Raw genomic sequence first — 221269 nt, 5'->3', positions numbered from 1 at the left:
TGGGGAGGTTCCTGCTCCCGTGGTTCGGATCGAGCGAGGATTGCTACCCGAAGATAAACCTCATCACGTTGGCGACCTGCGGGTCGAAGGAGAAGTTGCGCCGGAAACTAAATCTCCCGCTTCTCGTCAAAGAACCCACCGAAAGCTGCCGCGCTTGAGCTGGGCCGCCACCTCCATCTCGGTCGGTCTCAGCACCTCGAATCAAAGCCCCCATCTCTCACCAATCACCCTAGAAGGGAAGAATCACGTCTTTCGAAGAGTATTCGGAAGAAATCGAGGGTTGCGATTGGATTGGCAGGGAGGCAGGCCCCGGCTTCAATCGATAACCGGGGATGAGATTGGGGATGGAGGAGAGGAAATTGGATGTAGGTGATGAAGGAGGAGATGAGGGAAGGAAATGGAGGGGGGACTTTGGGGGGTGGAAAGGAGGTTGCAGGCCCTAATTTTTCTGATAACAGGGGACAAAGCAAGCAGCTATTTATTCGAGCGCGGGTGGGGAAGGCGCGGGGAATAACGGTATAGTGTGGCGTTGGCGCCTAATTTTGAACACCCCCTTCACGTTTCAAAAAGGGAATATAAAACAATTTTAAAAAGGTAATATTGGCCATTTTATTTTTTCATTTCCCCTCTTTAAAATTATGTCATAGTCATGGTTGATAAAAAAAATTAATTATTCATCAATAATCAAACCATTTTGATAAAAAATTAATTATTCATACATACTACACATATACTATAGTAATAATATTTTGATCGATAGGAAGATAGAAGAAGAAAAAGAAAGAGAAATAAAAGTAAAAATAAATAAAAAAAGATAAACAATAAACAATAAGTGGATGATGGTAGAAGACGATAATCAAATAATGGAGTCACAAAGAAATTGGAAAAGCTTATGACGAGCCCTAAAGAATCGACGGTTTATCATATTTAAATTAAAATATTATTTTTGATTAAATTAGTTTAAATCATCCAAAATGGATTGAGTTTGCATATTAGTTTGGTTCATGCTCGGATCAGTAATATTGATTGATTTAGACGAAATAAAATTTATAATATAGATTCAAGTTACTTATGTTTACGTATACTTGATAGAGTGTAATCATATACCTAGTATCATTTGACATCTGTTAAAAGAACCTTAATCAATCAAGTTAAGAACCAACCTTATTACTGTATCAAGATCCACCCTCGTTTTAATTATGAACTATTAAGGACAAATAATTAAATCTGAACCATAATATGCATAATGGTTTCAGGAGTTTATTCACCTTTCCAGGAAGAAAGACTTGACTGATGATTAGCTTGATGTTTATAATTTACTTGTGTTGCCAAGGCCTCAACCAATTTGCTCAGCTATTAAAGGGTAAGCATTTATTTTCCAAGAGATGAATATGATAATAACAGAGTAAATAATTTTTATACTCTGTGCTTTTTTAATTCCTGTTTTTTTCATATATATTTAGTTGACTGTTTGCTTAGGCCCTAGTTTTTTGAGCTTCTCCAACACTTGTTGACCTACAAGTTGGTCAACTGCTACAGATGCATCACCTTGCTTTAGAGAACAGATGTCATAGAAGTCAACATAAGGTGTAAAACCAGGCATTCTAGTTTTATAATGTTTTAACTTTTAAGACCATGATTTTAGATGTAATTTCTCTGTCATATTTCATATATGTCAACTTTTAAGATCCATGAAAGAAGAAATATGTGATATTTGAAAGAACTTTCAATCTCAAAATAGTATGAGAATCCTTGTTAATTTCTTAATTAGTTGCAGCCACAACTTAGACCTTGTCATTAAAGGAGAGATACATCTTATGACACCACAGTTTATATTATTATTAAATTAGACCTATCAATTTAATGGATCAGTTACCATAACAAATATAACTATGATATCATTAAACTTGATATGATTTCTGCTACTTTATGCTGATGTTATTGTACTGCTGGTCTGCATTAGACACCTATGATTTGCAGGAAATTACACCCCATGATCTTTTGTTGTTAGTAGAGTTAGCATCATATATTTAAGATATATTACCAGCACTAATTCATGCATTTGTAATTTAGTTTGATGCAGAAGAACTGCTACATGATTGACTATGTGCATTAATGCTATAGGTCTTCAGGATGTTGTCACATTGAAAGGGGTGGAGTGCATGACTCAGTTGGATGTTAGATCATGAACATCATCCATGAGCTATAAAATCATGACACTGGGTAAGAGATTACAAGTTTGAGATGATTCAGTATCTGTTCTACTGCTTTACATCTTATCCAAAGTCCAGGACATGCTTCATTTTTGGAACTCAATCTCCATTCATTTTTCTGAAATGCAACTTTGTTGAAGTGGAGGATTCTTCTCTTTCATCTGAATAATTAATCCAAAACATTGACTGCAACCATCTTTGCTCCTCTACTGCACTATCACATCAGTCTTCTCATTGCTTCCCCGGACATATGTTAGTTATCTTGGAATCTATGAGAATAATGTTGGTTCTAAACCTGTTGACATGCAGATACCTTGGCCAGGTTGAGGAGACTTCAGATGACAAAAGGACTTGGAAACTTCATATCTATGGCCACATAGAAGCTGCATTTTAGGTTTATATAGTTGTTGGGTATGCTGATGCAAAAGTAGCAGAAGAGCTATATATAGTACTGAATCAACCTATCATCATCGGATCAAGGGGGAGCATGTTGACTTCTTGCCTTGGTGGCCATTTCTTTGCCTCAGAAGCCTCTTCATTTTCGTGCTTTACTTTGACTGCAAGTCATGCAAAAAAAAAGGAGTAACAGAGAAATGAGTGAAGGTCAAATATTTGATGGTGATTCCATGTATTATATAAAAATGGGAAAAGAATTCTTTTATTGTTTTGGAAACTCTCATGTTAAAAGTACATTTCCTACCGCATACTACACACATGCATTTTATCCATGATATTACATGTCATTGTAGTCTAACTAAAGTGAAACAAGTTTGAGATTCTAGACATGGTATTGGCTATTTTGTTCTTTTTTACTCCAAACGAGCCTCATGGGGATGTGTTGGATTAATCGATGCACGTAGGAGCTCGATGTCAATGAAACTGCAAACTCCAACACTAGATCTTGCCTGCTAGGCTTTCACTGTTCATCAGAGACGACCTCACTGACTTTTCAAGTCTGCTGGTCTTCTTTGAAACCTATGTATATGTTCTTTAAAGAAGACATAGGAGATCTGATCATACTCCATCTTGAAGTCCTCTCACAGGCTGAACAATCCATGTGTTCATGCAATCTAGCAACCACATCATTGTCATCTTCTCAGATGACTACCAGCCATTGGAAACTGCTATTGCTATCCTCCTTAATCCTTCTCTTTTTCTGGCTGAATACCATGTGCGAGTTAAGAGTCTCTCTCTCTCTCTCTCTGCTTTCAATGGCAGCAAGTGGCAGGGAGACAGAAAGCATGTATTTAAGGAGGACGATACGGGGTGTGAAGGTTTGTGTCTTCTCCTCTTAATGATCTGCTTCCTGTTCCCTCCGCTTTCAACTTTTCCTACCCCTCTCCTTTTTCTCTTACAGTGTAGGAAAGCGTGCAGCTTCGCCAAATTCCAAGAAGAAGGAATGGTCAAAATAAAGAGCCCATGGTCTTGGCGCTGTCCCATTAATGCTTCCATCCCCCCATCATTAATTGCTCGGCCCCCCGTCCTCCTCCTCCTCCTCCTCCTCTCCCTTTTAACTACTGCCTTGCCTTTTTACTCGTGGGAAAAGAGATGTAAACCTCTATTCTCCTCGAATGGATCCAAGTGACTCCCTTTTGTTTCTCATCCATGTGTCACATTATTCTCTTTGTAGGGATCAGTGCCCAAGTTCGTCTTCCCTCCTCGTCTCTGTGACAGCTACACACCCCTGAGAGCATGATGGAAGGATGCAGGAATATCTTTATCCCCCCCTAACTCTCTTTCTTCCACTGATGATAAGAAAACATGGCCATTGCTGCTTCCGAAAAGGCTGAGGGATTCACGTACAGTTGATCCTACCAGGGCGACCGTTCCCATGCACGTGGGCGTCGATCGTGGCCGTCGAATCAGGGACGTACGTCTGTGTTATTTGATTGGACGCGTCGTGGGTAGAAACCCTTTTCTTATTCGTTTGCACTGCCTATCCGTATCTCTCGTCCGCGTGAGGAGGGGTCAAAGGCTTTGATCAGTATTTTTGTCGTTTAATCACTGGCAGTCACGGAGATCGATCCTTCATCATATCTCCTACCAATATACGAGCTCAAAGATTCTCATAACCAGCCATGAGAGAGTTTGAACTCCGATACTTCAATGATGCTCTGTAAATACGCCTTAAATCCTACGCCACTGACTTCTGTTGCGTTCACTACCGTTTCCTGAAGAGTCGAACACCGTAGAAAGAGAGAGAGAGAGAGAGAGAGAGAGTCAGAGTACAGGGTGTTCATTTGAAGGAAACAAGGGGATAAACGGAAGAAGAAGAAGAAGAAGAAGAAGAAGAAGAAGAAGAAGAAGAGAGACGAAGCATAATGAGGATGGATGGGAGGGACGAGGCATGCACGGGTCACATCCGTGGGTTCACCGGAGTCAGAAGCCGGGGTGGCGCATGCAGCAGGGCAAGGGACGAGACGTGAGCAGAGGCGGATCACATTGAAGGACGCGGAGGGGTCATCATTGTTGAGGCACGTCACCATTGTCACCGCATGTAAGCGTGTTCTCTTTACTGCGTCTTTCGAAGGCTGCAGAGGTGAGGGCGAGAAAGAGAAAGCCGAGACATGTATCGTTCTTCCACGTACAAGCTCATGGATTTCTTCGTCCCTTCAAATCGCCTGCTGCTTCATCTGGTCTTGTTGGGTAGGTGGGGATTGGTGATGACGGTACGTGCAAACGGTGCCAATACATTTAACACCCCACCCTGTGCAGAATGGCATTTTGGGGAGGCCTTCATGGCTCCTTTCATTAATGCCTCCCACCCTTTCTGTTTCAGAGAGCCTCGCCTTTCTTGTCTCTCCTGCCATCCTCTGCAATATGCTTTCTGCCTTCTACACCTCCCTCCCTCGTAATCTGCATTTTTACCCACATAAACAGAGAGAGAGAGAGAGAGAGATTGTAGTAATGCATGGGATCAAAAAAGTCAGTCTTAATTTGATCTGAGGCATCTTTTGCATGCCTTCGCCTACATCTTACTCTAGCTTGGATCTTCTCAACAAGAGTGTCAGATCCACAATAAAATGATATGAGTGAATGAAGAAAAGATATATACACTTTCTGTTTATTAGGATCGATTCCTTACATAAATCCTTAAATAAAATCCAAGCTTTTTTTTCTCATGCAATCTAATGGATAGTTGTATTGCCAACTCGTAGATACATTGCATGCATGAACCGTTTGTAATCTACTCAGAACAAAAGGATAGAGAATATAAAAGCTGCTATGAGGATCATATAACAATATGGTTATCTAATTAAGAACAGTGCAATAAAAATTGATGTATCAGTATCCAAAAGTCAGGAAACTGCAACAGGAGATCATAGAAAGACTAGCATTGTTACATATCAGGATCAAGCGATAGAAATGGTCCGACTTTGCGTTGAAGGAAGGAAGCCACAACTTTTCTTTGTAGTTTTGACTGGTTGTCAAAAGCTAAGACTCCCAGGATATGCTTCTACCTCAGTTTCATTGTTCTCCAGTTCTTTGACCTGCAACTTGCGCAAGTTGATCCTGTGAGCAATATGTGCAGCAGGAAAACAAGTACGCAGTAGAAATCCTTCTTTGTCATATGATCAATCTAAACATAAATCTGGGACATGAATTAATGCAGTGAACCTGCTATGATCAAACATACCCATATGAGCAAGTACAAAAATTGGATCATCTTATGCAGTGAATCTGCTAATTTATTCTAAGGTGTTTTTGAACTTTATAATGGCAAAATAAGGCAAGAATCTGAAAAGATATGGCAGAAAAGATAAAACATAGAATCATTAATCTACAAAACAATGTCTCTCAGTAGCTGCAAAAGCATTCTGTGATCTGACAACAATTTAAAGTGCCAGGTGAAAATTTCAGGGTATCAACAATCTCCATTTAATCGTTCACCAGTTAATAAAAATCTGACAATGATAATTTAGAATGTAAACAATCATGAAATATAATCTACACTATGCTGCCTTTATGGAAATATATCTTCTTTTTTACGTAAAGAAGGTTGATCATCTCATAAATATTCATGCAAGTAGCAAATATGGTTTTAGATATCCAATCAGCATCTTTAAGGTTTATACTCATAGCACAATCAATAGTCCATTTATGGATTTGGGGTATATAAAAAATCTGTAGCTGATATCAAAATGTGCACTTCTCAGAAGCACTATGTTGAACTCAGAATCCTTTGAAGAACATCATCATGAATTGAATGCTTCCCTTGGCTAATACAGTAAGTTTTGGTGAGCAAATGACTCTGTCAATACCATAGTCATTGCAGTTTAATCAATTCACCGTTTGATGCTTAACATCTGAATGAAAGTAAGATTGCTCCCACAAAACTTTGTTTAAGAAGGAATTATTCATGGAAGGGAGAGAGAACATAAACATTAAAAAAAGGTAAATAAAATGAATGATCTTTGCTGTTCTTCATGAAGGGGAAAAAAAAAGCAATTAATTAGATGTAGTTTCAGAAATACTTCTGAAGTTACATCATCTCTTTTACATTCTTATATTTTATTTCATAGCAGAAAAAAGAACATAGGTTTTCAACCTTGATTTGTACTATAATTCTGAAAATTACAATCATATGTTTGTCTTTATCTTTGGCTTCTCTTTATGCTGTAGAAATTACTTCTATGGTTCAATAGATACTAATCGATGTTCCTTGTTATGTGTAGATAACAAATAACATGCTGTCTTCTCTATTACTTTGGACGCCACAGCAACCTCAGCACTAACCTCCAAAAATAAGCATACAAGAGAAGAAGAGTCCGTGCAAACCTGCTTGAGGTCTCTACAAAGGACCGATGCCTGATCGCTCATCCCCGCCGGCCGCGCTGGGTCTGGGGAACTGCCCACCGAACAGCCCAATCGTGGCCGCCGTCGTCGCGTTCATGGCCGCAGCCGCCAGCCCTGCATCGTATGCGCCGTTGGCACCCAGCCTCGCCGCCAGATCTGCGTCGTAGTTCCTCATCATCATCTGCTGGCTGTGGCTTGGATCCCTCGCAGCAGCCGGGAAGCACTGATCCCGCCCCAACCCGAACCCGGGTACGATGTACCCATGCCCCCTGGCGGCGGCGGCCGCTGGGGTCGTTGCACCGAGGCCGGTGGTGGAAGCCGCGGCGGCCGCGGCCACGGCTGCGGCGGACTGGTACTTGGAGAGCTCGGACTTGGCGAAGGAGAGGTCCATCTGGAGCTGCCGCAGCTGGTGCTGGAGGATGGAGATGACGCCGACGCACCCGTAGACGGGGTCTCGGAGCCGCATGTCGGCCTCGTACGCGAGCGAGTTGACGGCGTCCTCGCGCTGGTAAGGGTGCAGCTCGTTGAGGAGCTTGGTGACGTTGCTGGCGCCGAAGACACGGTGCACGTGCACGAACTTCTGCGGCTGGTCCGGCGGGAAGTAGGGCGCGAACACGCAGTCGGGCTGGCACTTGCGGCGGAGGAACTTGCAGGCGGCGCACGGCGAGCTCGTCGCCGACGGCGATGCGGACGCCGAGGAGGACGAGAGCGGGACCTGGGCCGACGAAGACGCCATCGTCCGCAAGCAGAACTCTTGATCTGAGGAGAACACAAGAGAGAGAGAGAGAGAGAGGAGGGGGAGGGGAGGGGGAGAGATCGTGATATTACATGACGAGAAGAGATAACATTCTAAGGAAAGAGTAATCGCACGAACATGGAAATATGAACTGGTAAGGAAATTATAATCGATACCATTTCCATCAAGGGGAGTAGGCAAGCAATAAATCCAAAACAAGATGGATTTGGATTCTGATTTGGCCTCAAACACCTCAAGAGAAAGGAAAGAAAAGAAGAAAAAAGGTAGAAAATATGTCCAGTCTGTGGACTCCATAATAGCAACAAAGAAACCTATAAGCCAACTGTGTGTAACCAAAGCTTTCTCCTACTTCAAAGAAAGTAGAGTTCAGTGTGGTATCTGATCTACAGTTCAAGTTTACATATACTTTGAGGCAAAATTCGGCAATAAATAGGAGGAGGAAGAGAGAAGCGAAGCGATGCAGTGGAAGGCATAGGATCATATACCTTTTGATCCCCGCAAATGCTCGGCCCCGCCCTCCGCTCGCGGCTGTTCCTCCTTTTTTGCCTCCCTGTCGAAGTCGTGGGATTAAGAGGCAACAGCAGATGGAGGGTGTGCAAAAGCGAGTTGGAAGAACAGATAAAACGGGGTGTTGAGAGAGAGAGAGAGAGAGAGAGAGAGAGAGAGGATGCACCAAAAGATGGTGGAGAGAGATAGAAAGAGAGCTGCAGAAAGGAAGCAGCTAAAGATGGTGGGGGAGATGGGGCGGTGGAAAATTTTGTGAGAGAGAGAGAGAGAGAGTGAGAGAGAGAGAAAGTTGATGTGATTGATGTGGGATGTATATGAGATCGAAAGGATGAAAAGTTGCTGATGTAGTTGTCTTCTCATGATTGTTATTAAGGAAAGAAGAAAATTGATGTGATTGATAGAAAGATGATAGTAAGAACAAAGAATTCGTTTTTGTTCTCGTCCTACTAAATTATCAAATTGATGCGATTAATAGAAAGGGGATGGTAAGAACAAAGGAGTCTTTTTTTTTCATTTTTATCCTTATCCCACTAAATTATCAAATCTGTTTTATTTTCTTATAATATTAAGTGATGAAAATAAGATTCCTAGAATTTTGTTATTAATAGTATAGTTTGATAGACTAGTTTGATGTATTTTCATCAATTTTTAATAGAGAATAAGAAAAAATCAAAATTGAAGAATGCATCACTTGTTCGGGAATCCAAGTTCGAACGGAATCAGGTTTGATCAAATTTAGTCAGAGAATCTTAAAAGATTCAAATATGGTGTAGCTAAATTAATTATAGTCGAAACAAAAAAACTATCAGTTGTTCTAAATCCAATTTCGAGTCGAGTTAGGATTTGATAAATTTCAATTAGGCGATGATGTTAAAGTCATTTATTTCAAACCCAAATTTGACTCGCTCCATCAAAGTCGATTATCACCCATGATAAAATTATAAAATTAATTTTTAATTATATTATATGTATCATTAAGTTGAGACAAAAAAACAAAAAGAAACTGCTTTTTATCACAATCAAGAATTTTATTATACTTCTTAATCCAAATTGGGGATAGTTCTTTCCAATCTCACCATCCTCCTCTCTTCTCTCTCACTCTTAGATTTAATTGAGATGTCCAAATGCATGTATACCAATAAATGCATGAGGAACAACATGTGATAACAAACCACTTTTCTGTCTCAATATATCCACCCCTATGAATGTACACATTGAAGAATGACATGTCATGATAACCACAACTCATCCCACCCTCCTACTCACTTCAACAATATGTAGGAATGGTCCACAACAACAATAAGAATAATAATTATGAGACACATGCAATGAAGAGGAACAAAAATTGTGGGGCTCCATGTGGAGAAAGCATCACTTTCAGCTCTAAAAATTAGGTGAGCATGGTACAATTCAGCTATAAATTCATGTTACATGAATCCAGAATGGTGGACACATATGTGCTACGTATCATAATGTTGCAAATTTGCGTAATTTAATTTCAAGCTGTCTAATAAATTGTACTCTGAAGTCGGTAGAGTAGGGCATATAGATAGTCATTTTGTACAGACTCGAAGTAGAATCCTATGTTTGGTCTCACATCGGAAGTAAAAGAAGATTTGATTTAAGGTATAAGGATTTGAAAGATGTACTGACATTTTTAACCGATCATTCCTTCGGGTCAGATCATACGACAAAACGCTAGTCCTATAATTTGAGAGCTTGAGGCCTACTTGTGAGACCACAATCTATGAGGATATTGTTTGACTTTGTTGAACTAGATTTGCTTATGTGTGTGATTGATCGTATTACCATAACATTCTTGCTAAGTGAAGTTCTTGATGCATAACACTGAATTAGGTGCCTAATTTTCTTGAGGGCATGCCTTACCTCTAGTGGAGTGCAAGTTACTTAGTGCAATTCATGTGGCAAAGAGAATTCTTCATATTAATATGACTAATAATTTCCGAATGCGTCAATTATAGTTGTCAATCTCTCTACAGGAATATAGAGAGATTGGTGTTCCGTAAGATGATAAATCCTTGAGTACATCTTATGGTCTCAGTCATCATCTAAATTGAATGCATGATGTATGTAGCACAATTCCAAAACAAGTTTAAAGTAGATTAAGCAGAATTAATGAGTATTCTAAATATATGTTTAGAGATAAAAATCAAAATAACTCTCATGAATATTCATTCAAACCCGAGAATCCGATTGAGATGGACTAAATAGTTAAAACAATAAATGTTATTAAGAATATTTTCCTATTTTTCTAAATACAACTGTTTCATGCAACATTATCATTCTATTGAAGTGTCAACTGTTCCATGGACTGGTAGGAACCAATTGGGGTAGTCCACCATTTTGCCATGATCTCTTCCTGCCATGAATGGATTCACATCATATAAAATCATCAATTTATTCTTTTTTTTCTTCTCCAACAATTTTTATTTAAAGACCAATAATTGCTATAAAATACCTACAAGTAACAATTATAAAAAAGTACCCAAAAAAAGAAAATAACACATGCTACGGTGGATAACGCATACGAAGAGAGATGTGATTTTTTTTCTAGCAAAGGTGATTAGTGGCGAAACCCTAAACCCTTAGTATTTTTGACCTTAACTTAAGTAGATCCGGTGCACTACCATCAAACCTGATATTTTAATACACAATTTAATTTGCAACACATACAAAATATAATTGCATGTACATATTTTTTAATCATTTTCTTTTTCAAAATTATATTCCATTAACAATGTATAACCAGAGTTCACTTACAATATTGAAAGATAATATTACATGTGTGTGTGCATATATATATATATATATATATATATATATAGAGAGAGAGAGAGAGAGAGAGAGTAAATGATATGCTTGCAAATAATCAAATCCAATTTTAACATGCAACCTCATATGAGTACCACATATGACATCTTAATCCAAAAGTTCACTTGCAATATATATGTAGAGATATAATGGTATATGATATAAATGATTAGTTTGCAGATAGTCAAGTCAAATTGTAACTTGAACTCAGCTTAGAAGTACGACATGACCTTTCAATATAAATGTTCAGCTGCGACATGCAAAGGTATATGGGTATATTATTATTATTATTACTTATAGAGAGAGAAGGAGGGGAGAGCTAAGTTGACGCACACGAAGAGTATACTACCGAGGTGACCGATCCTTACCCTGACCCTGCTGACTCAAGTGCTTTGACTTCATTGCAAGACATGTCAACGTCACACATAGCGACCTTTGGGAAGTGTGTGTGATCTCTTCAGACCCCCTCCTCCTTCCATGCTCCATCTTCCTCCTCCTCCTTGGGGATTGGTGCATGGCCATGTGCACATTTTGCTAACGTTCTACTCGTCGTTCTTTGATGGCAAGTTTTGGCCAAGCATGTGCATCGATCAATGTGAGTTTGACATGCTTCCTCCTGTCGACGGATCCCAAGAGACGCTTCCGAGTATCATCGTAGATGACTGTTCATACCTCGAACACAAGATCTTTCGACTTGATATTTCATGGTAATTCTCTGGAATTAATCTACCAGCAGCAGATATAAACGCGACTCGAGTACGAGAATGTGCGTCCAAAGACGAGGACGTCACGGCGGTATGCTGCAAGGTTGGCATTCCATCGAACACCCCATTTTCTTCACCTCGAAACCCTAATCCGGGAATTGTTCTCGACATTTCCTATGGGATTTGGGCTGTGGGTTTCTGCTACTGCAACACATCTAACCCATGTAACCTGAATTCTTGGTAGGGTGAAGCATAGCATTGGCATCATTTACGGGCACACTCGCGGGTGGGAAGAACATCAATATTAAATTAAATTTTATAATTAAATATGATTTTAATTTAAAAGTTTTAGTAAAGATAATTTTTCTATGGTTATTAGAGTCAAAATCTTCAGTTTACTCTTCTATAATTAGAGATTCATGTAAATTTTGTATACATAATTGGAAAGAGAGATGAGGTATCACTAAAGAGACTCTCTATAAGTTTTATCTCTTCAAGAGATTTTCTAATATGGTATCTGATAAGAGACCATTCGATCGATTGATCATTGGTACGACTCGTAGATTCGTAAGAAATTATTCGCTTTCAATGATGAGTGTACCCGTATAATTTTACCCTTTCAAAGCTCATAAACTTTAAAAAATATATTTGAGAGTAAAAGAGATCCGACAAATTTATGAGTCATTGGTTCTCATACTCTACAACCAATGTGAGAGTATCAAAACATATTTGATCTTAAATATCAAATTAGATCTTGAAGAAATAGATCAAGAGAGAGAACAATCATTGTGAAAAAAAAAAAAAATTTGTAAAAGGTGAAACTTATCCCATTAAGGAATTCCTTAAAGAGTCTTTTTAGAGAGAGAAAATCAAAGAAAGAAATAATAGAGAAAGAAAATCCAAGCATAAAGGAACTATAGAGAGAGTAAATCCAAAGAGCGGAAAACTATAGAGAGAGAAAACCAAAGAGAGCAAAACTACAGAAAAAAAATCCAAGAAGAGAGAAACTATAAAAAGAAGAAAAAAAATTAGAGAGAGAAAACTTGGGAGAAATAAACTATTAAGAAGAGGAACGAAAAGAAGATATCTTAAAATGATATTGTGAAGACTTATTCACAACATTGATGAAGAGCATATTTGATTGTGACAACTATCAAATAAGAGGAGCTACAATGATCAAGAAGGCAATCAATATATTAGATTGCAGTAGGAGAAAGATGATCGATGGAATAGATCACTAGGACACCAATTAATTGATAGACAAAGATAGGTAGATTGAAAGTTTGATCATTTAAAAATAAAAGATTAAAAAAGATTAAAAGTATAGAAATATACTATTATAAGTTATTTTGGATTCCGTTATTATCAAGATTTGATGAAAAAGATTAATGAAGATGGAAAACCATGATGAGAACTTTTCTCAGATCGGAAGGCTTAAAAAAAATTATCTTTGATGATTTTAAAGATATGATAGATGACAGAGATCTTATAGTACTCTCCAAAGAACCGAAAGAATAGTTCATTTTTAATATAGAATAAGATAAAAGAGCAATGAAGCTTATCACTCAATTATTGCTAGATAAAAGCATTATTTCATGGATCTCTAAAGCTAAGACTAGAAGAGAAGTATGATTGATCTTAGAAGATACTTATAAAAGATGTATATATCCTCTTATGTTGTTTGAAATAAAAAAGAATTGTAAACGTAGAACTAGAACAAAGTCAAGATCTCTTAGTAAAAGAAAAAATGATATCTCATCAAATATGAAATACTCCCCAAACAGTATTCATGTTGATATTAATGCTAAGATTATATATATATATATATATATATATATATATATATATATATATATATATATATATATATATATATATATATATATATATATATATATATATATATATATATATATATACTGTTAAAGTGTTTGCCAATTGAGCTTGCATGTTTAACTTAGTGCTAAGTTAGTGCTGGTATGATTACACCTCTTGTGAGAGTGATAAGAAAGTAACCCTTAGAGCAATTGAGTTAAAACTTCTCAAGTTCCTTGTTGGCTGGACTCTTTCAAGTAACCCTTAGAGCAATTAAGAGGCAGAAAGCCAAGTTAGGTGGCAGATTTCCAACAATGTTGATGCGAATTGTCTGCCATAATGTTGTTGTTGTATGTTGATGTTCTCATCAAGTCCCCATTATTAAGAGAAGATACAAATATGCTGTCATCATCTTAAAGAATACTATTGCATTTATAGTTAAATTGGCTTGTACTTGCCTACATATTCTGGTGTCATTTTGCTGCGCATAGCTGAATCCCACCATGACTTGTTTCAACCAAAACAGCAATTGGAGACACAAGCAGCAGAAATCAGAAGATGAAGTTGACTTCTCTTTTTGTCATATGGAGGAGGAGCTGCAATGAATGAAGAAATTTGAATAAGCAACCCATGTAAGGATGTGAGGTGTGTGGATGTATTGTGGCAAACTCACAGCAGCAATACATTGTTGATGAACATTCTCAACCAAATTAGTGTAACGATAAAGTTGCTCTTTTGCGACCAAAGTGATCAGATTCATCTTTTTTATAACAACCTCCATCATATCAACAGGATGGGAACTACAATGAAGTTGAAGCCACTCAATATACCAAATCAAAGTATATGAAGTTAATCTCGGACTACTACTATTATTGATCCCACTGAGCAAGCTCTCAAAAGATCAAAGACAAGAACGATGCACGGAAAGTGATCATTCAAGATACCAATGTGAAAAATGCATGACATTGTTAAGCATGAATGAAACTGATTCCCTCAGGGGTAGGTAAGTGAAGTATACATGGCACAAGTGGTTCGTTTCAAGCAAAATGACATCAAGAATTTGTCTAATAGGCGCAGTTTAATCTGATGCAGCAAGGCATTTAACCAGAGGCATGGAGACAATCTACAACTAATGCTCTCTGTGACACCAAGTTACTAAATATGGAAGGTTTGTAAATCTGGCTCATTCATCTGGCTTGATCATTGCCAAAAGACTGAGCCAAACCAATATCATTGGGTGCTCAACTCAACCTAGATGAAACCAGTCTTAATTAAATGGGACAAAGTGAAACTGCAATAAATCAAATGAAACCATTGCAGAGGTTATCTTTGAAAAAAAAATACTAATTTGGAGAAAGAAAAAAACCATTTTTGAATAGCATCTTGAAGAACTCACTCTTCAGACGTGTGTGGCACATCACTGGGTTTATTACAAGGTAGGAGCCAGGCAAAGAATCCAACATGAGTTTTGCGGTTCAACCTTTGGTCAGAGTATTCAACTAGCATGTTCCACAAGTCACCAACCGTCCATCCATGCAACAAGATCCATTGTCTCACCTGTTCCAGTGGTCGACACATAGTCACCCTCGAAGATTAGAATTCTGACAAAAAGAGGCAGTATGAAATATAGTGGCTCTCTTTTTGTCCATTCAGACATCAAGAGTTGCCTTTAGACTTAAATTACCTCTTCTAATCTTTGCAAAGCTGCTTCACCAAATGTGTAATAATGAATGAAGGGTCTTAATGCCTGCATCAGGGAAATGAATTAAAATTTAAAAGGTTAAAATAAAGTGATATGAAGAAAATATTATAGCATTCACAAAATGTACATCCGATACAATATGACCAGATAGATCTACAGATAAAACCATGACTATGGTAATCCCTGGATTTATCTAATAAACATTAGAATGTTTCTACAAAACATTTTAATACATTCTGAGATTTCTCTAGTCAAGACAGCACAAAAAAAGATGGCCAAGGATGTCAAGTTAAAGTCAGCATATCACAAATTTGCAGTTCTATGTGGCAAAATGCAGTGCAAGCAGCTCCATGTTTACACTAGGTCACATTTTATAAGCTGTTACAGAATTGAGATATACACATTTATCAAGTTTCCCAAGCTATGTAATTTCAAAGGGGAAAAACTCCAACCACTAGTGGAAAGTACCTGTGATGCAGCAAGCCACTGGATTATACTCTTTATTTCAGGATCACCGCCAAAAACTCCACATCCCCAGTTTCCAGTTGCAATCCCAACATTATCCTGTAAGTCCATCACTTGGGAGCTTTCACTGTCACTATTTCCTTCAACCTCACTTCTATTTTCATTTTCAGAAATCCCAGTGCTGTTCTCTTGGTTAGAACTATTTGCATACCACTGACAAATATGCAAAAGCAATAATGAAGAATAGCAAAGGGTTCCAGCATGTACAGAAGGAAAAAAAATGAAATTTCAATGTAAGAACATTAAAACACTTTAAGGAGTCAGAACTCAACTTCAGAGAAAAACTTCAACAAGGAAAAACATAGAAGGTACAGGAAAACAACAAACGTTTTTGGCCCCAAAGATACTGAGATTATGCAGATTTTGTGAAACCCAGTATGGTTGATTCAATGTCATTTCAGGCTTTCAGCAAAGATAAATTATGTTGAGAACATTAAACAGTATGTGCGTTTTCTCCGGATCTTTGTTTGCTAAAATTTCTGGCGGGATAAATATAGCAGGTTGCATTAGGAAATTCATCATTGCTGTAAATGATAGACGAATATCATTTTTGCATAAACTAATGTCTCGAAATAACCTTTAGGCGACGCTTGTACACTGACTGGTCCAAGAATCCACAGAATGCCTTGTTTGTCTCCCTAATCAACAGAAATAATTGCATAAGAAAAGGTATAATAAACCAATATAAGTGACGAACAAATATTATCATAAACTCATCTTTAATAAATTTATCAGGAAGGACTAAACAGGATGTACTATAAGAGACATACTTCTTTCACCTTCATTTGTTACTCTACAGAAAAACAAAAACACTGCAACTTAATGTTTCCTGATACTTAATGCAGATTTCTCAGAAATGAATCACAAATAACATTAATTAGTCTGAGATACAGACACTCTAAATTCAAGAAACTTGATTCTTGAGTAAGAGATTCTGTTTGAACCTTCGCATGCATTATAAAGAAGGAAAAGAAGAAATGAACAAAACAAGGGAAACCATGGTTAAGGATCTAATCTTATGTTTTTTCACACAATATTTTCCTATTTAAATTAGTTTGCTGGATAGAATTCATAATAATAATAACAAATGCAAGGACAACAATTTCAGGCTTTTCTCTGGACCCTGGTTATGATGTACTAGTTAATAAGATTTTTATTGGAATCTGCATCCGTCTTCACTTTCCTTCATACTTATGATGTACTAGTTAATAAGATCTCAGAGTGCATTATACAGTAGGTATTATCTACTATGACAACTTCACACAGACTCAAGTTGATGTCATTACTATGATATTTGAATAGTAAATAATTGTTTGTTGTTTCTTTTTGTTATTCTAGGCAGATATTATGATGATGCCGTCATGAAATCCAGCCTAAGCAGACATGGCTTGGTTACCTAGAGGTCTTAGTGGTGTTCTTGGTTACCTAGGTATAAATTTTCCAGGAACCTAGTGGTGTGTGTTTGGTGGCACATTTGATACACTTTGTAAAGATGCTGAGTATTTGTAGGACCAGGTGCCCAAAATAGTAACTCCCACAAGCAATTTAGGTGAGACCTTGGTCGTTACAGAAGTCATACGAGTGAATTGATCCCAATATGTCTGTAATTTAGTGACATCAGAGTACAAGATCTAGATGGAGTCAATCATGGGTTTCTTGTGATTACCAGACCATATTTGCTAGACCACCAGAATTTGTATAGCAGAGTATATCAGGATCTAACATATGTATGTTAAGTTGTTAACCATTCACTGTATGTTGACACGAAAGATCCTAGGCACTTACAGGACTAAGCGACACACAACTGCCACTTATGCCTAGCACTTTCCAGTGAGGAATTGTATTGCTATGAGATGCAACAAGTTGACTAACTCCTCGTCATTATTCTTCCGTTGGTATAGCAAAAATCTTCTTATGGAGATGAATAAATATGAGATGTAACCTCAAAGCAACAAATGTTGATTCTGAAAACTATATGTTTATGATGGTAGGAAAGTTCTAAAAGATAACAGCAATAGAATAAAGCATGGAGACTACTAAATTGATAATGAGATTTATCTCTGAAATAGAGAAAAAATAATTCATAAGAATATATTCCACGAAAAAGTTAGCATACCGTACAAGGCCTTCAACTTCATATTGCCACATTCTCGGACTGCATAAAGCATCTATGGCAGCAATCCGTGTTTTCCGTCTGCCTATTGAATCATATGGTTTGTTATCCGGGTAGTCACCAACAAATCGGAATGAGGAACCATATCTATCAAGCAAAGAGACGACAAGTGACAAAGAATTAGGGAGATCCCCAGGAGAGCTGTGATATGTTTCATGCAAGTAACAAAGAAAATGAGATAATAAATATATAGAATGCACGAACACCATGACACTAGCATAGATATATATTGTAAAGTTAGTCTGGCATTTATGGCTCTACAATTTGCAGGGTTAAGAGGTTACAATAAAACAATACGTTTTGGAATATCCAAATTATAAACAAATAGGTACATATGCAACCACAGGTTAAATTTCGTCCTCTTTGACAGTGATTGCAATGCATTAAAAACTATCAGATTTCCATCAAACATAGCTGGCAATGAACAATCACCAACATATGCATGTGGCAACCCAACTTTTGGGAAAAACTACAAGACACAAAGAAGCACAAATCAACAAATATGATAGGCTACAAACCGCCCATAAAGATATTATCAAATCTGAAGAATATGGGCCAATCAACAATGGATTAGAAAAAGAATGACAGAATTTACTGAACTATAACAAAATTATTACAATTATAAAATAGCCAATACGAAGATTTAAACCTTAGGGCTTAAAATGTGTCATATACATGTAAAAGAACTAAGATAAGTAATGGGAGAAGAGGTTTTTTTATGAAAATATCAGAAACCCAATAATCCTATTTCAAGATACATCTAGAACCATTTGACACAACTCCTAATGGCTTAAGGACACTCCTAATCCAGCCTACAACAAAAATAGGGCTAAAAAATATTAATACAACTCAAATTTTGATCATAAATTGAATAATATCTATGATATCAATCTTGTGAAAATTAAGTGGGTTTATCAATCATTAGCATACTGAAATTAACATGTAGCAAGTACTTCTTCAATGGTGAACATAGTATATTATTGTCCAAGATGACACATGTTGGTCAAATTCAGGTGCATTGGTAAAAGTAGCTGCAAAGTTATTGCTGAATCACGTTATTATTATTATTATTATTATTATTTGTGCAACACTCTCGCCAATCAAATTCGGGATAGATCATGGTGAGCATATTGCTTTCTTAAGTGCTTCCTACAGCTTCTAGTCACGTAGCTGCTGTTGCCCTGATTGATGACAGGTCTGTTCAAGCTACAGGATTTCTCACCAATAATGCCTCCACATCGATCAAATGGCCTTTCTCTTACTTCAGGTAGCCTTGATGGCATGGCCTTTCTTTCACTTCAGGTAACCATCTTGACTTAGCTTGACTCATCGATTTTAATCAGATCACATTTGTAAAAGCAAAAAAAAAAAAAGAACCAAGTAAGCTATTGCATGGTTTTCACTAGAAATGCAAAATAGCAACATTCCTACAAAATATTTCGGACTCAGCAAAGTAAATAAGTATGTATATAGTAAATTTTATTCTTGTTTAAGTGTACATAAGCAACTCACAAACATGATAATCTATACATTTCACAAATGTACCTACCCCATGTAACAGGAAAACCTCTCAATACCAATAATTTCAATAGCCTCATTATCTTCCATACATGCCATGAAAAGCATGCCAACAATTAGTTCTGGATTTATCATGAATCGGATCTCTTCCTGTTTGACAAAGCAGTGAGACAGCCGTTAGATTCTTAAAGATATTTTGCAGTTTACACAGATGGATGGCCCAGTGGCAAGATGAACATATATATCATTTATTTAAGCACCCACAGTAAGAAAAAATTTATTACCATAAAGCACTTATTTCAGACCAATAGCTACAAAAATAGAAAAGCTACAACACTCAAGAACCACCTTTCACCTTTGTTTTTTGGCTTTTCATACCAAGGTCCGTCATTTCAGGTACTGGTGCTGTACCAGTAATTGCGGGGACCAGTGTAGCACCAGTCCAGATTGGTGTACCGAGTGTTGATACACCAGTATGCACTGAATTTCGGTACATGATAAAATGATGTTAGAAAATTTTAGAAAAACTATTTAAACCTAATTTCTCCCCTTTTCTAGTTATATACAATCAAATTATACAGTTTCTTTTGAAAAATAAGTTATAGATTAATGAAAATCTATCATCTAGAGAGGCAATACAAATTGCAACATTTTCTTATACAAAACTGAGCCTTGCTCTTGCTCTGTTAGCATATTTAACTCTGATATTGCACAAACCTTCGTGTTAAGCACGCAAGAGACCTTCCCTGATAAATCAAAATAGACAATTGTAAACAATATAAAGGTCTATAAAATACTAAATGAGAGATGCACTTGGGATACATGCTTGTTGCCACATTCTGAGTATTTCTATGTGAGAAATGCACTTGGGGTGTGACACATATAAAGAGTGGTTGAGCATAGTCAAGCACATTGATCCTCATTTACTGCCTAGAGTATGGCCTAAGGCCCAAGAGAATGGCTAAAATTGTATTTCAATGATAATTTTCCAACACATTGCTATACTCACAAGAAGAACTCTAGATCTGGCATGACCCAAATCAAAACTACATAGACTTAACAAACATATGAAGACCAACACCAAAAATGTATTCCATGGATTCTGATAAAGCTGAATATGGAATATCTTGCATTTCATAAGTTTTTGATGGTTTTTATTGGACTATACGCAAGCTATAAATCATTAAATGCCCAAAAAATTAAACAAAGAAGAATGACTTAGTGCATTAGGCTACTGCCAATGTGGCATCTATAGAGGGTCACTATATGCATCCTTGCTTGGATATTGTTTCCATGACTAAAGTCCTAATCACCCAGGCCATAGAGGTGTAACATAAACAAACCTACCTTATGAGCTAAGGTCAACAATCTCACAATGAATTTGGGTTTGGCTCAAATTTGAACATTATCCTGGTGAAAACTATAGCCAGAAGCCTAAAACTTGAATAATTCAAGCCACTTAATGCAGATCACAAGTCTCACATAGTAGCACCTCTATGTACTTTAAAGTAAGGTCTGCCATACCGAAGCATACCGCCCGTACCGGGCGGTACGTACTGGTCCGACAGATTACCGGTACGCGGACCGTCCAGTACCGCTACAGTGCTATAGTATTATACTGTAGCATTGCTACAGTATGAAAATGTATAAAATTATTCGGTACACCAGGGTGTACCGCTCAGTACGCCCTGATGTACCGCCCAGTACACCGGTACCATACCGTACCAAGCCCGGGTCAAAATGTCGGTATGATATGGTACAGCGAACCTTGTTTTAAAGTATAAACACTAAATTTGTGAAAGGTTAAAGGTAGAGTTTCCTCTATAAGCACAGAAAGACACAATCAAAAGCGTCTTTACTAAAGAAGTAACATACTCAACCTTAAAAAATTTCCCCAACTACATCAGCCATATGTCTATTAATTACTTCGACATCAGCTACTTCACGTACCAACAAGCCCATGTTCCTATGCATTTTGCAGTTATCATCTTCACCATGCCATAAACAACTTTCCTCTGATGGAGGATTTGCTCGGACCTTGCCAATGGCATGCCTTCTATCCACAAAAATAAACTAGTTGTGGTCCTAGCTAAAAATGAGAACCTAAGCTAGCCTTGTTTGCATTTCCATCATTTAGGCTCATTTTAATGATATCCCTCAAGGACAGTCTTTTGCATTCTGAAGTATAAGATATATGCTGACAGTAAATTTCATCAATGGCTAAAATTCAAAGCATTGACAACAAAAGGATGCAGCTCACGAAATTGTGTCTAGTCTTGAATTGTATGATACAATGTGGCTCATCATATTGTCATTTAAAAGATATATAAAGGAAATGCTAATTGGTTTTGGATATATCTCTCTGAGCAACATCAGACTAATGATAATTGTAAGGCATCTATATAAGCTTTAAACCTGCTATCACCTATTTATAGCCATAAATCCATGCTTTAATTGCATTACTAGATTATCCAACAACCAGACTATAAAATTGCAAATAGTAACTGCCACCAAGCAGAATCAAAAGAAGCAACTAGACTGACTTTGGCAGATAATATGACTTATGCAAAAAGTTCAAGAAGGAAAACCTGCACACAGCCCCATTCAAGGGCACCTCCTCCAAGATACTCATTTGCAAAATCTACTTCAATAGCTTCATGTGGCTGATCTTCGATCAAGCCTGAGGAAAAGACCTATAAAGAAAAAGATATGATGAGAATTTCAGATGCACATTATAAATTAGCATGCTTTGTTGATGCAAGAATTCAGATGCACAGCACAATTTTACCTCAAAAGAGCACAGAGGAACAGTAGATGTACTCCAGTTAGCAGATGTAGGATATGTAACGCCGTGATCACTGCTTTCCCGAGGAAGAACTTTTCGCTCAAAGGAAACATATCCAGTGGGCATTCTTAAGCATATCCTCTCAAAGAAGTGAACAAGGCATCTTACTTTCTGTTCTTGACAGTGTTTTCCATTACGATTAAGTGAACTAAAAAAATTGACATATTCAGTCATTTCAATATCAACATGGCAGAAATATGCAATTAAATAACTAAAAAAGTGAAACAGTTCACATCACATCCAATATGATAAGGACACGTCAAATCATCAAATCAAAAAAGGAGATACAAACAATGGGGATTGCACAAGAGAGTAGGATGGGGAAAAGAGGACTTCGCATAATCAGGAGCACGAAGTTATTGGATAACTCACCAACAGAACAAATATAAACACTATAAGATGATGGTTACTGTCAATTGTAAGGTATTATAAAGGCAATCATCTATGAGATATGCTGCAAACACGCTTAAAATAAGCATCAAGGTCAGGCTTACTATAAGGTGAGCGAATGGAAGATCAGCAGTTTTGAGGATCATCTCCTTGTAATATACTTAGGAATATGGACAAATGATTGAAGCCAATTAAACTGCCTAGCTACTGGTAGAAAACTGCAAGTTTCAGAGGTCAACTGTGCCTTCATCCTATTTATCTATACCTCTGAATGATGCTAAATCGCATTTCAACATCAGTGAGGTTGACTCACGCTGTAAATTTCGACAGTGAGATGATTAAAAATTGTTAGCCATGTCAGGCCATGATTGTGGGTATGGAAATGCAGTACGATAATTTATTTGATACATAGTAAAAAGAGTAACCCTAGTTGGTATGCTACTTTAAGTTGTTTGGGATTGTTTATTATATATGGATATAATATATCATACGCCACTCCTTTACTCAGGATAATCAACTCATATGCCTTATGTAAGAAATAATTGACAAACAAAGAGCAAATGTAGCATATAATTTTTATATGAAACTACATATAAAAAGTAAAAGGAAAACAATTATTAAGGATTTATTTAAAATATTTTAATAACCCATTTATGGGTTACTTATTCATGTACCTGTTGTGCATCAGTGTGGCCTCCTTAAATGGGGCCAGGCCACATCTAATTAGGCAGGTGTTAGTCACAGCTCTAATTCAAAAAATTAAGCTGCTGGGTTTGAAAAGCCAAGCCATCGTTGAAATCCCAAAGATATGAGAGAGAGAGAGAGAGAGAGAGTCTCTCCTTCCCCACCATACCCTCACCTGTAGCAGAGGCTCATAACATTGATGGTGGATATGCAAACAACAACAAGAAAGAATGGTGGGTGGCACTTGGTTAGTTTTTCTTCCCTCTCCTCTTGCTCCCTCTTCTCCTCCTCCTCATGTTAAAACTGAGGAATTTTCTTGTATATTTAGCTTTTTATTGATTTTACTAGAGATATGAGTCACATACAATCATGACCTAGGACAAGAAAGTCACATGAACCGGGACATGATGGGTTCATGGTTCCATGGGTGCTATATGGCCATATGAGCAGAGATACAATAATTTCCATGCAATTGAGAATAGGCTTTCAACTGATGAATTTTGCGGTGATAAAGCTGGTTATATAGGTAGTGCAGGATTCTTAAAACTGTAGGCTGTTATCAGATGGGTCCAGCTTCATCATATGCTGCATCACAAAATCTAAGGCAAAACATAAGAGTTACAACTTTGGTCTTCAAAGTTTTTCATCTGTATTATAAATAGAAATTTAGTAGGTAGATAATTGTTGCTACTAATGATCATATAACAATGTAAATATACATTTGTGGCAAGATATTTTCAGATTAACAATTATAATTATTAATTAAAGCAAGTATTGAGAGTCAGCATATACATACATGACTAAAAACTAAAAGTTGCTTGCCTTATGCCAAGGAAATGAAACTTCATAGGCCACTAGCTAATGAGACCTTTTCTTTTCAGAGCAAACCTAAAGATACACATAAAGCATAATGCTTGAAAGAAAGTTTAACTGAAATTAAATCTGTCCTGCACCAGTTGTTATCTAAGAGATATTATGTCAAGTGCGACTTTACTTCATTTGCTTGAATAAAACTGAAATGACAAAGTCAGGACAATACGGTCCATGAATGTCTAAGTGCACTTACAAATATAGTGTAGGGACTAAGTCACTACAAAATTTCAAAATAACTGTCAGAATCTAAATGTACATAGTTTTCTGTGCGTGACTTTCAGAATCCATTCAGTGATCATTAAAGAAGAGATGCGTACATATGCAGAACTAAATTTTGCCATCCAATCAAGTAGAATATAGCATAATCATATAATACCATAAACCTCCAGGGATAAAGAATGAGTCTGAGAGCCAGCACAAAGTACTTACGCAAACAATACATCGAAATTGATGATTGGAGGACATCTCGCATCCCTATCACTAGTGGGAAACAAGCAAAACATTGCACAAGAGAGCAGAGCGGCTATCAATTCCTGATGAGGCATGAAACGCCAAATCAATCAGGATACCATATGTATCAAGATACAAAAATGAGAGTAAGATATACAACAAACAATCCCATTTAGCTCAACAGCACGGAAAAACACACAATGGAGAAGAAAGACTGAGTAAAAACCAAATGGAACACTCAATCGTTGGGTTGACCATTTAAAAAATTTCACCTGATTAAGAAACACTAAGCCTGGTTCTTGAGGTCCCATGAAGCGAAGCCCAGCCTTTCCTTCACCAAACATTTCGTCGGACTTCAGATAATGTGCTTCTAAGAGAGAAGGTAAACGTAGCAACAGTCTAGCCATCCCCGGAACGACCTCTTCGAACCACACCCTCGAATCCATCCCAGACATCATCTGCCAAAACGAAAGGAAAGAAAAGAAAGTCAATTCACATACTAAAATTCGGTTATTCTCGCAGGTAAACTGCATACTAACTGCCCCCTATGATCTTCTTTACTTAAAACTGGTCAAACCCGAGCCCCTCAAAGACAGAGGAGGAGAAGAAAAAGGGGGCTTTGGAAGAAGAAGACCTCATCAAAAAAGAGGGCGTATCCAGAAGCGGTACGTGGGGTCAATTCCCAGGAGGAGAGGCCGAGGGAGTCCCTGAGGTCGAGGATGGCGTCGAAGAGGACCCCGCCGGAGCGGACGCGGCTGACAGCGGGGCCCAGGGCGAGGGCTTTGAGGGCTTCGAGGGCCTTAGAGGGCCAGAAGAGGGTGGAAGATCGGAGGAACAAGGGGAGGAATGGGAGGATGGAGTTGAGATCCTCCCTCTTCTCCATGTCGACGCTCGAAATCGCGCAGTAGAGAGCAAGCAAAGACGAGCGAAGCCAACCCCCCACGACTCCGCCGTGACTCGTTTTAAAGCTGGTCAAGATTTTGGATCGGGACAAAACTCGGGGCGAGGAATTTTGCGGATGATACGGAACAAATCGGGCCCTCCATTATCCAATATAACATCTCAGCCGTTCATTCGTCGACCGGCTCTGCCCATTAATTGAAGAAAGTATCTCGTAAAACCTTAATGATATGTTATTATTGTTGATTTTACATTAATTTAAGAAAGTATCTCGTAAAACCAAAATTATCTTTAATACTTTCACTCTTTTGCATGGAACCGATCGGTCCACAAGTCTATGGGAGGGATTAATGAACTGTCAAATACAAAGGATCTGTCATGTCAATGATATTTTGGGATACAAGAAAACTAAGAAAATTAGTGGAAAAAAAATAAAAAAATAAATAAAAAAAGTCAAAAATAAAAAAGTTCTTTTTTAAACAATCCAAAATATATAAGCCTAATTTAACTTACATGTGAGAGGGAATAGCATAGTGTAGAACTGTCTTTGAGATTGTTTACACCCAATATTTCACCGAATTGTAATTTCGAATTTTATATTAGAACCTATCTATTGCAACATTTGGAGTTTAATTGGCATATAATGTCCTCTTTGATTAATGATTGGGTTCTTATTGGTATATAATGTCCAACTAGCTTTAGAATTACTGTTAATTGAATCAAAATTTTAGTTTTTCTTGCAGACTAACGAGCATCACTATTCGAGACATCTCATCCTAAGTGTTAGAGGGGCTATCGGTTGTTGGGAGTTGGAGCTATCATTAATTGGACTAGTTGAGTAATTTGGGAGATTGACTATATATCATCTTGATTAATATTTAAATTTGTTAAGTGAAATTCAAGAAAATCTCTATAAGAATCATCATACGAGTGGGGATCTGTCTGTACGATAAGAGAGTATGTCTCGAGCAAGTATGAATTGTTGTTCGTTGTGGTGAAGACGCAATCGGTGAAAAGTAAAACGTTCTCACCAGAACGCTCATTTAGCAAGTCAATAGGATGATATTTTTACGATATAAGTCATCATTTTATGATCAAAATAATGTAAAAAATATCAATGATCTAGCATCAACTTGACTTAGTTCGAGCTCAAATACACAAGAATTTTAGGTACAGTCAAAATGCTTCAAATGCTCAATAAAACACCAACTAACACAAAAAAAAATTGAGATTGGATGAATTTTTGTCTATATGACACTCTAATTAGTTACAAAACAAAAATTTAAATTTAAATAAAATAGTAACTAACCTAACCTCAATTATTGTGTCATAATGATTTTTTTATAATGAGTTCAATAGAAAAATAATATTTTATGATGTGAGTGAAATATTCTATCAATGATTTATATTGGGCTGATGTCTATGTTATCTCTTTTGTGTTGACTATGCTATCATGTGTATGTTAGAATGAATATTCTTACATCTTTAATGATAAAAATGTTTGTGTATTACTCACCCTACATCATTAAAAAAAAAAACCATGATTACTTATTTGCACTAGTTTCTTCAAAGATTTTCATTGATATTTATTTATGGTTTAATTAATGATAAAAATGATGGTGTATTACTCACCCTACATCATCAAAGAAACATGATTACTTATTTGCACTAGGTTTTTCATTTTCATTAAAATTTATATATGGGTTTATATAAGTTTTTTCCCTTCATAGTCTATTTTTTAGTGTTGTTTGTCCACAAAATATTTAGCTATTCTATTTTCTTAGACACAATGTTTATTTATCCAATATCATTAGAAGAAATTTCTCATGTTATTATGTGATTCCCTCACAATTCCAACATATGAGCCCCATTCTCTAAATTCCTTTTTCAAATATACAAAATTTATATATGAAATAATCTACCAACTAATAAATTTACTTTCACAATAAAAAAAAAGTCTACTAGCATTGCTATAAGTTTTTCGATAAAAAAAAATAAAAAAATAATTTTAAGAAAACATATAAATCACTCTAAGAATTTAGTTCATTATAACTTGAGTTGAATATATATAGTTCAATCAAAATATAAAGAAAACAACTAAACTTGATGTAGATATAACCCACCTTGTGATTCAATCACTTGATTTCTTATTTTTCATCAAATAAAAAGGAATAATATCCCTATATTTAAAGGAAAATATTACCTTTCATGTATATACAAAAACCAAATGTTGAGATGGATATATGAAATTCCTAAGAAGAATAAAAAAATTTATTAATAACTAGGTGTAACTCCACTACAAAATAAAATGAAGGAGAAATATATGTGTTCTCTTAAGAAGTGATAAGTTGGGACAACTAATATTAGTGATGCAGTGAGAAACAAAGAGAAACCTAAACATATTTTAGTGAATATTATAAATAAAAAATTTAAATACTCTTGATTTGAGAACTTAATAGTGATAAATATGCATGTGATATATTGTAAATAATTGAGATATTATGGCTTGCTGTGTTTTTCTTTGTTCTTTAGTACTCTTTGATTGGTGACATGAGTGGCTCAGAGGGCATTCTCAGACTGGTCCAAGAACTGGATTTAGCCATCTCAAAAGATTGTAGGAGCTTAGGTATCATTGTCCTATCAACAACAAGAAAAGATTCAGATTAATCAACTTTTACAAGTTGGCAAAAGCTTAAAACATATGGGTGCATGTGAGGACATGCTTATCTTGTTAACCACTCCATTCCATCTGTGCAGAACTGCTGTGGGGGGAGGAAGCTTTGTTGCAAACTGAAGTCACAAGCTTTGTTGATGAGGTTTTTTTTCTTCTCTTTCTTGAACTCTCCAATCCACCCTTCATCATGTCATCACAATCATCATAAAGTGTGAGAGGATTGCTTCTTGGGAGGGTGCTCTGTGTTGGGTTGATGCTGCCTTTTCAGGGTGCCCATCTCTTCCCTTCCCTTTCACCTCCTTAGAATGATTCAGGCAACTGCTGGTTTTTTTATCTTGATTTATTGATTCATATTATCGTAATTCATTCTTATATTTTAAGGTGTTATCTTATAATATTTTATCTTAGACGAATTAATGTAGAGCATAAATGATAAAGATAAACGACGAAGACGGGATTTAATCTTAACTAGCTAATTTAGTTCGGCGTTTTCATATTGATAGTAAGATAATCTAATATCTAATGTTGAAAAATATAAATTTTGTTAAATAAAAATATTAAAATTATGTATTTATCTTGATATTAATATATTTACTTCAACATATTGGGAAATTTTTTTATTATTAGCATTTTAGTATATTTTGATGAAACTGATTCACTCATCGCAGGCCGATTCAATCAGTCTGTGAGGTGAAAATAATAAATCACTTTTTTTTAGGTGTGAAAGAATACAAATATTAACAAAGAAAAGTATATTATGTTATATGTTTACTTTGGTATTTGAAAGATTTACTTCAGTAAAGATAATAATATGTAAAAAAGATCTTTTTTTTGTTATTGTTAGACCAATTTTTGAACTAAGTTATACTCATCAATCACATCTCTATTTTCAAAAATAAAAAAAAATCTATGGTAAATCTTTCTAAAAAAAACTTGCTCTTTTGCTCTTTTGTAGAGAAATCACTCATCATATGATGTAGCAAAAGTAACAGAGTCTCCACAGCTTTGAACTATTATTCCATCTGTTCATGGCAGCATCAGCTCTCACAGTAAGAAAAGATGGTTCTGGAAATAGATTGAAAGAACTAAAACAAAAAGAAGAAGTTGAGAACCACAGTAAAAGGTAGATCGAGCCACTCGAGTTTTCTCAATCTTTCTTGAAGCAGATAAAAGAAATATGCACACAAGAAGAACAAAAAGAAACGCACAGCACCTGCACGTAAATGTCCCCACAAAGGAAATAAAGCCGATAGAATCCACAGCAAGCAGTGTGCATGAAGAAGAAGGAAAGCTACTTATTCCCTGGCTTCTTTTTACTCCAACTGCTGAAGATATAATATGGCGAAATCGATCGCCATGGCAGAGAGGCAGGCAAACGGCAAGCTCTTCTGCCATGGTGATCCTGCGTTTGGCCCCTTCGTTCTCCCTGGTTCGCAGGCCTACCACCGTCTCCATGCAGCACTCCGATCTGAACACCCAGAGAAAACGATGGAGGCAGCCTCATGTGTTCTTGGATACGATGGACACCACCTTGTGCCAATCCCACAAGGACTCGCCCCTGTTCCCCCCTCTGAATCAGGCAAGTTCTTCTCTCTTCTTCGTCCTCGTGTTGCTGTTGATCTCACGATGAGGGAGGTTTGTGGCAGAGTGTGTTGGCAATCATATGTGATGATGAGCCAGGGACAAAGCTGTACCCATTGACCAAGAGAAGATCCAAGTCTGCCATCCCCGTGTCTGCACATTACAGGATCATTGACTTTGTGGTGAGCAACTGCATCAACAGTGACATCACGAAGATGTATGCTCTAACTCAGTTTAACTCTACCTCTCTAAATTCTCACATATCGAGAGCTTATTCTGATGTTAAGCTGGGGAAGGATGGTTTTGTGGAGGTGTTGACTACATACCAGAGCGCTGAGGACCTCAGTTGGTTTAAGGTCTGTTGTAACATGCACCATCCTCATCTTCTACTTCATCTTCTTGATGTTGTTGAGAGCAACGAGACTGATGCACAGAGTTTGCCTTTTGTGATCGTAGGGAAATGCTGATGCGGTCAGGAGATGGTTGTGGCTGCTGGAAGAGCATCAGGTGAAGGATTTCTTGGTTCTCCCTGGTCACCATCTCTACGAGATGGATTACAGGAAACTGATCGAGGCTCACAGAGATAACAGAGCAGATATAACTATTGCGATGGCTAACAACGATCGAAACTACGATGCAAGTCATGATTTCCTTCTGCACACCAGCAAAAACCAGTTTCATGGTCTGATGTTAGCACCAGCTTCAGTTCACAGTCCATCTGCAGCAGTAAGTTGTCATCCTTCATCAGAGCAAGAGACTGCTCATTGCTCTATGAATAAGAGAAACCAAGATATGTCAATGGCTTTCTATGTGCCGAACTAAGTGATCATTGTTTTTTCGGATTAAGGTCACAACCTCTACAAAATACCCGGTTTCGAATGCTGAGAACATGGGGATATATGTCATCAGAAGGGATATTTTGATCGAACTTCTGCAGGAGCAGCTACCAAAGGCAAATGATTTTGGAACAGAAGTATTACAGGGTGCAATTGCCTTGGGAATGAAGGTTGGTACCTTCTTGTTTCAGCTCACTGATTTGTTCCATTGCTGTAACATAATTCTCTTATTCATGGATCAGGTTCATGCTTATATGTTTGATGGACATTGGAATGATCTCAGAAATATCGAAGCATTTTACCAGGTCAATATAGAGAGCATAACTAGATCGATGAGCACCAAGTTAGTTCTTCTGCTCACAGAACAAGAGAACAGCTTTAGTTTCATCTCTCTCTTTTGTTCTGCTGACAAGCTTGTCTTGGTTGCAGCTTCCATGGCAGGCATCCTGCAATCTACACATTGCCAAATTATCTGCCACCAACTACAATATCCAATGCTGTCATAAAGGACAGCATTATTGGTGATGGTTGCCTCCTAAATGTAGGTGACTAGCTTCTATCATCATCAAGGACTTCAAAGCAAATTATAGCACTACAACTGTATGATTGATTCATGTGTTCGTTTCGTATAGTTGCAGCGATCCATTATGAAGACAAGATCATCATAATTATCTGTGCTTGTTTTATGATTGAGTTACATCTGTATGCACATGTTACAGACTTGTAAGATAGTTGTTTATGATCGAATAACCAGGCTATAACCTTCTATGTTTGATTATGTTAAGAGTAGAGGTGCAAGATCAGTAACTCTGTGATTGGCACGCGAACATATGTCGGTGATGATGCAGTGATCAAGAAATCTGTGGTTATGGGCAGTGACATCTACGAGGTGCGCCCTCTGTAAGATTCAAAAGATACAAATTAAACAGTATAGTTGTGCTTATTTGTATGGATACATCAGATCGAGAACTTATTTCATATAATTCCATGTTTTCTTGACCTTATGAAAAAGATTATTCTTCTCACACAAATTCACAAGTTCATATTTTGTTGCTACCAATCAACGCTTTTTCAATTGCTGAACAGGCAGATGTGAGTTGGAACACGACAAAGATGCAACGCTCAGAAATCCCAGTTGGAATTGGTGAAAAGGCTCATGTTCAGAATGCGATAATTGATAAGAACGCAAGGATAGGAAAGAATGTCAAGGTGAAAAAAAATTCAGACTTTTTATTCGGTTCGAGCTTATCAAGTTCGCAAATTCTTCTTGCGAATGAATTGCAAATATTTTGCTTTCATAAGATGTTTCATCTACATACTGAAACAGACTATAACAAGTAAATCCAGAAATCAGAAACTTATTCTCAAGCAATTGCAGTATTACATTCAGAGCATCATAAACAGATATATTTGTAATCTGAGTTTGATTGGCTCTATTTTGATGATTGCAGATTGTAAACAAAGATGGTGTCCAAGAGTGTGACAGAGAGGCATCTGGATACATCATATCTGGAGGCATTGTTGTTGTCCTCAAGAATGCAGTCATACCAGATGATAGCATCCTATAATTCCTCCACATAGTTTAGCTCAGATTTGTTGTCGAATTTAATTAAATTTTGGCCAAACAAGGAATAGAAATTTATAGAGAAATATTGGCATACAAAAAATTTAGGAGCCAAAGTCACTGTTTTGATCCATGTATTTTCCTCATATGAGGGAACACAAAAAAATTTTAGTTCAATAAAGAGTCATACAATTCACTTCTATTCTTAATAAGCAATTAGTGCAAATTTCTTGCAATATTTCAGGGATTTGTTTTTGCTTGATCAAAGGTATTATAAATGTATGCTACAAATTAATTACTAAATAAAGTGTTTATTTATTTATTTGCTTGGCAGTCTGTAAAATTTTTCGGCTTAGACATCACTCAAGTCTTCAGGTTTGAACATTAATCTTTAAAATCCATCATCATTGATCACAGATAACTTAAGATTGTCTTGATATAATACTCCTATTATTATTATTATTATTGTCCTACCATTACAAGCAATCCATTTTTACAAAACTTCAACAATGACTCGATGTTTTCGGCTTCAAAGAGAATGTGGATCTCAAAACCTTCAAACTTACAACACAAAAGCTAATAAACAATGAATAAAACAAGGCATTGATTCTTTATTGGAGGATTGATCTCAACTTGGCTTTGGCACATGAAATGATACAAACAAGATTTGATGTACTAAAGATTAATATTATGACATTGATTTGTTTAGTAAGAAAGAAAGTAACTACAACCAATGGTGGGGCTTCAAGCTTCAGCCTAATTTAAGATAAATCCTGATAACATGAAAAGACAAATCAAACTCTGCCTCTATAAATCATGTAATATTTTCTCTTTGTTACAAATCGAATGACAGAAGTTCTCCAACAACACGATAAAGTTCACTACAAAACATATCACATTAATAGTGGCTGCTAAGAGTAATTCACTCAGTTTGCATCTGAGAAAGCTCTCCACAGAGCAGGAAGAACCAAGGCATCTTATTTCCATGTTCTCCTTTTCTCTCTCATCTGAGATTTTGCTCTGTTCAAATCATGGAAATACTCAACAAAGATGCGTTTGCCATGGCAAATCCGAGTCCTTGTCTCAGCTGCAGTATTTTAATGGATTGCAGACAGATGGATATCTCTTGGGATTCCAAAAGGCGGCCTTTGTAGTCTTCTGGGTCTGCATCTCAAGGATTGGTGAACTGGCCTTGTCCATGTTCACTTCATGGAGAAAGGGGGAGCTCCCCTTGGGACTGAAGCCCTGTGGCTCAGTGCCGGTCATCGTGTTTCATTCTCAGTCATGGCATCTTTGACACTTCTCGAGGCCTAGAACTGATCTGTCCTCAACCTCAGCAGCAATTCATGACCGCACGCACTCATTTGGCAATCTTCACTTGTTTTACATGCATTAACTCGATATCTTTATGTAGGAAACTAATCCTGTTGTTTTGGCCAGGTTCGATGTCTCGAATATCGGATTTATAGACTGGATTGATACAGATCTGATCTTTACCGATGTACTAACACATGATAAACCAAGGATTTCGATGAGGAGAGTTCATTCGCGGCTTACGAATGCTTCCTTATTATATATAATAGAGATATTATTATATATGAAAGATCAGTACCACCTCAATGTAGCAGTTCATGATGCTGCAGGCTTTGATGACATAGAAACAACAGAATCTACAGAGATGATTAAGGTAATGTGGAAGTCCAATTAATCTTCTTGGAAACATATCATGAAAAGAAATGCAGATCATAATCTGCATTCCAGTTGAAGCAGGCCAGGGGGGAGGAACCTTGCTCCATTGGAGGCAAACTTGCTGATAAAAAATGTGTTACATGTCACAACACCTCATCTCCTTCCACTTGAAGCAGGAAGTCCAAACTTGCTTACTTCTGGTATGATGACATGCAGTGTATCCACCCCAAAAGTCTCCTAAACACAGCTGCCCTTGCCCATGAACAAGACAACCTCATCCATATCATGATCAGAACCCCTCTTGCCATTCTCACTGCCTCCCTCTCTCATCTCTCCGTTGCTTCCTTTAGAGAAAGAGAAGACACCCAGGGCTCACATATGTTCCTTGATCTTTGAGAGTTGAGATTTTGAGTTGCCAAAGGGCTCCAAATTACTGAAGCACATTTAGGAAGGTGCTGCAAAATCAGACAGGTAATGGTTTTTTGATCTTGTTTCTTTTAGTATTTTGGGAATGATTGGAGTGAAAAAATAATTGTGATGTAAATGTTCACAGTGTTCTTGCCTGTGATCAAAGCATTTGATGTTAAACTGTGAAGAATTATTGGAACTCCTGGGTAACTTCTTTACAATGTTCATGAAGATAATCTTTTTCTTAATAGATGATAAACTTGCTGCCTATTTTTGTCACATCATGTGTTCATGAAGAACTCTACTTCTTTGAGTCATGAATTCATTGTATAACATATTGACAGGTTAAAGTCAGAGTTCAGTGGCAAGGCTTTATTTCGAATCTTATTTGCTTGAATGCTTTGTGAGCTTCAAATTCTAAAGATATATTGTGATCTGCATTCCCAATCTTCAGGCAAACTTTTTGGTGATTGAGATTCTGTGACTTGTGAAGAACCTGAAAGCTGTATCAAAAGTCTGAAACTGAAGGAGCATTTCACTTGCACTCTGAGTCGAGGTTTTCTGCGGTCTGCAACCTTATTACAGTGGTAGAATGGAAAGAAGAGAAAGGAGAACTTTGACTGAAAGACCAAGAGTGGAGTTCATGAGGTCCCAATCACAAGCCAATGCCCCAAGAAGATTTCATTCAAGCTATTACACAGTGGAATCCTTCTTTATCCTTCTCTGCCTCACAGTCTCACTGCTAATTCTTCCTCTTATATTGCCACCATTGCCTCCACCCCCTTTCTTGTTGCTGTTCATCCCAATAGGTCTGCTTTTTGTGCTACTGTTCATGGCTTACATGCCCTCACAAGCCCAGGATGTCACCTCCCCCTACTTGGAATGTGCTGAAACTTTCTCATGCACATGAAATTGGCCAACTGCGCAGATTTTGTAATTTGTTTCAAATCTATTCTTAATAATGTTCAATTGCAGAGTAAAGTGGCACAATGTGGTCATTGTTTCAGAAGAAGTCTTGTCTGCATCATCAAATTTCTACTGTTCATCCAATCTAACCAATCTCCTTGGAGTTGGCCATGATATAAATCTAAGTAGTCTTGTTATTATCATTATTATTATTTTTGTGATGGATTGCTAAACACAAACATTTCACTTGCAATCAATTGGCAATAACATTTCCTTCAAAATTTACATTCAACAAAAGAGGGTAATAGCCTGTAAATAATAGGGCCAAAAGGTCATTATTCTTGATGAAGCAGGTTCTAAAACAAAGAAATAATTGTGATTGCAGTCCATTTATTCAACCACACTAATGTCTATCTCATGTTCTTTTGTCTCATCAAGCAAAATTATTTCATGATTGGGTCATCAAGCTCAAATTTGGATCAACATTCATAATTATAACATGTGTAGCACCACCAAATTTAAACAAAAATGAATGAAAATACATTATAATCCCCATAAGAATATGAAAAGAAATTTATAGTGAAAAATATGAAAATAATGATTTTATTAGGGATATGTGTATCTATTATATATAGAGAGAAAATTCCCAAAAACACCCTGAGTTCACCATCTAAAAGACAATATTACCCTGCGCAGCATCCAGGCCTTCGTCCCTGCCGTCAAGATCGTGGCGGTCAATAGTCGATAACGACGTCCGCACTGGTGCCAATGGCTCTGCCCTCACCCACTTCCTTGTCCCGGCCATGGACGACCTCCATGACACCCTCACGTCTCTTGGCCTCAACCGCGACATCGTCGTACTGTCCTCGCCACACCGTCCTACCAACCCTCCAACGAGTCTTCCGCCCGGACCTCCCCCTTTACATCTACCCCTCCTCGCATTCCATGCCGACACTGGCTCCCCTTTCTTCGTCAACGCCTACCCCTACTTCGTGTACGCGAAGGATCCATTCGACGTCACACTTGAAGACACTCTCCTCGACCTGGTGTCTGTCGCCTTCACCGACCCGGCCGCCGACCTCAGCTACGCCAACCGCGCCATTGCGGTCGTAGCGTCGCCTTCTTTGAAGGGCGACAGGACCGGGGTGCAGGAGTCAGAGACGGGGCCCGGAGAACGCAGCACGATACAATGGCAAGCTGATTCAACCGGTGGTAATGCAGAAGGGGACGTCGTTTTGGGCCTACATCTTCGCCCTCTTCAACGAGAACCAAAAGGCCGGGCCGTCCTCCGAGCACAACTGCGACCACTTCAAGTCTGACGGCACCCTTTATTCTCGTAGAAAGAATTTGCCCGATTAGGGGGACGACAGGGCCTCACGAGACAGGGTTGGGGCCTCGCAAGGGTGGAGGCAACCACGTCGGGGCAGAAGGTGGCCACAACGGGAGAAGGGGATGACAGGGCCTCGCGGGTGGTGGGCAGGGTCTCGTGGGACGACAGCGTCGCGGGGCGATGACAGGGGAGGGGGACGATAGGGCAGGGCCTCGAGGGACGGTGGCGCGACGGGGCAACGACAGAGGAGGGTAATTTCGTCTTTTAAAAAATAAATGATACTATGTGAGAATAAAAGAAACAGAAATATTTAAAAGAATAATTTATAATGCATGGCAGGCTAACTCGGATCAGGTTGCTTGGGTTATTCGACCCGCTAATCTTAGCCCAAGCCGGTCAATTTTATCGATGTTTACTTGATCGTCTGAGCCCAACACACAATTCTCTTTGAGCCCGGCCCGAGGCTCAACCGGCCTAATTCGCAACTCTACCGCACGCCCTAATTGTTGCTGCCCATCCCATTAGACCCGGCAACTCTCGGCCTAAGCGAGAGAACCAAAACAGAGTCGCCACCTCTCGGCCGCTGCCTTCTTTGTCAGAACCGTCACGACCGCCACCATCACCGCCGCCTGCTGCGATGAAGCTCGACGTGGACGCTCTGCGGTACCTTTCCAAGGACGATTTTAGGGTTCTAACGGCCGTCGAGATGGGCATGAGAAACGTATGTTAATCTCTTCCATTCCATTGAATCCATAAAGAGCGAAAAAGAACTTTATTTTTTACTTTCACGAATTGTTCCTGTGTTTTCAGCACGAAATCGTACCAGCCGAGCTCGTCGATCGTATAGCCGGCCTCAAGTGAGCCTCCAAAACATCGATTTTTATGGTATTGACGAATATTGAGATTTGATGCTTGCGATTCAGGCACGGGGGGACGTACAAGGTGTTGAAGAATCTGTTGAAGCATAAACTCGTGCACCACGATTCATCCAAGTGTGAGTACACCAGAAGTCAGGGATTTCAATTTCGAATTTGTTTCGAATACGTGGAATTTACTTGTTTTGTTGCCTTTCTCCGTGCAGATGATGGTTTCCGCCTCACATATCTTGGGTACGATTTCCTCGCTATCAAAGCACTTGTCAATCGTGGTGTGGTCGCTGCCGTAGGCCGTCAAATTGGCGTAGGGAAGGAGTCTGGTATTCTATTTCTTGTTAGATTAGCAATGCGTTCATTTGTTTTCACGTTCTTCTTTGCTTTTTCTCTTTGCGATAATTGTGATCAAAACGTTATGATCTATGTCAAAAGACATTTTTGAGGTAGCCGCAGAAGATGGGACAATTATGGTGATGAAACTGCATAGGCTGGGGAGAGTATCATTCAGGGCTGTGAAGTCTAAGCGTGACTATTTGAAGCATCGGAGCAGTTACAACTGGCTCTACTTGTCACGGCTTGCTGCTCTCAAGGAATATGCTTTCATGAAGGTCTAGTTCTTTCTACACTGTTTTCCTCTTAGAATTTTTGTTTTGTCTTTATGACATTGTTCACTTCTGTGGATGAAGGCACTAGGAGAGCATGGATTTCCTGTGCCAGATGCTGTTGACTGTAATCGGCATTGTGTAGTCATGTCCCTTGTCCAAGGCTATCCACTGTAAGGATCTTCCGGGGAGGCATGAGTGTTTGCTTTTCTCTACATGACACTGACTTCTATAATTATCATTGTAGTTTAGGGAGGCTTTTATTCGCTTGGAATTTTTGTCTGCAGTGTCCAAGTGAAACAGTTGCAGAACCCAGACGAAGTATTGGAAACAATTGTTGGTCTTGTTGTTCGTCTAGCAGAACATGGTCTTATACATTGCGATTTTAATGAATTTAATATCATGGTACGGATGTTTCTTGATAGTCTCTTGAATGATGTGGAGGAAAGCACTAGCTTCTCTGTACTTATTTTTTTCAAAATATCTGATCCAAATTATGTCAAATTTCTTTGTCAACACTTTTGACTTCAAAATGACTTGGACATCCATTTTCACAGTTGATATTTGTTTTTTAATATTTTGTCCCTACTTAAATTGTACAGGTATAGGTATTTTCTTTTTGAGGGGGTGGGGAACACAATTTACCCACCTACAGTGTGACACTAGTTACCAGTGCTTACCTGTGATTAGAGGAGGAATACTTAGCCCACATGAGATCTGATCCTTGTTCCTTGGGTTTTCTAGTATACACATGACATCAAATTCAAAACGTGAATGATACATCTGTTGTGTTATCAGCTCTTCCTCACCAATATTATCAGTAAAAGAGTTGACAGTGCTTCAAATTGATGAAACTGTATTTATATCTTTTAATTAAGTAGGGGCTGCTGACTAGTTTAAGGCTGAAATGGGGAAGCAAGACCTTAATGTCTGTAGATATGAAAAACAAAGACCACCTAAACAAAACTCGGTTGATTATCACTTTTTAAATCATAGTTAGGAAATGTGAAGTCAGACACTACCACAGGTTGGGTAGACTGTATTTTTTTCCTTAAAGTAAAGCTAGTTAGTTTGTGTTGGATTATTCCATTTCGTCAAGGATAAACATGCTAGTTAGTGCATTTCAAATCATATCTGGGCATGCAATATTTTCAAATATTTGTGTGTCACATCGACCTGTCTGGCCTTCCTTGTAATTTTAGCTCAATTAAATTTTTTTTGAGCTTTGATATGTGAGCATGGAAGGATTGTAGATCATGATGGTTCGGGCATAATTTTGGCACTTCCAAATTGTCCTTGCTTTTTAGATGCACGACTTGATTATAACTTTAAAATGCAAATGGTTACAGGGTGTCAAATATGTCAACTGTCTAATTGAAGTTCTGGCAACTGACCTGTGTTCATCTGGATATTTGTGGGTGATCTTCTGTACTAATGAGTGTTAGATGGAATTACATTGGTGAATTTCGATTTGCAAGTATGCAGTGTTTTCCGATAGTTTGGTGCCCTTTAACAAAGGAATCGTCATTCCCATGAATTACCAGACAAGGACCTACACTTTCTTTTGTCAAATATTTAAGAACCTTTTGTAAAGCCAGATAATTGTTCCCTTTTTTTTGGTCTATGACTTAACTGTAAAGTGAATATATTTTAGAGTGATGTTTATTTTTTTGAAACAAGACTGAAAAAGAGACTATGATGGTTTTTTGGCAAATTGGATATCAGATTGGAAAAAGAGACTATGATGTTTTTTGGCAATATATTTTTTTGCATATCTCTGGTCTTCTTATATGAAAAAATAAAACAACAATAATCCATAATGTAGCAATTATTTGGGATGGCTACATAGATCTTTTCTTGTCACTGAGCTTTATTTAAGATAATATCACTTGGTGAAGTAAGAGCAAGCCAGTTCACTTTCTATTAGGTTTCCCTTTGCTTCTTCTCACACCATTAATTCTAATCATGCTCACTTTATTTAATTGGGGGAATATGTAGGCCTTTTTCAAACATGAATGTAGTGTCCTAAATAGTTTTTGTTTTCAATTTATACTTTTTTAGTGCTATATTTGATTGTTCATGTGTATAAGAATTCTTTACTTTATCTTCTCCCACCCTTCCATCTCAACAATTTTACTTTTGCAAACACTACTTTTTGTATATGTCATCTTCTAACTTCTCAACAATCTAATCTATACAACGTGGTTGGCCTCACAGTTAGTTGGCTTTCCTATATCCATATGTTGTTCAATTTCTACTTGTCTCATCTTTCAAATCTTAGTATCTCTTGTAGTAGATTTTCTTTTTTTTTTCTAAGCAATAATAACTTTTGCCTTTACAAATTTGTGTTCTTTTTTCTTCACTTGCATTTTATGTCTGTTCTAATTTTGTTCTGTGGTTGCCTTTCTAGATAGATGATAATGAACAGGTCACCATGATTGATTTCCCTCAGATGGTGTCAGTATCTCATCGCAATGCAAAGATGTATGCGTCTCTTTTTTTTGTTCATTTCTCGATTATAAGTACTATTGTGGCATTAGTCAAGGTTTTACGCATCGGTCGGTCTGACCAAGTATTGGCTGTGAACCATATAGTTCGATATTGATACAATTTACAAATATTTTATTATTTAATGCAATGATACTGTATGGTACGGATTGGTATGCTATCCGGTATACCAGTAGTGTACTAGTCTGGTAGGTTACTGAAACCAGTATTGGACATGGTATTTAATACTCGACATAGATAATCAGCAATTTATCATTTTTAACCACTGGATACTATTCTTAATGGTTGATGCTTGTGACCGTTCCTAAATCAATTTTTTTTCTAGGTACTTCGATCGTGATGTTGAGTGCATCTTCAAGTTCTTTAGTAAGAGGTTTGTAGCCAAATATGCAAAATTGTACTTTTGATACTTTATTAATTACCTGGTGTTATCGATCTGGATAGCTGTTTTCTTTCGTTCATTAAGCCTTTTTTTGTATATTCTGTTGATGATCGCTTTTGAGCATTCATTTTTTTTCATTTGTAAGTATGACATTTGAATCTTTATAGCTGATACTGTGGCTTGATGCAGAAGCTAAATTTCTGGCAACATACAAAATAATCAGCCCAAACTTTTAAGTAGAAAATTACGAGTATGAAAGAAACAACAGAAAATAAATATTGAAATTCAAATTGACCTTTTGTTGTTTTCAAGAATAGTAGTCTATTTGTTAGTAACAAGTATTTCCTCTCTTGTAATCGGATTTTTATATATTATTTTCAAACAAGGACCGTCGCACCATGCCGTGCCAACCAGTGGAATTGGTTCCTTGGCAAATCAGTGTGTTCCGGTTGGTAATAGCATATCATGTAATGGTGTGTACACATTGGTTTTCAGAAAAAAAAAGGTCGGAAAATAAAAGTTTTTTATAGGTAAATTAGTATATAAATTATGTTTAGATAAGAACAAAGAGTATCAAGCTATAATGAATAGAAATTTTAGGTTATGAGGAGGAAAAATTGAATTTATCTTTTCAGATCTGTTGAGAAACATTGGGGTGAGAGAGTTATAGTGAGTGAAAGAGGGAAGGAGGGGATCTAAAGCCCCAAAAGAGGTCCCAATCATCAATTTGACCATTGGGGTCATACTAGACCCGTTTTGGATTTGTATCATTTAAATTCTGATCAGTACCTACAATACATACCTGTATATCGACCGAGAAAGGATACGTTTTGACCACATTGGCTAGATACGATACATGCTCTGTACATACATTTCATATTTCTGCATACCATCCGTAATGGGCTGGTCCGCGTACTGGTCAGCTTGTGGACTGGTACGCACTGCCTGTTTCATACCATTTTGGACAGTATGTCAAACCTTGCTTTCAAAGGGTGTGGCCCATCTCTATAGGAGGATGAAGTAGGCCAGTTCACAAATGGGGCACAGAACTTGCAGATGCCTGCTCAACTGAAAGGGGCACCTCTTGGTGCATTTGGGGCAGTGATGATTCCTGAAATTGACTCTATTGGCGTATCCTTGCTTGCACCAAGCAGGCAGTACCAATTAGCTTTTTCTTTAATCAAAGCATGAGATGTATACATCTTTAGTTGCTTCCTATATTGTTTAATGTAGTTGCCAGTTGACTCATGTATAATATTTCTAGCATTGCCAGCCATTATGTTATTTCTTTAATCTTTTAAACTTGGAAGCTGAGTGCTTCTCTCACTCCCTTTTGTTCTCCCCTTCCTTCCATTTCTTTGTTCCACTTCCTTTATTTTCCATACACAGTCATTGCTCAATTCCCCAGACTGGGGCCATACCTTTTCAATCGAAGCCAGGTAAACAGGCCATGTAAAGAGCCACCTACTGCTTAAGTTGTTTAAATGGCCTTTGTGGTGTCTAATCCCTTTATAAGCTGTTGAAAGGCTACATTGCCAGTTGAGTGTGTCGGTGGCAATGATAGTGGATTTATAACATACTGGCTAATGACAAAAACTTGGTCTGTTGTTATGAACATGCAATATAGTGCTCTATGTTGATATACATCACTGGAAATGCCAAGTTTTTCTTAAATTTCAGAAATACTATGTGTTCCTTGTGATTATGATTGCCTATAGCATTGAGGACATATATTCCTGAAATTTTAGATTTCAAAAGAGTCTAGATATAGTTTGTAATATATATTGCTTTCATGCTTTGTGCTATATGCATTTTGCTGAGTTGTTTCCTCAGCATTTTTTTTCTCCTTCCAGGTTCAATCTCTCATACCAAGAGGCTGAAGACGAATACGACGAGACAGAAGCTGATGTTGAGGAAATTGAAAGGCCATCCTTTTCTTCAATTGCTAAAACAACTGGTTTCTTGGACAAGGAACTTTCGGCCAGTGGTTTTACACGAAAAGATCAAGATGACATAGAGAAGGTAATGGGATATGCATTCACATAGTGAACAATTTACTGCCATTTTTTCAGTTGTTCAGTTCTGTTATAATATATCAATTATTAAACCATGCTATTGTAATTAAGTTATTGCTTAATAACAGCAATTTATGGTTGTTGCTTTCTTAATTTGCCAGTCTTATGGCTTGTGATAATAATCTTGTCATTGTTTTCCATACAAATTGCAAAATTTGGCGGCTTTTCACATAGTAAATCAATCCTATTTATTGCTAAAAGTAAAACCATATATTGTCGGAACTTTTATTGTCGGTTTTGGTGGTACTATTATTGTATCATATCTTTAACCTTTCTAGTCTACTATATTTTCTTGAATCTTTGATATAAATCTGGAGCTCATCTCTAGTGTTTAAACTTTAAACCATCAGTTAATTTGTTTCCATTTTCTCGAAGTAGTACTGATAAATTTTATACTATTTCATGCTCTTATTAAATTGTGATAAGTCTTTCCTATAAAAGCTGATCCAATGGGTGGGAACTGTGAAGTGGCATCCATCTTTCTCATGCTAAAAGCAGCATTTTTCACATGAAAGATTGATTACAGAGCACTGAACTTATCATATTTTGTCATTGTCCTATGGTGGTGCTTAGGATTACAAATCCTTGTTTGCGCCCACTTTACTCTTTCTAAGGATTATACTATTGTCTCAGCATATTTTATGCATGTATTTTGAACTTTCTTTCTGTGTACAGTTTATCGAAGGAGGAACAGAGCAAAAGGATACTACAAGTTCTGATGATGAAGAACTTGAAGACCAAGAGCATACACATATAGAAGCAACAGATGATTCTGTAGCTGAAAATATAGATTTCTTGGATTTAGAAGATCAGGTACCAGCAAATTTAACCAACTTTGAAGTTGCAAATTGCACCAGTTTTAATGACTTTAATTTTAACAATCACCATGAACTGCTATATCTTTATACCCAATGAGTGTCTTTGACAACTACATCTTGCATGATGACAAGAAACAGGAGGATGCTGCTGCTTCATGTAATGTTAGCATACAGAATGAGGACGAAATATTGCAATCAGGAGAAAAGGTGCACCATTTATTTGTGGAACTCTTCAATATACACACATTAGACTGTTCATATTTATTTAATATTTTATATTATAATTACTTTTCTCAATTTTTGAGTGGGTGCTTATTCTAGAAAACATGTAACTCACTGATTTGTCCCTCCACCACTCAACATGAAACTCTCTTGGAAAGTGAACTTGCAAAATTTACTTGTTACAATTTTTGGCGTAACTTCCATATTGTTTGGTTCTCTGTCCCAAGCTGTTAAGATGGTATGAAAGTAACTAGTGACAACTATACATATCTAGTTCAATTATAAAGTCAGCTTATGAACATGCAAATCATATCTGCAAGCTTGTACTTATGTCTGATGAACTCAGATATTTATTTTTTACATGTTATGCAAAATAACTTGATCAAGAATCTTTTTGGATATCTAATGTGTGTGGTGTGGCATTTTGTGTACATCCATGTTTGGCATAAATTAGTAGGCTGTCAAAGATAAAAGCAATCAGGATCAGATGAAAATCATCTGATCCTTGTACTGGTCAGCCATTGGACCATTAAAACTGATCCGGAAATTACTCCTTGATCTGTAATTAAATCCAACAAATAATTTTGATAATCTACAGACTTGGGATGGATACCAGGTTGAGTTGGGTTTATACGTATTATTGGGTATGGATCACCGATGTATATCCAACAAGATAACATGTCTGATGAACTCAGATATTTATTTTTTACATGTCATGCAAAATAACTTGATCAAGAATCTTTCTTGGATATCTAATGTGTGTGGTGTGGCATTTTGTGTACATCCATGTTTGGCATAAATTGATAGGCTGTCAAAGATAAAAGCAATCAGGATCAGATGATTTTCATCTGATCCTTGTACTGGTCAGCCATTGGACCATTAAAACCGATCCGGAAATTACTCCTTGATCTGTAATTAAATCCAACAAATAATTTTGATAATCTACAGACTTGGGATGGATACCAGGTTGAGTTGGGTTTATACGTATTATTGGGTATGGATCACCGATGTATATCCAACAAGATAACATGTCTGATGAACTCAGATATTTATTTTTTACATGTCATGCAAAATAACTTGATCAAGAATCTTTCTTGGATATCTAATGTGTGTGGTGTGGCATTTTGTGTACATCCATGTTTGGCATAAATTGATAGGCTGTCAAAGATAAAAGCAATCAGGATCAGATGATTTTCATCTGATCCTTGTACTGGTCAGCCATTGGACCATTAAAACCGATCCGGAAATTACTCCTTGATCTGAAATTAAATCCAACAAATAATTTTGATAATCTACAGACTTGGGATGGATACCAGGTTGAGTTGGGTTTATACGTATTATTGGGTATGGATCACCGATGTATATCCAACAAGATAACATGTCTGATGAACTCAGATATTTATTCTTTACATGTTATGCAAAATAACTTGATCAAGAATCTTTCTTGGATATCTAATGTGTGGTGTGGCATTTTGTGTACATCCATGTTTGGCATAAATTGGTAGGCTGTCAAAGATAAAAGCAATCAGGATCAGATGAAAATCATCTGATCCTTGTACTGGTCTGCCATTGGACCATTAAAACCGATCCGGAAATTACTCCTTGATCTGAAATTAAATCCAACAAATAATTTTGATAATCTACAGACTTGGGATGGATACCAGGTTTAGTTGGGTTTATACGTATTATTGGGTATGGATCAACGATGTATATCCAACAAGATAACTCACTGGAACCAACTTTGAGGACCCATACCTGCAATTTTGAGTTGTCGTATCATGTTATTAGCTTCAATGACAGCCTTAGTTTTTAGGTTGATAAAAGAACTAAGTGTTGGTATTAGATTTCTCTGTTTATTTGACTTATAAACTCTTAAAAGAACAACTAAATGATAAAGATACCCAAAGTTCAAAGTTAGCAAGAAATGAAGATGAGTTGGATGTCTAAGGCACAGAGAAACCCAAGCTTCAAGTGCACCTAGGAAGAATTTATCTTAGTTGAAAATTGCAATAGTAACTTATTTTATTATTGGCTTCTATTTTGTAATTTGTTTTTAAATTAATCATGAACTTTCCTGGAATATGTGTTGAATTTTGTGAATTAATTAATAATAAGTGACTAATTCTGTTTGATTCTGATCAAATAATTGGCCACGTAAAATCTTGTGAATCATACAGGCCTTTTGATTATTTGAAGCATTGTGTTACTGTAGCAAAATTATTTTCATATAAAACTCACAGGCACACGCAACCAACTATGCAAGCAAACCTAGAAGTTCAGACAAGTAGAGGAAACTTGTCTGCTTTATTTGTTTGGTACCGTAACTCTGCTTAGCTTGTTTGTATCATAACTTGCCTTTCCACTTGTTTGATTATCTTCTTTGTAAGACCAACACATTGCACTCGAGCAAGTTCATCTCCTCAATTAGCCATAATGTATGAAGGTAAAGCTTCTTACAGTTGGTTTATCATATCGGAACTTGTCGGTATCGCACATATTTCTTAACTTTTTTTGACTTTGGAGACATGTTGATTGTTTGTGTGTTGAGCATTTTAATTATGTTCACTCACCGTGTTGCTGTTACCTAAAATAGCTGGTTTATATGTTTCAGGAGAACAGCGATGAGGCAGATGATGGTGATGCTGAACTAACGAAGCGCCTCAATAAGCAGAGAAGGCGAGCCATAGCAGCTTCTCAAGGCACGCGCAAAGCCCTGTCAAGAAATTTTTACAAGGACAAGGGTGGCAAGTCTGCCCACAATTCAAAGATCCAAAGGCAATCATGCAATTGGTGACAGTAGTTGGTTCACTTGTTTCCAGATCTGAGTGTTGGCAAATGCAATAAGATCTGATTGATCTCACAGATCCCTCAAGACTAAGATTTATTACAGATCTCTACAACAGGAATTTTGTATGTTTAGCAAGGCTTTTATAGTTGTACAGTAAAAGATGCTGTATTCAATCTCTTTCTTTTTTTTTTTTTCCTGTTCTCAAGATGACTACTAAAAGATCAAAGAGTTTGATCAGCAATTTTTTGTTTGATCAAGACATCAGACTGGATGATGTCTACTAAAAGATCAAAGAGTTTGCTGTACTTGAGAAAGGTGGATTTTGAGATGGTTCTTTTCTGATGTAATTTACTAGTCCTATGCAATTTATTTTTCCCAAAATTTTGATGATGATACTGCTACTAAATAATGTCACATGTAAATGTTCTCTCTTAAATCTCAATAGTTTGCATTGCTCCTCATCCTTTTTTTTTTTGTAATCTGACCACCAAAAGAAAGACAACAAAAAAGTTTGAACATTCCCACAATTAAGCTACAGAACAATCGAGTCTTTGAAAGTCTGAAATGTTTAGAACTTGTTATCCTATTTTAAACTTCTTTTTACTATACTATATAAAAGTACTATTATCTTTATTACCTTCTTATCCTCCCAATATTTTTGTTGTCTAATCATCCTCTTCATAAGAATTATTTATGATGATCTAATTTTATTGATACGAGACTTATATCAGATCCAATAATATTACTGTAATATGTCAGCTACCATGCTGTGGTCGCCATCATGTGCACAAGATAGAGGCCATGCCTTATCCGACAGTAAGATTTGACTCGCCCACGAATGATTGTAGACTTGCAGAGCATGCGCAACGCCATTCGAAGACCCTACACCACCTACCTCCCATTCCACAGATCCTTATGAATCATGCTCACAATGCAGAAAACGAATCCCTAAATCTCACAGCAATTCAAGTTTGATGGTTTTACCATGCTCAATTATCCTCTAAATGCTTCTCTCTCTCTCTCTCTCTCTCTCTCTCTCTCTCTCTCTCTCTCTCTCTATATATATATATATATATATATATATATATATATATATATATATATATATATATATATATATATATATATATATATATATATCTTTTCCTACTGAAAATGTAAATGCCTAAATCTCATACCAACCCAAACTCAAGTTTGCTGGGTTAACCAAGTTCAGTAATCTAATAAATGCTTCTCTCTCTCTCTCTCTCTCTCTCTCTCTCTCTCTCTCTCTATGAATTACATTCTTCAACTGTAAAATGTGAATGCCAAAAGCACAAAGCAGCTTAAGTTTGATGGTTTTGCCAAGCTCATTTGTCCACTAAATCAATCAATCTCTCTCTCTCTCTCTCTCTCTCTCTCTCTCTCTCTCACACACACACACACACATACACAATTAGGAGAAAAATATGACAATTCTCGTCCAGAATCAGCAAGGTTAGATGTTTGAAATCTTCCTCATTCTCCTTGGATCAGGGAGGATCGAGGAACCTTCAAATCAAAGTTCCTCTAGTGATGATGGAATTGGGTGCATGTGTCTGCACCTTTTCAAGTCATTCTTTAGTGTTTACTAGCGGTGCACACTGGTTTCTCTCTTTTCGGATTTGAAGGCATCCATCCTCAAAGCACATCGAGTAGCTTCTCATTTCTTTGTAAACTGGAACATACCAATTTATGAGGTAAAATAGAATTGAATTGAAACAGTTCAGATCCATCTGATTTGTTTTTTATTTCAGTCTCATGTTTCAGTTCATTTACTACGACATCAATACTCAAAAGGCAAAGACAAACAAAGGACATGGAGATTTCTACTCTATAAATGGTGCATACAAGATTTACTTATGTCTCATATACAATCACCAAAGCATCATAAGGACAATTTTTTTCAACATATATTCAATATATTATAAAACCCATGAAGCTCATAGAGCAAAATCAGAATTCCACAAGGATAATTTTTAGGTGAAATTCTGATAGAAAATCCATTATTTCCTATGTAAAGTAATACACAAACACACATGGCATAGATATGTGGGGATCTAACACTTAACTCCCTTTCTAGAGATGAGTAATACTAATTAGCTAAGCTATGCATCTAAGCTATACTGAGATCAAGATAAAATAGTTCAAAACTATATTCAAAATGTTTTATGCCACAATATAATGCAAGCCCTTTTGTGTTATGGCATAACAAAAACATAAAAAGACCTAAACTTGCATGAATTTTAGTTTCTAACTCTTTGATATTGTAGATCTTGTTTGTTTCTCATGGATAGGATTAGGGTCTTCATTCAAACTACATATTATTTTCCTTTTGATAATTAATGCAACTCATATACTTGTTAAATACATCTCACATTGTAACTACATCCCCATTCTTTGTCATTTTTGCAACCTTAAACATGAAATCAAATAAGAAGTTCTTTATGTTCCAATTTTCCAAATAAAAAAAAAGGGGGAGAGTTTAGAGTAGAAAAGACAATGCTGCACTCACATGCCTGCACTGTTTCTCACATTCCCTGTCCATCCCCAAGAACTTTGTCTGCAAGTCTTCTACAAATCATGGACTCATTATTTCATGTGCAGAAGTCAAAGAAGAAGAATCCAAAACCTATTCCAGGTGGTGTTTTTTAACCCCTTTCTTATTGTTCTTATACCTTTCTCTCAAAGTTACAACATAGATTGGGAGGAGCACCCAAAGGTTCATCATAAGACAATTCCAGTGGAAACTTAGTAGAACTACAAGCTTAAATCTACTTCACACATACTATTATGTTCCTACCACTTTGCATGTGTCATGCAAAAGCAATCACTTGAAGCTGGTGTAGTCCTTACCAGCCTCACAGAGAGGATTCCACCACTCCCATAGCTTCTCTGAGATCATGGGCAAAGACATGGGCAGCTGGTTGAGCTGGGGCTGTGGAGGCATCGGGAGGAGTTGATTTGGCTGCTGCTCCATGAAGCTTTGGGTGTAACCTACGAACCTGTTGAGCTCCTCGATCCCAGGCGCGGAGATGGAGGAATTGGCGGAAGCGAGAAGGGAGCATGCGGGGATCAGAGCGATGCTAGTGTTCTTGGCATGGTGAAGCGAAGTGCTGTCTTCTTCCATCGATGTGGTCGAGCTCAGAGAAGGCATCGACGCCGTCGAGCCATACACAGTAGAGAGAATGGGGGACGCCAAGTTGTGGGTGGTGCTCGCACCCTGCACTTTTGGCACCTTCTCCATGGCTGATGTCAGTGAAGATCCAACTCCGGAGGCTTGGAAGCCTGGCGGTTGCCGGCGGGGGGTGTGTCTTTTGTCGATTCCGGTTCCGCGAGAGGACGATGGCTTGGAAGCAAGTGTTGCAGGGATTTGGCAGTGATCTTCTACTCCAACTCGTTTGTGCACTCGACAGAGTGAGATCTCAGTCTGCACAAGTGGATTGAAGTTTTCTTCTTCTCGTTAGGTATCAAGAAAAGAAGAAATCTGAAGAAGAGAGGCTCATTCTCTGAAGAGAAAGCTCCCAAAGTAATCACAGCAAATAGGATTCGAAAACCTAATAGCAAGAGAAGGGATTGCTGATTTTGATTTTTTTCATTCTCCTTCTGGAAATGAACTTTTAATTCAGAGAAAGTGAAGATCGACATTACAAAAATAAAGATAATATGAGAAATAATCAAGTATTACGTATAGCTCAATTCAGAGAGTATGAAGGAAGACAATTGAGGCATGATGAATTAGCTCAACAAGTGCATGAAAACAAAGAAACCCCATTTTACTTCTTGTTTTTCTCTCTCTTACCCTATTTTCAAGAGAGAAAAAATGAAATCTTTAAAAGAAGAAAGAAGAAAGAAAGAAGAAATCGAGAATTTAAGAGGAGGAAAAAAAAAGAATGATGATAATTAGCTTGAGGAATATTTACCTCAAAAAGGCCTTTGTTCTTTAGGGTTTTCTTCATTCTCTTTCTTGATTGTTGGATAGGGTGAGGGGGAGGGGAAGGAATACAAAGAAGCAAATCGAGAGAGAGGCAAAAAGTAAGAGTCATTTTAAGCAGATAAATGGTTGCTAAAATTCCATGCAAAAAAAAATTGTAATTCACTGACAATGTCAACATGAAACTCTCACGAGCAGTAGAGATCAGCACCAGTCCTTTTGGGAGATGAAAGCGTGCTCGAATTAGAATCACAGGAAAGTTCCGCAGATAACCTCTTTGTTAGGGTTTCTCACCCTAATCTGCAGACCCAGATCTAACCACACAGTTCTGATGATGACAAAGGAGAGGGAGTTCCTCGATATTACCTTTTGGTGTTGGTCGGTCTCGCTGTGTGGCAGGCGGTACTCGTTCATGATCCAGCTGGTTCTGATGCCTTTAGGAGCCTTCCCGGAGTAGAAGACGAGGGTCTTCTTCAACCCGATGGATCGGTGGTTCTCCGCTTTGATCATCCGGTCGGCGCCCGTCGCCTTCCAGTATCCCGACGTGGTCACGCGGTTGGGTCGATCCCCGTTCCGATACTTGCGATCTCTCGGAACGTAGAAGTACCACTCCTTCTCTCCGATCGTCGCGAATTCTGTAAGGAAGAGAATCAAACCACGACCAAACGGGGAGGGGAGGGGAGGGGAGGGGAGGAAAGAGAGATGGAGCGGCGGCGGCGGTAGCCAAACCGGGAAGCTCCCATGGGTCGTAGCGGTAGAGATCGAGGAAGGTTATGAGCTCCACGTTGAACCGCTTCCCCTCGACCTTGCGGCGGAGGTAGAACTCGATCAGCTCCTCCTCGGTGGGATGGAAGCGGAACCCGGGCATCACCAGGTCATGCTCGTGCCCGTCGCTGCCGTCGTCCCCGCTCATGGCTGCTGCAATTGCCATGAACAGATGCAGTCGCGGGTCATCAAACCCCTTCACCTCTCAGCTCAATCCTTTTGTAAGTACTCGATCGCCAACAAGTACGCCTCGTTCTGATCCGACCGGTAATCGGATGGATCTCACTGACTGCCAGATAAATTGTCATGGACACTGTTAACTCTTCAGATTCGTCAGTTCTATCTCTCTCTCTCTCTCTCTCTCTCTCTCTCTCTCTCTCTTCCGTAGCTTGGGGAGGACCCTACACGGAAAAGGAGGTGCATATGGGAGTAAATGAGAGGAAAGAGACCGCTGAAGAAGAGGACAGCAGCTCTCCACAGCCAGACCTTTTTCTTCCTTCCTCTTCAACTTCATCTCGGTTTCCTCAGCTCTCAAAGATTCTGTACACTCGGCACCCAAGTCTTTCTTTCTCTTTCACCTACATGCATGCATGCATGCCTGCAGAAGACCATGGGAGATCTCAAGGATCGCTTTTAGGATCCGCTTTGGCAAGTTGCTCGAGTTGCTGTCAGGGGAGGGCTGAGACGAGGGAGAGGAATTCTACTGTGGAGTTTAGGTGTGTGAGGTTATGAGATCAAGTGAAGACCGTGACAACCTTTTACCGCCACGCATCCGACCAACTTGTGGTGGTAGACACTGCACACCTTTTAACTGCGTAATCCTCCCACTGTTGTGAGGTTCTATCATCACAAATGATTTGTGGGATGTTAGTGTGGAGTTGGGAACGATTGTTGCAGGAAGTCTGAGAAAAATGAAGTCATTTGCCTTCAAATCACAACAAATTGAGATGAAAATTTGGATTGGAGTATTAGTCAACTATATATAGAAAAATTATATTAAAATATTGAAATAGATATATGGAGTTACCCAGAAAGATAGAAAGAACATTTTTATCCCTAAATCATTGGACGTAGTCTCGATAGATATAATAATTACTACTAGTAGTCAACGAGAGATAGAAGAAAACCCAAGAAATTATCGTAACAAAGCGTTGGGATCAAAGAGGCGCAACAATTTGTGAGTAAAGATGAAATAAGATACAGAGAATTAGGCACTCACAACTTAACAAATTTAGGTTTTTAGATTACATCTTATTTAATTTGTAGCTTAACTTGACAACTTTTTTTTTTTATATCAACATTGTTAATTCTTTTCCATTACGATTAGAAGAATTATTAGTTTAATAATTAGGGGAGAATTATTCTTCGATGACATGGAATAGAAAATGGATTAGAAATTGGCCTCGCATTTCGAGTGATAACTTAATATTTTTGAATTGCTTCGATATCGAATAATCATGTATAATAATGGTGATCAGTTTAATTCAAAGGTGATGTCAAACTATTTGACCATGTATGGTATAGTTGACTTAGACCCATGCAATTCAAATAGTTCAACTTATAGTTGACTTACACCCTTCTTTCTTCACCACTCGACCACCTATTATTCTTTGTTCCTTCTCAAATACTAAGATGACGTTTGTATGAGAAAAGATGAGAAACTCCAAAAGCATAATGTTGTGGTACACTGTCAAGTCCACCCTGTTAAACTTCGTTTCATGTGAACCTCCATGATCTTTGCCATCCTATCTCTCTTTTGATTGGCCATACTTCGAAACTTCATCGTATTGTGATCCTAAGATTTCAAGCAACAAAGGTTGTCCCAAGAACATATGCAACTATATCACCTAAGGCGGAAAAACCTATATATCTCTCTATTAATGCAAGATTTGGCTGCCTGTTCTGTATGGCGAAGCCGACTAAGGACCTTTTATACATTATATCTCGAGAAATAAAAAATATATTTTACATAAAATTAGCAAAAAACTTTGTTATATCTCGAGAGCTCCCATTTATAAGGAGAAGAGTCGATCGTGTGTAATTTAGATAGATGTCACTTAAATCGAATCCATTCCTAAAACTTTAAAAGATCGTGACATTATGAATTCGATAGTACGATCGATATTACAAATGTTAATCAAGTACTCGACATGTTGATCGTTTACGTGTTTTCATTTTAGGCAAATTGATCCCCCTATAAGCTCCACTATTTCATCATGGTCTACATGCTGGATGAGCAATCAATATAATGTCCATATTTGTTCTTTAAGTCTTAGATTAACATTTTATCATCGATTCGCCCATTTAAAATTTTTGTATATGAATGAAAACAATGTAACAATGTCCCAAAACATCTTAAATAATTTGTATTTGCGGTTGTTAACTTGATATTGCATGGAATAAATAAATGACAAGTATATGAAAAATGAATAAGCTACATATTAGTCCTATGTTACTAAAGTCACTAAAGACTCCAAAAGTAGGTAACATATATTTAAGTTTAGCATGTAATACTAAAATAATCAAGTATTTCTATAGTATTTAAGTTTAACATAGATTAACCATTTCTTGTAGAAATAATCTCAAGTACGAGCGTTATTTTTTATTGTAAATCATGATCTTAAAATTGTTAATGAAAGATAAATGACGAAGACTAGATTCAAACCTAATATCTTATCATAAAAAATGTCTTGATAGATGCAAGATAAACTTCTACAACACAGTGGCATGTTACTCTCAAGTTGATTCTTCCAAAACTCGTTCGTGAGGTATGGAAGACCATGAAAGCTTTGTGTAAGGCATGCATGTCGGCTGTGGTGGTCCTCAGACCTCATGCAAACAATCTCATCAATAATACTTGAAGAAACGGAAAGAAGCACCAACAACAACAGCACGAGACAAATGAGAGAGAAGGAGATCATACCAACAAGGAAGAATTGGATCATACCAACTAGCGAGTCTTAAGCGTCAACATGAAGACCTAATTCATCGTTCGCAATTAATATACCGAGAAGGATCATATCATGAATTCTCAGTAGAGGACGTAAGCAAAATCATGTTGATTTCCATTAGAGTTCATCTCGTGCATTGACTTGTGTCTGTGCATGAGTCCCTCGAGCTGCACCAAAAGCAAAGTGGGTCTCGATGCATTGTTGAGTAGAAGAAGCCAATTTAGTGACGTCGGTGACTTCGGCGCGTGCATGGTATCAGCATCAGAGATGTCAGTGGGGAGGGGGAGGAGATGTAGAAGCGTGCACGATTGCCATGGGAGATTAGCTAGGGTTTCACAGGTCGCCATTATTGACTGCTGTAGAGATACATGCTATGGTCCCCCCCGCCGAGGCTCATCTCTTTCTCTCTCTCTCTCTCTCTCTCTCTCTCTGACAACAATGTTATCAGAGAGAGAGAGAGAGAGAGAGTTTTTATGGCACGATTCAAAATCTTCTTTAGTCAGAAGTGGGTTTACTTAGAATCTTCGAAGCATGTAAACTCTGAAATGGAAGTACAAACGTTTGATTTATATCTCTATCGAACTTACTGTAATTATGGCTTCCAAAAGTTCCCAAAAATGTCCAAAATCTAACAGGAGCCGACTACTACATTATTCTTTTTACAGATAAATGTTCTTTTGGATGATGATGAACACTTTTTCACATGAATCTAAACAATCAGGCTTCAACAAGGTGGAAATAAGGTATACTCTTGACATAGGAACATGACATGTAGTCCGTCATATCCATCCGATCATACGAAAGATAGAATATTAATCTTAGGAGGCTAATAACATGGTGCCGACAAGGATATTGAAACGATGCTATGATCAGGATGAGCCGCTATCCTATAACCGTAGCTCGATGGTTCGATATTCGACCTCATGACTTGTTGATCATCGGAATTTACCTTAGCGTCAATCGAATAATTACCTTTTACCTTATAGTGCATTATATGGATATTCTCTTACGATCAAATCCTCTTAGTTTTCTGTCAGCATCGGAGAAATCTTTCTCACGTAGAGCCCTAATGAAGCTTATGTAGGATCTTTGCCTAAACTCCTAACTTTTTTCTTGAGACAAATTTGGAAAGCGAATCGTGTTTGACTCTTTATATATCGGACAACCAAAATCTAATTTAACAACTACGATGCTAAGTTTTTTATATTATATATGATGAGTCTAATCCAAATCTAGCCTAACCACATCTCTCAAACTCCTAAACATCACAATAGAAACAAGTCCAACATGTCAACATAAATCTGCTAAAATGATAAAACAATGATGCAGTGATAGGAGATAACTATTTGAGCTGTCATGTGAGAAGTTGTGACATAAAGGACGCTTCACTATCCTTTGTACTCCATGGTTTCGTCTTAGATTTGGCACATAGTGACCATGGTCACACCAATCAACTGTACTAATACTGTGATTATTTCTAGTAATTATTCAAAACTGTTAACACAATATCTCTCTCTAGAGAGAGAGAGAGAGAGAGAGAGAGAGAGATTTAGTTGTGAGTTGAATCTACTACCCAATGAAAGTTTACACTGTTCATCATCAAATGCAAATCCGGTTTTGTACCAACTAAAGCATATATTAAGAAGTCCACTAAAACATCATTAGCCGATCTAATTAATGCGTATACTCCAAATTGATAACCTAAATGTAGTGAGCAGTCCAAGTTATGCTAATTATTGATGTTTGGAGTTACTCTAAATATAAGGCAGCCCTCAAAACCACTACTATAAAGATGATCATTCATTAGTTATCATTCTCAGCAAGCATATGGAACAGTTGCCGATCCATAGCTAGATTGTACTATGTGGTTTAATTTCTCTAGACTATCGTTGGTTAGAAATGCTACCATCACCATCACTACCTACAAAACTTTGTCATAGATATGAGACTGAACTTAAGGAAACTGTGGCCGTCGCAGGAAGAAAGATATTTGATTTGTTCGGTGAGAGGTAGCATCAACATTGTTCTTGTGATCTCCACAATTTGGGCGGTTGTAGGCCCTCATTTCATCTCACCTACCTCTGATGCACATTGTGTTTCTTCTGCTCTCACTGTTGCTAAGGTGGTGCTTCATCTTGTTCTTTGCTTGTGATAGCAGATAAAGGCGTCTTCTTTTCCTCCTTTTTCGCCTCTAATAAAAATGAAACATATATTTAAGCATGATGAATGATCAACAGGAAAGACTATCTATCTTTGCTTTTTGTATTTTGATTCATAATGCAACTATGTGGATGCCAAAGTTATTTATGATCCTTCGATGACACCAAGCATTCTTTTTCTTCTTATGCTCTGTAGATATCATGTAGATGTTGTTTTCATGTTACAAGTGGATCAATCAATTCAATCACGACCTTGTCTATCTACATACATCTATCAATTGTGTGTGTGACTTGCAACTTTCTCCATCATCTTTGATCATTGGATCATGAATCGAAGATCTTGAGAAAAAAATGCCCCTTTTGTATCTCTTTTGCATTGATCTCAAGATCACCAACTCATGATTCAACCACCATGAGTCGAGAGGAGCAAGTTAAAAATAGATGGAGTTAGACTTATATCTGAAACACTGAAAGCTTGATCTTAATAACTCGATCGATCATGGAGGTTCACAACTAAATATTAGCTCCAGTAAACATGATCACAATTAGGAAAAAGCTATACATGTAAATTAAAAGCTCATGATAGCTGAATGGGAATCACTGCACAAAGTCGTATTTGGCTATAATTGCTAGACATGTAAATCAAATCAAATTCTTTTTTAAACTCTAATAAATAGAAAGAGATGAATCAAAGAGAAAAGTTGCCAAGTCTTAATATGGATCACATAAACATCAAGTTGCACTACAACATGAATTTTTTTGTCTTATGCTCCTACCCTTGATGTTAGTCATCAACTCCTCCCTTGACGACACAGTCAAGCTCTACAACAATTAATTGTCATGTCTTCTGGACTCATCAAAAATTCGATGGCCAACCAAGAAATGAAAGAGCAACCTACATTGATACCTATCATCAATAAATTCGAACCTATCTCCGCAAAAGTAGGTTCTCGACAGAAAATTTAATCCATATGTTAACCTATATGCATCAAGCTTCGTGATACGCACGGAACTAGGACTGTCATGTCCGTTCCGATGTCAATTACAAATTAATTGCTAAACGATACGATCATATCATATTGATGGAAAAAAAATAAGTTCTTGCACATTCTCGATCATTCTAAGAACCTGGCCGTGTTCAAGCCATCGAGAGAATGTGAAAAAAGCTTATGTTGACTGCTATAGTTAACAGTAATGAGTTTACAAACTAATCATTGAATACACAACTTTCATGCATCATCTAAACTACAAGTAGAATTACATGCAAAGAAATCAATGTAAGACGTAAAACCATCATTAAATCTCAGTTCATAGTTCAGCATCCTCTTAGCAGAGCATGAGAAATATTTGTTGCCCTAATTGCATGACCAGAAGAGAAGGGCTGTCTTTCAATGCATATGCATTGTGTACGTTAACACATAGCAATGCACTTCTATTATAGTGCACGGATGTGTGTGAAGCAACGCCATTACAGCTTCTGCAACTGCCGCAACCTCACACTTGGGAAGAAGACTGAGACGAGTAGGAGTCGCTGAAGCATTCATTTCATGCGGTGGTACTTCGTCTGCATTACTACGTACGGTGAGGTGGTGCCGCTGTTGACAGCCCGGTGGTCGACGGAGGCAACAACCAGCGGTGGAGTGGGTGGAGCCGCCGCCCACGGTGTAAATGGCGGAAGAGAGATGGGGGGAGCGATCACATGGGCCAGTGGATCCAATAAATCCCGACATGGGCGATCTTGACGTTGACCGAGGGTTTGACCGTTGAATGTTGACCGAGCTTGACGGGGCATCCGTTTTGTCGTGTGCTCGGTTCCGTGGCTACCAGGGCGTGTGCGGATCGGATCCAGGTGGATTCCATCTAAGATCCGAGTCCGAGAAGGTCACGTGGAATCTGTTTGATGCCATGCATGAATTTGAAGTAGCATTTAAACTAGCATGTCTAATTTCAATGTTGCACACATTTAAGTATAACTACTATTAAGTTGAATGTTCAATTCGATTATTTGGAAGTGGAATTATAAAAAAATATTGTAGAGATTATTTGTTTGTTCTTCTTTTTTTGTTTAACAGGGCTCGACCATCTGAAGTAAATATGCATGAAGTAGATTTTTCATGGGCTATTTGTGGCATCTTCAGATTAAAAACTATTTAAAAAATAATTAAATTATTATCATATAAAAAATTAAATTTATTGACGAACTTTAACTTAGTGGTCATGAAAGGATATTTGAGAGTTTTAATTGATAATCATAATCCAAATTCACCCCCAAATAAAAAAAAAGAAAAAGAAAAAAAAGAGGGAAAGGGTTAAGAGAGTGTTACCCGATCACAGTGGATGAAGAGGCGAAAGAAAATGAATCTGTATGTTGTAGAGCGTGAAGGAGGCCTCCAACAGGCCAAAATGTCAGATGTCCTCAGTGTAACTGCCAGAATAGAATGAATGTGAAGTATATATACACTGTTGAAGGAAGGAAAAGAAAAAAGAATTATTTGGTAAAACTATTTTCCAAAAAAAAAAACATACGTTTCACTCCAAAGAGTTAGAAAGTCTCTTTTTGGACACTAATAACACAGCAGTCTTTTTTGGAAGCTATTCCAAGAAATGGCAGTATTTTTTGGATCCATTGCAAAGTGTATAAAAGGAATCATGCATCTCCTTCTAAGTTTAATTGTATGTTGAACTCTTAAGATAGATCATAAGTGTTACAGAGAATAGATTTGCAAAACACAATATCCAGGAACACCCTCGCTGTGCTGAAGTATGATATTGAAAGTTCAGGAGGAAGTAATTTGAAAGAGATTTCTAGAACCTCCAGGATGCAGCACTGTCCTTAACATAACAATATGATCCATCAGAGAAATTGCAATGAGAGAAACAATGATTGAATACACATGGGCTGATTGAAAGCTACAAATGAGGCAGACTGCCATAGGTGGCTTATGAATCGAAGAGGAGATACGAGATTCGCTTCTCGTTATGTGGATTGCATGACCAATTCACATTTGTGAATGCAATTCTCAGGCTATAGCTTCAGTGGTGTCAATGAATTGTCATCCCAAAAAGCAAAAAGCAAAAAGCAAAAGTCAGTCATGTTGACTCGTTCTCGGACAGCTTTCTCTTAAGATCTTTTAGAGCATCGACTATTTCTGGGCCTAGGTTGTGTTGAAGCAATTTCCCTTGAACAGATGTTGACCTGCCAATATGAGATGTATAAGGACACAACACCCACCAATCTACAGTTACTAGAACTGGCTAGCAATAATGAAGCTAACAAGCAGCATTTAGTTGCATTCGCATGACAGAGAATGTCATAGAAGTTTGAGGTTTTAGTCTGCACATGAACAGTTTCTACATTTCTCCAGTACTATAGAAGGAATTAAAGTACACTATATCTGATGATAATTGATATAGTAGACTCATGGCACAAGCTGACTAGAATAGATGATTGTGTTGAAGCACTTAAGATACACATTGATGTAATCGATAAGTGTGTAAGTCATATTTACTAGTCTTTGTTGTAAGGTGGCTGACAGGATGATACTTAGTCAAAGATCAGGAAGATTTGGCAAACCTCACCAAGTAACAAAAGATTTTACCCAATGACCAAAGTTGTACCATAGTTACTCGTGCAGAAGGCACATACTTGCACCAACAATTGCAATGAAAGGGGTTAAGAACCCATTGGCAAGTGGATCGGAAAAGGAGAAACACAGGAAAGGATAATTCAATTATATCAGCAGTATGACTACTTCTGTTTCCATAAACCCAGTTGCATATGTTCTGGTAGAAAGATGAAGGTACAAACAAGCATGAACAAACAATAAAACAAAGGAGCAAAGAGTTTGCAAAAATCAGACCTATGTTCATTCAGTATTTGCTCGAACTCCCTTTGTGAAGCCTTTATCTGTAAAATGGTTAAAAATAGATATTTAGCAAGAAAAAAGACCAACAAGGAGATGTTATAGCATTTAAAGAAATGGAATCGGTTTATTTGCTTCAAATATGATCAATGAAGCAAACACTACTGCATGATAATTGTGGAATCATCCACATTTCTCATAACAAAAAGAAAAAAAAAAGTCATGTAGTGTGCAGCTTGTGGAATAATCCACATCAAGTGTGCTACTAAAGTCAAACCAGTTGATCAATGGTAACACCAGAACAATTACATTCAAAAAAGCATAAAAACGTCAGGCATCTCTCTGCCTCCTTACCATGCACCCTTTACAAACACATACTGGTTTGAGACAATTTAATGTTATTCCATCTCTAAAGAAGTATGACCAAATATATGAACTAGTTTATAATCTGCTGCAAAGCATACATCTGTAATTATTGATCATTTCCAATTATCACAACCTGATGGAATAACTGAACTGTTAACTTGTTGATCCTGAGGCCTGAACCACTTGCCCAAAATGTTATATGCTCATCAGACTAAGTCCTTACCCACTTCGGAGGTAGGACTAAGTTGGGGTGTTATACGTATTCTTGTTGATGGCAAGAGATAAGAAAGTGACGTATAACCAAGGAAGTTTAAGGGGATTGCACTGATGTATGTCCCACGATTTATATGCCATGTTTCAGAAGCACCTGACCTTTTTTAAGCATTACTCCCTAGATAAACCAAAAAACTTTCTTCCTTAAAAGACCACCATCACCAATCAAAAACTTGATTAACGATGTGCAAACTGCACTGGTATGAAAGTTAGAAGGAAAAGTAAATTTAACAATTCAAGGAATTATTCAGGATGGATATAAGTGAAAAGAAAGTCAACATCCCTCACCTCTGACACCAATGCTTTGCAGCTCCAAACAAAAGCACCCTAGACAATGTATTACAGAAGTAAACATACATAATATGTAAAGAAACAGGATGAGACAACAGTCAATAAACATAAGGTGGTGATGGAAAATTCAAGTTCTTCATAAAAAAATATTAATTCTAAACTACAGCTTTTACAGAATGAAATCTAAAACAAGTGATTCTCAAATTGATCTGAGAAAATGTGCATACAGACAAGTCCACCAAGAAATTGTAGGCATTTAATCTTTAGAGGGTAAATGAAGAAATAATATTGCGACCAGATTAAAGTGACCAAGGATCCCCTTGGTTCAGTATTATAAAAGACATGGAATTCTCAATATCACTTTATACAGAAACTTAGCCAGGAGTCCAAAATCAGTATGTTTTCAATATAACAGATAATGAAAAGATGCAATTAACTTTTAGAAGGAAAGATGCAATTAACCTACATATCTTACTGCAATAAGAAAATAACCAATCCCATAACTACCATTAGGATTCAACTGCTGGTTGGCCCTCTCCTTTCCTAAACTAGAAACCAATGCAGATAGAGACCCAATTACTCTATAACAATTGTCAAACTGAATATCAGAACTATGAGTGACCATGTAAATTAATCATATTAATGTGGAAAGGACAACATTAAGATTTAAGACCTAAAAAAACTTAAAGCCAATCAAGCTGGTAAGTCTACAAAATCATTAATTAATTAGTAAAGTGCATACTGCCCCATGAGCTGCTTGCTGTTGGCATACATCAGATGTCACAACCCAGACTTTTGGGCAGCCATCAACCTTCAAAGCAACAACCTGCATGGACTAGTGAATGGTTGGCTGCTGTGTCAAATTCAATTGAGCGCAAGTAGGTTAGATCACAAGGGCCAGAACTCACAAGAGTAAGAAGGAAGAGATAAAGAAAAGGCCTATCTTGGGAGGACAAATCTTAAAGAAAGTACAGACAACATATAGATGTTTAGACCATACAGCGTAACAATTGGGTGCTGAAGATAGACCAAGTATGTTTTTAGCTATCCTCCATTTAGCAATACATTATGATATTTACAGCCTACTGAAACCTAGCACAATGACCATCTAGAATTGTTTCTGTTCATACTAAACTGCTTGATAATACCCTAATTGCACGTACAGGATACAAGAAATTGGCATAATAATACAACTTAGGCATGGTACTATACAATAAAGTATATGGAATTGAGATTAGAGTGTCAGCTAACAATTGAATCAGGCAGGGCTTTGGTCAGGGGCAAGTTCCTTGTGAGAACCTGAAATCAAGCCTATGATCTTACAATGGGAAGCAAGTATGAATCTGAACTGTCCAATGTTTAAGCACAGCCATGGTGAGGCAAATCACGAGGGATCCGCACTTGGTGACAACCATTGCCTCTTCTATTTCAAGAGAACAAAAGAGGCAAGCAGCTGAAGTGAAGAGGGGGAAAGTTGCAGACAAGTTTAACCCTAAGATCCACTGGCCAGATAGATAAAAAAGAATGAACTAAATCATTTGAAAAGGGATGGGGCATGCCTGGTTCACACTCAGATAGGTAAATACCATCCAAAATATTTCGGTCTATATGAAATTAGGAGCCATGGTGCATACTGCTTACTAGATACTCTTCATTAATGTTCTGCTCATATATGGCATATCACATTTGTGCATATTTGTTTTTTTTATAAATTTATCCTAATAAATGATATTTATTTAATCAACATATTGATATTTGTGCTTCTTCTGAATTCTTGTATTTCCTATATTCATACTCATTATGATTTTTTTTCAAATCACCGATCAAAATCAACAATTGGAAAATGCATTGGTGATTGGACTAATTGTTTGGTTTGTGGCTGATTATTATACCTGTGCAATCACTGAAGAAACTATAAGAAAATAAAAATTCAACAAGCTCTATATAATGATTTATGGAAAGTCAATAACACAATGTGCTTTTCTTAGAAGTTGAGTCGAATCACATCAAGGCATGACAACTCTATAGTCGTTTGATATTAGGGGTGACGAGTCATAACTAGCCTCACGAAGCTTTCCAAGACATTGGTATAAGTAAAGGACTTTTGCAAAAGGTACGGTATGATTAACTTATTTATGGTTAATCTATATTTGATCTGATTGTATATATAATTAAATGGCCTATAATTCTTTTGTGATACCTGACCACAGAAAATGAGCTATCAGTAATAAATAAGCCTAATTAGTTGCTTATTTAGTTCTTTTTCAAAAGACAAGTTGCTTGTGAATTGCATATTAAAACTCTTATGTAAAGTATGTTGTAAAGAAACAATAATTTCTTAGCAACCTTTATGTGCCTTCCTTTTAGTATTCATCCTAACATGTGCAGGACATGCAGATACAAAATTAAACTTCACCACTGAACAAATTGCATACCTCCTTTTCAATCCAAGCATCAGCACATGTGTCACTTGAGAATATTACATCAATCCTGCTTACAAAAGCACAATAAGTCATATAAAGCTAAAAGTATAACCGTTATTTGAAGACAAAATTAAATATATCAAAATGCATGATTTTCAATTCTATCCACTGTAAGCAAGAAGATCAGTACATAGGCACCCAATAAACCTACAGACCTGCTTTTAACCATATTATACTAAAATAAGTAACTTTAGAAACTTCTAGGTGAGTTCAGTAGATCAATATTCAGGAAGTTAGTAGGAATAGAAGGAATCTTTCACATGTATACATCAATAAATCATTTAAGAGATTAAGCGCTACCTAGGCAAGGAAATTTGGAGAACTATATCATCACAATAAAATGTAGAATGTCATGGTAGACGGAAACACCAGTATTCATAGCATGCTATTCAAGCTCCCTCCCTCTATAGCTTGCTCAAGCAATGCAAGTTAACAAAGAAATGATGGCAAAAGGGCATAAAAAAAATAAAAACTAAATACTGACCGATATCAGTTCATCGAACCATTAAACACCTACAATAAAAAGTAGGTATCAACATGTATTAGTGCTTCATCGAACCATTAAACATTGGTTGGTATATGCCAATGTGACCAATATTTCAAACCTTTCTATATCCCAATTATTGTCATTAAGGTTACATCTACAATGTAATTAGAAGATGCAAGATTGTCACAAATTTCTTGAGCAAGATCTAAGTCGTGGCTAATCCACTAGGTAAGATAATATCAACAAAGTAAAGAAGTTTTTCATATAGTTAATCCTCCAAAGTGTTCAAAGGTATATATAGGATTTCTGTAATATGTCGATTAGAAACAAAAATTCTTACCAGAAAAGAATGCATAACATTGAATTATTCAACAACCTTACCCTGCAAAACTTTCCTTATGAGTTGGAAGTCCAGACGTCATTGCATCAAACACCACGACAACCTTTACTTCTGTATTGCTTGAAAGTGCAACACCGTAAGATGTAAAAATAATGTCACAAATTTTAGATTAAGTTTTAATGATACAATATAAGTAACAACATAAAATTTCAATTTGTAACAGCATTGGGTATAGCCAATCTTCAAACAGAATCATTGACTTTATTATCTAAGCTCAATAGAATTGGTTCTAACCAGAATCTCCAATACTCAATTATCATTTCCTAAGTTTATTCTTGAAGCAGAAGGCTCTTTTCTAACAAGTTCATTGTGCATACTATTTTTAGTCTAACATATCATCAACAAAAGCAAGCGTCCACAAGCATTGCGCAAGGAGTAATAGGAATGTAAAAGAATTGCATAGTGATTTCAAGGTATATACAGTTTGTAGAAAGAAATAATGCAACAATCTACAACTAGAAAAGAACAAACCTTTTATTACACTAAAAGCTATCAGCTCATCAATCAGCTTCTGGCGAGCAATATCTAGTCTTCCCTTCATGAAATGTTTCTTCAGCTTTGCCCAATAGCCACATACATTGTATCCATCCACAAGAAGAACCGGAACAGAAGTGTCCAAGCCCTGGTTTGTACTAGACAAGGAAAATATATATATGTGACTCAAAATGAGGACTTCTGACTAACACTTCAATGTCAGCCCAGAAGAAAGAAGTTGCATCAATGAACTTTGTTCAAATAAGTAAAATGAGTACTGACTAGTATAGGTTTGTAGTTGGGTCTTTATATAGCTCTGTGTCTTGTGGAAGCTCTTCTTTAACAACCTTCTTTTTCCGATAGCTAGTGGCCGGCCTAGGGGTACTTGATTTATGACTTTGAAGATCCTAGTCCAACATAAGAGATAAAAAAATTGCTTGACAATTGTCAACGGTCATCTTGGCAAACTCAAATATCATTGATTTATGGAATGGCAAATTTCAGTTTTCATGTGTCACATTAATTAACATACGGCACCCTGCAGTAGATTACACCCTGCCCATGGAATAATTCAATGTTCCAAATGCAGTCCATGTAGAACTGTGGATTAACATATATATGTATACGTATACGTATACATATACATATACACACACACACACACACACATATATATATATATATATATATATATATATATATATGAACACTCAACTAAGGCAGACTTAACAGGTCATTGCATTGGTGCAGATGCAGAAGCAACCACCCTTGATTATGGGCATTTTACATAAATGAAGAGAAAGATAATGCAATACCTTCCATAACCTTAAAATTTGTAAGTTTTGCTTTACATTGGATGTGATCCTTGGAGGAGCTTGATCAGGGTTCTAGAAGCAGAAATACTGGTGTCAATTTTTAGAAGAAAAAGTTCAAATCCATATACAAGATATGACTTTCAATGTCTTGGAAGTAACTGTTTCCAAAAATACCATAAATTATTCAAAATAGCAGCAGGTAAAAGTCAAAACATCACAATTTCACTAAATATGCTGAACGCAACTGCTGCCCTCATTTGTATTCAATATATGAATGAATCTTCAAACTAAATCCTAGGGAGGCATCATAAGTGTGGATTTATAAGTGTTAATTAATGGTAGTATGCAAATTTTATAGAATTAAGATTTTCAAAACAAATTCGGCAACACAAAGTGTAGAATAGTAAGGTAACATGTTCAGATGTACATTATAATATAAGGATAAAAAAATAAGCAATGAAAATGTAACTAAGAAAGCATTTTACATGGAAATCTTATTTTTTATAAGGGGATTTGGAAATATATAGGAGGCACTTGTCACCTCTCACAATTGCCTCATCACATGATCATGTCACTTCACCACTGATCCTGGCTCAAGTATTGATTTACTTCAAATTGGCATGCTTGGCCGTTTTGCATTCCTAACAGAACCTATCAGAAATGTTGCCTAAAAATAATGGCAGAAGTCAATTAAAGATGCTAAAAATTATCAGAAAACCAATGTGAATAACCATACAACAGGAGGTTGAACCCATAAATTTGATGCTAGTAGGATTGTCCTCCATAATCCACACCTTGGAGTTAAGACAACATATGAAAGACTAGAGACTTATTAGACCCACAACCTTGCATTTCTATCAATTTCTAGTGGTGGTATTCCATTATAGTCCAACTTTGAGCAGTAGCAAATAACAAAACTTTACATACATGATAGATAGATCACAAATCTATATCTTCCAATTGACATAGACATTTCCAGAACATCTAAAGATAGGAATGTATCGAATAAAAATGGTCGTTATTGCATATCTCTACACCACCTTTCTAAATTGATCTGGCAGATAAATATAATTCAACATAACATGAGTGTCACATACACGGCATCTCTTTTGTTTGTCAACGGTTCTAGTCAATTCAACAATCTAAATTTAAGGAGAAAAAGAACAGTATGATTATTTTCTTGACATCATTTCTAGAGAGAAAAAACATGACAGGAACTGAATTTTGTCGACACATTTTCTTCCCGTTCCAGTTTAGAAATGCATGCCTATATTTCCAATGCCAGAAACACAAACAATCGACATAAAACAACAAGGATTCAACCTTTGACCATATACAGCAACCATTCCGCGAAGCCACACATGAACAACTTTGGGCCAAGCCCTAGCTTATCTGGGCAAGGGCAGCACCAAATAGCAACGACGAAATTGACCCATTCCAGTTCCTATAACTGAATGGCCAACATAAAGTGTGGGAAGAGAGGAAGAGACATTGACCTTATGGTTGTTACTCTTGGGTTGGGATTTCTTGCAGCTAGCCATGATGACATGGGGAGAAGAGGGGGAGGAACAGCAGGGCGACAAGACGGCGGCCCTCAGTCTCATCTCACGGCCTGCTCCTCGCATCCTCACTCATCTCTTCCCTCCTCTCCCCCTTCCCCTTCCTTGCAGAGCTCCATTCCTAAGACTCGCGTTTTTCTGATCCCTTCTTTTGCGTGCTGTACATCCACGCAAAATTATACTCTTTGCTACCCTTTCTTCGATTACCGGCACATTTACTTGCGCGTCGTCACCCGTTGACGTGGGTCCCGCTGGGGCCCAAACTCTTCAGCCACAATCATCCATCACACCATGATGGACAGGCTTTTTGCTTTTATTATTTGGCCAAAAGATATTACCGATCCGAGTCATCGGTTCCGATATTTGGTTTATAATATTTTGTAAAACCCTATAACTATCTTTCAATTTGATTGTTCTTTGAAGTATAATTATTTGAAACCTACTGAGAATATATATATATATATATATATATATATATATATATATATATGTGTGTGTGTGTGTGTGTGTGTGTGTGTTCAACTATATGTGTTTTGACAAAGGTGACAAAAACACACCATAAATCTTATGCATGAGACATTAGACCAATCTATGGTATGATGATAATTCGATTTATAAGGTACAATGTACTAAGGATATTTTAATAATGATAACAAATATAAAATGTACAAAAACTCAAAAAGAGAGGGTTTTGATGGGAATTACCCAATATCTTAATACCAGACATATTATATCCAAATCTATAAGCACAAAATATGTTATTTTCAAATTTTGAAAGGTTAGATATGTAAAAAAAAATGTGACTATAATTTATAGAATCTTACAAATTACAATCCCTTACTATTGATAATCCCTTCAAAATAATAAAAATATTATTTTATTATTTATAATCATAATATTATCATTTTTAGTTCATCTCACTCTTTACCCATACCATCAACGACGCTCACTATCAAGGAGAAAGAAAAAGAGGAGAAGGAAGAAGAAAAATTATATATATATATATATATATATATAAAGGACAATTTAGAAATATTAAAAAAAGTTTAAAAAATAAAATTATAAATAATAAAAAGAACTATATATAGTAATCTTCTCATCTATATTAATTGATATTGCGCTCGCCCAAATAAATGGGAAGAAAGACGAGGGTAGACGATTTGAGGTGAGGAAGTAGTGGAGTGTTATGGATTGCAACGAACCACGTCGCTTTGGATGTCACTGCAAGATGAGGCAGATTGGAGTCCAAAAGAAGTACTGAGAACATTTGCGGCTGTCGATCACACCAATACCTGCACAAATCACAACCGCTACTTTTAGCATAAGAAAAATATCAGACTGGACTGGATAATGATCCAATTCAACACAATCAATTCATGAATAAGAAATTTCATTTGCATCATTTGATATTAAAAGCTTTAAATTAAATGGTTCTCCTAAAAGCCCCAAAAAATGCTCTGAATATTTACTTTATTATTAGAATAATGATGACCAAAAGAATAGCAAGAATATGGTAGGTACTTATTTAATTTTTTTAAAGCTCAAACTAGCTATGGCTAACTAAATATTTAGTTTTTTGAATGGATATTAAATGAGAAGTATGCCCATGGCATTTATATATATATAGCTGATATATTACTATATTATTTTTTTTATAAACAGATAAAAATCAACGTCAAACAAACTATAGACATAGGGCATAATACTCCACATGAGAGTGGTTTTAGCAAATACTCCACATGAAAAGAAATGAAACTATTATAATTTTATGATGTCACGTACGAGAGATTACTTTAGTGACTATATTTCTTTCCTTCAGATTGAGATTTCTGGTAACCCACTAAAATCTGTCTTTGATGAAAAAACACTACCTTAAGTAGCTAAAAAAAGATGGCATAAAAATAACGCAACATGCAACCAATTACAATAAATCAGAGCTTAAAAAGAAGCTACACCTTGTTAGAATTCAGGAAAAATAAAGGGTAATATAGCAGAGAAAAAGTATTCTTTTGAGAAGCCATTGGAGGAGTGTAGTGCATCTCAACTCAGAATAGTTCCTAAGCCTTCTACCATGCCCTCATTTCGAAGTTTCCAAGGATCCTTTAGAATGACCACTAAATGCACAGAAATTAGCAGCACAAGCCACCATCTATCTATAAGTCACAGAAAACTGCATTAATGACTTAAACATTGGAAGTAAAGAGAAGGCGAGTGAAACACGCCAGGGTAACAAATTTTTATATATTACATGCATCTGGGGAAGATAGTTGACCAAGAGGAAGTGGGTTATAGATCTTTTTAACATACGAGCTTCTAGTCTTGTGATGAATGTTTAGGTCGTAAGAGTCCACCCACCACTGGACATTTAGCCTCAGCCTCATTATCAAACTTCTTTTACACAAGTGATTTTGGTTGGATTTAAAAGTATCCATGTAAGCCAAAGAGCAAAACTAGATGGGACGGTATGCGCATGAAGGCAGACATGAGAATGCACCTTAGCTTCATATCAGGCTTGATTGACCTGCTTGCCAACATCTTCCTCACTAGACTTCAAGAAGTGTGAAAACCATAGGGCTGATGATTTTGGATACCTAGCAAGACCATTTTTATAGTCAACATAAACCAGCCCAAACCTTTTAGTATATCCTTGGGCCCACTCAAAATTGTCCAAGAATGACCATGCAAAGTATCCACGTACATCGGCTCCATCCCTGTTCCAAACACAGCAAATAAGACTATTATATTTGTTTATTCAATCGAAAGGTAACTTTATATATATTATGATGTCATGTCCTAGGAGTCCGCTACAGAAAGAAATTAGAGGCATGCATAACAATGACAAATTCTCACTTCACAAAACAAAAGAAAATTTCTGATAACTCGTACTAGAGCGAGTTCCTACATCGTCACAAATTCACATTTACAGAAGACAACACATGTATCTAGAAATGATGTTATGGAGCAGAAGCTATCCCTTCACAGAATCCTATGATGGTCTGATTGTCCAGTTTGCCCATCAATTTTTGGTCAAGGTGTAGTGGGGGATATTTTTCACAAAGAAGTGATAGGTGAATGCCAACAGTTATTCCACATGAACTTCAAAAAATTTTTAGATCAGTAGTGTAAGTTTGTTAAATCAGATAGAATATCTAAATTTGCAACACTATGGCCATTTTTCTATCCTTGACTAACTTTGAGAGATGTCTGGTTGACGAGTCAGAACTTTTGGCCCATGCGTTTGTTCTGCTTGCATTTTCAGCTCAATTTAACCGAGTCTTTCAGTCTGCCTTCTCTACAAAGCTCCAAATTTTCACTTTACTTTTTCCTAATGAATAACTGGCAAAAACACACTTTCTTAGCTCATGAGAGCTACCACCTTTTCAAGCTTGTGCACTTGCCCACATGTTGCTGGACAGAGCAGCCAACTCAACACCAGAGGGATGTGGTACAGACACATTTTCCAGTCATCAGCTAGACTGTTACCTTCTTTCCTTGTCCATAGCACATAATTGTCCTCCCATGACTGATTCAATTCAATCTATATCATTAATAACACAACAAGGCTATACCATTAGCATTATGCACACACCCAGCCAAACCTACTGGCTGACCAATTTAATTGAATTCTCTTCCCTTAAAGGAGTTGCATTCACCGGGTAAAGCCACAGTCAAGTGCTAGTCTTCCAAACAAAGGCACATAAGGGTTGGACAATGCCTCAAGGTCTGCGTGTGGCTCTTTGGAGGTGCAGAAGAGACAGAAAGCCAAGGATTGTTTTATTTTTTTCCCTTATTAACCTAAATGATCTGATCAGTATAATACTCCACATGTCACCTATTAGTCTATGTACAGGACTTGATTGTGGCTTCACCATATAATCCTTTCCCACTATCCTAGGCAACCATCTACTTCTGGAGGAACTTCTGCTACTAGTTCATGATGAGATCCTTCACGATTTGGGCTAAATAATAGGCACCCCAGCTATGAATTCAACAAAAGCTACAAGAAGGGGTAATAGCAGAAGAGCACAAAGAAAAGATATGTGCAAAGCATCTATAATTATTTTTGGTCAAAACACCTATAGGATTTAATTGAAGAAAATACAAATATTCACTTCAAATACATACACATATATTAACAGAAAGAAGGATGCAGATATACAGATTTACCAATAGGATGCCCCTATGCATTCAAAGTTTTATGATCTCATTATTTGTGGCTTTCTATCTTTTTATGAATTGTACAGAACTACAAATTACCAAGAATATGCTATTATAACTTACAAGGCATTGTTGCTTGAAGACGAGAAATAATCTGACTACACCTATGATGCCAACCTTCAAACATACTTTTGTCCCAGATTTACTTAATCTTAACAATTGCCTACCATAATAACCTGCTAGAATACCTAGAAAGAGAGCACTTAACCAGGATACTGGGATGACGTAAGTTTTGAATGAAAACATTTGTTTCAATTCGGAGGTGGTAAGCATCCAAATAAATTATTTACATCCACATGCTAAGGAATTTGACAGTGACCTTCTAGGTGTTTTGTATTTCAAAATCCTAATCATGGAAGTTCCAGAAAGAATTTCAGACTTAGAGATCGAGCATATAGCTCACGGATGGTCTCAGTTCATCTTGCATTTTTTTTTCAATTATTCTGCTTTTCTTCCATTTTGGTTTGTTACAAATTTCTCCTTCCATCAAGCCTGCATTCAAGAACCTTTTTAACTTTTTTGTAAAGATTTGTTAATTCACAAACAATTATTTAACTGAGGTAGTCTTTATCCCTCTGCCAAATAGACTTCTTTTTATTGTTCTGACATGTTACATAAGAAAATATTAACAAAAAAATGGCCTTTTTGTAACAATAAATAGACGTTAAAGACCACATTAATTTACTAAATATTGCACCACATGTAATGCATCTTAGCAGCATGTAAATCACCAATTAACTGGAACTCACACCTTAGCAGCATATAAAGTCGATGATTCATGTTAATGCATTTGTAGTTACAGGCACTTCATTGGAATTTGGTTTTACATTTTGCTTCATTTTGGTGGTTAAAAATAGAAAGTTTATTTTCTCAGGAAAAGCTTGAGTGAAAAAATATCATTAAGATGAAAATTGCATTATACAATGTGTGCTTGATGCATGCAAAGCAGATTGCGTATATGAGTTTTTCCAAATAAAAATGATTCAGATTAGTGTCTAAAGGCAGTTGTACACATAAGCAAGGGCAGAAACGCAACTCGGATATCATGTATCTACAGTACAAAACATGTGCAGTGAAATTCGATAAGACACACATGAACGAGATGTAACCACTATAATTTACCTGATTGCTTGTGCAACAGCTGCAAGGTAACTCTTAAAGTATTCCACTCTCAGTTTATCATCTAGGACCTCCTCAAGAATTGCTGTTTCGGATTCTTCTTGATCCATGCCTGTCAATTAGTGAAAGAAATTGATTAATTGTATACAACACTATGAGAAAAGCAGACTTATTTGGAACTTCTTAACAAGATGCAACAGCATGGCTGATTATAAATCCCAATTTTACATGATAGTTCAGAAGAAAATGTTAAAGAGAACAAAATAGCAGTCTTCACTTCAAAGTAATAATTTTCTAGAAGCTTTTGTAAGTTCAAATAATCATAACTGTAACAGTAACAAAACTTATTAAAGTCTATGAACTGATTGAAACTTGAAATTTGAAACTATATTTAATTTATCAGAATCTAACAGAGTGGAATACTTTCCTATTCTTTTGCTCCTTATAAGCTGCCAAGTAGGTTTTTTGTTGGCCTTCATTGATTAGACTAAAGGATTACACATATTTAATTTTTTTAGGGTCCATGAATATTTTCCGAAAAGAGCAACATACGATGCAATCTGCATGAAATTCTTAGAGCCATGCAGAATATGACTAGAATGTGTCTTATGAGTAGGCGGAACAGTAATAAGTCTTTATATTCACACATTTAAATTTCAAAAATGCACAAGGAATAAATGAAGAGTTACCATTCTCAGTAACATAAATTGGAGGATTGTGGTAATTGATTGCTATGTAGTTAAGAACCTTCCGGATGCCCCAAGGAACTACATAAAGCCAGTCTGATGCAGCCTGCAATATGCTATGTTAGCCCAAACAAAATTGGTCACATTTATAGCAAAGAGATTATCCTAAAGGAAAATATTTATCTCACTTGTAATATTTCACAAAACCAGTGAAACTAGAGTCTTTCAAGCGGAATACATATGAGTGTCTCTAACTTTCTATATGAGAGAGTTCTTACCCTTTCACCAATCGCCTCCCCGCATTGCCATTTCTCTGTTTCACAAAAAAAAGAAAAAAAGGAAAATAATGATGTTAATATTTTTCCTATGATAAAGGTTATAATATGTAGTTGTAAATGATGATGTTAAAATACTTGGAAACCATGATTGCTCCTAAAAGGAATCCTTTGATTGTTTATGATGCTAACAAATTCAACATAAATTAAGGATTGGCATGGCCTAAATCTCACAGAAGCAGGTCTGATGTTCTGGTAATCCCAGCTCTTAATGTCACTCACTTAGATCGTCTTAATGTTACATGGATGCCTTCTTCAATAATGAATAACATTAAGACACAACTCTTAGAGTATTAGGGATTTTTTCTCAGTAGAAAGGAACTAACTCTAGTGTTACACAACTTATAACTTGAGACAAGGTGATTAGACCAAAATCTGAAAGGGGCTTAAAAATTCATGATCTAAATATTACTAAATATGCTTTATTAGTACAAAGGACAACTCTCTACCTTAATCAAATAAAGTAATCTAAATTAACATTGTTTTAGCCATAGTTTACAATCTCGTACCAGAGTAACAACATTTTATCGGTTAAAAATTCAAATTAAATAAGAATCAATAGAAATTATAGTCTATAAGGATCAAAATTAAAAATTCTTATCTTTTCAAATCCATCAAAGAACTCATGGTCCTCCGTCAAAGATCGTTGCTTCCATCAATTAGAGAGATCACCATACTGTTGTTGCATATATTGGTGTTGTTCTGTATCATGCTGTTGCTCAGAGAAGGATGACCAACTATCACCATACTGTTGTTGCCCATATGATTCTTCATAATACGATGGCTGTGAATACGATGAGTCTCTTTCTGTGTCTATATCATGTATGCTCTGTCGCATTTGTTCATATTCATCCACTGCCTTCCCCTTCCCCTTCTCCTTTCCCTTCCGCGCATAAACTTAACCAGTACCTTGTCGAGTTCCATGATCTAAATCTTGAGTGGCATGTGTAAAATATTGCTCCTCAGTCCATTCACCACCCTCAAGTTGTGCAGACAAGACCAACGATTGCCCGGTATCACCGCCATCATCTGTTGAGGCTGTTAGGATCAAGAGCACTAAGAGGGGGGGGTGAATTAGTGCAGCGGAAATCTTATAATAATTTAAAAACAAAAAGCTGCGTTCGTTCAAAAACAATTATGATGCAAAAGCAAATTCTCAGTTTGTATCTAAGTGCAGTTTGCGTCTAAGCGCAGATTGCGTCTAAGCGCAGTTTTGCGTCTAAGCGCAATTTTGCGTCTAAGCTCAGATTTACGTCTAAATGCAGATTTACGTCTAAACGCAGATTTACGTCTAAACGCAGTTTTACGTCTAAACGCAGTTTTACGTTTAAACGCAGTTTTACGTCTAAACGCAGATTTACGTCTAAACGCAGTTTTACGTCTAAACGCAGTTTTACGTCTAAACGCAGATTTACGTCTAAACGCAGTTTTACGTCTAGACGCAGATTTACGTCTAAACTTTGAAACTCGTTTGTATATTCGCAGAAGGTAGTATGCAGTTGAAATCAAGACGTAAACGTAAACTGAAATCTGATGATTGAGCGAAGAAAGCCGATTTACGTCCGAATGCAGTTTTACGTCTAAATGTTGAAACTCGTTCGTAAAATCGTAGAGGACAGATTGCAGTTATTAATAGGATTAAAATGTAAGCGTAAACTGCAAGGAAGCTCGTTCGTAAAAGCGCGGAAAACAGTTCTGCAGAATCAAACGTAAACGTAAACTGTAATGTATGAAAATACGAGTTTACGTCTGAATCCAGATTTGGAAGAACAGCACTTAGAACTTGTTCGTGAAAGCGCAGAGAGCAGTAGTGATGAGGGAGGTTTGCAGTAATGATAAAGTGCTCGAAATTAAACGCAAACCAGAGATTTAGAGTGGTTCGGTCAGCCTTGACCTACTCCACTTTTGGCTTCCTCCACCGATGAGGTTGCCGACGTCAACTAGCTGCCTTCCTTCAATGGGCGAAGGCCAAACTTCCCTCTTACAGTTTCTCTCCTTTTGACAGGCTTAGGAGACAACCTTTACAGACCTTTCTCTCCTCACTTTACAGTTGAAAACTTGAAGAACAGAAGGAGGAGACTCAAGGCTTTACAACACTTTTGAGCTCTTTAGAATCACAGAAAAGATCACAATTTCGGTATAGGTCTGTATCTTTTCAGTGCTGAATGGGTGGGGTATTTATAGGCCCCAACCCAATTCAAAATTCGAGCTCAAAACGATCAAATCGATCAAATCCCAGAATTCTGGGATCAGGCGGTTGCACCTCTCGACTGGAGAGGTGGCACCGCCTGGCAGAGCTCGAAGACTGAGCTCTGCCGATTGCTTCTTCTCTGCCAGAGCTCGAAGACTGAGCTCGATGGTTGCATCACCTGGCAGAGCTCGAAGACTGAGCTTGGTGGTTGCATCACCTGGCAGAGCTCGAAATCTGAGCTCGGTGGTTGCATCACTTGGCAGAGCTCCAAACTGAGCTCAAGCTGATGCACCATTCTGCCATAGCTCGAAGACTGAGCTTGGTGAATTCATCACCTGGCAAAGCTCGAGACTGAGCTCAGGCTGATGCACCACTCTGCCAAAGCTCGAAGACTGAGCTTGGTGGTTGCATCGCCTGGCAGAGCTCGGAACTTGAGCTCTGGCGGTGCAACCTCTTGGCTGGAGCGGTTGCACCTCCCAGCCTTGCAACCCTGGCGGTTGCACCTCCTGGCTGGGGCGGTTGCACCTCCCAGCCCCACAGCCCAGGCGGTGGCACCTCCTGGCTGGGGCGGTTGCACCTCTCAACCCCACAGCCCAGGCGGTTGCACCTCCTGGCTGGGGCGGTTGCACCTCCTGGTGCAATCAGGGTCCGAATGGTTCACTCCATTCGACCCACTTTGAATCTTTTCAGGGGCCCAATTGCCCCAAGATTAAGCTAATGGGATCACCTCCCATTTTCATGCTTAATCATCGTGCTAACTACGATTATCTCTAAGACAACTTCTGCAGCTTGCTCCGATGCGTCAATCGCTTCTTCCGGCGAGTTTCCGGCCAACTTCCGTCGATCAACCGATAACCCTCGGTGATCCTTCTGCGGACATCCGGCATACTCCTGGACTTTGCGACGATCCACTTGGCGAGTTCCGACGAGCTTCGCTTGGCAAGCTTCTGGACTTCTCGGATCTGTTCTCTCTGAACCTCCGACGACCGTCCGAACTTCCGTCGAACTCTCGAACTCCCAACGTGATCATGATCTTGACTCCGGGGCAACTCCTGCTGCTTGTCTTACTGTCATCGTAGTTAATCCTGCACACTTATCTCAACACATAGATTAGATAACAAATGACAATTGACTTCATCATCAAAATCCGAGATTCAACAGAGGCACTGTTGTCCGTGTTGCTGTCATGTCTCTGGACCGAACGAGAAAGAGAATGTGATTGTGAAGGTGTCTCGTCGCCCGACTCGATTCTTTCCAACGATGCAACTGATGCTATTGCCTTCCCCTTTGCCTTTGCACGTTGGGCGGACGAGTGTGACCGTTGGGTATCGGTAGTTCCTCGAGTAGTTTGACTCATACCTCTTGATTAGAAAGTTCTTCCTCTTAATCTTCCCAAATTTACCTCGATTGAATTCACAAATCGTTGTTTTATAGAGTTTATGAGAGAAAAGAAATGTTTGAGAGAGAGTTTAAGAGTGTATAATGAAATAGGGGAGAGAAGATCAGTTTAAATAGGAGGAGAAATGGCTCCAACGGTCAATCTGACCGTTGGAGCACTGTAGCACTGCTACAGTGTGGTACCGGTCGATTTCGACCGTTACCGAGTGGTATCGGGCGGTAACGATCGAAATCGACCGTTACCGAATGGTACCGGGCGGTAACGGTCGAAATTTCGACCGTTACCGCCCGATACAGGCTTTTTTTGGTGTACCGCCCGGTAGAGGGCGGTCCGCGTACCGGTCGCCTCTCGGACCGGTACGTACCGCCCGTACCGGGCGGTACACATCGGTATGGCGAACCTTGCATGTGATAATGGTGGGACACGCTTGCATTCGGGTGAAGAGGGTTAGAGTGGATGTGTATTAATGGGTCAGAGCGGACTGCCGAAATGAGGGCGGCCTGCGTACCGATTCATGCCTAGTCAGGTACATATCGCTTGTTTCATACCAATTCGGATGAAACAGGCAGTCCTTGCATGCAATGCAGTGAGGATACAAAGAACTGAAATTTTATAAGATGCAAAGTACTAGTCAATTATCAAACAAGAAGATAACGCCACCTTGGGCTCTTAGCAAAGATATCGAGATATTTGGATGTTTTGTTGAAGATAAAAGCTCACATGTACATAGAGGAGAATAGGACAACTGGTTAGCTAACTTTGCAAAGAAATCCAAGGATTATGTGATTTGAAAAGATGAGCAGCCAGCTGAATTTATTCATAAGCAAGGGTTTCGTACCAAATAATTGAAGCAAGTAAATTATATTTTTCAGAAAAATAAGATATGAATATTATCTTCTTTTCTTTTCTGTTTCTCAAAAGCAACTCATCTTTCTACTGCCCTTCTATCATTTAGCATTAAAAGATCATATTCGTTTGATAAGACCAACCTGTCAATGACTTGTCAAACTTGACATTTATATATTGAACATAGCCCAACCTAACTGACCTCATGATCTCAAGTTGCATCTTTAAGTTGCCAAACAGGAAAACTAATTTGACAAACTTCAAACCAAAGATTGCTTGTGCTGACCATGTCAGCTTGTGCTGGTCAGCGTTCTAGTTAATACTGTCTTAAGGCTTGAGCAAGATGGATGAGATGAAGATGAAACATATCAAGAACAAGATACATATACCACAAATTGATATCCAAGTAAGCAATAAGTTTAACTTTTGTCTATTAGCTTGAATTATAGATATTACAAATTGAAAAATACTAGAGCATAAACATTGTAGTTTATTTTACACGAGTTGTAACCTGAACTGTGGAGCACACAGATTGGCTAACTGAGGAAGAGTCTAGGGTTTGGTTCAGCCCTGAGGTGGGAGTTTTGACTGGGGCTCTATGCCCAACACTTTTGCAGCTACTGGCTATTTTATAATATTTTATTTTCCTTAAAAATATATATAAATAACAAAATTATGTACATAAATGGATCATGTGGCATAACCAAGTTTCACAATTTTGTTTGATGATACTACATCAGTTAGGGCTCGGACCCATACCATATCGGTGGTGTATCGAGTGTTTGTACAGCAATGCATACATACCGCTTTCAAAAAAACATGAAAAATTGGAGAATAAAGAAACTGCCCGGTTTACCCTAGTCCGCGTACTGGTAAGCTATCAGAATAATGAATACTGCTTCTAGTGAGAGAGTTTAGAAATGGGCATAACAACATTTGTAATGCAAGAATCTAAACCACACAAAAAGGATAATCAGCAGTGATGGAAGTGTTTAGAAATACCAACATGGTTAATAAGAAATTTGAAACATTGAAGATGCATGTCATGTAGGGACCTGGATTTTCCACATCTTAGTGAGAGAGTTTCAAATGGGGAGAGGCTCAAAATCTATGCCTTTGTGTAATTTGAGCTCATGTACCTCCGATGACACTGATTAGCAACTTAGTATGCACCTTGTGGTCATAATGATAAACTCAAACCTAACAACTTAGCAAATACCCATGTCAATCAAATTTTTGCCCCATATATAGCAGTAGTTGGAGCAGAAACCAAAATTAAAGGGAGAAATAATCCCAGATCCATTACAAGGAACAAATGTTATTAGAAGCTGGAGTTTCCATAGCTCAATCTTTCATTCTTTCTTCCTTTCAATTCAATCTAATATTTTCCTAAATCTTAAACTTGACCACAACTTCATAGTGCTAAATTTATCATGAATTCATGATGTCAATTGTTTCTGATCAAAAGACCATAAAATTGTATGAGTCTATTGGTTCTGCTTTAGGAAAAATGACAATAGATATAAGATGCACTTACAGCAGATGTACTACTATTACAGTGCTCATGGAACTAAAATATTCTACCGAAACCGATTAGTTAATATATGATGAATGGACTAGTCCATCCTTAAGTGTCCATGTAATAAATGAAAAGAATGAGATCTATGTATCACAGTATAATTTTGTAATATTTTTAAAATGCTGCATTAATGAATAATTGCTTTTGTATAAAAAATATTATGTATCACAGTATCTCCTGGAACAAAAAACATCTTCCAATTTAAACAACATAATGAGAGAACTCATTAAAATCTTGATAAAGATACCTATCCTCTCCATTTGTTGTACTTGATAGAAATGGATATCTCCTGGGTTTTCTACATGAGCAATGAATCTGGTTGTATAATGGTTCAGACCAACGAAGTCAATTGCATTCTGCAGTAACTCCTTTTCTGCCTCTGAAAATTTGGGAAGCCGATCTCCTAGCCTCTCACGCATAACCAAGGGGTAGTCTCCATAATATATTGGATCCAAAAACCTTCAAGAAGATTTTGGATCAGAGGTTAAAAAAATATTAAAAAAATAATATGTAAATTTTGTTATTCTCTCTAAAAGTTAGCGATCAAGAAAATGACTATTTAAATCTATTTTTGGGAATGATAAAAGGTGTATCCTTTCTCTCTCAACGAAAAAGAATATCGACTAAAAAGAACAGCTTATGTGTAAACAAAGATCAAATTTTTTTAATTTTCCAAATTTTACATTCTTTGTAGAAACATATCTACTCTGAATAGAGTCATAAAATCAATAACAATAGTTCAACAAGCAATGCAAATGCATCTTCCTGTTAAATGCTCTCTAGAAGGTTTTAAATTAACCTACTTGATTAATTAAGAAAGAAAAAAAATTATCTTAAATCTAAAATGAAAGAATATGATGAAGGTGCAAGTCAATTTCTAGATAACAATAGGATTTTATTGATGCATATAACCCTAATAAAATAATTCCATAGCTCTTAGTACAATTAGTTGAGAACATTGGAACTTGAATGAATACAAGAATGCTCAAGTAACAACCAAGCTAAGAAGTACGGACACATCAATTTGGTGGGCGTATCCGTGTCAGACATGGATATGTTGCCTACAACTGCACAAGTGTCCGACACATGTCTATTATTTATTTATTTATTTTAATTTTTGGACACGTGTACCCATGTCAAAATAACTCTCTCTCCCGCATCCCCATGTCCTTCCTCACCACTTCCGCGTCCTTTCTCACGTGTCGCGCCCATGGGCCAATGGTATCGAGGCAGTAGCTTTATGCAGGGCCCATGTCCCTTTTAGAGCGATGGAGAAAACAAGTGCATCGACACTAGGTCTAGTGGAGTCACATTGCCTAGGTAAGTATTTTTATTTTATTCGTAAACAGTGAGGGGTCGAAGACATATTAGTTCAACGGACGAAGGCCCACGTGGGGCCCAACTGATGGCTCAAGGCGAGTGGTGGGTTCAAGCAATGATCAGCGTATTAACATTTCTCGCTTCTTCCCATGTCGCAATTCGAGGAAAGAGCAGGATGTCAAGCATGAGAGAGCAAGATGTGAAGCGTGAGAATTCATCGATTTGCTACATTGGTCTCTAGAAAAGATGGGAATAGCAGTATTTTATGTATACTAGATGTTATTTGCATACCAAGAACAACACAACAAGTGACTTAGTAGTACAAAACCTCAAGAGAAATTATAGTACGAATATGTATATATCTATAGCCTAATAGCCTAGAGCACCACCAAGAATGGTGGTCCAGAGCTCATGTGGGAGTAGAGGAATGAAATCTTGGGAGTTTGGAGATTTCTTATTGAACCTGGAGATCGTCAACGTTAAATCATGACCCTCTATCACTGATAGCAAAACGCGAATCATACAACAGGATTAGAATACCAACGACAATAAGGGATTCTAGGCTTCCAATGATAGAAATTGTGAACTTGTATGATGATATTTATTTGTTCACATTGTTGAGTCTATAAAATTAAAGTATAAATACTATAAAACTCATGTTAATCGAATATTATATATATGTTAAAAAATACACGTGTCCTCGCCATGTCCTTATCCTATTTTTTTTTAAATGACATGTCGCCATGTCCGTGTCATATTGTGTCCATGTCCGTGCTTCTTAGCAACTAAGTAATCAAGGTTTTAAAGTTTTGGTTGTACCAGTTGATATAAACTGATGTTTATTGGTTTGATGACCAACCAGTATGTGGACCAGATGACTGAAACCAATATATTTTGAAAGATTTTTTCATCCAGTAAACAATCATTACATGATCAAAAGATTTAAAGTTATTACAATCAGGAAGTTCACTCGATTAAGGGCATATGCAAAGAAATAAGAACAATGTTCTTTTCAAGTATTCTTTTTATGAATTTTTAGCCACAGTGCAATACATTGGCAAATATAGGGAAGAATGGAACCTTATACGAGAGTTTTGGGCTTTTCAAAAATGAGGGCAGAAAAAATAACGAACAAATTTAAGAAGAAAAAATTCCTGGGATCTCAATTGAGAAAGATTGCACTATGCATTGATCTATACCCTCAAAGCATTTGAGTTAAGGTTACCAATGAATTGTGGAATTCATGTTTCTATTAGTGGAATTATTCCCATCTAGCTCAGATGCCCCAAGTTTACCCTTAAATCAAATATTTTCCATATCTGCTGCAGTTGGGAAGGGCTTTGAAACGTTTCACAAAACATCTTTTGGATAAGAGAAAAAGAAGGAATCTTTTGGTTTTACATTATATGGACCAGGTTGCATTGATAGGCTTAAACTTTAAACTTAAGTTTTGCTTTATGTTTTAGCAAAGGAAACTTTGGGTCAGGGTGAACTTTAATAATAAAGAAATATATGCTTCATTCAAACCTGATTTGACTAGCTGGTAAGTCAATGTTGTTAACACAAACCTAATCAGTCAACCCCATGGATCATCTTAAAAAAGTTTCGATAAAGCACTGAGTTATCCTGAGAATAATCCTAATCAAATCTAGTGAAAGTCACTTTTCTGCTTATAAACAAAACTGAAATCCAATGCATCTTTCAACATTCCTTTTCTTCGGAGAAGAAATTTTCCAACTTTTAGGAATCTAAAGGTGCCAATGAACATATATATCTTCTAAATGTTAGAAAAATGCCTGATATTCATCTGACAGAAGAATACTGGTAAACCAAGTCAAAACTATTCTTTAAGTTTGTTTAGGTTGCGTATACCGGGAGTACAGCCCCGGCATATAACATTCCAACAAAGGACCGGGAAGCAGACTAGGGTATTTTGCTTGGTTCAATTCAAAAACAGGTGTCCTACTCAATGTTTGACCATTTCTGTTAATTATTGTCATTTGATATGGCATAGATCTGAGGGGACCTAGATTATATCCCTGTGGATTCATCCTATACCCTCAAGAATGTGCCTAAATATTGGTATATTTAAGATCGATCCATGCAGATCTGGCCTAGCTATATGCATATCTTGCCTAGATCTGCACTTACCCAGGTCCGATCTTATACAGATTCAGGCTCAATTTCCAATATTTATAAATTTCTATAAGCATATGTATGTATCTTAAAATTATTTTTTTAATACATCGTAGGATCTTATGATCTTATGATCCAGTCCTATGATCTGAATTTGTGACCCTTTTATGAACCTAGGTAGAAAAGCGAGTTTGACAACCTTAATTTCAACACTCCTATTTGTTTGACAACTCTGTCTTTGTTTTACATCTCATTTAGTATTCTATAGATATATATTGTTTATACTTGTCTATTCTGATTCATTCAGAAAGGTCTCTTGTGAGCTCAACATGAAAGTTTTTGCAATATCATTGTTAAATCTGCTAACAGAGCAATAGCAAGAGCAAGGCTCAATTTTTTACCAAAAAATGTCTCAATTTGCATTGCCTCATTAGATGAGAGACTTTCATTACTCTATATCTGATTTGTCAAAAAAAAGAAGCCGAATTTGATTGTCTATACCCAGAAAATTAGAGAAATTAGGTTAAAACTGGGTTTTTTTGGATTTCTAACAATAATTTAATGTTTTCTCAAAATCTGATACATACTGGTGTACCAACACTCATACACCAGTATGGCTGTACCAGTCCGCCTAGTGACCAGTACAACATTGGTGTTCAAAGTGGCAGACCTTGGTAGGAAGTGACATCAAAGCAATAAGGATCCTATATGGTATGATAATGCGGTTGTCATTTACAGCACTGTTGCATGGAGTGCCATCATAATGCCACTATAATTGACATTTCAAAGCAAAGTTGGATGCCTAGAAAGCCCTAAAACCATAACAGAAAGCGCAAACGGAGGATGACAGCCTAGCACTTAAGCTGCCCATCTATGATGAACACTTGGGTTACAAAGGGTGATCCTGATGAAGACCCAAGCTTGCAGCAAAGATCCATGTATCACAGAGCATCAATCCATGTATGAGGTGGTAATGAGATACTGAAATAGACTTGGTGGTTCCTCTCAGTATTAGCTTTCTGCCTAGTAGCACTAGACTTGAACATTAATAGACATCAACCTTGTAAACAGTTAAAGCATAAAACTACTAACACAAACTATGATCTTCAAATTTTCTCTATACGCAAATGCCAAGTTGAAAATATCATAAACTGACATATGTACAACTGCATTGAATTTGATAAAGCTATGTATGGGTGTTGGCGAAGAATCTATTGACCTTAAGAAGCAAACATTGAAACCAACATCTTGACATTCTATTTCAAGACTGTCCTAAAAAAGAGATACTCTTTCAAGACCAATATATAACATATTACCAATATATTGTAATTTTCAAGAAACAAAATGATATATTTCTTAAAAATGAACAAATTGATATGTGATTGTATACGAGAGAAGTGATCATATGCTGAAACAATTCTTTTTGTCCTGCTTAAATTCCCCTTTAATAGAACAGGAAGCACTTGCCTCTCAGTTCTCAGCAGTTGTAGAAGAAATAGACATTTGTTTATATATTCTACAAGGAAGATGTATATGTATGCTCTTCTATCATATTACAAAAGAAATGTCCTTAATTCAGACATTTAGAAATTTGGATAAAGTAAAAAAGTTGTCACTAGACAGGAAAAACTTGCTCTCAGATGCTTATTATAATCCAGAATAACAAGAGCAATAAGGTCCCACTCATTTAAAGATGATTACATGGGCTCTTTTTCTTCCAGTGAGCTCTGTTGATGGCAATATCAATAGTTAAAATAAAATCCAAACCTATTTTTATTGTTTATCTTTATTAAAAACAATAAAAATATTTTTGATGGCTATTAGTCTAAGTTAGACTTATTTATATTCAGCAACAAACACCAGCATGTAATGCATAAAAAGAAGCTTCAGCATGAAATATGGAAAGACCAATACCAAACAGAAACTAAAGAAAATTTACCATCCAAGTTGGAAATCCAACCGCCTATCAGCAGCAATTTTATCTTCCAACTTATCAGAATATGCTTCTGCCCATTCACAATCAACTGCAATGCCTATTTCACCACCTTGTTCAGCCTGGAGCAAGCAAATACTACTATACTCAACAGAGAATTCAACTAGTTTGACTTTTTTCTACCATCAAGGATTGATATTATATCCAGAATGTTTGGTTAGGAGGCATTCTTTGATGTAAAAATTCAACTCATTAGCAATATTCTATGTGGTGAAATTGTGCCTTGGATGGTAAGAAAAAGAATCTGAATGTGCTTCAATTGCTTTAGAATTAGTAGCTGAAAAAAAGTTACATCGGCAGATAAACCATTTTAAGTGTTTAAAAACCAAGAAAGGTAAAAAAGAGTTAACTGGGAAAAGCTGATAAACTAATCAGAGATGGCACCTTAAATTTCTTCCTATAAACAGAAACAGCAGCTGCATGAGCCAAAATTTGGTGGTGAGCAGCCAGATAAGGTTCCACAGATGAATTTTCACGTCTTCCAGGAGCAAAGATTCCACAACCATATCCATTTACAGCTGTTTGAAGAGGTTCATTGATTGTAATCCAGTGCTTCACTCTGTCTCCAAACTTTGTAAAACAAGCTTCGGCATATAATGAAAAATAGTGTCTGTCCAGTTTGATATAATATCAAGTTAGAAAGGTCATCTTAGTGTTTTCAGGATCCATAACTAAAGTTTCAATCATATTAATTGCTTAGATTAGTAAATACTAGATATCATACTATGAACACTGTTAGTTTTAACAGGAACTGGGTTAAGGAATTTGCTAATTCTGTGGTTGCAAATATTAACCAAAATTTTCATGTAGAATCTGTGACATCTATCAAGGTGTTATATAATAATGGTATTGGGTCTTTATCCATAAAATGCATGAACAAGATGATGGAAGATTGTTGAATTTTTAGTATATTTTAGCTCGTCTTTTGTTTTCTAGGAAGCAAGATTTTCAACCAGTAGTCTGATGGATGAACTAAAGCCAAAAAAGGAAAACAATAGATGATAGGTGTAAAAGTAGGTTATCAAAACAAGAATAGGTTATCAAAACAAGAACTTCTAGCTTCAGTTTCTTCGTAAAGAGAAAAAAGGATAGAGAAAGTGAGAAACTATATCAAGTGGTCGAAATTATAATGCAATAGGGTTGAACACAGAACAACCACCTAACCATTCCTATGTAAAGTTTGTTTATCCTTAAAGGATTAGCTAATTGAACACACTAATACAAATAAGCCAAAACAAAATTGCTAATTCTGTGAGCCAGAGGACAAAGCTGATTTTTCATCCATCAATAAGAATTAACAATTCAAAAAATGTTTTGAAGATAGGAAATATGTTTGAAGTAGTTGGTAAATGGAACATGGATGAAACAAGAAAGTCAAGAAAAGTAACAGCAGCTCACATCACCTTCCACTAAATTGTTTATGCAGACAATCTTATACTTTCCAAACTTAGAATGTAAAGTTATGTGTTTCAATGGCCCAAGGAATGCATTTGTGACCTTGGATGTTGCAAAAGGTTAAAGAAATGCTCACTAAGTTCCACAGAACATGCATAACTTTCAAAAGATCAAGCTTTGTCTCCAAATCAAAAGTTTCGCAACACCCCCAATTTAGCAAAGGTTAGTAGTATTTTTTTTAGCATATCCTTTCTTATTGGGTATATAATTGGAAGACCCAAACCAAACAAAAGGACAACAGATTTAATCAAAGCACCAAATATCACAATGCTTTACCAAGTTGCCTGTTTTGGTCAGAAACATTACTAAGCTTGTGATTGGCTGCTTAGTAGTTTGACAAAAATTATGAGCAAAGACATGGTTAAAAGGATCTTCTAGTTTAACTCAATAACTCCAATATTTTCTGCTTCAAGGTCACACATCATTACAATGTTGAAGGACAAAACATAATTTTTGCAGCAAATTATTTATATAAACATGAATAAACACTTACCAGGATTACATGAACATACTAAATATGCTCATACATTTTTCCATCTATAGAATGAGCTTGCTTGAAGCAAGAAAAATACAGTTTTAAGGAAATAAATTTGTATAGTAGGAAAACAAGGAACTTAATGATGCTAGGAAATATATCTCTACTGTAGTCACTTAACGGTTTGAAATTTTCTACTTACACAATCTTCTCTGATAGCCATCCTCCTATGGACTCATGAAGAAAATATGGAAGATCCCAATGATATAGTGTCACATAAGGCTGTATACCTGCAGTTAAGAATATGTAAGTGCAAGTTCTTATGGGTATTTGAAAGATCAAATGGGTGATTGGCAACCTTTTTCTAGTAGGAAATTGATCAAATTGTTATAATAAGCAACCCCATTCTCGCTGATCTTAGTTCCTAATCCATCTGCCAACATGACACAAACAAAGTCAATTGCAAGTTGTAACCTGAATCACCAGCAGATGATCGAAATGTAATATGCTGTAGCAAAATACTGTACAAAAATGTTTTCACTAAATTGAATGTTACAGAAGTTATTTTTCCTATCTGGTAAGCAAAGCAACAGGCTGAATCCTTGAGCAAAGTTTCATAATTTCACTTGGCATTTTCCTCTAGAATTCGGAGATCTCAGCCTCCTATTCTTCAAGTCACAAAACTTCTATCTCAATAAATTCTATACACGTTGGATGCTGCACATTATGATATTATCCAGATCATTTTTGCCTCACTTAAACCATTAATATGTGTATACCATGACACAAATAGTCAGTTTAAATCTTCTGTCAAGGTATTATATGCATTAATTTTCGCTGAATGAACATGTAAGCTCCCACTTCTAAAATTCTATGCCATGGTGGATCTTCATGACAGAAAAAGTATTCATGTAGCAACATTATCCACCATAAAATGTGTTCAGCCAATTTAATAAGAGGCTTGCCTACTTGATCTAACGAAAATGTTCATCTCTACTTCTTTCAACGAATTAGTAAGCTGTAGCATGAATTTGCATCATGCTATAACTAGATATCATATACAATCGCACATGAATGTTCATAGCAATATATTCACATATATGTTTCATACAATATTACACGAAAAAATAAAATCTTGCAATGCCTTCTGCAATCTAGTAACTAAAATATCTTTCTATGTCCAAGAGCCTAAGTATCCACAAACCAAAATCCAGCCTTTTTATAAAACTCCACTATGTAATTGACAATTCTAGGGTTCTCAATTTTGATGTGTACCATCTAGTATAGGCGGTACGCATCGATCTAAGGGGATACCAGTACGTAGACCATCCTCTACTGGGCGAACTAGTGTTTTGACAGGTATCGAGGCATACCAACCGATACCGTCCCGAATTTTGACTGTTACCGAGATATACCGGTCGGTATGCCCTAGCGTGGTAGGTGGAGATATTTTCAAGATTTTAGGGTATATCGTCAACACGCCCTAGCATACTGACGATACATACGGGTACGTACCATACCGAACAGAGCTCGGTACGCCGATATAGACCGGTATTCAAAACCCTAGACAAATCCACCAATCATTTTAAGAATTACCAGAATTCTAAGCAAACTATAATTTCAAGCTTAAAGTAACAGCAATGGAAAGAAACATACCAGGGAATATACGAGACCAAGATATGGAAAATCGATAAGCACCAAAACCTAACTTGGCCATAAGCTCCACATCTTCCTGAGCACCAACAAAATAGTGCAGATAATAACAGAAAGCATAGTGAACTTGAATAACTAAACACTAAACAGCATATCCACCATTGATCCCTGGCCTCAAGCCTTTCTTTACTGTAGAGTTATTTTGAGTTTTTCTTCAAGCAACTTTGAGGATTCCACACAATAGTACTAGAACTTCCTTATGAGGTGTTTCATGGATTTAGACATACTGTTGAATCATATAATGTCTTTAATACTTTCTAGTTTGTCTTCTTACTCCGTGACTTTCATCATATGATTCATCCCAAGCCAAGTTCACCACCGCTTACTCCAATAACAAAAAGATAAAGTCAAATTTATGGATCTGAAATGAGACAGCAAAGGTAATGGACAGGTACAGAATTTAAAAAGTAATAATAATTGGACTAAAATATAAAATAGCATCAGGAAAAAATACAAAAAAATGGAATTAAAGAAAGTAAAACTAATAAATAGGACATAGTGGTACAGGAAGAGGAGGGGGAAGAGCAAAATAGGAAGAGAAGGTGTATGGCAATGACCGACAACAAACGACCTAGGCTCTACATGCACAGTGAAGAGGGCTCGTGTTCACAAGCCCCAAAACAGCAGTTGTTTAATAGTATTTTTTTCTTCTTCTAATGGGTGGAACCAAACCGGACCGCCCGAAATGCAGGTGGTCCATGTACCGGTTCGTAGACCAATACATACCACTCATTTCATACCACTTCAAGTGAGGTTCAACATGAAGATTACACCATGAATAACTAACATATGCTGATCAGATACATACAAGTTGGTCCAACATGACAGTATACCATTGAATAAGATTTTATCAGCTTAGATGATTGTGCAATCCAGGAGTATCACAGAAAATCAACTAATAAGCTTATCAGGGAGTCAAAAAAAGAAAAAGTGACTGACCTTATAGCGATGGTACTGATTTACTGCAATTTCTCCATTGCTCCCATCCTTTATATTCCCTAGTGATATAAACAACAAATCAGGTGGATAAGACAAACTGGAAGAAGTGAAAAAGACATGAGAAAAGACCAAACCTTTTTCTTCTGAGAAAATATCCCAAATACTATCACCTTTTCCATCCTCTCTTCTTGCTCCTTCAACCTGCAAAAAATGAAAAGAATAGATAATTATGAAATTATGATGGCGTTATAACTTCAAAAAGGTACTATGATTGATATGCTAAATGTGTTATTTATCATAGGCCAAAGCACATAATACTAACTGCCCTAACCAAGGAATGTAATTTTGTCCAGACTGGTATGTACATTCAGTATTTACTGGTCTGGGGATTAACCGGCACATAGATGGCACAATTTTGGGTAGTCCATGTGTGACACAAGTCTTACTGCCTGATAATCCCATTGAATTAGGCTTTACCATTTTGCCTAGGCCTGGTAATGGGCTTGAACTGGGCAGCAAGACCAATTTTCATTTTCTTTCTCTATCCTCAACCCTAAAAGCTAAAACCCACACCACTCCCCCGTGTCTCTCGTGATCCCTCCCCCATGCCTCTCGCAAACTAAGAATGCATGATGTACACCACCTCCCACCGCATGCCACTCGCCACATGCTGGTAATCCTCTCCTCATCCTTGTTTTCACTGACTCCTCCATCTTTCCTCCGTGTACCGCAATATGTTGTGATGTATCAATATCTCAATGTGTCAGAAGGGACAAGGCCTGGTCATGTATCAATATAGATTCGATATCCAAAACTGAAAAACCTATGCCTTAACTATTGCCGATTAGATGGCTAAGTAAATAGAGATATGAGTGAATCCTACATGAACCAAAATCTCAATTTTTTTTTCTTTTTTTTCTCTTTTTTTAGAAACCTGGAGCCCAATTTTTTTTCTTTTTTTTCTCTTTGTTTTCTCTTTTTCTAGAAACCTGGACCCCAATTTTTTTAGAATCCTGCATTCCAGTTTCCTTAGATGATTACAAGGTCATATTCCAAATAAGTTAATCTCTAAGGAATTTTTCTTGTATCTCCTATTATTTGATCGAAAAAGAGTTTCATTCTTTTTTTATCGTTGTGAGATCCAAAACGGCCGGAGCCTGGAACGAAGGGGAGAAGATTGCAACGAAAAGGGGTTCGCAAAAATGGCTCCGAGAACTAGGGAGATTTAGTTGAAATTACCTGGTAAGCGGAGGTGGCGACGCCGAAAACGAAATCTTCAGGGAAATCGCTTCGAGATACCTCGTCAGGAATGCCGTCGCAACCGTCGATCTCGCTCCGCCTACGGGCCATCGGCAAGGGAGTGAGGTGGAGAAGCAGTAGGGTTTTCGGACACCGCAGTGGTCGGTTTTTGCTGCGGGCCTTCAACAAAAGTAGGCACAAGAGAAGACGAGGCGAGCGACGGCGGTTTGGTGAGAAACCCGTCAGGGCTTATATTAAGAATAAATTCTCAAAAAAACTCTGTAAGTTTTGAAAAATTCACAAAAACCCCTTATTTTGAAAAAAAAAATTTAGAGTACTCATATTTTTAAAATAATAATTTTATTCTTGTATCACCCTTGGCTACCTTTGCCTTCGTCGATAGACACCATTGCATACGAGCCGTTAGTTGAGCCCTAAATCACCTGTCTACCTATGTGCAAACCGTTAGTTGAGTCCTAAATTGCCTACCTACCTATGTTGTAGTCGAGAATGATAAACAAGACATTGGGGTGAGTTTGATCAAAAAAATTAAGACGATAAATCAAGGAGACGTGAGCATTGATGTAGGATGAAGGCACAATGAGTCCTAAATCGCCTACCTACCTATGTTGTAGTTGAGAATGATAAACAAGATATATTAGGATGTGTTTGATCTAAAAGACAAGAGAAAGAAAGGTAAGACGATAAATCAAGGAGACGAGAGCATTGATGTAGGATGAAGGCACAACAGGTCCAACAAAAGCAAAGATAAAATAATATTTGCACACAAGAAGAAACACTCTTATGATAATTTTTAAAAATAAGATGTACAAAAATTTTTTAGAACTTTTGATGGGCAAACACATAAAATACTTAATACTCATCAGCATTGATGGGCATGCATGCAAAGAATTCTCATATCTCATGGGGTATTCATGCAAAAGAACTCTTTTCTTTAATTTCTTTTTGCTTATTGAGCAACTCTTTGGGTGCATGTCTACACTTGCGATGTTAGACGTGTGCCTTCTTAACAGGCGCTTCTTTTTACCTAGCTAGTATGAACAAATGTCATCCAAGACTCTGGTAACTGATGCTCCATTTATATTGTGGTGGGTCACCGATCATCAACACCTCAAGCTAGTTGAGAGCTAAGGTTAACAAGCTGCATATAAAAAAACTAAATTCGTAAATTGTAATGGTACCACCAACGGACAGACACAAGGGAGAAGAGGCAATATGTACATCTAAATCAGCAAAGAAAATTTAATGTACCTGGATACACTTCAAAATGGAGAAGACACTCTTGCGGAATCAACCCACGATGGCCTCTTAGCATTGTAGTAAAAATGTGCAATCATTTGCACCAATTCATCTGATGTCCTAAACTCTACAAATCCGACATGGAAGCATCAATTAACTATCTGGCAAAAAAGGCAATTCATATTTTGATAAGCTTTTTATATTTGAACTTCTCTGACCTTTCTCTCTGTAGAGAATCTTGTTTCCTTTCAAGAATAATAGCTCGGGACATGCTTTGACATTCAGAGCATAAGCCAAGTCTTTCTCGATGTTGATGTCAATCTTGATGGTCTGCAGCACATAGTGTTGCATCACTTTTTGCCATGGTCAAAATGTGAACACAAAGGGAAAAAATGACAAGTTTTTAAAAGTAGAAATGCCTCATAAGATATCATTAGATATCAGAAAAGAGGTTTGAACTAATAAATTTAATAATGAAATAAATGGGGCGTACCCTTGGAGGTAGTCGATCCTTAGCATCCCAATATACCTTAGCTGCCTTCTCCAGCTCCTTTAACAACTTCCAGTTATGAGCTGCCCTGTGAAGCAGCAAACAGAACATTCTCAGAACACAGCAATCAGGTGCTGATCGCATAAGAAAATGCAAACTTGCCAACAAATAATGACATGTGCACAATTCCAAGATTTTTGAACCCATCATTTAACTGTTTTCAGTTATTTTGAATTGAAATATGCCCTTCCATGTAAGTCAGCCGATCTTGCCAATTCAGATCAAAAATTTTAAGACCTTGGATGGAAATGTCTTCATTCCTAAACTCATACGGGTTATCCCTTTACCCTCTCTTCGTTTGCTCATGCCAACTACTGTAGATTGTATATTTTAAATTTGACACTGACAGTATAGGTTCAGCCTCAAGGGTCCGATGAAACATTGATGTTGTAACCCTCCTTACAGCTCAAAATCATGCATAACCTAACTTTTTCTAAGATACCCATCAAAATGCATCAGATAATTAGCAGATAAGCAAGCGTCGAGTGACTGGTTTGCATTGTGTATTAAAATCCATGATATGGGTGCCAATCTGGATTATTCTTCCATGCTTATGAAACAATTTATAGTTTGCAATGAGTGGCCACTCTGTCACGACCTTAGCTGGAATTGCCTAAGGCGTGAGGCACCCTTGCGGCCAAAGACTCGAAGTTAGCGTGCGTTGCCAAAGTCGCGGGTCACCCGTGCGGCAAAGACGCGAACTTAGCTTGCGTTGCCTAAGTCGCGCTTCGCCCTTGCGATCTTGCTCCGCAAGGATCAGCCACTTTGTAACCTCTCGCAGGTCCCGAAGGACCTGTAAAAGAGAAAGAAAGTTAGATCGAAAGAACGAGCAACGGACAAGTCCCGAAGTCTCGCGAAAAGGGAAGCTTTACAAGCAAATCGTCGAACACCTTGTGTGCACAAGAGAAAAGAGGGAGAGGGAGGAAAACAAGGCTTTCAAGGATGAACGAACAGCTGCAAGCCCACAAACAGCCGCTCACCTGGTCCCAGGCGCAACACCAAGTTCCCGTAAAGGTCACGTGCGAACTTGCGAAAGAGTGTTCAACGCCCGGTATATAACCGAAGCTCCATCCAGCCCGGTGCCACCTGGGGGGTTCCTGGGGTCTGAGATGGCTGACATTTTGCTTTGACGAGACAGTTCGCCGCGCGAACTCGTGGCACGCGAAAACGGGGCTGATTTGGGCTGTTTTGGGGTTGTTTTGCTCGGTTCGGTGAGCGGTCGCATTGCAACGCTGCAGCTTGTTCGAACTTACATATTTACAAGCAAAATGACCCAAAACCATAAGAAAACCTGCTGTCAAGCAGCTGTACAAGCGGGTGTGAGCGACGAACGGATCGTTGAACGGAGTTGTTGCGGGTGCGCGACGACCGTTCGTGACATTCTCCCCCACTTAAACTGTCGACGCCCTCGTCGACGCTTGTTGGTAGTTGTTGATGACTTCTTCTTCATGTCGCAGGGCGTCTTCAGGCTCCCAACTGGCTTCAGTTCGGGGAAGCTTTCGCCACTTCACCAAGTACTCTGTCTGCTCCGTTCCGTTGGGTAGCTTTATCTTGCGGTCCGCCAGAATGGTTTCCACTCGCTTCTCGTAGGAGGCTGTGATGGGAGGTAGCCGAGTTGGAACACTTCGAGAAGCATCTTGCGGATCCGAATGGTAGGCCTTCAGGTTGCTGGCGTGAAGAACGTTGTGAATTTTGAACCACGCCGGCAGCTGTAACCTGTAAGAAACATTGCCTACCCTGCTGATAATTGGGAAGGGCCCTTCATACTTACGCACCAATCCTTTGTGAACTCTGTTCCTGAAGAATTGGAGGGATGCCGGTTGGAGCTTTACCAACACCAAATCGCCAACTTTGAACTCTTGCGGTCGCCTTCCCAAGTCAGCCCACTTCTTCATCTTCTTTGCCGCCTTCTCCAAGTAAGCCCGCGCAATATCTGCATTTCGATGCCACTCCTTTGCGAAATGATAGGCTGAAGGACTACTTCCAGTATACCCAATTGCCATGGTGTGCGGAGTCGACGGTTGTTGTCCTGTGATAATTTCGAAGGGGCTTTTGTTGGATGCAGAGCTCCGCTGCAAGTTGTAGGAGAATTGGGCAATGTCCAACAGCTTCACCCAATCTCGTTGATTGGCACCCACGTAGTGCCGGAGATACTGCTCCAAGAGCGAATTTATTCTTTCAGTCTGACCATCCGTTTGGGGGTGGAGGCTTGTAGAGAAGTATAACTTTGACCCCAACAATTTGAATAGCTCGGTCCAGAATCGTCCCAGAAACCGAGCGTCTCGATCACTGATGATATTGTGTGGGACTCCCCAATACTTCACTACGTCTCTCATCATCAGTCTGGCCGCCTCTTCTGCTGAACAGTGTAGGGGAGCAACAATGAAAGTTGCATACTTCGAAAACCGATCGACTACCACGAGTATCGATCCGAGTCCCCCTACAGGTGGCAAGCTTGATATGAAGTCTAAGGAAATGCTCTCCCATGGCCTTTCTGGTACGGGCAACGGCTCCAAAAGTCCCACCGGCTTCCGCTGCTCCACCTTGTCTTGTTGGCAAGTAAGGCACGTTCGAACATACTCCTCCACATCAGTCCCCATCTTTGGCCAGTAGAAGGCCCTCTCCACGAGAGCCAACGTTCTATGAATGCCGGGGTGTCCAGCCCAAAGGGAATCGTGACACTCTTTTAAGAGTTCACGCCTTAAATTGTCCACTCGGGGAACATAAACCCTATTCCCTTTTGTGTAAACAAGTCCCTCCTGGACCCAGAATCGTCGTGCCTTGCCTTCTTTGATGAGCTGCATCAGGATAACTACCTGGGGATCACTATACAGTCCATCTCTGATTCGGGAAAGGAAGTTGGAGTGTAACTGACTCGCTTGGCCTCTGCCCTCCAGTTGTGCAGCATTCACGTGTTCCACTTTCCGACTCAGCGCATCGGCCACGACATTCGCCTTCCCGGGCTTGTACTCCATTGCCATGTCAAATTCAGCCAGGAAGTCCTGCCACCGTGCCTGCTTTGGGGAGAGCTTCTTCTGAGTTTGGAAATAGCTCAGGGCGATGTTGTCTGTCCTCAGCACAAATCTCGACCCGAGGAGGTAGTGTCGCCAAACTCGTAGGCAGTGGATCACCGCTGTCATCTCCTTCTCATGCACCGGATATCGCCTCTCGGTCTCGTTGAGCTTGCGGCTCTCGTAGGCCACCGGATGACCTTCTTGCATGAGTACTCCACCAATAGCAAAGTCCGAAGCATCTGTATGGACTTCAAAGGGTTCTCCATAGTTTGGCAATTTGAGCACTGGTTCTTCTAGAACAGCAGCCTTCAGATCTTGGAATGCTATCTCACATTTGTCAGACCACTTCCAAGGCTGCTCCTTCTTCAGCAACTCCGTCAGTGGGGTTGCCCGCTTCGAATATCCCGCAATGAAGCGTCGGTAGTAGTTGACGAAACCAAGGAAGGATCTCAACTCTGGCACCTTCTTTGGAGTTCGCCATTCCGCCACTGCTTGCACCTTCGACTTATCCATCCGAATGGAGCCATCACCGATTTGATGCCCCAAGAATAGGATCTCAATTTGAGCAAAGTAGCATTTCTCCCTTTTTACGAACAACGTGTTCTCCCTGAGAACCTTGAAAATTGTCCGAAGGTGCTTGACGTGCTCCTCGAGCGTTTGGCTGTAAACGACGATATCGTCCAAGTAGACGACCACGAACTTATCCAAATACTCCTTGAATAGCTGGTTCATGAGAGTACAGAATGTGGCCGGAGCGTTGGTTAAGCCGAAAGGCATCACCAAGAACTCAAACGCTCCATATCTGGTCACGCAAGTTGTCTTTGCTTCGTCGCCTTCAGCAATGCGCACCTGCCAATATCCCGACCGAAGGTCGAGTTTCGAGAAATACTTCGCCTTGCCCAATTGATCGAACAAGTCCGCAATGAGCGGGATGGGATACTTGTTCTTCACTGTTACTTTGTTGAGGGCTCTGTAGTCGACGCATAATCGGAGACTCCCATCTTGTTTCTTCTGGAAGAGAACTGGAGCTCCGAAAGGTGCTTTTGAGCTGCGGATGAGACCACCGCTTAGCAGTTCACCTAACTGCTTTCTGAGTTCTGCCAACTCTGGCGGGGGCATGCGGTAGGGTGGTCTCGCTGGAGGCTTCACTCCTGGCTCCAGCTCGATGCTGTGATCCACGCCTCTGCGTGGTGGAAGAGTCTTCGGCAACTCGGGTGGCATAACGTCTTTGAACTCCTTCAGGACGTTCGCCACCACAGCAGGTTCTTGAATGGCCTCTTCGTTGAGTGGCTCTAGCTTCATAGCAGCCACGAATGTCAGTTCGCCCTTTCGCACCCCTTTCTTCAATTGTAACGCCGAAATATGTTGGGGCTCCTTGGTTCCTCTCCGAGAGACGGGAACCACGCAGGGGTCATCGCCTCCCATCATACATAAGGAGTTCAAGAACGGCATCGGCACCAACTTCGCCGCGTGCATAAATTCCATTCCAAGAATTACTTGGAAATCGTCCAGTGGCACGGCCATCATGTTGGTGTTTCCGCTCCAAATCCCGATTTTGATAGGAACACCCTTCGCCAACCCGGAGATTCGCCTGGCCTCCGAGTTCACCGCCTTCATTCGGCTTGGGCTCTTCTCCAATGTCAACCCAAGTCGTTGTGCTTCGCGATCGGCTATGAAGTTGTGGGTAGCGCCCGTGTCCACCATTGCACGGGTCATTTGGCCATTCAGCTTGATGTCCACATACATCAGTTCACTACTTCCTGCTTTTTGTGCCTTGGTCTTCATGTTCTCCCCCACTTGACCCCGCATAGCGTTCAACAAACGCATTGCTCCCATTCGGGGTCCTTGCGACTCCTCATCGTCGCTGCTGGATTCAGAACTGCTTGAGCTAAGCGCAACAGCTTTGCCCTTGTCTGATCGGGGAGGGTGGATGGAAGCCGTTAATGCATTGAGTGCCTGTTTTTGTGGGCACTCCCTTACCATGTGCGGTCCTCCGCACAAGAAGCATCCTCCAGGTTTTGAGACCTTGCCTTTCGGGTTCGGCCCTTTGTGGGAGCTCTTCTTCTTCTGTTCGCCCCCGAGTTCCTTCCCTCGAGAATGTTTTGGAGGGCGATTGTTTGAAGATTGTTTCCTTCTCGTTGGGTCTTCAGAGGAAACGAAGTCGGTGAGCCTTTCTGCAGCTGCAATTGCCCCGACCACGTCGGTAACATTCCTTCGATTCAGCTCCTGTTGAGCCCATGGTTTCAAACCATCAAGGAAGCTGAACAACTTGTCCTTCTCGGACATGTCCTGTATGTCCAGCATCAGTGCAGAAAACTGCTTCACATAGTCTCGGATGGTAGTACTTTGGCGGAGTTGTCTCAACTTCCTTCTCGCGACGAACTCTGTGTTCTCCGGTAGAAACTGAGTTCTCAACTCCCGCTTCAAGTCTTCCCATGTGTCGACTCGACACCGACCTTGTTGGATCTCCTCCCAACGAGTTCGCCACCAAAGTTTCGCATCTCCATTCAGATACATTGTTGCTATCGAAACTTTGGTATCTTCAGAATCGGGCCTCGTAGCTCGGAAGTATTGTTCCATATCGAACAGAAAGTTCTCGAGCTCCTTGGCATCTCTGGCCCCTCCATATCCATGGGGCTCAGGTGCCCTCAAGTTTTGTGGCGGTGCAACGCGGGTGTTGCCTCCTCCCGCATTTAGCGTTCTTGTGAGCATAGCCACCTTTGCCGTGAGTTCCGCCACAACATCCTGTGAGTGTAGCACGGAGTCCTTGGTGTCATCAGACAGTCGATCGACTAGGGCCTCGACCTTGTCGATCCTGGACTCTGCTTCCTCTTGCGAGCTCTCTACCCCAACAAGCCTTTGTTGGCCATGGTAGAGTTCCTCCATGCTCGCTTCCAGAACATCCAGGCGGGTTTCCGCCGTCGTGAGTCTCTCCTTATGACTCTTTTTCCCCGTTAGCGCACCAGATTGCGCTTCCTCCGCTCGCGGAGAGTTGCCAACTTCTCGCTCATCCTGTTCGCTGCCGCGATCCTCGTGAGCGGCTCCAACAGCATGAGAGCGAGTGTGCACATGCAGCCCACCTGCGGCTGCTTGGGGCAAGGTTCCGGCTTGCCCCGTCTTGCTTGATTCGCCACGATGCTTTGCCATGGCGAAGTTGCGAAGTTCGTTCGCTATTCGATCGAAAAGCTTGCCCGCTCTGATACCACAATGTCACGACCTTAGCTGGAATTGCCTAAGGCGTGAGGCACCCTTGCGGCCAAAGACTCGAAGTTAGCGTGCGTTGCCAAAGTCGCGGGTCACCCGTGCGGCAAAGACGCGAACTTAGCTTGCGTTGCCTAAGTCGCGCTTCGCCCTTGCGATCTTGCTCCGCAAGGATCAGCCACTTTGTAACCTCTCGCAGGTCCCGAAGGACCTGTAAAAGAGAAAGAAAGTTAGATCGAAAGAACGAGCAACGGACAAGTCCCGAAGTCTCGCGAAAAGGGAAGCTTTACAAGCAAATCGTCGAACACCTTGTGTGCACAAGAGAAAAGAGGGAGAGGGAGGAAAACAAGGCTTTCAAGGATGAACGAACAGCTGCAAGCCCACAAACAGCCGCTCACCTGGTCCCAGGCGCAACACCAAGTTCCCGTAAAGGTCACGTGCGAACTTGCGAAAGAGTGTTCAACGCCCGGTATATAACCGAAGCCCCATCCAGCCCGGTGCCACCTGGGGGGTTCCTGGGGTCTGAGATGGCTGACATTTTGCTTTGACGAGACAGTTCGCCGCGCGAACTCGTGGCACGCGAAAACAGGGCTGATTTGGGCTGTTTTGGGGCTGTTTTGCTCGGTTCGGTGAGCGGTCGCATTGCAGCGCTGCAGCTTGTTCGAACTTACATATTTACAAGCAAAATGACCCAAAACCATAAGAAAACCTGCTGTCAAGCAGCTGTACAAGCGGGTGTGAGCGACGAACGGATCGTTGAACGGAGTTGTTGCGGGTGCGCGACGACCGTTCGTGACAACTCGGTAAATTTAACATCATTATATACTACTCAAAGTACCCAACATATGTCACCATATGATTGTTTCTCTTTTCAGTCCATAGAGAAACAGATTATTTCCCGTTACTACATTCCTTTTTCACACTAGATTGCAGAATTTATGTTTAAAACATAACCTTCTTCCAAATCTATGTTGCCCACTCTAAATTCCATGCCTTTGTTACCCAACCCTAGTCTACTAGACAAATAGCCAAGGCTTCACATGGAGAACAATCAAAAGACGATGCCTACGCTAGTTTCGGAATCCACAATGAAGACTCTTATAACACAAATTAACCATACGATAACAATTGGGCACTCAACTGCTTCCAGTATCTCCCGATTCATTTGATGTCTTTATTTTACATTTACAATTTTTTGTCTAACATGGAAGGACTGGGCATCACTTGACTCACAACAGCAGGTTCCAGCTGAGTTAAGAAATTCATCTCCATTCACACATCTACAGACTTATACATTGAAATAATTTATTCATGCTGGTGTTCTCCAACTCAGATTTACAATAATACTTGGCATTGTAAGCACTGGAGCCTTTCTGCTGTAACTTGTACTTTCAAGTACGTTTCCTCCCAAAATTAGACCCATTCTTGGGTTATATCAAAAAAAATCATTATACAGCCTGCAAACTGCTAAGAAAAGTGCTACATTCTTGTCGAACTGTATGGGTTTATATGCAGTACCTAGAAATCTAACAAGATGTGGATGGGATCAGCAATTAGCATTTCATATTATGACTCTAAATGACAATGAAAAAAAAAACCAAAAGAAAGCAACTCCATCCAAAATAGCATCTTGCTTTGACCTCTCACAAGTTGTTAGAGCAACATTCACTACTCTGTCACAGCTTCATCCCCACACAATTATCGTTTGGCTCTTAAGCATCTATACGATATGATTGACATTCCAATACACCTATTATAATCCCACTCAAAAGACAAGAGTATATCAGTTTCATCATTCATGAGTACGAACATATACAAAAGAATCAAACTGCAGAGGAGAGAGAGAGAGAGAGAGAGAGAGTATCACCTGTTATAGCGTTCGAACACGAGAACAACGAGAGGGCTCGGGTGGAAGGCGAAGCTTTCCCACTCCAAGCAATTGATCTCTTTCACCCATCCCTCATCCATCTCCCCCTCCCAATCGATCTCTACCCCGTCTTCCACCACGTTCTTGATCGGGTGCTTATCGAAGTACTCCGACGCTCTGATTCCCCACCCGACATCCGCATCCAACGGCCAATCCGGATCGTCCTCCTCCACCACCACCTCCTCCTCCGCCTTCCCCTCTCCCTCCGAGCCCTCCTCGGCCCTCCTCTCCTTGAGCACCCCTTCCTTCCCCTCCAGCACCCCCGCGCTCTGCTCCCGTATCGAAGCGAACGTTCGCTCGAGCCGATCCCTCACGAAGTCCTCCACCGCCGCCGCCTCGCTCCTGCGACCGCGCCTCGGCTTGCCTGGTATCGTCGTGGGGAAGGCATCGCCGGCACCGGGGCCGCCCTCGACGGCCTCAGTTCCTTGCGGCGGTGGGTCGGGCTTCGGCGGCCGACGGCCTTTGACCTTAGGTTTAGGGTTTCGGTCGGCGGCAGCGGCCGATGCCGAGACGTGGGAGGAGGGGAGACGCCGAGGGGTTCGTGAAGAGAAGGTGAGAGATCGGGAATAAAGGTTCCGGTTTGGAGAGAGAAGGAAGAAGTGCGGGGACGAGGAGGAATGTTCCGAGCGGAGACTGTACAAGGTTTCGGGAGCGAGTGTCGGAAGCAGTGACATTTCTTCCCCTCCTGAGGCGGCGGGGACGAGCAGGATAAGACGCGGTAATATATAAACGTTTTGTTCTAAAATATTTCTTATTAAAAGAAAAAATTAAACTCTAACAGCCGTTGATTAATTTCGGACTAATTTCATATTATCTTTGCAGTTAATTATCTTTAACATCATGATCTTACAGTTTTAAAAATATTTAAATTCTTTTTTCTTAATTTTGATGATGAAAATACTGCATCCGAAAATTAATATTAAATTAAAATTAAAAAGTAATTGTATAATATTATTTTAATTAATATTAGTTTCTTCTAATGTAATTTCTATGAAAATACGTCAAGAAATCAATATTATTTTTCTTTTGAACAACGGAAATAATATTACAAAATTATATTTTTAATCGTATGTTAATATTATTTTAATATATAATAATAAATATACTATTTTTACTGATAGAATCGACGACGAAAAGAAACAAGATTTAATGTTTTATGTTCAAAACATTCGTAAGAATAAAGATCTCGATATAATTTTTAAAAATATAAAAATTAAGATATTAAAAATAATAAATTAAAATAATTGATAATTAATCTGTTAATAATTTTGGACGATTAAAAAGGTACAAATTATACAATTTTTTTATGTATATTTCCAAAAAAATTGAGTTTCTTTGAACATCAAATCAAAATACGTGGGATCAAAGAAGCCACGAAGATTTAGCTATAAGCCACAGGTTTTTTCTAACCCAAGCTCCAAGTGTTCTAATGAGAAAAGAAACAGAGATGGATGTCCAACTTAAGTAAAAAGCGAATATAATCCAACGCCATAAGAACATTAAATAAAACTGTGCAACAAGGAATCATCAAAAGCCTGCACATATCACCAATGGCAACATGCAACGAAAGTTTGTGTACTTTTTGGGGTTCAAAGGATCAATATTTTCATATTTAGCAATAAGAATGATGACCCATAAGAAATAATCGTTTTTGCCAACAATTGACAGCTAAGACAGTTCTACTTCAGCAAATCATGAGTGTCAAAAATATCTCTATGAAGATGAGAATCGGGACAGCATCAATGATCGAATTAATGTGAAATATTTTTCATGTTCCACAAGCTTGGAAGTCCCTCTTGAAAAGAGTACAGATCTCAAAATATAAGTCAAAATAACATTGTTGAAGAAAGAACCAACCTTGAACGATGAAGTGTATGTGCTCACCAATATTCCTTGTTATTGATAAATATTGTGGTATCAAAGTCTCCCCAACTATGACCATTCTGACTCCCAAATTGCATAGTGACTGGAACAAAGATGTCATGATACTCGACGAAAGTGGATTTCCTACCATGTAAAAGCTGGCAAAACATAAGATGGATAGGCATCATATTTGCGGGCCAGAGATTGGACCGCATCGAATCCAGCAGTTTCTCCAAAGGTACCAATTCCAAGTTCCGTGGCATGGATGCCACATGTGATAAATGCTGATGCAATCCCAGTTTTATTTGCGCCCTTTATGTCATGATGAAGGGAATCACCCACCGTGATACAATCGCATGCATCTACACCAACCATTGCCATGGCTGCTGAATATATCACCTGAAGCAGGAATCACATCACGTTAAATCTAACATGTTTACAGTAAACACTAGGTAGAAATCTAGCATGTGTATTTTGAAGTGCAGTAAAATATCATGCAATTGACTGCATTCATATTGATGTGATTAGTACCTCAAAAACAACAGAACCAATTAACTTCTTTAGCCAGCAGAATTAACTTCATATGCCACATATGCATCATTCTATGAAAAATCCGCCCCATAGAAAAAAGAAAACATTAACTTGTATACGTCATCTGGCTAAATGATGAAGTAGAAGCCTTAAATTATTCATTTAGCGCCTTAGCTTGTGTGGTTCCACTTTAAACCTATCTATTGTCTTTGCTTACTCATCATCTGCATATATGTCCTCTACATCACTATAGAGAATGGTAAAGAAGCAAGTTACATAATTGAGGCAAGGGTAAGTACACATAATAACTAGCAAAATGTCACCTTTTCTGGCTTTCCCATCCATTTTACTTCACCACCAAGCTTTTCATATTTATCTGCCAGTGTTCCTACAAGAGAGGAAGAGATAATATTACTCGTAAAAAGCTATCTGAGCTCAGAGTGAATTGATACAAAAATTGGTAAAGTGAATTAGTTAATAAACTAATCTAAGATTAAAGATATCAATAAAATCTACACGCAATAAGAGTATAGGGCCAACTTCACCAGGCATAACACGCAATGCTCTAGCTTCAACAGTAACATAATCTGGATTTGCTACTACCATGGGAATTTTTCTTTTGGCACACATCTCCAGGATTTGCCCAAGATCATCAAGACTCATGGGTAGTGATTCGCCGGAAGGAACACCAAGTGCTTCTGTGCCATGAGCAAGTACAAAATCTGCATCATCCACATTGCTCACAACTTGCAAGCCCAAGCCCTGTAAGGTCAAATCACAAGCATCTACTAAATGTGCCTTCAGTTTATCAGCAAAAAGAATGCAAGCTATATTCTGTCATTGTTAACTAATGTGGACTCTCTTAAAGGTGATGGTTGTTTAATCAGGTCATTCGATTTCTTTTCTCACTATTATGTTGCTTGATTGCTTTTATTTTTCGATCACAGTCTTAGAGTCACAGTTTAAAAAAGGAATCGGCATGTTTTGTCCAGGTTCTAGAAATTTTATGGCATTTCCCAATTAAGCAAATTGAGATAATGTGTGAGCTCTTCGGACTGGCACATCATGGTTACACCACAACTGGCACTATAAAAAATTAGTGTATACCTCTAACCCTACATCTGAGTTAACTCTTTTCTGTCAATTGAACAGAAATTGTGATGAAGCAACCAGTATAAGGCACCAACCAACCAAGATTAATGTACAGACCCCTAACCTTAGTTCTGAGTTAACTCTTTTCTGTCGATGTAAAAACAATTGCGATGAAGCAACCAATATAAAGCAACAACCAACCAATATGAATGTGAATAATTAAAGGAAGAAATTTCAAAGTTCCGAATCTTGTTTTTAGTCACCTTTTCTTCTTCATGGGCTTCAAGGGAGGTAAATTACAAGATCATCAGTCTTCAGAGGATATCTTTGAACCTTCAATACAACTAAATGTAGATGCATAACAGCCAAGAGTAATCCATACGCAGCTAATATCCAGATTGCCACATGCGAAAGTTTAATGATCACTAAGAACATAAAAGTTCTAGAATCAAATACCAGCACAACTTTAGTTGAGATGATAATTTAGTGTTCAACTTATGCACTTAAAATGATGCGAGTTTGACATGCAAAAGTTTAATGATCATGAAGAACATAAAAGTCATAGAATCTAGTACCCACACAACCTTAGTTGGGACTTGGGATGATAATTCAGTTGTTCATCTTAAAGAAGAAGATTAGCATACCTCAAGAGAAATTGCACCTCGATCACTCCACGTCATGTGAATGCAAGATTTTCCGAGTTTTGCAAACCATGGATCATCCCTCCTGATAACAAAAGGGAAATGACACTAACAGTGATAATAATATCCTCTCATTTGCTAAATCATTTTTATAATTTTTTAATCATTTAAAAAGGGTCTTATCGCTAAAGTTACAAAAACTATAATCTCTTCTCAGATGTTTAAAATTCTGGTCTGTTCATCCATGTAAATGTTGAGAAATAATGTAGCAGCTAGTTTAGATGCGCAAGCATGTTTGCAATTTCAAAAAATCCATGAAAATTAGCAATTAGTAATAAATCTAGACTATCTGATATTCATAGTAGATGCAATAAACTAACCCTTCATCCACAATAAGATTCTTATTCAGATAATACCTTTAACTGGAGGTTGTTGATCCTCATTCTGTGATATCTAATTTATATAAACAACTTTTCTTCCAGTCTCTCTTTCCCTATCATTTTGTTTTATTATTGTTCCCCTTCCACAATTTAATAAAATTTTATCTCTATCATTCTAGTCATCTATGGTAAAATCTTTACTCTTTTTCATTTCATGTTTTCCCTTTTTCACGTGACTAGATCCTCACAACTGTGTATTTCTTGTACCAAGCAATATATATCTGCTTTGGTTTTACTCTTGAACAACCGATAAAACATAGTTAGAAATCAAAGTCAACTAATAAATTCTTCGATCCAGCAAATGCTCCTATCTCATGTACAATCAATTTTTTATGTAGTTATCCACAATTCCACATTCCATCCTGACATGTGGCCATACACCTACTCCAAGGGCTTAAGGGTGCATTTGGAAACACATTTAAAATGTGCATTGAGGGCCCAATGCATATTTCAAATGTGAATTGGTGTTTGGTAAACATTTTTCAAATCGCATTTCGATTGGATGCTACATTGTAAATGCCCAAATGCGGATGCTACCCTAAGGTAGCATCTGCATTGGAGAATTTGTGGAATGCTAATATTTTTTTTTGATTTCCTAAAACACCCTACTATATTATCTAAAACCACAAGATTGTCATTATATAATAGAAACTCAAACCATAATTTTCTCATCTCTTCTCTTTGACGTTGCCCCTTCTCTCACAAGTCCACCTCTGTCAGGTCGCCTGCTCCATCTCACGCCTGTTACGCCGAAGGACGCCTAAGGTATCATTCTATTGCATCCTCCATCTTTCATTTCCTCTCCAAAATGTCTGGATCCTCTACTGTCCATCTTGTTTCACAAAAGAGACAGATGACATGGTTCTTTTTTTCTGTTCTATCATTCCATTGATTCCTTCTCACTGGTTTGCAGTTGCTAAACTGCAGATTATTACAGATCAAGTCAAGGAAGGGTTGGATGACTAAAAACACTAGTATTTAACTAATTTTTAATGAACAAAAGACTACAATCTGTGGACAACATGGGATTCGTGGCTGGTTATCATCAGATACGAAGCATAAATTCTATTGTAATGTTACAACCTGAGTGTTACAGTAGTGTACCATGATTTAAACATATTGATTTATTCTTGCATCTTCTAAGAGATAGATGATTTGACTTTATTGGTTAAAATTTTTACACTATAAGTTAATAGCTAGGATCGTGATCCAACAAACACCTTGGGAGAGTGCTCATGATAACAGATGATTGAATTGTGCTCCATAAATGATTTCTTGTCCATAAACTTTAAGCTCTGCATCAATTTCATATTCACTAATAATCACTAAATATTAACATTCACATGGATGGTGTTGAGAGGGACTTTCTCTAGATATTGTGCTTATATAATAGTAACTTTAAGTTCTGCAAAGCATATTCTCCTTTGGTTCCAAAAGCTAACAAGTTCTCCAAGTATAATTTTGAGGTATCTGTCACATAATACAAACATGGTCATATCTTGTTATCCATTTTAAATTTCTTGTACCTTTCTTACATTGACTACTTATTTATTGTTGTTGTAAATAGGGGTGAAAAATATCCCTCTTTGATACTGATTTTGTCACAACAGACAAGAGAGAGAAGAGAGGAGAATAAGAGAAGAACAACGATTGTAATTGAGGGAGGGGAGGAATGGGTAACGTACCTGTAAAACATTGGATTTAAAATCCATTATGTTCATGGGTTTTATTTTGGTTTATTACTGCAATGAGAATTTTTTTTTTATTTAATAGTACATATATTTCTGTATTATTTGTACATAAAATTATTTGGTTATTTCTTTGTTTCTTTTTCAAAATTTCAGTAAAAATTACTTCATTGTTCAATCTTTATCCTCAATCCAATCCAACCAATCCCAAATCCAATCCTACAAACATGGAAATACCTGCATAATTTATTTAGGTTCCCTTAAGAAACACAAAGGATGTATAAGTTAGCAAAGCACGAATACCAAAAAAAACACATGATGATCTATAACACACCCAGTTCCTAAATTAAAAGGTTGAGAATTACTGATACAGAAATGAAAAGCCAAATCTATTGACTATCACAAGATGATATGGGGAAGATCGATGAAAGAGAATGTCAGCTAATAATAACAATCACACTCTGATCTTATAAGCTTATACTCTGTTTCATAATTCGTATTTAGTATTCAGATGCATAAAAGAGAGAAATTAAAGATCTTAATCAATTGGAGAATATATGGATTTGTAAAAGTTCCATCACAATAATATACATTAGTTTTGTCAACTAATGTCCAAAGGCAGAAAAAAGAAACCCTTCAGCAAAAATGTAGAAAAACTATCAGATCTGCAAAGCTGGCACTGTAACCAAGAGGTCCAAAACATCTCGTTATTATTTAAATTGCTGCAGAAGTGGGAAAACAGTAATGTATCAACTTGCAACCATCAAGAATAACAGGAATCTGACCTTAGAAGATATTGATGAGTCAACTCTCCACTAGTGATGGCACCAGAAAAAAGAGAAGAATTAAAACCAAGGCTTTTTAACTTCTCTATCGTTGTACATGATCTCCGTGAAGAATTGCTTATGATCACAAGTTTTGCACCATGTTCAGCTAGCTTCTCTACTAAAATGGTACCATGTGGTCAGTAACAAAACATGAAACCACCATTTATTTAGAGCAAGCTAATACTAAAGCAAGAAAAATACAGCATACAAGTATAAATGGCTCCAGGATAAGGCTTTTTCCCATCATGAAGAACTCCAAATTGATCCAAGAACCATCCCTGTCACAAAGCAAGAAACAAGCATTAAGCTCTAGGCACTTTACTGCTAGGTTATTACTATCAGCTATCTAATATTTAATCTTTGATTTTTTTTGCATTCTTATCAGTTTTAATATGAATGCTCTTGATTTAACTAAATAACTGCATTATGCAAAACTTTAAGGACAGGAAAGATCCATGTTACCAACCTTAAATAATTGGGACATTATGGCTTATTGTAATTGCTGTTGATGTTGATGTTGTTGTTGTTGTTCTTGTTGTTGCTGTATTTTGTTATTATGTTGATTGTTATGGGATTTCTTAAATGATAAATACATGAGGTCATACCAACTATACACTGCAAAACAGAGGTCTGTCAGCCCAGCTATACTGGGGTAACGTTGACCTATATAAGGTCATATCATACCAGTGTCAGCTTATCTTGACTCAGAACAACCGGGCCCCCTTAAAAGCTTAAATTAATTATCCCGAACACTCCAATTTTTTTCTTGTGAACTTTCATTATTCATTTCTGCTTTCTTAAGTTGATGAACTGAATTTCTACATAACTCCAAACTTTTAGTTAGATTAGGCTTTCTGATATTAAATGATAAAGTATGTCATGTTTTGGGGTTTCAATATCCTGCTCTATAAACAAAATTGATGCCTTCAAATGCCAAGACTATTGTTATATCATCTGGATTCTAGATTGCTATCCTAGGTCCTTTGGTTGACATTCGTCAACACAAACATTTTAACAGAATGGAATATTGTAATGCTTTTGCTAAACTCTGTAACTTCCAGGTGACATGCAGTGATCAATATGACGTCCCTAAAGCCCATGAAACAGCACCACAGGAACCAATATCAGAAGCTAAATGGGACCAATATCAAAAGCTAAATTCTGCAACCTTCGATTTCTACTTAATGGAACCTGCAGATATCTGCACCTACACAAATTCAACTTACAAAATAGTTAAAACAGATAATTTCTCTTCCAGAGCTCATAATAGGATATGGATGCTAGTGTTATTAACTCTGATCTGCATCATGATCAGAGATTCACTACAACTTTCATCGTATGTGATTTTTACTGAATTTGCATATATAAGGCAGTTATAAGCATCCCAAAATAATGCAATGGAATTTAAATTCAGTGTGATAAACAAAAGTAGATGAATCTTTGTCCAGATAACAATGGGGTAACAACATACAGTGAGTGGGACAGGTGTGACAAGTGCGCCCTAAAGTTCACTAGATCTCTTTTTGCATATGGAGTTCCAAAATGAATCTATTAATTGTCTAAATATACCCTCTATAATTTATAAGCTTACATATTGGTTGCCTTATGTGTTTGTCTCCTTTTTTTTTTCGTAAAATTGATAGATTCTAAAGTAAAACCCAATTAAATTAGATCTAGGATGCCACCAAGCATTATAAACTGTTATTGCCCCTTGTGTTAACTAGCAAAATCTTACTGCCCGAATAACGAATAGAGAAACAAGTCAGCCTGCATTTGGTCGTTTTTCACTTGTCTCTAATTAACAGTAAGCTTATGATTCCCAAAAAAGAAGCAGCCGGGGAAAATCATACTACTCCAAGGAAGATAAGGGGGGAAGATCATACCTTGAACCGACCAGACTCAGCTAGGGTTCGGATCCCATCCAAAGACTGAGGAACCTCCACGCTGCTGGCCATCCTGCTACTGCCTTCACCGCCGCCGGGAGCGATCGAGCACCTCGCGGCCATCCGCCTCACCTCAACCCGGCGCCTGAGATGGACGCCAAAGAATGGGACTCCTGGGATTCTTAAATCGGCACGAGCGTACAACAACGGGTCGCAAGGGAGAGAGTTTGATACCGTCGGGTTCGAACGGATCGCTCGGCGAGAGGAGGAATCGAAGGGAAGTGGGAGGGCAGCGACGACGGCACCGATCTCATGTCCCCTCCACACCCACCTCCCACACCCGTCATTGCTTTTCATTGCTAGAAGCACAAGACACACTTCAAGATTCGCGCTACCAGATGTACTTTAAAAATTGTGCTACAAAGTGGGGGAAAAAAATTGAATTTTTAAAATATTTTATGTAATATTCTTGAGAATTGCAGAATTTGTGTATTTTTAATAGTTTGGATAATTAAGAAAATTTTATATCACCCAAAAATTTAATAATATGACATATTCCAAATTATATTGTTCTTAAAAATTAAAGGTGAAAGAAATTATGATCAATATATGAAAATTTTGAAAACATTTCATGGGAATTAAAATCCTTGATAATTACAAACTTTATGTATTTGATAGTGTTTGGGTTAAGCTAAAATAAAGACTATTATAATGATTTTAGTTCCGATTTGAATTGTTAAATTTTTATAATTTTTAAATATAAATAATTTTTTAAATATATTAAAAATATATAATTTAAGTATTTTTTTAAATCGTTATCAAGTCTGAATCGAAATCATTGGTTCCAATTAATTAAATTTTGGATTCAAATCAACAAATTATCAATTGATTTAGTTTCGATTCCAACTCAATTTCGATTCGAACTCAATGACACTCCCGAAAACTAATGTATACTATATTATCAAAACCTATGTAATCTATTTTGTTCTTAAAGGTTGACACACAAACTGTGCTGCAAGGCGAAAGAAGAAATTATTTACAATGATATGAACATTTTAAAGCAATTTATGTGAATATTAGAAGATTCAAGTATTTATAAAAAATCATAAAAATGTATATCTCACTCCCAAAACCTAACAACATGTCCTATTACCAAAATTTTTGCATTCTAATTTGATCTTAAGAGTTCATTATTACGTGATTATGATGAAAATAATAAATACCCGCTCTTCTTGGAAAATGTACTCATAAACTCAAATGGGAATTGATTTTATGAAACATTTAATTCCATAAAAAGGGCAATTAATTGGCAACTGGTGGTGGTATAAAACTATACAAGTCGAGAAGTTGATGGGATCTCATTGGGTCATTCTATTGCATTGAATTGTATCATATACAAGATAGATTAGTTCCCTCTATGTATGATTCACATATGACCCAATAAGTTTATTGGATCCATAAAGAGAGAGTCTCTTCCTATTTAGAATCAGAGTCCAACTCTTTAAGGAGCTTTAGATACAGACAATAAAACAAAGGATCTTACCAATTGTTAGAGTTGATTTGTGGTTTTCTGATTTCCGAATATAATCTGATATATATATATATATAATGCATTTAATATTTCCGAATAGAGTTGATATATATATAATGCATTTAAAAATATTATTTGGAGTTGATTATTTTTAGTATTTTAAAAAAATATATATAATGCATTTAAAAAAATCGTAATATAATGCATTTAAAAATATATATTATTTTTAGTATTTTAAAAATATATATATAATGCATTTAAAAAAATCACTAATATAAAGTAACTCTCACATAGAGATCTAAGGCATAAATATTATTTGGAGTTGATTATTTTTAGTATTTTAGTTTCTATACTTTCAAAAATCGTAAAATATTTAACTCCATTGTTCCAACAAAATCTTTTTCTCTTGATTTTTAATATTATAAAATTAATTTTTAACTCTATTTAGAGATCTTAATATTTTACTTTCGTAAGTATAAGAATTTTAATATAACTTTCAAAATTGCAAGAGTCGAAATACTAAAAATAACTAATTATATGGGATGATATATAATTAATCTTATTATTTTACACAGTTGTAGGTTCACTATTTACATAGTGATTATTGCAGAAGCAGCAAACATGAATCTTAAGCAACTCTCAGAGATCTGAGGGCACAAATATTACAGCAAAATATTACTACCGAATAATAGGTTTAGGTGTTAATTTCCATTGAGATTTGATGTCGAATGTAGAATGCTTTTCTTTGCAGAAGTCAGAAGCTTCCGATCTATACATTTGCGAGTCTATTGCAGAAGTAGCAAACACGAATGTAAATTATATTTCGGACAGAGATCTCAGGCACAAATATGACAGCAAAATGGAGTCGGTGAGCTGAGGAACTTCATGGAGATGGCTCGTTGATGGACTTGCCTTGCTCCCTCAGCTTGGCGACGGCTTCTTTCATGGCCTCCTTCCGCTTCTTGCTCGCCAGCACCTTAGCCAGCACGCCGCTCACGTTGGGGTCGGCCTTCTCCTCCGGCGGCGGCGGCGGCGGAGAAGGACGCCGCTTCACCGCGTGAGCGCCTTGTGGGGCCACCGAATAAGCGACTCCGACGGCGACCAGGCCGTAGATGAGCTGCCTGGAATCACATTGGACGGTAGCTAATTAACACCCGCCTTACCCACATCAATCGAAGCAAGGAAAGAGGAGAAAGTGCTACCGTCTGCGGTGGAAGCGGACGGCTCCGTCGCCGCATTGTGGTTCTGCGAGATGCTGACGCCGAGGGACTCGCTGCGTCGCGGGGGACGATGGAGGAGAAGTCGGTCGGGGAAGCAGCGGGAGGGAATGGGCCATCGTACGATCGTGCGGTCGGTGGTGCAGTAGTAGTAGAGATCGGATCCTTTTCGTGTCGACAGGAATCCAGAGAAAAGGGAGAGTGGATAGCGTGGCGGTCCAAATGCATGGTTGGGACGCCCGCCATTGGCTGGCCTCCGGATAAGGTTTCTCTCACTGAGATCAGGACGCGGAAATTGTTTTTGTTTTTTGTTTTTGTTTTTTGTTTCACATTTCAATTCCCATTGCAAGAGCAGTAGAGGCAGTGTGCAGTCAATTAAACAATATGATATCTAACATATGAATTTTTTTTTTTTCTGATTTAGAGAATTGTTTCAATATTTTCTGATTTATTCAGCAAACGAACAATTTATTGTTTTCCTATTTTTCTATTTATTTTTTACTTTCACCTATAATATTTTGCTGACATTTGAGTCTTTAAATAGGCCCATAACCTATAATATTATCCCAAGATACTATTTTTAGGATCAAATCAAAAATAGTGTATCATATAAACGGACTAGTCAACATGAATTGAATTTTTCATAAAAGATTCGAATTAGATATATATTTATCTTTGTTTTTCTAATTTAGATAATTTTATATTTATTTAATATCTGAAAAGTTTGTCAATTGTTTTTATTTTCTCCATGTTTTTCTATTTCTATCAAAATATGATGGATAAATGTAATATTTTTTAATATTTGAGCTTCAAAATAGGTCTGCAACCACTAGTAAAAATTTGGTCAAGAAAATTTAATTGCTAGTATGCAAGACACTATTTTTAGGGTTAAATAAAAAATAATATATATTTTTATGAAAATTTTGAATTACATCCAAATGGACATTATTATAATTTTTCTAATTTAAAATTCTCTGATATTTTTGTGATTTATTCCATGTTTGGACAATCTATGATTTTTTTTATTTTCTCCATATTTTTCATTTTTTTAAATATGATGGATCGATATAATATTTTTTTAATATTTGAGCTTCTGAATAATTCAGTTGGACAACTAATAGTAAATATTTGGTATAGGAAATTCAACTCTTGGCATACAATACATTATTTTTGGGGTTAAATAAAAAAAATATTATACTATATACATGGACATCTATTATAGTTTTGAATTGCACCCAAATGGACATCTATTATAGTTTTTCTAATTTAATTTTTTTATATTTTTTCAGTTCATTCAACATTCTAAACAATTTATGATTTTTCTATTTCTTCATTTTTTTCTATTTTCCACCAAAACATGATAAATCTATGCAATGTTCTTTACATTTGAGCTTCTAAATAGGTTCACAACATGTGGTAAAAATTTCAGAAAACTTTAAGTGCCGGAATGTGATAAGCTATTTTTGAGGTCAAATAAAAAAAATAGCGTATCATATGTATGGACTGATCAAAATACCCTGATATTTTCATCTTATTTATTCACTATCCGAATAGTTTATCATTTTTTTTATTTTTATTTTTTTATATAGGTGATAAAGTTAAACCACTGGTGATAAAGTTAATTATATAGGTCTAAAAGTCACTGTTTTGGATGAAAAAATAATAACTTAATTATCCAGGGGTAAAAAGATAAAGTTGTTTCAAATTAGTAGCGGATAAGTGCACATTAGATTGGCCCGTGGAACAGTTTGTCGCACCGTGGGCCGAATTAGTGGGCCGTGTGATGGGGATCAGCTTGGACCGTGGGCCGTATTAGCGGGCTGGCTCGTCACCGACCTTTAGCTTGCCGCACCGCCCCAGAACCCTAATCCCGCGTATATATTCCTTCCCATTTATCCATTCAGTCAATCGATCGAAGAGGAAGAGGAAGAGGAGGAGGGCGTCGGCATCGAGGATATGTCGGATCTGTCGGCGTCGGGCATGTTCGTGCCGTCACAGACGGTGGGCACGGTGCTGTGCTGCATCTGCGGGGTGGCGATGCCACCCAACCCGGCTAACATGTGCGTGGGCTGCCTGCGCTCCAGGGTGGACATCACCGAGGGTCTCACCCGCCACGCCGCCGTGGTCCACTGCCCGGAGTGCCGCTCCTACCTACAGCCGCCGCGCACCTGGCTCCGCGGCCTGGAACCGGAGTCCAAGGAGCTGCTCGCCTTCTGCCTCCGCCGCCTCCGCCTCCCCCTTCGACGCGTCCGCCTCGTCCACGCCGAGTTCATCTGGACCGAGCCCCACTCCAAGCGCCTCCGCCTCCGCCTCCGCGTCCAGGCCGAGGCCCTCCATGGCGCCATCCTCGAGCAGTCCCACCTCGTCGAACTCACCGTCCACGACCGTCTCTGCGACGCCTGCTCCAGGTCTCAGGCCAACCCTGACCAATGGTCCGCCGCCGTCCAACTCCGCCAGCACGTCTCTCACCGCCGCACCTTCTTCTACCTCGAGCAGCTCATCCTCCGCCATAGCGCCGCCACCCGCGCCCTACGCATCGGGGAGACCGACCACGGCCTCGACTTCTTCTTTGGCTCCCGAAGCCACGCCCTCAAGTTCGTGGACTTCATTACCGGCGTGGCCCCCGTTCGATCCCGCTCCGACAAGCAACTCGTCTCCCACGACCCCAAGAGCAACCTCTACAACTACAAGCATACCTTCTCCGTCGAGATCTGTCCCGTGTGCCGCGAGGACCTCATCTGCCTCCCGCCCAAGCTTGCGAACGCCCTCGGCAATCTTGGCCCTCTAGTCCTCTGCACCAAGGTCACCAATTCCATTGCCCTTCTCGACCCGTTCACCCTTCGGAGCGCCTTCCTCGACGCTAACCAGTACTGGAGGGCTCCCTTCAAGGCACTGCTCACCGGCCGACAGCTCGTGGAATACATCGTTCTCGATGTCGAGGTGGAGTCCGCTGAGGTTTCCGTCGGTGGGTTCAGGTACATGCTGGCCCATGCACAGGTTGCGCGTGTGGCGGATTTTGGGAAGAACGATACGATGTTTACCATAAAAACCCACCTCGGTCATCTCTTGAATCCGGGGGATTATGCCCTCGGCTACGATCTGTATGCAGCGAACAGTAACGACTTTGAGATCGAGCGGCATAAAGGTCTTATTCTGCCCGAGGCTCTTCTGGTGAGGAAGAGCTACCAGGAGAAACGGACAAAGAATCGTGAAAAGGCAAGGTCTTGGAAGCTGAAGAGCCTGAACATGGATGTGGATACTACCTCCAAGGGCAGAGCCGATGAGGAGAAGAGGAATACTGAGTACGAGGAATTCTTGAGGGACTTGGAGGAGAATCCTGAAATGAGGTTCAATATATCTTTGTATCGTAACAAAGAATATCAGCCATCAGAGATGGCATCTACGGCTGATGGGGAGGATGTTCCTTCGATCCCATTGGAAGAGTTGCTTGCTGATCTTGATCTCAGTGAAGACGAGGACAGTGAAGAAGCCGGCAACATGAAAGAATGAACTGCATGGTAATACATGTTAGTTGGATCCTTCCTACTCTTTTCTGAAAGCATTTTGCCTTTTCTTTATTATTTTCCTCTAGAATAACCTGAATCTCTCTGCTTTAGCTTATACAAAAGAATGGTTGGTTCAAAGTTTAGAGTTTGTCACCATTTTGTATTAATACCTTACGTCTGTTCCATGTAAATGTTTGACTGTGGTACTTAATTGGCTCTTTTTTGTCCTCAAGAGTCAATAATTATATTATGTTTGTAGGAGCTAGTCCATTTGGTTGCACAAGTCTGTTGCAGTAATTTACTTTGATTTGATAAAACTGAAGTTCTGTTTTAGGCTTGCATTATGTTGCTTTACCTGTTTATTTGTAGTCTTCCCTTTTATGGGTCTGAATATTCTTTTTGAACCAAAACTTATAAATGTATCATCTTCCTTGTATAATGATCAAAGTTATAACACAAAGTTACTTGATGATTACCAGCATAGAGCTTTTGCATATTGCAATTACCAGGCTAAATTATGTTTGTGGAGTTCATGCTAAAAATGATGTTGAGGTATAAGGTTGAATCTTGATTTTAGTGATTCTTATGTCAAGCCAAGATGGGGCATGTTACTGAGATTCTTGAAACATAAAAAAAAATTTAAGCAAACATAAAAAACTTGTAGATCATTATTTGTTTTTAAGTGAGTCAGCTTGGATGATTGCTTCTGCAGGTGTCGTGATTGACACTTTATCCATCAGATAAATCCAGAAGAGTTGGTTTTGGTTGGGCATACTAAACCTGCATAGTTGAGAAGGCTATAACCGATGACCATAAAGTATTTGATTCAGTGAATCTTGAGAGAGTTTTTTGTTTAGCTAGTGGATTCCTGTATACACACTGGATCAAACAGCTGGTTATTCCCTGTCTATTGAATTATCCAAATACTATTAGCAGGAATACCAGTTCTTCTTATTTAGCTGTATTTCTAACATGCAAACAGACTAGCAAGAATTTGAATATTTCAATATTCTTTATGACTTAAAATACTATTATGGCATACTTCCTTTGGAAATGTTGGATTTCTGATGGTTTATAACTGCAGTTTGGATTAGATCTGCATTTGAATTTGGCCTGTGGTAGAGGCATAGAGCTCAATAATGATGATTTGCATCTGGTATTTATTTCTTTCCGGTGTTATATCTTCAGTACCCAAATCAACCAGACTTAATATCCTGTTGTTGCTCTGAGAATCACTGACCTGTGGATTTAGATTCATAGGTGTTGTTGACTGGCTATTGAAATTAGATATCCATTCTTGAAGACCTTGTTATTTTCACTACCCAAATCAACCATGCTGAACATCTTGTTTTTGCTTTGTGAGTCATTTACCTGTAGATTCAAACCCTCTCAAGATGTTGGCTGACTATTTGAATTGGATATTAATGTCTGAGGCCATTAATTCCATCCTGCTACTGAGAACTCTCACAAAAAAAATTAAAGATAATATTATATAAATTTTGGACATAGATACCACACCTAATAATTGGATGTAAGATGACATATGAAAGGACATTTGACTGTGCTCACATACACTTTAAGAAATTTCTCATTTGCAATTAGTGCCCTATTATTGGCTTTTAGTTCTTATTATTCTACTAAGATACTGTTTGTCATTCAATATGCATGCAAGCAACATTCACTCACTCCCAGTTAGTCGTATGATTTTTGATTGGCATAAATCTTTAGGATATAGGGTTGGTCGCTACTTCCTACAATGGCCTTAATTTGAAACAAGTGAGACAGCCTATAGTGTTGTACAATAATATAGAAGCCTCAGTTGTTCTTTTTAAGCATGAAGCAGTGATTAGATTGAACTGAATGTAATGGTGCTAGTTCTTTTTAATATTTACCTTAATACAATCGATTTCAGTATGGATTCACCATTTTTTTTGTACTAAACTATGATTAAACCATTTAAAGGTAAAGAACAAGATAAACATATATACTAAGTCATACATTTGAAAATGTGCATTCACAGCCTTTGATATTGCATTTGGTCCTCTCAGTCATCTCATTCATTTCATGTTTGCGTTCATGTCGCTTCATGTTCTTCCTCAGTTGTTTTGTCCCACAGACCTCACAGTCAACATGTTGGTGGCAAGTCCTGATATGAGCTTTAAGGCATTCTGCACTTGTGAATGTTCTCAAACAACCAGATTCTCAAATAACTTAGTTAGCTAACAGAGTTAATAAAAGGGAATTAGTTTTACATATGATGATATTACAATGAGAAAAAAATCAAGTATATCTGAAAGGGAATGTGACCTGATAAAATAATATCTTAAATTTGCTTGGGCTAAATAAATCCTAACAAATTACAGCATATGCATCAAAGGAAATTGGAGAATTACGCAGATTTTATCCGCTTAATATAAACATTATGTACATTCAAAACCAAACATATACCCTAACATGACAAACGAGATACCTGAAGTGAGTAAAAAGACTTGCTGATTGTTTTTGTACAATTTGCATGAAAATGTCGTAATATCGAGAACCGTAACTGTACATGTAACATATCTTTGTAAGAGAGAAAAGGGAGCGAAGAGAAAAAGAACGGGTCACGGGGGAGCCTGCTTCTCTAGGCCTACAAAACTGTAAGGATCAAGAACCTAAAGCAAAGTGATTTACCATGTGTATCTTCATGCTTCTTTAACTTTGAGGGATACTTGAATGTCTTCCCACATCCAGGTTCATGGCAAACATGTTGCTTTTGACCTTCATGAGAAGAATCATCTTCATGAATTTCTCTCATGTGCCTTTTCATGTGAGCCTTTATTCCAAATTTGCAATTGCACTTGCTACCAGGGCAAGTGAAAAGTCCTCGGTGCGTCGATGAGTGGTGAGTCAAATGGTCCTTTCTTCTATAACTAGCATGGCAATCATCCACCGGGCAGGAAAAAGGTCTCTGTGCCAAAATGAGAAGAATAACAAACAATGAAATCAGCCAAGGCCAAGACAATCAGCACCAAGACCACATATCCAAACAGAAGTGAGAATGGAAGAGCATTAACTAACAATAAAATTGCATAGCTATAATAAGAAATTCTAACATGTAGGCAACTTTTTCTCATTCTGATCTTTAGATAGCAAGTCACTTGTTATAGCAAAAAAAATAATTATTAGAACAAAGAATATATATAAAAAGAGATAACAATTGCATGTTAGTAAGAATATCTTCATGTGGTTGTGTAGTTAGTTAATTTCAGGAAGCAAAAATAAATGGCTTAAACAGAAAAAAAGATATCCCAAATTTGGGTGCCTTTCTAAAAGACAAGAAAACATGCTGGCAGGTCATCTTCACAAGGTCTCAACCATCACATGACTCTCAAAAATTATGGCCAATTCAGTAGCTTGCCGGCAATTTGGAGATACTCTTAGTAGCATCACAAGGCCATTTAAGCATCAAGAAAAAGTCAGTGGCGTAACTTCTAACAAGTTTTGATATCAAAAATACCAAACTCAACAGATAAAGTAAAACAATTAAACAGACCTCATTAAAATGCCTGATTGAGGCTTTCTTGATGGAGCTTCACAGGAGGTCCCCCATCCTGATACTAGTCCATTCAAGATTCTATGGAGCCTCTTTGCATTTTGGAGTTTGTCGCATGGGATCCAGTGCTTCACGCAAAATCAAACATGTTTCAATAGCCCAACTCTTATACCTGCAAAATCATTTTCCTTTAGAGTTTAGACAACTTCAAATCATCTAACAAATAATTGCAGTTTCTCTGTTTAGTTAACCTACTATGCTGTTCTTCCTCTTAACTGAAACATGAATTTACAAGAATTTATCAACATCTCATTCTCATCATTTTTAAGTATTGTACTGACAAAAGTATATTATCATCAATAACTAAATTTATATTTTTGAATAGGCCCTAAATTGACCAATTTGTCAAATGAAAAAAACTCATGGCAATCTGGTCAAAATTTGTTATTTTCTTAATATGATCAAAGTTCCTTCTACAAGAACAAATGCAACATTCAGAAGATGGTTAATATCTCAACTCATGCATCTGTTTGTTTCTACCACAAAAATTAAAAAAGTAAACCAAAAGCAGGTGGCTAAAAGTGAAATGGACATAAGCAGACTCTCTATGAATAATGTTTTGAATGTATCTCAACAACAAGGTGCATCCTAGTTAGATGGAACACATTATTCATCAAAGGTAGAAGATTAAGGCAGTCTGTTGGCCCAATCAGAATTAAACTTTGTTTAAATAACTTAAGCAAAGTCCTAGAATATGGAGGGACAAAAAAAATAAAAAAATTGAAGTCATAGCGAATTTGCAAAAAACTCAAAGAATCAAGCAAGAATCAAGCAAGAATAGCGAATTTTCAATTGACCAGCAAGGTATACCAAGCAAATCCAATGAGTCCAAAACTACAATTTTAAGGAGATAAGAGAGGTTAATGATGATCTAAAATGAAAATGAATCTCTTCACATCATTTCAATTCAAGGGATTGTGGCAGAAACCTCGATGCAGTGGCTCAGCATATGCTGCTTCATATGTGCTGGTTTGCGGAAGGATGCACCACACTCCTGGCATGCATGTTGCATTACACAGTCCACCTTGTTTATGCCTTGAACTTCATCAGATTGTGTCTCTTCCAATTCAAACTAAATAAATTTGAAAAAACAAAAAGGAACATATTATAGATGATACACTTAAGAAAAGCTAAAGATGGTAGGATTACTTACATTATTCCATTTAGTCAATTCAAAGAGGTTAAAAAATATAGGCAAAACAATTCCCATAGATTGAAAAGAAGTGGCACAATATACCCGGAAAAAGATAAAAATGGTGTTATTGCATAAACACAACATATAAAGCATCTGAAGCCTAATTGAAACTCATGTTTCTTTCATGATAAGCTAGTTTCATTAAAATATCAAAATGAATAAAAAGTATCTAGAATAAAATGATGCAAAACCATTGAAAAGGTGAATGGATGAACCTTATGACTGGCAACGATGTGCGACCTAATAAGATTTTTCTTTGACCTACAAATACCACAATATTGACACTAGTATCGTCTGACGTCCCTAAAAGCTGGTTTTTCCTTCACACCTGCTCCCTCGTTGGTGTTATTGGGCATCTTATTGACCGAATAACATGATCCAGTAGAGACCGTCTACAAAATCAGATGGTAAACTCAGAGTACCAGATAAAACTAATAGCCATTAATTGGTAGAACATAATTTCAAAAGCAGAATTATACAGAAAACATGAAACAGAACATCAATAGATCAAATAAAGAGAGCATAAAAAAGAACATATTGCAACAAATCCACTGAAGGCTAGAAATTAAAATTTCAGTCCCGAATTGGATCGATCTCGTCTTGATCAACGAGAAAAACAGATATGGACTACAGATTGGAGATGTGCCACATGTAAATATATTTCTTTAGAAAAGAAAGGGATATTAACAAGCCTAAGAATTGCCCAAAACTAACGAGGAACATTATCTGCAAATACATTCAAGAATGATAAGCATCAACGAAAAATCAATCATATCAATTAGTAAGCAAACAGGAACCTCAAGAAAACGGACCAAAAACTTGGATACCAACATGCAAATCAACCAAAGCTCAGGTCTTCCACTAAATAGGGGTAACTCCCCATGGAAACGAGAAATCCAAAAGAACCAAAGCAGGTTAGCAAGTACAGTCACCTTCTAGCCTACCTTCTTCCGATAAGCCAGAAGAAGAGAAGGAGAGGCAGATTCAGCGTAGAAGCCGCCGGCCAGCGTGGATATAGCAGCAAGCTGGCAGGCGAGGGAAGAGGCGGAAGCGCGCCACCAGTATGCGGCGTTCTCGCGGAGAAGACCCTATGAGCCCCACTGTTCGCATAAGTGTGTGGATTTACACTAAAGCGGATCCAGACTTCATCGGATCCGAAAAGAAACTTCCGGATCCTAGTTACACGGATCGGATCAGGATCCGTAAAGCCCGTTCCCCTTCTCCAAGTCCGAGAATTAGAATGTTCTGTGGGAATCATTAAGCTAAACCATCTCCAATCGTACACGGATCGGGTCAGGATCCATAACACCCGTCTCCTACTCCAAGTCCGAGAATTAGAATGGTCCGCAAGAATCATTAATTTAAACCACTTCCAATTGCCGAAGTAGCCGACTTGGCAGTCTATATATAATGGGAGGCCGTTGCTCTGTCCATCTCTCCGCTCTACCCATGGCGTCGAAGCACCACCTTCCGTCGACGGAGCCCGACCAAGGACCGGCCGCGAAAAGGAGCCGGCCGGAGCCGCCTTCCGGGCCTCTCCAACCCGGCGCCAACCCAGTTCGCGTCGAACTCAACCCGGCCGACTGCGACCTAGGTATTCATTCTTCCGCTTGGTCGTTCCCAGACCAGTTATGTCTTGCATCTACGGCTTGGGTTGTCCTAGTTCATATTTCTTCTTAATTCTACGTCTAAGGGTCATGATGTGGTTGATTCTCTTTAATTTATGTTGGAAGCTCTTTTAGCTGGTTTTGATCGGAAAGGCCTGTCAATTTGGTGAAGTTTTGGGATTTTATTTGGATCCATAGCTGTTCGTTAGGTGCCATGTAAAAATTGGTCCTTTCGTTGAGAGGAAGTAATTTTGGTCGGGATACTAATTTTAGTGACTTCATGATTAGTGTTGATGGTAGAGTTTTATGGTGTGTATTCAAATTCTAAAAGGAATTAGCTCACCTTAGAGATATTTCGTTTTTTAGTATGCTCAACCTTCAAGATGAAGCTTTTAGCTTTGACAATTTTAGTTTAATTTAGTTTTTTTTTTTTATCGTTTAACCATTTATGGCAACATCCTTGAATAATCCAAGGCAGAAATGTCATTGTTTCTGTTGCAGGCCATCTTGGTTGTGCTAAGATATCCCCAAACTGCTTCCACAGAGGAAGCAGGGAGGGCTTTGTTCTTGGATTCCTTTCTTAAAGCAATGGCCAGCTTAGAATTGACAGCAATGCTGTGTGGGCCTTCATGTTGAATGTCAATACTGGTATTCTCCAAAAGTTTGTGGTAATGGAATTGGTATTTGAACGTGGGGAGAACTTTTTCTGTGTGATGCTAGTGTGCATGAAAAGTGAGATGGATAACCTTGGATCAAGTTTTGTTTAGACCTCATAGCTTAAGAAATGGACATTACGTAAAGAACATTTAGGAAGAAATGTTGAGAAGAGCAAGTAATTTAGAAATTATTGATTTTGGAAACTTAATATGGAATGATGGGCAAATGGGTGTGGCATATACAGGTTGGCAAGGGAACACCTTTCATATGAGATCTGTCTTTCTTATATATTTATGGATTTCTCTCTCAATGCAGCCATAATTTTTCCAGTTATGCAAATTTTTTACTTTATGGATTTCCTTTTAATGATAGAGAGGTAGAGAGAGAGAAAAGAAAAAAGATAATAACAGGAAGATAATATAAAGAAAAGGATAACTATCAGACTCGCTCGAGCTCAAGGACCAAACTCCCAGGATGAAGGCCTCGTACCTCTCGTCTCACATGTGGACAATGGAATCATACCACCGGAAGCATAATTGTAGATTCGCACCACTCACACACAAGATGGGAAAAGAACAAGATTCATTGATCTATTACAATGAATAAGCCCTTTTTTATAGGCTCAAATACAAAGCTAAAAAAATAAAAGAATAAGAAAAATTATGATCACATCAAACAAATATACAATTTGTTTCTTCCTTTGAAGAAGATAATATTCTTGACTTGATTTGAGTGACAACCTTCCTTTCTTGATGATATTATTAATTGATAGACTTCTATCTTTGTAGAGATGAATATTTAAGATCTCCAATCAAGATTTGCAATCTTCAATTAATAGTGAATTTGATTTCTTCCACTTTTCCTGTATTTGTTTTCTTTTTCTTCGCCTTGATTATATGTTGCGATGTAGGATGAGAGCAACATAATGTTTTTTTTTTTATAATAGAGAAATATAAAAGAGAGGAATAGAAGATAGCAACTGAAAGATAATAAGAAAACAGATGGATACCAGTATGATGAACTTTAACCAATCTGTCTAGGAAAACTTTGATACCAATCTGATGTAGGACGAGCAAAATTTTCTTTTGATAACAGAGTAATGGAAAGAGAAGAAAGAAAGATAATAAACGAAAAATAATAAAAAAATAGATAACTACCAAACTTGCTCTAGCTCAAGGAATGAACTCCTAGGATGAAGGTCTCGCATCGCCGCACGTCAAACATGTGGATGATGGAATCATATCATCGGAAACATAACTGTGGCCTCGCACTACTCACACACAAGGTAGGAAAAGAACATGATTCATTGAATCATCTTTGGTTCATGCATTGCAATGCTATCGCCCCTTTTTATAGGCTCAAGGACAACAATAAAAAGGAAATTATAGAAATAAGAAAAATTACAATTGCTTCAATTCAAATATACGATTTGTTCCTTCCTTGAAGAAGATAATACTATTGACTTGATATGAAGGATAGCCTTCATTTGTTTGACAATACTATTAATTGATAGACTTCCATATTTATAGAGATGAATCTTTAAAATCTTTCATCAAGATTTACAATCTTCAATCAATAACGAATTTGATTTCTTGCACTTTTTGCATTTGTTTCCTTTTTCTCCTCCTTGAGTATGTGTTGTCATCTGACAACTTATGACATATGCAAAATATATTACTAATAAAATTCATTCAAATAACTTATAAACTAAATTACTCTTTCATCATATGCTTCCGCTACGTAGGAACTCGTCCCGAGTTCAAACAATTGAAATTTTGATTCGCTATGATAGTGGAACATCTAGCTAAATCAAAAGCTCTAATACCAATATGATGATAACCACTCCTTAGATCAATTTTGGAGAAGTACTTTAATCCCGCCATCATGTCCAACATCTCATCAAGCCTAGGTATGAGAAACCTATACTTAATTATGATTTTATTGATGACTCGACTGTCTACGCATTCTCCAACTACCTTCCTTTTTAGGTGTAAGCAATGTAGGAATTGCACAAAGACTTGACTTTCTCTAATAAAACCTTTCTGTAGGAGTTCATCCACTTATTTTTTTAGTTCAATATGTTCTAAGGGGTTCATCCTATAATGTGGCAAGTTTAGAAGAGTTGACCTTGGGACTAAGTCAATAGGATGTTGAATGTCTCTAGGAGGGGGCAATTTATCAAGCAATTCCTCATGGGTGAGATGTTTAAATTCTTTAAGAACCTTATCAACTTCCTTGGGTTGGTCCTAGGATTCTTCAGGTGATGATCTTTGTACTTCCCTAGTCATAAGGGCATAAATTATTGCCTCTTATTGGCTTTCATGTTTAAAAGATTTTTGTTTAACAAATGAAGGGGTTTATCCTCTTGTGGCATCTGTGAAATTTTATTAGCCTTAGTTGGCTTACTTTGGTTTAATATAATCTTCTTTCCCTCATGTTTAAGCACATAAATGTTGGTGAATCAAAAACAGGTCACATCAACGTCAAAGAGCCATGGTCGTCCTAAAAGGATATGTGCAACTTCCATTAGAAGGATGTCACACCAAACTTGTCTATGATAAGTTGCAAACTTAATAGGAACTAGACAACATTGGTTAATAAGGATAGTGACTTTATTTACCCATGCTACTTATAGGGTTGAGGGTGTGTTTCAGGTTTCAGTTTTATTCTTTCGAGGGCTCCTATGGATACAACATTTACACTACTACCTCCATCAATGATTACGTTACAACTCTTGTCACCCACTTTAATATAGGTATAAAAAATATTGGTTCGTCTCCTCTGCCTTGGGTGTGGTTAAGATACTTCTCATGACAGTAAGGGTTGCATCGTCATTTTCATTAGCTAATCGGTCTTCATCACTAGCAACTTCTTTAGGGATGTGAGCTAATTCATTTTCAAGTATTTCATTATTTTTAAGGTCATTTCCTATGTGAAGGGCTCTCGATGGGCATTGATGTGCAAAGTGTTCTTGTCTTGTGGCAATTTAAGCAACAAGCTGAGTTGTTTCTTTGTTTTAAAGTTTCAGTAACAATCTTTCCTTTGTTGTCTTGGGAACATCTAATGGTTGGATCACTAAATCGATTTTGAGTGGAGGCAGTGTTGGAAATTTTAGAAGACTCATCATTTTTACTGACCTTGTGTGTGGCAAACTCCCTGACTTGAAAACTGAACCTCCTAGGGACAAACCTTAAGATAATGTTCATACTCCAATATCATATTATATGCATATTCCAAAGATTTTATAATATGTGGGATTAACTCTTTCCTAATTTTAAGCTTTAGTCTAGTGCGAAATCGTGAGATCGTTAGACGAGTAGTCTTTCGAATGTCACATCTAACTATCAATTCAGCAAATTTATTACTATATTCAACTATAGACATTGTTTAGCTGTAAGGTTTGGAGTTGATCCATCAAATGTTCTTGGTAGGATATAGGCATATAATTTTCTTTTAGTTTTTCTTTCATTTCATCCTGATATTCTATTGGAGTTTGACCTCAACGTTGAATTTTTTTTCAATATTGGTCCAATGGAGTTTGGCTTGACCTATGAGTTTCATTTTTTTGCAAAGCGTACTCGGTGACCTTCTGACATGTCTCATACAAATTGAAATAGCCATCCATATCGGACAACCAATCAATAAAATCCTTTGGGTCCAACCTGCCATCAAAGTAGGGTGCTTCTACTTTGACCAATTTTCTGATGTCATCATTAACCTCCCTAAGATTATGTCTACCATGACCCAAGCAATTTTGGTAATTCTCGTACATGTCCAAGTTGTACACGTGTTATGAAGGTACTAGTGGTGGAGCATGAGGCATTTCATATGCTTTTTTGGGCTTGTACTTGAAATGTTGTGAGTGATTTCTAGGACTGTTGTTTTTTTCTAATGTGATTTTTCTCTTGATCCAACTTAGTATGATTTGAGTTATCATCATCTTGAGTTGGATCTAGGACCCTGGAAGTTTCAGCCTTCTCAACATATTGTCTATTACCAAAGTAAACCATAGTAGTATACAAAATGTCTAAGCAAACTTTGATGTCAAGCAATTCATATGCAAAAGATTCATGAATAGAGGTGTGAGGCCTTTATCCTAGGAATTTGCTCCTTGAGCCAGAGCAAGTCTGGTAGTTATCTTTTTTTTTCTCTCTTATTTTCTGTTATTATCTCTTTTCTTTTTTTTTCTCTCTCTACCTCTCTATCCTCAAAAGGAAATCTGTTGCTACTAGTCCTACATCAGATTTGGTATTAGAGCAGGTTCCCCACCATGTCTACTAGAAGTGATCAACCTTATAACGGTCTTTTGACTGATAAGAGAAAGAGACGAACTTTTGTGTAGTCTCAGCAAAAGGTTCAAGTCTTTTGAACATGAACTACTTGACATCAAAGTTTGCCCAGATACTTTGTCTATTACCATTGTTTCCTTTGGAAAGAGACAATATGCTGAGAAGGCTGAAACTTCAAAGCTCCTAGATCCAACTCAGGATGATAATAACTCAAATCATACTGAGGCAGATCAACAGTTGGACCAAGAGCAAAATCACATTCTAAAAAAACAACAGTCCTAGAAATCACTCACAACTTCCCCCTGATCAAGTCGGAGGACTTGGAGCGAGTCCAAAATTACCCCCTATATTCCTCTTCTATCCCATCCTCAACCATCTTGCAACAAAGACCCACAAATTGATCTCTCAACATCCGAAGTCAATCAAAAGGGTGTCAAAGAGCTCTTCCTTGATGATTTTGGTATGTGATTGAACTTCTGCTTTGTTTTTTATTGTTTAAATTAATTATTCTGCAAATCGGGTTTGTCTTGCCTCCTCTCTCTCTGTTTCACCCCTTTCTTTTTTTATTTATTACCCACCTAACCATCTTTCTCTTCATATTAAGCATCCCTCTAGGGTTGTCCTACATCACTTTATTTTCAATATTTGTCCTATTTCAGATTTTGATATCAATGGAAATGGCCTTCGAGGGCAAGCATTGACTGAAGAAGGATTTGCATACTGCTGGTCTGGTGCCCGAGCAAATGTTGGAATAATTGGAGGGAAGTACTGTTTTGGCTGCAAAATTATTTCTGATCAGGCAGTTGATATGGCTGACACGCCGCCAGATAAACAACATGTGTGCCGTGTTGGTATTTCATGGGTGGCTGATCCTGTTGGGAACCTAGGAGAAACAACAAACAGTTTTGGATTTGGTGGAACTGGCAAGTTCTCAAGTTCTGGGAAGTTCTCTGATTACGGTACCAAGTTTGGTGTTTCTGATACTATAATTTGTGCTGTGGACCTTGACAACAAGCCATTGGCTTCAATTGGGTTTTCGAAAAATGGGAAATGGTTGGGTGTTGCTAGGCATTTTGATGCAAGCTCAAGAGGTCTTGGTGTGGTAGAGCTGTCACATCAGGGTCTACCATGGGAATCTGCACTTTTCCCACATGTACTTTTGAAGAATGTTGTGGTTCAGTTGCAGTTTAGCATCGAAGATGGATTGGTTCCTGAAGAAGGTTACAAGCCTTGGGCATCTGCTCTTCAGGATGCCAATGCAGTAATTGGTCCCACATTCACAAGCCCTAGTCAATGTGAGGTTATAATGATGGTTGGTTTACCTGCCTCTGGGAAGACAACGTGGGCAGAGAAATGGATAAAGGAGCATCCTGAGAAGCGATATGTTCTGCTTGGAACAAATCTTGCTCTGGATCAAATGAAGGTTTGTGGTTTAGAAGGTTTCATGTTTTCACTTGTTATTATATGTTATGTTTTCCTAAGCTTATTCTTATTCTGGATTCATAAAAAGGACTTGTTGATAATTAGTTTCTATTTCAGGTTCCAGGACTTTTGCGTAAGCATAATTATGGAGAACGTTTTGAATGCCTTATGGATCGAGCAACTAAAATATTTAATACTTTATTAACTAGGGCCGCCAAGACACCACGTAATTACATTCTTGATCAGACAAATGTTTACAGGAGTGCCCGTAATCGCAAATTGAAAACATTTGTGAATTACCGCAAGGTAGGGTCTTGGTGAATTCTATTCTATTAGCTTCTGTGCACGAGCAAAATTGGCTTTGCAAGGGGTGTTGAAATACACTAATCTCAAATTCATGACACCTTTGGTTTATCAGATAGCAGTTGTTGTTTTCCCTACACCGGATGAGCTTAGATTTCGAGCAGAAAAGCGTTTTAAAGAAATGGGAAAAGATGTACCTGCCAAAGCAGTAAATGAGATGATTGGTAACTATCATTGTATCTGAAAAAGAAAAAATCTTTATTATATTGGTTTGATGTTTTTGTGAATTTCTTTTAACATATTTTCAGTCAACTATGTTTTACCGCTGACCAAGAACATGCATGGTTCAAATGAGTTATTTGATGAGGTACCTCTTCAAGGTTCTATGCATCAGTTCATTAGTGTTTCTCATGGGATAGCATAGATTGATGACATATTGCTTTTTACCCTTGAAGGTTTTTTTCCCAGAAATAGGGAGGGAGGAGGCACAAAGACACTTGGATGAAATGAAACACACACTACTGTCTCCTAATTTAAGCGCAAAAAGAGATTTGTCACCTTTTGCTCATGAACATTCCATTCAATCATTCCCTGTTCCTAATGTAACAACTGTGGAAGCTTCTCCAGTTTCCCACTTCCCACGTAATGTTTTGTTATCATGAACTAGAGATTATATTCTCATGATCTGATCTAAATGTCTCATTTTGTTCAGATTTAGATTCATTGGCCATTCACTTTCTTGGTAACACTTTACTGCAGGTGCTAGTGTAAACTTGTCAGCTTCCCACCCCTCTCTCTCGGTTCCCTGCTGTGATAGCTCAAGTAGTTTCCAAGTAAGTACTTGCCATACTCATTTTTAGGTGATGTGAATTTTCAAGTGCAGTTGATGGTTAGGCAACTCAGCTGATGAAAAGGGTAGAGGATGATCCTTGCCTTGCTGTAATATGATGTGTATTTATCAAAAGGCTTTTCATCTCAATCTTATCAGAACTAAATTTGGTGTTGGATGCTCCAGGATAATACAATGTATTCAAGTCGTGGCTCCTCTGGGGATCATCAGACAATGTTAGGATACACTGGTTTGCCTATGCAAAGTGATAGTGCATATAGGGACTACTCAAAGTATGGGGTTGCTTCATGTCATGGTACCGATCCTGTTCCTTATGGGAGCTATACTGGTTCCAATTTTTCCACTGGAAATACCTATGACAGGAGCTCAATACCTTATGGTGACATGAGCCTCTATCAGACATACAACACTGCAGATGCATTTAGAAGACCTAGTTTCGACGGTTTTAGCTCGTCTGCAAAGGTTATTAACTATGAAAATCCATTGACACCAACCTTGTCCAGAAGTCCAGTTGGACAACTTCTTGATCCAGGATTTCCACACATTCATCATCCAGCTGCCAGGGAACCACCATACGAGTGGCGAAGCCCTGCCCAAAGCACTCATGGTAGGAGTTGGAATCTTGAATTCTTTTAAACCCATTTAGATTTTTTTATTACTGATGCATATGTCTTGTTATCTTTACTTCTATGCTCAGAAGGATATTTAAGAATACAGATTTTTCAAAAAATGCAGGTTCAAATTATGGAGCTCCACTACCTAGACCTCCTTATAGAGACCCCCCAAACCAAATAAACCCTCGACCTGGTCAATGGTATCACTAGCGACACTATGGTTGATATTGTCATTTTTTTCTTTTTATTTTTGCTCTTTTTTATGGGGAGTTAAACAATTTTTGTAATATGTATTCTTAGTTTATGTGTGTTTTTTTAAAGTTGATCCTTAAATTTGTGCAGTCCTGCACTGTGATAAGATCAATATCAGATACAGAACTACTTTTTGGAACTATGCCTTGAATATTGTCTCATCATGATGAGTCAGGATTTATTTTTCTATCCGAAGTAGGAAAGACTATTTTAAGGCGGTATCTCTAGTTTAATTGTCCAAAATATGCAGCTGAGATTGTTTCGTGATTTTGGTGAGCCATAAATTTTCACTTTGAGTATTTTGATTTTGATTTGGAATGATACTTGTAATCAAAATGGTGTTCTTGTTCCAAGCAGTAGTTCAGGTGAATTTCTGGCCTCAAACATCTCTGGCCTCAAACATCTCTGGCCAGACTATGTCAGTTGATATATTCATTTCATTGAAGGTTCGTGGTGTGATCCAATGATCCATATAATTTGCCGCATTAGATATTTGACTTATTTAACGCTTATATTTCGTGTACAGAATGTATCTCGAATTGAGACCTAGCAACCTACCTCACACTGTGACGTGAACACTATGGGTTGACACGGGAAGAAGGCTTAACTGAGGGTTTTTACAGGTAGCTTTTTCTTAAGATAAATAGTTTGAAGTATTTATTTTTCTTACAGGTAGTAGCAACTTACTTTTTCTTACAGGTAGCTTTTTCTTAATTATACTGATAAATAGTTTGAAGTATTTTTATCTGAAGATCTTATCATCAGGAAATATTGGAATATGAATTGGCCAAATGTCGATTTATTATTTTATTTACCAAAATAACAGATATCTTATCTGATAATTTTTTTATATCTAAAATATTATTTTAAATATGATATATGAGATTAAGGTTTGTTATTGTTTTAATAATTTTTTTTAATCTAAAACATTAGTATTAACGTGATGTATTAGATCCATTTACTAAGGGTCGGAGGTTTGAGATATGCATTATAAACCAACAACCATATTTCATTCGAAATTTCAAGTGATAGTTACTAATAACTCTGAACAATTAATTGGACTATAATACTGATAATTCTTAGGGTTTGGAATGAGGCATCTTAAGAATAAGGTTTATTAAATACTGTAAATAATATGTTTATGCTTGGATTAATTCGAATAGGCTTTTCGAATTTAATGTCCAAATCCAACTCGACATTAGGTTAGATTTGTCAGACTCGGGTTAGCCTGACCGATTTCAACCCGATCCGGTCCGCACCGGTCCGGCCCGGCTAATTCGTACCTGGCATAAATTAGGATACTAGGGTTTATTCCCGTCTTCTATAAATTAGGATGTCGCGGTCCCTCTTCCGCCACTTGGATATGGATTTTGTGTGGCTGTGGAACTACAGAGGGAGGAGGCGAAAGATCCGCGTATGTGGGTTCGCGATCCACCACGCAGCTCCGCCGATCGTAATGTCAGTTCGATCTTTCTTTCATTTCCTGTGGTTTTTGTTCTTTTAATCGCTTTTCTTTCGTTTCCTGTGTTTTTGCGCCGATGCACGGTGCACCCCGGGCTTCTCTGAGAGTCGTATGACGATCGAGGCCCCAATGCCGGTGCGAGATTGAGTTTCCGTTCGGTGTTTCAGTTCGGTTGATGGTATCCCACGACTGATCTGTGTCAGTGACGGCCAAGTTTAAGATCAATTTTTTTGAAATTATTTGAATCAAATTGATGGTTTGTACTGTGTATCTTAATCTGCTTTAGAAAATTAGTGTTTGAAAAGCTGCTAAGCCGGACTTCTCAAGCCTCTTGAGAAAATTCGGTGGGTTTTTCCGTTTCTTTCCTTGGATTTCTTCTGGTTGAAATTATTACAGATGATTGAATTAGAATCCGGGTGACCTGTGATGACATATCCACATTTTGGAGGTGTAGATGGGTCCAAGTCCCTGTTTTGCAGGGAGAACCTACTTGGAGCTGCTACATTCAGATGACATATCTGGATTTGTCTGAGGCACTGCAGTAAAACCCAGCGTTGGATTCTTTCAGTTCGTCTGTGTCAATATACTAGTAAATTTCAGAACTTTTTGAATCGATCTAATGTCTTTTTGTTGGTCTACCATTGATCCTTTTTCATTTGCTGGTTCTCGTTTAAGTCTGTGATGAGGCCTTTTTAGGAAACCTTTTCAGCTATCCCCTTTTTTTCGTTTTAAATTTCGTTTTAAATAAGACCTTTACGGCCAATAGTTACTTTTAGCTGTCATTGCCAACTAATTTTAATTTTTATGAAAAGCAATGAATGAATCTATATTAATAAGCAGCCCTGTGGTGGATATGGACTTTAGGTCTTATTTACACTAGCTACTATGCTAGATCAATGAAACCTGAAGGCACCCAAATGACCTTCTCAGGGTTAGATAAAGCTCAGCACTGATGGTTCCTCTTTCTTAATAGGATGGAGGATTTATTTTTATCTTACGGGATCACTTGGAGCTTGTTTAGAAGCTGAAAAAATATATGTCTACGACAAAATAGATATATAATGTGAAGCCTTGACTATTAAAGAATGCATACTATTTGCTTCAGATTAAGGAATCCAACACATCTAATTTAAAACTGATTTTTCAGCATTTTATGACATATTTACCAAAGAAACTAATCCATCTTGACATACTTGCTTCAGATCACCAGTCAACAAATCAAATAACTTCTTTAGTGATTAACTTTATTTATTTTTTATATTATTATAATGAATATAGTCAAGTAGTTAATTGAACTATCAATAATGTTAAACTTTGTTCAAATAAAGTTTATTTACTTTAATGTTATCAGTTTTACTAATGAAATTATAAAAATAAAAATTTTAAAAATAATTTTAATGTTCTAATGGGTGATGGTGGATGGTGTTGGTAGTCGTGGGTGTTTGTTATGGATGAGAAGAGCGACGAAGAGAGGTGAGGGTCACTTTACATCTGTATCGACATCGACGCAATTATCGAGTGGCGAAAGAGTTGCTCGATAACTGCGTTAACATCGATGTAGTTGTTAAGCGATGAAAGTGTCACTTGGTATTTGCATTAGCGCCGATGGAATTGTTGAGCGATAAAAGGGTCGTTCGGTATTTGCGTCATTATCGATGTAGTTGTCGAGTGATTAAAAGGCCATCAATATAGATGCAAAGTAGCTCTCATCTCTTATCGTTGGGCTCCTCATCCGCAACAGTCACTCGCGACCCCTAAGCGGTGTCGTCGTCGTCTATCACCACCACCATCGATGTCATTCGTCACTATTAATTCGAATGTTAAAATTATTTATTTATATTTTATTTTTATATTTTTTATGGGTAAAATCGATGATGTTAGGATAAATGAATCGGTTTTACTTTTGTAATTATATAAAAAAATAACTAAATAATATGTTATTAATTTTTTTAAAAATATTTAATTAAGTATTTCCACCTATCTGCTCATAACAAAATCAACCTAATTTTTATCTTGCAACGATAAGCTTCTAAAAATATCTTCAAAGCCATGGCCAATAAAAGAATTACAATAGCTAGATATTAGTGTCGAATTCCGATCAGTCGTAGACCAAACATTACTGACCGGCAAAACCTGAAACCTTGTTTGATGTAAGAGTGGGTCTCATATTTGATTGAGACAATAACTTACAACTTAGAGTTGAAGTTACAATCATCATTCGCATCTGCATTGTTATAGAATCAAGTGGTCACCACGAGGGAGACCCTCCACTTACCCTTTTGCAAGAAAGCCAGAGATCACACCAATACCCAACAACTAACTCTATATCTATGTATATGTGGAATATAAACTTACCATCAATCAAGTATTATGTTAACAAGATAAAGATTTGTGTACCTTGATCAACTGAGCTGTTATATTATCGTCAAATGAAAAAAATAAAAATATCTTTTTTAATGGTTCAATTATTGTGAGAAATTTTTTTATTAGAAAAAAAGACTCATATTCACTTTTTTTTAAATTATTTCTCCGGATTCATTTTCAAACTCATTTTCGATGCTAATAGACATGCTTTCCAAAGAAATACAAATAAAATCAATATGATTGTATTGTTATTATTGTTATTATTATTATTATTATTATTATTATTATTATTATAACATAAAATTTTCCTCTTCAGAAAAAAATGTCGGATTGGGTGATGCCAAACAAAGTTAGCTAACTAATTAATCGACTCTCTTTTTTTTTAACAAAGAAATAATTTTATAATCATCAAAATATGTTAGATAATTGTTAGCTAGGCAGCTAATTGCTCTACTTTCCTTTTTAATAAAAATAATTTTAAAATTATTAAAATATGCCAGATAATTAAGAATATAGTTATTAATATTACAACTATATTTAAAAATATTATATTAATAATTGCAATTAATAGTTAGAGAAAGTGATTTGAGTGATATTGTAGTTGTGAAATGATTTGAGTGTTGGTAAATAATAAATAAAAACTATATTTTAAATATACATTGACATAAATATTATTTAGTAATTTGATAAAATTCGAAGATATTTTTAAAATTTAAAAATTATAATAGAAATGCTAACAATATCCCAAATTAGCATTAGCAAAATGGAACATTCCGAATATGATTTAAAAATATATATATCAAATACTCATTTACATTTGAAATATGTATTGAAAGTGAAATTTGCATTGGCGTCTCAAGACATATTTCAAATGTGCTTGCAAATACATACGAAAGACTTAACATATATCAATCATTTGGGATTGATTATATGGATTCTTTATTATTATTGAGTTATATACAAAATATAATTAATTAAATTAAGAGTACCAAAAATTTATTTATAATTTTAAATAAATTAAAGATTTATTTTTATTAGATGGGATGCTGTTTAGTGTTAGACATTAATGACCTAATGTAATCTTGCATCTTTTTTATCAATAAATAAAATAACTATATAAATAGCTATAATCTCTATTTAATTATAATTATAATAATTACTTCTCACAAATTAAAGTGAATTTGTTTGGGACAAACTTATACTCAGATAAAATACAAATAATAATTTATCTGGTAAGATTCCAAATATTATATATATGTAATTTAAATTTATTTTGTTATCATATATAATTCATAGCTTCAAATTTTAGAGGTTAGCCACGTAATTGAATTAGGAATCAAGCAAAAGAAATCCACCAACTGCTGCTCTCTCGCAGCAACAAACACGGCGTGTTGGTCCGCAACGGAGGTGGTGGAACAGAACACCCTCCCGAATCCGTACATTCTCTCTCTCTCTCTGCTCGCTTCTTCATCCTCCCTCTTCATTCACTGGCCATCGCCCAAAGTTCTCGTCTTGGAGGAATATCGTCGTGGTTTTCTGGACGATTTCCCTCCGACCACCGGTTTTCGGCTTGGTGTGCTCTCTGATTTCGCTGCTTCCGTCCGTCCTTTTCTTTTATTTGGTGCATTTTAAGGCGCGATCTCATCGAAAAGATCGATCTCTCCGGTGCTTTTCCTCCATTTCTGGTGTAGAGTGGTCAGATCAGAATGGGAGGATTGCGTGGATGCAGAAATAGGTAGCAAAACTGTTTCTTTTTCCAAGAAATCGTTCTATGTTCGAGTTTTTGTTCTTCTTGTTAACTAATCAGTTCCTGGCGAGTTTCATGCGTTCTTTGAGCTGTTTTGAGGGACGGAGTTGAGAGAAATTTTAGATTTGGGAAGCATTTCCGCACCATCAGGTCTGTTCTTGTGAGAAAAGATCGATTTTTTCATGGATCTTTAAAGTAACTGGACTCTGGAATCACTGACAGATCAGAAACTCAATATTTCTCATGGACACCGATTGTTGGATAGATTGGATATAGAAAATTCCTTCTGAAGAAGTGGCTTTGGTTCTGCTGCCGCCGCTTCTTTCTTGTTCATTATTCTCTCCTGATATTTCCAATCGTTTCAGAGAATTGGAGGTGTTCCCGTTGTAGAGTCTAAAGGCTGCGGAGCATCTTGGAGATAGCAACACAACAGTTGATCTATCAAGTGGTGAGTAAAAGTATGAGAAAGAATGGGAGCCTTCATCTAGGGAGAGCATTTAGTGACAGAAGATGGCTTATTCCATTCTTTGCAAGCTTGCTGGTCTCTTTCACTCTCTTCATGGCAAATGTTCTTGGGCTATTTGCCACTCACAATCCTGGGGATTCATTGTCCTTCGATGTCAGTTTAGATGTTTCTGAGGGTTATAACATAGAGCCAGAAAGGAAAGAGCCAATGGACCAGACAGTGGCATCGGAAAATGAAGCTCCACGGATAGCTTATCTGTTAACTGGCACAAAAGGTGACAGCCAAAGAATGAGGAGAACTCTGCAAGCAATATATCATCCACGAAATCAATATATTCTGCACTTGGACCTTGAGGCTCCTCCCAGGGAAAGGATAGACTTGGCCATGTATGTCAAGGGCGATCCTTTGTTTAGTGAGGTTGAGAATGTACGTGTAATTGCCAAAGCCAACTTGGTGACATACAAGGGCCCAACAATGATTGCGTGCACCCTTCATGCGATTGCCATCCTGATGAAGGAGAGGTTAAGATGGGACTGGTTTATAAATCTGAGTGCATCGGATTATCCTCTTATGACACAAGATGGTCAGTTGTTGTTTGATATTTAGTTGTTTATATTCTCATTTCTTCTATTGATTGAACTTGCATTTGTCAATTTCAACAAGTTATAGCTGCTGATAAATCTTTTATATCATGTTTTGTTGTACAACTTCCATGGCATTCTTTCTTTTACTATGTCAATGCCAAAGAGGAAATGGAGGAATTCAAACTTGTAATATATTACAGTTTTGTTTATCTTCGCTGACCATTTCCTTCATGATTTTTATCTTTTTAGAAATTGAATTTTTTGATTAAAACCAGCGGCTAGAGATGGCACTCAACTTTATCATGATTCTCCCTTTTCCACTCAACTTTTGTCAATAGAAGCCCCTAGTTGAAGTGAAAGTTCGAGATGGCACTCACCCCCCCAAATTTTCTACACAAATAATTTGGTGAAAAGTTTTTGTAAAAGTACTTTATTTTTTTAAAACAATAAATGGTTGATTCACTTTATTGTAGCTACTTATACTGGATTAGTTTAGATGATTCTGTTGATACACATTCTCTTTAGTCTTTAAGTTTAAGCATCTAACTAATATTGATGCTAAAAAATATTGGGGGGAAAATTCCATCTACAAGTATTGGCTAAAATAAGGCTTGAAATGATCATAGATCAAGGAGCCCTTGACCCAACGGAAATTACCCCGAAATGGTGGAACCAACATTCTTGACTATTATTAATTAGGAATCCATAGTTTCAGTTAAACTGAGAGCTAATTATGACCATTGAGCAAAGTGAAAACTCAAATCAAGGGAACCAAATCTTCAATAGAGCCATTTATCAAGGACTTTGCCCTTTGAATGCGAAGAGTTTCTTGCAGAATCAAAGAATTGTATCATGTATGGCCATAATTTTATTTACCCCAATAATGACTTATTTGATGCTTTGTCATGGTTTTTAACATGGACTCATCGTCTTAAAAAATTTTCTTCAAGAAATAATCTAATAGATCCGATTTCCTTGCGCATCTTTGAGATCTGCCACGTGAATTGGGTTGTGCTGACAAATTGGATCTGTTTTAGTATGCATTAGTCATATTGTTCATAAACACATGTATTATTTTCATTAATACATAGATTCCATCAACTAATAATAAGCATGGAGATTAACTTTCTTTTCAAGAAGAAAAACAGAAGAGTGCATAGCTTATGATTTGAGTATCCATACATGTAACTACTATAAAATCTGTTCCCATTTTAATAATGCCATCATATCTTTGTGTAGCTTACTTGTGTTAAGGTATATGTGCAGATATACTACATGTTCTATCGTCTTTGCCTAGAAACCTCAACTTCATTGAGCACTCACCTATTGCTGGTTGGAAACTGTAAGTTTAAGGCTATTTATTCTCACTTTAATTTCTTACTCAAAATATAAAATTTTCATGTAAACAATTGAATGCAGGACTCAGAGGGCAAGACCAATAATTGTTGATCCAGGTCTTTATTTGTCCAAAAAATTCAACGTTTTTGAAACCAAAGAACGCCGTGAACTGCCAACCTCTTTCAAATTGTACACTGGTAAGCTGTTTTACATCCATCAACTTGAATTTGTTCCTCTGTTTGACTATTCTTTGTATCCGCATCATGAAATTCTGATGTCCTTCTATGTGGGTAATGATGTCTAGGCAAGATTCTTATTCCTGATTTTGTCTGAGAGATTGAACATCTTTAAGGATCTAATGCACCCTTTATGTTTCTATTTTCAGTGCATGCTAAGTGCAGACTGTAGCTTTTGATCTTATAACTTGAGTTCAACATTGATACACAGATCATAGTCTCATAAAACCCATTAGCAAGGTTTTCTTTCACCTTGGTTTGATTATAACCTATTTAGTGTATGTGCTATCTACAATAAAGCACCTCTTTCATTACATATATTGCAACAATTATCACATGTTACATCATCGGTTACTGCTGGTATATGTAATAGACACCACCACTAACCTTGTACCAAACACTCGTACAAATTCTCAATTTTATGTTTTCCTTTACTCAGAAAGTGTTTATATTATATATAGATTACTGACTCATCTTGTGTGCAGGTTCAGCATGGGTGATGCTGACTCGGAACTTTCTCGAGTACTGCATATGGGGATGGGAAAACCTTCCTCGAGTTCTCCTGATGTATTATGTAAATTTTATCTCCTCACCTGAAGGTTACTTCCACACTGTCATCTGCAATTCTGATCAGTTCAAGAACAGTTCGATAAGCCACGACCTACATTATATTGCCTGGGACAAACCTCCAAAGCAACATCCACGATACCTTTCCACCAAAGACTTCAACAAAATGGTAAAAAGTGGTATGCCCTTTGCTCGGAAGTTTGGAAAAGGAGATTCAGTTTTGGACAAAATAGACCGTGAACTCTTGGGGCGATCCGATGGGCAATTCACCCCAGGTGGGTGGTGCAGTCAGAGATCAGATGGGGCAGAACAATGCTCATCAAGGGGTGACGAGTCCAAGTTTCTGCCAGGTCTGGGTGCTGAAAGGTTAGAGCAATTGATGAAAAAGCTTATGTCCCAGGATTTCCGAAACGGGAGTTGTTCCTCATTGCAGTATGATCAAACTAAGAGAGATTGGATTCATAGAAATGCAGCTTAACAAGAGCAAACCCACAATTCTTGGTTCTTTGCACTATATACTTCATGATATCTCTGAGATGTCACCTATGGCATAGTATGAGAGAGTCATACCTGCATCATTGTTCTGGAAGGACTATTATCAAGCATTTGGATCAACATAGCTTTGACTTTCTAATCTATGGATGTTGCAGAAGTCAATTGAGTGTCTCAATGAGTTGGAGAGAGAAATGCATACCGATATCACATATATTGAAATCAAAGCTTGGGGTCAAGCTAAAGAGAAGTGAAAGCTAATGCATGATGGCTCCTAGTTTGTACTTTTAGATGAACAAATTGTATCTGACATTGAAAGACTAGAATTTTTTTCCTTGATTTTTGATATTCTAAAAGATCTTATTTCTTTCTCAAGCATAGTTAAGACATGTTACCATATCAGAGTTAGTTGAATATCAAAGAAAATTCACAATTTAAGTTTTATGTATTGAGTTTGAAACGGTTCCTTAGGGAAAATATTAAGAATATAAATTTAAGATTGCAGATGAGTAATTAATATAACTCTTACTATAAAGTCAAAATCATTTTCATCAATCAGCTTGAATAATGAGTTTTTATGTCAAATTTTTTTAGTCATTACAAAAGACAAACCCAAACAAGTTAATGTTTTATAAAAAAATAAAATAAAAATTATTATCCTCTGTATTGTCGGAGAAGTTACAGAAATAATTTAATTTAAAAATATTATTTCATGTAATCTAATCATATTATATTCCTAATCCTTGGATAAAAAAATTAATATTTTAATATTTAAAATTTAATATATACTTGTCAAATTATAGTACAAAAAATCCGAATATAACAATTTGGACGTCACTTCTTGTGCCGGGATAATGTTACTGGAGGGACAACCGATACGAAGCGCGAAACGATATATAACCCCGAAACGTCATATAACGCGCCCTCTCTTATCCGCCTCTTTCGTTCTCTCTCTGGTTTCTTCTTTTGTGGCCTCGCATGGAGACGCTGAAGCCGATGCTGCCGTCGCCGTTTAGTCTGCCTCGCGGTTCCTCATCCTACAGAAGCAGCATCTGCAAGACCCTTCCACTCTCCTCCGTCCCCGCCGCAAGTTCCGCAACAGCGCCGGCGCGGCCTCTCGCCTCCTCCTTTTTTGTCGCAAGAAAGCTGTCGATGCCATCCCCAATTCCCCTCTCTGGTCAGTCCTTCTTCCTCTCTCTTGCTCTCCCTCCCGCGCTCTCTCGAACGATTCATCGCAATTTTACGCTTTTATTAATCCTGTTTCTTTGACACCTATCATAAGATTATCTCAAATCGAGAGTGATATGGTTGTCTTATGGCATACTAATCTGACCTTTTTGTTTAGTCTAGTCCGATTTGCAGCTTCTGGTGGTCAATCAAGCGTGAGCGTCAGTCCTGAAACAGCTGAATGGGCGATGCAAGGTGTGTTCTCACTTTTGGATCATTCGCACCATATTATTAAGCTTGATTTTTGGTAAAGTCAATCTTCTTTTTCGAGGTTTTTGATGATTATTCTGAGAAATTTTTAGTTAACAACAGCAACAAGCCGTAATATTCCAACTATTTGGGGTCTTTTGCTGCCATTTAGCTATGTACAAGGGAATATCCTTATTTAAATTAAACTTTTTAATTACCAATACATGAAAATAGGTAGAGATTTATATTGAAATTCCACTGTTTCTAGTGTGAAGGATCTCCCCAGAGGTTTTTATTAAGATAACTCTAAATGAACCTTGAAGCATTGAGATCAGACATGAACAAAATGTTAATGATTCAAACAAAAAATATAGCAGAATACAGGGCCTTTGTTTACAACCCTTGTATCTGTGCCATTAACATAATGTCAAACTTTACTAATAATGACTAATATTATTATTTGTACATATTTCTTGTGCTATTAACTTCTCTCATTTCTATTTGTTAGATTGCAACTTTGCTGATTGTCTGCTTGCAATTTTTTGTGTTACTGAGTCTGTCCGTTAGGACTTTCTCTTGTTTACTCTTTTAAAGGGAACCCAAAAGTCCAATAATACTAAATTGGTTCTGGCAACTGCAGATTTTTATGCCTTGCGAAAGGATGTTGAAACTACTGCTCAGCGTGTAGAAGAAATAAGAATATCTGCTGGTCTGGAACGTTTAGAAGCTGATCTTGCTTCACTAGAGAAGAAGGCTGCAGATAGTTCTTTATGGGATGATCGTTCGAAGGCACAGGAAATACTTCTTTCCTTGACTGATGTCAAAGATAAAATCAAATTTCTCAATGATTTCAAATCTCAGGTTTTGAATTTGTCAACTTTTTGCTTGTTTCAAGCATTATATGACATATAACATTAATAAATGTGTAGTTGATGTTTGAGAAACTCATAGTCATAAAACAGTAAGAAAAGTACCTCTTTCCAATTGCACAAACAGTATACACACTCCAATTTTATCTCAACCAATGATTGCAATTTCAAGTATTGCACCCATGTTGATTACTGGCTGAACCAGTATGAGTCCAGTACAATTTAACATACTGATGTATTGGTAGACAGTTGGTACTGGTACTTGAAGGGGGAGGAGAACAAAAAGAGAGGAGGAGATGATGCCACCGGTGGCTGCAGTATCAGTATTTTACTGGATTGGTTAGTTCAAAATTTATCAAATATCCACGCACTGGTTGGGATCACTTGGTAATAGATGGAATCTGTTGCACTTATCTGGAATTGACAGGGATCACTTAATAAGATATTATTAATTGGTTGATGATTAGCTGCAACTGGTGTGAGATCAGCTGTGATTAGCTTAGGATCTATTGAGAATGATTGAAGTTGATCATGATGACGATGGAATAATTTCTATTAGCCAAATATCCACGCACTGGTTGGGATCACTTGGTAATAGATGGAATCTGTTGCACTTATCTGGAATTGACAGGAATCACTTTCGGCACATTGGCATCTAACAGTTACTAATTGATGATATGGCAGTTGTGATTTGTAACTGTTTAAATAATCGAGTTGTTTTTTATTTAAATGTCACGAGCTGAAAAAGAAAAAAAAAAGGTGAAATTATGATATTAATGGTAACTGTTGATACTTGCCCTTTGTTCTAATTTTATCCATTTTGAATTAGGTTGAAGAAGCTGAAACAATAGTTAATCTGACTGAGGAGTTGGAAACAATTGATACTGGTCTTCTTCAAGAGGCTTCCAAGATAATTCGAGAACTAAGCAAGGCTCTTGATCGGTTTGAGTTGACACAACTTCTTTCTGGGCCTTACGACAAGGAAGGGGCTGTAATTACTATAACAGCTGGTGCTGGGGGTACTGATGCACAGGTATGCAACCAATGCATTTTTCTTCTCCAACAATTTTTGTTTTTGTTAACTGGACAGTTATTGCTTCTAAACTGGTTTCCTTCTGACTCTTGTAATTAATGCTTTTTAGTAATTAGTCATATTCTAAGTGACAAAAGTTAGGCATGGATAGTTGTTGTTCATTAACTCCTGGTGATGTCTTTTAGTTCTGGATGGGTTTAACTGTGTCTTTGTTCTTGGACAATATTTAAGAAAAACTGTTCATGTTGATGGTGTTATAGGACAAATGTTTGATTTGCTTCAAGGTGCAGACATCTGTGCATTTTTGGAATTGATATTTTTTCAAATGGAGTAGCAAAGGTTGTGACTACTGCAATTGCAATTTGATCCCTCATAGATGAAACACTGAATGAGGAGTTTAGGTTTTGGGAAAATGTGAAACTTAATTTACTACTCTGTTAAAAAATATTTTTTGTCTATTACCATGTATGATATGATGCAGCTTCATTACTTAGCCAATGCTGAGTGTTAGAAGAAACTACTTGGAGAAAGGGAATTAATCTTCATAATGTATAATATTTAACATATTCATAGTACAAAATCCTTTTAAATGATTCACCTGAATTATTAGTATTATAAGTAATAATGGATGATATGACATTGATTATCTCTTCTCAGTTGCTGTTGCAAACCTTTCATGTGTTGCTCTCTTCTTGTAAGACTTTTGCTTTATCTTCAGTGCAGGATTGGGCAGATATGCTACTTAGGATGTATGTGAGGTGGGGAGAGAAGCAAGGATACAAGACCAAAGTGGTTGAGAAATCTATGGGTGAGGAAGCTGGAATTAAATCGGCTTCAGTTGAACTTGAAGGTCGTTTTGCCTATGGATATCTATCAGGGGAGAAAGGAACACATCGAATTGTTCGTCAGTCTCCATTTAATGCTAAAGGACTTCGCCAGGTAATCCCACACCCTTTTCTATTTGTTGATCTGTCATTGTTTTTGGAGAATGAAAGAGAAGGATAAGTTCCTTTTATATAAGGATCATTACTACTTCAAGAATTAATATATTATGCGTACAGAGTGGTAGACCAACCTGTATGACCTGATATTATTAAACATGATAATAAAAAATAAATCTTGACCATCACTGAGCTTTATGGTTTGCTACCCAGTCTTTGATTGAACCGATAAATACCAGTTGCTACATTTTTTTCTGACTAATATTTGAAACCTTGGTATAAACCATGTTAAAACACCAAAACTTCTGCTTATGCCGGCTGGCTACTGGAAAGGGAGTGGTGGTGCCAAAGGTTCTGGACCTGCATATAAATCTGTCTATGATAAATACAGACAACAGTGTCATTGCAATTTACCCAGTTCTACCTATTTCTTCTGAGCCATCCGTTCACCTCCAAACTTGTTTGGAATTACATCCACTCAGATCTGATGGTAATCTGACATTTTGCTATCTCTAAATCCAATCCAACTATTTAAAATGTCCCATGTGGTGTGTTCCTTGCAGTGTTGATACTTTGCTAGATAGGACACTTTGTATGTTGCATTCTAGAATTTGTTCTGATTTTGTGCTTGCTTCAATTGTAACATCACTTTTGGTCTTCAGCAACATGCATTGTTGTCATATATGTGGAAAATGAGCTTCACTTGCATGAATCTATCACAGATAATATATTATCTCTATTCTGATTGTTTTGATAAGGATACCTGCAGACGAGCTTTGCTGGTGTTGAAGTTATGCCCCTTCTTCCTGAAGAATCTCTAGATTTAGACATACCTGAAGAAGACTTGGAAATTAGCTATTCTAGAGCTGGAGGAAAAGGAGGACAGAATGTCAACAAAGTGGAAACAGCAGTTAGAATTGTTCACATTCCTACTGGTGTTGCAGTTCGTTGCACAGGTTTGTCTTATGAAAGAATTAGTTTTAAGACCAATTTAGCCTTTTCACTAAAGCAAATAAACATCCAAATAAATTATGTTAGAAAAAAGATATTTCAGAGTAAACCTGAAACAAAAATCTGCACCTAAGTAAATATCCAGTGTTGGGTGTGTACTTGGTATCAAATTATCAAAGTTCATTCACAATATTGACAGCACAAAATGCATGAGATCTGGCTAGTAGAACACCTTTTTCTTGGTAATTGCAGCATCTTTTTTTTTTTTTGTCTCAGAAGGCTTTGGTTCATTTTGAATCAGGAAATTGGTATAATATAAAAGAATGATTGCCTTCCTTTTCTGACATCTATGATATATTTGGTCAGATTGAATGTTATCATCGGGAATAATTACAATTGTTGACCCTCAGACTATATGATACAATATACATGAACTGGTGTCAAATATCAGGCCTCTCAGAAGAATCCAATAATTGAATCTCCAAAAATTAAGACAGGACATTTCCGTAGTGTATAGATGCTTGTACAAGTTTCATGTGGATGTCTACATTTACTTAATGTTTAGCTCGAGAGTTTATTTAGATTCAACTAGCATTTCAGAAAGAAAATAAAAATCTAGAACTGTTAGAGAAGGCAGAAAACTTAGTGTTGGATATAAAAGTTTTATGTCGAAGTGCTAAAACTTTTAGTGTGGTAGTGATACTATCCTGGATAAAGTTTCAAGGAGAGCGGACCCCCAATAAATGGAACACTACAATTAATTACTGTTGTTGTTGTTGTTGTTGGATAAGTGTCAATTAGTGTCTTGGAGCGCTGTCAAGTATCTGATAAATTTTGTCTGAGATGAACAATTCAGATGTGGACTGTACTTATTTATCAATGTGCTGCTGCTATCTCAAACTAGAACCATTCCTCACTGAGGATAGCAAATCTAAATAACAGTATGGAATTTTTTTCTTGAGATTTTTCTATGCTAATTTTTTATTAAAAATCCTTCATAGCCTAGATCTTGGAATCTTGTTTTAAATTTAATATTATATATAATTTTCAAATCATTGATCACAAATTTCTGTTTAAGGCTAATCTTCAGGATCAGTTAAGATATCACATACTGTATATCTGTATGAAACAACAGGATAAATATTCTTGTATGTCATAGATCTGTTTTTTACCCTTAAATTAAATATCTGATTTCTTTTAGTGAACTTAGCACATCTGAGCCTTTGGTATATACCATATAACTAGGGAAAATATTGCACAGATTTAGTGCCAATACATGTTGATAGTATTTTCAACTCAAGCATACGTTGGATTTTACTCCTGGGGCTCCCCAGTTTGCCACAGTTGTTCATGTATACTGGTTTATGTTATTTAAGAATAGTACAATTCTTAGTTGGAGGTACTTTACCTAATTAGGCACTAATTTCTATCTGATCGACCTTTTTGATTCCAGAGGAAAGGAGTCAGTTGGCTAACAAGATCAAGGCCCTGAGCCGTTTGAAAGCCAAGCTGCTCGTAATTGCAGAGGAGCAGCGTGCTTCCGAAATCAAACAAATAAGAGGAGATGCAGTGAAGGCAGAGTGGGGTCAGCAGATACGCAATTATGTCTTCCATCCATACAAGCTTGTGAAAGATGTGCGGACCGGGTATGAGACATCAGACATCTCATCGGTGATGGACGGGGATCTTGAGTCATTTATAAAAGCTTACCTCAAATACAAGTATACTACCAGTGTCAGTGAAGCGAGCTTAAAATAACATATTGCGTTAATTTATTTCGCCTTATTTCTTTATTTGTCGTTTATGTTGGCAATCACATTGTTACTTGACATTTAGAATATGTATCACTTTAAGCAGCTTTTAGTAGATAAAGAAAAAAAAGTTGCTCTTTTTATGTGAGGACTTGGGGAGGTTTCCTCATTTTTGTGGTAAGTTCTCTCTGTATGGATCTCATCTGATTCTTCTCTTCCATGTACTTATTTCAGAAATGCACCATTTCCAAATCTCCTCTTTGGCCACTGAGAATATAAGATCATAGTGTGTAAACTTATACTATACTATGAAGTCAGGAATCACACTCACATGTTGGGTTCACAAGCACTAGATTTTGAAGCACTCTGTCTTACACATCCACCTGATTGGTGGGACTGATCTGAGACCTTTTATCTCAAATCTGAGATAAGAGTAGTCCCAAATGTATAATGATTGAAGTTGAATCATACATTATATTGTGAAGATCCCTCATGATCAAATCATTGCAGCTTATTGTAGAGCTGTCAAAACTTCTGGCCCCCTTCAAACCAAATGTTTTAAGTCTTATGGGATACCTGTGGGTCAAGTGGGATTCTCAACAAATCATCTTCTGGCTTCCCAGATCATGTCGAACTCATCGGATAATCAAGAATATTTTGGATTCAAGAATATTTTGGATACTTACTTTTCGACGAAATTTCCCGGTGGGGAAATGATTTCCCTGCAGAGTTTTGTTCTAATATTTTCCTGTATTTTGATCAGGATGAATGAATGAATAGTTCTTTTCTTTCAAAGAAAAAACAAAAACAAAATCATTCTGCAACTCTTACACACAAATGTTACCATGTCTCTTTTTCAAAGTGGATTGAGAAGAAAGACTGTTTTTAAGAACATTGTGTATAAAAAGATGAATTAACTAAGAACTTGGATTTGAAGAAAAGTAGGATCAATAAGTCATCAAGCAACTGAAAGAAAGCCCTCATTTGAAGAAAAGTAGAATCAATGAGTCTTGGAGTCTTTACTTCCTGTAGAGCTGTGGTGGAGATCAGACTCAGGAGAGGCTCTTGATAGCTCAGGTGGGTTACATCAATCACATGGGAGGCACCGGTGCATGAGCATTTGGCAGACACAGGGGATGGCCATTGTTGGTACTGAGTTACCTAAAGGACATGATTGCAAGTTTACTTGGGACAGATTCACCTGCACCCAATTTCCAAGCAACTCAGGAAGTTTTGGAGAGAGAGAGAGAGAGAGAGAGATATCTTCTGAACCCAATGTTTTTACACCTCCAAATTTCTCTCTCTAGAATCTATCCTAGAAGAGAAAAACTCAAACAATGTGCTTTTTTTTGGGCTTCTGTTAGAATATATTACTTGGAATAACAATTGATTCCTGCATCATTAAAGAAATGCTATATTACTCAGAAGATGCTAAACGTTATTTCCAATATTAAACACTTTAATGCTAAACCTATGCCCTTAGATCTCTCACACTAAAAAGACTTACTTCATGAAACTAGAGGAATATATATAGCCTGATTAGCCTTTGCTTGCTTGATAATGTTCCTATTAACATTGTTTAACTAAACTTATCCATTCCATCTCTTCTTCATCATTTTCTTCTTTATTTTTTTCTCACTATTTCCTCCTCTTCTTTGTGAGTCCTCTCTTCTTCTCTCTCCTAAAGAGTGTTAGTGTGTGCTGATATAATGTATGTTATTATGCTGGTACCCATGATGTATACGGGTCCCACTAGAGACCATTATGAGGTTTGGTACAAGATTACAAATCTTGATGATTACAATATTTAATTTATTGAACTAAGTTGGTTTACATGATTAGATGGATCTACTTTCATTTTATCCAATAATAATCTTATAAAAGTTTTTATTTTAATAAAAAATATTAATTTCCAATATCCATCCATATTTTAACCATCTAATTTTTATTCAATAAATAATATCATCATCAATCCATCCTTTTACTTGGAGTTTTCTTTTATCATCCAACCAAAAATAACTAAAATAAAATTCTAATTTTATTTTGGGTGATTTTTTTGAAAACAACTTCTTTTTTTCTTTTTTTAAAAGATATCATCTCTTGTTTTTAATTTTTTCATATAGTATCATTATTTTTATAATCTAAAAAACACATTCTCTTCACCATCATCGCTTTTAACGTCACTCGTTCTTCCTCACTTATTGTCTTTGTCCCACTAATACTGCTCACCCATTATCTCTATTTTTACTAAAACAATAAGGTTCTTGCCTAAGTCAATGGTCTTACCGTAGGTCATTGTCCTTCCTTCCACTTCCACTGCTTCATGAACTGATGGGGGCATTGGTAATGAGCTATCTTATCGTTAGTAATTACACAAGGGCCAATGATTGCTTGGGCATCGTGAGAGAGTTGACACTGCTCACCCGCCATCTTTATTTTTACTAAAACAACAAGGTTCTTGCCTAAGTCAATGGTCTTACCGTAGGTCACCATCCTCTCTTTCACCGTTTCATGAAGTGATGGGGGCATTGGCAGTGGGCTATCTTATCGTTAGTAATTACACAAGGGACAATGATTGCTTAGGCATCGCGAGAGAGTTGTGGTGGAAAAAAGAGACATTACATGTGATAGAGAAGAAGTACAAAAGTGAAGGTGAAGAGCACAACGGAAAAAGACGTACCTCCTAACGAGGAATGAGAAACTAGGACGGAGACAACAAAGAAATGACACCCATAAAGTGAGCGAGATAACACGATCGACAAGATGGAGACATAACAAGGGATAGACAAACGATGGTGACCGAGTAGAATGATTATTTAAAAAATAATAATACGAGAGAATTTCTTAAAATTGAGTGTTATTGGAAAAATTCTTAAAAGTTACTGATTTATTTTTCTAGAATTCGGCGAAACAACATTTCTTTGGGCAGTTTGAGATAACATTGGAGATGTGTCGGTCTTCACTTACAGCTCTCTGCCCATCAATCATTACTCTCCGTATATATAGTTGGGATACTGTTGCGTTCACAGCGCGCTCTGCTCACCCGTCCTAAGGGATGTGATCGATCGTCGGCTTCTTTGCAGTACGAGAGAGTGGATTTCCACTCACAAAGGATTCCTCTTTGGGTCGGATCACGAGGAATCAATGCACCTTTCCGCATTTATGCCCTCTCTCTGTCTCTACCTATCTTCATCTTTCAACGACCCTTCGTGAACTGAGAACGGAGAGATTGATCGGGTGTCTCGTGGAGAAGATCGGGAAAGGAGGCGCCTTTTTGGATTCATCTCCGACTCCTGGGCTCCGAGCGCGCGAGCTTTCCGCCAGAGTTCGTACCAAAGGTTGGTTTTGTTGTGGGTGGGCCATTTCGATCTTTCTCGATCAGTGACATGACAGAAGGAAGGGTTTTCTCTAACTTTGTTGATTGATTTCGACCGGGATTTTTTGTCCTGGAGATCTGTACCTATCGGTTTCTTCTCAATTTTGTGGAAAGATCGGATCCTTTTCATCGGTTCTGCAAGGAAAACGTTTTTGTCGAACAAAGCCTGTAACTATTCTCGTTTCTGTGGGCAAGATCCGATGCATTGTACGAGGAGTGTCGTCGTTTCTCTTGGTGAATCCGATGGAGATAGTTGGATCTCGATGAATCTCAGAATCCAGCCTCTGTGACTTCATCTCTTTGATCGATTTCCCTGGGAAGAAAATTTTCCCTTTTTTTCTCGTCGTCTTACTGGATGTGTAGTTCAATGCACATTTTCAAAACCAAAGCTTACTTCTCCGGTCACGTTGTTCATTTGATAAAATAATCTCTCTCTCTCTCTATTGTATGATTGATTAGATCTCTGGAGACTCAATTTTGCTCAGTCTAAATGAGTTTGATTTCCAGGAAATTTTATTTTTGAAGCCTCTGGTGATCCATACCATGGCTCACTGCACAAAACTCGAATTTTCTGGTCTGGTTCTGCCTATTTCGGCATATTTGGTTCATCTCGTTGAGGTTTCTCGATCTACTTCCTCGTGAACAATTCTGATCTCTGAAATTTTATGTGCAAGTCAGTTCTAATAGATCACTGTCTTTAGTCTTTTCTGTTCAAATACCACTAGTTATTACTTGATTCACATAATGTGGTTGGAGGATATGATCTTTTAGCATAGGAAATGCTGAAATCAGCAAGCACTTTGCTCTGTTAGAAATCCACATCTGGTTTTGTGTCATGCTCCTCTGTTTCACTTCAATTCTCTACTGTGGGTTGCATTCATATAAGCTGTTCTCTTCTCGCCTCTTCTCTGAAATGAAATATACTCTGTGAAAATTATAAATTCCATCATGGCAATCTGTTCTTATTTTTCACATCCTAAGGATGACTCCGTTTGTCACTCGGAACTCGAGAACTTGTGAGGTCATCCAGTCTTTCTGTTTCCTAAAAGCCATTATCTCGGTAATACCTCCTTGCCTTCAATTTTATCCGGGATTGGAATCATCTCATAAAAAACCTGCTTGCTTGTACCAGATTCGCTGGACAATTTTGAAAGAACAAAATTTGCTTGATATTTGTGTGTTCTGGAGCCATCACACAACTGATATATCATACTAGTTGCTTTAGAACATCTACACCTTTGATGGTGGAACAATTAGAGAATAACTAAGGAGAACCTGCCCTGGTCCCGAAGCTCGATCAACTTTCTTGTTCATGCTAGCATTGATTGCTATTTATACTCAGATGCTAATTCATTGAGTATCCAAATGTTTTCTCCTTTCCCGCAGAGTAATGTGTTTTAGAATTGCAACAAATGGCTTCGTTGGTCCCGGGTGTCCTTATCAAGCTCCTTCAGCACATGAACACTGATGTTAAGATTGCTGGAGAGCATCGGTCGTCCCTCCTCCAGGTTGTGAGTATTGTTCCTGCCCTAGCTGGAAGTGATCTCTTCACCAACAGAGGCTTTTATCTGAAGGTCTCTGATTCTTCCCATGCAACATATGTTTCCCTGCCTGATGAGCACAATGACCTTATCTTGAGTGATCAGATCCAACTAGGCCAATTCATTCATGTTGACTGCCTTGAGGCAGGCTCCCCTGTGCCCATTCTTAAGGGTGCGAGGCCACTTCCTGGTCGTCATCCATGTGTCGGGAACCCTGAGGATCTCGTAGCCACCAGTTCTCTTGGGTTCCTCAATCCTGAGAAACCAAAGTCATCCAATTACTCAAAGCATAACAGCAACAAATCTTCAGAAAATGACAGGAGCAAGTTGGGCAACTCAAAGTTACCTATTAAAATGCAGGAGATAGAAAAGAAAAGGGCTTCACTTAGTAGGTCAAGCTCTTTACTTTCAAAACAATTGGTCACTGGCAAACTGGAAAAGAAGGTTTCTATCAGTGTGAGATCAAGATCAATGCACTTGAGGTCAATGCCTTCATCTCCAACAAGCGTCTATTCTTTGCCTGGATCATTTGAGATGTTCTCCAGTGAAATCAAGAAGCAAGCACAAGCCAAAAGACTGGAGAAACCCACATTATCAAGGGTGGGTTTGTTGGAGAAGGCAGCGTCTGTCTTGAAAGTGACCAGTGCTGGAAGGAAGTCCTCTGCCAGGAGCTTACAGGGAAATCTGGTGCCAAGCATTGGGTTAGTGCCAAAGGCATTGAGGAAGAGCTGGGAGGGGAATGTGGAGGTAAAGAGAAGGGGTAGTTCTATCACCAAAATAGCCAAGCTCGAGATGAGAACTGAATCCAGGAGTGCTTCTGTGAGTTAATTTTATGAGTTGATCTAACTGGTTTTTCAATATAATTTTTCAGTTGCTATCAGTTTGGGTAACACTACGGATTTTTCAAAGCTAGGTGCTATATCTGCTTTATTCCTTGTTTGTTTTTAGTAGAAATAATGAAGTTAATAGTTAGTTTATAGAAGACGATTCTAATATTTTCATTGTGAGCATTTCTCTGCTTATGTGAAAGTCATGCTATTGAAGCTATAGATATAAAGTAATTGGATACTCATCTAACTCTCTATAGAATACAGGTGGATTATTTATGTGGAGTTTTTGTTGAGTTAAAAAATAGAATACTGAAGAAACTAGATAAGAATGTATGCTAGTGCAGTGTCACAATATGTGCACCAACCTATGCACTTGTAATACCTGAACTATCAAGGTTAAAATGAGATCCCCTTAGCATGTATTGTTAACTTGCAGGCTCCTCGACAGAGGTCATCAATGAATGAGAAACTGCTACTTAAGGAGGATTGCAAGATTCAAAGTCCTGTTAACAAAGGCATCACAAGTGCTGCTGAAGATGATTCTGAGAAATCAGCTAAACATAAGACTTCTGTTGTAAAGAAGTTGCCAAAGTCTTGTAACAGTCTAAATCTTGCTAATTTAGTCAAAGTTGTTCCTACTAACAGAAAATGGACAGACGGCAGCATATCATGGGCATCACTTCCATCATCTCTAGTAAAACTAGGAAAGGTATGACTAATAATACTATGTAATATGACAAAATTTTGCCACTATTATAGGATGTTTGCAATTGTTCCCTACTTTATTTGTGTTTTCAAAACATACCATATTATTATCCTAATCATTATATAAAATTATTAGGTGCCACCTAGGCATAAATTGCACCAACTCTAGGCCAACACATGAACCACTCTTTGTGCACGACTTGGTCTCGATGAGGAATTTTTATTTTTTGATTAAAAATATCCTAGTCATGCTGTTTGGCTATAATTTATACTAACTGAATATTTATAAAATTTAGGAGCTTTTGAAGTATAAGGATGCAGCACAACTTGCTGCTGTTGAGGCTATACAAGAAGCTTCTGCTTCAGAGAGCTTAATTCGGTGCCTAAGGTAATTATCTTCACAAAACTAGCTGTTCTATTCTTTTTTGAACTGATGAAACCATCTATGGAATCATGATCTCGCATGTTAAAGGATCTTTCATGTTCCATATTCTTCTCTTCACAATGATCTAGTTTTATCTACTTGGATGTTCTGATCTATATTTTAGCGTAGCTTGAGATATCTTAGTATCTAACATGAACATCTTGTGATAGAAAGTGTTTGCATTGTACTTTTGACCCATTATTTATGAATTTATCACATGATGACCATTTTTTATTCGTTAGCTTTATCTATGAGAAATCATACTTTTTGAGTATTACCAATTTGAAAATTTTAACAGCCTCATCAGCTTTTTAGCTTAATTTCTCAAGCAAATATTAGCAAATGTTATTTAGCTGATTCTCAATGATGTAAATTTTCTCATTAAGCTTTTAGTTTTTTCTAGTCTAACATCTTTGAAAAAACAAATTTGCTTGCTGCACTCACAATTAATGAGGACCTTTGGACTTTACTTTTTTTCTTTCTTTTCTCCCCCCCTGTGATTGCTATGTCTAGTGCTAGTTCAGTTCTGGAAGTCATTATGATGACTGTGAACACTATTTGTATCCGGTGGCAAAGTGCAAACAATCAAATCAATCATTTACTGTTTTGTTCATGAAACACTGGTGCAAGAGTGTCAAATGTTGCTAGGCATAAAAGGACATCTGAATGCTTTACTAGGCCGAAGTTTTCCCTCTAATATCATCCTCCTTGTTGAGGCAATAGTTTTGGTACTATAAGTTTTACTTCTCTTCAAAATTTTGAAATTGCAAATGAATTTTAGATTCTCCTACTCCAGTCTCTAAGAATGAAGGCACCCAAAAGTATTGGTCTAAGCACAAAGTGTTCATCTAACAGCCAACTGATTTCTTGTTCTTGAAATGTGAATCCTTTGCATCATATATTTATTTCTCTTCGGTATGATATTAAGTTTCTAAGAATAAGGCTCCTTATGGTGACCAGGTTCGAATTATGAAAACAATCTCTACCTATATTTTAAATCAGAGACGAAATTTTCATCCCCTGGAAGTTGATGCAAGTTAGATTTTCTATTAACTGTTTCTTCTAACTATTGACAAACCTGAATCATAATGCAATAGATCACTTCATTGCTTCACTTGCAGTATGTATGCAGAGCTAAGTACCTGCGCCAAGGAGGAGAGGCCGCAGTCAGCCGTGGAGCAGTTCCTCGCCCTCCACGCCTCCCTCTGCAGCGCCACCGCCGTCGCTGACTCGCTCTCCAAGACCATACCAGCATCCCCGACGGTAAGCTCACCAGATGCACCCCTGGTCGGTGACCAGATCCCCGAAGAAGCCCTGAGAGTCTCAGCTAAGAACCGCCGCCGCGCCGCATCCTGGGTTGGCGCGGCCCTCGCCACCGACCTCTCCCCCTTCTCCCTCTACAACCGCAGGACCTCCGCTGACTCCATAGTCTCTCCGGCAGTGGTGGTCCTTGACGGTACAGCAAAGACCTCCGCGGCCGCTGCGGCCCCCTCGAAGGCCTGCCCTCAGTCGAAACCCCGGCCGTCCCCGGCGTCTTCATCGGCTGCCAAGGGGAGGGCCCGGGGGGCGGCGCCACCGTCGCCGCCGCCGGAGTGGGAGCGCGGGGTAGGGATGGAGGATGGGGCGGAGCTGGCGCGGCAGCTGAGGGAGGAGGCGCACTCGTGGTTCCTGGGGTTCGTGGAGAGGTTCCTCGACGCCGACGCGGCCGCGCCGGGGCCCTCCGACCGTGAGCAGGTGGCGGCGATGCTGTCGCAGCTGAAGAAGGTGAATGACTGGCTGGAGGCGATCGGCCATCGAAGGAGGGAGGGGGAGGCGGAGGCAGACGCGGAGGTAGACGAAGCTGAGCACGGGGAGGGCCCCGGCGGAGGCGTGCCGGCGGAGACAATCGATCGGCTGAGGAAGAAGATATACGAGTACCTCCTCACCCACGTCGAGTCCGCCGCCGTCGCGCTCGGCGGCGGGGTGCAGCCGTCGCCACTGGACGGAGGTCGGCCGGTTCAGTCCAAATGACGGATCTGGGCCTGCGTGAATCACAAAGCAGCCGTTCCATCGTCCGCCGGGGTCCGTACCTGCACGAATCACGAAGCATTTTACTTTCCTTTGGTTCGTAGAATACGTGTTTGAATTCTATTGCGTGGGCGGGGCAAACCGTGTGCAGGAGGAGAGGCTGGTCATCATTCCATCATTTGATTTCTTGTTCTATATGTTGGGACGCAGAACATATCTGTAATAAGTCCCTTTTTTTTCCTTTTTATTTATCCGTGGCATTTGTGACTATTGAAGGCTTTCACATCAGAAGCAAAACATGCACGAGAGCAGCTGTATGTTTGGTCATCTTACATCTTATGAGACCAATAAAGCAATCTATCAGCAGTATCCAAAAACATATGAAGAAGAACAATGGAATTTGGAGACATATAATGCTTCGATTTGTTCGGAACTTTTAGCAAATTAATTCATCTCATTTAAGCACGATAGAAGTTAGACTTGATTCTTTGAGGTAAATATCATGATGGAGTTCGATGTTGCTTACAAGACGCTTCAATTTATGCAAATTTGCAGTCTAATCTTCTCCAACTCTTGCGATGCAAACGCATCCGTTTTATGATCCCCAAAAACTACATATGATTCATACAGTAGAAAGCTGTGATCTCATCGTCGAATATTGTGAGCTAAGTTGAGATGGAACGCATCAGCAGAGGTTATCCATCAGCAGTGCAAACACCATGACCGCAGCCATGAGCGCAGGTACCACGCCAACAGGAAGCCGATGCCCGTCTCCTGCCCTCGGAATCGTGTCAGGGAGCGCGCACTCCTCCCCGTCGAAAAACACCCTCGTCGGGAACCCGTCCCCTCGCATGATGTTGATCCCCGGCGTTGCCTTCTTCTTGAATGAGATGACGGACTGCTGCTTCCCGGGCAGTTTGAAGTCGTCTGGGCTCTTCCCCTCGGTCTGCGGCAGCAGATAATTCATGTACTGCAGGCCTTGGAGGAAGATAGTGTTGTTGATCTCCGACAGCTTCGTCCCGTTGAAGGAGTACACGTTCTCGTAGCCTTTGTAAGCTTTCGGGATGCGGACCGCGGCGAACCAGTTCTTGAAGGTGTAATCTCTCCAGTTGAACAAGGTGATCCTGGCCGTCCATCCGCTGCGATAGTTGGACATGATGTGCCAGTTGATGCTGACGCCGCAGGTATCCCAGCACGGCAGTCGCTTGGGCAGCGAGGTGTGCTTGATCTGAGCCCAGGCCCTGGCCTTCGCGCTGCGGTTCTCCGCAGGAATCAGGAGCGCCTCCGGCGGCAGCAGCACCGCGGGAGCTTTAGGGTTACAGGACGCTTCCTCAGGGCAGCCGCACGCGCAGGTGCTGCATGGCACGACGGAGTCGTTGTAGTAAGCCGAGAAGGTGACGCAGCAACGCGACTTCCTGGCCTCCGGCCTCGTGATGTTGCAGGCTACCTGCCAACTGGCCATGGCGTAGGACGTCGACATGAGGCCGCTCGGGTCCGGGAACTCCATCGGGCTGACTCGGATCGGGGGGCCGCATTTGTACTGCGGGTTGAGGAAACCGACGATCTTGAAGTTCTGAGGAGGATAGAGCGCCGTCCTGTTGAGGTCCGGCTCTATCTTGTACACCTGCATCTGGAAGATGGCCTTCGACTTGCTTATATCCATGATCGGCGGCAGAAGCGTGCCATTCTTGCAGCAGTAAGGCAGCCTGCCGATCTGCGAGTCGTTGGCGCGTTCCGGCGGCAGGTCCACGATGATGGGCTTCTTCTCGCAGCTCATCACCGGGCTGAAGTCGAGGTCCTTGTAGTACTTGGCCGCCTCGCTGTAGATGCAGTCGGAGAAGTCGTGCCGCAGCGTGTAAGCGCCCTTCATGCTGTAGATGAACTCGCCGCGCTTCCACTCCCAGGTGAGGTTCCAGTTGTCGAGGCGGCCGAGCGGGCTGTTGTTGTCGATGGTCACCTGCGCCATGTAGTTCGAGTCGTACGCCTGAAGCACGTCGTAGGCGATGGTGAGGTCGGCGTGCTGCCGCGGTAGGAACCTGGTCTCCGTCGGCTTCGCCTTCTTGTACTTCTTGTTCTTCACACAACACACGAACATGTGGCTATCTGAGAAACACCGAGGCGTTAGACTTAGCGTGTCATCTTAGGTTGGCGAGAGAGATCGACGATTTGCTCATGCATGGCGATGTATATGCATACCTTTGCGAGTAGGTTTCGGGCAGTCGAATCCATCGTTCGTTAGCTTGATCGTCTTCGGCATGGGAACCGCCGGCGGCTTCACCCCGAACTGCGTCCCCGTCATCTGGATCGTCACCATGATCTGGTTCATGTCACCCGCGGTATCGATCGAGTTCAGCAGGTCCGCCTGCGGGTACCCCGACAACGACGTGCCGTTGCCGACATGCGCGGGGTAGTCCGTGCCGTCCATGATCACCGCTCCCGACGCCGACACCAGGATCTCGTTGTGCTGGAACCCGATAAAGATATTCCACGCCTTGAGGTCCTCCGTCATGGCGTTTAGGACGGTGGCGATGGACTTGAAGGCGTACGCCTGCGCCGACGCATTCTTGACGTGGGGGAACTCCTTGGTTCGCGATTCAAAGGTGTAGGTCAAGAAGACGCCATTGCAGGAGTCTTCCGACTTGGGATGGTAACCCTCATCTTCACCGTCGTAGTCCTGTGCGAGCACGTCGACATGGACGAGGATAGAAAAGAAGAACACCGCAAGGAGAAGCGATCTCGGGAGCGGCATTCTTCTTTTCCTCTCCTCTATGCTTGTCGTCTGGGGACGATGGTCTCAAGGAGGGAATGGACGATGAGACATGGGGATGAGAGCATTTGGAGGGTGTAGGTTGTGTGTGTCCGGGAGAAGATTGTGGTGGTGTTCGTTCTCTTTTATCGGTCGGTGCTATTTGGGAGGAGCTTGGCAGCACGACCAGGTCAGATGTATTCTCCTCCTCTGGAGTCATCCTACAAAATTGGAGGCATAAAATGCATCTGGTTTCTGAGACTACCTCTTTGCATCCAATATGTGTGATTGCTGAGATGGGACAGATTGTTTGTGAAGACGTGCCATTCCTTCATTCATCTCATGCCATTTCATGCACTAAATGAGTCACTGTTTGAGCCTCGAGGGAGGATGGATGCATTTGGTTGATGATATTGGAGCCTTTTGGAGCAGTAGGAGAGCCAACTAAAATAATTAATCAATGTAACATCATGAACTAATTCTTATTATGAGCCATATCTAATGTGAGGTCGGTGTTCTTATAATGAGGCTTCACTAGGATTGAAGATAAACTTGGTTAGGAATTTGGAGGGCCCTGATTGATATGGTCAATATTGATCGTCAATCTGACTTGAAATATTTCTCGTATTTAGAGAATATTTAGAAAGGTAAAAAAATTCTTTTTGAGGTGATGCAATCACAACCTACGAGTGTCATGTATCATCCGAAAGATCGTACCGAGTATATCTAACAAAATTCCTCTCCAATGGTCTATAATGACTCAAACATTTCTTTAACAATTTTGAAATAAAATGAATTAACTATTGTAACTATCAATTTAAATGAGGAAATATTTATTTTAATTGAATATTGATGTCCATAGGTGTTGATTAGACTAATATAAAAATCTTTTTCGCTAATAGCAACTTGACATATGATAATACATATAGTAATATAGTTAATGATAAGGGGGTAAAACCTGGTCAATAATCACCACGTAGGCATCGGTCTAAATGGACATTTTATCTAGGAACATTTCATAGAATATTTTTTTTTATTAACCTAATGTTGGTGTAAACAACTTTTTAGCCATGGCCTCGGGATCGACGCGGCTTGGTTTGGGTCCGGATGACGGGTCGTCGATTCCTTCGGGAGGGGGTTCCTTGCCAACGCGCCCGGAAAGAAGCGCCTCGCCTTCATCCCTGCACACAGGTCGGGACGGGAGAGCTCGACCCGACCCCTCCGACAATCAAGTCAGTGAATAATCGTAAGGGAGTTGTTATCTATGTTGGTGTCCTCCTCCCTCTTTCCCGTTTAGAATGCAAGGGTATTTATATGGGAGTTCGGTGTTACCTAATGTGCCTGCCCGCAGGGGGTAGGATCGTACCTTCTGATGACGTCTGACATCACTATTGCTGTAGCGTGCGGAGTCGAACCTGAGCGGTCGTTAATGGGCCTCGGTTGGCGTTACGACCCGTGTCAGTCACGCGGTGTCAGCCTAACAGGGGCGCGGGGCTTCAGCGGGTGTCACGCAAGTCTTATCGTAATTATTACCCTCATCACCTAATATAAAAAGCTATTTTAAGTATGATAATTTTTTACTAAATTTAATCTATCGTCGTCACGATTAACTTAAGCATCAGATAGAAGAAAACCCACTACTCCTGAAAAGCACTTGAGCCGCCCAGCGATCGATTCGCCTCTCTTACGCATGTGAGCTCGGTCTTTATCGGGTTGATTTCGACGTCATATATTTTTTTTTCCTTTGTTTAAATTAACGATGGATCTCTTAAAATCTAAAATGATTTGGGCAAACTAATTAGGGCCACCAAGATCAAGTACACGAAGATTATGTTCCATCAACTCGCTTACACTTACACGTGCCTACCATGATCAGATCCGATCCGGTTCGTGTTTTACTAGCTTTAATCGCCGAACAATTTTGGGTCTCAATCTTCAACACATCCCCATCCATCTCGTCCCATAAAAATCCACCCTCGATAATTTCCTATAAGTAAGTCAACGATATTAGTTTATTGACTAAAACACTCTTACCAATGTGAGTATTATCGTAAGACATACGCTAAAGCAGGCCAAGTCTACGGTCCACATAGTGTTGGTCAAAAACTGCAACAAGTAACGTAAACCACTTGATGTATGATACCACAAAGTCTCAGCCGTGCGTTCGACCAAAGCGTCAAGTGAAGAGACTTTGACTTGTGGTTGTTGATGTCAAGGCACCCAAAAAATCCACCATTTGCACCATTGCGACGGCTGGCTCAGTCGTCTCTTAGATGGCGTTGCGCATCAAACATTGATCAGCAAGAGACTGCGCATTCTTTCAAACACCTTGATGGAATTCATTTATATATACTACCTGCATGCAACAAGCTTTTGTTCATACACATAGAGTTCTCTTAACTCCTCTCTACGATGGCTCGTGCCGTGTTGCTCGTCATCGCCGCCGTCGTCGTCGCAGTCGTCGTCGTGTCGGGCATGCGGGGAGCTGATGCGGCGAGGCCAGCGCGTGAGAGCGCCGGCGGGAGCTACCCGGCATGCTGGAACACGTACGAGGAGGCGAGAGCCAACGTCGCTGCGTGGATGGCGAGGTTGGACCACGGCCCCAGTGACGGGGGTGCAGGCCACTAACCATGGAGCCAGCTCTCTAAGAGAAGGTGTAATGGGTTACGTAGTGCAGGGAAGCCTGTAGGATAAATACATGTCGATGTACACATGCATACCTACTTCGACAGTGCTCAATAAAGGAAGAAGTTATAAGCCCAATAAGATCAATTGATGTCAAATTATATCACTCTTTGATGACAGATTCACTGAAATGATTCGGAAAACAGTATCGCTTATCATTATTCTCATCCCACTCTTTCAATCATTAATAATAACTATTGTTTAGTTAATCTCTATTTTTCATCTCATACAAATGGTTGTATTCAACATTTTTTTTATGTATGAATGGTCATTGATCACTTTCTCCTTATTCTTAAAGATTCAAACTTACTTGCATCTTATGCCATAGATGTCTACTGAATTATTATCGAGTGATTTATTTTCATTTAGTTGAATCGTATATTGACATGTGTTAGTCGCTCTTGATTCATCTTTATTTATTCAATTTGAACTTATCTGAATTAATTTTTATCCAATTAACTTTAATACTGACAGAGTATACATCAACGAATCATTATATGGCACTGAACCACCACGTGGTGTCCGGGATGAAAAGAGAAGGCGAGCGACACCCTTTACCTGTTTGTCCACGTTGATAAGGGTCTAAGGCAATCAGTTATGGGCTGCCCCCTTTATCACCCACATGGACAAGAGATCAAGGGAAAATTATCGAAGGCAGTTAGAGGCTGCCTCCCAATAAAATATTTCATAGAATATTCTATCATTTTGTGACTAAGTATAAAAGCTCGTCTTCAACACGATGAAAGAGAATACTTACTTCTTTTGCCTACTTGTGTCTGCACTCGTACATCTTGGATTATTGACTTAGGCGTCAGAAGAATCGAATTGGGAAACCTCTCTCAATCTCAAATTTCATGCAGGTGGTGCATTAAGAGCTCGATGTTTTTTACTTCAAAGGCACATCGGACAATTCTGCGTATACATATCTAGATCACGTCAACTAAGACGTCAACGATATTTTTTCCTAATAAATATCATATAAGAGAAAATATCCAATCGTGTTTAACGTCATGTTAGAATTATTTACAATAATTCAAATCTTGTAAAACATACATGAAAACTAGATAATAATGGAATTTAAAATTTTAACATGAGTTAAACTTGCTATAGGTCACCCGAATCTTTAAATCAATATAAAATTGTTTTTACTATATTTTTATTTTTTTACTTTACACATAAATGTGAGGTATCAATGCTTTTTGGAGAGACAGATCTTTCTTATCAAAAACCGGATATCAAACAGCTGATCTATTAAACATCATTCCAAGGGTTTCCTTCTGCATCAAGAACAGAATATCTAACACTGGAGGGAAAAACATATGACAACATAACACTTGTACCTGAGTGACATATCTCTAAAGCCTTTATTTCGCCTGAGATATTTGGCAAATCAAGGTTTAAGCTTGACATGGTAAATTTTGATAGTCAATTCAACGTGATTAAATTGACGCAATCTGATACGTTTTTCAAGTATTATATTTCTCTTGAAGATAGAAAAAACAATTTGTATCTCATCTTAGTTTATTCTAAAAAATTATATTAGGTTTGATAAATTGGAGTAGCCAAACTCACTATTATTAGTTTGAAATGAAAATAAATCAGAAAAAAATAATTTATATAATATTAATGAGAGAATATTTTTTATACATCATATTGTCATATCGAGTGTTGATCAACTTCCAGACGTCAACCATTACTGATAGGGCACATTTTGGTATCATCCTCGGGGCAATAGTCAGCAAGTACATCAGCACCAACCTGGGATTGTGGAGTTGACGCGCCGTCAATATGATATCTTGGACTCGTACTAGATGACCACCTGTCCCGCACCATTGAAAAGCCGCACAGGAAGCGTTGCATAATACAAAGCCACCCCTGAAAGCTCAGGACAACACTACACAACACTGATCCATGCAGAGGCCGGCTACTCGAGGAGTCGACGATCATTAACAACCCATGTACGATCAACTTTCACCCACAAGTATAAAAGTTAATCACCTGATTGACGCTATGGGATGGATCTTTGGAATTCATTATTCTCTCTCCCTCGAGACACTAACTTAGGCATAAGAGAGGTTCGACCTCGATCTTCATACAAGAGCCCAAAGGTGATAGAGAGTGACCCATGATAGGAGAAAAGATTGTGCTCGGGAGACATATCTCAATGCAACTCGACGGGTGCTCGTTGTCATCGTCCAAGCAGTCACGTGGTCGACCTCACACATCCGGGACTGAACCAAGCTATGCTGACACATCGGCCATAGCATAAAGGTTAACAAATAATTATCATCTTCTCCTGTTCGACTGACAAAAATAATGAAAAATATAAAAAATATAAAATCTGAAAAAAAGAATCTAATTTTTAGGGGGAAAATATCTGAAACAGAAGGAGAGAGCCGACCATCTCTCCGGTCCACCATTATCACCTTCTCCTGCCCACCAATTAATGGTATTTATTGTTTCCACATGGATGCAACTCTTAGCCTTCCTTCTGCATCCACCCTCTTGCCGTGAACGCCATCATTCAAACCCCACGCCTACCTCGCATGATCCTGCAGAAAGCTGCTTGTCATAGACACAGTGGTGGTATGCCACACCATCATGGAGAGTCAACTCCTACGTTGGCTGATAGTTCTTTGTCAAAACCTTCAGTTTCTAACAATTCTTGTCCTACTACTATAGACAACATAATGGAGAGCACTAAATTTTTGGATGATTGTGCTTGTTTTAGATATCATTTAGTTCACGAAAATATACTTCCATGACACACTGCTTGTGGATGCATCGTGATCGTAAGCATGTCGTTTAAGTGATATGGCTAATGCTAATCTGACAACCTTATTTTGCTCGTAGTTTTGTATCCCACAAGCATATAAATAGTTCTCAGGTCTTTTCGATCGGTAGTCGTGTACAGTAAAAACTAGACAAAACAGTTTCCTTTACTTTTGATCGTGACCAATGATATTGATTTAGTATTGGTTATTATAAAAATCTCAAATAGAAAAGGATTTAATTTTGATTTGATGAATATATTACTGTTAATTTGAGTTTAGATATTTTAAATCAAATCAATGAATCACTTATTCTATTAGATAAAATCGTGACATATGTTATTAAAACCAACCTAGTATTGATTATAGTGAAAACATCGAATAGAAAAGGATTACTCATTGACAAAGCTAGAATCAATTTTGGAATCAATTTTGGAGCCAACCGAGGTTTCTCCCATGTTAGTCTCAGAGTGAATTATAGTTCTTGTCGACCTGAAGATGTTAAACCTACAAAAGTAAATGGAAGGCATTCCCATCAAATGCCCCATCGATGATAAAAGTCGATATTGAGTTTAGATAGTTCACACGTATCGGATGAGCTCTTAAGAAAAATTTCAATGTGTGTGGAGAATGCACCCGGGGAACCTTTTATAGAAGAAGGCTTTGAGAACCGTTACCTTCGAGATTATTGGTGGTTTTTGGAAGTGATGGTTCTTGGACTAAGTCTGTATCAAGGTACCGTGAATATAGGACATGTCTTGATTGGGCACGTGAAGAGAAATCCCTCTTAACAGATGCACAATACAAAATGTGCCCAAGGTACATGAATAAAAAGAAAATTCAAAAATGAAATCAACTATGACAGAGGTACAAGGCCAAATGTGTCCGAGGCACATAAATTGAGAAAATTCAACCCATGTGAGAAGAAATATATCACAATAGAGACACAAGGCAAAATACGCCCAAATCGTATAAGTTGAAAAAACCTGATATGCGTGAGGAAAAATCCATCACGATAGAGGCATAGAGAATAATACGCCCGAAACATGAGTCGAAAAAGTTTGACCCGTATGAGAATAAATCCACCATAATAAAAACATAGGGAAAAATGTGCTGAGGGATATGAGTCAGGAAAAATTGATCAACGAGAAGAGATCCCAAACATTTCATATAAGATGAACTAAACGTCGCACTACGAGCCTCTCTTACAAGAGTCTCGAAGCACATCTTTCGAGAGGAGGGCATATGATAGGGGATACATTATCATCTAACATGTCATCGTCACGTGATGTCTAGAGAGGGAGGAGAAGACGAAAGTTACCCCTCTATTCATCTGTCCACGTGGACGAAGATATAAAGCAGGTAATCACAAGCCTCCTTCTTGCCCTTTATGATAAAAAAGGCCATCGTAAACTTCCTTCTTACCCTTTATATCCATAAAGATAATAATAAGTGTTTTCTTGTCCTTTATGATAAGAAAGATAATTGTAAGCTTCCTTGTGACCTTTTAAAGCTCGTATTTAATACAGAAGGAAGAATACTTCTTTTGATTATTCACGTTCATACTTGTATATCTTAGTTTACTTTGGTATCAAAGAGATCGTGTTAGAAAAACTCTCCCGACCTCGATCTTCATACGGGTGATACTTAGGAAAATTGGCGTTTTTACATCGGAGACTCTTCGAATAACCATGTTCATATGGGTTTGGATCATGTTCATTAAGATTTCAACAATATTTTTTCGGTTCTCTTAACTCGTCTCTACGATGGCTGGTACAGTCTTGCTCGTCATCACCATCTTCGTCGACGCAATCATCATTGTGTTGGGCGTGCGGGGAGCTGATGCGCCGAGGCCAGTGCGTGAGAGCGCCGGCGGGAGCTACCCGGCATGCTGGAGAACGTACGAGGAGGCGAGAGCCAGCGTCGCTTCGTGGATGGCGAGGATGCACCACGGCCCCCAGTGATAGGGGTCCAGGCCACTAGCCATGGAGGAAACTCTATGAGAGAAGGTGTAAGAATAACTATTATTCTCATCCCACTCTTTCAACCATTAATAATAACTATTCTTTAGTTAATCTCTATTTTTCAGCTCATAAAAATAGTTGTATTCAACATTTTTTTTTTAATATATGAATGGTCATCGTTCACTTTCTCCTTATTCTTAAAGATTCAAACTTACTGGCATCTTATGGCACAGATATCTACTTAGTTATTATCGTGTGATTTATTTATTTCTTCATGGAGGGGATGATCGATGAAGCAAGTTTCAGAATACTATACCGAGGCTGAGTAGATCAGAACGAGAGCAGCGTCACCAACTGAATGACACTTTGTTCGAGATCACCACCATCCTACAAATGAGCGAAAGGTGATTGGTGGAAGCAGGGCTCAATCTCGGTACTTGAAATTAAACTCCATCCTATCAGCTTTGCTCACTGGTTCTATTCTGACTCTTTTGTTCTTGCAGAGATGGATCTTTGATCAAATGTCGACCAAGCCATCGAGGAGGTCAAGGCACCACGTCAGCGTGGGGCCTGCAAGCACACTATTTGCTGACCTCCACCTCTCTACCACCAGCTCCTGCCATGTCGTCTTTTTTAATTTATATTTTTTTAAATCCAAACTGGAATCAATTTCATAACCAATCGAGGTTTCTCCGTGTCGTAAATTATAATTAAAATGCACCAAACTTACAAAACTAAGTTGATGGTGTTCTCGATAAATATCCCTCCGACGATCAAATTAGTATTGAGTTTGGAAAAAATATTCATGTATGGGAAACACGCCCGGGGAGTTCTTTTATAGGAGACTCTGGGAACCATTATCTCCGAGATGATTGATGATTATGGGGAATGATCACACCTTATTCTAGATTGAATCAAGATAATGACTTCAAAGTTTGTTGGACTATGAGGTATGTCTTGACTATCTTGACTTAGTCTAGGGGCATACGGTGTTAGAGTGCATCGAATTTGAGATATGTCTTAGCTAGTCCGACCTAGTTTGGGGGCATGCGACATCGAAGTATATCAAATTCAAGACATAACCCAATCCGAGGACACATGACATCAGCTACATACCATTGATGTGACCATGGGCAATCGACACGTCGATCACATATTATTTACATGATGCCCTATTGTTAGCCGTCAGATGTTAGTCGTGCCTTTTGCATGCTAACCATATATCGCTCATGTAACATTGTGGTATCGGTTAGGTTATTAACCACTCATCAATCGATATATTATTATTATATTAATATTAATGGTTTATCTCATCGGATCGATCATTAATGAGCTAGTTATCGTATTATGACGGGTGGTGACATTAGAGATTTATTTTTCGATAATTTTACCTCAACCAAAATGTCTAAGTGGTCTTATCATTGTAAAAAAGAAAAGTTTTAGACCAGTTAAATTAGTAACGCTGCCTAAAACTCCAATTACTTGATAAGAATGGGATATCAAGTTGTGATTGACAAGCAAACATAGAGCTCCTAATTTGTAAACAACAATCTCAGCTTTTCAGCATGACCCATGGCATTTTCCTCTTACAAAGAGCAAACATTAAAATCTTAAAATGACAGACAAATAGGCAGCTCCTCATAACTCACCTACTACTCCATGTCTTCTTAGTCTTATAATTAGGTGACAAAGCCAGCAAACACAAAGGTCCCTCCCTACACATGGTAGACCTAACATTAGATATGATGGTGGGTGGAATTCACATCACAATGACATGAACTTATCACTGGATTGAATCTCAAACAAAAGTTTAGTTTCATATTTGGATCTAATCATCTATCTTTGTCTTTTTGGAGTGTGCATTATAACTTGCATGGAACTTCACATGGTTTCAAAGGACATACATAATCTTTCTTTCTCAAAGCTCTTCCTTTAGCATGTGTTCTTTTAGCACTCCTAATCACTATTTAGAATAAAACATGTGATCATGGAGAAACAAGGAGGTACAAGAACTTATTAAGCATGGCAGAAATGTATGTCCTCAATGCCAGTGATTTTTGGCTGACAGAACACATGCTTTCAGGTTCAGAACCTGTCTGTACACTCCACTGTCCCAAAGTGTCATGACACCAAGAATCTCTATTTATTGACCTACCCACCCAGAAGTTGGAACACACACACAACAAAAAAGGGTACAAATCTTCAATTGTGTCATGCAAAGTTGTAGGAAAGTTTTTGACCTTTTGTGGATTAAGGATATGCAACATTCTGAAATAAATTTTTTGAAATTAATGTTTATGGGATGAGATTTTTCATCTTTAACTAATATTTTATGTATATAATTTCTGATAAATAAAGATTTTTTGAAATTAATGTTTATGGGATGAGAATTTTCATCTTTAACTAATATTTTATGTATATAATTTCTGATAAATAAAGATTTAATGATTTAATTTCTTATAAATACAGATTTTTTTGAAATTAATGTTTATGGGATGAGGATTTTCATCTTTAACTAATATTTTGTGTATATAATTTCTGATAAATAAAAATTTAATGATTTAATTTCTGATAAATAAAGATTTTTTTGAAATTAATGTTTATGGGATGAGATTTTTCATCATTAACTAATGTTTTATGTATATAATTTCTGATAAATAAAGATTTAATTTCTGACTAATGTTTTAATTCTTTGTTTTAAGTAAGAATTAAATATAAGCCCTTAATCTTTAATAAATATATTTAATATACCCACAAGATCAATATTTTAAGTAAGAAATAATTTACCATATAAAGTTTCAAAATTTCAACTTTTAGTACATAATCTCATATTCTACCCATAAAATAATTTTTTATACATAAAAAATTTATCATATAAAATATCAAATTTAAAATCATTGATAAATGGTTGAAGGCCCCTTATGGAGTGGGAGAGATTTTTTTTTTCTATAAAAATTAATTAGAAAATATTTATTTGGTCAAATATTTTTATTATTTTACAAGAAAATAAAATAACAAATAAAGAAATAAGCCAAATTTTTTTGGCAGTTTTGGGATTGGACTAATCTTTGTCATCTCTGTCAAAAATATTTTCTTTGCCTTTATTAGTCATTTGACATCATTGCATTTGTCTGAAACTTCCAATTTAATTACTTTCCAACCGTTTTTCACCCATTTTTTATTGCAGACAGACAAACTCATGTAGATGTTGCAAATAATACCTCCACATTGACGAGGAAACATAAGAGAAGCGTTGTTTAGGAGGGATCTCCAGCCTCTGCCCCGTTCCTGGAGGCTGTGAATCGAGGTTATTTCTATTCAATCTCTCGTTCTGATCTCGATTCGATTGATTTCTCGATCGTAATTCGCGAAAAAATTGGATTTTTGGGAGAATCCATCGAAGAAGTTGCGTTTTTTTTGTTCTTTCTTTTAATTTCTTGGGGTTCTTCCGCTATATCTCGGATTGAGGAATCGATGTTTGTGTCGCAGGCTGATCCCGATTATTAGGGAAACTGGGTTTGATCTAATAAGGATCGGCTATTTTGTTGTGCGTCGACGATTTCTTCCTCATTTGTTTGTGGATCATCTCGTCTAGTTCTAGTTCCAGTGCTGTATAGCTTATCGGGGCTCTCAGATTCTTGGAGGTCTTGGGGAAATCCGAAAGTTGGATCGAGGAGCCCTTGTCTGACAGAAATTTCCATTTGCTTATTTGTTCCATTTCTTGATACAAGTCTGCGGTTTTTGTCCGGAGGGAGAAAATGGGGGTTATGTCGAGGCGCGTGCTGCCTGCATGCGGCAACCTCTGTTGCTTCTGCCCATCGTTGCGGGCACGGTCACGACAACCCGTAAAACGCTACAAGAAACTCCTCACCGACGTCTTTCCTCGCTCTCCGGTGAGTTTCCTCGGAATCTTGAAACTTGTATAGTTCTTTTCTTCGTGGCTTTTGATGTTGGATTGGAAACTGTGGTGGATGTGCCTCATTTTCTGTCAAATATTTATTCTGGATGCTTAGATTTAGTTATCCTACTTCTCAGCTATGAGGTCCTTCAAAATTGCTGGTGAAGTCATAAAAGAGAGAGTATGTGGGAAATTGAATCAGCAAATAAAACTTGCCAGAAGCAAATTCATTCTTGAACCAAATGGTCAAATTCCTCTAGAAGACTTGGTTTGAACATGCACACAATGTCTTTTGTGCTTACAAACTTTTTGCTGATTGCCAAACTGGCCTACCAAGCACAACTTCGTTCTGTATCACAATTAACTACAGTGAGGATTTATTATAACAAGTATGAAACTACTAACTTTTTCAGATCATGACACATGGCATCCTGCTCTGAACTGCTTTCTAGTGCATCAACCCTAATTTTTGCATTGTGGCATCTCCTTGCATCTACTAGCCATACACTGACAGGCAAAGCCATCCTTATTTTGAGAAGCTTTAGCATCTTCACTTGTATGATCAATGGTGCCAGTTGGATAAACTGTTAAGGAATTATCTGGCAGCCCATTACATGAGGCACCTGTCCTTGCAAGTCTGGAGAGATTCAATATACAACCTTATCAATAATGTAAATATGTTTTAGCCGGATGTTTGGTGATACAGTCTGATTTTCTTGGACATTTGATTTTATCTTCATCCAAAAAAGAGAAAATACAACTATTGTGTATCCTTGATTCTTGTTCAACAATAACCTCACATAGAACTTTTGTTATATTGTATCTTTTTTTGATAGATGATGCAATTAAAGCTTTTGGGATGTGTCCATTTATCTATCTCTTGGCACGAAATGGAAGCAGGTTTTGAAAGAGGATCTTAGAGTGTCTAGGGTTGGGTTGGGAGGCTCTAACTAGGATCGAAACTAGAAGAGTTAAGCCGATCCAAAATTTAAAGGAGGTTGTTTTTATAGATGAAGGTTGCAATCTTTATGTATCACCTAATCTGTTTCTACATCAACACCAGAAGAAAACAATTTCTTCTCTTTTGCTTAGAATAATACTTTTTATTTGCATAAATACCCATCCTTTTTTTAGGCAGGAGAGATGGCCACTGTTTTTGCTTGCCTATGAGGATTTTTGTTTGTTGATAGAATTTTGTATGTGAAATTGCAGGATGGACAACCAAATGACAGAATGATAGGCAAGCTTTGTGAATATGCTTCAAAAAATCCAATGCGCATCCCAAAGGTGCATCCCATCTTCATTGTAGTTCCTTTGCATGTTGCATTAAATTAACTTGTTGAATTATAAGATGTTTCATTCTTAATGCTGATAATGTTTGAAGTTGGGGGCACAGCAGTCGAACTATGTTGCTATTGACTGAACCTAAGTGTCTGCATCATGAAAAATCAAACTAGAAAATGGTCCCTTAAAACTTAAGTTCTAAAACCTTTATGTGCTGACTTTTTTTTGGTGCTTAGCATACATGGCATAAATGGATGCCCTAGAAAAAAATAGTTTGTTGTAATGTCACAAAAGTGTTACCATCTACCTGTTATCTGAATTTCAAACTTCAGGATACAATAATGTCGATGTAAGTATTTGCAAATAAAAAAGGAATAATTGCTAGCACAATGGTTTAACAGGAATCTCTTTCATATTATACCATCTGCTTATCTACTCTCATCTAGAAGCTTAGAACCTATTGGTTGGCATTTTGAGCAAATTTATTGTGGTGGCCAATGTCACTCCTTGTGCAAATTCATGTTTTCTTTTGAACTCTATTGTAGATGTGAGTTATGTGGATGACACACACCTTCACCATATCGCTACAGTTCAAAGATGGTAAAAATAGCAGTCAAGTAGGCATCAGCACATTCACAGGCCATAGACAAATGGTTGATGCATAGTATATTGAAGGAATGTTATACACTAAACTCTAACGTTCCTACTCTGTTCACATTCATGTACGTTTTGATCTCTACAGGATTATGATATGTGTAATGTTAGTGACATGCATATTTAGTATCAGTGAGTAGCTATCTTCCAAACAATGGCAATAATATCATTGAAATAAGCATCTGCACATTCATTGGTCATATTTGGGACAGATTTTGGCACTTGCTGAGACTACAGGTCATTTTTGTTGGGTGTGAATTTGTTAATCAGGAAATGAACCATTATATGTAACACAAATAGAATGGACCATGTTTTTGAACTAGACCATTGTATTTGTCTTTACAAATGGATCTGTTTTCTGTTAAGTTTCAACAGTTAAGATTTAGTTCTGTTCACTCCTGGGTGACCTGTCAAGAGTTATTTGTACTTTCTCAAGTTATAAATCGATCTTGAACACATGATGGTACATGAAGTTGCTTTTGATGTTGGTTAGATATTGATGACAAGTTTATCTAGGATTTGCCTTTACTTATTTATCCTTGATATAAAAGCCTTAAAATTATTCATGGTAACTCTAATTATTTTGTCTACAGATTACAAATTACTTGGAGCAACGGTGTTACAAAGAACTGCGCAATGGACAATTCAATTCAGCAAAAGTTGTGCCATGCATTTATAGGAAATTGTTAGCCTCATGTAAGGAGCAAATGTAAGTTTATTATGCTTCTCTTAGAATGTGGAAGTAAAATGCATAATTTGTTTTACAATAATCTTTGCTTAAAGCTTCGTAATTCTGCATTTGCAATTTACTGGAATTTTGTTCATTTTATTTCATTCTTTTCTAGTTGTCCATTACGTGACTTGCTTGTTGAATCTAAATGTGTTACTAGCTCTACTTGGTATGTGCTTTTTGAGTCAAAGGTGAAAAACTGCTGACTTATATCATTAAGTTAGTGAAAGAAGTACACAGAATAACAGAAGGAAAACAGAAAGGAGAAAATTTTCAAATCAGAAAATTTTTAAATCGTTCTCTCTCTAAGTTGAAGATTTGCAAATCATCAAAAAAGAAAGTAATTCATGACAGATTTCTTGACTCTTGATGGAGAGAAACATTTGATGACATTGGCATGGGTAAAAGTTCCTTAATTTCTCTTCTAAACCTCCTCTTAGGCTATTATTTCTTTCTCTTCACGTTTTTAAGAAACCAATATAAAAGTGCATTTGAGAGTCCTTAGATATTCTTAGCTGATATTACATAGTATAAGACTTTTGCATAAGGACAATGATGTAGTATATGAAACAAGTTCTATTTACATTTCCACACTATCTGAAAGGTATATTTAACACTTCACTAGAACTATTTTTTGTAGTATGTTGCAGAGGAAATAACACCTCAACTTCAAATAAGAACAAAAAATAAAATATCTCATTAGGAGTACCTTTAAGGTAGATTTCTTCATTAGAAAGGTATACCAAGTATGTGTAAGGATCATAAAGTTATACTTGGTGAAAGCTTGTTGATTATGATGATTCAACGTAGATTGATGGTATTAGAAATTTGTTGTAGAATATGAAAGAGGAAAAAGTTAATAGAAAATTTTACTAGGATTAGATGGTGGATTTTTAAGGGCAATAATGTAAGATTTTTCAAGTATAGAATGGAAAAGGAGAAGGGTTGGAACTTAGATGGACATAACATTAAGATTATGTGGATTGTAATGGCTAATAAGGTTAGGATCAGAACAAAGGGCATTCTTGGGGAATTTAAAGACAGAAATGACTTTAAGAGTGAGTTGACAGTAGTATGAGAAAGTTCAAAAAACAATTATTACTAAGAGATCTTGATAATTTTATGTAAGTTGATTATGTTTTTATCATCAACTTGATAATTTTATGTGAGTTGAATGTATGATATTTTTTCTATGCATTTAATTTTCAAGTTCTAAATTCGTCTATCATGCACAAACTCTCTGGTAGTTTGTAGAGTATTTTGCTTAATTTATTCATATGAATTCTAAGTGTTCCTAGATTTTAGGTTGAGGTGCGTATCTGATATTTGGCTTCAGTCAATCTTTTAAATCTCTCACTTTCACTCGATTGCACGTAGGCCATTGTATGCTACAAGCTTGTTGAGCATTGTGCGAACTCTACTTGATCAAACACAGCAAGATGATATGCGCATTCTCGGTTGTCTGACGCTTGTTGACTTCCTTAACAATCAGGTAACTTATTTGGTGTTCTGTATGGTCTTCCATTTCTCCACATTTTGACATTTACATCTAAGTGAAGGAACTGTCCTATGATATTTTAAGAAACCTTACTTCAGTGAGAACATCACAGTAAATGCATTCTTAACATTGTTATTATATGTTCTTTCATGGTTCAAGGGCATCTTGATATGTTTTTCTAGCATAATAAAATTCTGTTTTGTGCTGGTCAGCATGCCCCAGTGTTGGCATGTACAAGCCAAAAAATAGCCTATGTGTTGGCACCTCTGGTATGGATGACATGCTGGGTACCAATACATACTGTCATGATAAATATGCTGATGTGCTGATCGGCAGGTGTAATCCTTGATCAAAATTCAAAAGATCAGCAAAACAAATTGAATATAACATAAAATGGATGGAAGGCATTTTGCAAGGGACAAATGTTTATTCAATCAGCAGATCATTGGTTTCATGTGATTGTTATAAATGCAAGCAGGAAATGTTGTAATTGAAATATGATTCTCAAATTCAGATTACTTAATGTAAAGTGCAATGGGAGATAGCTTGCCAGATTACTCATTGGTTTCAGGAGGTCTTTTTTATCTCTTATTCTAAATTATTTGAAAAATATCGATAATATAAACATCTCACCACTTAATCTTTGAACTGGCTAGTGACCACAAAATATTGCTCTTGGGCTTCCACGGGACAATTTGAACTGACTAGTTACCATGAAATGATGCTCTTGGGTTTCCATCCTTCCTATGGATAGTAGTACTGCAAGAGCTTGCTCTTCTAAAAGACTGTCTTCCACCTGTTTCCTAAGGCTGAAATCCCTTATTAAGAAATTGTGACAATTCTCTATTTGGTTGACTTCCTTCCCTCTCAGATGACGATGAAAGCCACTTAAGATTACTATGTTTTTTCTCATTTTCTGCTTCTTCCTATCATACACTGTTCCTTTCTTTTCTTCATTTTCTCCTGCCAGCTTCCTTTGTTGGTAGGGTGGTATGCCAATTGCCCATGTCGACTACATGAACCACGTTCGTTCACTATCTGGACTGGTGTGTTATATGTCTTTGCTTGGTTTAAACAGCCTCAGTTACCTCGAAGAACATCTTGTTCATTCCGTTATCGTCTATTATGTCTGGTGAGACTTCTTGAAGCTCCTGGTTGGGTCTGTCCTTGAAACATGTTCAAATATCTCAGCATGTATGCTTTATTCATTAAAGGTTACTGGCACAAAAGTTTGGTTCTACTGCTTCCGGAAATAATTTAAGAAATAATAATTCTCCATTCCATAAGTTTCTTAGTTTTCTGTGCAATAAAATTTAATTCACGAGATGCACCTAATTGCCCCTTTGTGGTATGCTTTTATGATAGGTGGACAGCACATACATGTTCAATGTAGAGGGTTTCATACCAAAGCTTTGCCAACTTGGTCAAGAAATAGGGGAAGATGACAGGGGACTCCGTCTGCGTTCAGCAGGGCTGCAAGCTCTTGCATCAATGGTACAATGTTTGCATATCGGTTCTACAGAGTGCATATCAGTGGTTGATTTAATTGTTACACCTACAGTAGTATATTCCACTATCAATTTGGTACAAGATCACTATAAAATTTATTAAGTTGTTTGAATCTACTGTCTCCTCGTAAATCCATGATTCATTGTATTAAGATTTGTCTTAGAAAGATTGACAATGTGGAACAATGTGTGTTACCATTATATGATGCTGCTGGTAGTTTTTTATCATAGATGCTGTAGTTTACCTGGGCATATAGTTAATAAAGTTCAGATTAAGAAACATGAAGTTGGTCTTCAATAACTACAGTCCAGATTCCTCAATGAAAATCTAGGTTCCAAAACCATGTAGTGGGAAAAGTTGCACTGTTGTTACTCATTTTTACCGCAGTGCATTAAATTTTCAGTAACTAAAGAATCCTAATTACATCCAATAATCTCTCTTCCTCAAGATACTTGCATCAGTTTTGTCTTTTCACATGCAGGTGCTTTTCATGGGTGAATACTCGCATATCTCAATGAACTTTGATGATGTAAGTTCTCTTTTCTATATTTCTTGTGTTGTGGCCTCAATGTTGAAGTCCAGATTAATATTACTATGTCCAACTTTACAATACTACAATACTTGTATCTAAAAGGTAATTTCATTTTCAGCTTTTACCAATTTAGATATTCATATGTGCATTTGTTGCCTGGTGTATGTCTATGGTCCTACATTTCAGGAACATTCTCCATTGCAACATTGCATGAAATGCTTCTATTAGCTAAGTGTGTAGTAGATACAAAATGCTTGTTCATCTTTCAGGCAATTGATTATGGAATGAGCAGTTTGAGGAACTATTTTCTTGCACGTTACTTTTGTCAATCAAAATTTAAACTTCTGACCAACATTTGCAATACCACCCGGAATGGTTTGGTACAGGCGGTATTTACTTGTATGATAGGTTACCAGTACATGGATGAGTGTAAACCAGGCAGTATGCATGGTATCAGACTTGTACTAGGAAGTAGAAGCCATATACCATCCCGTACTGCCTTGTATAGGGTGTACATGCTCCGTACCGAGGGTTCTTTTGTTTTTAGCTTTTTTATATTCTTTTCAAAACCTAGTTTGTATCAACATAACATTCGGTCCATTGGTATGGACTGATATTGTACATATCCGAGCTTTGGCTGGTACAGTACCAGTAGATGAAATTGCAAACCTTGCCTCTCACTATTCTCAAGAAACAGAGTTGTTTTTTCTGGACTAATGATTCAAGTAATCCATGTGCTTGACAGTGGAGAGGTATTGAAAAGCTTTTGGGCCTCTCTTTTCCCTTTTTATACTAGTTTTTGGGCTGGCTGACAAGGAGCGCTATGCCAATTGACACATGTTGGCATGGTGGAAATGTATTACAGTGGACAGGTATCAATAGGCTTTATACCTATCTGTGCTGGAGAGGTTGGCATCTGAGCTAGGCTAATATTTTTGGCCTATCCAACTGGCATAGGGATGTGTCAGCTGGCATAAAGTAAAGCTGTGTTACACTAAAAAGGTGTTGGCAGACGTCTGTGCCAAAAAAAGTCAGTACATAGGAATCTTGGTATCTAAATGATTGGCTATCATAAACAATTGTAGTTGCCCAGATCTTCTGGCATTTATGGAATAATACTTGTCAAAGAATACCATTGTCTCTTCATACCTCAGTCATTGAAGATAAACAAAGTCAGAACGAGAAGGATTGTCATATAACCTGATGAACTTGCAGCACCATAGAAGAATCATTACCAATGGCATGATTTTAGATAGCCGATACATCTTCTCTTGCAACAAGGTAGAAACCAAGATCATTTGAACCATTAGCTAGGAGTATCGTTGGTCCACTCATAGGAGAAAACACCCTTCCCCATTTACACAAACCAGTATAATTTGGCATGAGTGGTATAATGTTTTGCACAGTTATCTAAAATGTGTAATGTTTTGGGTTGTGGTAAGATTGGGAGTGTGAGGACTGGATATGCCACTGAGCTCATGGTAAGTCAGAACTTGGAGTGTTTCCATGTGTTTTATAGACAAGGTACCTGACACTCTTCAAAATTGGTTTATAGTACATGAGGGGAAAATGTTTGGTTTCTTATTTTGAGCCATGGTACATATTAAATCAATTATTTGGGTTGCTTTTGATGTTGTATAGTCTTTTGGTATTTATTGACAGCTGGTAAGACCTGAAAGCTATTAATTTATTGACAATTTCTATTGTTCAGTGTTCTTTTGTATTTAGCTTAGAAGATTCTGCAGTAGGAATATCTATATGGATTTTGTTTGTCAAGAGTTTGCTTTTACTATAGTGGATCCCCAACTTTGACAATCTGAAATATGTATCATTTTGTTCTAATATATAACAGTGTTATGAATTGGTATGCAAAAGCCGTAACATGGCTCTGAAGGGGTAGGGCTATCCTGATATCTATGGTTTCACACCACCAATTCATATGGTTAACCTAACATGTCAACTGAATTTTTTTTCAATGTGTAACTTTTCAGTCTATGATAAAGATTTATGAACTATTTTCCTTACAAGTTTGAAGATCATATGTCTAAAATGAAAATTTGGAATCATCATTTTCATCAGTCATTTCATAATATTTAATACATGATGGTTGAAGAAACTGTAGTACCTTAGAGATGGAAAAGGACTTCATATGCAGTGCATATCTCAGCATTAAGAAATAGAGCCAATGCGACACATTTCTTTTAAAGCCATTAACTGCTAGCTGTTTTAAGTCACACATGAAACATTGGTTGCCCATGCTAATTATGACAACATGTTCCACAAGTGAAGCTATTGCTTGCCTCTCCAACTTTGACATGTATTTTGTAATATTCTTCTGTGCTAAGAAACTGCCTAGTTTTTTAGTGATATATATTGCTTGATTTCTTCCTAATGATAGTTTTTGGGTTTAAGCATTTTATGCCACATGTTACAAACATATTTTATACAAATTATTGTATTAGTAGAATGTTTTGTTTGTTTGTGTTTGGTGTCATAATAACTCTGTCAGTCTCTTCATCTGGACTGTGATACACCTAGATGGTTACCACATATGCATCAATATGGAAAGATTTTCAACCTTTTTTAAGGAGTGAACCCTATAGTTGGATTTTGGACTACCTTGACAGAATTAGGTAAGATTGTAACACCCTAGTAGCCATACATGGTGAGATGGGCAATGTTTAGATTAATATATATATGACTTGATGGGTTTGCTAATAACATTTTGGCCTTGGCATTTTATGCCTTGTGATTAAGATGTTCCAAACAAGTGATTGGATTATAGACATTTGGTTGTACATTTTTGCTTGCTATGTTTTTGCTAATTATCCTACCAGAAATGCTTAATTTTCTCTGTTTGTTGGTTTTTATTTTCTGTTTTTTATTATAAACAGATTGTGTCAGTGATATTGGATAATTATGAGGCTCATCAAATAGGCTTAGGAAACAGTAAGCAAGATTTTGAGTGCAATGAACATCAGAATCATTGGGTGGAAGAAGTTGTCAGGGCAGAAGATAATGTCTCGTCTTTCCAAGACTCCTGGAAGAAGGTTCTCTCAGTACATCAGATCACAACTATTGAATTTGATGCCACAGTGTGAGAACTTGTGTTGATTTGATTCTCTTTATGGAACATGCCCACTTTCTTCTTCTTAATTCTTACATCTTCATTTGTAAGCAGGGACTCCTCAAAAAGTCCTACATACTGGTCCAAAGTTTGCTTGCAGAACATGGCTAAACCTGCCAAAGAAGCGACTACTGTAAGGCGTGTTTTGGAGCCTCTTTTCCGTAAACTTGATAGTGGGAAATATTGGTCTCCTGAGAAAGGAATTGCTTGTTCTGTGTTATCTGAAATTCAGCTTCTAATGGAGAATACAGGTGAGCTGTGCTGTTGGTATTCTTCTTTGTTTGTGAGGCTTTTTCTAATTTAGCAATTACCTAAGTCTTCCAAGAATCTAATATGGCCCATCTTTTTTCAGGACAAAATAGTGATCTGCTGATATCTACCTTAATCAAGCACATAGATCATAAGAGTATAAGCAAGCAACTTATCACGCAGGTCAATATTATTAATGTGGCTAGGCATCTTACGCAGCAGGCTAAGTTCCAATGCTCACTGTCTATTATGACTTCTATAAGCGAATTGATGAGGCATTTGCGCAAATGCTTGCAATGTTCAATGGAAGTATCAAATCAGGGTGATCTTGATGTTGAAAAGTGGAACTCTGTCCTTCATTTTTCCTTGGAAGAGTGTCTCGTACAATTAGCAAATAAGGTTCTTTCATCTTCCAAATTCATAGATGAATTTTGAACTAGATTTCTCAACATAAGATATTTTGGTTGCTCTTTAAGATTTAATCATTGGCAGCCATTGGGCTTCGGGCTTTTCTCGCATTCTTGATGCACTGGTACTTGATTAACAGGTTGGGGATGTTGGACCTATTATTGGCATCATGGCTGTCCTGCTGGAAAATATTCCTACTGCTGCTACTGTAGCAAGGGCAACAATTTCTTCTGTTTATCGCACTGCTCAGCTAGTTTCTTCAATCCGTAACTTGTCATATCAAAAGAAGGTAACATCTTATTTTTGCTCTTTGTAATTTCCAATGTTATATAGAGAAAAAAATGTTGCTATTTCTGTTTCAAGTTTATCACTTTTGCATTTATAATACAGGCTTTTCCAGAAGCTCTATTTCACCAGCTGCTCTTAGCAATGACACACCCTGATCATGAAACAAGAGTCGGCTCCCATCGCATCTTTTCTGCTATTCTTGTGCCCACAATTGTTTGTCCTTGGTCAATTCCAATTATTCCACTTGCTTTTAATGGATATGATCCAGAAGGAACACTTCTGGTAGCTCTCTCAGGTTTTGCTCCTTCAGGAATCATAATGGAGAAGTTCACACACAAGAGTTCCTTTGGGAATGGATCCCTAGATAATACAAAGGAATTAGGTGATGCAATGAGAAACAGGATGGAGAACAGATCACAAAAGTCTAATGCAAGCTTTAAGCAAAATTTAGTTCCCCCACCTCAGAGTGAGAGTCAGAGCACTGTGTTTTCTCACCTATCTGCAGTGAATGATGGAAAAGCCATCAGCAGATCTGGAGAAGAAGTAGGGCACTTATAGGGACTAATAATGACATTTTACTATCTCATTTGTTATTTGATGGTTATTCTTACTTCAATATGATTTCTGTGATATATTGCTCTCTTACATAGGAGTTGATCTTTATGCGATTGAGTAGCCACCAAGTGGGTCTTCTGCTCTCATCAATATGGGTCCAGGCAACATCACCAGAAAATACTCCTTCAAATTATGAGGCACTGGCACACACTTACAGTCTAGCTTTATTATTTTCTCGAGCCAAGGTGAGTTTCTCTTGGACAAGTTTCTTATGACTGATGAATAATATTCGATGATTTCTTTTACCATGTCTAAACAATTTGAATAACATCTGTTTGGGGCAAATTGTACTATGCTGTTCGGAAAGTTTTGCATGTATATACTTCTCAGATGTCTACTGAGCCCAGATAGTTGGGGGACCTCATAGCTTGTATTGTTGTACTTAGACCCAGCATTTATTAATTTTGACTGAATTCATTGTCACTTTCATTGTTTTTATAGTCCATATTTCTGCTATCTGTCTACCTGAGCACTTAGACTCAGGTCAGCAGTCCAATATGCAGATGGGGGCATTACACCAGGATACAGCTGTATCCTTCAAGCATAACTAACTTAGTTTTTGATCAAATAGTGTGCCATCCTAGCAATTATCAACAATATGAGCATATATCGAATTAAGAATTTATGATGGTACCGAAACGTAGGGGAAGAGGTGGAGGAGCAAGAGAAGGAGAGCAATACTTGGGCAGTGGCTGCGGATGGTGGTGACCGGGAGGCTGGCATTTAGAGAGAGAGAGAGGGAATTTAACTCTAAATAGAAAGAAGAACCTAAGCTACAGTGGACCACCCAAAACTAGCTGGTTCATGTGCTGGTTCAATGTCAGACTAAATACTGCCAGATATGGACAGGTTCAGACAGTATTTAGAACCCCACCTCTTATATCCTTCCTTGACCTTAAGGTTCCTGTAAGCACTTGATGCTTTGCTCAATCTGTGTCCCATTTTTTGGTCAGACCGGTAAATGACCGATCAGTACAGACTCCAAATGGTTTTTTAATCCTTGTCTTAAATATCTTTTAAACATATCAGTGATCTCTAAGTTCCTGTAAGCACTTGATGCCTATGTAATTTAATGAAGGACAAGTTGTTTATAGGTCCTATGTCTTGTCTAGTTCCAGGTAAAGTCATACCTTTTTTTTTTTTTACTTTTGTAGAATGTGATTTGTGGTGGTTATTGTCCATGCATTTAGAATAATAGACTTGCTTTTATGTTATTTAGTTATTGGTGCACTAGTTTGAAAGTTTAGTTGTCCTTTTAGATGGGATATTGTGGAATTCCAAGAATCATAAGAAGGGAAATGTTGTTCCATGAATACTCATATTATTACAATTTACAAGGTCATATTAGTTGGGCTTAGATCGAAAAATATTATATGCAAGGGTCCATGAAGATAATTTAACAAAATGATTGAAATATCGTACCGTACCGGATTTCGACATTCGTTCGGTACGGTACGATACTGTATACCGAGCGGTATACCGCTCGATATATATATATATATATATATATATAAGACAACGTCGCGTCGCCTCGTATATATATATATATATATATATATATTCTATCCGGTAACGGGTGGTCCGTGTAACGGTCAGCTGACGGACCGGTACGTACCGTCCGGTATGGACGGTATTATTCGAAACTGCATACCTTGATTTAACAATATTTATTTTGATAAATGAAGGTTTCGTTAGGCCTTGATACTTTTCTCTTCTCTAAGTTATTTCTGCTTTCTTCTTTTTCTTGTTATTCTCCTTTTTTCTTCAGAGTTCAGACTAGTATTGCATCATTTTATGTTGGAGAATAAATTAGAAGATCACTACTTTTCTTTCCATATTTTTGTTATTTTTCATAAATAACGACTTATCTTTCATGTTTTCGCTTTTTAGCAGTCTTGTTATTTTATATCAGATTAGATCTTCAACTTATTAGTTCTGGCACTAGACACTATATCTTGCCTTTCAATATTATTCTCAAATAAAATTGCAAATTTTATAGTATGTTTAATCAAGGTTTATAATTTCGATCCGTACTAGTATATCGACCAATGGTCAATATGGTACGTACTGAGGCGTATTGATGGTACGCCCAAAAAAATAACTCCAAAAATACCTAAAAAAATAGAAAAAGAGGAAGGCAGGACGTTTTCAAAATGCTCAGAAACTGAGTTTTAGCTGATATGACTGAGTTTTTGACTGAACAGGCTGTTCTGCCCCTAATAGCATGCCTACATTAGTGGAGGTATGCCTGGTTCACACCAAAAGACAATTCCTTGTTTTTGAACATTATAGATAAATGGTTTTTATTGTTTGACAAGCTGAAGCACTGACCAACTGTCTTTTATACTTCATTGATTTGTGTTATTATTCTTTTGAAATTTCATTACTTATTTTCAAATGAGTCATGACTTGGAAAAGAGGAAACTGCAGATGTTGGATACTACATGAAATCAATTTTGTGGTACATCTTTCAACCAATTAGTATGTGATATCAAGTTATCAACACTCCTGTTCTAAGAACATTTATACTGTTATCATCTTACTCCTTGTTTTCCAGCGATTAAACTTTTTTTTTTCATATTTGCTTAACACTTCCATGTACTCTTGTCAGAACTCGAGCCATGTGGCCCTGGTCCGTTGTTTTCAGTTAGCATTCTCTCTGAGGAGGATGGCTGTAGACCATGAAAGTGAGTTCCTTGATCACTATGCTACTTGTTAGTTTCCAGTATGATCACTATGCTTTTGGTGATGCAGTGCATATTAGATTTTTCATGGTAGTTGGAATTGTAGCTTATTCATTACTAGTGAATCTCATTTTCACATGTTTATGGTCGATTCACTTATTTTTGTTGGGAAAAAAATTATGTGAACATTTTCTGTCTTGTCAAGAGTCATCCTTCTGATCAGGAATCATGTAAATATTGGCTGCTTCAAATTGAGAAAATATTGGCTGCTTCGTGTAAATATGTGGACACAGGAATCATATCAAGTGTCCACATATTCAAACTTAGTGAATATCTGGATAAGTTTTGGTGGTTACCATGATCACCCATCCTTATCATTGACAGGGTACAAAATTTAAACATATAAAGATTTCAAAGGTAGGATGAAGTCAGGATTTCATCTTATGTGGGTTGATGGATATATGCTTATAAATATCATCCAATACTATATACAAGATAGGAATGTATTTATTCCTTAATGAATTTGGAACCATAGAGGCATTTAACATTGTAGCAGTCCTTTTTTTTAGTCAACATAAATTTGTGGCTTTATAGTGCTCTTGGTCATTAATTGCTCATACTTATGCTGCCTTCCTGGTTGGTATGTACTATGGCATTTGCTTCTAGGTTAATGTCAGTACAATGTCAAGTACAGGGCACAAATAACTTGATTTGCAACTAGGGCATGATAAGGCACAGGCGACAAGTATACGCCAGTTCATTATAATGGATTCTTGTTACAACGAGATAATAGATGCTTGATTATGTGCTAACTTGTGTCATCTCAAACTTTGCATTATTACTGTATCATTGTGTGTGACATTGACTCAATTATGTTGTTATTGATGGCTGCATTGCTAGACCATGCAAGTCAAGTAGGTCAAAATTTGAACGTCTTTGCTATTGAGTAGGTGGGCTTCGATGCATGAACTGTCAAATTCTCTCATGCAGTCAGTCCTAAGCTCAGATAAAGGAGGAAGAATGCTTAGGTAACTAGCGGTCAGCATACAACTTTTTTTTAAAAAAAATTATTTAATGGATCTATACGGGAAAGGATTCATGTGGCCAATTCCGAATAGTTGAAACCTACTACTTGTTAAGTATTATGCAGATTTATTCCAATTTAATTTAGGTTTGGTTTGAGCAAGTCATTAAGATATTAGGACTCAGGTTTTGAAAGAAATAGTTACATTTTGGATTGATTCTTCTAGGACTATGAATTAAACTAAGAATGAAAAGTTTTAGCCCATAGGTTAGTTTAGTTTGGATTTGAATCCTTTCATAAATATGACGGATTGTTCAGCTATATGTCTTGCTACTGCCATAGTGCCTTTCTTCTTTATCGAGCTTCTTTGGTTTCACCATTTGTTCTCTTCTCCTTGCCTTTACTACTGACAATTACTTCGGTTTTGTAACAGTGTCTAAAGGTTCTCTTTCCTCTTCTTCACTAGTGTAGTTTCTAGTTCTCTCAGACTCTTTACCATATCTGTGTAAGATGCCTTTCTCTTGCTGTATTGATTTGAAATGTCATTAGATCTTGTTCTATTCTTATAATTTACAGCAAGAGAGCTGAAATTTTCTTTGGTTTTTGGAATTCCACTTGCAAATTTCATACTGAAAGCTCTCTTTTGGCTATATTCATGTCCTCTTATATCTATTCTATGTTTTTAACTTTTTATTGTTTCTGATATTTTATTTTTACTTGTGGTTTGGTGACATCTGTATTCATTTGCAGCATTCTTTGATAATCCACCAATCTATTTGGTATCTAGTGGATTTGTAGGATTTTGGGTCTTTAGTTGCATTTGTACTTACTGCTTTTAGTCTGTTTGTAGGTAAACAAATGTTTGTTAAAGGGGTATTTGTTGCAGATAAAATTCCAGATAACCCAATTGCTGGCAAACAAATTGCTTCTTCATAATGCACATGTGAAGGAAAAATCCTTGAAGGTGTTTGCTTTTGTAGGTTGAAAAGATGGATAAGTTGGGAGTGACGAACAGAGCTAGGATGGTTTAGTAACAATAAAATGTTTTAGATAATTTCATATTTTTTTCCTATTGAAAGGACCTAAAAGGAATTTGTTGTTTTAAATTCTGATGAACATGCAAAATAAATCTGGAAATGATTATCAATATATGAAGGAAAGTGATGTATGATACATTTGAAAATAACTTCTAATTAGTTTTTGAGTTACACAAAGGCTAAAGACAGTGGTTATTGTTGGAGTAGGTATCAGTGGAGTAACAGCTTGTGAATCAAGTTGGACTTGTACTATCATTTAAGCTGAACAGATATGGAAGTCTCATGTCATGCCCTGGATTGTGGTTGGGATGCAAGAATCATCAAGTCATATGAATAAAGTTTCAGATGATACACGTCTCTTTAGATAGTATATAGTAACTAAGTGTTTCTAGCAAGGGAAAGCCTTTTAACATAATTTTGTAAGTTTAGTTAGGACAAAGTTTTAATCAATATATTTATTGTTCTTTTCTTGAACCGGCTTGGCATGACATGACATAGCAAGACAAGCAGCATATGTATATCGGTTTCTTGATTTACATGGTACCTTAGAACATTATCATTTCCAACAATAGCTAGAGCATATTAATAAGATTAACTATGAACCTTTTTGTAGCTTTCTACCAGAATGAGCATTGGTTATATACCTGGTAGTTAAGTTGTTTATCTAACTTTTACACACTGACTTCTGCTTTGTTCTTTTCTCAAACTTCTCGTTCTTGCAATTACCATAGCGTTGATTTTTGCGGCCAATGGCATGGAATATCTGGTGATTTTTACTGGAAAACAATTTAAACATCTGGGAAATTGTACAGCAAGTCTTAAAGAGAAGTGTTAGTTGTATTATGTTCTTGTTGTGCACAGTATGCTAGTTATATCTAGAAAACAAAACTAGTACGTGCAGTTTGTTGAGGAAAGATGGAGTCTTAGTCTAAGAGGAGTTCAAATCATTTTCTTCATCTTGATTTAACATTATATGCTTGCCACACAAATGAGCATTCAACATCAGGAAATTCCTGTGTATTGAATGCCCATGATTATCGTGATGCTGAGTATTCTGCAGCATTTTTTTTCCATGTCATGTTTGAATCTCTTCATTCTTCTGCAGAAAAATGCTTTGTATATGTTGTGTACCCCATGTGGTAGGACTTTTGATATCCACATCGTGAAAGTGCCTACAAGCCATATCTTTTGTGGTTCTAACCTATCGCTAGTATTGAAGACTCTTTGCAGCCTTCTCGTAGAAGATGTTTGTATACCTTGGCATCCTCCATGCTTATATTTTCTGCGAAGGCCGGTGATCTGCCAGAAGTAGTTACTTCTATTAAATTGATGGGTAGGATGGTATGTAATTTTGTATCATTTATGCACTAAATATGTATATATTCTACAGGATAGGATCTGGTAGGTTTTTACTATGTTCTCTTTCTCTGTTTGGAATCCAAATGTGTAATCATGTTACAGGTAGATCCACACCTTCATCTAATTGAAGATAGCTGGCTGCAAGCAACCTATTTAGGATCTTCCAGTAATGTTTATGGCTCTGAGGAAGATGATGTTGCTGCAATGGAGTTCCTTGAGAAATTAGAAAAGGATGATGAGGAACTAAAACAATCTGTCATTTCCCACATAATGAAGAAATTTGAGAAGCTACCTGAGGTAAATCCATGTATATGCACATGCTATCAGCTTGTTGACAAATTCCTATTTACTGAACTTTTACTTTCAAATGTGTTCCATTTTAAGTCAATGAAATTGATAGGAAAATAAAAGTTCTTTTAATGAAATTGCAGGAAAAACTACTTTCTTTAAGAGAGCAGCTCTTGCAAGAATTTTCACCCGATGATACTCTGCCACTTGGTGCACCATTGTTCATGGAGACACCTTACCCGTGTTCACCTCTTGCACAAAAGGGATGTCAATCATGTGATGAGGTACCATTTCTCCGATTCAGTTATCGATCAGAAGTCGCACTATTTTCTTGCATCTTATCTCTGGATGGTCTTTTCTGTACAGGTCATGACTCCTACATTTTTGGAGGATGGAGACAACTTGTCAGACGCATTCAGAAGTCAATCGGATCGGAAGATGTCGGAGTCTATGAATAATTTTGATGTCTTAAGTGTTAATCAATTGATTGAATCGGTATGTATAACTTTCTAAATCTAGCATGAGCAATATATTAATCATATTATAATGAACAATAATTTGCCCAGACTCAATCAGGTCAGCTAAGATTTTAAGGCCAATGTGCTTTCTGTGTAAACTTTTAGCAGAACTACATGAGGTTTAGCTGTATCAACCGTGATGCTATTAGTGACTAGGTTCTGACACGTGATCATAATATGCATAATCTTCAAGAATCAAGACTGCCATGAAAAATGTCCATCTAGTTCAGTTTACTTTAGTTTCTTCTCTTGTTCGTCTTTTATTACATGCTTGATACCAATTAGAACCTAAATCACACATGGCAAATCGATCATGTTTCTAACATGATGGGGCTTGCATAAAAACATCATTCGGATATCATTAAAAGTTCAATAAATATTATCACTCAAGTATTATGAACTTTTTGCTTAATATAATTCTAAAAGGTTATTGTTGCAGATAACTGTTCTGATTATTTTTTTGTTTACTTAAGATTCACAAGTGACTCAAGAGTTTCTTCTGCTTATTTGTTCCAAGAGACTGAGAAACTCTTGATAGTGACTTACAGCTTGGAAAATGCCATTCTCATTGTCTTCTGAAACATACTTATGATTATTCTTCAAGTTCCGAGCAGTCAGGATGGCTATTCTTGTTGCAGGTTATTGAAACAGCACGACAAGTTGCTAGTTTGCCAACTTCGACAATCCCAGTACCTTATGACCAAATGAAAAGCCAATGTGAAGCCCTCGTGATCGGGAAACAGCAGAAGATGTCTGTGCTCCAAAGCTTCAAGCATCAGCAAGTAGACTGGAGAGTTGTGCCTGAAGAGAATTTTGTTGATTCGGTGGATGCTCACCAGGTAAGTTTACCTAAATATTTCAGATTAGCTTGCTCGTCGCTTAGTAGTTAAATGACAACAATATTGTCTCTGTATCCCTCGTGCTCTTGTACCAGACACCACATCTTCCGGAAGCAGTGTTAAGCTTGGATGAGAAGGAGCACGTTCGACGTAGCAATTCACTGTCGAGTGAGTCTGAGCAGTCATTCAGGCTGCCACCTGCAAGCCCATACGACAAATTCCTGAAAGCTGCTGGCTGTTGAGCAGATCCACGAATGTTTGTGGGTCGTGATTAGTCTGATCTATAGTGATGTTAAAGGTTTTCATATCATCTTTTCTTCAATTTTTTTCTCTCAAATTCTGCAACTGTAAAGAAGAGATGCGTGTGACAAAGTGTATATTTTTTCCCCCTTTATTCGAATAAAATGTCATTCTTAAAAGCTACACATCATTTCTGCATCCTCCGTTTTGAGGTGCACAAATCTAATGATTCACTTCATTGATACAAAAACCAGTGAAGGGTTCAGGTGATATTATGTTTGCTATATATCAGTATTCATCTCCAAATTTTTTGCAATCTGAAGTTAATTAGCCCATATTAACTAAAAGTTGTTATTTGAATGATGTTCTTCTTGGTGTGTCTTTCTTCCTTCTTTTCAAGAATGCTTTGGAATATCCCTCTCTGAGAAAAGCATCATCAACATGTTTGAGATATTGCCTCAATCATCTGATCTATAGCTATTTTCTGTGAAATCAAATCCGATAATTACTGATAACATATCGAAAGGCTCAGATTAGCAGCAGTTTGGATGAATAATACAAGCCACTTAATAACATCATTACGCTCTGGTAGACTTACAAGGTGCAGGAGAGAGGTAAGACGGTCAACGTTGTCTCTTGCAATGAACGGAAGCATTAAGCCTTCTTTGTTAGTGCTATATTTACACACACACACACACACAAATATGAAAAATATATAGCAATGGTGGAGCAAGAGCCATATTATTTGTAATATGAAATATTGATCAACATAATATTGCTTTTTTTTATTATTTCTTTGACATATTTCAAGAAAGAAAAACTAAATAGTTTTTGGAAGAGAGACATCTAGCATAGTGTTATATTGGATGTCGATTAAGGCAAATGATCATGATATTGCATACCCCAATTGATGTTACAACATTCCATGATAGTTAGCAAGCGGGTTAAGATTAAGATTTATTTATAAGAGTTTTATAGGTATTATTATTACATTTTAAGTATTTCTGGCTCAGAGTCGACATAGTATTGAAGCACGGTAAAACCTATATTTTGAGATAAAATTCATCACATCAATCAGACTATATTTATTAAGATAAAATTGGAGTTTCTTCTAAGGTAATTACATATGCAAACTTATTAGAAGAATTGAATGTACTTCCATCCTACCATCTCTAATTGAAAGAAGAATACATGTGTGTGTATAACATAAACTTCTTATACCTGAGTTAATAAACTTAGTATAACTATAGCTTTGTATTTTTTTTTTCTTTTAATCTTTGTAATATGTTTGCCTCCAACAAAGAATATTGGTTGATCTTTTCTAGTCCTTATCATAGTGAGTCAACAGGTCAGAACTAGAGTTAAGTTTTTTGAAAAATTATAATATATATTATGTCAAAAAATATAGGATAATATTATTAAATAATATTTATAATATAAAGGAAGAGGATAATAGGGACCTCTAGAGATGAGAGAGTAACAAAATTATAAAGATTTTTCTCTTTCATTTTTATAAGAAAAACCTTAAATATTATTGGAAAAAAATAAATATCTTTGATAACGAATCAAAAATCGAAGTCATTTAAGTGGTTCAATAATTTAATAAGCGAATCAAACCGATCGCGAGTTAGACTCTTTTGCCAAATGGTTTTGTAATTATGATTTTTATGACTTAAATAAATAAAAAAATCTATGCCATAGTTCGAGTCATGAAATTTTTTTTTTTTTTAAAATAAGATTATGACATTGACCTTATATTTTTAAAATATAAGCAAAACTATCTCAGGACACTCGCCAATATTCAATAGATAAGTTTAAAACACTATATCATTTAAATGACATCTTGTAATTAAATTACTTATGAAGTAATTTAATTATTGTAGATGAATTTATTTTTATGATTTTTTTATTTTTTATTTAAGTAGTAATGGTCAAAATTATAGTTTAAACTGGTCAACAATTAAATAGAGGGACCGGCGGTCCTGTCGGGATTTATAACTATGGTCAAAATTCCTCTTTGGAAATTTGATTTAGTCAATGGACAAACTGAACACCACAACAACGGATGATAAAACCCGGTCAAAATGTTGACCAGTGGATGGCATATCAACGGTCATATTAACAACCTTTTGACTCCGCTTCGGAAATGGCGGGAACGGCTTCCTCCCGCCAAACCCGGGAAACCAACCAAAAGCGTCGCCCCTCGCCCTCTTCCCCTCCTCCTCCCTCCTTTGAGAGGAGGAGAGCCGGAGGCGAGAGAGGAGGGAGGCGAATGGGAGGTTGCTACTCTGCTCCATCTTCTAATGACTCCTTCGTCGACCGGAAGAAGAAACCGAGCCTCCACTGCCTACCCTCCTCCTACACCGACGACGACGATGACGACGACGAGAGAGACCTCGACACCAGTCCGTCCTCACCGCTCTCCATCCTCGACGGCCTTCCTGCCGTCGACTTCCTGCAGCGGTACCTCCTGGGGGCCGAGCTGGGGCGGGGCGAGTTCGGGGTGACCCGGCGCTGCACCGACAACGAGACCGGCGAAGCCTTGGCGTGCAAGATCATCTCCAAGCGGAAGATCAGGAGCATGGAGGACATGGTCGACGTGCGGCGGGAGGTGGAGATCATGAAGACCCTGTCGGAGCACCCCAACATCGTGAGCCTGAGAGAGGCCTACGAGGACGGCGAGTCTGTTTACCTCATCATGGAGGTCTGCGAGGGCGGTGAGCTCTTCGATAGAATCGTAGCAAAGGGCCACTACTCGGAGCGTGCTGCAGCAAACGTTGCTAAGACGATCGTCGAGGTTGTTCAGGTAACAGAGCTGCCATGTTTTCCTAGCTATATTCAACATCAAACTTGTTTGAGATGCGTTAAGTTCATTTGATTCCTCCAAGAAATGATACTAAAATCCTCTTCAGTATCATTTGCTCAATCCTATATAAAATGAAACCTGGTGGATAATGTTAACAGAGTACAAAAGGTTGGTTTTCAGATTCCTTTTCAAGTTGAATGAACTACTCTTCCAGTAATTCGAGCTCGAGTTCCTGAATTGTTCAAGTTAATTGTGCCATTGCACATTAAGAATTCAGTTTTTGATCTCTGGTACTGCTTTGATCAGCATTTATTTTTAGTTAAGTAACTTCTCCTGCAGCTGTGCCATAAGCATGGGGTGATACATCGAGACTTGAAGCCTGAAAACTTCTTGTTTGCAAACAATTCAGAAGATTCACCGTTAAAGGCGATCGACTTTGGCCTCTCTGTGTTCTTCAAACCTGGTAGGCATAATTTCCAGTATGATGGCCTTTTGCTGTATGCATAATTCCAAGTTAACTTGCTGCTATAGGTCAGCGATTCACCGAAGTTGTTGGAAGTCCATATTACATAGCACCTGAAGTCCTCAAAAGAAGCTATGGACCAGAGGTAGATGTATGGAGTGCGGGGGTTATTCTTTACATTTTATTGTGTGGAGTTCCACCTTTTTGGGCAGGTAAACATGGATATCTATTACATTGTCATAATTGTTTGACTGATACAGATACTTGAGTTAACGGAACCGAACATATCATGAGGACTGATTTAAAATCTATAACCGGCATTTGCTGTTAATTTTTGCAGAAAATGATGAAGGCATCATCCAGTCAATTCTTAACTCTTCTATAGATTTTGAAAGAGAACCTTGGCCAAAGATATCCAGAAATGCGAAGGATCTCGTGCAGCTAATGCTAGATCCTAATCCATCAACCAGATTGACAGCTCAGCAAGTTCTTGGTATTGATTTTTTTTTCCTTTTTCATCTCAAATAAATTTTAGGAAAGCATGGTTATACTTGGAACAGACTACATTTCTGGGGAATCTCTCTAACTATCAAAAGGCATTCATGTAATCTTTGTTTGCATGTTTTACCATCATAATCATTTCACAGAAATCTGATTCTGCAAACTTGAAGGTTGTCAAATCACAATTCACAAATGGCAAGAATTACACAATTTTGTGATGTATGGAAATTTTACATGACAGAGTATCAACTAATTTTTGCCCTTGATTTTGCAAAAAAAAAGATCATCCTTGGCTTCAGCATGCTAACAAGGCTCCCAATGTCTCACTCGGAGAAACTGTGAGAACAAGGCTCCAGCAATTCTCAGTCATGAACAGGTTCAAGAAGAAAGCCCTCAGAGTAAGTGCAAACATTTTAAGGACCTTGCTACTACTCTCAAGCAACATTCTTTTTGCTGCTGAAAAGATTTGACATGCCATACATATGATGTGCCATAGGTGGTAGCTGAGCAATTGCCGATAGAAGAAGTAGCAAATATTAAGAAGATTTTTTATATGATGGACAAGGACAAGAATGGGACTCTAACCCTCGAAGAACTAAAAGAGGGTTTGCACATAATTGGGAATCCTGTTCCGGAACCAGACGTTAAAATGTTACTGGAAGCGGTAAGCATTCTTGGTGATTCACATCCAATTTGCATCATGAGTTGGCTATCTCTGATGCTCAAGTTTATGCTACTATAATTAGATTTATGCATTTATTATTCAATGAAGTGACCAGAAGGGGAAAAAAACGAAGATTGATGAATGCTGATGAAACTAGACACGTTTGAACTACTAGTCAGCTGAGTTACTATATTAAGGATCTAAACTGTCCATCATGCTTCTGAAATTGCACTTGTTTTAATCAAAATCCATCATTCATTTTTTTTCACTAAAGTGGAGCTAGCCTTCATATTCAAAATTTTGCTTTAATTTATCAGTGTTTTGACACAACCTAGTCTCATAAGCAGAATGACAGCATTATTATGATACTCTTAATATCAAGATATTTATTACTATAAATCAGGTTATGAATTATGATTTCAGTAACATACATGAGGGAACAATCTCCCCTGCTGCTCATCCTAAGGCCCAATGAATAGTCCAGAATAAGCCCAACTAAATATCATAGACTCATCTAACCATCACAACAATCATCCACTTCTGATGCGGAACTAACCCGGTTGTAACAAATTTAATGGTTATTATATAAATCTGTCAAGCGAAAGTAGTAGTAGTTGCTGACATTTTCTTTTTGTCTTTGGCACACTGCTAGGGGTTCAGATGCTATTTGAGAATAAAGCTTAGAGAATCTGGAAGCCATATGTATTCCTTTCCATGCCTTGCTATGAATATAATCATTGCGTAAATAGTTATAAGCAATTAAGCATGTGTCCATAAATGTAAATAAGATTACGGAAAGCTTTCTTGCAGTAAGCATTTAATGGCTAGATCAACAGTCTGAAAGCTGGAACTGATCTTTGTTTCTGCAATTTCCACTTTCTTGATTGATTTTTTATAAAGAAACCCTATGTTTTGTTCTTTGCAATAATAAAATTGCATAATTTTATTGCTGACATATTTTAAGCTCATATGTTATATACATCACTAGGTTTCCTTAAGCTGTTTGAGGTGGTTCTGTTGTCAGTTCTTTAAACTTGTTGTTTGCCAATCTTAAGGCCTGACACTTATCGAATTGCAAAATCTTTCTACAAGTGTTGCCTTCACTATTATCACTGTCCATCATGCTTCTTTTTCATCTAAAATTATGTTAAACAAGTAAATCTAGTTAGTATTGGAACTTTTTTGCATTCTCAGGCTGATGTTGATGGAAATGGCACCCTAGACTGCGAAGAGTTCATGACTGTCTCTGTTCATCTTAAAAAGATCAGCAGTGAGGAGCAATTAACAAAAGCATTCAATTACTTTGACAAAGATGGTAGTGGTTATATTGAGATGGATGAGTTAAGAGAAGCTTTAGTTGAGGGTGATGCACCTACTGAGCAAGTGATATGGGAAATCATCTCTGATGTTGACACAGACAAGGTTAGAGATATCTTCATATCCATCTGCTGCAAATCTTATACATATGGTGACAAGCCATTTGCACACAACAACTAGTAATCCAGAAGTTAACACAAAGAGCAATAAGGAAAAATAGCCAAATGATACTTGTAAACATGCGAAAAATGCATAATATTCTGCTTATAAGATTTATCTTTCATGTACTCACTAATTTTGTGTGAAAAATGCTTCAGGATGGACGGATTAGCTACAAAGAGTTTGAGTTAATGATGAAATCTGGATCAGACTGGAGGAATGGATCGCGACAGTACTCGAGACAATTGTTTAACAATCTAACTAAGAAGTTGTTCAAAGATAGCTCATTGAAGGAAAATTAAGTCCTGTATTTGAGCACAGTCTCTGTCTGATATCATCTTACAATGTGGACATGTCTGTGTCAAGTTTTTCATCTTTCATGAGGATGCAGAGGTGTGATTTTCAACTATGTACGATTGCAAACACCAGTTTTTATTCATAATATGCTTTATTGTAGTCAATTCTTGATATAAATTTACAAGAAGCTGTCAAAATATGAATATTGACATTGATAATATAATAGTGAAACTTCAAAAACCGAGGAGTGATTCACACAAGCCTCTTACCAGGACTTCTGCTATATATATTGTATTACCTTGAACTGTTCAACCGCTGTACCATGTTGTCTCTTGGTGATGTCCCTATTATACTTTGATCTTTATATGATAAACTCGGACTATGATCTCTCCTTGTGTGGCCTTCACCAACACATCGTAGGGCCTCCGCCACCACTAATTGTATTCACTCCGTTGATAATCGATTTTCGTCTATTTACTCTCAAGTCACATATGAACGAAGTGCAATTCTATAATAGTCTGTCACTCGATAACTTTTGAAGTTTACTGACTTCGTTGAAAGTTTGTATGTTATTATTTGGATCTTAGGCTTTTGTCTCGAGCACAATCTCTACTACATATAGCTTATCTTACAGTACCTCAAATGATAGTACTATGGTATATTCTTCAAAAGTGTCTATCTTTGCATCCTCTTACCTTGTACTAAAGCCTTTTTACTCAAACTTCGTCTTCGCAAATTAAGTCACCTTAGTGCCTCCATTAATTGCCTCACTAAGATAAAATACATATGCCTCGAAGCTTCCTTCAATTTTGGTATAATACAAGATTAGTTCACTTTATCAAAATATAGAACCTATAGAATCCTACTCTTGCCTTTACAAGAGTTCATGCCCTTGACCTATTTCTAAGGAAAGCTTCATACCTCCACTCCATATTTTGTCTTTTATGTTGTCTCTGTGACTTCGATATTTCATCAAGTTTTACCCAAGTTACTTCGCTCTTTGATTTATAATAAGATGATGGTGGTCCTTGTACCTACCATTCCATGGGTCAATCATCCATTGAGTCCAATCTTTATATCAGCACTATGTATACTTTCGTTTTAGTGTTATCTTCAGTCGCTCCCCCACTAAAACTTGAAATGTATCCATTAATTTATTATCTCATGTGATATCATAGAATGACTTAAGATACCTCTCTCAATATGTGCAGTCTGTTGCATATGAATCTCCCTCTGGAGAACCAAGATTTTTCTCTCTTGATATTGTTTTGTTATAGCAACTTTTTTTTTTGTGCTCCTCTCTTTGGAAGTTTTAAAGATCACTATCTCCTTACTGAATAAACTATGTATTGTTCTTATGACTCTTTACCAATACAATCCTTGTTATGTCCCTTAAGGCTTAGTAACATGTTGAACCCGTTATGCACTTCAATTTCCTACGGATATATCCTTCTTATGCTGAAGAGAAAGTTTTCATACTCCATAGTATTGAATTTTGATTGCCTTAGAATGACCATAGGTAGTCCGTTGCTACAAGCTCTTGCTTGAGTATTGAATTCTTTTAGCAATTCCCCTTGCTTCTATGAGCCTTGCTTAGCTCTTTTGATTGCTGAGTAATCTATCCCTCCTTGCACAGTGTCATCCTTTGCAAAGTGCCCTCACTTGTCTTGAGTACCATCAAGTTTGGTTGCTAACATTGAGTTGTAACTTGAACTTAGCTATCATAACTTTTGTGCACTATATGTTCCTTCTAGCTTACTTATCCTCGTGGTATCTCTTATGCAAAGGGTTAACCATTTCTTTAAATATTAATTTTGAATATCCACAACTTCGAGGAACTCATTTCTCAACGTCTCTATGCATATTTCTCTCAAACTATCGCGCGTGCTAGCTGCCCTTAACATAGTCTCGCTAAGTCACCCATATTTGCATGTCAAGTGTCTCTAGGTGTACTTATTACACTCTAGTATTATATGTCACGAACTTAATTAGATTTATCTAGATAATATGACACTCTTGCATGTCTATTTGTAAATAATCAGTCTTATCGTAACCTTTTAGAGTCCCCTAAGAACTTACAAAAGATAAGACCGGTTAGAAAAAGTGTTATACTCGAGATCCAATAACCAGACATTTCAAAAACACTTAATAGATAATATAAATTACAAATATATACTTTATAAGTTTTAAACAATTGTATAACAAATAGTCAAAGGCAGTCTACCATGCCAAAAGTCTCTATAAGTCCCCATATGATATTGCTATAAAATAATATAGTAAACCAAACTTAAATAATACCTCAAAGGTCGATCCAACCATATATCATCGGGTAGCTCCATGATGTTATATTGATTGATACCTCACGTTACTACGTGGAGCCTAAAAACACTTTAAATAGATGGTTTATTTTTGAATAAATTTATCTATACACGATAATTACATATAACATGTGTATACTACACTAAAACGACCATAAGAGTAAATCAAAATGAGATTGTCAAACCTATTATAAAATTTTTATAAGTTGTGTAAAGTATTAATAGAATAAAAAAAAATACAAACACATACAAATATCACATGTATATGAATAAATTATATGTTCAACAATAAATGATTGAGGCCCTTCCTTTGTCTCTCCTTAGAGTATTTAATAAAATGAATAAATTATGTGTTCCACCACTTGAAGATGTGATGCTATCACGATGTTAACTGGAGTAGCTTTTCTGGCACAGACTGCTTCAAGTTGCCCTCGTCTGGGACAAGAAGGATAGCACATTCCTGTATCACTGGAAATCGTTCGCCCACACATCAATTGTGCTCAAGTGTGTGTTCTCCTCAGAGTGTTCATCATCCTTCCCTTGATTTCAGCACGTTGTCTTGCTCGTAAAGATGGTCCATCTGATGCCATTTTTGTTAGTCTAGTCCCTGCTGACTGCTGAGCTTTCTCCACCATGGGTGAGAGAGAGAGAGAGAGAGACAGCAAAGGTGCTGCACGATAGTCACAAGAAAAGGCCTGCAGATAGCATTTCTTGTTCATCCACTTCTTTTCAACTGTGGTCCACTTGATGAAAACCTTGAGAAGATTCTCTCTAATCTTCCTCTAGGATATTTGGAGTTTTGCAGGAACTAGGGTTTCGACCACAGCTTCATGCCACCTTCAAACATCTCCTCTGTGGTTGCTAGAACCCACAAAGTATTTGTTTTCTTCTGTATTTCCTGGTGTTTGATGCAGGAAATAATATGCATATGGTGTTGGATACAATCTAAGAAAACCCGGAAATGTTGACTGAAACTATATGATTTCACTACCATGTTTGTTGCAGCTCCAATAAAACATCAATAGAATAATGCATGGAGTGCCATTGGAAGAAGAATTCCACCGAACAAAATATGGGAGGAGTGCAATCAATCATTTCGCATGGTTGAACATATTTAAGCTTTTTATGGTTGGATAAATATTTGACTTAATCTTGAGGAGAGCTTCAGTATTTCCATTTCTTGCCATCATTCTCAGTATACATGTACATCTACATGCTGAGCGATGATGATTGAATTCATGGATGAGACCAGCAAATTTTTAGTTGCAACCACTACTGATCCAAATTGCTGCTATCCAAAGAGTGTAGGCCCCACTGGGGCCATCTTGCTTTGTGTGTGGAGACATTGATGGGTGAATTTTCCTTCGCCATGCAATCAAAAGAAACAAAAACTGTGGAACCGACGGAGAATTATGTGTTAATTTGTACGGGCAGAAATTTCGCCTCGTAACCCACCTTCCTCATGATTGAATATATCAATAACTCGCATGGGACCCAAGGTAGCCCCACCGCTCTACCAAATGACAAGGCCGGTAGGAACGTCGAGTGGCCGGTGCAACGAGGCGAGATTTATTGAGGAGATATGGACGTCATTCTCTCGTCACGTGTGGCGTCTGAACGATGGAGCACTTTTGTCTGTACCCCTTCTGTACCTTCCCTGAGGATTGGAAGATCACCTGGACCCCACATGGAATCTACTGTTGGACCCACTTCTTCATCTCACGGATAGATGAGGAGTAAGTCTCGTGGTAGGTCGGACAAGTTACCAGATCGTTCGACATGGCATTAGCATACATGATCTCATCATACGATAACATCCATCCATCTCATCATCATGATCATCATATTGTTTGCACGTGACGAGACCAAGAAGCCGTTTAAATGCCACAGTCCACCGCGGGCTGGCATACCCAACTGTGTGCCCGAGAAGCGGAATCGGTATCGGTGCCTCCCCCATGGAAAAGAAGAGAACGAGGAAGGAGGAGGACGACGAGCACGTGACGGTGGTCGCTGCTGCGGCTGTGGCGTCGGAGGAGGAGGCGAAGGGGTGGTCCGAGCGGGGGTGGCGGAGCGGGGAGGAGGCCTGGCCGCGCAAGGGCGACGGCGGCGGAGGGGTGATGCTGGAGGGGTACGTCTTGGGCTCGGCGGACGGCCGGGAGCGGGGGCCTGGTGGGGTCAAGGGGACGAGGAGCCTCACGGACGAGGACCTGGAGGAGCTCAAGGCGTGCCTCGACCTAGGGTTCGGGTTCAGCTACGAGGGGATCCCGGAGCTCTGCAACACGCTCCCAGCGCTGGAGCTCTGCTATTCCATGAGCCAGAGGTTCCACCTGGACGATCAACAAGAACAGATATCTCATGGGGACTCGCTTCCCTTCGCCAATTGGATGATCTCCAGTCCTGGTAGTATGATGCTTCCTCGTTCCTTCCTCTGTTTCCTCTCGGTTAAAAAACGAGCAAAAAGATTCCATCTTTCTTGTCTAAAATGGTGGATATATGTTTATGGATTGGCTATAAGTGATATAGGTGAAGTAATATTCATAAAAATTCCTTTTTTTTTCCCCTAAAATGGTGGATATACATATTTGTGGATAGGTATGAGTGATATAGTTGGCGTATCAATTATATCTTAAGTCTGGAAATTTCTTTGAAATATTTGATATTTTGGTTCTTCTTCAACCCTGAAAGATCTATCAAATGCATTGCTGTGAGAATTAAACCAGTAAAAGATCAATTTATTCTTATTAGTTGATAAATGGGGGTAAAAAACCAATTTTTCTTAGAAATTTTTTGTCAAGATTCAAACTATAAGAAATGCACCTTTGTTTCTTTTCGTCTTTTGATATCTGATCCAGCTACTGTTCTGCTGAATTATGGTCTAAAGCATGTTGGAGGAGTTCTCATCTCTGGATTTTGGAGATTCTATTTTGCTGGATTTACTGCTGTTATCAAATATTTCAGTTTCCTAATCAGTTTTCTTTGATGTATCTATCAGGTGATGATCCAGATGAAGTTAAAGCAAGGCTGAAGTACTGGGCTCAGACAGTAGCATGCACTCTCCGATTATGCAGCTGAAAGAGTTTGCATTACTTTGAGTTTATCTACTGTTGGAAGAAGTAATATATATACATGTGAATCCACCGCCAAGGCTAACTTCTTTGGAGTGAATCATCTACTCATTACCACTGGGATTAAACCATTCTTCTCCCATTCCGAAGAGCTCTTCGCCTTGAATACAATTCTGAAGATGGAAAATGAAGGCCTATAACAAAAAGAACAAACAGGAAGAAGAGCAAAGAGAAGAGAGGTCCACTGTACCATGTCTGGCCTGCAGGCCTATAAAGAAGAACGACTGCTATTTTTCATGTATGGCACATGATCAATTATAGTGTTCTTCTTGGTATGAATAATATCAATTTGTATCAAGTAACTGTTCTGTGCAATCATGTTAGTTGCAATAAAGAGGAATGGGATGATAACCTGAAAACTTAATCATCTTTTCTGCCTCAGCATTTATAACCATTTGATTGAGTTCACAAGGCACCTGGTCTGGTAGATGACTGGACCTCAGATCTCCAGTGTTTGTGACAATGGATTTTTAACCGAGATTTATGGTACTTTTAGCAATCTGGCAGAGTAAGAAATTGGTTTATTTATTCTAGTAGAGTGCACAGGGTACTTGAATTTGTTGTTCTTTTTTAGACCATCTGGGGTAACTTCTTTTATCTGTTTCTGTACATGGAAATGCATCAAGTGACTCCTCTGATGCTCCTTGTTCATCAGCTTTGTGACCAAAGGGCAGGCTTTGTTGGACATTCAGCTACAAGATGGGGTAGAAATCGAATTGGAAGCATTGAAGATAGAAAGTAACTGCTGAGTCAATCCAGGTCCTACACAACCACACAGAAGGTTTGGGGCTTTCTCTATGTTCAACTTATATGCAAAAGCTCATACTAGTGCAACACTGCACTAAATGTTTAGTCATGAAATGGTAGCTTCAGATGCAAATTAGCTTGCCAACAGGTAATTCTGGCAGTCATATCTTGTGCTCCTCTTGTTAGAGAATGACTCTCAAGCAAAGGATGAGCTTGTGATCCGCAGAATTCACATACGAGTGATGTTAGTGTATGGATTAGCTGGACTAGAAACAGTAGTGCATTTTCACCTATTCCATGCAACAGACAGATTGCATTCATGTAGTCAAACCTTCTGTTTCCCTAAACTAGTGTTTGATTCCAAATATAGTTCAAGTTATTTTGCCAAGAGTTAGGGAGGAAAGGGACATCTGTGATCAATAAAACTGATAGTTATTTTTGAGGATAAAAGGGCAATACGAGTAGATGATGGAGAATACGGATAAATACCATCAGGTCAAGATCAGCAGCATGCATGATGCGAGGAAGATGACATGTAGTCACAATCAATCAACATGTTTTCAAACATGTGTTCTGATTTGTGAGGGTGGCTTGATGGTCCCTAAATGATGGGAACACCTGAAAGTGATAACTGGAAACATGTGTTCTTGTTGGCCAAGAGCATCCCAACCACTTACAAAGAATGGAGAAAGAACAGGAATGAGAATGAAGATAAGGCTGAGGGATAGATGGAAAAAGAAAAGTGAATCCTGTGGTTACTAAAATTTCCTTATCATAATTATCTTTGTGGATCCGAATTTGATCTTATTACTTCAGTTTTTGTAACATTGATTTGTTCTTGATTATATGTTATTTTTCACTAGTGAAAAGAATATTCACTGTAATAAGAACAGGCATAAGAAATAGTTGTAGAAAGCATGTATAAGACTGAAAGCTAATAGGAAGAATCCTAAATCATGCTCAAATGCTATACTCCAAGCCTTGCAGAATACATCCTAAATTACAATAAGCCACAGTTAGTACAAGAGCCAAAATTTGTAGACAACGGCAAGCTATAACTAAACCCGACAGGAGATCAACCTAAACCAGTCTGATGTGAAATTTATTGAATACATGCAAACCAAAGCTCCACAAGAAAGAGAGAACATGCATATATCAGAGATAAAACCTGCAAAGAACAGGAACAGTACACCATCAGAGGATTGAATAGCTGAATCCCTTTTTATCTTAAGATTGAGCATTTTTATGCATTGTCTGTTGATGATAAGGATGTTCATATACTACCTCTGTTGTGGCTTGAGAAATAAGCCAACATAAAGATCAACAGAAATTAGAATCAGATTATGAGTTTATTTAACTAATGAATGAGAAAAATGGTCATCTTCAATTCAGGGAGAAAGTTTACCTATTCATTTCAGTAGTCATGAAATAAATCACAGCATCTGCTCCTTTAGGGTCCAAAGAAAAAGAAATAAAAATAGAAAGAGACTGATCATTTGCAGGCTCTGATCTTGAAATAATATGCAAACTTCTATTTTCTTTTTTTTTTAAATTGCCTTGGCATGAGCAGCCTCTGATCATTTGCAGCAAAATGCAGAGTGGAATGGTCTTTATCATAGCTTTGGTCTTTTGTTTAATGCAAATTTAGCTAATGTATCTTAGTGATCTCTTCTATCAAAATCTTAGAACTCAGAGCTCAAGAAGGTCAGAAGCCAAATGAAATAATAATTATACAATAATACGTATACGTATTTGATTTCTCAAAAGTCGAAATTTTTGTAGTAATTATACAATAATAATTGGACACTGCTGTGTCAACAGGAAGCCAAGAGTTTATTTTTCCTATTTATTTTACTGAATGTAAATCACTACTGTATTTGATGACTTATCTTTCGTCGCAGAATAAATTACATATATGTGGAACTTACTATAGATTTTTTTTGTGAAACTCCCCATTGACATCAGAGATGATCGAAACGGCATATATAGAACCGTTCAACGAGATAGTGCTTTTTCAAATCTCTCAAAATGAAATCTACAAATATATGTCACCCTTTTAAATAGTGCAAATATCTAAATTTCACCATTTAAGAAATTTAAGAAACCCTTTGTGGATGGATACTAACACTTGTTTCATATGCAATTTAAGAAACCACTTCTTCCTTAGTTTACATTAATGTGTAATTTAAACCGATTAATTTCAGGTTTCACGAATTAATATGCAAATGCCGTACCCCTATTCAGCCCTTCAGAAAATTTCTTTTTGGCATAACATGAACTCATCATAGGTTATTCATAACAGCTAACGTGTCATTTGCTTTTCAATCAAATGCTGAGCATCTTACGAGTCCAATATATCTACACACGCACACACAGGTCTCCAAAGCAATAATGTTGTTAGCCATGAGCAAAGTTGTGACGAGATTGCTGGCCATCCTGTTCATCCTTCGACTCATCTCCACCACCCCCCTCGACGCTCGGCGTCCGGGGAAGGGCGGCTGCGACGAACCGTACGTGGTAGCGGAAGGCGAGACACTGCAGACCATCAGCGTGTTCATCAGGCAAACATGAAGGCACCCAAGGTGCCCTTTTGCCTGTGTCGCCTCTCTCTCTCTCTCTGTGTTACCTGTGCGTCTCATGTAAGTGGATTATTTTGGAAGGCTTGATATGTCAGTAGATCTTCTTCTATGTATCTCCTGTATGTTTTACCTCAAGTCTAAAGAATCAGCTTTGTGTCTTAGAGTCGGCATTTCTCCTACTTCTCGCCATAATTCATGACGCCGAATGGGATCGAAACCAAACTAGCAGATTACATTCACGAACAGGTCTTCAACAACAACAGCTGAATACACCTATGCACTGAGTTAGTACAACCAAACGAATGGATTATATTGGTAGTTGAACCTAACCATAGATATATTATGTAGGTGAACATTATATTATATATATATATATATATAGTTTTTTAAGGTAAAAGCAAACTGAATGATAAGTTTCCAATTGTCAAACCTTCTTGAGCTCCTGATGATATTGAAATAGTGAAGATGTTTGAGCTGGAAGATAGTATTCTAAAATTGCATAGAAAGAAACTCATCAATTGATCTTATGTGGTCAAATTGATTGTTTTTGGTAGAGTAGAAACTATAAATCAGCATAGAAAAGAGGTCACCTGCTTAGGCAAAAAATGCATGGGGGTATTTTGGTCATTGTAAATTGCTATGCAGACAATAACATAGTTGGAACTGTAGAGATGTCACAAATCAAATGCTCAGCAAAGACTGACGACCTATAATCATCTCCGCTGCAGAATGGTTAGCTCACACACACAGACACTAAAGCTTAGAGTAAATCAAGCAATTCATGGAACACCATCAAGTACTGCAATAGAGATAAAAGAGTTGAGAACGTAGACAAAACAAATTCTTCCATTTTGGCTGCTAGATTCGCAATAACTTTTCGTGTGACATGTAAGAGGAACAAATGATGATCCAGGGCATGCAACTCCTGCTAATGCGGGATCGGATGTGCTCTTGATTGCATTCTATCACCTGAATGCAGCAGGTTGATAAGCTACCACCACTAGTACTGCACATAAGGCACATCTAAAAGATTAGAGCCATTAGAAGCATTAGGTCAGAAACAGATGTTTCCCCAGCAACAGACAGGCCAAATAGTGAATATTGCAGCCTTTATGATACTTCAGTATTCCATGTAGTCTTCCACAACTGTCTGGAAAAAGAGCAACGACTGAGGTGCTCAACAAATAAACAACAAAAATCCCCATTCACAAGAATCTCATTGATGATGACTTGTACAACGCCACAAACTAGAACACTCTTGAAGCACTCAAAGCAAATTGGAGGCTTGTATTAGGATCATAGATGAGGTTTAAAGATTTGCTAAACAACTATCCTAGCAGAAAATCAACATACCAATGAAGTCTGATGATATGCATAATAATCATTACAGATCAGGCATCTGGAGCTTGGGAAGGAACAGCCGCGGGTGGGGGAGCCGGCTTATTTACGAGAAGAGGAGAGAGTGCTTTTACCACAATGCTCATATTGGGCCGAAACTCAGCTTCGTATTGGACACATAGAGCTGCCACTGCTGCCAGCTGCAAGAACAAATAAAATCAAAACTAGTCATCCTTGAAACATCCTATGGATGTAGGATTTAGTAAACAGTGCTCTATATATGGTTTTGGAAAGCAACTCCAACTAAGCCCCAGATCCAAACCATTAGGCGGGAAAAAAAGTTCACTTGTACATAATAGATAAGAGCAAGACCTTCGCAACCCCTTTTGCTGGGTAATCTCCCTTCAATCTTGGATCTACACATTGTTTGACTTTATCCTCACTCAGTCTAGGAGTTGCCTGTGAAGGGGGTAGAAAGAACATCAATATAGAGGTATCTAATTCTCAATTCATAAGACATGCTTGATCTTCATGTAGATACAAGTGCCAACATGTGTAAAACACATCCACAAGGTCAAAGTAACTAAGTCTCAATTTGTAAGGGATGCCTGATTTGCATTGTACTAGCACCAACATATGTATAGCACATCACCAAGGTCAATGTCCAAATCGGTGCAGTACTCACAGGTGCAAGAGAGTTATGAGACAACAAATTGGCGTAAGCACTATCACATTTGCATTCAACATTGTCGCAACACTTGGTTGCAAATAAGGCATGAAACATGTAAACCAGCAACAACCTGCTTGTCCATGAGGGAGAACTATGTATACACACAATAAAATGCCATCAATGTGTGTAACTTGTTAAAAAAGAAAAACAAGTTCAGGGCTCATTGATGCTCGGCAACTATGTCCAACTATGCATCAAACTTTATTTAGAATGTTGACTAAAAAGGCAATGATAGAGAGGCATAAAATGATGTGCTGCTAGCATTGTAGGCTATTCCTGTTAAATTCTAAGTTGCTAGAATGAATTTCCGGTAAAAATTCACAGGTCCTGTCAGAAAGATCCTCAGAATATCTTGTTTTGTATACAGCCAAGGTTCTTAGAAAGACTGACTTAAAGAAAAAGGGGATGATTGAAGCCACCTTTGTCAAATAAGCAGCTGGCTACAAAGTGTCAAATGACAAGTCTCGAATGAAATATAACCAAGTCTCTGGAATCAGATACATGAAATCAAAAGGTTGGTTTATTTCAACAATTATAAGACCTCTTTAGCTTATCAAAATGAATGTTTTTCCTTTCTTCCTTTACCCTAGATAGTGCCCCCTAGTTTCATTTTTCCAAGATAGTGCTCCTAATTTTTGTAATCCTGAAAATGCCCCTCCCTTGCCTGTCATCGCCTCCACCCACTGCCTCTGCCCTTCCACTGTTCTCTGAGGCGGGGGCAACACCTCCACTGCCCTTCCTCTGATCCATGGGGCAGAGATGACACGACCACGAGGCCTCCACCGTGTTGCCTCCCATCGTGCTCGCCACCTCCGCACCTTTCCCGCCCGTTGCACCCGTCGCCTCCACTCCCTGCCTGTCACCATGAGGCCCCACCCGTCATGCCCATCAAGCCCCTCACCTCTGCCTTTCCCCACCATTCCCTATCTGTCGCATTCGCTGCCTCCGCCCTTCCTTTGATCTGTGGGGTAGAGGAGGAGGCCTTGCGATGAGGGCCTCGTGGCCTTGTGATGGATGCATTGCCTCCGCCCCACGGAGCAAAGGAAGGGCGAAGGTGACGAGAACAACAGGTGGAGGCAGCGACGGGGAAGGGAGGCGCCACCAGCTAGGCAAAGTCAGTCGAGGCGACAACAAGGGAAGGGAAGGGAATTTTCAAGATCACAGAAATTAGGGACACTATCTGGGAAAAACAAAAACAAGGCATAATTGAAGTATTTTCAAAGGACATCTCAGCCATCTCAAAAATTTAGAAAGTCATCTCAGACAATGCAAAAAGACAATTGTCAGCTTAATCACCTCAAAACAAAACTTTAGCTTTGTCAAAAAAAGAACAGAGAAAAACAAAAGAATAAAGCAATAGCAACAGACTTTTGAACACTCAGACTCTTTCACTTCTCTATAAAAAACCCCCTAGTCTATCTTGTTAGGGCCAAATACTTCTAAACACTTGACTGTTTCCCTCTTCTATAAAACCCCCCTAGTCCATCTGGTAAGGGCAACAGCAACAAGAGAACTACACCTTACTCTCATAAGTCATAAGCACACTTAGGCTTCCTTCTCCCTCCTAAAAGAAAAGAGTCTAAAAGAAAGTTTATCTTTTGTCTTGAATTATATAGTAATTTTTTTTATGAATATTTTCTTTTGGTGTTTGCTTAAACACCTAAGTAGCCCTATATAAGTTTGTTGGCACATTCTTTTGTAAAAGAAACTATTGGACACTGATCAAAGCATTCAAGTTGGTTCCTTTAGCAAAACATCTTAGCAAAATATTTATAACCAAGATAAGACCAGTAGGTTGTTCATACCAACACTTGAACTTTTAAACTGAAGGTTCTTTTCAACTTTTAAATGTTTATGTTATTTTTGAAGATACTAAATATTGCTTAATTGAACCCGCAGATTTTTGTGGATTCAGGGTTTAGACTATTTATTAGGGTCTAGGTTTATTTACTAGGGCTTATTTTATTTTGACTATTTATTAAAGTTTTATTTAGGGTCTAGATTTTGGGGCTTAGTATTTATGATTTCAACTAATTGTTTTTTTATTATACGAATTTTAGGTAAACTCAGAAGTAGTCGAACTATGTGGTTTGTCAAAACTATCTCAGGTCATGCCTATATTTAGGAAATTTATATTATATTGTACAACAATATTCACCCATTCTATTTCAAGTTTCTTTAAGGTTTACGTTAATAAGGATTGTTATTTCAGTCAAATATTATTTCAGTCAAATATTTTGTTGTGCACTAATACAGACCAAGGGAGCAACATTATGAATGATGAGCAAATTTTGTCTATGATGGTGGATCCCATGTCTACTTTCTAACCTCTCTTGCAAATGCATTTAGAACCACAATAACTATTTGTAGCCCCTGACTATTTGGGTTTGGCTGCATAAACCCTTTCTCACCACTGAATTATGTTATGGACAATGTTACTAGTTAATTCAAAGGCCTCAAATTAGAATTAATAATACAGTAAATCATAAAAAAAAAGACAAAAGTTTATCCTGTCACAAAAAAGAGCTTGCTCAAACGTTTTCATGGTACGTGTTCTGCTTATCATCCTGTAAGAAAAATGGGCCTTTGATATAGTGAAACACCAGAAATTTGTGATGGTGCTATCAGATATCATAGACAAGAATGTAAGGATTAGGTGGCAACCATTCAAAATGTTAAATAACTTGATATAAGGACAATATATATAAGAGCACAAAACAATCTGGTTCAGTAATCATCCAGTAACCCAGGACACAAAATTTCAGTACCATATAGATTTAATAATTTGAAGACAAGGACCTAAACATGAGATACATATGTCAAATTACAATTATAGTTGAGTGAAATAATACAATTGTTATCATAATGCAAGCATTGTAACCAGATATACATGTAAAGTTTTCATAGATGACTCACGTAGTCAGCTTAAGATATTTTGACTATTCTACTTCTGTATTCATGACTCTATGACCAGTTAATATTCAAAGGAATCAGCAGCCTTTTCACCAGTTCATGAGACATAAATTAGGGGCTGAAAGTCATCCTGTCCTAATTCACCTCTCTTGTTTCATAATCTTTTCTTTTCTGCTATTGATCTATTCATGTGGATGGATCACAGTGTCTCCAACTAATAAGTTCCTTTCTTACTCTTGAATACATGAGACTAACAAAGAATGAAAACAAATAAATACTCAACTAAAAACAACTCAGGATATAAATCTTACTAGCTTACCCAAGTAACAAGACTCTGCTGCCCTCTAGGCATGGTATGATCCACAGGTTTTCTACCAGTCAGCAGTTCTAAAAGAACAACTCCAAAGCTATATACATCACTCTTCTGTGTCAGCTGGCCTGTCATAGCATACCTGCATAATACTGCATGTATCACTATATACAAAAAGGAAAATACAGGAGAGATATGAATCATGCAACATTATTTACTGTGCTTTGCAGATCTTGATTCATCTACTACAGATAATTTTTATTGCACTTGACACAAAGTATATGAAAAAGATCATGGAGGAAAATAATTTTCTTTGCGGTAACCATAAAGGATTCATAACAGTTATCACAAATTATGAGAAAAGTACAAATAACAAGATAGGTTAATACTTCAGCCTTCAACAATGTTTACTTTTTCAGTTTCTTCTATGTCTACTTCATCATGAATGTAATAAATTCTAATAGTTTTACTAAACCTTCCCAAACTATGGCAAATTAATTCAAAATGTCTCTAACAAAGCCAACCAGTGACGTAATAAATGGGTTTTTTTAACATCACAGCTTGGTTTAATAGCATAGCCAATACAAACATGGAATGGAACTTGGCAATCTTGTGAACCATAATTAGAGGATTTTCAAGGAGTACCAAGTACTTACACAAGGCCATCTAGTATATCCTGATATTAAAATTTGAACTTAAGTGAGGTAACCGAACATAAAAACAAGGAATGTCATATAGCTTATCGAACCCATAACGGTTCTTTGTCGAACTGGGACAAACCAATGTTTTGAAGACGAAGAAGGAGAAGAGTAAAGAGCAATGGAGAAAGAGGAGGAAGATGAAGGAAGAAAAGGAGGTGACGGAGGAAAAGAAGGGAGGAAGTAGAGAAAGCAGAAGGAAGAAGAGGACTAAGCATTCCAAGGAGGTAGGCAATGGCGAACAACAATGGTGGCGGCGATGGCAAGTGACAATGGCAACGACGATGTCGGTCCACAATCCCAACGGCAATAGTGATCAATAGCGGCGACAATGTCGGACCACAATCCCAACAAGAAGAGGGCTTGTGTTTGCAAGCTCTAATCCATGTAATATTTTTTTGTTTTTATATTGGGTTGGACCAAACTGCCCAAAGCGAGGCCATCTATGTATCTAGATCAGTATGTACCGCATGCTTCGTACCTCTAGGCAAAATGGGCTTCCTTGCATAAAAGTTCGACTATATGGTGACTTCAAGTATGCTTGGAGTTTTGTCCACCATCAATATTGATGTTATGTCCCTTAATCATAAAAGGTAACAGATAATCAATCCAGCTATTGTTGGTCATAAAACAAAATCGTAATATTTTGTACCTTTGCAAAGTCAAATAGGATTCTGGATACTACTAGTCTACTACAACAAAAATAACAAGCCATAAATCCATAATCAACCATTTAGGAATTCTAGATGCATAGCAAAAATTAAATTCTTTGTCATGGAACAAGACGATTTTCAAATAAGACTTTCAACTTTCAGTTGACTTAATCACCACCAGGAGCCACTAGAGGTAATGCCAACTTTCACAGTTGACTTAATCATCACAGGCAACCACTCAAGGTAATGTTGACTCTCACAGACCTGATGAGTGGCACTCATGTGTTCAGACTTCAGCTACATGGCAACCCTCCATGATGTTTTATATCTATCAACATGTCTCAAAAGTTAAAATAAAAAATAAACTAACAAACCAAAATGTTTTATATTTATTCTAAAAGTTACTCAGGAGTATTACTGAAAGTAGCTAAATAAGCAACACAATTACCAAATTTTTTTTACCAACACAATAGCCTGCCCTTGATTGGGCCAACCATAATTACTAGATTATGAAGACTATAAGCAACATGACTATCAAAATGAGTAAATAAATTCTTGTAACTAAGTAAGGTCAAATACAACTGCACATTATCCAAGTTGAGTAATTACTCTGGTGCATGATAACCAAAAGTTCCCAGGACTCGAGTAGAATGAAGACGAGCAGCCATATCAGGAGCCTGATTTAAGAGGTTAAAATCTGCAATTTTGGCCCTAAAGTCATCGAATAGAAGGATATTGCTCGATCTGATATCCCGATGTATTATGGAAGGCTGAACTTTCTCATGAAGATACTCTAACCCTTTTGCTGCATCAACAGCTATTCTCACTCGTTGCATCCAGTCCAAAACTGGACCAGGTTGTGCACCTTGGACTCCTTTTCTGCCTGTGGTTTGGAAATAAGTTAGATTCTTGAACTGTTGTGTACATAATTTACCAGATAACATAAATAAGCTATTCAAAGGATAAGAACATTAAATTATGTGGACAAATTAGCAGATATATCTTATACCATGCAAAACATCATGCAAAGAGCCCATGGTTGCAAACTCATAGGCTAACAATCGCATATTTCCTTCAACACAATATCCCAGCATTTCAACAAAGTTTTCATGCTTCAACCTTGACACCATAGAGACCTAATGTCAGAAAAAAAAAAAAAGCTGCAGTTAATTATGTGATGTGTTTTTGTTATTGAACAGATGATCGCTGTCCTTCCACAAACAAGTTAACCTTAATCAAAAGGAGAAGCAAAATAGATGTTTATCACTTGCAAGTATAAGAAAACCTGAGTCAAAAATTCAGCGGAGTTGTCTTCTGATGAAGTATCAAGTTTTTTCACAGCAACCTGCTTCCCATTGTCTAGAACTGCAAAGTACACCCTTCCGTATGATCCTTCACCAACCAAAGACTTTGACCCAAAACTATCAGTCTTCTCGTTCAATACCTCTAAAGACAACATAGGCACCTCAATAGGAGGTGGTGCCTTTGGGGCTTCACTTTTAGGAGCAGCAGAATATTTTGAACCTTTGTGTCCTGGAATGACAAAAGAAAGAAAACCTTGGTTAACATAAAAGCAGAAGTAGCATCAATCAAAAAAGTTGTGTAGATGACAAATAATTTTAGACCAAGTTTAGAAAAACATCACATGGTGTTTAACTAGAAATGCTTATGTTGCATCTACTATGTTTGAACCAAGGTTTTCAATTTCGATGTGTACCGCCCGATATGTATCGATACACAAACCGTCCTCTACTGGGCAATACTAGTGTTTTGACCGGTATCGAGGTGTACTGACTGGTACCACCCCGGATTTCGACCGTTGCCGAGACATACCAATCGGTATGCCCTGGCGTGGTAGGTGAAATTATTTTTAAGGTTTTAGGATGTACCATCAGTACGCCCTAGTGTACCAACGGTATATACCGGTACGTACTGTACCTAGCAGAGCTCGGTACGCCGATACAGACCGGTATTCAAAACCCTGGTTTGAACAATTATGAAAAGAACAAATATACGTAGCACATAAAGTTTTTGAAAGAACCACTTGATGCAATGACAACCAGACATTAATTTGATGATAATGCACACACAATGGCAGCCTCTAGATGAAGCATTCAAGGATTTCCAGCTTACAAGATGCTTTTTCCATGTAATCCACTTTGACAATGAATCCACATACAAAAAAAAAAGAAGTTGATTCATATAAGTCCTATTAACTAATTAAAGCCTTGACTCAATGTAAATCAAGACCTAATTAAAGATCAAGAAGCTCTATAGCTGAGTAAACATGATCTAAATATTTGAGTATGATGGGTGTTATGAGTTAAATACACTTAATATATACATTTAGTTGCAAAGAATTAGTTTATAATAGTTTTTAAAAGTGACAGCTCTAACAAGCATTTTCAAATTCGAGAAGACCTCACAACCTATTAAATTACTAAGCAAAATAACTTTTGTTACCCTTCTAAAACCCACTAACAGGAACCTAACTCTCAAAATATGAGTCCTAATAATAATAAAATAGCATCCATTACCATACATGGCACTCTAGGACACTGATGGATAATCGCACATGAGTCAGTCTGCCAAGTAAACTCTTGGCAAGCATTTAATGTCATTTTTTAACATCAGCATCAATGAGACACATCCTTGTCAACATCTACCACTGATAAACCCACCTCATAACATCAATGAGCAGTCATCATGATACCTCAATAACAATTCTCTCGGTGACTGACCGACATGGACCATGGATATCCATGTGGTCGAGTGAGGGACAAAGTCATCCTCCAAGCTGTGCACTTATTCCTTTCTTCAACTTCATTTATTCTCCTCAACTCCCCTTTTTGCCTACTTTGCATCTATTGATCCACAAGTTCCCAACACAAGTTATGGCTTAAGCATTAGAGAGGGAACCCATCGAGCCCATTCGCAGCGCCCTTTCTGTTATTTTGCAAGTGGCACCTCCAAGCTCCAGTTAAGCAAGCCAATACCAGTGTGGTGCATGCTTGGAAAAGGATGAGGACTCAATCAGATTCAGCATCCTATATCAGTCGGATGATAAAAAGTGCATCATCAAGCACTAAATAGACTTAAAATTGAAGCTTTAAAACCAACTAAATTATATAGTAAAACAATTACAATGATTAGTTTAAGAATAACCGAAACATAAAAAAGTATCCAATTACAACTAAAAGTTGGTGAGGCTTAACTGGCCCTGTCTTTTTCTAACTAGGATGGGAAAAGGGTTTCTCCACTCCTATTCCACTAAGATTGAACTGTACAACATCCATTAAAACTAAAGACTTTCTTTCCCTCCAAAACCACATAGAAAACCTTCTTTTACAGGCAGATTATTGCACCATGCTAGACACAACTCGTATATTGCTAGATTAGACTCTAGATTTTGCTGGATTTCCAATCTGAAATACTATGCCAAGCTGTCCTGAGCTAAAACATATCGTACTAATTAACATTTGAGCTGTCTTAATGGTAAATAAGGCTAATAAAGGACAGCATATGCCCTGAATATGCCCTAAGCTGATTGGAGATGGTTGGATCCAAGATGGATTGTGATAAAAATCATCTGGTTTTGGGAGTTACTAGTCCATGTCAATAAACTATTTTTTTAACACTATTGTCTGCCATAAGATCATCTTCCTTTAAGCATACTTATGCAATTTTTGACCCCTTGTAAGAGTTCTATATAAACTTATATTCTATAAGTTCAAGCAATAGCTACATTACATAACAAAAGACATTGTCCAACAATATATCTTTCCTTTATCACGCTGGAGAATTCCAGTCAGATAAGGAGAAAAGACTACTTGCTAAAGCTTATACAATAAGGGAGTAGCTTAGGGAAAAAGAACCTTGCATGTGAATTCTCTCAAGGAAAAAGGACAAAAAGCCATCCTGCTACTCTTGTTTAGTCTAACTATCATTTCTGTTAGAGCAATAGATTATCTATTGTTTTTTAACTGAAATCCGTCCAATCAACTCAGTTTGATCTCTATTTCATCCTCCAAAATCAAAGAGCTGTCGGTCACACAAAATCTAAATTCTCCAGTGCATGCTCCTTCGACAAATACATCAAAAACCAACAAGCAGAGGTTTTATCACAGAGGGAATCTTGACAAAAAAAAAACAGCCAAGTTATGTTCTTTCTATAACTCCAGCTAATCAACAGACTTTATGCAACAAAATATGCAATTATCCTGTGACATATGTCATTATGAGAAAGCAATTCTAATCTGTGAATAGCAAAGAAAATAACATACCATCCGCATCATTTGTTGGGCTCTTCAGGTATTCATTCTCATGGGCCTGATAAGACTCATCCACATGACAAGAACAGCACAACCAACGTCGCATTTTATCCTTCTTCTCAGTGGATATTCTATGTAGCACATGTACCTTGATGCAACAAACAGACCATCAATACAAAGGTAGTCATATATATGCTGTGCTAAGTGCTGACAGTGAGAATGCTATACATCATGATTCTTAAAAGACACAAGCAAAAGTCTGTCTTGAGAAAATAAAGAAAAGATTGCAGACATCAGCAGAGAATATATATCTCAACAAGTATGAATCATTATTCAGAAGCAAACTTCACCTACAATTTTTTTGAAAATACACTGGGGCCATTATCATGTTCAGATTGACATATAACAGAAATACTAAGCTGAGATTTTGAGAAGCACGTAATTTGAACTTCCATTTCCGCCACAAAAGAGTCAACCCAAGCACAAGGTACACCATTGACGTACAATCATATTAATAAGAATAACCAGCTAAGGAATCACGTCATTAGCCAGCACAATTAATTACATGTGTGACTCAGTCTCCTACTCGAATTTGATGATAAACACGCTTACTTGATATGGGCCAGGGTTGCTCTATGATCTGGCATACCACATTAATCATTATACGCCCAAATAGTGACATCAGATAAATTTTGTGCAAGAAAATTAAAAAGACGGCATTTTTCTTGGCATGTACCTACATCAACAACGGAATCACAGCAGATTATGTAACAAGGGAACAGAAGCCGACAAGGCGGAATCTCACTCTGTTTAATTTCCAAAAAACAATGGTCAATTTGCAAATGATCGCTTTCAAACGAGAAAGTTATAGATCACACTCGCAATCCACGGAATTCCAGCACCTAATCAGATTTCATGAGAAGAACTAAAGAGAAATCGTCCAACCAAAGGCATAAAACAACCAAAAGCAAAGAAAAAGCAGGTAAACCGCAAAAAGTATCGATTTGCAGTCCGAGCGTAGAAGCAACCCAATGAAAAGGCTGCAAGAAGTGGGACCCGCTTATTTTCTGGGAGCAAAATAGAGAAGTCATACTTGATATTGAGGGTTGAAAACGACACTAAATCCGCCAAAATCAGCCCGATTCCCCACGAGATTTCCAAAGCTCGAATCAGTCGCAACAAGAAACATGTTCGACAGAAAAAGTAGTGCATAAAATCCGGACGCGTATGAGGAATCCGTGCGTGCCACTATCGCAAAGACATAATACGATGAATTGATCAAGACAAAGAGGGATCCTTGGTAAGGAGAAAAGGGGTCTCACCTGAAAACGGTAACCAGGAGCTCGAGGGAAGGCAACCTCGCTCCACCTCTAGGATTAGGGTTTCTTGAGAGAGAGAGAGAGAAGACGGATGCCTGAAAACAACAAGCGTTGCGATTGCGAACACGAGAGACAGAGAGAGAGAGCGAGCTATCTTAAGAAGCTGGTTGCTGCGACCAGCGTTGCGACTGCGAATACGAAAGACGGACGTCGCAACACTCTGTGATATTAACGAGTCCACCCCACCGAGTGTCTCACACGGATGTGCGCCACGTCCCATATCGTAACCTAAGTCTTATCTCAAGTCGGAACGTCGCGTTGTGCCCTTTGAGTCCACCGTCCGGCCTTCTCTTCCCTACCATCTTCCGCATTCACACTGAGGATCTTATCCAAAGTTGTCACCGACTAATCATGATCCAGCGGATTAGATGTAGAGAGTATGGTGGGCCCGAGAAAATCAACGGTTGATATGTCATATTAGAGGATTTATTTAAACGCATAATTGGAGCTTATTCGTGGTCTTTACTTTCTTTATATGTTTTTTATGTTCTTTCCATGATTGTCGTTCGCTTTTCTTTGGCAATATTTGTCTTAAATAATAATGGGGTATTTGTCTAGATGCCCCCAATATTTATGTTTTATCAGGAATATTCGTTTGTTTAAAATTTTTAAAATAATCTTTTAATCAATCTCACCCTTTATATTGATCCAATTAATTCAAACCCTACAGACCCAAATGCTAGTTTTGTTCGATCTAAATATTGTTCTAGATCAAATTGATTTGTGTTGAATCCGTCGGTGAATTAGGTTGGATTGCATGTCGAGTCGAGTTTAAATCAAAAGACAATGAACTAAAAAAATGAGGGTTACACCAATTGAGTGTAACTCTATTGTAGGAGGCGGCAACAAACGACCCTCTCTTCTCCGACAATGTTATCCTCCTTTGAACAACGATAACATTCTCTCCTCTTCGATAATGACAACGATGACCGAAGTAACTAGTACTCCTCTCTACAACAACATCCTCTGGTCACCCTCTGGTCCTCTCTCGCAACCAACGATGATGACATTCTTAATAGCACCATCAAATGGTGATGATCTCATCTTATCTTTAATTATAGTAACTTCATCACCTCTAAGGTGATCTCATCCCCTCTCCAACTACAAACAACATGTTCATTTTATCAATGATAATATCACATTATTGATCACAAAGGTAATATTGAAAAGAACTTAATTTTTGATATTGCTACTAATGTCTTCTTCAAAATTAACATTAAGAAATTAAGATTCAAATATGTCTTTAAAACTATTTAAATTATTATATTTTACTTATTGAGATCACTATAAATGGGTGTTAAAATATTATTATTAGATTAACAATAACTTAGGGTCCAATGCCTTCGAAAACAATACCATAGACATTTTAAAAAAATTAATAAGTTGTATAAAAAAATATAAAACATCTTATAAATATGTTATTATAATTTTAGAAAAGTTTAAATAGGTTTAAAGATGTATAGAGTTATCCTTAGGTTTATTGCTCGAGTTACACTAGAGCATAAAATTAAATATCCTTAGGTTTATTCAATATAGGAATCTCCTATTTCATCAATTAATAACATAAAAAATATATAAAATATATTAGAAACACGTTATTATTCTTTTAGAAAATTTTGTGTAGGTTTGAGGAGAATTTAAAAATTTATACTTCAATTATAATCCGATTACACTTATGTTATACTCGCATTACTCTTAGATTTAATATAGAAATCTTATATTTTAATAATTAATAATCTTAAAATTAGATAAAATTATAAAGAGTGATATTAAATACGTTAGAATCATGATAGTTTTTAAGAAGTTTAGATAGCTTTAGAGATAATTCTTTTGTTTGTACTTTTGTTATTCTATGATTATACTCGGATTGCATTCGAGCTATGCTCGATCACATACTTGATTTTAATTTATTTAGTTAGGTATATTGCTTGATTGGAATATAAGAGTGTTAAACTCTCTAATATGTTTTGTGATATATTTATCTTTCAATTTATCTTTACTTTTTATCTTATAAAGTTTAGATATAATAACCCCTATTTATAACTTTTAATTGTAGAAGTATTTATAGAACTATGCCATTATGTAGATCTCCTAGACTTAGCTGAAAGAAAGGAGATGAAGTCATTAGTATAGGTAATATATACCATAACTTAAAGATTTATATTTAATCATTATTAAGTTATATGTAACTAATTAAATTTTATTCTAAGGTTTAAAGTTGAAGAAGTAAAAAAGGTTTAAACACTCATTCCTCCTTCACTCCTACACTCACTTTTGTATCACCTCCTCCTGCATCATCCCTCCTACTCCCTTCATAAAACATATTCAATGGTCATTGTTACATCGATTATTTTATATATTTTTTTTTATGAATCTAGTGTCACGTGTTAAGGACACATATTTTCATTTCCATTAAGGTTTGTCATCGTCATGTTCTTAGGAGGAGATATTTTCATCGTCTAGTCGATATACGTAGCATTCTTATCTATCAATTAACTTTATATAGTATTTTAGATTATTGAATCAAGGAATTCACTTTTATATTTGGTGGTGTCCCAATTAAGTTTAACCCGAGTAACGTTGCTCTAATTTTAATATTTTTAAACCATGAGAAACTCATATATTTTGAAGCTACAATTTTGAGTTACCGTTTGAGAAGTTATTTATAAATCAGATTTTTAGTAGATAAAATATAGATTATTCAACGTGTATGATGATTTCTAATTATGTTGATTATATTTTATTTTATCAAATCAATTATACATTATTGACCGAGTACAATTAGACGATGACTATTCATTCTTACATCATATAAAGATGTTAAAACTTCATTTAATGTGATTTCACTTGTGAGATATATATTTTTTATATAAAACTATCACTCTAAATCTTTTATATATATATATATATATATATATATATATAAATATAATGATCATATTAGGAATATAATGTTCATTTGTAAAAAAATATTCTTTGATTTCTTCAAGTATAAACTCTCAATCTTACTCTAAGCTTGTAACTACTATATACTTGAATTTTTATTTCAAAAATTCTCACTGCTTTCCAGTTCATATACCACTAAAGAGTTTGTTCATGGATTGTGCCATCTCCTTTTTGACCACTGTATTATCTCAGGGATTGCTTTCCAAGACATTCTGTACTATTAAACTCTCTTCTTGATCAAGTACCAGACATTGCTTCATTGACTCCTTTGACCTAACACCAGAAATGAGGTAGTAGGGAGAGCAGTCATGGGCTTCAGATCTTGTGGATGAACAGAACTGCCCACAATTTGCTCTGACACAAAGCGAGTTTGGGAGAAGCAGCATCCTCCGTTGCACAACGACCTTTCGGTATTCAAATGCGCATGATTGTGTTGTCCAGAGCAGTATTCTTCAGCTATTGTCTTCTTCTGTGGCATCTAGTGGGAGATGCCCTAATCTTCTGCAACTTTATTCTTGAAAAGATTTCATGGGGCGGTTGACAAATTCTTTTCCTTGGATGTCGTCTGTGGATGCCTGCAGTCCGCCATGGCATTTACTCGACATATGTGACAAAAGGTCTGTGATGGGACCCACCCATTACCAAAAAGGATTAGGAGACAGTATATATGCTGAATGGAAAAGGTCAGTAATATGTTTGATCATATGCCTCTTTAGCTTTTCATCTAGTTATTTGCATGTCTATGAACTTATATAACAAATCCAAATGCTAGCCCTGTCGATTTTCCTTAGCAGCCTGAAATCTTTGTCCTGTGAGAAATACTTACTCTAAAAGATGACCACTTTCAGCAGCATATATGCTGAGTGGAATTAACTAAAACAATTTATTATTGTTGATGATAACAGGGTTTAAGACTTCTATTGACATATTAAAACTCTATATTATTGGCACTCTGTTCATATCTTTTTAATAGGTTTACTTTGGAGGATTACTTTGATATGATATAGCAGGAGAGAAAAATGCAGGACTTTACACGATGGACCTCAAAATGAAGGAATCACTGGCACTTTGGAGGCAAGAATGGGACACAGACTTGTTATCTCATACTGATTCCAAAGGAACAAGATCTGTCCTTGCAGTTTTGGTTTTTGGTCAAGACTTTTACGAGGCAGCAGACATGGACTTGGCATCTAAGCATCTATAGATCAGCTTGGACTACCCTATCGTCAAAAGGATTCTCAAAATTTTCTTACTACTCTGATGATTGGTTTAAATGGATGCCACATATCTGCACCTGTGGTCCATTAACATCCTCATATTCCTTTGGCACAAAAGGATTTTTTTCAGCTTATTCTTGATCGATATCTTTTTATCATCACATTGTTCTTGTCGTCATTGTTTCAGCATCAGCATTATCTCTTGTATATCTTCATTTTTTCTTGCACTGAGAAGATGCTAATATAACATGCATTCCAGTCTCCAAAAGAAGCTGAAATATTGAATATCTATGTGATGCCAAATGAAACATTGAGGGTCATCTCATGAAATGTCTGACGAACCTATATGTGGAATTTAGAGCCATCATGCACATTTTGGAAAATCTTCTAGTTGAGGTGCGTTAAAAATATTGTT

General features: G+C 37.7%; 23 protein-coding genes, 2 long non-coding RNA genes, 2 other non-coding genes and 1 pseudogene across 61 annotated transcripts in view; 15 read left to right on the top strand and 13 right to left on the bottom strand.

The window, feature by feature from the left end:
• Positions 1–5529: 5529 nt before the first annotated feature.
• Positions 5530–8398, bottom strand: LOC135632660 (protein ASYMMETRIC LEAVES 2-like). Of its 2 annotated transcripts, XM_065141307.1 has the most exons (3): positions 8253–8398; positions 6993–7769; positions 5530–5704 (listed from the first exon to the last, which is right to left on the bottom strand). In XM_065141307.1, the coding sequence occupies exon 2, from the start codon at positions 7744–7746 to the stop codon at positions 7006–7008; it is 741 nt and encodes a 246-aa protein (XP_064997379.1). In that variant the 5' UTR covers positions 7747–7769; positions 8253–8398; the 3' UTR covers positions 5530–5704; positions 6993–7005. The 2 variants fall into 2 exon arrangements, with proteins under 2 accessions (XP_064997379.1, XP_064997380.1); XM_065141308.1 differs by lacking the exon at positions 5530–5704 and having other exon boundaries at positions 6991–7769; positions 8253–8392.
• Positions 8399–13918: 5520 nt separating this feature from the next.
• LOC135634184 (poly(ADP-ribose) glycohydrolase 1-like) lies at positions 13919–25745 on the bottom strand. 2 transcript variants are annotated; one of them, XM_065144473.1, is made up of 12 exons: positions 25420–25745; positions 25058–25243; positions 24765–24868; positions 22332–22536; positions 22132–22236; positions 19575–19693; positions 17969–18112; positions 16430–16490; positions 15796–16005; positions 15310–15372; positions 14992–15182; positions 13919–14221 (listed from the first exon to the last, which is right to left on the bottom strand). In XM_065144473.1, exons 1-11 carry the CDS (start codon positions 25666–25668, stop codon positions 15018–15020), a joined length of 1611 nt encoding a protein of 536 aa, XP_065000545.1. In that variant the 5' UTR covers positions 25669–25745; the 3' UTR covers positions 13919–14221; positions 14992–15017. The 2 variants fall into 2 exon arrangements, with proteins under 2 accessions (XP_065000545.1, XP_065000544.1); XM_065144472.1 differs by having other exon boundaries at positions 13968–14221; positions 15022–15182.
• Positions 25746–28357: 2612 nt separating this feature from the next.
• On the top strand, positions 28358–32575 carry LOC135633542 (inactive glucose-1-phosphate adenylyltransferase small subunit 2, chloroplastic-like). 6 transcript variants are annotated; one of them, XM_065143104.1, is made up of 11 exons: positions 28358–28501; positions 29315–29938; positions 30006–30122; positions 30228–30296; positions 30397–30666; positions 30788–30946; positions 31019–31119; positions 31206–31317; positions 31567–31665; positions 31863–31985; positions 32228–32575. In XM_065143104.1, the coding sequence occupies exons 2-11, from the start codon at positions 29537–29539 to the stop codon at positions 32342–32344; spliced, it is 1569 nt and encodes a 522-aa protein (XP_064999176.1). In that variant the 5' UTR covers positions 28358–28501; positions 29315–29536; the 3' UTR covers positions 32345–32575. The 6 variants fall into 6 exon arrangements, 3 of the variants coding, with proteins under 3 accessions (XP_064999176.1, XP_064999175.1, XP_064999177.1); XM_065143103.1 differs by having other exon boundaries at positions 30006–30296; XR_010495050.1 differs by lacking the exon at positions 32228–32575 and having other exon boundaries at positions 30006–30296; positions 31562–31665.
• Positions 32576–33151: 576 nt separating this feature from the next.
• LOC135633466 (uncharacterized) lies at positions 33152–35418 on the top strand. The gene is made up of 2 exons (XR_010495015.1): positions 33152–34500; positions 34892–35418. It is a non-coding gene; the product is annotated as an uncharacterized LOC135633466 (long non-coding RNA).
• A 728-nt stretch (positions 35419–36146) lies between these two features.
• LOC135632538 (glucan endo-1,3-beta-glucosidase 10-like) lies at positions 36147–36662 on the top strand. The gene has a single exon (XM_065141150.1). The coding sequence runs from the start codon at positions 36147–36149 to the stop codon at positions 36660–36662; it is 516 nt and encodes a 171-aa protein (XP_064997222.1).
• Positions 36663–37171: 509 nt separating this feature from the next.
• Positions 37172–47330, top strand: LOC135634227 (serine/threonine-protein kinase rio2-like). 2 transcript variants are annotated; one of them, XM_065144557.1, is made up of 13 exons: positions 37172–37394; positions 37484–37530; positions 37597–37667; positions 37755–37868; positions 37978–38153; positions 38232–38320; positions 38435–38552; positions 40558–40631; positions 40981–41028; positions 42891–43059; positions 43788–43925; positions 44069–44137; positions 46764–47330. In XM_065144557.1, exons 1-13 carry the CDS (start codon positions 37311–37313, stop codon positions 46944–46946), a joined length of 1380 nt encoding a protein of 459 aa, XP_065000629.1. In that variant the 5' UTR covers positions 37172–37310; the 3' UTR covers positions 46947–47330. The 2 variants fall into 2 exon arrangements, with proteins under 2 accessions (XP_065000629.1, XP_065000626.1); XM_065144554.1 differs by having other exon boundaries at positions 44063–44137.
• A 2273-nt stretch (positions 47331–49603) lies between these two features.
• LOC135633346 (NAC domain-containing protein 35-like) lies at positions 49604–52010 on the bottom strand. Its single transcript, XM_065142705.1, has 3 exons — positions 51622–52010; positions 51259–51527; positions 49604–50388 (listed from the first exon to the last, which is right to left on the bottom strand). Exons 1-3 carry the CDS (start codon positions 51821–51823, stop codon positions 49789–49791), a joined length of 1071 nt encoding a protein of 356 aa, XP_064998777.1. The 5' UTR covers positions 51824–52010; the 3' UTR covers positions 49604–49788.
• Positions 52011–56380: 4370 nt separating this feature from the next.
• Positions 56381–67968, bottom strand: LOC135633974 (uncharacterized). 6 transcript variants are annotated; one of them, XR_010495201.1, is made up of 11 exons: positions 67716–67963; positions 66220–66291; positions 65687–65811; positions 65402–65562; positions 64912–64981; positions 63996–64050; positions 62303–62386; positions 61558–61596; positions 60628–60674; positions 59092–59192; positions 56381–56799 (listed from the first exon to the last, which is right to left on the bottom strand). XR_010495201.1 is itself a non-coding variant. In XM_065144047.1 (10 exons), exons 1-10 carry the CDS (start codon positions 67842–67844, stop codon positions 59858–59860), a joined length of 888 nt encoding a protein of 295 aa, XP_065000119.1. In that variant the 5' UTR covers positions 67845–67961; the 3' UTR covers positions 59637–59857. The 6 variants fall into 6 exon arrangements, 3 of the variants coding, with proteins under 3 accessions (XP_065000120.1, XP_065000119.1, XP_065000121.1); XR_010495200.1 differs by lacking the exon at positions 56381–56799 and adding an exon at positions 58040–58660; XR_010495202.1 differs by lacking the exons at positions 56381–56799; positions 62303–62386 and adding an exon at positions 58040–58660.
• Positions 66245–91655, bottom strand: LOC135633972 (beta-glucosidase 4-like). Of its 9 annotated transcripts, none has more exons than XR_010495194.1 (17): positions 91422–91653; positions 90317–90383; positions 90183–90241; positions 89187–89262; positions 87889–87963; positions 87733–87820; positions 85985–86210; positions 85547–85662; positions 80399–80610; positions 74080–74114; positions 73805–73907; positions 73119–73227; positions 70027–70489; positions 69734–69931; positions 68981–69070; positions 66761–66886; positions 66245–66291 (listed from the first exon to the last, which is right to left on the bottom strand). XR_010495194.1 is itself a non-coding variant. In XM_065144042.1 (14 exons), exons 1-13 carry the CDS (start codon positions 91530–91532, stop codon positions 70285–70287), a joined length of 1482 nt encoding a protein of 493 aa, XP_065000114.1. In that variant the 5' UTR covers positions 91533–91653; the 3' UTR covers positions 68565–69070; positions 70273–70284. The 9 variants fall into 9 exon arrangements, 3 of the variants coding, with proteins under 3 accessions (XP_065000114.1, XP_065000113.1, XP_065000115.1); XR_010495195.1 differs by having other exon boundaries at positions 69734–69927; XR_010495198.1 differs by having other exon boundaries at positions 70273–70489.
• A 698-nt stretch (positions 91656–92353) lies between these two features.
• On the bottom strand, positions 92354–102075 carry LOC135633973 (thioredoxin-like fold domain-containing protein MRL7 homolog, chloroplastic). 2 transcript variants are annotated; one of them, XM_065144045.1, is made up of 5 exons: positions 101314–102075; positions 93175–93259; positions 92900–93011; positions 92694–92808; positions 92354–92598 (listed from the first exon to the last, which is right to left on the bottom strand). In XM_065144045.1, the coding sequence occupies exons 1-4, from the start codon at positions 102045–102047 to the stop codon at positions 92705–92707; spliced, it is 1035 nt and encodes a 344-aa protein (XP_065000117.1). In that variant the 5' UTR covers positions 102048–102075; the 3' UTR covers positions 92354–92598; positions 92694–92704. The 2 variants fall into 2 exon arrangements, with proteins under 2 accessions (XP_065000117.1, XP_065000116.1); XM_065144044.1 differs by having other exon boundaries at positions 92354–92583.
• Positions 102076–103089: 1014 nt separating this feature from the next.
• Positions 103090–110708, bottom strand: LOC135634374 (uncharacterized). The gene is made up of 8 exons (XM_065144797.1): positions 110573–110708; positions 110339–110483; positions 108664–108733; positions 108414–108573; positions 105504–105585; positions 104313–104529; positions 104091–104155; positions 103090–103635 (listed from the first exon to the last, which is right to left on the bottom strand). Exons 1-8 carry the CDS (start codon positions 110683–110685, stop codon positions 103381–103383), a joined length of 1107 nt encoding a protein of 368 aa, XP_065000869.1. The 5' UTR covers positions 110686–110708; the 3' UTR covers positions 103090–103380.
• Positions 110709–112517: 1809 nt separating this feature from the next.
• LOC135632313 (uncharacterized) lies at positions 112518–113282 on the bottom strand. The gene is made up of 2 exons (XM_065140779.1): positions 113072–113282; positions 112518–112990 (listed from the first exon to the last, which is right to left on the bottom strand). Exons 1-2 carry the CDS (start codon positions 113203–113205, stop codon positions 112753–112755), a joined length of 372 nt encoding a protein of 123 aa, XP_064996851.1. The 5' UTR covers positions 113206–113282; the 3' UTR covers positions 112518–112752.
• A 1702-nt stretch (positions 113283–114984) lies between these two features.
• Positions 114985–117633, top strand: LOC135633799 (uncharacterized). Its single transcript, XM_065143715.1, has 2 exons — positions 114985–116604; positions 117305–117633. Exon 1 carries the CDS (start codon positions 115043–115045, stop codon positions 116594–116596), a length of 1554 nt encoding a protein of 517 aa, XP_064999787.1. The 5' UTR covers positions 114985–115042; the 3' UTR covers positions 116597–116604; positions 117305–117633.
• Positions 117634–117656: 23 nt separating this feature from the next.
• On the bottom strand, positions 117657–119932 carry LOC135632537 (transcription factor IIIA-like; annotated as a pseudogene).
• Positions 119406–122686, bottom strand: LOC135632536 (uncharacterized). Its single transcript, XM_065141149.1, has 5 exons — positions 122651–122686; positions 122327–122470; positions 121116–121259; positions 120128–120299; positions 119406–119542 (listed from the first exon to the last, which is right to left on the bottom strand). Exons 1-4 carry the CDS (start codon positions 122684–122686, stop codon positions 120294–120296), a joined length of 330 nt encoding a protein of 109 aa, XP_064997221.1. The 3' UTR covers positions 119406–119542; positions 120128–120293.
• A 111-nt stretch (positions 122687–122797) lies between these two features.
• On the top strand, positions 122798–131515 carry LOC135632762 (uncharacterized). 2 transcript variants are annotated; one of them, XM_065141526.1, is made up of 9 exons: positions 122799–122976; positions 128595–129358; positions 129475–129663; positions 129776–129884; positions 129969–130027; positions 130116–130302; positions 130420–130493; positions 130676–131117; positions 131246–131515. In XM_065141526.1, the coding sequence occupies exons 1-9, from the start codon at positions 122832–122834 to the stop codon at positions 131332–131334; spliced, it is 2058 nt and encodes a 685-aa protein (XP_064997598.1). In that variant the 5' UTR covers positions 122799–122831; the 3' UTR covers positions 131335–131515. The 2 variants fall into 2 exon arrangements, with proteins under 2 accessions (XP_064997599.1, XP_064997598.1); XM_065141527.1 differs by lacking the exon at positions 129969–130027 and having other exon boundaries at positions 122798–122976; positions 130129–130302.
• Positions 131516–132731: 1216 nt separating this feature from the next.
• LOC135632845 (beta-glucuronosyltransferase GlcAT14B-like) lies at positions 132732–141070 on the top strand. Of its 2 annotated transcripts, none has more exons than XM_065141666.1 (5): positions 132732–132834; positions 137315–137998; positions 139266–139341; positions 139419–139534; positions 140059–141070. In XM_065141666.1, exons 2-5 carry the CDS (start codon positions 137410–137412, stop codon positions 140616–140618), a joined length of 1341 nt encoding a protein of 446 aa, XP_064997738.1. In that variant the 5' UTR covers positions 132732–132834; positions 137315–137409; the 3' UTR covers positions 140619–141070. The 2 variants fall into 2 exon arrangements, with proteins under 2 accessions (XP_064997738.1, XP_064997739.1); XM_065141667.1 differs by lacking the exon at positions 132732–132834 and adding an exon at positions 136535–136937.
• On the top strand, positions 132915–133055 carry LOC135634428 (small nucleolar RNA snoR134). Its single transcript, XR_010495348.1, has one exon. It is a non-coding gene; the product is annotated as a small nucleolar RNA snoR134 (small nucleolar RNA).
• On the top strand, positions 133258–133373 carry LOC135634471 (small nucleolar RNA Z278). The gene has a single exon (XR_010495380.1). It is a non-coding gene; the product is annotated as a small nucleolar RNA Z278 (small nucleolar RNA).
• A 492-nt stretch (positions 141071–141562) lies between the features above and the next one.
• On the top strand, positions 141563–147736 carry LOC135634367 (peptide chain release factor PrfB1, chloroplastic-like). Of its 2 annotated transcripts, none has more exons than XM_065144783.1 (7): positions 141563–141809; positions 141983–142054; positions 142689–142909; positions 143747–143950; positions 144674–144889; positions 145661–145847; positions 147296–147736. In XM_065144783.1, the coding sequence occupies exons 1-7, from the start codon at positions 141611–141613 to the stop codon at positions 147598–147600; spliced, it is 1404 nt and encodes a 467-aa protein (XP_065000855.1). In that variant the 5' UTR covers positions 141563–141610; the 3' UTR covers positions 147601–147736. The 2 variants fall into 2 exon arrangements, with proteins under 2 accessions (XP_065000855.1, XP_065000856.1); XM_065144784.1 differs by having other exon boundaries at positions 141756–141809; positions 141978–142054.
• A 4378-nt stretch (positions 147737–152114) lies between these two features.
• Positions 152115–155750, bottom strand: LOC135632747 (uncharacterized). The gene is made up of 2 exons (XR_010494772.1): positions 155612–155750; positions 152115–152766 (listed from the first exon to the last, which is right to left on the bottom strand). It is a non-coding gene; the product is annotated as an uncharacterized LOC135632747 (long non-coding RNA).
• LOC135632746 (uncharacterized) lies at positions 152382–156855 on the top strand. 3 transcript variants are annotated; one of them, XM_065141498.1, is made up of 5 exons: positions 152382–152543; positions 152616–153329; positions 153777–154049; positions 154342–154433; positions 155591–156855. In XM_065141498.1, exons 1-5 carry the CDS (start codon positions 152382–152384, stop codon positions 156477–156479), a joined length of 2130 nt encoding a protein of 709 aa, XP_064997570.1. In that variant the 3' UTR covers positions 156480–156855. The 3 variants fall into 3 exon arrangements, with proteins under 3 accessions (XP_064997570.1, XP_064997568.1, XP_064997571.1); XM_065141496.1 differs by having other exon boundaries at positions 152382–153329; XM_065141499.1 differs by lacking the exon at positions 153777–154049 and having other exon boundaries at positions 152382–153329.
• A 183-nt stretch (positions 156856–157038) lies between these two features.
• On the bottom strand, positions 157039–159344 carry LOC135633043 (COBRA-like protein 10). Its single transcript, XM_065142100.1, has 2 exons — positions 158673–159344; positions 157039–158579 (listed from the first exon to the last, which is right to left on the bottom strand). The coding sequence occupies exons 1-2, from the start codon at positions 159223–159225 to the stop codon at positions 157162–157164; spliced, it is 1971 nt and encodes a 656-aa protein (XP_064998172.1). The 5' UTR covers positions 159226–159344; the 3' UTR covers positions 157039–157161.
• Positions 159345–169801: 10457 nt separating this feature from the next.
• Positions 169802–189707, top strand: LOC135633683 (protein SEMI-ROLLED LEAF 2-like). Of its 2 annotated transcripts, none has more exons than XM_065143449.1 (20): positions 169802–169949; positions 170132–170535; positions 171753–171827; positions 173072–173187; positions 174586–174700; positions 176072–176200; positions 176697–176744; positions 179642–179844; positions 179929–180125; positions 180227–180522; positions 180671–180820; positions 180922–181362; positions 181470–181619; positions 184046–184121; positions 187399–187520; positions 187641–187835; positions 187970–188110; positions 188193–188321; positions 188983–189183; positions 189279–189707. In XM_065143449.1, the coding sequence occupies exons 2-20, from the start codon at positions 170401–170403 to the stop codon at positions 189423–189425; spliced, it is 3066 nt and encodes a 1021-aa protein (XP_064999521.1). In that variant the 5' UTR covers positions 169802–169949; positions 170132–170400; the 3' UTR covers positions 189426–189707. The 2 variants fall into 2 exon arrangements, with proteins under 2 accessions (XP_064999521.1, XP_064999522.1); XM_065143450.1 differs by having other exon boundaries at positions 169823–169949; positions 170374–170535.
• A 1939-nt stretch (positions 189708–191646) lies between these two features.
• LOC135632675 (calcium-dependent protein kinase 21-like) lies at positions 191647–195774 on the top strand. Its single transcript, XM_065141340.1, has 8 exons — positions 191647–192229; positions 192569–192692; positions 192761–192904; positions 193033–193185; positions 193476–193591; positions 193690–193857; positions 195052–195279; positions 195492–195774. Exons 1-8 carry the CDS (start codon positions 191696–191698, stop codon positions 195633–195635), a joined length of 1611 nt encoding a protein of 536 aa, XP_064997412.1. The 5' UTR covers positions 191647–191695; the 3' UTR covers positions 195636–195774.
• A 4081-nt stretch (positions 195775–199855) lies between these two features.
• Positions 199856–201440, top strand: LOC135632481 (uncharacterized). The gene is made up of 2 exons (XM_065141087.1): positions 199856–200348; positions 200941–201440. Exons 1-2 carry the CDS (start codon positions 199904–199906, stop codon positions 201018–201020), a joined length of 525 nt encoding a protein of 174 aa, XP_064997159.1. The 5' UTR covers positions 199856–199903; the 3' UTR covers positions 201021–201440.
• A 4051-nt stretch (positions 201441–205491) lies between these two features.
• Positions 205492–216819, bottom strand: LOC135634013 (PTI1-like tyrosine-protein kinase 3). The gene is made up of 8 exons (XM_065144130.1): positions 216635–216819; positions 215325–215460; positions 212327–212574; positions 212051–212177; positions 211651–211924; positions 209700–209832; positions 206110–206196; positions 205492–205937 (listed from the first exon to the last, which is right to left on the bottom strand). The coding sequence occupies exons 2-8, from the start codon at positions 215416–215418 to the stop codon at positions 205791–205793; spliced, it is 1110 nt and encodes a 369-aa protein (XP_065000202.1). The 5' UTR covers positions 215419–215460; positions 216635–216819; the 3' UTR covers positions 205492–205790.
• A 3005-nt stretch (positions 216820–219824) lies between these two features.
• The window catches only part of LOC103979188 (protein FLOWERING LOCUS T), a 7437-nt gene continuing 5992 nt past the window's right edge, over positions 219825–221269 (top strand). For 6 of the 7 annotated variants that reach the window (XR_010495006.1, XM_009395250.3, XM_065142880.1 and 3 more), the window contains exons 1-2: positions 219825–220320; positions 220611–221269. The exon at positions 220611–221269 is cut by the window's right edge and continues 361 nt beyond it. The gene's annotated coding sequence lies outside the window, so the exon portion shown is untranslated. The remainder of the gene's footprint in view (positions 220321–220610) is intronic. The other variant, XM_065142881.1, reaches the window with a different exon arrangement.

This window comes from Musa acuminata, chromosome BXJ3-3 (genome assembly GCF_036884655.1).
Source record: "Musa acuminata AAA Group cultivar baxijiao chromosome BXJ3-3, Cavendish_Baxijiao_AAA, whole genome shotgun sequence".
In the NCBI taxonomy this organism is placed as follows: Eukaryota; Viridiplantae; Streptophyta; class Magnoliopsida; order Zingiberales; family Musaceae; genus Musa; species Musa acuminata.
This window is presented reverse-complemented; position numbering and strand designations above follow the sequence as displayed.

What these genes read in the sequence shown, in the direction of transcription:
- LOC135633973 (XM_065144045.1), bottom strand. Translation starts at nt 102,047, where the DNA reads ATGTCACTGCTTCCGACACTCGCTCCCGAAACCTTGTACAGTCTCCGC. An exon ending in AGGATCGACTACCTCCAAGG is followed by an intron (nt 93,012 to 93,174) that starts GTACGCCCCATT and finishes TATGTGCTGCAG; the next exon opens with ACCATCAAGATTGACATCAA. An exon ending in GATTCTCTACAGAGAGAAAG is followed by an intron (nt 92,809 to 92,899) that starts GTCAGAGAAGTT and finishes TCGGATTTGTAG; the next exon opens with AGTTTAGGACATCAGATGAA.
- LOC135633974 (XM_065144047.1), bottom strand. Translation starts at nt 67,844, where the DNA reads ATGCGAGGAGCAGGCCGTGAGATGAGACTGAGGGCCGCCGTCTTGTCG. An exon ending in AAATTTTAAGGTTATGGAAG is followed by an intron (nt 65,812 to 66,219) that starts GTATTGCATTAT and finishes ATGTTGGACTAG; the next exon opens with GATCTTCAAAGTCATAAATC. An exon ending in AGCTTTTAGTGTAATAAAAG is followed by an intron (nt 64,982 to 65,401) that starts GTTTGTTCTTTT and finishes CAAGCAATACAG; the next exon opens with AAGTAAAGGTTGTCGTGGTG.
- LOC135632746 (XM_065141496.1), top strand. Translation starts at nt 152,382, where the DNA reads ATGGCTTCGTTGGTCCCGGGTGTCCTTATCAAGCTCCTTCAGCACATG. An exon ending in CTGAATCCAGGAGTGCTTCT is followed by an intron (nt 153,330 to 153,776) that starts GTGAGTTAATTT and finishes GTTAACTTGCAG; the next exon opens with GCTCCTCGACAGAGGTCATC. An exon ending in CTCTAGTAAAACTAGGAAAG is followed by an intron (nt 154,050 to 154,341) that starts GTATGACTAATA and finishes TATAAAATTTAG; the next exon opens with GAGCTTTTGAAGTATAAGGA.
- LOC135634367 (XM_065144783.1), top strand. Translation starts at nt 141,611, where the DNA reads ATGGAGACGCTGAAGCCGATGCTGCCGTCGCCGTTTAGTCTGCCTCGC. An exon ending in ATCCCCAATTCCCCTCTCTG is followed by an intron (nt 141,810 to 141,982) that starts GTCAGTCCTTCT and finishes TGTTTAGTCTAG; the next exon opens with TCCGATTTGCAGCTTCTGGT. An exon ending in TCAATGATTTCAAATCTCAG is followed by an intron (nt 142,910 to 143,746) that starts GTTTTGAATTTG and finishes ATTTTGAATTAG; the next exon opens with GTTGAAGAAGCTGAAACAAT.
- LOC135632660 (XM_065141307.1), bottom strand. Translation starts at nt 7,746, where the DNA reads ATGGCGTCTTCGTCGGCCCAGGTCCCGCTCTCGTCCTCCTCGGCGTCC.
- LOC135633346 (XM_065142705.1), bottom strand. Translation starts at nt 51,823, where the DNA reads ATGGCAATTGCAGCAGCCATGAGCGGGGACGACGGCAGCGACGGGCAC. An exon ending in CGACCCATGGGAGCTTCCCG is followed by an intron (nt 51,528 to 51,621) that starts GTTTGGCTACCG and finishes TCTTCCTTACAG; the next exon opens with AATTCGCGACGATCGGAGAG. An exon ending in AGACCGACCAACACCAAAAG is followed by an intron (nt 50,389 to 51,258) that starts GTAATATCGAGG and finishes CCACTTGTGCAG; the next exon opens with ACTGAGATCTCACTCTGTCG.
- LOC135632536 (XM_065141149.1), bottom strand. Translation starts at nt 122,686, where the DNA reads ATGGATCCTGACCCGATCCGTGTACGATTGGAGATG. An exon ending in TCCGTGTACGATTGGAGATG is followed by an intron (nt 122,471 to 122,650) that starts GTTTAGCTTAAT and finishes TGGGGCTCATAG; the next exon opens with GGTCTTCTCCGCGAGAACGC. An exon ending in TTCTGGCTTATCGGAAGAAG is followed by an intron (nt 121,260 to 122,326) that starts GTAGGCTAGAAG and finishes AAATTTATTTAG; the next exon opens with TTTGAATTGGAAGAGACACA.
- LOC135633972 (XM_065144042.1), bottom strand. Translation starts at nt 91,532, where the DNA reads ATGGCCCGTAGGCGGAGCGAGATCGACGGTTGCGACGGCATTCCTGAC. An exon ending in TATTTTCTCAGAAGAAAAAG is followed by an intron (nt 90,242 to 90,316) that starts GTTTGGTCTTTT and finishes TTATATCACTAG; the next exon opens with GGAATATAAAGGATGGGAGC. An exon ending in AATTTATGTTACTGAGAATG is followed by an intron (nt 73,228 to 73,804) that starts GTAACTCTTCAT and finishes ACTAATTGACAG; the next exon opens with GCATGGATCAAGAAGAATCC.
- LOC135632481 (XM_065141087.1), top strand. Translation starts at nt 199,904, where the DNA reads ATGGAAAAGAAGAGAACGAGGAAGGAGGAGGACGACGAGCACGTGACG. An exon ending in TTGGATGATCTCCAGTCCTG is followed by an intron (nt 200,349 to 200,940) that starts GTAGTATGATGC and finishes TGTATCTATCAG; the next exon opens with GTGATGATCCAGATGAAGTT.
- LOC135634374 (XM_065144797.1), bottom strand. Translation starts at nt 110,685, where the DNA reads ATGACGGGTGTGGGAGGTGGGTGTGGAGGGGACATGAGATCGGTGCCG. An exon ending in CGATCCGTTCGAACCCGACG is followed by an intron (nt 110,484 to 110,572) that starts GTATCAAACTCT and finishes CGTCCATCTCAG; the next exon opens with GCGCCGGGTTGAGGTGAGGC. An exon ending in CTGAGTCTGGTCGGTTCAAG is followed by an intron (nt 108,734 to 110,338) that starts GTATGATCTTCC and finishes GCTTTGTGACAG; the next exon opens with GGATGGTTCTTGGATCAATT.
- LOC135632313 (XM_065140779.1), bottom strand. Translation starts at nt 113,205, where the DNA reads ATGGCCCATTCCCTCCCGCTGCTTCCCCGACCGACTTCTCCTCCATCG. An exon ending in GTCCGCTTCCACCGCAGACG is followed by an intron (nt 112,991 to 113,071) that starts GTAGCACTTTCT and finishes ATGTGATTCCAG; the next exon opens with GCAGCTCATCTACGGCCTGG.
- LOC135633683 (XM_065143449.1), top strand. Translation starts at nt 170,401, where the DNA reads ATGGGGGTTATGTCGAGGCGCGTGCTGCCTGCATGCGGCAACCTCTGT. An exon ending in ATCCAATGCGCATCCCAAAG is followed by an intron (nt 171,828 to 173,071) that starts GTGCATCCCATC and finishes TTTTGTCTACAG; the next exon opens with ATTACAAATTACTTGGAGCA. An exon ending in TATTATTTTCTCGAGCCAAG is followed by an intron (nt 181,620 to 184,045) that starts GTGAGTTTCTCT and finishes TACTCTTGTCAG; the next exon opens with AACTCGAGCCATGTGGCCCT.
- LOC135632538 (XM_065141150.1), top strand. Translation starts at nt 36,147, where the DNA reads ATGGACGACCTCCATGACACCCTCACGTCTCTTGGCCTCAACCGCGAC.
- LOC135632762 (XM_065141526.1), top strand. Translation starts at nt 122,832, where the DNA reads ATGGCGTCGAAGCACCACCTTCCGTCGACGGAGCCCGACCAAGGACCG. An exon ending in TTGCTCTGGATCAAATGAAG is followed by an intron (nt 129,359 to 129,474) that starts GTTTGTGGTTTA and finishes TTTCTATTTCAG; the next exon opens with GTTCCAGGACTTTTGCGTAA. An exon ending in CAAATGAGTTATTTGATGAG is followed by an intron (nt 130,028 to 130,115) that starts GTACCTCTTCAA and finishes TTACCCTTGAAG; the next exon opens with GTTTTTTTCCCAGAAATAGG.
- LOC135633799 (XM_065143715.1), top strand. Translation starts at nt 115,043, where the DNA reads ATGTCGGATCTGTCGGCGTCGGGCATGTTCGTGCCGTCACAGACGGTG.
- LOC135632845 (XM_065141666.1), top strand. Translation starts at nt 137,410, where the DNA reads ATGAGAAAGAATGGGAGCCTTCATCTAGGGAGAGCATTTAGTGACAGA. An exon ending in TCCTCTTATGACACAAGATG is followed by an intron (nt 137,999 to 139,265) that starts GTCAGTTGTTGT and finishes GTATATGTGCAG; the next exon opens with ATATACTACATGTTCTATCG. An exon ending in CTCTTTCAAATTGTACACTG is followed by an intron (nt 139,535 to 140,058) that starts GTAAGCTGTTTT and finishes TCTTGTGTGCAG; the next exon opens with GTTCAGCATGGGTGATGCTG.
- LOC135633542 (XM_065143103.1), top strand. Translation starts at nt 29,537, where the DNA reads ATGCACACAAGAAGAACAAAAAGAAACGCACAGCACCTGCACGTAAAT. An exon ending in TGTTCCCCCCTCTGAATCAG is followed by an intron (nt 29,939 to 30,005) that starts GCAAGTTCTTCT and finishes GGTTTGTGGCAG; the next exon opens with AGTGTGTTGGCAATCATATG. An exon ending in GTGATGGTTGCCTCCTAAAT is followed by an intron (nt 31,318 to 31,566) that starts GTAGGTGACTAG and finishes TGTTAAGAGTAG; the next exon opens with AGGTGCAAGATCAGTAACTC.
- LOC135632675 (XM_065141340.1), top strand. Translation starts at nt 191,696, where the DNA reads ATGGGAGGTTGCTACTCTGCTCCATCTTCTAATGACTCCTTCGTCGAC. An exon ending in CGATCGTCGAGGTTGTTCAG is followed by an intron (nt 192,230 to 192,568) that starts GTAACAGAGCTG and finishes CTTCTCCTGCAG; the next exon opens with CTGTGCCATAAGCATGGGGT. An exon ending in TCAAGAAGAAAGCCCTCAGA is followed by an intron (nt 193,592 to 193,689) that starts GTAAGTGCAAAC and finishes GATGTGCCATAG; the next exon opens with GTGGTAGCTGAGCAATTGCC.
- LOC135634013 (XM_065144130.1), bottom strand. Translation starts at nt 215,418, where the DNA reads ATGCGACGTTGGTTGTGCTGTTCTTGTCATGTGGATGAGTCTTATCAG. An exon ending in CCGCTGAATTTTTGACTCAG is followed by an intron (nt 212,178 to 212,326) that starts GTTTTCTTATAC and finishes TTCTGACATTAG; the next exon opens with GTCTCTATGGTGTCAAGGTT. An exon ending in CAGCAAAAGGGGTTGCGAAG is followed by an intron (nt 205,938 to 206,109) that starts GTCTTGCTCTTA and finishes TTGTTCTTGCAG; the next exon opens with CTGGCAGCAGTGGCAGCTCT.
- LOC135633043 (XM_065142100.1), bottom strand. Translation starts at nt 159,225, where the DNA reads ATGCCGCTCCCGAGATCGCTTCTCCTTGCGGTGTTCTTCTTTTCTATC. An exon ending in CCCGAAACCTACTCGCAAAG is followed by an intron (nt 158,580 to 158,672) that starts GTATGCATATAC and finishes GGTGTTTCTCAG; the next exon opens with ATAGCCACATGTTCGTGTGT.
- LOC135634184 (XM_065144472.1), bottom strand. Translation starts at nt 25,668, where the DNA reads ATGGAGAAGAGGGAGGATCTCAACTCCATCCTCCCATTCCTCCCCTTG. An exon ending in TTGAATGGGGCTGTGTGCAG is followed by an intron (nt 19,694 to 22,131) that starts GTTTTCCTTCTT and finishes TTTGTCAAACAG; the next exon opens with GAAGAGATCCGATTCATGAT. An exon ending in TGTACAAGCGTCGCCTAAAG is followed by an intron (nt 16,006 to 16,429) that starts GTTATTTCGAGA and finishes CATATTTGTCAG; the next exon opens with TGGTATGCAAATAGTTCTAA.
- LOC135634227 (XM_065144554.1), top strand. Translation starts at nt 37,311, where the DNA reads ATGAAGCTCGACGTGGACGCTCTGCGGTACCTTTCCAAGGACGATTTT. An exon ending in GATCGTATAGCCGGCCTCAA is followed by an intron (nt 37,531 to 37,596) that starts GTGAGCCTCCAA and finishes CTTGCGATTCAG; the next exon opens with GCACGGGGGGACGTACAAGG. An exon ending in GCACCACGATTCATCCAAGT is followed by an intron (nt 37,668 to 37,754) that starts GTGAGTACACCA and finishes TTCTCCGTGCAG; the next exon opens with ATGATGGTTTCCGCCTCACA.